Source organism: Narcine bancroftii, chromosome 12 (genome assembly GCF_036971445.1).
Source record: "Narcine bancroftii isolate sNarBan1 chromosome 12, sNarBan1.hap1, whole genome shotgun sequence".
NCBI lineage: Eukaryota > Metazoa > Chordata > Chondrichthyes > Torpediniformes > Narcinidae > Narcine > Narcine bancroftii.
In genome coordinates this window covers 31,278,751-31,537,081 of record NC_091480.1, presented here as the reverse complement: position 1 = coordinate 31,537,081, position 258,331 = coordinate 31,278,751, and the positions used below count along the sequence as shown (strand labels likewise).

Below are 258,331 nucleotides of genomic sequence, written 5' to 3'. Positions count from 1 at the left end.
CACTCCCTCTGAATGGCATCACTCCCTCTGAATGGCATCACTGAAAGGCATCACTTCCTCTGAAAGGCATCACTTCCTCTGAATGGCATCACTTCCTATGAATGGCATCACTCCCTCTGAATGGCATCACTTCCTCTGAATGGCATCACTCCCTCTGAATGGCATCACTTCCTCTGACTGGCATCACTCCCTCTGAATAGCATCACTCCCTCTGAATGGCATCACTTCCTCTGAATGGCATCACTTCCTCTGAATGGCATCACTCCCTCTGAATGGCATCACTCCCTCTGAATGGCATCACTTCCTCTGAAAGGCATCACTTCCTCTGAATGGCATCACTTCCTCTGAATGGCATCACTCCCTCTGAATGGCATCACTCCCTCTGAATGGCATCACTCCCTCTGAATGGCATCACTCCCTCTGAATGGCATCACTTCCTCTGAAAGGCATCACTTCCTCTGAATGGCATCACTCCCTCTGAATGGCATCACTCCCTCTGAATGGCATCACTTCCTCTGAAAGGCATCACTTCCTCTGAAAGGAATCACTTCCTCTGAATGGCATCACTCCCTCTGAATGGCATCACTTCCTCTGAATGGCATCACTCCCTCTGAATGGCATCACTCCCTCCGAATGGCATCACTCCCTCTGAATAGCATCACTCCCTCTGAATAGCATCACTTCCTCTGAATGGCATCACTCCCTCTGAATGGCATCACTCCCTCTGAATGGCATCACTCCCTTTGAATGGCATCACTTCCTCTGAAAGGCATCACTTCCTCTGAATGGCATCACTCCCTCTGAATGGCATCACTCCCTCTGAATGGCATCACTTCATCTGAATGGCATCACTTCCTCTGAATGGCATCACTTCCTCTGAATGGCATCACTTCCTCTGAATGGCATCACTCCCTCTGAATAGCATCACTCCCTCTGAATGGCATCACTCCCTCTGAATGGCATCACTCCCTCTGAATAGCATCACTTCCTCTGAATGGCATCACTTCCTCTGAATGGCATCACTCCCTCTGAATAGCATCACTTCCTCTGAAAGGCATCACTCCCTCTGAATGGCATCACTTCCTCTGAATGGCATCACTCCCTCTGAATGGCATCACTTCCTCTGAATGGCACCACTCCCTCTGAATAGCATCACTTCCTCTGAAAGGCATCACTCCCTTTGAATAGCATCACTCCCTCTGAATGGCATCACTCTGAATAGCATCACTTCCTCTGAATGGCATCACTTCCTCTGAAAGGCATCACTCCCTCTGAATAGCATCACTCCCTCTGAATAGCATCACTCCCTCTGAATAGCATCACTTCCTCTGAATGGCATCACTCCCTCTGAATAGCAAGGGGCAATAAGTTTTGTCTCTTGCTCAATTGTGCTGTCAGGCCCAAGGCACTTTGTTTCATTTGATTATTTGTGACCTTTTGGAAGGAAGACGTTTAAAGCTATGGATTCATTATGAATTGAATGTGATCAATGTGTCTGCGAGCAATATTACTAAACTTCCAGCTGCATGCTACGTAGCAATATTTCAACTTTTAACTCGAACACCAATGGTCTACATCAGACAAGGGAATAAAGAAGAGAATGAATGGTTACTGCTGTATTTTAACAGAAATGTCCTTCTATCCCGTTCCACTGCATTATCTTAGAATTAAAGAATAGAGTCATACAGCACAAAAAATGATTCTTCATCCTGTCGTGTCTGCTCCATTCATCATATACTAATCCTATTTACCTCACAGATCCATGGCCACGGTGTTTAGGTGCTTGTCTAGTAATTTCTGACTTGCAGTGAGAGCATCTTCCATCACCTCCTCTTCAGGGAGCACATTCCATACTTGAACAGCACATTCAATTTCATTCATTTAATTTAGACATACAGCATGGTAACAGGCCACTTCAGCCCTCGAGTCCGTGCCGCCCAATTTACACCCCAATTGCATGAAAATCTCCAGCAATCCCTTACAAATCTTCTATCTCTCATCTGAATCCTATGCCCTCTACCCTTTTTAAAAAAAATCAATGGTGGTGCTGCCGGTGACAGACCCTTGGAGAGTGGGGATCCACACGGGGTCCAACTGTCTAGGCCAAATGCCATTTACACCGTACAGGCTTTAAACAACCGGTTAAAGGAGCTGATGGTGTTTCATCTTAAAATCCTGCAACCTGGTGGTCTGGACCCAAGATGGTGATGCCTATATATGGCAGGGGCCACGAGGCGTTGCAGATTCCGGGGAAGCAGAGGACTGGCACAGAGCACAGAAAACAGGGAGACCATCCCCTCACTTGAGAAGGAGAAGAGGAGGAGACAACCCTTGGGACGGTGACCAGAGTGACAGACCAGTGAGGGGCTCTGAGGCTGAAGAACACAAAGGTGGCGGGCTGTTTGTAACTTGAGGCAAAGTCACACCAGGCTACAGGCTGCTCAAGACTGGCTGAAGAAGGACCAAGTATTGGACCTGGGACACGAGAGGATGCCAAGGGCGCTGGAGGCTTCCTGTTCATGTCAGAGGATTGTTTCTGTAGCTCAGTTCACTGATGGTTTGGACTAAAGTCTGTGTGGCTGCAGAGGCTATGGGAGTGCTGGAGACAAATCCGTTGACACTCAGTGACTCTTGTACTTTTCTTTCTCTGATAGTTAGGGGTGCTGGATAATTCCTGCCGATGGCAAATCTTTGTCTGCCTTATAGTAGACTAAAGGAAATTTCATGTATTATCACTTTATCTGTTTTATTACATGACAATAATATAATCTTGACTCTTTGACACTGCCACCAATGGATACTATTTACCCTATGTAATTCTCAACACTAGGTAAAACAAGCCTAGCCTATCCAGTGTCTCACCATAACCACAATACTCCAATCTAGGCACCACCCGAGTGAATCTCTGCACCCTCTTCAACTTGATGCAGACAGAGAGCAACTGAATCTTTTTTCCAGCCTTAGCCTGGAGTGTCTGTAGGTGTTCCTATCTTTAATTTGTTAGCAACTCTGAAATGCTCATTAAATGAAGTAAGAGCTCATGGTATTAGAGGAAGTGCCAAATCAAGTCCTTTATTGTCACTTGACTGTACAAGGACAACTTGACAAAACAGCATTCTCCGGCATTCTGTGAAAAACATACAGACACACAAGCAGGTGTGAACACACATACAGACTAATAATAGATATGCAGGACAAGTATTTTATCTATAGATAGATAGATAGAAAGATAGATAGATAGATAGATAGATATTGCTTTGTGCAAATGGGAGTTTCAGATGGTTACTGTGAGGAGTTCCTTTGGTTGTTCTGCATTCTCACTGCCCATGGGAAAAAGCTGTTCCTCACTCTGAAGGTGCTGGCTTTAATACTCCTGTATCTCTTCCCCAATGGGAGCAGCTGAAAGATGCTGCGTGCAGGGCGGAAGGGGTCCTTAATGATTCTGAGTGCCCACTTCAGACAATGATCCCGATAGCTCATGTTGATGGGGGAGAGGGTTACTCCAGTGATCCTTTCTGCCACTCTTCTGGTCCTGTGGATTGACCTCTGATCCATTTCTCTGCAGCAACTGTACCACACTGTGATGTAGTCAGCCAGGACACTCTTGATAGAACTCCTATTGAAAGGTCCTAACGGTAACCGGTAGCCTTGCCCGCTTAAGTCTTCTCAGAAAGTGCAGCCGCTGCTGCACCTTCCTGGCAAGTGAGGAGATGTTAAGTGTCCACAATAGGTCACTAGTTAAGTGAACTCCAAGGAACTTGGTGCTCTCCACTCTCCCTACTACAGAGTCGTTTATGTGTAGTGGAGGGTGGTTGTTCCTGGTCTTCCTGAAGTCCACGATCATCTCCTTCGTCTTTTCCACATTGAGATTCGGTTGTTACTCTTGCACCATTTCACAAGATTTTCCACCTCTTCTCTGTAGTGCAACATGTGTGTTGACATGAATGAACAAGTGTGTTGATAAGAATGGACAACTGGGTATCATATCAAAGATGATAACTTTTCTCAGCCTGTTACCAAATAGATTCCCAATGATCAGTTCTCGGCACTGATTTTCCTGCATGAAGATGTTGGAGGAGGGGTGAAGTATCCAAGTTTCCAGATGAATGAAAACAGTAGCAAGGTTGCAATGAGGATCTTTGGACTTGGCAACAAGGTGAATGGGCAATGACTTGGCAAATGGAATTCAAAGCAGGAAAATGTGAAGCTCTATTTCAGCCAGAGGAATGAAGAGCAGTCTGCATCTGGTGACCTGGTGATGGTCTGTCTTGTACCACTCTGGTTTCATTGTGCTGAAGACTTAGAAACCTCTCATTTCAAATATGCATTCCGCGGATGTCATCTTCACACCAAAGCTTGCATTTGGCACCAAACATGACCGGACGCAACCCATCCCTGTCCCTGTGCATCATAATTTGGTTTTCATAGAAGGAATGCCCATTTTGTCTCAATGAGAAAAATAAAGGCTTGTGAAATGTAAAATTCCCTGAAAAGTAATAGTTATTGAAATAATAACAGAAATGTGGAGCCACTCAGATGAAATGTTCCATCAAAGCTCCTTATAGAATTCTGCCAGATAAAAGCAGCTAAAAGCAGCTCAGCATTCAATGAAAATATAAAATCTACATTAAAAATAGATTCTTCTTTGGTCTTGAGTGTTGATCCAATCTCATCTCAAACACTTACAATTTTATGCTGAGCAAGTTAAGAATATTACAAACCAATATAAGACTTCAAAAATGCATGTTACACAGCACCACAAAGAAATAATTATTATGTGTTGTCTGATGGTTGGGTGCAGAATGACAGTCTGCAGAATACTTTTTCTCCCTCATTGAAATCTGTAACTAATGGTGTCACTACAAAGGAATGGATTCCTGGTGGGTAAAATAATAACTGAAACTGAGTATGTCATTGTGCAATTTTAATTAACATGTTAATTTGAATGCGTAGGCAGTGGGAAAAGCAAAACTGGGTCACAATTAGCTTATTCTGAGAAAACTCACTGATTTTGGTGGTTAATCTGGGCATGTGTGAGGTGTTTTACTTTGGTCAGATGGTAGGGTAATCAACACAGTTAATGGCAGGATTCTTAGAAGCACTGATGAACTGAGGATCCTGGGGGATTAAGTCCATAGCGCCTTGAAAATGGCCACACAAGTCGAGAGGGTTGTTATAAAAAGCCTTGCCACAATTGGATGGGCCATTGAGTACAAGAGGAAGGAAGTCATGTTGCAGCTATATAAAACTTAGGCTTCAGTTGGAGTACAGATGTCTCTCAACAATGGTTAAGTTACGGTGGTACAAAAGCATTCAGTAAAATCCATACTTCAAATTTCAAATTTTGATGACCCTGTCATTTTAGCATCCCCACCATCCAGCAATTAATTTTAGTTCAAACATTCATCAGGCCCAGCTGTGTACGGTGATGGTGAGTACCCGTACAGCGTAACACTTGTTAACAATTGACAACAGCGGCACCAAAACCAGGAACTATACAGTATTCTTTTCCGACTTATGATGGGTTTGTCAGGACGAAACCCCATCGTAAGTAGTGTGCAATTCTGATCGTGTTCCCACCCCCCCCCCCCCTCCCCATTACAGAAAGGTTTGGAAGGCTGAGGAATAGTTTAAAACCATTTTCCAAAGAAAAAATGGTTTAGCTGGATGTGCCTGGATTAGAAAGTTTGAGGGGAGGTTGACAGACTTTAGTTGATTTCTCTGCAGCATGAGAGGCACGAAAAGGGGAGATTGTCAGAATCTTGTTCCAAGGATCAAATTGTCAAATACTAGAGGATATCCACTTAGAGCGAGGGGGGTAAAGTTGAAAGAAGGTGTGCAGAGCAACGTTTTTCCTCAATGAAAAGTGTCTCGAGTCCACTGCAGGGGTAATGGTGGGAGCAGTATTTAAGAGGTACGTGAACATGCAAGGGACATGGATCACGTGCAAGCTGCAGAGATTTAGTTTAAATTGGCATCACGTTCAGCACATTGGGATGAAGGGACGTTCTTGTGCTTTGCTGATTTATGTTTTCTAAAACTCTGTGAACATTTAGTTTAATGATCATTTAAACCATGTAGTCACTTGAACATCCTTAACCTCTGCTCCTCTTTTCCTCTGTATCTCTTTGTCCAGGGTTGCCTTGACTAGAGCTTGCAAGAGTTTAGAAGTTCATGGCTTACAACTCCTCCTTGCAGCCTGGAGGTCAGAACAGTCTTGCATTATGACCTGTGGGTAGTGTGATCTGACACTAGCAGAATACCTAAGAAACTGCTATTTCTTAGCAGGGGCAGCACAGTTAGGGCAACACTAGCAACGGGGGTTCGAATCCTGCGCTCTCTGGAAGGTGTTCGTACATTCTCCCTGTGTCTGCGTGGGTTTCCTTCCTTCCTTCCACTGTTCAAAAAAAAAACATACCGGGAGTTGTAGGTCAATGGGCTATATTTGGATTCCATGGGCTCATGCGCCGAAAGGGACTGTTACCGTGCTGTGTGTTGATAAATTTACATTTAAACTAAGAGACTGGTGAAATCACCAGTCTATGTCCTTCACCAATGAGATATAAAGATTTTTAAAAATCAAAGGAGTTAAAGTGATGGAATGTGAAATATTCTGTGAAATCCTTCTCTAACTTTCTAGCAATGCTCCAATAAGCATTGTGGGGCATTTAATATGTTAAAGGTGTTACACAGTTTTGTTATTTTCCAATTCAGCCCATGAAAGAGAATTAGCCTTACCCGAATTTTAATGGGCAGTGACATGGAGAATATGGTGCCGCTGCTGTGGCTGTTCTATCCTTCAACTTGTTGCCTATTTTTCCATTCAGGTTAAGGACGGTGTGTTTATTATCATGGTTGTTCAAAGGCCAATGTTAAGACTCAGAGAAAGCCATCCATTTAGCTAACCTTATCATAAATCTTCAAGAAATCTTTTCATTTGCAACCTCATGTAACTCACAGGAGAACACATTTCCACAGTAATTGAAAATCTCTGGCTACTACTGTACATATTGTGTTACATAATAATTAGCTGACAGAAATAGACTTGTAGAAAATGCTATTTGTGGAAAAAATTGTACCCTGAATTAATTTCTTGAAGCTTTAATAGTCAAGGGTGGATAATCTGATGGGCTGTATTCATTTTTAGATAATTTAATTGTATCTGCTTCTCGTCTTATAAATTGCAATGGGTGGGATTTTAGTGCCTGTATTTTCTGGGATTAGTTGGAGGAATGGGTAGGTTCCAGAGAAAATGGTAGGGCTTCAGGAAGCTCGCTTCAATGTGTTGACTTCCACATTTTAAGGGTACCCGTATATATTTCCCTTGGGAGGGATAGGTTACCAATGATCATTTTGAATTACAAGGAAATTTCAACATTACTTTTGGTTTTATATTGTGTATGTACTTCCTGTACTTTCTAAAACCCTGGCCATGAGTACACCAAGGCAATCAATGAGATGCATCATCCTGGAAGTAACAGTATTAATAATTTGCTTTCTTGCGTGCCTGGGAGAGAATTTGTTTTTAACTTTTACACTGTACATTAGGATGCAAGGCCATCAAGCTGAAATATCAGTTGCTTCATTCTCCCCATGGATTGCCTGACCTGCTGAGGATTTCCAGCGTTATTTAATTCAATTGATGGACGAGTGTCGCTCATGCTGCTTGATGTCTGACCTCAGTTAATAGGATGCAGAATCTGCAATGGAGCCTGTGACCTGACAGAATCTGAACAGTGACTCCAGTAGAGCGGTTACCAATACTCAGAAGTTCAGCAGAGAGAGAGAAGGGGAGACCAGAGATTACAAAGCAGGAAACACCACTCACAAAAGAAGCTCCACTGTGGGACAAAAAGTAAAAACACAATGCTGGAGATACTCAGATGGTTAAATAGTGTACTTTATGGAGCAAAGATAAAGGTACATAACGCACATTTCCGGCTTGAGCTCTTCATCAAAGTATGAAAAAAACCATGCACGTCTACTAAGAGGCACACATTTTCCTTGATGTGGCTGAACACCATCTTGCTTTGCCTTCTACTTTATGATTTTTTGATCCATTGTATTAAGACTCAAGCCTGATATCAGGGCAAACCTCACCCCCACTTTCAGACAAATTGCCTGTTCCTTGATCCCGTAGTCACACAAAAAAGGGAACAGTAAAGTACAAAGGCCTCCACTTTGTCTCCACCGTGCATCTCTGGCATTTTCTCTTCAAACATCAGCAATCAGCATTTTCTTATCCATTGGATTCTCACAAGAACAGGCAACTCATTCTTAATTACCACACAGTTTATTTTAAAAAGCAAAACCATGTAGAAGAAAATGAATGAATGCAGCAAGGTAGCACGTAATTGTAGATCAACAACAAACAGATGTTTGTTTAGCCTCCAAGTGCTTGCAATTCTCACGCACGGACACAAAATTAATTTAACAGTCCGTTCACATTTGGAATACGTTATGAGCATTTTCAATGCTCAAGAATTTTTGAAAATTACTTTTACTACTTTTGCCTTGGCAGCGAGATTTTTTTTAAAAAAGGGATAAAATACAAATATTGGAATTCAGAAACACCAATATATAAATCCTATTGAGTGCTGTAGGTTTATACAAAATTAATTCAGGAGAACTCTCTATTAGGAGCTACATATCGAAGAAGTGGCGGTGAATGCAGCGTGTTCTTAAAAGTTATTAAAATCATAATATTTTTACTTATAAATACATGCACTCTAACATTTTACCAGCTTATCCATTCTTTGCAGCTACCAGGATAACATTATTTCATAGTAATTTTATAGTAACTGTGGTGACACAGTGGTTAGTGGATTGCTATTGCAGCACCAGAGACCCAAATCCGGAGTTGTGTGTTCTCCACGATTCTGCGTGGGATTCCTCCAGGTGCTCAAGTTTCCACCCACCCTTCAAAAGTGAATGGGGATTGTAGATTAAACTTGAATTGAGATATACACCAAATTAATCAGTTAAATTGATATCATACACAAATGAAGTAAATTCTTTAGCACAGCAAAGCCATCTTGCTTACTTAATATTGCTGGTATGCTTAATTAATTCTTGCTTAAGTTAAACATCTCTCATCATTCTGGAAAAGTAATACACTCCAATGCCATGGATGATGAAATGAAGACGAGGGCAATTACCTAGCATTCCATTGGCCTCTGAACAAACATTGTCATGAAAATAGATAATTTGCCAGCTGTTATAATTGGAAAGGAAAAGGAGCTTTATTTTCAGACGGTGCTGTAAATTTCATGTGAAGATTTCAATTTTCTGCTACCATAACTCTATCTGAGTGCAGGTAATGTTTATCCTCTATCAGCTGTCATTGAAAATAGCATTAAATCTATAAGACGCATCCAGTCCATCCAATGAGTTCTTGCACATTACGGTTGCTAAGGATTTATTGCATACCATTGGCTGGCTGTTGTTAGGCTGGGAGATTAATAGATGCAGGAAATATGGCTGACTACTGGCCACAAGCAAACTCACAAAATCACTCTGTCAATGGCTCTACTACATCATTAATAATCCCAGGCTGATTCACAACCATTTGTTAACTCTAAACTTCACCAAAAGCTCTAACATACATTGAAAATTGATAAATGAGTGTTTACCTTAAGGTAAATATATAAATGTTTTCATGGCTTCATTAATGATGTGGAACTTATCTTTCTCATTAACATCTTATGAGATTAAATGTTATGGTACAGAAAATAAAGAACCAAAACATGATAAATCATTAGAGCTGGTAGTTTTAACCACACATAAAGCAATGGTTTTTTTTCTGTCTCAATGCATATTCTCACTTATTTCACATCTAAACCAAATCACTCCAGAGGGGAAAGAGCAATTTGTTCCAATTTGAAATTAGAGATGAATCTCCATATTAAACCTAGCAATCTCATCACAAACAAATGCAAGTTTAAAAATACCTAGGAACAGACAACATTGCCATGTGCTTTTGGTTCTGACCTTGGTGTTACCAATAGCTTCTGGTTCCACAAACCTATCAGATATTTCCTTCTGCTTTTCGGTACTGACCCAATTTTAAATCCAATTTTCTGTCTCCTTTGCATCACATTTTTTTAAACTATCTTCCTTGATAAATTCTAAGTAGATTACATTAATTGCACTGTCCTTATCCACCATCAAAGTTACCTCCTCATATAATTCAATCAGGTTAGTCTCTTAACAATCTCTTAACAACTCCATTCTGAATGATGGCCTTTAGTTTAAGCATATCCTTTTTTTAAAATAGGTGCCAAAACCATGCATAGTACTGCAGGTGTGGCCTCACCAATACCTTAAACAATTTTAATACTTCTGTATTTTTAAACTCCCGCACCATTGTAATAAAGGCTCATTGCCGTTTGCCTTCCTAACTACATGCTGCATCTGCCTCCAAGATCTTTTAATTCATGTGTAAAATAACCTCTTGATCGTTCTGTACTCCACTCTTTCGCAATCACTTTCCATTCAGTTTTCCAAACACTCCCTAATTTTCATTATGGCTCTGAACTGAATCTTTGTTCAGCCTCTCATTCCCCAAGCAAGCTGGTTCAGCTTTCAAAATCTAATTCTGGTGTAGAAAATCCTGTATAAAATTGGATCTTCTCCAGTTGCAGCCTCCAGCTCTCCAAGTTGCCAAGATATCTCTATTTCTCCAACTAAGCGGGGTCAGGACTGGTCAGTACTTGGAGGGGAGACCACCTAGGAACACCAAGTGCTACAGGTTTCTGTGAGGGGCACTGGACAAAATGATGACTCTGTCTGCCTTACAGTAGACAAAAGTTAAAGCATTTCATGGACATTAGATTTTAAATGTAGTATTATGTGACAAAAATGGAACCTTTACCTTTTCTGTTTCTTTCCTTATTTTAATAATCCCACCACGTCTCCCAGTGCCTTCAACCCTGTAGTTACTCCATCTCCTTTCTCTTCTTGTTCGGTTGCATCCTTCATGACCAAGCTTTTGATTATTGCGTCTTCTTTCTTTGGTTTGGCTTCGCGGACGAAGATTTATGGAGGGGTATGTCCACGTCTGCTGCAGGCTCATTGGTGGCTGACAAGTCCGATGCGGGACAGGCAGGCACGGTTGCAGCGGTTGCAAGGGAAAATTGGTTGGTTGGGGTTGGGTGTTGGGTATTTCCTCCTTTGTCTTTTGTCAGTGAGGTGGGCTCTGCGGTCTTCTTCAAAGGAGGTTGCTGCCCGCCGAACTGTGAGGCACCAAGATGCACAGTTGGAGGCGATATCAGCCCACTGGCGGTGGTCAATGTGGCAGGCACCAAGAGATTTCTTTAGGCAGTCCTTGTACCTCTTCTTTGGTGCACCTCTGTCTCGGTGGCCAGTGGAGAGCTCACCATAGAACACGATCTTGCATCTATTACTTACTCGTACACTTAAAAGTTAGCTCTGTTTGACATTGTTCTAGAACAGTGCATTCTGATGCTTTCCTCATTGAAACAATAATGCCTAGAAAAGGGAGTTCACCCTCTTTTGATGCAGTAAGCATATGGCGTGTACAGTGCCTTCTTAAAAATTTCTGAGTAAATTGGCAATAGGGATCTCCAAGAAGGCTACAAAAAAAGCAATAAGGGGAGATGAAATATGAAGGTAAGCTAGCCAACCAACATAAAAGAGGGCACCAAAAGATTTTTCAGATATATAAAGAGTATAATAGAAGCAGGAATAGACATTGGATGCTGGAAAATGTAGCTGGAGAAATGGTAATAGGGAACTAAAATTGGAAGATTTTGCATCAGTCTTCACTAAAGAAGACACCAGCGATGCGGCAGAAATTTGAGTGTGCCAGGGCAGAAGTGAATGCTGTCGCTATTACTAAGAAGAAAGTGCTGGGAAGCTGAAGGGTGTGAAGGTGGATAAGTCTCCGGGACCAGACAGATTAAACCCCAAGGATCTGAAAGAGGTAGTTGAATAGATTATAAACACATTAGTCGTTGTCTTTCAGTAATCACTAGAGTCGAGAATGGTTCCAGAGGACTGGAAAAATCGCAAAAGGTCATTCCAGAAGAAGGGAGAGATGAACAAAACGGGAAATTATAGACTGGTTAGCCAAACTTCAGCAAGATTCTAGAGCCCATTATGAAGGACGAAGTTTTGGAGTACTTGAAAGTACAAGATAAAATAGGCACAAATCAGTACGGTTTCTTTCGGGAGATCTTGCCTAACAAATCTATTGGGGTTCTTTGTGGAAGTAATGAGCAGAACACACAAAGGAGAGTTAGCGGATGTTGTTTACTTGGATTTGCAGGCGGCCTTTGACAAGAAGTTCACATAAGGCTACTGAACAAGATAGGAGTCTGTGGTGTTAAGGGATGGAAGATTGGCTGTCTCTAGACTGTTGTCCTTCCCCACAGTGCCCTTGCGTTGACAGGACCAAGCCTCAGTGCATCCCTCAGGACAAACTCCTGCAGCCTGGAATGTGCCAATGAGCAGCACTCTTCATTGATATCTCAGCGTGCTAAAAGACCAACAAATTATGGGCTGACTAAAGCACGTCTTTCACCAAAATGATGTTTTTCCAGCAGCAATGGATGGCTCTCTCTATGTTCATCTGTGGGAACAGCCAGTAAATCAGAGAGTCCTCCGTCACCCTGCTGCAGAGAATGAACTGCGTCAAGGACCCCTGCATCTTTCTCCACACACTCATGGCAAATCCGCATTCTGGAAAGAGTTGGGCGAGTCTCCACTCCACTGCAGGAATCTCTGAGGTAACATGTTATCTTGTGAGCATGTGTTCTGGGTGATATTGTGCTCATACAGGAATGATGTGACTGGGAGGGTTCCTCTGACTGCCAGCCAGGCCAAGACCTGGTGCTTGTTCATGAGTCCTAGCGATGAGGCATTCCAGCAAATGATTTGGCCAGTCTGTTCTCAGAATCACTCCACAGTATCCTTCAAGTCCTTATCACTCAGGATGTTCTCTGCTGACCACTGCCTGATGGACTTGTGGTCAAAAGTGTTTGTCTGGAAAAACTTTTCCACCAATGTTAGGTGGTGTGGCAAAGTCCAGTTAATGAGGACATTACATGACAATGGGGCAAGGACCATCCTCAGCAACATCTAGGACAGGTAGAACTTCAGCACATAGTGGCACTTGGTGCCCTTGTACTTTGGTTCTACATTCAGCCTGATGCAGCCACAAATGAAGGTGGTCATCAGGATGAGAGTTACATTGGGTACACCCTTGCCCCGTGTGGTGACTTATACATGACAACCCTTCAGACCCTTCCTTTTTAAATTCCCATAGGAACCAGAAGACTCTCGGGTGATCGCCTAGGCAGAGGTGCAGGGGTTGGACCACACCTGTGTCACATACAGCAGCACTGAGAACACCTTGCATCTGATGGCCTGTTATTGAGAGGGAGCGATGCTCCCACAGACCCAGTATCTGGCAGACCTTTGCAATCCACTGCATCCAATTTTAGTTGCGTGTCACAAACCCCCCCCCCCCCCGCCCGCCCCCCAAACCAGACCTCCAGCACCTTCCAACAGTCAGATTTGACTGTGAAGGGGATAGCGGACTGGTCGGATCAGTTACCAAAGAGCATTGCCTCGATCTTCTTCCCCAACACCTGATTCCGACTCAAGCTGCTGCAGTTACATTCACTTGGGATAATTCCACTGTCTGCTATCTCCAACAATACACAACACTTTTATTGTCATTTCTTAGTCTATGTAATTTGCATTGAACTTTTAATCTATTGCAAGTTTTATTTAAACACAAATATTGCTCTGGCCTCCTACTGAGCTGTATGTCTAAATTTAATTTAAATATAAATTTGCATAAAAACCATAAAACTTGTCAATATTTTAAACACTTCATACAATAAGCTCCAGTTAGAATTGCATTTAAAATTTTACCATCTCCTGTCCTTCAACAATGAATTCTCATTCTGACTAAATTTGCAATTTTACATTTGACTGCATTCTGCTTATGGCCACAGTGGGAATCAATACCAACTGTTTATTTACCCATACCCTGGTTACAAGAGCTTCCTACCCTTGGTAATTATTCTCTTCTCTATCAGTCACTTAACATTAATGAACCATTAACAGCGAGCTGCCATTGAAAGGTTGTTTCTTGTTAACCGTTTACAAATCTGCAGCTTCTTTCAGTATTCACAATATCCAGTCAAATACCAAACATTAAACTAAACATGTTTGATACCTACTATGTTTGAGACCCACTTACCTTACTACTCTCGAGAGAAAAAAATTGATACTCTATGTGTCCCTGTGTTTGAACCAGGCTAACACAAGCCCAAGGTTAATGTTATCCTTCTTTGTAAAAAGGATAGAACTCAGTTCAGCTTTGGTCTCACGGAACAGGTTTTGCCCAAGGAATGGGATCCAGAGGATTCATGAGTCTAGAAAGTCAAAGCGTTGGAGCAATGATCCAACATCTAAAATCATATTGGAGAAGCTGCCCTTACTGGGACTCAAGACCCCTCCCTGCAAATGGACTCTGGACTTCCTAACAGAAAGACTACCATCTGTCCGGTTGGCATCAGAACATCGAGCACCGCTATGCTAAGCTCTGGCGCACTTCACGGGAACAACAACAGTGTCAGCGCTGGGGGGGAGAGGTGGCATTCGTGGGCATTGTCAGACCAGTTTGTGTCCCCTGAGTACGATAAGACTCCCCCCCCCCCCCCCCGCCTGCATCACTAGCATGCATCAAGCATCACTAGTGTCTAGCGTCACTAGCTGCTAGCGACGCCTGACACACGCTAGTGGTGCTAAAGACTGCCCACGTAATATAAGCAATGCATTCGTCTGCTACGTTAAAGGGATGGAGGAATTTCATATTCGGCAGATAGGCTCTATCACCAGCACCCACCCCCCTCTCCCAACACTGAGCAAGTTTTCGAGCATTAGACTTGCCCGAATGCACCCTGCTGACTCGTTCTGGCACTGACCCTAAACAATGATGAGTCACACCTCAGAGAAGACGTGGAAGATATCATGAAATGGTGTGCGAATAACAATCTGAGACATAGTGGAAAAGACGAAGGAGATGATTTGGACTTCAGAGGAGCAGGGTCAGCCACCCTCCAATGCACATCAATCGCTCTATAGTGGAGAGAGTAGAAAGCACAAAGTTCCTTGGAGTCCACTTAAAAAGTGATCTGTCCTGAACACAAAACATTTCCTCACTTCCCAGGAAAGCTCAACAGCAACTGCACTTTCTGAGAAGACTGAAGTTAGCAAGGCTACCGGCCACCATCCTGTCAACTTTCTATGGGAGCTCTGTCGAGAGCGTCCTGGCCAGTTGCTGCAGAGCAACAGATTGGAGATCGATCCACAGGACCATAAGAGCAGCAGAGAGGATCACTGGAGTCTCCCTCTCTCCCCCCCACCCCCCGCCAAATTGATGCAATTTGCAGGGATTGTTGCTTAAAGAGGGCTTTCAAATTCAGTGAGGACCCCTACCACCCTACCTCCAGCATCTTCCAGCTGCTCCCATCAGGAAAGTATCAGAGTCGGAAACACTAGGCTGCGAAACAGTTTACTCCCGCCGGCAGTGAAGACTGCTCCGCAACTGATGAACCTGCTCCTACAAACCTTGCGTGTCTCAACTATTGTTTAACAATACTATTTATTTAATTTAATATTTGCATATACATATGCATCATTTGTCTGTAAGTGTGTTAGGTTTGTATGTGCGTTTACAGTCATGATGATACATTTTATTGTCATTGGCTGGTAGATCAGCCAAATGAAACGCAATCAGCATTGACTGGGATTTAAAATACAGTTACATACATTACGATAAAAACATACAATTAAAACCACACTTTTCTAAAGTACAAGTGCACCACCACTCAGTGCCGTGAATTGGTATTTAATCTTGTCACGGCTTCAGAAAAAAAGCTCTTTTTAAGCCTAGTGGTGCGCTTGCGAAGGTTCCCAAGGGTAGGAGAGTGAAGAGTTCATGGCTAGAGTGTGTGGCAACTTTGATAATATTTCTCACCCTGCCCAAACGTCGTTCCCTATAGATGGATTCGATGGGAGGCAATTGCATTCCAACAATCCGTTGGGCACTTTTCTCTACCTGCCGGAGAGCCTTACGATCTTGTAGAGTGCAATTCCTGTACCGCACCAAAATACTGTATGTCAGCACGCTCTCGATTGTGCATCTGATGAAATCCAATGGTATTCTTGGGCAGAGGCAGATCTTCCTCATGCATCTCAAAAATTAAAGACGTCGTTGTGCCTTTTCGACCAAAATTCAAGGACCAAGGGAAATCAGTAGAGATATGGACCCTCAGGAATTTAAAGCTCTGTAAATGCTCCGCCACTACTCCATTGATGTAAATCGGGAGGTGAGTGTCTAAAATCCGTAATGATCTCCTTTCTCTTCTGGGTATTGAGTAACAGATTGTTCTTGACACACCACAAAGCTAGGTGCTGAACCTCTCCTCTATAGGCCATTTCATTCTCCCCTGTAATCAGGCCTACCACCGTGGTGTCATCTGTGAACTTAATAATTAAGTTTGCACTATATATAGGAATGCAGTGGGAGGTAAAGATGGAATACAAAAGAGGGCTCAGCACACAACCCTGGGGCATTCCGGGATTCAAGGTGAGACTAGAAGAAAATATATTGCCCAGCGTAACAGACATTATAGAAAGGATATAGATAAGGTGGAGAAGGTGCAGAGAAGATTTACAAGGATGTTGCCTGGCTTACAGCATCTGGATTACAGGGAGAGATTAAGGAGATTGGGACTTTATTTATTGGAACACAGACAGCTGAGAGGGGACTTGATAGAGGTATTTAAAATTATGTAAAGAATAGATAGACTAGACGTAAACAGACTCTTCCCCCTGAGGGCAAAGGAGGTTGGTACAAGAGGGCATGAGTTAAGGGTAAGGGGACAAAACCTTAGGAGAAATATTAGAGGATGGTTTTTTACTCAGTGAATGGTGGTAGAATGGAATGATCTTCCAGAGGAGATCATTGTGGCAGGGTCCCTTCTGTCATTTAAGAGAAGGTTGGATATGAACATGGAGGTGAGAGGGTTGGAGGATTATGGGCGGAGAGCGGGAGGGTTGAGCTAGTGGAGTTGTTCAAGTGAACCGGTGAGGATTTGAAGGGCCGGCATGGCCTGTTTCCATGCTGTAAACGGTTATATGGTTAAACTGAGGTACATTAGTAAGGAAATCCAACAGGAGGCGCCTGTTGTCATTGCACATCGAATCCATGCTGCTGAAGACCCAACTGCGCTGGGTGGGCACGTCTCCAAAATGGAGGACCATCGCCTTCCCAAGATCATGTTCTAAGGCGAGCTCTCCACTGGCCACCGAGACAGAGGTGCACCAAAGAAGAGGTACAAGGACTGCTTAAAGAAATCTCTTGGTGCCTGCTACATTGACCACCGCCAGTGGGCTGATCTCGCCTCCAACCGTGCATCTTGGCGCCTCACAGTTCGGCGGGCAGCAACCTCCTTTGAAGAAGACTGCAAAGCCCACTTCACTGACAAAAGACAAAGGAGGAAAAACCCAACACCCAACCCCAACCCACCAATTTTCCCTTGCAACCGCTGCAACCGTGCCTGCCTGTCCTGCATCGGACTTGTCAGTCACCAACGAGCCTGCAGCAGACATGGACATACCCCTCCATAAATCTTCGTCCGTGAAGCCAACCCAAAGAAGAAAAAAGAAAAAAGAAAGAGTAAGGAAATCCAGAATCCAATTACAAAGGGATGGGCTTACATCGTACAAATGAAGTTTGGTTATCAGATTTGATGGTACAACTGTATTGAAAGCTGAACTGTAATCGTTTAATAGCATTCTAGCATAAGAGTTAGATAAGTTAAAGTAAAGTGTAGCATTGTTGAAATGGCATCCTCTGTCGACCTGTTATACTGTTGTACTGAGGACCAGAGAACACTGTTTTGTCAGGTAAACCTGAACTTGAACTTTTTCCCCTCTGCCATCAGATTTCAGAATGGACAATGAACCTATGGAAAAGTCTTTCTCTTTTTTGCACAACTTTTTTAAAAATCATGTATTTACGTATTTGTAATTTTAGAATAATTTCTGACCTTGTTCCACACTAAACAACTGCCACAAAACAACAATTTCATGACAGAGGTTTGTGACAATAAACCTGATTCCAATTCTTATTCTGAAACTCTCCCACACAAGCTGAAGTGCTCTCCGAGTGGAATTCGTAACTGAAGGGGAAGTTGGGGATCAGACCTTATTTTGTGTGGCTCAAAATGGATGTTAAAAGACCCGTCCCTGTTGATGTACGCCAGACTGACAGAGAGTTGCCCATCTGTCATTTTGTACCAGTGCTTGCCTTTGGCCCCTCTGGACCCTAATATGACCTCAGATCCTCTCAGTGTTGGATTCACTTATATTTAAATCCATGCAATAAATTGTGCCTGGTGCACCAGGAAAACTAATTGAAGAGAGTCTGTTGATAAGTTTCTACTTTGCCTTTGTAGTCAATCAAATTCTTGTGATTTCCAGTCATATTTTAAGACTACTAGTATATTGTCTACAATGTTTTGGTCAGTCCAAGCATGTCTGGGCATGCAGTCAGTGCAGATGCTATGTTAATGTTGTCTTAGGCCTGGTCATGCTTAGTCAGAATAGATGCAGACAAACTATAAAAGCAGCTCACATATACAGATACTGTGCATTACATTGATAGTGATTGAACACATGTTGATGTACATGTTTTTAAGTATACCATTTTGAATACTGTTGTGGGTGGGGTGGGGGGAAATGACCTACCAGGGTCAAGCCATGGCCATCAGGTCTCTGGCATTGAGTCTGGACCTGTGGCTAAGAAGGGAAGAGAGGAGAAGAGGTGAGCTGTCGTGATAGGGGATTCCATAGTTGGGGGGACAGATAAGAGGCACTGCAGAAGAGATCAAGTATCTCGAATGGTCTCAGTGTCTGAGATATCTCAGAGTGAGTTCATGGCATTCTAAGGAGGGAAGGTGAGCAGCCAAATGTCATGGTCCATATAGCGACCAATGATGTGGGTAGGAAGGGTGAGGAGGTCCTGCAAGGAGAGCTCAGGGTTAGGTGTTAGGTTGAAGGACAGGACCTCAGGATTGCTACCCATGCCATGTGCTTGGGAAGGTAATTGGAAGATAATGCAGCTTAACACATGGCTAAGGACATGGTGCAGGAGGAGGGGTTGGGGTTTCTGGATCATTGGGCTCTCTTCCAGGGAAGATGGGACCTGTTCCGATGAGATGGTTTGCACCTGAACTGGAGTGGGGCTAATATCTTTGTGGGAAGGTTTGCTCGTGCTGTCTCAGGGGTTTAAACTAGATTTGCAGGGGGGTGGGAACCAGAGTGCCAGAGCAGATAGAGGAGTGGAGGAGGGAAAAGATTATGTCAAAATTTCATGCACCATTAGAAGTCAACAGGTTGTACATCGTGGAAATATTCTTTGGTGCCTCTATTTCAATGCAAGGATTATTGTAGGAAAGGCAGATAAGTTTAGAGCATGGGTTGGCACATGGGATGATGACATTGTGTCCATTAGTGAAACTTGGTTGCAGGAGAGGCAGGACTGACAGCTCAAGGTTGCTTTAGATGCGATAGAACGGGGTGGGGTGGGGTGTTGAAAGGGGGAGGAGTAGCATTGCTCATGAGGAAAAATATTACAGCTGTGTTCAGGAAGGACAGACTCATCCACTGAGGTGATATGGGTGCAGCTGAAGAACAGGAAAGATATGACCTCAGTCATGGGGAGGAGCAATTCTGTAGAGAGAATAGCAGACAGCTACAAGAAACCTAAGATTGTGATAGCAGGAGATTTTAACTTTCCACATATTGATTGGGGCTCCCAATCAATACCTGCTGCTCCACAATCTCTTTCCCCTTGCGTCAATACCTGCTGTCCCACAACCTCTCTCCCCTTGGTTCAATGCCTACTGTCCCACAATCTCTCTCCCCTTGGGTCAATACCTACTGCTCCACAATCTCACTCCACTTGGGGATGCCAATGCACAAGCTAGAAAAGACTATAGAGAGTTGTGAACTCAGCTAACACCATCACAGACATCAGTCTTCGCTCCATCAAGGACATCTACAAGTGGTGGTGTCTTAAGAATGCAGGATCTAACCTTAAGAGCCCTCAGCACCTAGACCATGTCCTCTTCTCACTGCTATCTCCAGGAAGGATCCTGAAGATTGTCGGACTCTGGCTTTACCTTACTCTTAATTTAATCTATGTGTAGTCTGAGTCCAGCGTGTTCTTTGAATGAAGTGATAGGAGAAGGTATTCGGTTCAACAATCAATTTATTACACAGCACAAGAATAAAACTTAACAGAGCTCTGGGTCACTCATTAGTTCATAGGTCACCTGCACAGTGAGCTACTCCCCAAGACTGACCCCTATTGTCCAGTTGGTTCAGTTTATATAGGTCAGCCTTATCATACAGAACAAAAGTTGGCTTCCTTTGCTAGATTTCATTATCATACAGAACAAAAGTTGTCTTCCTTTGCTAGATCTTTTTGCATAAGGGTTATCACAAGTCATCTCCTGTTTTGCAGATATCTGGGGTGTAGCACTCCCATCTTAATCCTCCAGGCCAGACTATCCCGTTGTGTTGATCAGAAATTAATTCATCCCCAGATATTTCTAATCACCATTCTGTTCTTGTCCGGCCAATTTCTGCTGTTCTCTTTAACACCTCCTCCTGCCTTAATCTTCCTCCTAGACTTGTTTTCCATTCCCTTTGTTTCTGACAGGCCATTCTTTGTTCTGATCTGGCCTGTGTCTCCTGTGCTACTCACCACCTCCTTTAGTTTGAGCATTCCTCCTAAATCGTTTTATGCATTTCCTCTCCCTGTATTTTGGAGAGACAATTTTGTTCAGCCAACTTTGCTCCATGCTGTGATTGTTACTTAATCACATTCCTTTTTCCCTGAACCATGCAGTAAATATACACTTATTAATTAATCATTTATTTCATACTGTTTTAACCCCTAGATTCCAACAAGATGAACATGCAATAGTACAAAAACAGCTTCTTCCCCTCTGCCATCAGATTTCTGAATGAACCCCGAACCTCAGACACGACCTCACTTTCTGTTCTTGTGCACTAATGTATTTATGTTTAAAAATGTAATTTATACCAATATTGGCAACTGTAATTCTGCCACAAAACAACGAATCTCGTGGATGTTCATGACAATAAATTTTGATTCTGATTCTTTAAGTGCTGGTGGTAAATACATTTAATTGCACGTGATACATTTCTGAAATTGGAATCAATGTGAATCTTAGTGATGGAAGCATAAATCAGTGCACACATTCACACCGTTGAACAGCACTCAATTTTTTCCCTGTTTTCCTATTGCTCTAACCACAGCACATTCATCCCAGCTCTTCTTCCCTTTAATTCTTACACTCCTCTTTTGCTTTCTTCTTACTGCTCAGTGTCATCCCTTCTCACTCTCCAGCCTCTTTCCCCTCCTCCACTACTCACTCTCTTCCCTTATTTTACCTTTGATTTCCTGTTGAGTTTCAGGATTTTTTTTGTGAATTTTTAAAAATAATTTAGACATACAGCACGGTTACAGGTTATTTCGCCCCATGAGTCCATGCTGCCCACTTTACACCGAATTAACCTTATACCTTTTGAACGGTGGGAATAAACCAGAAGCCCCAGGGAAAACTCATGCAGACATGGGAGAACGTGCAAGCTCCTTACAGACAGCACGGGATTTGAACTCAGGTTCCGATTGCTGGCGCTGTATAGGCATTACACTAACTCTACACCAACCTTGCTGTTATTCATATATTGTATAACCAGGATGATACAATTTTTTTTTTCTTTTACCATTCTAATGTGTAAATTATATAAAAACAGAAAATAAAGCTATTTGTATACAAATTTGAAATGAAAGTATTTCATAAGTCCAAATGCAAATCAATCTGGAAATTCATAAAGCTTACATTTCACAATGAATTTTCTTACATTTAAAAAAAAATCTTTCTGGCATTTAAATGGAAAAAAAACTAATTTGTAGGCATATTGAAAGCATTCAGTGGGTCATACATCAGTACATCAGTATTCATACTTTATAATATTCATGAGAACAGAAATAAACATCAGGCCAGGAAAGGTTAACAGTCCATTTGGCACATTCCTTCTGCAAACAAGATCCAATCTACCTGAATCAGTGGAGTGCATTATGTATGTGCACATATTGTGCTCTGAGTATCCAATTGGACAGTGCAGTATATGGTTTCCCGTAGCAATAATATTGATTGGAAACAATGAACTGCTGGAGGAACTCATGGGTAGCATCCATGGGTAGAAGTGATCAGTCAACGTTTTGGGCTGGGACCCTTTATCAAGGTATCTGCAGTCTCTGTGTTTCTATATGGATTGGAAAACTTAGTTCATAGTAGGGATGTGAAGACTTGGTTAAATGTTCTATCCTGAATATAAACCACTTAGTCTTTGGTTTAGAAATTAAATGAAGTTTTCCTATTTCATTCTTGAGTCAAATCCAAAGAGTTCACACTCTGAATGAACCTTCTTTGTGCTTATATTGCATGGTCATGATCTGGAAACTAAGATAGACAACAGACTCGCCAAGGCAAATAGCGCCTTTGGAAGACTACACAAAAGAGTCTGGAAAAACAACCAACTGAAAAACCTCACAAAGATAAGCGTATACAGAGCCGTTGTCATACCCACACTCCTGTTCGGCTCCGAATCATGGGTCCTCTACCGGCATCACCTACGGCTCCTAGAACGCTTCCACCAGCGTTGTCTCCGCTCCATCCTCAACATCCATTGGAGCACTTTCATCCCTAACGTCGAAGTCCTCGAGATGGCAGAGGTCGACAGCATCGAGTCCACGCTGCTGAAGATCCAGCTGCGCTGGGTGGGTCACGTCTCCAGATTGGAGGACCATCGCCTTCCCAAGATCGTGTTATATGGTGAGCTCTCCACTGGCCACCGTGACAGAGGTGCACCAAAGAAAAGGTACAAGGACTGCCTAAAGAAATCTCTTGGTGCCTGCCACATTGACCACCGCCAGTGGGCTGATATCGCCTCAAACCGTGCATCTTGGCGCCTCACAGTTTGGCGGGCAGCAACCTCCGTTGAAGAAGACTGCAGAGCCCACCTCACTGACAAAAGGCAAAGGAGGAAAAACCCAACACCCAACCCCAACCAACCAATTTTCCCCTGCAGCCGCTGCAACCGTGTCTGCCTGTCCTGCATCGGACTTGTCAGCCACAAACGAGCCTGCAGCTGACGTGGACTTTTACCCCCTCCATAAATCTTCGTCCGCGAAGCCAAGCCAAAGAAAAGAATAAGTCCTTCTATATAGGTGGACATATATTTCATGTCAGGAAACTTGAAACTTAAAGCTTAAAATTGCATTTTCTTTGTTATGATCCACAAGTTTTTTAAAATATTTGATTTTAAATGTAATTAGCATTTAAAGTTTAAAAAATAAATACATTGTATGCAGCTGCTGTTTTTCACTTTGGATCACTGTGTTGACCTTTGGAGGATAGCATGGCATTAACCCGCAGGAGGCCTGCACACCAGCTCTATTTAAGGGAAACAATATAGGCCCCCATTGTTCTAGTGATTCTCATTGATGTTCGTTCGAGCTCCGAACATTCTTTGCAGAGGTTCATCACTTTCAAATGTTAATTTTTCCTGTAGAAGATTAAATAAAACATAATAACAGAACAAATAATCACAGGAGTAGGTCATTCGAGCCCTCGAGCTGGCTCTGTGGTCCAATAAGATCATGACCGATTTGTTCTTTGACCTATAGCCTATTTTCCTGCCTGATTTCCCCTGAACCCAGGACTCTATTTCATTCAGCACCCACAGCTCTCTGGGGCAGAGGATTCCAAAGAACCACAGTCCCTTGAGAGGACAGTGCAATCTTCAGTATTGTAACACTTTCTTGACACTAAGTTTCTTAGTTAAGGAATCCACAACCAGGGAATACATCTTGTCAGCAGTCATCCTCTTCAATATCCAATCGCATCTTCCCATCATAAATCCTGTGCGACATCCATTCACATCTTCCCAGAATATATCCTGACAAAATATACATTCACAACTTTCCAGGATCCTTTCTCTCTAGAATCCATTTAGGATTTTATGTGTTTCAAAAGGTCGGCCAGGACTATCATAAAAGACACTGGCACAGCAGAAGAAACTGGAAGTAGATTGGAACATGGGGAACAGAACTGGAAGCCACATCCATGCAGATTACTCAAGGAAATGTAACCAACTTTGTCTTAACTCAAGAGCAGTGTCCAAGATTCTTTTACTCCAGCAAAGAGACTGCCTCTGACCTGTGTCATCTTTTTCATTTTCACCTCTAACCTCAAACCTGGGTGTTGATACACCAGTAGTTCTCAAACTTTTTCTTTCCACTCACCTACCATCTTAAATAATCCCTATGCCATAGGTGCTCTGTGATTAGTAAGGGATTGCTTAAGGTGGAAAGAAAAAGTTTGAAAATCACTGTTTTAATCGTACTTAATTGACTCGTTATGTGCACGGATTCATAACTCCAAAGGAAATGGGCCAATGACAATTTTTCTCAAGCAAAATATTTCAGTAACAATTGGGTGTAGAGCAGTGATTCTCAACCTTCCCTTCCTACTTACCTACCACCTTAAGCAATCCCTTACTAAGCACAGAGCACCAATGGCATAGGGATTACTTAAAGTGGTAGGTGAGTGGAAAGAAAAAGTTTGAAAACCACAGTGATACACAATCTTGCACCCAAAATCAATTCGCCCTTTAAGAGGCTGTGGTGCTAATACTGCATAATACTCAGCAGCAAGCACACTAACGAGATACCGAGGCAACAGGGTAAAGGTGTTTATGGCTGCATGGCTGCACACATGAATATTTGGGTTTCAACTTGGCACTAAGGTATAAGGCTTCAGTGACAATTTATCTCTTGGTTTGTATCTGCACAAAAAAACATTGCTGGAATTTGCGGTGACACGTGTTTATTTGTTTTCACTCTCAAGATTAACTTTTTACCGAGTGCAGATGGTAAAGTATGTGCTTATATTCAAACCAGTGTGAAGGTGGGTTTTATTACAACTCCTGTTATATTTTTCCACATTTAGATGGAACAGTTTTACACCAGCGCACGATTAAACAGGCTTTGTATCAATGCTAAGCTGCACTTGTCTTTAGCTATCTTGTACGGTGTATTACTTTGTGTTTTACACCAGCACGTTCTATAAACTCACACAATTTGGTTGACTGGGCTGACTGGGCAGACTTTGCTGAGGACACATTTCTCAAGGTCTGATCTAATTCAAAGACAAATGAAAGCCAGCCAGTATATTTATGATCCTGACAGGTGAAGCTCTCTACCGACGAATAAAACAAATGAATGATAGAAGATCAGGAGACTGCAAACGTAGGAATCTGGAACAAAACACAATTGGCCAGAGGAGCTAGTGGGTAGAAAAGAACTGTTGATGTTTCAGGCCAAAACCCTTCTTTAAGACTGAGTGCATAGAAAGGAGATAGCAAGTACACTGAGAACAGGGTGGGAGAAGTTGGACAGAGGCCAGTTGATCTCCCCTCTACACACCCTGTCCTCATTATACCAGCGACCTTATCTCCATCTCCCACCGACCCTGTCTCCTGTAAGAATGCCATCCCTTCCTCCTGGATTCTCTGCTTCTGCCACATCTGCTCTCAAAATGAGAACATACTTTCCAGGACCTCTGAAATGTCCTCCTTTATTAAGGAATTCAGCTTCAATGGAGCTAACTCTTGCATTTCCTCCATTTATCAGAGTTCTGCTCTCAACCCCCAACCCCCTCCACCACCCTTCAAACAGAACAGGGGTGAGGTTCCTTTTGTCCTCACCTTCCCCTCACCAGACGCCACATTCAGCACATCATCCTCCGTCATATCTGCCAGCCACAACTAGGCCCCTCCACCAACCACATCTACCACTCCCTCAACCTCTTTCTTCCTTTGCCAGGATCGCTTTCTCCATGACTCCCTTGTCTGCTGATCCTTCACTACCACCCCTCCCTGATCCCTGCCCCTGCCACCACAGGCTGTCAGCTCTTACATCTCCTCCCCCACTGCCTTCTAGGGAACTACCACCACAGGCTGTCAGCTCTTACATCTCCTCCCCCATTGCCTTCCAGGGAACTAAACAGCCCTTCCAGGTGAGGTAAAGATTTACATCCACCTCCTTTGAATTCATCTATTGCATTCAATGCTCTTGGTGTGGTCTCGTCTACATCTGTGGGACCAAATGCTGTCTTGGGGAGCATTTCTCAGAGCATCTGCTGTCCTGAGGTCCCATTTGCTGCTGTTTCAACTCTCCTTCCCCTTCTCATCGTCCATGGCTAGAGTAGCCACAAATTTATTGAATAGCGGAAAGGGCTCAATGGGCCTTTATGGCCTTCTCCTGCTTCTATTTCTTATGTTCTCACATGGACCTGTCCAACCTTGTGCTTCTCTACTGCCATAGTGAGGCCCACCGTAAAATGGAAGAACAACATTTCATCTTCTGCCTGGGTAGCCCATAATTTAGTGGCAAGAACTCTGTGTTTTCCAGTTCCAGTTAGTGAGTTCTCTCTCTTCTTCCAAGCTACTTACCTGTCTCCCTTCCCCATTTTTGTCCCTTGTTCCACTCAGATTTCAGACTTTAGATTTCAGATTTATTGTCAGAGTACATACATGACATCACATTCAACCCCAAGATATCTTTTTCCTGCGGGCGTGGCAGAATTACCATTAATTGATAATGCAAAAAATAAACTGTACACAGTATGATACATATAAACAAACAAAGAACTGTAAACAGACAACAAATGTAAACAAACTGACTGTGCAATACAGAGAGAACAAAAAGAAAATCAATAAAATGCACAAGTGTGAGTCCTTAAATGTGTCTCTATTGAGTTTGTTGTTGAGGAGTCTGATGGTCGAGGGGTAGCAGCTTTTCCTGAACCTGGTGGTGCGAGTCTTGTGGCACCGACACCTCTTTACCGATGGCAGCAGTGAGAACAGACCGTGTGCTGGGTGGTGTGGGTCTTTGATGATTGCTGCTGTTCTTCAATGGCAGCGTTCCCTGTAGATGTTCTCGATGGTGGGGAGAGTATTGACGTTATGTCCTGGGCTGTGCCAATCCCTTTTGGAAGGCTTTATACTCAGGGGTATTGGTGTTTCCATATCAGATCATGAAGCTGCCGGTCAGCACACATTCCACCACTCATCAGTAGAAATTTGCCAGGGTTACTGGCACTCTCTGTCTCTCCTTATCTCCTACCCTACCTCTTGAGACCTCATCTTCCTCAACTGCCTCCTTTAGATATACAGCAAAGCACCAGACCATTACAGCCCATAGGTCCATACTGCCCAATTTACACCCAATTAACCTACACCCCTGTACATGTCGAACGGTGGGAGAAAACCAGAGCCCCCAGAGAAAACCCACACAAACATGGGGAGAACATACAAATAGACAGCTTTGTTTCTCATACCTCTCTCTCTCTCCCTTTGTCTGGCATCTGTAAATCAATTGTCATCAAACTTCACCCTCCCCTAGTTCACCAATCCCTCACTGGCCCCATTCAGCCTCTCTCCCCCCGCCCCCTCCCCCCCCCCTCGTCTTCCATATACGACCAATCTTTCCTCTGATCTCTTCCACCAGCAGATTTTGGAGTATGTATAATAAAGGAATATAAGATCATAGGACATAGGAGAGGAATTAGGCCATTCAGCCTATCGAGTCTACCCCCCATTCCATCATGGCTGATTTACTATACTGTTCAACCTCATTCTCCTGAATTATTCCCATAACCTTCGATTCTCTTCCTGATCAAGAACGTATCCACCCCTCCCTTAAATATCACCAATGACTTGGCCTTCACAGCCATCCGTCACAATGAATTCCCCAAATTCACCACCCTTTGAGTAAAGAAATTCCTCCTCAGCTCTGTCCTAAAGGGACTTCTTTAGTATTCTGAGGTGGTGCCCTCTGTTCCTGGACTCCCCCACCATTGGAAACATCCTCTCCACATTCATTCTATCCAGGCCTTTCACTATTTGTCAACCAATTGCTTTGATCAATAGCAGAGTGTTTGATATTTTTAGCAGACCGGCAAATTGGGAGCAGAGTGGCACTGGCCTTGCATGCAGATGCCAGGCTTGTCAGTCTTCATGCACAGCCAATTTTATGGCAGGCCTGCCTCTGGGACCCTGTGAGCCCATATAATGTGGTTTGAATCATGCTCTGAAAACTGTTGCAGCAGTGAGAACAACCTTGTCTGTGAACCTTAAAGGCATGTTTAATGATCTTCAGGCTTACTTAAAAGTAAATGAATTCAGAACAGCAGGTGGCTGTAAATTGCTGCTTTACATGAAAAAATGTTTGGGCATCAGGAAGGGAGGAGTTAAAAAGGCAGACAGTGCTTCTCCTCGGGTGGCATGGGTAATTATCACAGGAAAGGGAATTGTATTGACGCAGGCAGACGAATGAGCCAGACAATCCCAGAGAAGTCCTCTTTGGAATACTGAGCGAGATGGTGAAGGAGACGTGTGTCTGGTAGTGTCATTCATAGATTGCTGCAGATGATCTGTTGGACTTGAGGCTTGGTGGGGGTGGAAAGCGAGGTGGAGAACCAGATGACTTGGGTGAAGGGGTGGGTGTAGAGTGCGGGAAACAAGAGTTCTGATGAAAGGTTATCAACCTTTTTCAATATTTTTATTAATTCCATTTAGCAAATGTTACATAGGAAAATAAACATTGAACAATAATCAAACGTATATAATATGAGTGACAGTTATGACAAAACCTACATTACATTTTTTAAAATTACATGCAAAATAAAAACGAAGAGACTTGATATTCCCTACTGGAGGAGCATGCTTTATTTAGCTGCTCCTGGCCAAGTTGGCTCCCACGTTCTACGGTTTAAACTACATTTTCCTGAACTTGGGGTTTTCTTTTCATTTTAATTCCTTTTCTCCTCCAATTTGTTTATGCCAGTTTTATTCAGACACCATGAGTTCTCGTGGTGCTAAAGCCGGGAGGAAAGAAGAGGAAGCTTCTATTTCTGAAAACTTTTCCACTCTGATGGAATATATATTAAGGACTTGAGCAAAGATGTCAAAGATTTTTTTTAAAAAAGATGCAAAATAAGTGAAAGCCTCTCTTAATCAAGTGGGTGGGAAGAAAGAATTATGAGGCCATCATAGAGGATCATGAGTACAAAATTAAGGACTTGGGGAAAGCTGCTAAAACCCACGATTCCCTTATGGACGATATGCAACGAAATTAACTTTGAGCTAAGGAAATCCAATGGTATGTTTCTGAAGAAATTCACAGATTTGGAAGCGAGGAATAGAAGGAATAATTTAAGAATTATTGGCTTAAAGGAGAGAGCCGAATCAAGCCAGCTTTCCCAATTCTTCGCCGATTTCTCCGTAAGGTTTTTAGGTCAGATGTGTTGCCAATCCTCCCTGAAGTTGACAGAGCACACTGTTCGTTTACTCCTAAACCTGATTTTAGTAGGAAACCTCGATCCGTCGTCCTCTGTTTACATCATATCCAGATGAAAAATTAGCTTTTACGAGATTCTCGTCGCAGAGGGACCCTAGAGTATTGTGATCAAACTGTTGGGATCATCGATGACTACCTGCCCGATGTTATAAAAGAGCAATCTACGCACAAAGATGGTATGTCCCAGCTTTATACCGCTGGCTTCAGATTGTTCCAGCTAAGCTGAGAATTACTCTTGTGCAGTGGTTCTTAACCTTTTTCTTTCCACTCACGTAATGGTATGTGAGTGGGAAGAGAAGGTCGACAATTACTGCTCTAGACCCAATTGTTACTGAAATATTTTGCTTGAGAAAAATTGTCATCGGCCCATTTCCTTTGGAGTTATGAAAACATGCACATAATGAGTCAATTAGGCACGATTAAAACAATGGTTTCAAACTTTTTCTTTCCACTCACGAATCACGTTAAGCATTCCCTGACTAACCACAGAGCACCGATGGCATTGGGAAAACTTAAAATGGATTGTGAGTGGAAAGAAAAAGGTTGAGAACCACTGCTCTAGCAGATAACAAGAAGAAATGGTTGAGCTCACCCAATGCTGGGATTCAATTTTTGAAAGATATCTCTTCAGCTCCTGGTGATCAGTAAAAGAGAGTTCTCTTTTTACTTGTTTTTTCCTGGTCTTTTTTGATGTGAATATTGAGATCTTTCTTACTGTTTTAAGATGCAGTGAGATGATGAAGCATTAAGGCCTTATAATATTTGTAAATGCTTTTTAATTAAATCATTGTCTCAAAATTTCTAATTTTGTTATAAAATCAGAAGGATTTTTCCCTTGACTTTACATTTCAAACTTTCTAATAGAGTTACCGAGCTGTGGGAATCTTAATCTTAAACTGTTTTTTTTTGTGTAATTAGACAAAATCATTTCACAGCTGTGAGGCTTTTTGTTATCTTTTAACCATAGTTCTGGGATATCTGCCAGCAGCAAGTTTTGGGGTATTGTCATTTCGACTGCCAGCTGCCGCCTTGAGCAGTCAGAATTCTCGGGGGGTGGGGGGGAAAGATTTTTTAGTATGGGGTCTTTTAAGAGGTTATGCTTTTTTTGTTACTGGACAACCCATTATTTTTAATAATTATGGGTTACTGATCTTTAATTTATTAGATGGCTACAGGTATTGAGGCTTTATCTTGGAATATTTTGGGGTTAAACCACACAATTAAACTCCACATGGTTTTTTCACATGTTCAAAAGTTTCACCCCGAGATTGTTTTTTTGGAAGAAACTCATCTTCATATAACCAATACCTCTCATTTTTTGAAATTTCATTCTGTATTCTTGGCCAAATCAAGGGGACTTTCAATTCTGATCAATCAATCAGTGCTGTTTATTAAGCATGAAGTTATTAATAACACTAATGACCCTTTTTAAAATCATGTACGGTAAACTTTATAACAAATCTTATATTGATGACCATCATTTTTTTGAAAAGCTTTTTTCTCTTCTACCAGACTTAAATGTGTATTCCTTAATAATAGCCGGTTATTTGAATTGTCGGCTGGACCCTGTCCTTGACAGTTCATCTTTTCAAATTGCTAACCTAAACAATTCTGCTGTACTCATAAATTCCTTTAAGTTACAATCTGGTGTTAGAGATGTATGGAGATTTCTCCATCCTACTGACAAGGAATTTTCCTTTTTCTCTAATGTTCACCATACCTATTCACGTATTGATTACTTTCTTAAAGACCAACAATTGATCTCTTCTGTTGATTCCTGTACTTACAAAACTATTGTAATTTCTGATCATGCTCCTGTGATCTTGTCTATTAATGTACCAGATTTTCCCAAATTAACCGAGCAGAGGCGATTTGACACTATTACCATCAGGCCCTGAGTTTTTGAAATTTATGAAAGATCAAATCGCTTTTTTTTTCAGTAAAAATTCTACTTGGAGGTATCTGGTTTAGTAGTTTGGAATGATTTTAAAGCCTTCATTAAAGGTCAAATAATTTATTTTATGGCCAACGTTAAAAAGAAAGCTAATTGTGAGAAAGATGATTTGGCTAATCAAATTAAGCGTATTGATCATCAATATGCCTTAATTCCAAAACCCGAGCTTTTTAAAAAGAGGGTCAAAATTAAAACTAAACATGACTTCCTTCTTACTTACCCTATACAGGCTCAACTCTTAAAAAAGTAAATGTAAATTCTTTGTACATAGGGATAAGGCAGGGAAACTATTAGCTAGCCAACTTAAAAGTTATACAGCTAAATGACTTATTAGAGAGATCCGTAAGTCTGACGGTAAAATTATAAATGATCATGCTGAAATAAACAAGACCTTTTCCCAGTTTTATTTTAGGATACACTTTTGATTTGGTTAATGACCAAACTTCTATGATGCAATTCTTGGATAGATTGATTATTCCCACTGTCTCTTCAGAGAACAAACAAAGGTGGAACAGCCTATCTTTTTAAGTGAGATTGCTGCAGATATTAACAATTTGAGGTCCAGCAAGGTTGCCAGGCCAGATGGCTTCCCTGTGGTGCTCTATAAAACATTTTTACCACCTATTGATATCTCAATTGGCTTTACTTTTATCTCAATCTTTAGCAAGTGGGAAGCTACAGAAATTTTTTATGAAACCACAATTTCTTTAATACTTAAAAAGAACAATGACCCATTTAACTTTTCCTCTTATAGACTAATTCCTCTTTTAAATGTGGACATTATGATATTATCTGAGATTTTAGCCACCATCCTATAAACTATTATACCTCTTATTATCTCTGGAGATCAAACCGGGTTCATTAAAGGTTGCCACTTTCAATTTAATCTTCACTGTTTGTTAGATATTCTCCACTCCCTTGCAGTTGCATTCTATTAATTTATTATTTCTTTGGATGCTGAGAAAGTATTCAATAGAGTGGAATGGGAATATCTATTTACTGTGTAAGGAAAATGTAATTTTGGTCCTCAATTTATCATTTGGATAAAACTGATATATTTATATCCTACAGCTTCATTTTTTACTAATTAAATTAAATCCAAAAACGAGACAAGGTTAAGCCCTTTGTTATTAAACCTGGCGTTAGAACCTTAGCCATGGCTTTTTGACAATTGGATGAAATTTCTGAATTACCAGAGCTGGAGATGTCCATAAAGTATCTCTTTATGCAGCTGACCTTTTGCTGCATGTATCAAATCCAGATCGATTGATTCCCTCTATTTTATCTCTTCTTCAGTAATTTGGTGAATTTTAAAGTTACAAGTTAAATTTACAGAAAAGTGAGATGTTTGTGCTAACTCTTCTAACTCTTTAGATTTCTCTGTTCCTTTTTTTATTACTTTCCAGAAGAAAATGAAAAAAAATCCATATAATCAAACCCCTCTCTCTAAGCAAGGTTTATATAAATATGAATCAAATATCAACTTTCAGAAACCAGAACACGCATCTCTGGAGCATCCAAACACTTTAAATCTTTAAATTGTCATAGTAATCCATGGACGGACCTCATACCTTATGAAAATTAAACTTTACATTTTTAATGTTATGTCTGATTTTTTTCTAAACTTAGGTCTAAGATGTGATACCATGTAACCATTGAATATGAGTGGGAAGTGTGTTGTGTGACAGTATATAGATATGTTTTGGGGAGATAAATTGTGGAAGGTTTGTTTATGTAGGTCACATACTAAAACTGATCTTATTTAAAATACTGGAGCTCTGCTAATGCTTGACATGTCGGCCCTACAGCCTTTGCAAAAGCTTTGGAGAGTGCCCAAGAGAGTTCACCAATTAATTGTTGTTGACAAAAAGGGAACAGATGAAATAACTTGTCAGAGCCGCATTCTTTCTGGAGTGGAACTTGCTGTTCTAAGAGGGTCATGTGATTTTGCAAGCAGAGAGAGTCAAACAGGCTTTCTCTCAGAGAGAGAGAGAGAGAGAGAGATACACACACACACACACACACACACACACACACACACACACACACACACACACAGATCAGTTCTACAATTTTACAGTCAGCAGCAGCAACTGGGACTGGAACAGGACAAGCTGGCAAGCTTCTGGAAAATGCCATTTGGAAGATGGGTTATGAGTGCTTAGTTCAGCCTGGTTCATGCAAGAGGAGAGGACTGGCTGTCTAATGTTTCACTTGAAATAAGAGAAACAAGAAGGAACTCTGTGGTGACCTGAAAGAAAGAGGTTATCATCTAGAGAACCCTGAGGGGGCTGGTTTCTTCGGCAAGACACTGAAGTGGCTGATTAAAAAGGAATAAGTTGTAGGTGTCAGCGTACAACAAATCTCTCTCTGAAAACCGACAAAAACCTTCCTGAGTGGTAGCCATTTACCTTTCAAGCACCAAAGCCTGGTGAACTTTATAAATGTTAAACTCTGTGCACAGTATAAGAATTGCCTGCAACCAGTGAGGAATGAGAAGTGATATTGGTCTGTGAACCAAAGAACATGTCTGAACTTACACACACATTACATACACGTGCCCTTAGAATTAGAAAGGGGTTAAGTTAGGTTAGTTAAGTTAAAGTGTAATTCTGTGTTCATGTTTAAAGATAATTAAAAGCAACTTTTGTTTAAGTAACCATTTGTCTTGGAGAATATCTATTGCTGCTGGGTTTTGGGGTCCTCTGGGCTTGTAACAGTTGTCTTTCCATTTCATCAAAATTGCCCATCTCGCTATCAAGGAGGTAAAAGCTAAACTTCGCTTTTGAGCTGAAGTCAATACTATGTCCTTTTCTTAAGAAAAAAACAAATAAAGTATTTGTTCAGTCCAAGCTCTCTGATTTTCTATGAATTCCTGAAACAAACATTCTTGATGTATTTTTTGATTGACAGATTTCACATAGAGGCTCAATATTAATTATTTATAACAATTTGATAGATTTAAGAATTGCCTCATTAGTTAAGAACAAGAATGTTTGGGAATTTGATTTGAAATGATCACTTTCAGATAAGGACTGGGACACAACTTTTAATTTGATTAATGAGTCCTCCTTCTGTGCACAGCATTGTTTGTTGCAATTCAAAGTGGTGCGCAGAGTGCGTATATCTAAAGTTAAATTGTCTTGATTTTATTCTGATATTGATCCATTATGTGATAAATGTAAAATCTTTGTGCTTTTACCCTAGGTGAGAAAACATTTGAAAAACATCTTTCCAACTGTATCAGTGATTTTTTAAGATCAAATTGGAACCTTGTCTGTTAATTTGCTTTATTTGGGTTTTCTCATGAAGTGGACATATCATGGACTTCAGCTCAAAGCCAAATTTTAGCTTTTTCCTCCTTGATAGCTAGATGGGCAATTTTCTCTGTTCTTTTTAAAATAGTTAATAATCAATTTAATTATCTGGGTATTACCATCACTAGGAAATTTAATAACCCATTTCAGGAATTTTTTTTTACCCTACTGAGTCATGTTAAGAAGTTATTGACTCAATGGTCCCTGCTTTCGATGCCCTTAATTGTATGTTTTACTATTATTAAGATGAATATCCTGCCAACATTTTTATACATTTTTCAAGCTGCACCAGTTTTTGTTCCTTTTTTTGATTTTTTTAAAAACTTTCTTATATCTTCCTTTATATGGAATAATGTCTTTAAAAAAATCTTCCTTCAAAATATTAAGGAAAATGGAGGCTTGGCATTACCTAATTTTAGATTTTACTACTGGGAAGCTAATATCAGATACGTTAATTTTTGGATTCAGATGAGGTTTCCTCAGGTGCTTCAGGATGAATTAATTTAGAAATTAAATTTGTTAAAAAGTTCTCCCTTATTTCAATTCTTGGAGCATCTTTAGCTTTCTCTGCTTCCAGATTATCAGATAATTTAATTGAGAATTTGGTTTCAATTTTTGAAACATTTTAGATTTTTATAGGTTATTCCTGTCTTAAGTAATTCTTTTTTTCTTCCCTCTGTTCAAGATACAGTGAAACACCGATTCAACGCGCAATCGGATATTACACGATCCGCTCCTGGATCTGGGGCTTGTGGCAGGCCAGTGAGTGGTAGAGTGCGGCGCTGTAGAACTCCAGCTGCCAGCTGCCCTGCAAATCAGCCGGAGACACGCACACCGGCAGCCGCTGGTCGAAGCAGAAAGCCAGGCTGCTCTGACTGCAGCAGCCAGTGTAGGCAGCAGTCACACCACAGCATGGCGGGTTGTTGTCCAGGTGTAGCACGGATAGGCTATGTACCAGTGGGAGTGCACTCTCTTCCAGCGTGACCAGCGCATGGCCAGCTCCTTCAGTTGTACAACTGCCAAAGGTTCTGCTCCTGCACAGGGAGCTGATGCCCAGGTAATGCATAGGAACATAGGAAGTAGGAACAGGAGTAGGCCAAAAATGGCCCATCGAGTCTGCTCCGCCATTCAATACGATCATGGCTGATCTAATTTATGACCTAACTCCACCTTCTCCCCCATATCCCCTAATTCCTCTATCATGTAAAAATTTATCTAACCGAATTTTAAATGTGTTTAATGAAGCAGCCTCAACCACTTCCCTGGTTAGAGAATTCCAGACATTCACTACTCTCTGGGAAAAACTATTTTTCCTCATCTCTGTCCTAAATCTACTCCCCCGAATCTTGAGACTGTGTCCTCTTGTTTTAGTTTCCCCGGTCAGCTCAAAAAACCTTCCTACATCTATCCTATCCATACCCTTCATAATCCTAATTCAGCTGGAGTGTGGCCAGGTTGAGCAGGTAGGACTAGGATTCAGTCAAAATGGAGGTGAGGCAGGTTGAAACACTACTGCTGATATTCTTACTGTATACGTGAATCCCGAATTTTGCATGATTCGACTTTTCGCACAATGCCATTTTATGGACCCAAATGATCACGTACCAGGGTTTGACTGTATTGGTTTTTATCAATAGTCTAACTATCCATTCTTTTTTATCGACCATAACCTTGCCTCTTTCGAATAACTATCCGTTAAATTTAATATACCCAGACATCATTTTTTTTGTTATTTACAAGTTAGGAATATTTTGAACACTGTAAGACTTCTTCAGGACTTGGATTTTAATATTATGGGGAAGATACATAGTTTTCAATCAGACCATAAATGGCTATTGTCTACCCTGTATGAACTATTTTTGCTATCTTGAGATAATTCCCTGGATGGAATTAAAGAAACTATGGGAACAAGATTAATAACAAATATTTTCTGAGACCACATGGGATTCTATTCTGAAATGTATTCATTCAATTGCAATTTAAGGTAGTATATCATGCCCACTATTCCAAAACCTGATCGGCTAAATTCTATCCTAACTTATGTAAAACTGAAGTTGGTTCATTGTCTTGGTTACATCCTTCTCTTCTCAATTATTGGGAGGGCATATTTCGTACATTATCTTTAGTTAATATTTACTTGGCCCATCTCCTTTTATTAACTTGATTGGAATATGTGGACCCAAGGATCCTTCACAATCCCACATAGTAGCTTTTGCTTCCCTGATTGCCAGAAGGGCCATACTAATGAAATGGAAAGATGCTGCCCCTCCCACTCACACTAAATGGCTGCCTGATGTGATGGCTTGTTTGGACTTAGAAAAAAAAATTAGATGTTTGACTAATGTTATTTCTTTATGGGGTTCTTTTCTTAATGATTACCCAAATTTGTAAGCTTAACTCATTTTTTTATTTTTGACTTCATTGTTCATTTTTCTTTTCATTATCAGACAGTGGTCCATGTATTTTGCCAACAGCCTCTGTAGGTAGGGGGTCAATTTTGCAGAAAGGTTATCAACCTGAAATTTTACCTCTGATTTTCTCTCTCTCTCCACTGATGCTGATTGACCGTGAGTATTTTTATTATTTTTTTAATTTTTGAGCATCTTCAACATTGCTCACAAAATGAGACCGTCAGTGCTGTGTACATGACTGACAACACACAGGCTTTGGCTTGGGGATGTGGAAAATTTTGTACCGTAGTGTGCCATTTAATAGCCATCTTCCCCAAGAGGACATCGTACAACTAGCTGTTCAGAATCAGAATCAGTATCAGAATTTATTGTCATGAACAAGTCATGAAATTTTGGTGTTTTGCAGCAACCTCATATAAGCCATCTTTCAACATTTCTATAAAAAAATTAAAATAACAGTGCACAAAAAGTAAAACAGCGTCTTTGATTCATTGATTATTCAAGAATCTGATGACAGTGGGATAGAAGCTGTCCTTGTGCTGCTGAGGGCTCGTCTTTAGGTTACTGTACCTTTATCCCAATGGTAGCAGAGTGAAAGAGCATGACTGGGTGGTGGGGGTCTTTGAGGATAGAGGCTGCTGTTTTCAGACAGCACCTCATGTGCATGTCCTCGATGGAGTGAGGTCTGGTTCCTGTGATGTCGCAGGCTGTGTTAACAACCCTCTGGAGTTTATTTTTGTCCTGAGAGTTGGTGCCTCCACACTAACCAGTGATGCAACCAGCCAGAATGCTCTTCACGGTACATCTGTAGAAGTTTACGAGAATCTTTTGTGACATACCGAATTTCCTCAGACATCTCACAAAGTAGAGCTGCTGGTGAGCCTTCTTTGTGAATGCATCAACATGGAAGCTGCAGGACAGATCCTCAAAGAAGTTGACACCAAAGAATTTGAAGTTCTTGAACCTCTACTCTACTGATCTCTTGGTGGGGGCTGGTTCATGCTCCCCTGACTTCCTCCAGAAGTCCACAATCATCTCCTTGGTATTGCTGACATTGAATGCAAGGCTGTTGTTACATCATCTATCTCCCTCCTAAACGCTTCTTCATTGCCGTTTCTGATTCTGCCGACAACTGTGGTGTCATCTGCAAACTTGTAGATAGCATTGGAATTGTTCCTGGTCACACAGTCATGGGTGGATTATGAGTAAAGCAATGGGTTAAGCACGCATCTTTGGGGTGTGCCTCTGTTGATAGTTAGTGAGGATCACATCATTAAATACCAGACTATAAATGACCCAAAGATTTTTGTCATTATTGACCAGGATTATACTCAACCAGACATAGAATTATTTTGTCTTAAAGACCACATTAAAGGCTGACTATTCTGTATCCCAGAATTTTCACATTAGAAATGTAAAGGTGTAACCACCTCTCTCTTAGTTGCATAGAGCAGCAATAACCCTTAAAAAAAATCACATTCACGTTTTCAACCCTAATCATTTTCTGTGCCCATTACCATCAGAGATGGTTCGAATTATCTACAAAATACAAGGGGATTGTTTACCAAGCAGTAGCACTTCCTCCTTCAAGAGGCTTCAGTAAGTGCTGGCTAGATTCAACTAATGTAACTACTCACTGTGGTGATACACCACTAGCCTATTGCAGGGGGTGACCTGTGTACCTGCAGGAACATCACCGGAGGACAGACCACACTGGCCGGCTGTCAATCAGCCAACCTGAATGAATCAAGCCCCACCTGGTCGGCTGCCAATCATCTGCTGGGATATAAGCCACATCCAGCCCCTCGAGGTCAGTCACATGGATTTGCAGCGAACTACAACAGAAGACTTTAAGTAGAATAAAGCCTGTTGTTCAGTCTTTCGAATCTTGTGTCTGCTTACTGTCACCACAGTGCATCACACTCACAAAGTAGGAAAATGAGTCGATGTTGACTCAACCCTAAACTTGTTGAGTCAAAATGCCCCAGGTTAAAATCCACTTGTGAGATTCCAGGCTTGATTCAACATTTCCCCCAGCGTTCCTGAACCCCGGTTCAATTATTTTCTATAATTTAGAAAGTATATCCCCAATCTTTATAAAGAAAAAAAAAACAAATAGCTACAAAAAAATCATTGCACAACACTAACAGCTGCATGAATCACACTGACACTTCCAATTTTGGTGTGAATCCATTGTCAGAGATTTGAATTTAGGTGCAACAAACTAAATACTATTAAAACTATTTTTTTATGTTTAACACTGTCACAAGAAAAATGCATTCTATTTTTCAATTTTATTGAACACTGTTTCAATTTCTGATATTGTTCTGCAACATAGCAAAAGAAATTGAAAGCACATTGATTTTTTTCACACATTTTTGTTTAGCATTGCTTACCTTGACATCTTCTAGAAATGTAATATTTTACAGTCACATTACCATTTCCTGAGTTTTCAGACGTAAGACTATCATAGCTTCCTAGCAACTTTCCATTGAGACATCTACAATATATTTTAGGCAGAGCGGATTTTAAAACTGAAGTTCATTTAACGAATCAATATATTAAGATGAAAATCTGTCCATCAATACCATTTGCTTAATTAAAAGTAAACACAAAAGTCTGCAGACACCGCGCCTGCCGACATTTTGTCATCCCTTGATGAAGGGCTCAAGCCCGAAACGTTGGTTATGTATCTTTATCTTTGCTGTTTAAAGTGCACTGGTTGACCGCTGAGTTTCTCCAACATTGTGTTTTTACCATTTGCTTAATTGTTTAGTTGATGGGTTTAGCAACAATTCATTCACTCATCCTTTAAAGACTATTACAATTAAAGATTTATCTCCCTAATCTAGGAAAACTGGAGAGATTTAATTGTGCAAACGTCATTCTATTCAGAAATTCTGCTGATCTATCTTTACTTTTCATAAGTCAGAAAGCTTTATTTAATTCATTATCAGAATATGGATGTTTCAGCAAATGTAGCAGCTATTGCCCTTCACAAAGTCAACTTTACAAAGTAGGGAATTCCGGGATAAGGGGAAAAGGCAGGTAGGTGGAGATGAGCCTATCATCAGATCAGCCATGATCTGATTGAATGCCAGAGCAGGCTTGATGGGCCGGATGGCCGACTCTTGCTTCTAATGCTCTTATGTTCCTTAGCTACTTTTAGAGAAGAAGCGGTAGAGTTAACGTAGCGGTTACAGCACCATCGATTAGGACCGGGGCTTGAATCCCACACTGTCTGTTAGGAGTTGGTACATTCTCCTCTTGTCCGTATGGACTTTTTTTCCCCAGGGCTCCAGTTTCCTCCCACTGTTTGTAGGTTACTTGGGTGGCACAGGCTCATGGTTAAAAGGGACTAAAGTGACAATGGACCATCATCTTGATAATTGTGTGATGAAAGTCACCCTCCAATGTTAGGGAGGGTTTCCTTGTCCTTGAGTCAGCAACGAGAGTGGAATATGATGCATGTCTTAGTCAAAATGGTGTATTACCTGGTGGAAAATTCAAAACCAGTGATGTTTCCATGACCTTACTCCCCTTCTAAATAGTGGGTGGATATCATGGGACTGTGATGAAAGGGAGTGGGTTTCTGTTGCAGAAGCTAAGATGAGTTTCCAAATTGTATCTGTTAGATGGTACACAGAGTGGCCACGTTGAGCCAATGCTTATTTTGGTCACTGATTTGCTGACTAAGCTGAATTCTTTCTCCACTGTTGTTGAGTTTCTTTGAGGTTCACTGCATGCATTTGACTTGATGAATTCGGAGTATTCAGCCCCATTCCTGACGAGCACCTGGTGCATAGGCGAAGCCTTTGGACCTCTTTAATAGTTATGGTTGGACTGAGGTTGAGCAGGGAGAGTTTTAGCTCTTTGGATATTAATAAGGGGGATTCATGTCAATGATATTGATGAACATCTACTGGAGCTGGTCAGTTCCTGGCTTTTGTAATTATTTATTGCACTTATCAGTCAAAATCTAGAGGTTGCCCAAGCCTTCTTGTTGTTTCTTCTGAGACAATGCCTCATGATTTGCATCCACCTCATATCCATGGGTTCTGAGATTGCTGTTGAGGTCAATATGGGACCTGCAGGCTCTTCCACATTTGGAAGATGGGCCACTTACGCATAACAGCACCTATTCTTGTTACTGTAATTCAACCCTGTCTTCCACATGGTTCCAACTCCTGTGTGTATATCACACAGGGTCTTAACTTCTGTAAACTCATCCATTATTGTATAATCATAATTATTCCCAAACCTATAGTCACTAGTCACCATCCATCCATCCAGTTGCCAACAAGTCCTCGCTGATCACCACTGACTTTCCAATCATGGTCAAAACCACTCCAAACTCTTCCTGACCACAATCCCTTACCCCAAGCACCCTCACCAAAATCCTTAACTCTTCCCATCACCCCTCATTCCTCCCCTATCTCTACCTCTCATCTCATCATCTCCACTCTCCCTGATGGTCTCCAATGCTCCCTGATCACCAATGCTCTGCCTGATTACCCATCCACCAAATTTCCCCCAATGCCAAGACCATTACTAACATTTACATCAACTGCTATTAACTATTTAAATTTAGTCATACAGCACAGTAACAGGTTCTTTCAGTACATGAGCCTGTGCCAGCCAATTACACCCAATTGACCTACAATTCCCAGTACGTTTTGAACAGTAGGAGGAAACCTGAGCACCCCGAGGTAACCCATGCAGATATGGGGAGAACGTAGAAACTCCTTACAGACAGCTGTGGATTCAATTCCCATTCGCTGGCTCTGTAACAGTGTTTCGCCAACCGCTACGCTAACTGTTTCCACCTTGAATATTACCATCGACGTGAGACCTGTGCCAGATATTGAACCTGAAATTCCTACGCTCACCTCACTAAATTGCGGTGATCTTAGAAGGTCAATCCCTCAGGTGAGCACATCACTGTGAATTCACAGGGTGTAGTCTCAAAAGACCTCAGCAGGTGCTAACTGATACTGAAAGGAATCTTGGCTATGTCCATTGAATATGAGACATTCGCTGTCTGGAACCATGCTGCCTGTCATTACACAGTTGGGGGAAGCGAATGCAGGTTGTGACCATACTCTAGAGCAGTGGTTCTCAACCATTTTTGCCCTAGGCCCCACTTTAATTTTTCAAAAAACTTATGTCCCACCATTAGCAGAAAAAAGTAGTATTTTCTAAAGAAGTTTTCATTAAACATCCACTGCAAGTGTATTTCAATCTAATTAAGGTTGGGAATAAATTGGAACACATATTCCATATTCAACTACTACTTCAATATGTCAACCATCTCAAACACACATTCAACAATTGTCGTCATTTCAGTGCCCCTGATGCTGGATGCAGATTTTTTTTGATTTGAGGAACAATTTTATTTAGTTTCAACCTTAAATCTCCACGTTTTGTAATTTCCAGTCAGTTTTTCATAGCTTGTAGCAAATCACTAACCGCACTGAAGCCACATTCTACTAAATAAGATGATGGGCAATGTATCAATAGTTCCCTTGCTAAAGTAGTCGAGCTTGGGTATTTCTTTTTTATCTTGTTAGAACAGAGTTTTCATGATTCATCATGTTGCAACTCAAATAACTCCTCTTGGCTTTGCACTGGAACTTCAGATAAGTCCACCAGCAATGGCTGAGTTAACCAAGAGGGAAAGTCCATTGCCTTTAAATCATAAAATCTATCACTGAAGTCAGTAACAATCATTTTCAAATGGTCAACAATTACATTTGTAGCAGCATTAGTTACCTCCATCAGCCAGCTCCCCACCATGACTATCAGCACCCCCACATCTCCATCGGGCACACAAAACTCAAAATGGTCAACCAGTTTACCTATCTCGGCTGTACCATTTCATCGGATGCAAGGATCGACAACGAGATAGACTACAGACTCGCCAAGGCAAATAGCGCCTTTGGAAGACTTCACAAAAGAGTTTGGAAAAACAACCAACTGAAAAACCTCACAAAGATTAGCATATACAGAGCCATTGTCATACCCACACTCCTGTTCGGCTCCGAATCATGGGTCCTCTACCGGCTCCTAGAACACTTCCACCAGCATTGTCTCCGCTCCATCCTCAACATTCATTGGAGCGACTTCATCTCCAACATTGAAGTACTCGAGATGGCAGAGGCTGACAGCATCGAATCCACGCTGCTGAAGATTCAACTGCGCTGGGTAGGTCATGTCTCCAGAATGGAGGACCATCGCCTTCCCAAGATCGTGTTATATGGCGAGCTCTTCACTGGCCACCGTGACAGAGGTGCACCAAAGAAGAGGTACAAGGACTGCCTAAAGAAATCTCTTGGTGCCTGCCACATTGACCACCGCCAGTGGGCTGATATCGCCTCAAACCGTGCATCTTGGCGCCTCACAGTTTGGCGGGCAGCAACCTCCTTTGAAGAAGACCGCAGAGCCCATCTCACTGACAAAAGACAAAGGAGGAAAACCCAACACCCAACCCCAACCAACCAATTTTCCCTTGCAACCGCTGCAACCGTGTCTGCCTGTCCCGCATCGGATTTGTCAGCCACAAACGAGCCTGCAGCTCATGTGGACATTACCCCTCCATAAATCTTCGTCCGCGAAGCCAAGCCAAAGAAGAAGAAAAGAGAAAGAAGAAAGTTACCTCACACTTAATCAACCAATAGAATTGACTGAAATTTCTTGCAGAAATATTCCTAGAAGTGTCATGAATCCAAATATCTTTGTTTTTGCATCAACAAGCATCATGCTTTCTACTTGGAGTTACTTGTTCAATATACTTAGTTTCTCAAAAATACCCATCAAGTAACTCACATAAATAAGCTTTGCCAGTTGTTAGCAAGAGCCTTATTTCTGGTTTGTCCTTCAAAAGCTCGCTGAGGAGATCCATAAACCTTCTGAAGCAGTTTCCCTTTGACAACCACCTTGCTTCAGTGTGAAGCACATATTCTATATTTTTATCGTCACAAAACTGCTTAAACAGACATTCACATTTGGCATTATCTTTGATGGCATTGATACACTTGATCACAGAATGCAGTATCTTGTGTAGAACAGGGAAAACTTTCTTGGCAACTAAGTTTTCACAATCCACAATCAACATGTTTGGACTTTCATTCTTCATTAATTTTAAATTTCCTGTTTTTTTTTAATCTATCACAGCAGGTGCATCATCTGCAGCACAAGATACAATGTTTCCTTTTGGTATTTCATTTTCATGCAAATAATTTTTGAGCTTGCTATAGATATCAACTCTAGTAATGGTGGTTTTGAATGATTCACAAAACAATATCTCTTCTTAAAACTCTTCCTGATCAATATATCTCATGTATACCAATAACTCACTGTCCCATACAGTCGATTTATCCAGTTGTATTGAGAACTTTCATGATTTCAACTTCTCAATAAGCTGAACATCTTGACCCATGTCATCTATTCTGTTGTAGAAAGTACTATTACTCAATGGCATTGGTCAAACATCTTCGTCATCCTTTTGCAGAACTGTTTTGAGAAACAATCATATGGTGGGTTTAATCGGTTCCTCCCCAGTCGTATCATCCTTCTCATATTTTCCTATCAGCAGAGAAATTTCATAGCCAGCTTCAAGGGTACGATTCAGGGCTATAGTTTGTGCAGCGAATAATGAAGTGATTGTTGATCTATTTTCAAACTTATCTTTCAGTATTTTAAAATATTCAAGTTTCGAAATGACATGGATAGGATGTTTTACCCTCAACACTGCCTTCTTTCATTGATTAATTTATCAAGGTCTGTTGGCATAATAGGTAAAAAGGTGCATGTTCATTATGTACAGCAGGAATAAACCCAAACTTCAAGAACTCTACTGAATATTGACGATCCTTTCTCTTGCTTAGTCTACTCATTTTGAATATAACAACAGTGTGAGCTCCCTGAAACAGATTAATACACCAGCATGAGCTCCCTGAAACAGATTAATCAATATTTTATTTTGTCTTAGAATTGAACAAAGGAAGAATATTGACCCTGAAAAAACTAGTGTGGTTTCTAAAACTTTTTCTCACTAAAATATACTTAAGCTCCACGCCCCACCAAAATATCCCCACGCCTCACCTTGAGAATCTATGCTCTAGAGGTCTTGATTGAAGAGCTGGTGCCTTGGAGACATTCTCTATGCCCAGGAGTGCAGTAAAGCCTCCAAATCTGTAACAAAACAGCAGGATGGAGAATGTAGCAAAGGAAGGGATCTCCAGGAATAAGGCCACAGATAATTCAGATACTATCTATTAGTTTGTGATTAGAGTCTGTCAACACAAGAAATTAAAGTTAATGGAACTGAATCTCAAAGGAAAAGTTTACATTTCTTTCCTATGACCATTTGGGGTTTGTTCTGGTGCCCCAGATTCCTCCTGATATGGTCCAAGACATATAGATTGGTAAGTTAATTAGTCACACTAAATTGTCCCTATTGTGGATAGCTGGTTGAATCTACAGGAAGTTGAATGGGAGTGTACAGAGAATAATATGGGATTAATGTCAGATTAGTGTAAATTAATGCTTTGTGACAGGCATGGATTCAATGAGCTGAAGAGTTTGTTTCCATGCAGAGTGACTTTACGATTCTACGAGGTGTTAACATCACTTCCCGCAGACTTGGTGGAACCTTTCATTGATTTCTGCCCCATTTCATATCTCCCCATTGTCTTGGGTGGCGACCCGTTTTTACCTACCAAGTTTTCCTTCAGAAGCCAAAGAAAAGGTCAGATTATAATTATTTACAGCAGGCCATTTTATCCTGGGCTTTATAAGCAATAGGAAGGTTTCAAATTTAGTGCAGAAAGCCTGAAGGCCCCACGCAAAGATTGAGCTACTAAGATATAGCACGATAATTGATGTTCCACTCAATCTTCTAGAGTATTTTCAGCCATTTATACTGAGGTTTCAGAGGCCTGGGAGTTCAAAATCAGGCAGATGAAATAGCATGGCCCTGACAAGTAAGTGAAAGGATTCTAATGTGCTCACTTATTATTCTGCAGGCAATATGCTAAATTTGAGTTGTTCACCTATTGTTATGGTCTCTGCATTGGATCAGATACTATTTATTGTCACAAAATAAAACAGAAATGCAATATGTAATGCATGCACCCAGAACTGTTGGTGCCCCACATTGGCTGATTACAACAGAAGGCTCAAAACCATTGTTAGCCTGCACTGTGTAAAGTCAGCTAGTAGATGTGAGGCCTGGCATATCCATAGAATATGGCAAATTCTTCATGCTAGTCCTTCTTCATACATTCCCTTCATCTTGCATCCTTTTCCAAAGTGCAAGCTGAGAACAGTGTGAAGGGGAGACAAGGCTTTTTCTTCTCTGCAACTACAAAGGTAATGGAGGAGAGATCAGGAGATCACAGTGATAAAGGTGATGACACTGGCTTCACACTTGTCTCTGATGTTCTCGGAATTAACACTGCACAGGAGTTGGTGAATGGGCAGGATCTGATTTGCACACTGTTGACCTGCTGTCGCACAGATCTAGAAAATCAGGTTCAATTCTAAACTTGGGTGCTGCCTAGATGGATTTTGTATGTTGTGGTGTTTATTTTTCAAAGCACCTGTTTGGCAGCTTTTATGCTTGTCCCTTCAAGAAGAACAGCTTAATGTGGGTTTCATACTCAGGCGACTTTATTTTTAAAGAGCTGCTTTAACAGACTACCACTGACAACCCTTCATATGTCACTTCCTGTTACTGACCAACCATACACACTGCATGCTGGGAAATGTAGTTCAACACAGACAACGCATCGCAACACTGCAGCAACAAAAGGAAATTTGGTGCATTGTACAATGAAAATTTCAATAAATTCATGATCCTTCTCCCTCTGACTGTGTATGTGTGCTTCTGCATATGTGAAGACCTACAATAAGTGTGCCTACCATAAAGTGTGCCTATGTGTATCTGCATGTGTGTGTGCATGAGCATGTGTAATGTGTGTGTGTGCTTGTGTGTATGCATTTATACGTGTTTGTGTGTGTCTGTCAGTGTCTATGTGCGTGCGTGTATGCATTTGCGTGTTAGATTGCCAACAGAGAAACCTTGTAGACATAATACACTTAATTAACGTTTGGGGGTGGATAGGCAGGTGATAGAGAAGGAAGATGCTCTGTATGAAGATGGAGAGGAGATGATAGAAAAAGAACATAACAGAGTTGTTTGTGATGATAGGGGCGAACAGAGATAAGTAGTGGGAAATCTCTGAAATGCATATACTTTAATGCTAGGAGCATATTAAGGAAGGTGGATGAACTGAGGGTGTGGATAGACACTTGGCAGTATGGCGTGGTAGCGATTAGTGAAACATGGTTGTATGAGGGACGCAATTATTCACTAAATATTCTTGGATTTCATTGCTTTAGGTGCGATTGAATTGGAGGGGCAAGAGGGGGTGGTGTAGCATTGCTTGTCAGGGAAGATGTAACAGCGGTGCTTAGGCAGGATAGATTAGAGGGAAAGGGGTAGTCACACATAAAGGAGTGTATTATAGACCACCTAATGGGGAGCGAGAACTAGAGGATCAAATTTATAGGAAGATAGCAAATATTTATAATAAGCCCAGGGTTGTGATAGTGGGAGACTGTAATTTTCTAAATATAGATTCTGTGAAAGGGCTGGGTGGATTGGAATTTGTAAAATGTGTGCAGGGTAGTTTTTTAGAGCAATTTGTAGAGGTACTAACTAGAGAAGGGAGAGTATTGGATCTACTGTTGGGGAATGAGCTAGGTCAGGTGATGGAAGTATGCATTGGGGACCACTTTGGATCCAGTGATCAGAGTGCCATTAGGTGCAATGTAATTATGGAAAAGGTTAGGTCAGGACCTAGGGTTAAGGTTTTCGAGTGGGGAAAAGCTAGATTTACGAGGAGTAGATTGGGACGATTTGTTTTATGGGAAGGATGTAGTAGAGAAATTGAGGTCTTTTAAAGGTGAGATCTTGAGGGTACAAAATCTTTATTTTCTTGTTAGATTGAAAGGCAGGGTCAAAAGTTTGAGAGAGATTTTCAAGCGATATTGGAAACTTGGTTCGAAAAAAGGAGATCTACAATAAATATAAGAAACAAGGAATAAAGGAGGTGCATGAAAAATACATTGAATGTAAAAAGAATCTTAAGAAAGAAATAAGGAAAGCTAAAAGGTGGCTTTAGCAAGTAGGGTGAAAATAAATTGAAAAGGTTTCTATAAATATGTTAATAGCAAAAGGAGAGTGAGGGATAAAATTGGTCCATTAGAGAATCAGAGCGGACAGCTGTGTGTGGAGCCAAATGAGATGGGGAGATTTTGAACAAGTTCTTTTCTTCGGTATTCACTAAGGAGAAGGATATTGAATTGTGCGGGGTAAAGGAAGCAAACAGGGTAATTATGAAAAATGTAGTGATTAAGAAAGAGGAAGTACCGGAGCATTTGAAGCATATAAAGGTGGATAAGTGTCCAGGTCCTGACAGGTGAGAGCAGCGGCTCTGACAGTGATTTTTCAAATGTCATTAGAGACGGGTATCGTGCCGGAGGGTTGGCGTGTTGGCGTGGTTCCTTTGTTTAAAAAGGGTTTGAGAAGCAGGCCTAGCAATTATAGGCCTGTAAATTTGACGTCTGTGATAGGAAAGTTAATGGAAAGCGTTCTGAGAGAAAATATATATAAGTATCTGGAGAGAGAGGGTCTGATCAGGAACACTCACACTGGTTTGTGCATGGAAGGTTATATTTGACCAATTTTTTGGAATATTTTGAAGAGGGGACTAGGAATGTTGATGAGGGGAAAGCAGTGGATGTTGTCTCTATGGACTTCAGTAAGGCCTTCGATAAGGTTCCGCATGGAAGGTTAGTTAGGAAGGTTTAAGTGCTAGGTATTAACTTTGAGATAGTCAAGTGGCTGGAAGGGAGATGCCAGAGAGTTCTAGCAGGTTGGAGGCCGGTAACAAGTGGTGTGTCTCAGGGATCTGTATTGGGTCCCTTGCTGTTTGTCATTTACATTAATGATTTGGATGGTGGGGTAGTAAATTGGATAAGTAAATATCTGAATGATACTAAAATAGGTGGAATTGTGGATAATGCAGAAGGTTTTCAAAGATAGCAAAAGGATTTGGACAGCTTAGAAGAGTGGGCTGAAAGATGGCAGATGGAGTTTAATGCTGAGAAGTGTAAAGTGCTTCATTTTGGTAAGAATAATCAAAACAGGACATACGTAGTAAATGGGAGGGCATTGAAAAATCCAGTGGAGCAGAATCATCTAGGAATAATAGTGGTGGTGAAGAAAGCTTTTATATGCTGGCCTTTATAAATCAAAGCATAGAATACAAAAGTTTGGAGGTGATATTGAGTCTGATCAAGGCATTGGTGAGGCCAAATTTGGAATATTGTGTGCAATTCTGGTCCCCAAATTATAGGAAGGATATCAACAAGGTAGAGAGAGTGCAGAGAAGATTTACTAAAATGTTACCTTTGTTTCAGAATCTAGATTACAAAGAAAGATTGAGCAGATTATGTGTTATTCCTTGGAGCATAGAAGGTTGAGAGGGGATTTGATAGAGGTATTTAAGATTATGAGAGGGATAGATAGAGTTGATGTGGATGAGCTTTTTCCCTTGAGAGTAGGAGAGATTGAAACAAGAAGTCATGAGTTAAGAGTTAAGGGGCAAAAGTTTAGAAGTAACTTGAGGGGGAACTTCTTCACTCAGAGAGTAGTGGCCGTATAGAATGAGCTTCCAGGAGAAGTAGTGGTGGCAGGGTACTTTTTGTCATTTAAAGAAAAATTGGATAGGTATATGGATGGGAGGGGAATGGAGGGTTATGGGCAGGTAGGTGACTAGAGGACTAGAAGGGCCGAGATGGCTTGTTTCCATGCTGTAATTGTTATATGGTTATATATGGTTACATCTAACTGTAAAAGGGGGGGAATTTTGTAAGTTCCGATTGTATGTACTGAAGAATTTGTGTGCTCCTGCGTTGCTTGGCCTGGACTTCCTGTTTCACCTTAAAAAGCTTGACCGTGGAGTACTCTAGCCCACTCCCTCCAATCGCAATGCAGACCGGAAGGTCCCAAAAGCCAAACTCCAGATGCAGTCTCCCCCCACCCCCCCCCCACTGTTTCCGAACCTGACTTCCGATTGCAAACCAATAGCCACAAAGAGCAGGCTATGAAGTGCGGGGGGATCAGCGGCTGCTCAAAGAAAATATAATTGAGCCCAGCAAGAGGCCATGGAGATCCCAGGTGGTAGTTGTGAAAGGGGAAGAAAAGTCCAAACTAGTAATTGACTATAGCCAAACAATTAATTGTTTCACACTCATAGACGCATACCCCCTCCTTCGAATTTCGGACATGGTAAACGAAATTGCGCAGTCCTGGGTCTGTTCAACTATCAACCTGAAAGCTGCATACCATCAGTTACCAATTGCCCCTACAGAGCATTTGAGGCAGACAGACGGCTCTATCAGTTCCGATGGGTCCTTTTTGGTATCACTAACGGGGTCACGGTCTTCCAGAGACTGATGAACAAAATGGTTGACGAGTACGGATTGAAGGCCACTTTCCCTTATCTCGACATCATCACCATTTGTGGACATTCTGGAAGACCATGACACCAACTTCTAGAGATTTCTCCTCACGGCCAAAGTCCTGAACCTCACGTACAACTCCAGTAAGTGTGTGTTCTGAACAAAACATCTTGGAATCCTGGGTTATGTGGTGGAGAAAAACGTCATTGGCCATGACCCTGATCGAACATGCCCTCTGTTAGACCTTCCGATCCTGAGGACCTTGAAAGCCTTAAGGAGGTGCCTGGGCTTCTTCTCCTACTACTCTCAGTGGGTCCCTCACTACATGGATAAGGTCCACCCCCTCTTAAAGTTCAACTCTTTCCCATTGTTGGCCAAAGCCCAGGAGGCTTTCGATTGCGTTTGAAGCTACATCCCAAAGGCCACCATGCATGTGGTGGACAAGAACACACTCTTCCAGGTGGAACGTGATGCCTCTGACATAGCTCTGGCTGCTACCCTTAACCAGACAGGGAGGCCGGTTGCCTTTCTCTCCTGCACCCTACAAGGTCACGAGCTTCAGAACCCATCTGTGGAGAAAGAGGTTCAAGCCATTGTAGAGGCCATCAGGCACTGAGGCATTTCTTGGCCAGCAGAAAATTTACACTGCTCACTGAACAGCATTAATATTTAATAATTCAAAAAGAGGCAAAATAAAGACTGAGAAGATCACTAGGTGGAGTATTGAACTCTTTACTTATAACTACAACATAGCATACAGGCCAGGAACTCTCAATAAACTGTGGCTCTGGACACACCCATTGATCAAGAGGGTGCACTTCCTGCATGCCAACCCAATGTATGCCTTCGTGGAATACCCCTGGCAGCAGAGAGGACACTGTCTCGATCAGAGACCTGGCACCTGCCGCAACTGAGGATCTGATGCCTCAAGTGTGCCAGGAACTACCGAGTACCCCACTCAGGATCCCGGAGGACACTGCTTGGGAAGTGGTCCAATTCACCTCACGAACTGAGCTGGAGCCCTCAAGACCCACTGACCCTGCACCTCAGGGGGTCCAGGAGGTTTGGGAAGCCCAAAGTCCTCCAGTACAGTGGCGCTCAACCAGAATTGCCAGACCCCCTGACAACTTGTAAATATTTGTTAAGTATTCATTTTTTTTAATGAATGGTCTCTGTTTTTCACCCACAGGCTCAATTCTGAAGGAAGGGGTGAATGCAGTGTGTTATTCTGATGGCCGGCTCCCCCCCCTGACTCCACCCTCACCTACCCCAATATAAACCCTGGTTTTCCTGCCTTACCTCAGATTCTCTGAGGACTATTGTGTCTGCCAAACATTGATTGTAAGCTATTAAAAGCGTGTTTTTTTATTCCTCACTTGTCTCTGAGTTCATTCAGTCATGATACACATACATGTCTGTATTTTGTGTGTGTGTCTGTGTCTGTGTATGTGCACATGCATACATGTATGCACTGTGTTTATTTGTCTATGTGTGAATGTGTATGCATATGCGTGTATACATGCACACTTGTATGTGTGCTCTGTGTGTGTGTAAATAGATACGTGTGTGGATGTGACTGTGTCTATGTCTATATGTGTATGCATGTGTATGTGTGTATGTATATATGTGCCTATCTGTATGTGTGTGTGTGTATATATGTGTGTATACATGAGTGTGTGTGTGTGTGTGCCTGTACGTGTGATGTGTGTCCATGTTTGTATGGGTTTTCTCTTTTTTACAAACTAGCTCCCACTGCTGATTAAAAAGAAGTTAATGCATCAACCACCCAATCTACCCCTATTGCCTGTGGAGCTCAAGTAGTCCCATCATGAACTTGGATATCAATGTTCAAAACAGCTTGTACTACATAGATGAAGTATGGGTTGCTTCAAAGGAATGTACGGGGCCCATACTGTCTTGTTTGGAAAAATAGCAGTGATTTTAATGAAAGGTGTAAAATTTTATGGGGCTTGTCAGGATAAGGTGGAAACAGATCTAATATTTCTCCTGTCCTGGTTGTTTGGGGAGTGTGTGGGGGGGGCGCGGGGGGTGGGGAGGGTTCACAATACAGGAAAAGGGTTGGTTATTCAGGACAGAGATTAGCAGTGATCTCTTCATTCTGGGTGTAGTGAATCTTTAGCATTCTTCATCCAAGAAGGGTCAATCACTGAAAATGTTAAAGACAAAAATTGATGGATTTCTTTAGGCAAGAGAGTACGAAAACAGGGGAGAGGTATAAGTGGAGCGACCATTGAAATTTATGAAGGTAAGGTGATGGATGTGAGGTATATAGATTTTAGTAAGGGATTTGGCAGTATTCTCCATGGTAGACTCATGCAGAAGGTCATAAGGCATGGGATCCATAGAACCTTAGCTGTGTGGATTCAGGATTGGATTGCCTGCAGGAAACAATGGGTAATGGTGTTGGATGTATTCTATCTGGAGACTAGTGACAAGTGGGATACCGCAGGGATCTGTTCTGGAATCCCTGCTCTCTGTAGTTTTTTATAAATGACCTGGACAAAGAAGTAGAGGGATGGGTCAGTAAGTTTGCAGATGACATAAGGTTGGAGGTGTTGTGGATGGTGTTGAAAGTTGTCATAGTTTACCATAGGATATAGACAGGATGCAGAGTTGGTCAAAAAAGTAGCTTATGGAGTTAACAATCCAGATAAGTGTGGTTATTCATTTTGGAAGGTGGAACTTGGTTAATGGCAGGATTCGTAACAGTGTGGAAGAATCAAAGGAGTTTGGGATCCAAATCCATAGATCTCTCAAGGTTACCATGCAGGTTGATAGGATAGTTAAAAAGTATTATGGCGTGCTGGCCTTCGTTAGTCGGGGGATTGAGTTTTAGAGTCATAAGGTAATGTTGAAGCTCTAAAAAATTCTGGTTAGACTCACTAGAATATTGTGTTCAGCTCTGGTCACCTCATTACAGGGAGGATGTGGAAGCTTTGGAGAGGCTGCAGAGGAGATTTACCAGAATGATGCCTGGATTGGAGAATATGTCTTATAAGGTAAGGTTAACAGAACCAGGGCTTTCCTCTTTGCAGCAAAGAAGGATGAGAAGTGACTTAATGGAGGTCTACATTATTATGAGAGGCATATATATAGGGTGGACAGCAAGCACCTTTTTTTCCCAGGGTGAGAGTAACACTCACCAGAAGACATCTGTACAAGGTGAGGGGAGACATCAAAGGTACGTTGCTAACACAGATAGCAGTGGGCACTTGGGGTGGTGGTGGAGGCTGGCACAATAGGGACTTCTAAAGGACTCTTACATAAATGCCAAAAAATGGCTTATGGGCATAAGGTAGGGAAAGTTAGTTTGTTCAGTAGCTTTCTATCAGTCAGCACAACATCGTGGGCCAAAGAGCCTGTACTGTGCTGTAATATTCTCTGTGAGACATTAAAGTCTGACGAGTGGTATTGAGATTAACTACCAGCCTTGATCGCTCTGAATGGAAGAGTAGTCCTGAAGGACCCTATTTTTTATGTTCTCATACAAGGCCATCATGTCATACTTTGAGCTCCAATGTGGTTGTACACTCTTGCAGTTTAAGTGCTCACTCAGCCTACGAAACACACCTCTGGCATGTTTTATCTCCTCGCTCACTCACACCCACATTCATGTGATGACGAATGTGACTCGTGCCACCATCTGCCACTCAGTCTGCCCCATGTAACCTATCCTAGGAAGCCAAAGCTTGTGGCCAGATTTTCCAGCCAAGATTGCCAACAAAATGCACTTTGTTGCAGTGGCTGGTTTTCCTTCCTGTTCAGGCCACTATGATCCCTTCTTCCATTACGGTGCTGGTGCCACTGAAGAAAGTGCTTTGTATAAACATGGCTTGGACCAGCATTTGGAGTGTTGTGGAGGACCATGCATGGAGAGCAGGATGCTGGGATTAGGTCTCCTTCGTCAGACACCTATGATTTGAGAATTCAAAGGGATTTGCCTGACTGTTGTCAATGCACCATGTTTAACAAGTTTGCTGAAGACAAGCATTATCTATGTTAGCTATTCCATCGGGGGACAGACCGCCACTCAATTTGGCAAGCTGCCTTATCTTACAGCAATTAAAAATTAGATCCAATATCCTCTCTGGCATTCTGCATAATTTTGAAATCTATTTGAATTGACAGTTTTGCATGAAGAAACTCCCAGATGTGTTGGTAACACACTCTGTCACTGTCTATGTGGACAAATGATTAACAAGTTCACCATAGCAACTTCGTCAATACTGCAAATCTTGCTACCAAAAGTTGTTCACTTGAAACCATGGATGAATTGAAATCAAACGCATTATATTTGTTTCCATTAAATCTATGTATTCTTACTCTCTGTTCTTTCCCCCACCTCCACTCTGCCGGGTCAGGACGAATCGTCAGCAAACACACAAAGCAAAACTCAACTCGAGGTATTGCTAAGGCAATCTCCATAATACCCGCTCTCAAGCCAATTTCATTCTGCTTCTGTCATATATAATTGCCAAGCTACTGCAAGCACTTAATCTCTACTGAAACATAAATCTATCATCTCATTTTGCAGTGAATTCTTTATTGACCAGGCCAACTGGCCTCCTATCTTCCAGTGCAACAAACATGACTTTTTTTTACATTCGTACTGCAGCTTCTCCCAATCATACATCACAGGCTTTCTTTTCTAACTATTCCCCAGTTACTTTTGACCGCAAATTCCTGGACTTTGGCTTCAAGTGCTGGCACTAATGTTGCATGATAAGGGACCACGTTAAACATACTGCAACCGAACCCCAAAAGCAATATAATAATGAGGTAAACGAGAAAATCTGCAGATGCTGCTGGACAAACTCAGCAGGTCCTGCAGCATCCATCAGGAAGGTGGAAAAAAAGGGAGTCGCCCAATTTTTTTTTAAAAATGATGTGATTAAATTAAAATGCTAATAAAATTCCACTGTCAAATCTCCCAGCACATTACAAACCTAAAATTAAAGCAAGCAAAGTTGTTCGTGCCTCACAGGTACACAAGACCAATAGAATTGTAAAGGTCGAACTATAACTGACAAATTGCTTGCATGCTTTAACAAAAGCCAAAGGTGTTGCACATGTTAATTTGAAGCAGGTGTTTGATGGAGTGTCACCATCGAGTTAAAGGCACTGTGGCAGCACGAATATGGGAGATGGAAAACAGTAAATAGCTTCTCCTCACACAGATGAAAAGTAGCAGTTGATGTGAGTAGGTAGGAACACAAAATTCTGTGGACACCGTGGTTGACGTAAAAACACACAATGCTGGAGAAATTCAAGGAGTAGAAGGGCTCTTTATAGAACTTAGGAAATAGAAGCAGGAATCAGTCATCTAGCCTATCGGGTAGGGTGATCATTCCAAAGGAGGAAATAGTTAATACTTCGGTAGTAACTACTAAATCAACACACATACACAGGGTTAGTCAACACAAGACTGTTAAAAGACAGCTTCTTTCACATCCCTCCCGTCCCAGGCTCCACCAGATGAGGTGGTAACATCACTATGTGTTTGCTGTCCATCTGCGGGGCTGGCAGGTTTAAAATGAACACGGTGGGGGACCCCGCACCCTCTAGAAGGAGGCACAGCAAACCAGCGTGCCGTTACTCGGCATGCAGCACCGCACGCGTGGGGTTAATTAACCAGGTGAGTACCTAGCACTCCGGCCTGTAGCTCTATGTGTTTCCTGAAGATCCGTACCGGCAACAGTTCGTGATGCTGCTATGTACGCCCGCTCAGCCCGCTACATGGCTGCTACATGTATAGTGTGTTTGCATTTTCTTTTAAACCATATTGCGAAAACAACAAATTCAAACACACTGTATGGTAATATATGGTAACCTATGACCATGTCCTTCTTTGGAATGGCCACCCTACCATTGGGCCTGCTCTGCTATTCTATAAAGTCATGAATCTGTGGACTCAGCACCACGACCTATCTCTTCTCCATAACCCTAAGCTCCCCTACATTTTTTTTTAAAACATCTATTTATCTGTGTCTTAACTACATTCAATGAGGTAGTCTCTATTGCTTCTTTGGGCAGAGAATTCAACAGGTACATTACTCTGTGGGAGAAGCAGTTCTTCATCTCTCTATTAAATCTAACCCAAATCTTGCAGCTATATCCCCTAGTTCTGGTCTCACCTTCCAGTGAAAGCAACTTTCCCTGTATCAATCTTACCTGTTCCTTTCATCATTTTATACACTTCTATAAGATTCCCCCTCATCCTTCTAAATTCCAACAAGTTTAGGGCCAGGCTCCTCAATCTCTGCTCATTAAATAATTCCATAATTTCCAAAATCAAATTGCTGAGCCTTCTCTGCACCACCACCAAACCTTTCTTGTAAGAAGACCACACTGCATGTAATGCTCCACATGCAGTTGGCAGCAGAACCTCCCTGCTCTTAAAAAAAAATCAAAAAATGTAAACTTGTGGTGTACATCATGCCTTGGTTGTGAGTTTGCATAGCATCGAAGACTCAAGTCGTCACAAGTTCTGTCTGGTGAGGGGGCAGTGTCCTCAGGAGATTCACAGCGTGGTGAAATTGACAGACATGCTGACGATGGAATTGAATTCTGAGGTTTGCGAAATTATGTTAAATAAGAACCAAAGAATTCTTATGGCAAGAAGGGCCATTTTAATGAGATGGAAAGATGCTGTCCCTCCCACTCATGGTTGTTCGATAGGATGGCATGTCTGACTTTGGAAAAAAAATAGATGTTTCACGACTGAAATGAATCTTAACTTTGTTTCTTTATGGGGTTCATTTCCTAATTACTTTCAAAATTTGTAAGATTAACTAGTTTCTGGTTTTTGATCCCAATGTTTATCTTCCTTTTTTTCTTATTATTAGATGAGGACTGTTTGTGTTAAGCCAGTAGCCTCTGAAGGGATGGGATTGATATTTACGCAATTAATATAGTGGTTTTTTAATTTTTTAAATGTAATATAGGTTTCAATACTATGCATATTGCTATATGATTATTAACACTTTATTTTATTGTCATGTACCTATGCAGCATTAATTTGATAAAGCCAATATAAATATTGAAAAAGAACCAAAGAGTGAAATAATTATAGGTAACATGGAAACAGAGGCTGAGGAAAGTTCATCTACCAACCTCCATCCTCATTACATTCTCTACAGAGAGATGTTTTGAAACCACCTGGTTTGGAAGCTGTACCACCTCGGACTGCAAGACCCTGCAGACGGTAGTGAAGTCAGTGGAAAAGATCACTGGGGGCTCTCTTCCTCTCATGAAGGACATCTACAACACTCGATGCAGGCGAAAGGCAATAAACATTGTGAAGGGCTCCATACACTCCTCTCGTAAATTTTTCTCCCTTCTGCCACCTGATAGGAGGTACCATAACACTCGAGCCCTTATGCCCAGATTGGGCAACAGTTTTTCTCCCCCAAGCCATCAGGCTCCTGAATTCTCAGAACATATGCGGAGGCTTTTACTGTATACGTCTTAATATTTTAATGTGTTCAACTTCTACTCTAACATATTTATGTAAATCTGCTCCGTGGTCCTGGAGAAATGCTATCTTTCCTGTGCAAGCACGGTATGAACGATAAATAAGTGACTTGACGAGTAAACTGGATTCCCCATACACATACAGAAGGTATCAGCACAGTTCAGAGAGCTGTTTAAAGAAAAAGGCATCTGGTACCTTTGGCTTTACAAGTCGGCAAGTGGAGTACGAGGAAATGAGAATTATTGTAAATCATTTTAAATCATGGATTAGAATTCAGTTTATTTTGTTAATTTCTGGGTATCATACTTAATAAAATTCTTCAGTACCATGGATAAGGTGTGGTGTAGACTTACTGGAATTGTGAGAAGGACGGAAAACTGCATTTGCCTGGAGATTATTCTCTTTGCAACAGAGGTTCCGTGGAGATTCAATAGAAATTCTCATAACGTTAAAGCTTTTGATTGAACACACAATGGAAAACTGCTTCCTCGGGCAGGAGGGATGGCACCGAAGGCACAGGTTTATAATTGAAAAGAATATTTTTTGTGCAGTGCGTGTGGTGAGCTTCATCTCAGAGTGCAATGAAAAACAGATGCAACAGGTTCTTTCACAGGCAAGGTGACTAATAGATGGATACAGATTTGCAGGACTTTAAAGAGAGAGGTAGGAGATGAGACTAGCTGGATTCTTCTTCTACAGAGCTGCTGCAGACTCAATGGACCAAATAGCCTCCTTCTGTTTTATAATGATTTTATGAATTAGTTTCCAAAGCTGCAGGGAAAGATCAGTGAGGTGCTGCATTTTTGGAAGGGCAAACCAAGGTATGACATACACAGTAAATGGTTGGACACTGAGGAGTGCAGAGGAGCAAAGGATTCTGGGAATACAGATACATTGTTCCCTGAAGGTGGCATTGCAAGTGGACAGGGTTGTAAAGAAAGCTTTTGGCATCTTAGCCTTTATAAGTCAAAGTATTGACTATAGGAGTTGGGATGTTATGTTGAAGTTGTTTAAGGCATTGTGCAGAGAAGAGTTACTAGGATGTTACTGGGTCTTCAGGGGTTGGATTACAGGGAAAGATTAAACAGGTTAGGATATTATTCCTTGGAATGAAGAAGAAGGATTACGAGAGGTATAGACAGGATGGGTGCAAGTAGACTTTTTCCACTTAGATTGGGGGAGATAAATATGAGAGGTTATAGTTTTAAGCTGAAAGGGGAAAGGTTTAGGGCGAACATTTATGGGAAAATCTTTCACTCAGATAGTGGTGGGAATGCAGAATGAGCTGCCATCTGATGTGGTGAATGTGGGCTCGATCTTGAGTTTTAAGAATAGATTGAATAGATACATGGATGGGAGAAGTCTGGAGAGTTATGGAATGAGAACAGGTCAATGGGACTAACGGAATGGTTGGCACAGACTTGAAGGATCAAATGGCCTGTTCTCTATGCTGCAGTGTTCTATGGGATTGATAGCTCTAATATAGAGCCAACCTAAGCACAGTGAGACAACTGGCCCAATCTATGCAATATTATGATGCTAAATAAAGAAAGTTGAACAGTGCAGCACAGAACAGACCCTTCATCCCATGAACTATGGTGGCCTGCATAAACCTACACCATGTCAATCAAACTTTTCCCCCTCACTGCCCAGAACCCTCTTTGCCTTGTGTCTTTTGAATGTCCCAATTGTACTAGCTTCTGCCATCACCCATGGTGGTGCATTTCACGGACCCACCACTCTGTGTGCATTTGTGTTGCCTACCCAAAATTTTTCTCCACTTACCTTAGACCTCTGGTATTGGCCGCTACCACCCTGAGAAGGTGCTGGCTGTCCACCCTATCTATGCACCTTATAAATTTTATACCAATACCACCAATAAGTTGCCTCTGTCACTCTAAAGAGAAAAGCCATAGGTCATAAGACATATTCTCCAGGCAAGGCAGTAAATTTCCTTTGCACTCTCACTAAAGATTTGACATGTGCCCTAAAATGAGGTGACCAGAACTGAATACTATACTCTAAGTGTGGTCTAATCAGTTTTATAGAGTCACAACATTACCTCTTGAACTCAATCCGCCAATTAATGAAGGCCACCATGACAACCTTCTACACTATATGTAACAGCTCCAAGGTTTGGGTCATCTGCAAACTTATTGACTCACCCCTCCACTTCTTCATCCAAGTCATTTATAAAAATCACAAAGAACAGGGGTCCCAAACAGATCCGTGTGAAACATCACCAGTCAGCGACCTCCAGTCAGAAAATATTCCATCTACTACCACCTCTGCCTTCTGTGGCCTGGCCAATCCTAAACCAACACAGTCAAGTTTCCATGGATCCTTATGTCTCATAATTTTCTAAATGAGCCTAAAATGGGGAATCTTGTCAAACACCTTACAATATACACCACCCACCTCCATTGTCCTGTCTTCATCAATTTGTTTGGTCACCCCACTCCATAAATTCAATCTGGCCATTAAGGCACAGCCTGCCCCTCATAAAGCCACAAAGCTGAGAGGTATAATGGATCTAGTATAAAGCAGGCACAGTATAACGTGAGGTGGACACACAGTGAACTCAGTGGCTAATTCACCATCATCTACCTGGAATAATGGCCATTTAATATCACCCCCTCCTCCCTACCAATTCCCCCGTTCCCGAATTAAAAGCCAATGCAGCCACAAATATTACCAGACGCTGATGGAAAGCTGCATGGCTCAGCTGCAGCCGAGCTTCCTGTCTCCAGGATTGGGGGAGTTGTTCCTCTTATGTTCGACTTTTCAATTATTGTTGAGAGCTGCTATGTTCCAAGGAAACCGAACAGAGGAGCAGCAGAAGGAGATAGTTTATCAGTTTGACTAAAATCATGAATCAAATGCAAAAACCGATTGAGCAAATGAAATTAAAGCAGTAGCAAACTATTGTACCTTGTTGACGCATTAACATCTCTAATTATAATGAAGATAAAATCATTTTCAAGGATGCCCTTAACAATGTAATCAACACATGAACTAAGAGAATAAAGAAGACTGGATGTTTATTTAGGATTGACGAGAAGTGATGCACATAGAATGCATGTGATTATGGATTAGGACATATATTGATATATTTGGTTGAAAATAAATAATATCACATTAGAATAATATATTACATAGCCTTATTAAAAATATAAAAATGTTATTGTAAGCATTCTATACATTGATGTATTGTTATATTACTTCCCATTCATCAAATCATTTTAAACATCAATACAGCTGATGTATGCTGACAAAAAGGAATTGTGCAGTCTAACCTTTATGCTTATTCGGTCTACACACAGGAGTTTACAGTAAACATATTGTGTCCCGGGCCACAGCATCAGACAGAGTTTAACACTGGTCCTCTCCCAGTATTTCTGGGATTTCACTCAAGTCCATCGATGTCTCTGGCATCCGTGATTTAGTTGTATTAGTGACAGGATCTGCAAAGACTTCCACTGAGCTGGAGATTGATTGAAGTGATCTTTCTCGGAAATAGTTGATGGCCTCATGATCAATGAACATCTGCTCTTCTCTAAGGCTTTGCTCATAGAGTTTGCGCTTGTGCCTGAACTCTATAACAGTTTTGGTGTAGGAGTTCAGCGTGGTGACAGAGGCTGCCATGCAGCAGGTAAAGGATCCCCATGCGAGACTGTGGAAAGGAGGAGGAAATGAAGCAAATATATTAGTTCTCGGTTCTTAAGCAAATCCTTGGCCTCGGAATTTTTTTCTGTGCACACCCCCACACCCTGATTTTGGTTCAAGGTGCCCTAGCCACATGACAGTATAAGCACAGGGGGAGTGTATTGTGTGATCGCTCAGTCCAACATGATATAATTATCCTTTTCCCCTTAAAGGCACTTGGACTATTGATGTGGACTTTAACAACAAGAAGGAGCATGCGTTAACAATAAAAGGGGGATTGACTTTCCCTGTAGGGTTTGAGTACAAGAGTAAGGTTTGAGCCTTGGTGAGATCAGAACTGGGAACTGGGTACAATTTGGTTTCCTTACCTAGTAAAGAACTTGTTATAGAGGGAGGGCAGCAAAATTGGTTTCAGGGATGGCAGAAATTGTCAAGTGAGTTGAGATTGCATAGGCAAGGCTTCTATTTTCTCGCGCTTTGAAAAATATGGAGTGATCTCATTGAAGCAGACAACATTTGTTGTGGGGGGGGGGGGTTCAACAAAATAGATCCATGGAGGATGGGCAATAGGCAGGTGTGACAAGTAACATTCGTGGACTTAAAGGTAGTAGGCAATGATCACCTCCATCAAGAGAGAATCTAACCACCACCTGTTGATATTCTACGGTACCACCTTTGTTAAGCCCTCCACCTACTGGGCTCACTGTTGACCAGAAACTCAACTAGATCAACCATATAAAACTGTGACAACATGAGCAGGTTGGAGTCAGGGTTCCCCACCACCAGTGACTCATTAAGTTCATAGCCATCCAACATTTATAGGGCACTGGTCAGAGGATGATGGAATACTCCCATTTGCCTGGATGAGTGTGGCTTCTGTGACATCCAAGGAGATGCAACTTTCTTGTTTAGTACTCCCATTAGCTCTCTACACATTTATTCCCTGCTGGGAGCCATCTACAAAAGGAATTGGAGATGACTGCCTCAGCTACTCTAACAACACCTCTCCAAATCTGCTACCTCTGCCACCAGGAAGAATAAGAGTAGCAGTTTTATGTCAATATCAGTACCATAGATCTCCCTACAATTCACACTCTTTCCTGACTTGAAAATATATGGCCGTTCTTTCATTATTGCTGGGTCTAAATCTTACAACAGCAGTATGGCAAAAGGACTGAAGTGGTTGTGAGCTCTGCTGTGCAAATAATTCTGACACAAAGTCCACACACTGTATAACAGGCTTTAATTTGCATAAATGTGCCAGGTCTCAGTACGCTCCTGGCTCCACATGTCTAACTGCTCCCAAAGGGCCGGCTCGAGTCTTTATACGGGCTGGTGATTGACAGCAGGCAGGAGGGCCCAGCCTCCCAGGTTGCCTACCTGCAGGTACAGTGGCTGCTCCCTGCAGTCGGCTGGCAGGGGTACAGCCAGGGTAGTGGTTGTATCTTGTATCACCACAGTGGTTCAATAAGACAGCTCATTGTTACTTACCCAAAGGGTGGGCAATAAATACTAGCCTTCCGAGTGATGTTCAAAGTCAAAACAAAAATATTTTTAAGATCTATCCTGACATTGAGGATTTCTGTGTTGACTCTGGGTGAAGTCATGTGCATCTGATTGGACAACCGTGCTTGTCGTGAGTTTATTGATGGAGAATTGGCATTGGCATTACTTTTTGAGCTTTATGGATCTATCAGAGAGAGGTGATTCATATCTCATCAGTCTGGGCTCATTACAAGCTCAGACAGTCTGGATGTGAAAGTAAGTCCTCAATCTGTGGTGTGAACCTCTTCCTATTTTCGTACATTTCAGAATGTAGCACAGTGCAGCACAGGAACAGGCAATTCAGCCCATCATGTACATGTCCACCATAATGTTTTTACTCAACATGCCAACTGATGAAAGCAAGTAAGTCATATGCTTTATGTACCACCACATTTACATTAGGGGCTATGAACTTTTACCCCAAGAACCCTGTGTACAACAATTTTACTAAAAATCCTGCCACTAACTGTATATTTTCCCTTTGCTTTGGACCTTCCAAAGGGAAACACCTCACATTTATCCTGATTAAACTCCATCTGCCATTTTTGCGCCCATATTACCGGCCACTCGATATCTTGTTGAATCTCACTATCCACACCTCAGTATTTGTATTCTGCAAACCTATTGATCAGCCAGATTACATTTTCATCTAAATCATATATAACATGGACAACAGAAATCCCTGCACTAATCCATGTGGAATACTGCTGGTTCGCAAACCCTCTGCAAAGCCAATTTGGAATTCCATCTACTAGGTCACTATGGATCCCAGATCTAATATCATCCCTTCCCTAATTGGTCTGTCTTTATGCTGCTTCAAGAAATCCTCCTTAATACAGTGAATAAATTCTGTCTAACACTGAGAAAATCTCATTCAATACTGGGGAAATTAAAGTCACTAGATAGTTAGATTTTTGGTATTTAAGGCTAATGGGGAACAAACAGGAAAGTGGAGGAGGCCAAGATCAGATCAACCATAATTAACTGAACGACAGAACAGGTTCAAGGGAACTTGTAGTCGCATCTCCACCCGCACCCCCCTCCCTTTCTCTTTTGCTCAGATGCCTGCCAACATTTTTCCATGCCTTGGTTCTGTATTTTTACCTTTGCTAAATAAAGGACAGTTTGACCTGCTGAGTTTCTCCAGCATTATATATTTTTATCTTGTAGCCTTAATTTGCTGTTCTGTTTATGACTTTATACATATAAAATGTGTGCTAGTGTTGGATGCGGAATTGCAATCTATTGCAGATTCACACAAATTTGTAGTGCAGGGGGGCTGCTAGTTGGCCCGTTATGTCTCTTCTGGGGTTTGAAGGAAGAGTTGTGATTCGCTTTACACCCCTGAGGTCAATTATTCACAACAGTTCTGATTATTAGCGCTAACTACAAGAAATAGTCATCTTAATCTTCATCGTGAGCTCCCCCAACCTTCAGCAGTGAATTCACAGCACAATCCACCGGAAAAATGGTATGAGCCATCAAAATGTGTGCAAAAGAGGACTGGGAGTAACATGGGGGAAATGGTTCATTAAGAATTCATTGTCAATTTATTTTATAAATTAAATCCTCAACTATAAAATGAAACAATACAAAAGTGAAATATAAATGATGATTAACCTACTTCGTACTTTATTGTTTATTTTCTAAATAGTTTGGGTGATAATTTTTAAATAAAAATTGCATGTAACCTCTGCTGACAATAAATGAGACCAAATTATTATCAAGGAATTACATTAGGTTGCTTCCTCTAGCCAAAAGTATTCAATTAATATAACTCAAAGTGATAGAGAAGTATAAATATCGGACAAATATTGCAGCAATGACAAACAATTCTTCTCTAACTTTCACAATTTACCTTGACGCTTTGCAAGGTGCTTTGGGATTTGAAGTGTACTTTGCCTGTCAATGACTTTCAGAAGAATCTTCAGAAGTTCTATAGAAAACAGTCCTCCCAAGGAAGCAAATTTAGCATTTTAAGGAATACCTTTACTACATTGCACCATTTTAGCATTAAATTTAAGATGAAGGAGGTTAGTTTCAAAGAGATTTATGGGGAATTGTTTTACAGAGAGTGGTGGGTTCCTGGAATGGTCTGTGAGAGGTAGTGGTGGAAGCAGATATGATAAAAAAAAGTTTAAGAGGTTTCTAGATGGACACATGAATAAAGGGATATGAACCAATGTACAAGCAGCAAATATTTTACCATGTATATGTGTGTAATAGTTGATACCATGTAAAAGTTGCCCCCCCCCCCCATTTTTGGCCCCCATGCCCACCCATCTAAGCACCCGATCCCTGACCGCAGACTCTCGCCTAGGCCCAGACCACTCGCTCATCCCAGTTCCTCAACCGTAGACTTTCACTGAGGGCACGGCCGCCCACGCATCTGAGCTCCCGACACCTCATATGTGGACTTAGCACCCGGTCCCAGCCGCAAGTCTGCCCATCTGAGCTCCCGAGGCTTCGAGCGACACAGGTGCTTACCACGGTCAAAAGTAGTATGCGTGTAATAGTCTACCCCCTAAAAATTGGTCCACAAAATTTGATTATTACACGCGCATATTTAGTAGTTCAATTTGCCATCATATTTGATACAGACTTGGTGAGCTAATGGACCTGCTCCTGTACTGTTCTATGTTCCAAGAATATAGGACATTAATATTTACATTTAAATTTAACATTTAAAATGTCTGTGCTAATTAATCAAGTACATTTCCAAGATTAACAGGAATACCTTTATGATATTCAAAAATGATCATGGATCTTTGAAAGGCATTGCTATTTTGATTCATGTACATTCACACATCAATATTTTCCTGGAACAGCCTGAGTTGGTTTATTTCAGCAATTGCTTAAGGATGGGATCGGATCATGAGTGTGCAAAAATCTTAGTGTGGTATAGGTAGTGGCTTACATTATAATCTTCCACAGATGGGAGAGGTGTTCAGTGAAGGACTATCACCACTTATGAAACAGCTTTCTAAATTCTGTATCATTAATTCTACTTATTAATCATGTCTTCGGCCAGTTTTACAACTTTGATCCAAATCTGCTTCCTTTGTTATATGTTTAATATGAGGTCTTAAATGCACAAAGGTAATCATTCAGAAAATGATCTATAAAATGAGGAAAAACAGTCTGTTGGAGGAAGGCAGTGAAGGGAAAAGAAATACGGACTTTCCAGGTTGGAATTTTCGCCAAGACTTACTCAGGCATCTGCAGTCTCTTCTGTATCTCCAATCTATAAAATAACCTTTCGTGAACAAACTGCACAGTAGTTGGTGGGGGTGGGGGGGGGGGGTGGTGGGAAGAGGGGATGATTGGCATTGGGGAGTACTGTGAAAATAATTAAAACTTGTGGGTCACCTGGTTCTTGTCATAGAGCCTACACTTTGAAATTGCCAGGCCAGAGAACATCTCAGGAGCCTCATTTACGTGGATGTCTAACTGTATATAATTTCAAGCGGAATTTAAATGAATGGGCAACCCACATGCCTGCTTCTTTGTAGACTGGAACATGACCCTTTTTGCTGGAAAGGATCAGCTGGAAAGGCAGAGCCCATAAAGTGCACACTTGCTCCATTTCCCCAAGCCAATCCTTGAAGCAATTACAGGAGGCAACTCACATAAAGGCAGAACAAATTTCTTCCATTCTTTTTGCTTTGGACCAGGATTACTCTTCCTCAACTTGCAACACATTTGAGAATCAACATCTAGATTGCACCACGCAATTAGTTCCCTTGTCTTTGTGATTTGAGTCTAGAGAGATTCACATTTTGAAAGCAGTGGTTTTGGATTGATGAAAGGTAGTAAATGGATGGCCTACCAGGGAATGTGCTGGGAGAATGAAGACTAAAGGCAATGAGCCCAAGCAAGGACAGGCGAGGAGATCAGTGGCATCACTAGAGTTGGTGTCCTAATGCGGTAACTGATGGTGTCATCCCCACCTCTACCCCCACCCCCCCCATGGACCGAGTGTACCAAGTGTAGGAGAAACAGCTGTGTGTTCCTTGTATATCCAGGGTGGCAGCGGTGGTGCTGAGTGCGGTGGGGTCAGGGTGGGGGGCTCTGACTGGAGCACATTAGAAGGTTCAAAAAGTAAATAAGCTTAGAGTTTTAGCCTTGAAGGTATATTGATACACATAAGCTGGGTTTACGAAAAATGTTTTTGTTGTTCTCTACAAGGATATTTTTATATAAAAAATACATTTCTGCTGAAACTGCAAAAATCTTTTATAGACAGTCATTTTGGTGTCACCCCCCCTCTAATGGAATCACCCGGTGTGGTTTGCACAACCTCTCCCCCCCCCCCCCCCACACCCCCACCAACCTGCACCCCACTAGTGACACCAGTGGGGAAGATGTGCTGGTGATTACATCTGACATCCGGCCTCAAAATCATTTCAAGGTCAGATAAACAAGATTTGATGAGCTACTTGGATGAGGCTTGGACAAGTTGCTAGGGAGAGAGGAATGGAGTTAAGGACAGAGGGGTGGGGGGGGGGGGGGGGGGGAAATCACTGCCTTCCCAGTTCTTGGAGGAAATTTCTTCTCATCTGGCCAAAGGATCATTCTTGCAGTTCTGGAAAGTATGGCGGGGAGAGGAGAATCCGATGTAGGATGACGCTGGGGGTCATTGATAAGCCTAAGGAAACTGATGCACTCTCCGTAAAACAGTACAGAGTATTGGAGAAACTCAGCAGGTCATTCAACAACTAAGGGTAATGAATGTTTCAGGCCTGAAACTTTGGTTATCCTTTGCTTTTTATAGATGCTGCGCGACCTGCTGAATTTCTCCAGCAGTTTTGCACTACAATCACAACGTTTACAGACTTTCCTGTTGAACCCCTTCCCGTAGAATCTACTTTTTCTCCGCAACCTGTTTATGCATATGCTCAGAGCCCAACATCTGCCTGACTCATTAATAAGGATAAATACAGATACACTGATGTATTTATGTCTCCAATATTTTCCCTCAGGGAGGTGGTGAGTGAGTGGCGTGTGAATATTACTTGAAAGAGGCACCGTGTAACCAATAAATCTGAAGCACAAAATACATTAAAATCAAAGCACGCAATCTATCATCCAATGGAGGCACATAAGATCCATTAAAATTCAAACACTGAAGGCTACAATTGACTTTGACATGTTCAAGGTTATGTATTGTAGATTTGGGGCTTGGTTAACTAAAACTTCTGATTTTTAGAGTAGGGTCAGAGTTTCCTTGTCAAACACCAACCCCATGTTCCCCAAACTCTTCCCTCCAAGGCTCACGGAGCATTTTGTCTCTGAGATCTATTTCACTTTCTTGTCGCGTGTTGTGCGAGCAAGCGCAGCGAAAGAACTGAGACAGCAGGCTGCGAGCTCATTTAGCACAATTGATTTACTTTGAAGTTCATGCTGCATCCTTTAAGGCCAATCCGAGCCCACCTCTTGTGTCCCGGGACTTAACGCTGACGTAAGTGCGTACACGCACTTCCAGACTGCACCGAAAGAGACGGACCCGTGACACCATCTTTGCCGTGACAAGCGGGGCCAGTTCGCTGCTGCAATTATGTTCACCACCACACTCTTTTACCTTTTCCTTCACCTTTGCACCACCCTAGACCAGAGACCCAGCCAAGAACTCATGGCTTCTTTGCATTCAACCCAACCCCATCAATTCTTTTCCCAATTCTAATTCTGCACCCTATCCCCACTGAATACAACCATTCAACTTCTTATCCTGAAGTCTTGTGTGTGATATTTCAACTGGTTTCCCCACTTCAAGTTAAGTCTCCCAATAATCACCTCCTTTGTCAAAAACTCATCTTAGATACATCTGTTCCCACTAATTCCTGCTCCTTCATCCCGCCTGGGATTTCATGATTGAACATCTCCGGAATGATCAGGAAGGCACGGTTAGGATGGTAGTTAATGCAACGCTGTTTCAGCACCAGTGACCGGGCCTCGGATCCGGCTCTGTCTGTAAGGAGTTTGTATGTTCTCCCATATTTATGTGAGTTTCTTCCAGGTGCTCCGGTTTCCTCCCACCCTTCAAAACGTATGGGGGTTGTAGGTCAATTGGGTGTAATCGAGTAGCACAGTCTTGTGGGTGAGAAGGTCCTGTTTCCATGCTGCATGTCCTAATTTAAACTGGGCTTTTGGCTTTGTCAGGTCACTGAGAAAACTTCAATCAAGTTCTTATTATGCAGCATTAACCTCCTCATCCATTTGACCTCTCTGAATCCATTCACACTGGTGATATTACCAATTTTGAATCCACTTTTCTTTATTGGCCATTGTGGGAAAGTGGTTTCACTTTTCCATCTCCAGTCTAAGCTTATGGGAATCCTGTGTCATTACCTCTGAAGTCCTCAAAGGGCCTTTGCTTGGGCCTCTTCATTATCTTAGTGGCATCTTGCTCAAGCAAATCCAACCTCCCCTCCTAGTCACACACCATCCTGACCTAGAAACACACTGCCTTCCTATCATCATGGTTGGGTTCATATCAAAACTCCCTCCCCAAGAGCACTTTGTGAGGGGGGGTACTTTCCCTAGATTTCAAGTAGCTGACTCACCACCACCAGCCCCAGAGCAACTGGGAATGGACAATGTACACTGGTCTTGTCAGTGATGGCTGATGAGTAATTATTTTTAAAATTAGGTTCTGACAACTGGCAGCTCTACCTCAACACAACATCTCTCTGCACTGTCCCTGCCCTGTCAGAAATTATGACCGGTGGCTGAAAATGATTGGTTTCTTTAGAAACCAGAGCTTCTGGCACCATATGTACGAAGCTGCATTACTAGTGCAGTGCAGTGAACATACGTTGGACATAGAGGCATATGTTTCTGAGAACTCTTTAGTCTGACTTTTGATGCATGGTCTAAGGTTTGAAACAGCATAGGATTCGAACCCTGGTCCTGATCTCTGGCATTGAAACTGTGTTGCGCTAACTGCTACACCAACCGTGTTACATCATGGGTTTAAAAGGAGGGTTCTCGAGAAAGGGTCCCAACCTGAAACAATGACCAACAATTTCTATTGTCACCTAACCCTCAATGTCCCTCTAGCTTCTCTTTGTTCACTCTTGTAGAATCAAACGGTCTCCATTGGCCAGAAAATCATGTGCTGGTCCCAATTCACCCATGACAGAATAACAGGAGACCCTAAAATGCCAGCTACGGGCTGCACCCCTACTTCAGGCAGTGTGATGGCTGGGATCATTTGGAATATGTGAGAGTGGGTGGTAGGTGAGGAGCAATCAGCCTGGGAGACAGCAAGTGGAAGTGCTGGTAGGTGCCCTCATTCTTGGATTAGCCAGAGAATGGAGGTGGGTGGGATAAGGGTGATGGAAGGGATGGGGTGGGGGAAATTGAGAGGGAAATGGAGGGAGAGGAGGTGAATTAAGGGGGAGAGCAGAGAGGGAAGCAAGATTAAGGAAGAGGAAAGGAAATTGAAGGATGGGTCCCAAAGGAGGAAGGTGGGGAGGGAGAGATGGGTTTAGGTTTGATAGTCAAGAGTGCTTGTGCGTGTATGTGTATGTGTGGGCAGGCGGGCGTGGTTGGTTGGGGGGGTGTGCATGGGTGTATGCTTGTACCCAGCTCACATGCATTAAACACCCCACATGAAGATAATTCACACACAGGTATCTTCTGCTCCTTAGAACAGGAGAGAAAGCATATCAATTTTAATCCAGTGGGAATGCTAAGTTCCATAAGTGTAGTACTATCAATTAGACCCAACAGACCAGAAGTTGAAGATAATGGGCTTTAATCACTATAAATAGTCAGAAAGGGCAGGTCATGTTTGACAAACCCTCTGGCGATCTTTGAGAAGATAATGGGTGTAGTAGATAGAGGGGAGCAGGTTGATGTTGTACATATGGAATTCCAAAAGGCATTTGATATGGTGCCGCACGAGATACTTATCGATAAGATATAGATAAATGGAGTCAGGGGAAGGCATGAATTGAGGATTAACTGCCAGAAGGCAGAGATGGGATAAATGGGTGTTTTTCTGATTGGCAGACAGTGGTAAGTGAGGTGCAACAAGGGTCAGTGCTGGGCCTGCAGCTGTTCACCATTTACACTGATGATCTGGAAGAGGGGACAGAGTGTCGTGGAGCCAAGTTTGTGGATGATACTAAATTGAGTGGAAAAGCAAATTGTACAGAGGATGCAGAAGGAGATAGTTAAGTTAGGTGAGTGGGCAAAGGTCTGGCAGATGGAGTACAACGTTAATAAATGCGAGGTCATCCATGTTGTCAGGAAAAATAGAAGATCAGATTATTATTTAAATGGTGAAAAACTGTAGCATACTGTCAAGCAGAAGAACCTGGGAGTGGGTTGCAGGTACAACAGGTTATTAAGAAAGCAAATGGAATGTTGGCCTTCATCACTCGAGGAATTGAATTCAAGAGTGGGGAAGTCATGCTGTAACTGTACAAGGTACTGGCCTGGAGCACTGTGTGCAGTTCTGGTCTCCCCTCTCAAGGAAGGATATACTGGCCTTGGAGGCAGTCCAAAGGAGGTTCACCAGGTTGATCCCAGAGATGAGGGGTTGACCTACGAGGAGAGACTAAATCATCTGGGATTATACTCACTCAAATTCAGAAGAATGAGAGAAGTTCTTATGGAAACATATAAAATTATAAATTATATAAGATAGAAGGCAGGAAAATTGTTTTCATTCGCAGGTGAGACCAGAACTAGGGGACACAGCCTCAGATCCAGGGGAGTAGATTTAAGATGAAGATGAGCAAAAACTGTTTTTCCCAGAGAGTAGTGAATCTGTGGAATTATCTACCCAGGGAAGTGGTTGAGGGTATTTCATTAAAAAAATGAATTAAAGGATATGGGAAAAAGGCAGGTAAGTGGAGATGAGTCAATAATCAGATCAGCCATGATCTTATTGAATGGCAGAGCAGTCTCGATGTGCCGGATGGCCGACTCCTGGTCCTATTTCTTATATTCTTATAGCTTACATGCTGTTGGCCCGATTCCAATGTAGTACTGAGGGAGAGGATTAGGCAACACCACCTTTATTAGGAGTCCTGGAGGGGGTGGAGTTACAGTATCGGGCCGGGCCAACCAGTACAATGTCTGCAATACAATGTTCCACCACAATAAAGACAAATCAAAATTAATAGTTCAATAGTTATGACACTGGTTCTCAGAACAGCAAGTGTCCAAATGGAAATTATTCAAGGTCATTTCCTTTGAAAGAGAATGTGAAGATTTCTCAAAGCAAACAATGGTTTGAACTTGATGGGGATTAGACCCGGATCTCAAACCTCAGAAATATTGTTCAAAATACCATATAGAAACTTCAGAAAATGCTGCAATGATCGACTAAATGGTTGAGGGGTCTCGCCATAACTGTCTCAGCAGGGGAAAAAGCCAATAAGCCCTTAGGTAAAAAGGTTTGAAAAATTCCCCTGAGAAAATCCTGGAACTAATAACTTAAATCCAAAAACTTTACAGAGATTGTGAAGTTATAAAGGGTTCCGGATTGGACCTGACCTTCATTTCTTCCTCCCCAGTCACTACGTTTCCCCAGTGGTTTTATCAGATAGACGTAGACTCATTCATTACTTATTTGTAGTGGAAATAGAGTTTTGAACAGTCCCAAGGCATGTTCATGCACAAATATAATTCATATATGCAAATATAATAGACTTTTGGAAATGGGTTCTGTTGTTAAAAATAGATATTCAATCACCAAATTTCAGTGGCATGTAAGAAGAATTTGATATGGTGATTTTTGATTCCAGAAACTTTGTATTTCAATTCATGGAATTCTGTGAGATATTCACTATCAAATCCATCTCTGTGATCATAGTTGACAGCTCCTGGCATACCATTTTAATATCTTGTAATGTGATACTTCAAAGGATTGCTGAATTAAATCAGTAAATGTGTTTTCCACACACACTCTCTCTGTCGAGGAAGCAGATAGCATAAAAACATGCTCAGGTTCCCTGCCCCGTCCTGCTAGAACATGCAGTCAAGGGACTTCACTCAAAGTTATGGAGGTGACAATAAAGGAAGAAAAATCTTTTTGTTTGAATATTTTATATTAAGAATTTTCAATCAACATGCAGTCAAAAGAAGAATAATCAAAAAGAAAAAGATCAATATCAATAATATTAACAAAATAATACAATTATCCATCCCCAGGTCGATATTAAAGAAAGTGAGAAAAATTAAGAGTCAACTTGTGATTCAATAATTCTAAAGAAAGAAAAATTAAAATGACACTATAAAAATACAAATTCAATGCCCATATTGAGCCAAAAGGAGAAAAAGATAATAGTGTTACGAAGCGTTCTATACTGAGCTACCGTAGACGTCAGTGTACACGTTGTGGAATCGCAGCGCATGTTGTCAAGTTGATGTATACACTTGGAAGCCGACGTACACGCTGTAGAGTCTAGTGCAAGACGGTCACCACCAGGCTTGCATTGCTTCCGTCGCATGGACAGGACGTGACATCATCGATGATGTCATCAGCCCAGATAAAAATCTGTGTTGGATGCGGGTCAATTTCCCACATTTTTCACAGCACGTCCACCATTTTGGGAGCCGGTTCGCTTGCTGGCAAGTTGGTCACCGCAATAGAAAGAATGGAGAGAAAGAAGAACAAAATAAGAAGAACCCTCCCACCCCCTAAGAAACAAGAAGAAAGAAGAAAAATAAGAAAAGAGAAAGAATCAGAAAAAGATTGGCTTCATCTTGGTTAAACCCCACTCCCATCAAGGGACAAATAACTTGACTTATCCAGAGACCTCAGTGCTGCTGTTTGGGGGGGGGGGGGGGGGGGGTGGTGGGTAGTGGAGAGAAGTGACAGGAAGAAAGATCTTGAGTTTATATAAAATCCTGCACAATCTCAGAACAGACTAAAGACCTCCATCAGCATTGGTGGTATCTATCCAGTGTCCTGAAATGCCTGCTGCAGGTAGTTGCAGAAGGGAACAGGCCTGTTCGGTAGATCATCTTCCAAAAGCCAGGCCTGAGGTCCTGAATTTTCAACACTTTCAGAATGTTGAAAATGTTGCCCTGTTTTGCAGCCAAAGTGGGCAATTTGTCACTTGTCCACATCACAATCCATACCCTAGACCATGGACAAAACCTCTCCATCTTCCCTGGAAGCATCTCTGCATCATCTTCATGGCCAGTTTAATATTATCAGCAAATGATCCCCTCATCCATGGATAAAGGCCACTGGATTTCCATCGCTGGTGTCTGCAGCGCCCAACTAATCACAGCTTCACATCTGAAAATTATTTGTTGATTCCAACTCTCTGTATTTTGTGTATTCACCATTCTTCATCCCAGGGTTTTGGTGGGACTACTCCTTTCTCTCTTCCGTCCCTGTCACTTTTCCATGCAACCGCAGGAGGTGCAACTTTTGCCCTGTCACCTCTTCCCTTTCCACCATCATGGGGCTTCAACAGTCTTTCCAAGTGAAGCAATGATTCATTTGCACTCTCCCAATCCAGTGCCCCACATCTAGGGCTCACAATGCAGGAGAAACTAAACACAGATGTGTGGTCATGTTGTGGAGTACCTGAGATCTGAAATCGGTGACACTGAGCGACATTGAACTTCTGGTTGCCTGCCACTTCTCCTACTCAAATGTGGGTGTGGGGGTGTGTGTGGGCGGGGTGGGGAGTGGACCCAGCACTGATCATCTGGAACACTAGTGGCCACAGACCTCCAGCCAGAGCAATACCTCTCGCACATGTTCCTCTTTCAAATATGGTTGGTCCATCATGAGCACTAAAGACAAGGCTGAAGTCTTCCCAACCAGAAATACTGAGAGAGACATCCATCTCAGCTCCCTCCTGAGATCCCTTCCATTACAGAAGGCTATTCAATTCACTCCATGTTATAACAAGAAATCCCTGAGAGCAGTGGAGAGGGCTGAGGCAGTGGGATCCTGGATGTAGTACTGAAGTTTGCTATGCGTCTCATGAATCTGTGCTCCAGAAGTACTCTTACCTTGAGCCAAGCTGTCCCCAGTATAATTACTACACTGACCACTACTTAGAAAATGGCCAGGTGTGTCTTGTTCACATGAAGAATAGAAATTCAGACCAGCTAATTACCACTCAAAGAGCCCACTCTCAATCACCAACAAAGTTATGAAAGGTGACATCGACAATGCTATCCAGTGGTGTTTGCTCACCTGTACATACTGAATTTTGGCAGCATCTTTTGGTTGCAGATTTCATCTCTCTATGGAGTAAACATGGGCCAAAGAGCTTAATACCGGACATAGGTGAAAGTAATTGCCCTTGACATCAAGGCAGTATTTGACCCAATGTAGTATCAAGGAGCTTTGATAAAACTGAAAAACATCAAGGGAAGACTATTCTATTAGTTGGAGTTCTTCTTTGCAGAGGAGAAGATGGATGTGGTTTTTGGGTGTCAATCATCCTTGTTCCTGGATATTACTTTATGGTTTGCTAGAGCATTGATCGAGGACCGATCAGCTCAAACTGCTTCATCAGTGACCTTCCTTTCATCATAATGTCAGATGACAGAATGTTCACTGATTACTGTATAATATCCATTTTCATTCACAAGAGGGTTACGAGATAGGAAGGGTTTCATTTTTTTTTGGTAGGAATATATAGGTCATCATAGCAACCAGGGCCGAAGAAACTGTGTTGTACTATAATCTTCTGTGTTGTTCTAACTTTGAACAAATGAAATACCTGCATATAACAGCACCTGGGCACAGCTAATAGGTGGTAAATAACAGTCATGTCACAAAAGTCCCTTGCAATGTCTTTTCACCACTATTAATACACTGGAGGTCTCTCTGAGCATAAACTCAGACAAATCCAATAGATGCCTTTTGTTTAAAAAAAGGTAAGATATTTAAATTTTAAATAGCAGTAAAATGAAAAGTAGTTTAACTCTACAACTGAGTCATATTATTCATGATTGCATTGTACTGGGAAATTAATTTCAACATTAATGGAACTGTGCTATTTGGTTCACATAAATTTCACAGAGAGTTCAACCTTTGTCATCTTTCTTACTTAAGACTCTACACATCAATGCTCAGCTCATCAGAAATGCAGCTTTATATGATATTCTTAATTACATTAGAATTATGAGCACTCCACCATCACAGCTAAGGTGTATTCATGCTGTGTGTGTCCTGCAGAACAAAATTATAAAGAATAAGTCACCATGGCAAAGCTGATTGCAAATCAAGACATACTGTGAAACTAAACAAATAGTGTATAAAAATAATCCAATAATGGTTCGAATAAATGTCCAGGATAGGACATTTTCTGTGGATATTTGCAAAGATGATATTTGGTGTACGGAAACTGGAATTGGTATGAAATAGGGAATTAAAACTTGGCAATATAATAAAACAGAGGAAATATGTATGTGCTGTAATTGAAAATTTTAAAAATGCAGATATTGAAAATCTCAAATATGAACAGAAAATGCTGGAATCACTCAGTGCGGGGCGGGGGGGGTGGGGGAAACGGAACAGTGATTGTAGTATAACAAGGAACTCAGCAGGTCTTGCAGCATCCAGAGAAAGTAAAGATATATAACCAACAGATTGGGAAGGAGCCCTTCCTTCAAAGTCCTCAGCAGGGCAGAGATCATCTGGAAAAAGACACACAAGATGAATGATCCAGGTTAAAGACCCTTTATTGAAACCCCTCACCTGTTCTAGTGAAGGGTCTTTGACCTGAAAGATAAACCATGTTTATCTCTCCATTGATGTTCCTTGACCTGTTGAGTGATTACCAACATTTTCTGTTTTGGATAGTGTGTCCTTTATCTAGTTTCATTAAATAATTGGGCAGCAGTGGGATCAAAAGATTAAAAACAGATGAAGGTCATAAAATTCTTAGACATTCCACCATCCAACTGAATCATGGACACCTATATTTTCACTTGGTTCTACAGCACTGAAAAGCCTTGCTGGAAAACAATGACTCAATCACAATTCTAAAAATGTCACTAATGTCTTGCACTATTTGCATCTTTGGCAAAAGAAAGTTCCAAATAGGCAGTGCCCTTTGTCTGTGGAAATACTGCCTCTCATTACCACGGAATTTGTGAATTCATTTCTCCACCCCCTCCTTTGTTCTCGAGTCATGTGCAAATGGAAATAGTTCATTTCTTAGCTTGGCCTTGCAGCTCCCCTCATACAACCTCAGTAGACCAATTTATAAAACTCTAAAGGAATGCAGACCTCAACCGTGAAAACTATCCTCCAATTAAACTCAACTTTCAGAGGAAATGGTCATTTCCTCTTCATTTTATCTCCAGCAACCTATTGGTGTTTTCAAGGGATTTGAGTGGCAGTTTAGAGTCACCAAGCGTCTGAGACAGTGCAACATAGTGACCTCTACAGGGGATATAGGAGCAGTGCAAACAGACAAACAAGCACTTCAGACCAATCTTTACTCTGGAAGAAACCTGAAAAGAGCATAAATAGTCAATTCAATGCAGAAAATTGTGGAGGAGCCAAATTAAAGAGGGCAATAGAAAGATGAGTGAGAGAAAGAGTCAGATGGAAATAAAAAAAAACACAGTTCTAAAACTCTTCAGATTGAAATCGGAGGAAATAAGCAGGTTTCTCTATAACGAAGGAGGAAGTTTCAGTCCATTGTGTTCATGTTGACTCACAGAGCAATCCTACTCCCCACTAAATCCCTCTAATTTATTCCCCCACATTCTAATCAGGTCCCCATAGATTGTATCACTGTGGTGAGTGAGGAAACAGGTTTGGTATGTCTCAAAGGCAAGGACTCTGAACATAGTTTTGATAGAGGGAAGGATTTAATTTACAGAAGGCAAATGTGGGAAAATGGCAACTGATGCAGAGCACACACACAATGGTACATACAATGATCAGGAAGAAATCACTATAATGCCCCACCACCCCTTGACTCAGTGCAGGCACGGCTCTATGCTACAAGGGACACTAATTACACGCTCCCAACCCTTTTAGCAGTGCACAACTTACCAACAGTTTCTCCAGCACCCTTCCACAGTTCTAGGCCTGGAGTGAAGTAAGGTGATCCCAAGCTGGCAAAGAGGGAGAACTAAAAGCATATAACTCCACATCATTTACTGAGGGCTAATAGCTCAGTGGCAGGAGGGTTAATCTAATTACAACAGCCAATAAGCCAAGACCAAGTTCAGGCAAGCTGGAGAGTGCAATCCAGGTCACTTACATGTGGCCAACAGCAAGGTGTGCACTAATGGGTGGGACGGAACCAAACCTTGATTGGCAACTGGTGTGTCCTCTGACTAGGTAGGGGGCAGTGCTGTCACGTGACAGTCACAACTCTTCCCAATACAATCAATCACCCACACACTACGGGGATTACAGGTAAAGATTCATACAGGATGGAACTGGCCCTTCAGCCTGATTCACTCATGCCGACAAGTCGGCATTCTGAGCTAGTCCTATACCTTCATTTGGAGCCTATGCTTCCTACCTATATAACTGTCCAAATGCCTGTCATCCACTACTCTGTGGCTTCCTCTGGCAGCTTGTTCCAGATGTGGACTATCTTCCAAGTTTAATAGTTTCCCCTCAGGTCCTTCATAAATCTTTCACCTCACCTTAAACCTATGTCCTCGATTTTTAGATTGTCTATCCCAGGTAAAAGACTATGAGCATTTACTTTAGCCATGCCCTCATTATTTTATTCACATCTATAATGTCACTCCTCACCTTCCTATACTCCTGGGAATATGATCACCCTATCCAACTCTCCTATAATTCAAGACCTCTAATCCAGGCAACAACCTGGTGAATTTCCTCTGAAACCCTTCGAGATCATTAATATCCTTCCTATATCTGGGTGACCAGAACTGCACCCAATATTCCAAGTGTGGTCTCAGCAATGTCTTGCACAGCTGAATCATGAGGTCCCAACTTGCCTACTGAATACCACATCCATTATGACAACCTTGCTAAATATCTTTTTCATCACCTGATTGATCTGAGTTGACACTTTCATGGAACAATGCAGCTGGAACCTGAGATCTCTCTGTTCCATAAGCGTCTCCATGGCCCTGAAATTTATGATACAAGTCCTGCCCAGGTTTAACTGCCATAAATGCATCATTTTACATTTGATTGAGTTAAATTCCATCCACTATACCTTGGTCCACTTTCCCAGTTGATCTAGATCCTGTTGTTAACTTACGGCACTTTCAGGTGGCCAATTGCCCTGCATGTAAAGCCACGTTTAGGCAATATGTGGCTCTTTTGAGGCCACCTGAATGTGCAGGAGGCACTCTTGAGGCGAGCTATGTAACCCTCCTCCAAGAGGGATAATCAGCTCAGCTCAGTGGCTTCCCCCAGCCACCTGAATGCAGCTGGCTGAAAGCGGATATTAAAGGGTCAGGCTGCTGATCACAGCTGTCACTGGGCAGGAGCCGGAGTGTGCTCCGAGCCACCTCTTGTGCAGCTGTGTCCTTCAGGCGGCCAGTGTTGCCCTTTAAACGCTGCCATCTGAACGGCAATTTAAAGGGCCGCTTCTGCTTCTTCAGGCGCATTCTTAGCATAGAATGCACCTGAAAAAGCCTTTAGATATCCTTTCTCATTGTTCACAACACCACCAATTTTGGAGTCATCTGCAAATTTACTAATCTTGTTAACTGCCATGCAAATGTCCTTTCTCAGGATGTTTGTTGATACCAATACTATCCACTCCCTGTATGTTACTTGGAAATGGGGTGCTCCTTACCAATCGCTTATCAACACCACTTCCTTTAGGTTGGCACAGTTGGTGTAGTCGTTAGTGCAACGCCTTAACAATGCTAGCAATCGGGAAGGGATTTGAATCCTGCTCTGTCAATATGTTCTCCACGTGTCTGCATGGGTTTTCCCTGGGAGCTCCGATTTCCTCCCGCCGTTCAAAAAGTACTGGGGGTGTAGGTTAATTGGGTATATGTTATTACCATGCTGTATATCTAAATTTTAACAAATCCTTCTTCCTGCTCAACCCCTATGTTCACCCCCTCTCGACTCTCTATCACCACCCATTCCTGGTCCAATCATGTTGAAACTACAACCAAGAAAGCACCCCGACAACTACTTTCTAAGAAGCCTAAGGAAATTCAGCATGTCATCGAGGTCTCTTATTAATCTTTACAGGTGTTGCACAGGAAGTGTCTTGTCTGAATGCATCACAGCTTGGTACTGGAATGGCTGTGTCCAAGAACACAAGCAAGTGCAGCGTGTAGGGAATGCATCTCACAAACCAACCTCCCCTCCATCAGCTCTCTCTCTATCTGCTCGCTGTCTTGGGAAAGGCGCCAACATATTAATAGATCCAACCAACCGCAACACACTCTCTTCTGTCCCTTTCAGATAAATGAGCTTGAAAAAATGAACCTGCAGATTCAAAGGCAGTTTCTTTTGGCTGTTACCAGGCTCTTAAATGTTCCCCTCACTGGTAAAAGATGAAGCTCTGTTGTGTTTTAACTGTTCTTTTCTCTATACCCTGCACTTTCTCTTTGTGACTCAATAGTCTGCACTCTTGAGTTACTGTAAAGCGACACCATGAACATCTGGTTTTTTTATTGCACCACCTGCTCTACTTAAGTCTGGGTTGACTTGCTTGAAAAGCATGCAAAATAAAGCTTTTCACTGCATATTTGTGGGAGTAACAATAAACAGAGGGCTCCAATCTACAAACTGGTAAGTAACTTTTTAAAAAATATATAAGTTTGGATCAATCATTCATTGGTGTATACCCTTTATGGACCATCTGACCATCCTTTGCAAAGTTCACCCAGCCTATATCCAGGCTACCTTTCATATTGAGGCTGACACATTTTATTTATAAATAAAGGATGGTAAATACATTCATACCAGACATCCCATTAATTAGAGACACAATAAGAAGAAATTATGATTAGTTCCACCAATTAAGCTGAAATAGGATACAATTACAGGAGGAATTTCACAAAATGTAGAAGTTCAAATAGATATATGATAAGGATTTTAAACGAATTACCATATTTACTGTATTGCAATTACCAAATGTTTGCCTTGAACAAGTTTCATCGACCTGGACTATATTTTGGGCAACACAGACTAACTGCTTCACAATGGGTTCGATTTTGGGCTCTGATACTTAATTGGTGGAGTTTGCACATTTCCTTCCCACATCCCAATGACTGCTTGGCTGCTGTAACTATGCCCCCCCCCCCCCCCAACCCCGTGCGGGTGGGTGACAGCAGAACTGGCCACCGCTTCCACTTTGTGAGAAAAAAAATAAGATGAATCACTGAAGGTTAACCAGAGTTCCCTGCAGCGTTGCTCATGCCAGTGACACAACATCATGTGGCGCAAATGATAAATTGTCCTAAAATTCTAGGTGAATGGGGTGCCCATGGAATCCCAAAGAACCACACCAGGACCTGTGCTCATTTTAATGATAGTTAGGTTTGTGAGTGAACAAGATAATCTTGGGTTTCAGGTTTAGAATGAGCAATTGTCAAGTTATTTTACCAGTGTGAAGCATGAAAGACTGCAAAGATGCTGGAGGAACTCAGCAGGTCTTGTAGAGTCTATTGACGGTAAAGATATTTCCCGATGTTTTGGGCCTGACCCTTTCTTCAAGGAATATGCAAAAAACAGAAAGGCATCAGCATAAAGACTGAAGACAAGGGAAGGAGTCTGGACCAACAAAAGGTATTAATTGGATATGGTAAGAGGAGGTGGGAATTGATTTTGGCTCTGTAAAGGAGACAGAAGAAAAAGGGGAGAGAGAGAGAGTGAGAGAGAGAGAGAGAGAAAGAGAGGGAGGGGGAGAGAGAGAGAGAGAGAGAGAGAGAGAGAGAGAGAGTGGGGGAGAGCTAGGGAAAAGATGATGGGGGAAGAAGGGGGGGGGGATTTAAACAGAGGGTGCCCAGATGGAAGATGAGATGTGGTTCCTCCAATTTTCAGGTGGTCTCAGTCTGGCAGTGCATGAGACCATGGACAAGGAATGGGACAGGGAATTGAAAAATGGGTGGCCACAGTGAGATCCACGCTATTGCGGGGGACAGAGCCAAAATGCTTAACAAAGTGATCTTCCAGTCTGCACTCAGTCTCTCCGATGCAGAATAAATCACAACGGGAGAACTGGATGAAGTAGATGACATCTGGTGATTCACAAGTGAAATGCTGCTTCACTTGAAAGGACTGTTTTGGGGCACTAAATGGTGGTGCAGGAGGAAGTGTGGGTGCAACTTATTTTACCATTACATTTTAAACTTTATATTCTTCAAACTTTATATATTTTTCTGAGCAGTATTGTGAGCAGTTTTAAGCCCTATATCTACAGAAGGATGTCAGGCTTTGGAGAAGGTCCACAGGACATTTATGGCAATGATCCTGGGGATGAGAGGGCTAACCTGCGAGAAGTGTTTGATGGCTCTGTGTCTGTATTTGCTTTAGAGGTATGGGGGGAGGGGGGGAGGTGGAATTGAAACAGACCAAATAGAGAAAGGAACTGACAGAGTGGACGTGAAGATGTTTCCAGTAGTGGGAAGGTCTAGGAACAGAGGGTACAGCCTCAGAATAAAAGGGCATCCAATTAGAACAGAGATGAGAAGTTTCTTCAGCCAGAGGGTTCTGAATCTATGGAATTCATTGACACAGATGGCTGTAGAGGCCAAGTCATTGAATATATTTAAAGCAGAAGTTGATAGGTTCTTGACGAGTGAGGGCATCAACGATTATAGGGGGAAGCAGGAATCGAGTTGAGAGGGAAAATGTATCAAGCCATGCTTTGAAGGGCAGAGCAGACTCAATGGGCCTAATGTCCCATTTCCTTTCCTACGTCTTATGGTCTTATTTTAATTTGGATGTAATGCACAATGATTCAATATTTGGCATGAATGATACGTAAATATGACAATGTTATTCGAAATTCACGCAACATGATTTCCAAATTATTCAAAAGGAATTAGGAATACTTTTTGCTCATGCTCCTACAGTCTTGGGTGTTCATCACCTGTTCTTCATCTGTTTTGATGAAGGATTTGATCTGATAGATTTAAAGTTCAGTTTAACAGTGATCTCCATTGCCAGAGGCTTCTGGGAGCTGGTTCCATTTCATTTGTGACCAATAACAAATATATTGCTCGACATGACACTTCCCCTCAGTTTGCAGCCTGCTAGGCTATCAAATGCTGCTGGATTTATAATGTTGTTGTAACTAATACAAATAGGAAACTCTTTATCCAAATTTACCAATGATATGCTCACCATAAAATCAAAGAAAAACCATGAGAGATTACATTCGATATTGGCACAATTAATAACTTTAATACTATGCTAAGTTGAGGAATTTGTATCACTATCTGGTATGGAGGTGCCAACGCTCAGGACAGGTAAGAACCTATGAGACTGGAGTGTATTACTGTAGCCCTCTAGGCACTTTCAGGTGGCCAAAATCCCCGATTGTAAAGCCACATATTATGCCAATATGCGGCCGTCGGGAGCCTAAAGATGACCATTCAATGGCATAAGGTCAGCCAATGCAGGCTATCAGCATGGGGGCACCCCTGCCCTGACGTACCATTCCAGGAGGCAGGGGCAGCTGGGAGGGGAGCTGTCAGGTGCTCGCCAGCTGACTGTCATCCCCTTAGCAGCTGCTTTCAGGTGACTGCATTCATGTGCAGGGGGGATCTTCAGTGCTCTGGAGATTAACCCTCCCGGAGGAGGATCACAAAGTTTGCCTCGCAGGCGCCTCCTGCACTTTCAAATGGCCTCCCGACGGCCGCATATTGGCATAATATGTGGCTTTACAATCGGGGATTTTGGCCACCTGAAAGTGCCTAGAGGGCTACAGTAATTCACTCCAGTCTCATAGGCTTCCTTTCCTGGAGAGTTGGTAAAATTATGTTAACACCATGCAAGATCAAGGAAGTATCTGACATGGCATTGGATCATACTTAATGCTGCTCCAGAGCTGCAGCATGGCAGCGCTGCCACTGGTGCAGCCTCGGGAGAGCAGGTGGTGAAGATGCAGCGCTGCTCTGCAGGGTCCTATCACCCGGTCCCAATGCTGACGGCTCCATACAGACTTTAAATGTCCTGTTAAAGGAGCCAATGGTAAAATCCTGCAACCACTGAAATTTGTGCCCAAGTTGTCAATGCCTGTGCTCGACAGCATAAGGGTTGAAGATTCGGGAGAGCAGCGGACCGGCGCAGGGCACAACGAATGGGAAGAACACTCCCGTGGAGAAGAAGAAGCAAAGGAAATGACCCTACAGGAAAGTGATCACAACAGCGGACCAGCGAGGGGCTTAGCGGCTGATGGACCCACACAGGCTGTGGGCGACTTATGGTTGGGGCACCCGCATGGACTGCAGGCAGCTGGAGCCAGGTATTGGAACCAGGATTCAAGAGGGTGCTGAGGACAAGAAGGGCTCTCAAAGAGGCTTGGGCACTGGAGGCTTCCTGATCATATCAGAGGTTTGGATTTGGAACTCGGGTTGCCAAAGAACCGAGCAGGAGTCTACGCAGTGTAGAGGCCGCGTGAGCACTGGAGGTGAATCGACAAACACAGTAACTCCGAAGGGGCTCTCTTTTGCTTTTCTTTCTCTTACTGTAAGGGGCACTGGGTGACACTAATGGCGACTGTCTGCCTTACGGCAGGCAGAAGAAAATTTTGGGTAATATTATGTTCTGAACTACTACATGATGATAAAGGCATCTTTCAATTTGAATGATACTGTGACAGAATATAGATATGTTTTTGGGAGATAAATTGGGGCAGGTTTGTTAGTGTAGGTCACATACAAACACTTTAAAACAGATCTTATTTAAAATACTGGAGCTCTGCTAATGCTAGACATATCGAGGCCCCAGAGCCTTTGTAAAAGGTTAGGAGAGTGCCCAGGATACTTCACTAATGGATTGTTGTTTACAAAAGGCAACAGATGAAAGATGTCATCGGAGCCTCAGATTCTCTGCAGTGGAACTTGCTGTTCTAAGAGGGTCATGCGGTTTTGCAAGCAGAGAGAGTCAAAGAGGCTTTCTCTCAGAGAGAGAGAGAGAGAGAGAGAGAGAGAGAGAGAGAGAGAGAGAGATCAGTTCTAAAGTTTTACAGTCAGCAGCAGCAACTGGGAATGGAACAGGACAGCTGGCAAGTTTGTGGAAAACCCCATTTGGAAGACAGGTTGTGAGTGCTTAGTTCAGCCTGGTCAAAGCCCTTGTGGTTCATGCAAGAGGAGAAGACTGGTTGCCTAATATTTCACTTAGAATACGAGAAACAAAAAAGCACTATGTGGTGACCTGAAAGAAAGAGGTTATCATCTGGAGAACCCTGAGGGGCCAAGTTTTGTCAGCAAGACACTGGAGTGGGTGATGGAAGTAAATCAGTTGTGGGTGTCCAGGAACAACAAATCTGTCTCTGAAAACCGACAAGAACCTTTCTGAGTGGTAACCATTTACCTTTCAAGCACCAAAGCCCGGTGAACTTTATAAATGTTAAATTCTGTGGACAGTATAAGAATTGCTTGCAACCAGTGAACTTGGAAGAATGAGAAGTGAGATTGGACTGTGAATCAAAGAACTTTTCTGAACTTACACACACATTACATACACATGCACTTAGAATTAGAAGGGGGCTATGTTAGGTTAGTTAAGTCAATAGTGATAAGTTAAAGTGTGATTCTGTTTTCATGTTTTAAGATAATTAAAAGTAACTTTTGTTTAAGTAACCATTTGTCTTGGTGAATATCTATTGATGCTGAGTTTTGGGGTCCTCTGGGCTCGTAACAATACAAAATGAGGTGGGATTGTGAATAGGGAGCAGATGCAAAGAGGTTTCTAGGGGAGAAGTACAAGCTGATTGAGAGTAAGAATATATTATGGGAACATGTGAAGCTAATAATTTTGGAGCACCAAAAAGTAAAGTCCTCTATTTTTAAATGGTGAGAGAATGTTGACGTTCAAAGAGAGCTGAGTGTCACTGTGCATACATTGTGCAAAAGATCATGTTGGTGTTGGCCTTAATTATGGAAGAATTTGAATACAGGTAGAATGGTATCGCACTGCAATTATCTGGGAGGAGTGAGTGGTTGGAGAGCACTTTAAAAGCGAGGCAGCTGGGAGTTGATTTGTGGGAGACAGTAATTAAGTTAATTGGTAGTTGGGCAATAAAAGGAGGGCAAGATAAATGAGTGGAAAAGAGAGGACTCTTGTAGTTGGGCAATAAAAGGAGGGCAAGATAAATGAGTGGAAAAGAGAGGACTCTTGTAGTTGGGGACTTCCTGGTTAGAGGAGCAGATAGGAGGTTTGCTGGATGAGATTGGGGCTCCTGGCTGGTATGTTGCCTCCCAGGTGCCAGGGTCAGGGATATGTCTGATTGAGTCCACAGCATTCTGAAGGGGGAAGGGAAGCAGCTGGAAGTTATTTGTCCCCAAATAGACCATGACATAGTTAGAAGTGGGAATGAGGTCCTGAAGGATTATCTAGAGTTAGGAAAGCAGGACCTCAAGGGTGGCATTCTTGGGATTTTTACCTGTGCCATGTGCTAGTGAGGGTAGAAATAGGAGGTTGTGGAGGGTGAATGTGTGGCTCAGAAGCTTGGGCAGGGGTTCAGATTTCTGGATCATTGGGATCTCTTCTGGGGAAAGTCTGACCTGTACAAAAGGGACAGGCTGCACTTGAACTGGAGGGGGAACCAATATCCTGGTGGGCAGGTTTGCTGGAGCTGTTGGGGAGGGTTTAAACTAGTTTGGCAGGGGGATGGGAATCAGAATCAGTGTGTGGAGATAAGTGAGGAAGAACACTTAGATTGGAAGGGAGGAAACAACAAACATTAAAGAAGGAAAAGAGCTGAAAGTAAAATATTTGTGGAGAACATTCTCTTGAGTGCATATATTTTAATTTGAGGAGCATTGTAAATAAGGAGGATGAGCTTAAGGCCTGGATAGACACATGGAAATATGATATTGTGGCTTTCAATGAAACTTGGTTGCAGGAAGGGCAATGTTTGGCAGTTAAATGTTCCAGAATTCTGTTGTTTTAGGCATGATAGAACAGGGGGGAATAAAGGGTGGAGGAATTCCATTGGTTATTAGAGAGAATATTACAGCAGAGCTGTGGCAGGGTGGATTGGAGGGATCATCCAGCGAGGCTATTTGGGTGGAATTGTGGAATGGCAGAGGCATGAAAACATTAAAACATGAAAGCATGGTCTATTATAGACCACCAAATGGGCTGAGGGAATTAGAGGTACAAATTTGTAAGGCAATTGTGCATATGTGTAATAAACACAAGGTGGTAGTTATGGGAGATTTCAACTTTCTGCACATTGACTGGAATGCCCATACATTAAGAGCTGGATGGGTTAGAGTTTAGGTGTGTTCCAGAAAGTTTTCTTAATCAGTATGTAGAAGAACTGACTTGAGGGGACAGTATTGGATCTCCTATTCAGGAACAAGATAGGTCAGGTGACAGGTTTGCGTTGGGGAACACGTTGGGTCTAGTGTTAGTGTTACTATTAGTGTTAGGCTAGTAATGGAAAGAATAGAGATGGGCCAAAGGTTGAGATTCTTGAATGAAAGAAAGCAAATCTCAAGGGGATGAAAAGATTTCAGGGTATGGATTGGGATAAGATATTTTCAGGGAAGGATGTAGCAGATAAATGGAGGATATTCAAAGGAGAAATTTTGAGAGCACATAGTCCCCGTAAGGATTAAAGGAAAGGCTAGAAACTATAGGGAGTCTTGGTTTTCAAGATTTTGGGAACTTGGTTCAGAGGAAGAGGATGTGTACAATAGGTATAAATAGTAGGGAATAGGTGAATTGCTTGAGGAATATAAGGAGTGTATATTCTTTTTAAAAATTAGAAAGGCTAAAAAGAGATATGGAGCTGCTTTGGTAGGCAAAGTAAAAATTAACCCAAAGTGTTTCTATAGGTACATTAAAAGTAAAAGAATAGTGAGAGATAAAATTGGGCCCCTTGAAGATCGGGGAATAGGTTCTGTGAGAAGTCAGAGAAGTTGGGAGAGATTTTAAATGATTTTATTTCTTCACTATTCACCAAGGAAAAGAACATTGACAGATGAAGTGAAGAAATATGGTAGAGAGGTCATGGATAATATAAGGATTAATGAGGAGGTAGTGTTGAATATATTAAAAAAGATCAAGGTGGATAAATCTCCAGGTCCTGACAAAATATTCTCTAGGACCCTGAGGGAGGTTAGTGAACAAATAGTGGGGGCATTGACAGAAATATTTAAAATGTCACTGGCCATGCAGGAAGTGGCAGAGGACTGGAGGGTGGCTCATGTTCTTCCACTATTCAAAAAAATATCCAAAAGTAAACTTGGTAATTATAGACCTGTAGGTCTGATGTCGGTGATGGGTAAATTAATGGAAAGTGTTCTTTGAGATGGTAAATACAACTATTTGGAAGGATGAGGATTGATTTGGAGTAGTCAGCATTGTTTTGTACAGGGCAGATCATGTTTAACAAATCATATAGAGTTTTTCGAGAAGGTTACTAAAATGGTTGATGAGGGGAAGGTGGTGCATGTTATCTATTTCGACTTTAGTAAGGCTTTTGACAAAGATCCCTATAAGAGATTAGTAAGAAAGGTGGGAGCATTAGATATTAATAAAGAAGTAGTGAAATGGATTCAACAATGGTTGGATGGGAGATGCCAGAGATTAGTGGTGGAAAATTGTTTGTCGAATTGAAAGCAGGTGACTAGTGGAGTGCCTCAGGAATCTATACTGGGTCCACTGCTGTTTGTCATAAATTAATGATTTAGATGATAGGGTGGCAAATTGTATCGTCTGCAAATTTAATAATCCAAAGGTTGGTGTTGTGGACAGTGAGGAAGATTATCAAAGCTTACAGGGTGATAAAGGACAGTTAGAAGAGTGGGCTAGAAGATGGCAGATGGAGTTTAATACTGAAAAATGTGAAGTGTTACATTTTGGTAGGACTAATCAAAACCGATCATACATATTAAATGGTAGACAATTGAGGAGTGCAGTGGAACAAAGGGATTGGGGAGTCATGGTACATAATTCCATGAAAGTTGTATCACATGTTGATAGGATGGTGAAGAAGGCATTTACTACGTTGGCTTTCATAAATCAGAATAGAACACAGAAGTTGGGATGTTATGTTGAAGTTGTACAAGGCATTGGTGAGGCCAAATTTGAATACTGTGTGCAGTTTTGGTTGCCGAATTACAGGAAGAATATAAACAGACTAGAGAGTGCAGAGGAGGTTTACAAGAATGTTGCTGGGGTTTCAAGGTTTGAGTTGCAGTGAAAGGTTGAGCAGGCTGGGACTTTATTCCCTAGATTGTAGACAATTGAGGGGTGATTTGATAGAGGAATTCAAAATTATGGGGGACAGATAGTCAATGTGGATAGGCTTTTTCCATTGAGAGTGGGGGAGATTCAAACAAGGGGCATGGATTGAGAGTAAAAGGCAGAAACATGAGGGGGAATTTCTTCATGCAGTGGGTGGTGGGGGTATGGAATGAACTTCTGGCAGAGGTGGTAGATGCAAGATCTATGTTAATATTTAAGGAAAAGTTGGATAGGTGTATGGAGGGTTATGGGCTGAATGTGGGACAGTGGGACTAGGTGGGAGAAATTGTTCAGCCTGGACTAGAAGGGCTGAACTGGCCTGTTTTGATGCTGCTTATGGTTATATGGGTCTTGATGAGATTCTGTCTCCCATAGTTTCAATATCCTATCTAAAATAAAATACACTTGACATGGAGGAAGTTTAGTGAAGGTTCAGCCAGACTGGTTCCAGGGATGGTGGGTCTGCTGTATGTGAAAAGATTGGATAGACTCAACATTACATTTAACAGAATGAGAGGAAATCTCTGAAACTTCCAACATTCTTACAGGACCCACTGGGAATTGGTGAAATATTTTCCATTTGTTGAGAAATTTTAAAAACGAGGGTCAATATCTGAGAATAAGGTGCCGGTCACTTAGACAAGGAGAGTTTTCTTGGTCATCGAGTTCATTCAAACCAGAGCTCATAGATATCTGCATATTAAGGTGATCAGGAAAATAGCATTAAATTGGAAGATCACATCTCAAGTTGATGAATGGTGTGGCAGATGTGAAGAGACAAATGGCTGATCTTTTTCCTATTACAAATGTTCTTACCTCAACTAAATATTACCTTAGCCCAGGAACATGTTTTGATTTCCAGCCTTTGATATGGTTTCAGGTCTTTCTATTCAAGGCAGAGGTCCAGTATCATCTACTCACTGACATAAATAAATTAATTCCTTCTGGATGAAGGTACATTTGCATGATTAATCTTGCTATTGTGTTGATGCCCTCTTTAAAAGACTTTGATACAAGATGGTTCCCTGCCTCTGTGGCTGTTATAATTACATAATTATCATGCTCTCTGGTATCCATGAAAAATGTATTCCGAGCCATACAACAACCGCACTTTAAGTCTGATCACCTGGCTGTATTTCTACTCCTGGTGTACAAGCAGAGATTGAAGACCATGGCACCAGTGGTGAAGATGGCAAAAAATTCATCCATAGGCTTGAATTAATATGCAACAGGTGGTCACTGACTTCATTAAGACCTGTGTGGATGAGTGTTTGCCCACTTAAAAATACCAGGTATTCCCAACCAGAAGCCCTGGATGAATCTGAATCTGCAACTTGGTGAGGGTGAAAACTAGGGCTTTTAAGGCCAGGGATCAAGATCTCTACAAAAAGACCAGGTATGACTTTGGAAGGTCATCTGAGCCAAAGTGGCAATTCAGGAGGAAGCTCGAGACAGACAGACATGCCAGCTATGGCAGGGAGTGCAGGCCATTACAGCCTACAAAGCAAGAGATAGAGATAGAGGGATGTGATGCTTAATTACACGATGCGCTGAACACCTTCTGTGCCTGCTTTGAGAAGAAAAAACAGTGTTACTAGAATCCCTGCAAAGGCTGAGGATCCTGTGATATCTGTCTCTGAGGGTGATATCAGAACCATTCAAGAGGGTGAACCTTCAGGCCCTGACAGGGTACTGAAAATCTGTGCCAATTAACTAGCTGGAGTGTTCATGGACATTTTCAACCTCTCATTGTGGGAGTCAAAGGTTCCTATCAGCTACAAAATCATCCCGGTACCCAAGAATATTGTGAGCTGCCTCAACAACTGCTGCCCAGTAGCTCTAACTTCTACTGTGATGAAATGCTTAGAGGCTGGTCAAGTCCAGAATTAGCTCATACCTAAGGAAAGATCTGGACCCACTATAATTTGCCTATTGTCACAGCAGATGCAATATTGCTTGCTCTCCTCTTGGTCCTGGATCACCTCAAACAGCAATTCAAACACCCAGCTGCTCTTCATAGACTATAGCTTGCCATTATTCTTTTAGTGCTGGTAAAGAAGCTACAAATTCTCAGCTTCTGTACCCCACTCTGCAACTGGATCCTTGACTTTCTCATCTGAAGACCACAGTCAGTACAAATTGGAAACAATGTCTCCTCCTCACTGATTATTAATACAGGTGCACCACAAGGATGCATGCTTAGCTCACTTCTCTACTCATTATATACCCATGACTGTGGCCAGGCATAATTCTAATGCCATCTGCAAATTTGCCAGATTTGGCAGATCACAAATGGCAATGAGGAAGCATAGAGGAGGGAGATGGATCAGCTCATTTAATGATGCAACAAAATCAACCTTTCACTTAATTCCAGCAAAACCAAGGAGATGATTGTGGACATCAGGATAAAGTTGGGAGAACACAACCCAGTCCTCAAAGGGCTCAGTAGTGGAGAGGGTCAAGACCTTCAAGAATTTGAAGGTCTTGACCCTCTCCAAGGATCTGTCTTGAGCCTCCATGTTGATGCAATCACAAAGAAGGCTCACCAGTGTTTATCTTTGAAGTGTCTGAGGAGATTTGGAAAGTCACCAAAGACTCTTGTAAACTTTTACCATGGAGAGCATTCTGGCTGGTTGCATCACTGCCTGGTATGGAGGTGCCAACTCTCAGGACAAGAATAAACTCCAAAGGGTTGTTAACTAGGCCTGCGACATCACAGGCACCAGACTTCATTCCATTGAGGACATCTACATGAGCTGGTGTCTTAAAAAAAGCAGCCTCTATCCTCAAGGACCCCCACCACCCAGGCCATGTTTCTTCACTCTACTACAGGTGGTGGGGGGGGGGGGGGAGAGAGAAGGTAGAGGAGCCAAAGACTAGCACTCAGCAGCACAAAAGCAGCTTCTTCCCCACTGCCATCAGATTCCTGAACACGATTAAAATACTGGAGCTCTGCTCAAGCCAGACAGGATGGCTCTGAATGCCTTTGCAAAAGCTTTGGGGAGTGCACGATTATTGTAAGATGGTTATAATATGAATGCTTGCACTTTACTGCCACAAAACACCAAATTTCATGACTTGTTCATGACAATAAATTTTGGTTACCTATTTTGTCTAAATGCATATTTCTCTTTTCAATTCTTTCAACCAATTTTCCTTACAAAATCAATCAGGTCATGTAATCAGCCACAATAAGGAGTAATCTTGCCCACACTCCATGTTGCAAAGCTCTCAGGATGTGCCTTTCACCCATGGAATGATAACCAAGTCAGGACAATCTATGGATATATCAATATTAATGTCCTTATTTATCCAAACTTTCAAAATTAAAATAATTGCTTTTATCATTTTTTGACAGCATGCACATTATCCAAAGAGCTCCTCCATTTCAATATTGGGCAAATTCTACTGCAATTGTTTCCTTTCATTAGGATCTTGATACACTACCACTATTCTGGTGTGCAATTTTTTTTTTCATTGGAAACAACATCAATCTGTCCTTGCTTGATGTGTAACCAAAGGGAGCTCACCAAGTGATCCTTCACCTTGTGTTAGGTTTTAAAACTTTAGACTAGCTGCTTGGTTAGAAGGATCCCATTAAACCAGAAAATCAGTAGATGCTGGGGTCAAGTACAATAAACAAATGTGCTGAGAAACTCAGCAGATTATCCATAGGATAACCAGTATTTTGGTCTGAGCCCTTCATCAGGACATGACCTGGAGAGTTTCTTCAGCACATACCATATGTAAAAGGATCCTTATCCCCTTTCATGAACTCAGGGAGTGAATATAAACAGGACAGGAATCTAATTTGTATATCACTTGAGTGCTAATTCAGTATATCAATAGTCTTGCCAAGAAACAACTGTTACCCAGTAACTACATGGAACATTTGGGAAAAGTCTGTTTTTAATCAAATATTTTCTTGATGTAAAGTATCATTGGCTAGACTAAGACAATGTAAAGTGGAGGATCAGAGCTGGCTTCACTAGTGATTGTCATCTAAGTTAAATTCGATCTGCCATTCCTTGGTCCACTTTCGTAGTCTATCTTGATCCTGCTGTAGCTTAGGAAAACATCAATTTGGTGTTGTACGCAAGCTTGCTGTCTCACAGTTCCAGTGACCTGGGTTTGATCCTGACCTCCGGTGTTGTCTATGTGGAGTTTGTGTGTTTTCTGTGTTACAAGCCCAGAGGACCCCAAAACCCAGCAGCAATGGATATTCACCAAGACAAATGGTTACTTAAACAGAAGTTACTTTTAATTATCTTTAGACATGAAAACAGGATCAAACTCTAACTTATTACTATTATCTTAATCTGACTTGACCCCCTTCTAATTCTAAGTGCACACGTGTGCAAGTTCAGAAAAGTTATTTGATTCAATCTCGCTTCTCATTCCTGCAAGTTCACTGGTTGCAGGCAATTCTTGTACTGTGCACAGAATTTAACATTTATGAAGTTCACCAAGCTGGTGCTTGAAAGGTAAATGGTTTCTGCTCAGGAAGGTCCTTGTCAGTTTTCAGAGAGAAAGAGATTTGTTGTTCACTGATCCCTTCTAATCAGCTATGTCAGTGTCTTGCTGAAGAAACTTGCCCCATCAGGGTTTTCCAGAAGATAGCCTCTTTCTTTCAGGTCATCACAGAGTTCCTTTGTGCTTCTCATTTCAAGTGAAACATTAGGCAGCCAGTCCTCTCCTCTTGTATGGACCACAAGGGCTTTGGCCAGACCTCTGTTTTTCAAAACATCAATCTCTATAGGCACTCCCCAAAGCTTTTGCAAAGGCATTCGGAGCCATCCTGTCTGGCTTGAGCAGAGCTCCAGTATTTTAAATGAGAACTGTTTTGAAGTGTTTGTATTTGACCTACACTTAAAATGTGGCAGGTCATCTTTTTTTTTTATCTCCTAAAAACATATCTATATACAATATAAAACACAACATATTCTGTCACACCTGGGTTTGTCTCACATTCTAAAGATGTGTAGGTTGGTCGACACTGTAAATTGCATTGTTGAATTTAGATGGAGTTGATGCGAATACAAAAAGAATGAAACAGGATTGGAGTAGGATTAGAGTAGGTGGGTGCTTGATTATGGTATGAACGCAGTGGATCAAAGGGTCCCTCTCCATCGATTCTGTGACTTTGAGGTGCATGTCCTTTTAGTTCAAGTGCCAGACATAGTCGCCCAGAGTCTGTAGCTGTGATAGAGGCCTGTGCAGATTCAGCCAAGTGTTGCAACTGTTCTTCCAGACAGGTTAACATGACATACACAGATGAAGATATTTGTACGATGCTCTGTGACATTTCAGCTTAAGCTGGACTTTTCCTTTAGAGTGTTGGCACTATATAAGTAAGATGCATCAAAGACATTCAGGTATTCCTCAATCATTAACACCAATGGGCTTTACTGTCTCTTCCGAGCAGAGCATGGAGAGGCCTGTGGCTCTGACATGCATTGTCCTCTGTTGGGTCTCCTGTCCACTATCTGCTCTTTCTCATCAAAAGAAAACTAAACCATACATCTGGAAGTGTTTGGGTTACTGCATGGTGTAAAAACATTCTGAGACAATAGATGTAACAAAGGAATAATCTCTGAGGATTGTTGTCCAGGACGATCGTAGCTCCTGGCTCAGAAAATACACAGATGATCTTGAGGTAAGAATGCTGAAATTTATCAACACGAGCAGGCATGTATTTTCGTTAGTGTGTTAGTGGGTTGGTAATAGTGAATTCTATCAGTAGTTTGCTGATCGGTTCAACTTCTGATGTTAAAGGACAATGAAATCTCTCTAATTTGCAGTCTGTTCCAGTCAACTACACAATCCATGGGAAAACCTCAGGGAAATAAAAGAAAGGGCAGAAAGACCAGTGGGAATACTCTGCTGGGACCTGAGATAATATTGACAGGCTAAATGACTCCTGAGTTGTACCAAGTAATGAAGACATTGCAGTAATTCATCATCATAAAATAGAGCAAAGACATTTTAAAGAATTAAAATCCTGGTCAAAATGTTGGAAACTGAGTTGACAAAACCGTTAAAATGATGAGCAAGAGACCTGATAGAGGGAAAGGATCCTTTTTAACCAGACTATAGAAGGCTGCTTCTGAACTGGGTGGGCTTATAAACAGATGAATCAAGGGTTAGCACAAATTAATCTCTCCAAATATTGTCAAATTGAATTAGCTTGCACTTATTTTAAGGGAGAATTCTGGAACCGGGAAATGCAAGCATCCTTTAACTATGTGCAGTCCAGGCCTGGACTTCTGATGCTGAGGAACAGTGTAAGGCGTGAAATCCAGAAGGAAAGTGGAGATCAAATTTTGCTTTTGTTACATTACCCATAGCGTAATTTTCAGTGAAACCTTTACTTGTAGTATTGTCAGGATAAATTTGAATCACACTGCATTACTTCAGATTCTCAGTGTAGAATTTTTAAATTTTCGACATACAGTATGGTAATAGACCCTTTCAGCACATGAGCCTATATGGCCCAGTTACACCCAATTGACCTATACCCAGGTACATTTTGAATGGTGGGAGAAAACTGGAACACCCAGAGGAAACCCATGCAGAGAGCCCTGGTCGCTGGGGCTGAAACAGCATTGCGCTAACCGCTACACTAACCATTCCACCCTAATCCTTCCCTCATTGCATGTTGAGTATACATGGGAACATGGTCTAAGGGCATTTTAAATTAACCAATTTGTTGTTTTTCACTATAAAGTCCAGAGTAATATTTCTCCTGAAAGTTGTTTGTTGAAGCTGAGAGATGCAGTTGAACTGCAGAAGCCATCACTAATTATAACCTACCCTTGTATCCAAATACATTGTATTGTGAAATACTTGCTAGAAACCCAATAGAAATATTAACTTGTTCGCTACCCAACCCACTGTTGTGATTAGCTTCTTTCTGCTTGCTTGAAATCAACCAAATCCATAGAAATCGGGATTGGTGCTGGATTCTCCCTCTCCCCAATGTATTGGTGATTTATCTTCTCCAGCAAAATGAAATGAAAGTTCTTGCCTGTTTCAATGTATGGATAACAACATGAGGCTTGCAGCTCATTTGATAGATAGGCATATATTATAACCCATGTAGCATTTTACGGCAGGGAAGGACAGGGGCCATCAGATTGCCATATTACTTGAGACTAAGCAACTATTGCTTGAAACATTTGCAAATGATTGAGGAAAACCTGAATTATGAACATGAAAATAATGCTGCAGAAAATACTATATTTGGAGCAGGACAAAATGATGAACAGCCACGCATATATAAAAGGGCTGAGTGGAGAAAAAGCAGAAGCTGTTTGGTGAAGAGAAACCTGAAGTTCAACTTTGCACAAAGAAAGATGATGTGCTTTGTGTATTATAGGAGATTATACTCAAAATGATTTAAGTGGAACCAATATCCTGAATTAGCTGACAATTGACCAAAATTATCAACCCCATAATCTCCAGGTAAACTAAACATTTAAACACATAGTAAGGAATAATAACAGAAATCCCAAGTTGTTGAAAATAGAATGTGCTGTAAAAATAGATTCCTTAACGGTTGTAGAAAGGAACTAGATCACTATTAAATGAAGATTTAGGATGATCAGAAAGGCACAATGTAACAAAATGAACTCGATGGAGCAGACATTCTTTGCCTGTAAATATTAAGAGCTCTGAATTGTTTTTAAACTCTCTCGACATTGAGAAAACTCTTGTGAGAATAGTTAAAATGAGGCTACTCTCTCTCTCTCTCTCTCTCTCTCTTTCTCTCTCTGTCACACAACCAAAAGCCCATTACTCCCATCATGGGCTGGTAGAGACCAAGTTCAGGTGAATTTACAATAATAATTGGAACTCCAGTCCAGCCACTAAGATGAGCCAATCTCTGGGCTCATGTCCCCTTTAAAATAAGGACCTTTCAGAGAAGTTGGCCCTAATTACAAATGTTTATTTTGCAAATCACAATAAATTTCCACTGTGGTCCTCTTCTTCAGAGAACCAATCAGCCTTTGTAGTCCTGCAATTAAATGACGAGAGGAAAGCATTTCTATTTTAGCAGTGAATATTATCATGTTTTTTCAGGCTCTTCAGATCCTTTAATCATTCAAAGGGAATTGCACATTTGGTATGACTAATGTGATAACTTTATAATGAAGAATATGCACGCACGGATCTCTTGTGTCTAAGAGATGGTGATAAGCAATAAATGTGCCATTAGGGGAAATAAGAATGATTGGATGAAGCCATCTGTAAATGCGAATGTGTAAATGAGTACTGCTATGCATTTGGCTTCAGAAGCAAACAGACGAAAGGCCCATTTTAAGTTATGTCCACTGAAACGTAAAATACTTTAAATTATATGTATGTACACAATTATGGAATAGGTTTATATATAAACGAGGCTGCCTTTGCAGCCTTTACATTATTAATCATGCCTGTATTGCATAACTAATTAGTAGTCAAGTTAGGGCCAGTTGGGCTTTTTTATTCCCCAGAGTTAACAATGAATTGAACCCCATTCAGCGGAATTATGAAAGTCAATTGCAATCATTAAATGGAATAGTTAAAACCCCTGTTATCCAGAATTCAAACAATCGGCAAACTCAAGCTACCAAAATAAATGGGTAAAAAATTTCTCTGTTCATGCAACAAAAAATTTTGCAGGTGCCGGATATGAGGGTTTTTTTTAATACTGTATTTAGATTTTGGATATGAGCATTTTGAGCTGTGTAAAATGATGTGAATCAAAAGAAGTTTCATACCAGAAAGACCAGCCATAGTCCCAGGAGTGTGGTCGCCATTCCTCTGGCCCAAGACTCACTGTTACCTGGAACACTTGTGTATACATCACGTGAGCCACCATTCCTAGAAGTCCTAAATAGAAAGAGGGAAAAAGTGCACTCTTAAAATCAACAAAAAGTACATTAAAAAAACTATTTGTAAAATAGGATGAAGGGTGATTGCACACATTTTGTTATTAAACTATTCAATGTCACCAAAACCAAGGAGCTGATTGTGAACTTTAGTTGGAGGCTCAGAGGTGGAGAGGGTACATCCTAGGATTCCTGGGAATCAATATCTCGGAGGACCTTTCCTGGACCCAGCACACAAATGTCATCATGAAGAAAGCATATCAGCGTCTCTAATTCCTCTGGAGTTTGCAGAGGTTTGATATGACGTCAAAAACTTGGCAAACCTCTAGAGGTGTGCTGACCAGCTGGTATAGAGGCATCAGTACCTCCGAGTGGAAACCCCTGCAAAATGTACATCACAGTCAAAATTCTCCCCACTATAGAGAAAATCTACATGGAGCGCTGATGTCATAGAGAAGAGGCCATTATCAAGGATAATGGTCTGTTTTCGTTGCTGCCATCAGGAGAGAGGTGTAAGATTTGTCCCACCAGGTTTGGGAACAGTTGTTACCCCTCCCCATCAGATTTCTAAACAACAAACTCAGAGACTCCTTTAAGGACCCTTACTTTGCACATTATTTATTACTGATTTTTTTTTTGTTTTGCACACAGTTTTCTTTCATTTCTCTCTTTTGTAGATTCATCCTTTCTTGAGTTCTTTTTTTTTGTACTACCAATAAGTAGAATTTCTGCTTGGCCTGCAGTATAAAGAATTTCAGGGTTGAATATGATGTCAAGTACTTACTCTGACAATAAATCTAAATTTTGAGCTTTGCGCCACCTTTGGAGGTGCTAAATGGTCAAAATCTGTTGAGTGACAATCTATTCAAAAAGCCTTTCAACCATGACCACAAAATGCTCAGATTGAAATATTTCAAGGGATGATTTGTTTTCAACAGGCAAACAAACACATAATTACACCAATCAAAATCCTACTGTGCCTGGAGGATTTGTGCAAAATGCTGTTTCTCTGATCACAATAGTGGGGCTTAACTCAGGTCATCACAAACCAATAAAGGCAGCAATTCACCAAGATGGACAAAATGTGGACAACGGAACTGTGCTATTTATATCTATATAGCCATATAACAATTACAGCCTAGAAAGAGGCCAACTTGGCCCTTCAAATCCATGCTGAACACTTTCCCTCGAAGGTAGAGATGAGCTTCCTTCTTGAAACTTATGCTGAAGGTATAAGTGCTGTCTGGTGGGAAGGAAGAGATCCAGGACTTAGACTTGACGGTGATGGAGAACAGTTACACATTTCCAATTCAGGATAATGCCCGATTTGGAGGAGAAACCGTGAGTGGAAGTGTTCACATGCACCCATTGCCTTTATCTTTGATAGTAGAGGTTGTGGGCTTGGGGTGAGCTGTTGAGTAGTCTCAGTGAGCATCTGCAGTGCGATTGTTAAATGGTACATATTGCCATCTCCGTGTGTCGGTGGTGGAGAAGGAAATGTAAAGGATCCTGCCATTAGCCGTGTAGTGAGTTGGACAGGTACTTTAATCAATATCTGGTAGGTGTTGTGGCCATCATGACAAGTTTCAAAATTCCAATTTATTTTTTTTTAATTTCACCACTGGGCTTTAAACCTGATTCCTTGGATTGTTCATCTATGTCTGCGTTCCTTTCTGGTAATTTAAACATTATGCCACATCATACCACAGCCAGGCCTGTGCTACATTATGTTGAAGCTTTCAACCACATTACAAGGGGCAGGGAACAACACTACCTGCTGGAATACCTCCAAGTTCAAACCATTGGAAAAACGTTGCACCATAGGGTTGAAATCCCAGAACTGACCACTCCACTCTATTGTGGAGTATCCTGCCAATAAGAACTGCAGTGGTTGAAAAGAAGTGGCAGACCATCACCTTCTCCGGGGCAATTATTAATAGGCAACAACCATGATCAGAGTGAAGAGCAGAACAGGTTTGAAGGGCCAAATGCCTGCATATGCTCTTGCTTCAATGCTTTGATTCGTCTACACATATGATATGGTCATATATGGCGATCAGAGTGCATGTGTAGCAATATTAATTAATGCTGAAAATCTACGGGACATCTGAGTTCAGTGAAAGGTACTGAGCAGCTATTTTCTGCTCGTGATCTGCCATTTGCTACTGGGGCTAACTCGACCTGACCATTCCAGGAACTCTGAGGCATCAATATTCTGTTTCTTCCCATCGTTGTTGCTCACCTCTATCTCCTACTCACTGCTGATGTCCTAAAGGATGATCAGATAGCCCACCAACCGTCTCATGATGCCCCGACCCTTTTATTGCAATTGACACTTGTCTGCTTACCTCTTCAGGCCCCCCAATTATCTCCAATTATTACCTACTTAGTCATCTACAGCCACCACTCTAGTCAAATTGTAGTTTCTGCCCACATCCCACCAGTCATCACCCTGGGCTTTTCTAAGCTCTCTCAGTGAACTTCACTTTGACCTTCGCTCTTTACCTCTCCTTGCCTCATCTCTTTATAACAATAGTTCCTGGCCATTGGGCCCCTCTAATATTCACCCAGGATTCTATTTTTCCCAGTTTCTTTGGCCCTAATAAAGAGGAGCACAGTTCCAATGTGCTTCACCTGGAAATTGGTTAGCGCAATGCTATGCTCTTTATAGCACCAGTGGCTCCGGTTCGAATCAGGCGTTGCCTGTAGAGAGTTTGTACGCTCTCCCCGTGTCTGCATGCATTTCCTCCCACTGTTCAAAAATATATGGGGTCATAGGCAAGAAGGGCCTGTTACCTGGCTGCATGTCTACATTGAATTAAATAAATGAAATCCTGATGCTTGCAGGGAAATAACATGATGAAAGTCCTGGTGGTCAGGCCGCCAGCCGATTTTGAATGAAAAGCAAAAAACTGAAGATGCTGGAAACCTGAAATGCAAACTGGAAATGTTGGGGATATTCACAGGTTCTGGAAGCACCAGTGTGCATTAACTTCCACTGACCCCTTAAGTTTACCTGGACAGTTTCTGCCACCTCCCTTTACTTGACCTTGTTGTCTCCATCTAGGCAACAAACTATCCACGGACATCTATTACAAACCCACTAATTCTCACAGCTACTACATGCTTCTTTCAATCCTGTGCCTAGCAAGGGCACCATTGTTTTCTCACAATTCTCGTGCCTCCACGCATTGGTTCCCAGGATGAGGTCATCTGAAATGCCTTCTCTCTTTAATAAACATGGATTCCCCTTCACTGTCATTGATAAACCCTGTATCCATATCTCCTCTATTTCTCATACTACTGCCCTTGCCCTACTTCCCTCCTTGGTCTTCACTCTCCATTCCTCAGCCTCTGCCTTTAACACTTCCGCCCACTTCCAGACACACCTTCCTGTTTCCACCCATTTCTGCTTTACCCAGGGATAATTCTCTCCAAGACTCCATTGTCTGCTCTCACATACCCCACCCCACCCCCACCACCACCCTTCTGCCTCCTTATGAATTTCCTGCTGTAACCACAGACAGTGCAAAACCTGACCCCACATCTCCCCTGTCGCCTTCACCCAGAGCCAAATGTAGACCTTCCAGGTGATGCAAAGATTTACCTGGACATTGTCCAACCTAATCTACTGCATAGGATGCACCAGGTGTGAACTCCTCTGCCTCGGTAAGGCCAAACCCACAATGGGTGACCGCTTCACTGAACATATATGGTCTGTTTGTGGTTCTGAACATTACCTTCTTGGAGCCAACCATTTTATTTCCCCCAATCATTCCTACAGAAACATCATCAATTGTTAGGTTGAGGCCAGACATAAAATTGGGGAAGAACATGCATTCCACCTGGACAAAAGATGATCATTGATTTTTCTAGTTTTAGGTTACCCCCATCCACATTTAATTTAACTGTTCCCATCACTTCTTTACCTACTCCTGAAAAATAAATCTCCCCTGACTTATCTTCCCCATCCCCCTTGAGTTCTCCCTCTCCCTGTCGTCCCCCATACCTTCTGTCTTAACCCTCTGAGCCTTGCCTCCAGCTTCCTTCCACCCTCATCTATTTGATCACCCTCTTGTTTTGATTAAGTCGCCTGACGATCACTGCTGTCCAGCAATTTTCCATTGCCTAAAGTTCCTCCACCTGCAGCTTTTGTGTTGCTCCATTCTACATTAAATTTGTTTCTCTTCCCATAGAGGCTGCCTGGCCAATTGAATATCCCACAGTTACTTTTATTTTCTTTGCAAGCGTTTTATCTGGTAGTAATTCCCAATAATTAATTCCAGTCGACAGTCCCGGTTAAGAATAATGAACAATAACAATGCATAACATTTTCAAAATACACATTGAATATTTACTGGACCCAGAAAAATAATTATTGTTTGATATGTCCCAGTATGATTTAGAAACCAATGTAAAAAAAAATACTAAATGAAGCTTTGTCAATGAATGAAACTTTTGAGTAACTATTAATTCACAATCTGATCAATTCACTGTTGTACTCTTTTAAAGAGATTTTTTAGTGGAATCTTTGCACAGTAGATATTGGACCCAGGTTTTATCAATTTAACTGGTATTCATTTAAAATCAACCAATTCTCCCCATTCCTCACCATCCCTGTTTATCGCTCCTGGTTCTGACCTTCCCTATCATTCTCTACTCCTGCCCTTGAAATCCTTTGTGCCTTATGGCATTTCTGTCCTTCCTATTCCTGATTTGAATTACTCGACCTTTGATGCACCAACTCTCTGCCACAGGACCTGGGCTCAGGGCCACATGTGGTTTCATTACCCTCCAGTTGAGCACTGTGGAAGGTTTCATTACCCTCCAGTTGAGCACTGTGGAAGGTTTCATTACCCTCCAGTTGAGCACTGTGGAAGGTTTCATTACCCTCCAGTTGAGCACTGTGGAAGGTTTCATTACCCTCCAGTTGAGCACTGTGGAAGGTTTCATTACTCTCCAGTTGAGCACTGTGGAAGGTTTCATTACCCTCCAGTTGAGCACTGTGGAAGATTTCATTACTCTCCAGTTGAGCACTGTGGAAGGTTTCATTACTCTCCAGTTGAGCACTGTGGAAGGTTTCATTACCCTCCAGTTGAGCACTGTGGAAGGTTTCATTACTCTCCAGTTGAGCACTGTGGAAGGTTTCATTACCCTCCAGTTGAGCACTGTGGAAGGTTTCATTACTCTCCAGTTGAGCACTGTGGAAGGTTTCATTACCCTCCAGTTGAGCACTGTGGAAGGTTTCATTACTCTCCAGTTGAGCACTGTGGAAGTTTGAGCACTGTGGAAGGTTTCATTACCCTCCAGTTGAGCACTGTGGAAGGTTTCATTACCCTCCAGTTGAGCACTGTGGAAGGTTTCATTACTCTCCAGTTGAGCACTGTGGAAGGTTTCATTACCCTCCAGTTGAGCACTGTGGAAGGTTTCATTACCCTCCAGTTGAGCACTGTGGAAGGTTTCATTACCCTCCAGTTGAGCACTGTGGAAGGTTTCATTACCCTCCAGTTGAGCACTGTGGAAGGTTTCATTACCCTCCAGTTGAGCACTGTGGAAGGTTTCATTACCCTCCAGTTGAGCACTGTGGAAGGTTTCATTACCCTCCAGTTGAGCACTGTGGAAGGTTTCATTACTCTCCAGTTGAGCACTGTGGAAGGTTTCATTACCCTCCAGTTGAGCACTGTGGAAGGTTTCATTTCCCTCCAGTTGAGCACTGTGGAAGGTTTCATTACCCTCCAGTTGAGCACTGTGGAAGGTTTCATTACCCTCCAGTTGAGCACTGTGGAAGGTTTCATTACCCTCCAGTTGAGCACTGTGGAAGGTTTCATACACGACAAAAGCAGGAAGTATGCAGCAAGACCAGCAGCATTGGTTAGGAAGTTTCTTTTCTAATTTTTCCAGCTCTGATCAAGGTCCTTGATCTGACTGTCAACTCTTCCCCCACTTTTTTTAAACTTTATTTATACGTTCAAAAAACTAATAATATATGACATATACAGCAATTAAACATGAACAGTTTTTTATATGTATAGAAAAAAAATAACCCCCCCCCCCCTTCAGCCAACTCTCCTAAGGAGAGCCATAACAAAAGAAAAAAGAAAGGATAAAAAAAGTTAAATATACATATTAAAATCTAATCAAAATAAATTTTATGATGTTGCCAGAACTGCCTCAAACAATTCCTGCTTCTTCAAATTTCTATGGCTTTTTTTCCTTTAATCTCTATAAATGAAAGTTATTCCACATTCCTTCTATCTCACTTAGAAGCCCCTGTGGGCGCTCTTTTGCAATTAACCATAGGCTGAAAGATCATGGTGATATTAGATGTCAAACATTTTTTCTGTTTTAATGGAATGCGGATAAGGGCCAGGAATTAAAATACCTCGACTGTGTCTTTTGCAGAAGATGCTCACTTTTCCCCATCTGTCAAAACCCCACTGGAGTTAAAACCAAGCTCATGGTGTATCAGTTTTATGTAAATCCAACCATTAGAATATGAGTGAAACAAGAAAGTTTCCAGACGCTGTGATTGTAGTTAATACACAAAATTGCTGGAGAAATTCAGCAGGTCCCCCAGCATCCACAGGAGGCAAAGATGTATCACCAATGTTTTGGGCCTGAGTCCTTTGTCAAGGTATGAGTAAAAAGCAGACAGGTGCCTGAATAAATAGGGGGAGAGGAGGGAGGAAGGGGCAGGGGGAGGAGTACAGGCCAACAGCCAAAAGCCATTGGTGGATGTGGATATGAGGGTAAGTGAGGAAAACTGAGAATTGATCAGGGAAGAGGGTGGCTCTGTGAATGCAGAGCTGGGTTAGGGACAGAGATGAGTGAGGGGAGGGGTGGGGTGGGGACAAGGAAACCAGTTGATGTTAATGCCAGGACTGAAAATGAGGTGGTGCCTCATGCACCCACTTTGCTGTAAACTTCCACCCCAACCTCAAATTCACTTGCTCTCTCTCTCTCTCTCTCTCAAACTTTCTGTAAACCCATGAACTTCCACAGCAACCTCGACTATATCGCTTCACACCCTGTCCCCTGAAAGGATTCTATTCATTATTCGCAATAACTCCTTCTCTGCTCCCAGGACAATGTCTTCCAGCTGTGATCATCCAAGATTTCCTTCTTCAAAACATATGCCTTCCCATCTACTGCCATCAGACCCACCCTCACCTGCACATATCCTCCACTTCCTGCACATCTGCTCTCAGATACAAGGACAGGATTTCCCTTCAACTCCCAGCAGCCTCCACATCTATAATTTCAACCACCAATGTGATCCCACCACCAAATAAATCTTCCCCTCTCATTCCTTCTACATCTTCTGCAGGGATCACTCCGTCCATGACTCCCTCATCCCTTCCCATTAAACACCCCCTCAGTACCTACTCCTGTGACCACAGGAAATTGCTGCCCTTGCACCCACATCTCCTCCTTCACCAGCTTTCTGGGCCCCAAATAACCCTTCCAAGTGAAGCAACACCAGGGCTAATCTGCTGCATCCAGTGCTCCCATTGTGGTCTCCTCTGCATGAGAGAGTTTGGATGCAGACTGAGAGATTGCTTCGTTGAGCACCTCAGTTCTGTCTGCTGCAATAGCAGGGATCGCCCCGTGGCAACCCATTTAGATTCATCGTCCTGTTTCCCTGCCGAAGTGTCTGTCCATGATCGCAGGCACTGCCAAACTGAGACCATTTGCAAATTGGAGGAACGACACCTCCTATTCCGTCCAGGAACCCTCCAACCAGATGGCAGTAACATCAACTTCTACAATTAAGTGTTTTCCCCCTCCCTCGTCAGCCCTTGCCCACTATCTCTCTCATTCTCTCTCTGTCTCCTTTCCTCCAGCTCTGAATTCACAGAGCTACCCCCCTCCCTGATCAATTCTCAGCTTTTCTTTCCTGCCCTCCTATCTAAGTCCACCTATGGCCTTTTAGCTGTTAGCCTGTGCTCCTCCCCCTGCCCCTTCATCCTTCCACCCCCACCTTTTTATTCAAATACCTGCTTGGTTTTTGCTTATACCTTGACAAAGGGCTTAGGCCTAAAATGTTGGTTATAAATCTTTGCCTTCTATGGACACTGTGGGACTTGCTGCCTTTCTCCAGCACTTTTATGTTTTAACCATTAGAACATCAAGCTAATTCAAATCCTGGAGCAAAAAATAAACATTCTGCTTTTATTTAACCGGCCTAGCAACTGTTCTGATTAAAGGTCATCAAGTTGAAACACTAAACCTGCATTTCTCTCCAGAGACTTACTGAATACATTTTAGTTCCAAATGTTTTGGGTAGGCCTTTAGGCTACCGGTTGGTGATGGAACGTGTATGAACTTGTCAAGAGTTAATCAGGAAAGTTTGCAGACACGGTGATTACACAAATGTGCTGGGGAAATTCAGCAAGTCACGCAGTGTCCCGTGGAAGCAAAGGGACAATAACCAATGTGTCAGGCTGGAGCCTTTGACAAATTACTCAGGCCTGACATATTGGTTATATCGGTTTGCTTCCCACAGACCCTGCGTGACCTTCGGAGTTTCTCCAGCTCTTTATTACGTGACCTTGTCCAGAAACTGGACCCTACCACTTCAATGTTTTATACAATTCTTGGACCAATTTTCCTTCATAAATTCTTTTATCATTTCTCGTGGTTCACCTTGGGATTCAATGTGCTGCTTTTTCCATGTTCTCAGCAATGCTTTTTATCATTTTGAGGAGGATTAACAGAAATGCTGAATAAAAGAATATGTATCAACGGAAAGTTAACGTTTAGTATTCTCTGCGTTTTTAAAACAGAAATTCTATTTACCTGAAAGAACAGTGAAGACAGCAGCAAATGCATTTAATTTGAGGCCATCTATCATGTTGCTTGAATGGAAGAGTTCCAGGCACATCAGGCTGAAACCAACAACTAAGAGCACGATATATAAAACTTCCGAGATGAGCGCCAACCAGAGAACACCTGAAACACAGGAGAGATGGACTGAGAAACCAGGCTAGAAGGTATATGTTGGTTGCAAGTACAAACAGTTGTTGTCTGAGCATGACGTGAAATGAACTTTCTTAGAAAAATCATTATTTACTTTGCAAGATTAATTTAGTTTTATGTCTATTGCCGTGCGCACTGAGACGCAGTGAAAAGCTAAGCTTTGTGTGCTATCCAGGCAGCTTGCAAAAAGTTGCCACAGTCTGGACTTAAAAATGAGCAGAAGACCAAATAGTTAAAAGCAAAGTAACAAGGTCGATTATGAAAATGATCAAACAGGGTGCCCCGCAATTCATATAGCAGGCAAATCAGATTCATTCACAACATGCAGAAGTGGATTAAGTTGTTGCCACACTATGAACTGAAAAGGTGAAATAAAGATAATTCTGGAAAAAGGATATTATCACAAATATAATACATAAGAACCTTTTTTAAAAATATATTGTGAATTCAAAAATTCATATCATTCTAATAAATTCCAAAGAATTGATTTTCTTTCCTGAGTGGGGTAACAATGTAATATTTTTAACAAAAATTAATGTTTAAAATGAAAGAAGCATTGACTGTATTTGTAAAGTCCGATTCTGATTTTCAGCCAAACAGCTCTCTCACTCTTTCATTGCCCACTGATTACTTGGCTTGCGTTTCTCTTTTCAGGATAAAAATTCACTGACAGTGACCACATCAGGAATCCTGAGGTCCATTGGTTTGCATCTCGCTGAAATACCAGCCAAATTCGAGCACTCGGGGTGGGGGGAGTGCAAATGCAACTTTGCCATTTAAAAGGGCAGCAGGAACAGACTCTTTTCAGTAAGAGGACAAAGCTGAACAGCTGATTTTTGAGCGAGAGTAGTTGAGATGCCAACATTGTGCTGAAGAGAAGGACGTGGATGATGGTGAGATTAGGAGATATGTTGATATTCCAGGGCATGTCGATATTAAAGAGAAGGTGTTGGGTATCTTGAAAGACATTAAGGTAGTTAAGTGTTCAGACAATGATGGGATTTATTCCATGATACTGTGGAATGCAAAGAAGGTTGCTAGGATCTGAACAGATATCTTGGTATCCTCTTGGGTGATATGCCAGAAGGTCAAAGAATAACCAATGTTATTCCTTTTTATCATAAACATTATCTCATCTTTTCAGTGTGAACTTAACTTGACCATAGGGACAAACCACAAAATTATAGGTAAGCTTTAGATTAGTGGTTGGAAAATTAATAGAGATGATTCCCAGGGATAGGATTACTTGGATTTGGAAAAGCCTGGTCATGAGGGATATTTAACATATCTTTGTATGGGACAGGTCCCGTACAATTTGATTGAATTTGTGTGGGAGATAATAAGGCAACGGAGGTTGTCTTCATTGATTTTGATGAAACCTTTGACAAGGTTCCTCATTGTAGGCTTGCCCATAAGATTCACATGGGATCCAAAATTGTCTTAGCCATTGAAGAGAAAGTAATGGAAGATGGGCATTTTTCTGATGAGAGATCTCTAACTAGGAGTGCTCCACAAGGATTAAATGCCAGAATGTCTGTTGTTTGCAATATCCAGCATATAAATGATTTGGATGGAAATATAGGTATTATGATTAGTAAGTTTGCAGATAATACAAAAATTGGTGGACAAGAAAGGTGTAGACAATTAGAAATTAGTGGCGAAACAGCAAATGGAGTTTAAGGTGCTGCATTTTGAGAGTGACAGAGTTAATGGCAGGACTCAGGAGTATTGGTGTAGAGAGGATTGTGGGGTGCAAGTCCTTAATTCTCTGAAAGTGGCAGGACAAGTGGAGAGGGTTATAAAGAAAGCATATGGATCAAATTCTTGCCTTTACTGGTTGGGCCATTGAGTGTAAAAATTGTGAAATCATGTTGCAGCTGTATACAACTATGGTTAGACTATATTTGGTTGCTACACTATTGAATGGATGTGATGGTTTAGGAGAGAGTTTCATTAAAGTTGTTACCTAGATTGGGCAATATTCGCTATCTGCAGAGCTCGGACCAACTTGTTTTCTCTGGAGCACTGGAGGCTGAGGCTAATCTGATAGAGATATGTAAAATTATGAAAGGCATAGAAAGTGTAGATAGTTTTTTTTCCCCAGGGTGGAATGTGGGTTTAAGATGAGAAGCGTAAAGTAATGGACGGCACGGTTGGCATAGCGATTAGCGCAACTTCTTTACAGCGCCAATGATCAGGACTGGAGTTTGAATCCTGCGCTGTCTGTAAGGAGTTTGTACGTTCTCCCCGTGTCTGTGAGGGTTTTCTCTAGGAGCTCTGGTTTCCTCCCACTCTCCAAAAACAAACTGGGGTGGAGGTTAATGGGGTGTAAATTGGGCAGCTCAGACTCATAGAGCCGAACTGGCCTGTTACAGTGCTGTGCTGTATATCTAAATTTAACATTATAATTTAATTTTAAAAAATTAATTTAAATTTTAAAAAAATGATATGCAAGACAAGATTTTACACAGATTAGGAGGTGCCTGCAATTTGTTGCCATGGGATGTGGTAGAAGTTGACAGCAGTGTTTGAGGCATTTGGAAAGACACAAGGCCATTTCAGATCGGGCCTCCACCTCGAGACCGGCTACGAGACGGATCCAAAATCTTGAACTTACCATTTCAGACTGCAGCCCAAATAGAGGAATGCAAACCATGGGCAGGCAGGTGAGGTGAGTTTATATTGGCATCATGGTCCATGAAAACACGTGAGTGGAAGAGCCTGTTCCTGAGCCTGTACCATTCCATCTTCTGTGCTCAAGTAATATATGGATGGGAGCCTATAATACAGCAGGAAGCTATGTGGAACAATGTGGCTTCTCAGTAAGATTGGAGACACGTTTATAAACTCAGCAAACATACCTGAATTGTCAGCTGACAAACAGGAAAGCTCGCTGTAGCAGAGGAGAATGTCCCCTACCCCAGTATTTCACCAGTGGTCTTTTAGCTTTCCATGTTATGATATTCTGGAGCATTCAGGTCAATAACACGTTATACAACGCATATTATTATCTTAATGCTTTGTGCCAGAGGTCTACAGTTTCTTTCACTCAGTTTTGCTATCATTCACCCATGACTGATTCAACTGCAGCACATGGAGAGTGGTGCAAACTATTAATACAACATATTCATCCAAAAAGAAATGTTGGCATAACATTTCAGAGAAGGGCAATCCACTGGGGGATTATGTACAAAATTCCATCTAGCAAGCCATAACAAAGGGACACAAACATTGGATCCAAGGGCTACTGGCCTCAGGGGATGAAGCTGTGAAACATGATACACCTTCCCGATTGTTATCCATCCCATCCAGATCTTCCAGTTTTATAACAGGAGACTAATTTGGCTTATTGTGTTTGCAAGCACCCAATCTAATAGTAGTTTATTTTCCAAATATAGACCTTGTTCACACTAAATTATTTAAATAAAGGAAACCCGTTCAAAGTCTCTTCACACCCTTAGTGCCATGCCCATACATTCCCAGCATTGTACATTATTACATAAGCTCTCTATGTACACCAGTTACTACCCTTCTGTTGTTTGAGGGACTTCACATTTGGTCTCGGCCCCTCAATACCTGGTAATGGGTGGACTCTAGTCCATGGTGCATTCCCTCAACTGGCATCTCCGTGTGCTGAAAGATCAACAGGTTTCAGGCAGACCAAAGAGCATCTTTCACCAGCTATCCAGCAGTTCTGGATATCTAGCTCTGTGTGCGTCCTTGGGAACAGCCTGTAAATTGGAGTCCTCTGTCACGCTGTTGCTGGAGATGAACTATGACAAGCATCCTTGCAGGGACAGCAACTGGTTGGGAGAGTTTTGGTCTCCACTACTTTGCATGAGTCCACATCATTGCAGGAAACCCTGGAGAAAATGACTGTTCTAAGAACATATTTTGCACACTGTCTTGCTTTAGTTCATGTCTTCGTACAAGGGCCGCTACAGTAAAATGTTTTAAGGTTTAAATATTCGTGCAAGTGAAGTTTGTTCGGTGTAAGTATAGCATAGCATTTTTGTCTTTTGTCTTTTAAACTATTTATGCTTAATGCAGTTGGGCATTTTAAGAATGGGTCTCAAGCAACCGGAAAATACTCTTACCCGGCATCTACCAATCCACACAGTTGCCGGATAATGGGTTTTACTGTATTCCCATAAGTGCAGCTTTATCATTCGATCTAACTTCCAACCTGTCAGAATTTGTGCTGTCATGGTTCAGCATCAATAGATTGAAAAGTTTAATTTCAAGCCAAATTCATGGGTCTGGAAAGCTGAGTGCTCTCCCTCAGCCCAGGAGGTTGGATTTCAAGACACTGCAGAATGGCTATCTTCAGTTTATATTTTTTTTTTAAAAATGCCTGGAAATAAATACCAGCTGCTGGAGAACCTCAATGGGAGAAAAATAATGGTTGACGTTTTGGGCCAGAATCTTTCATTAATTTTCTGTGCATTTTAAAAATGTCTGTTTTATTTTCTTCAGTATTCTAGGTAAGAAAATGACAAATCATATCGATGTTCACGTGGTTGATATACAAGTTCATAGCAACTATTTTCCAGGATTCCCCTAAACAGCATTTCCCCATCTTGTGTTTTTCACTATCAGTTAGGGCCAGGGCTCCTTGGACGTGGGAACATCGCATCCTTTGTCGAGGATATGGCATGATATTTCCATCAAATAATATCGAGGGATCTCTTTTATTTAATGGCTGCCATTGTTCAAGACAAAGTCACACCATCACCTTTCCATGGCAACAAAGACACAATTATAGATGAGCAAGTCAACACAGAAAACCATCTTGAATACAACAATAACAGCAAGGCTGAAGAAAGAGAAATTTTTTAATAAAATTGTATTTTTGGGTATTGGGTGAAAAGTTACTGAAATTTGTGTCACATCCAATCAGCAAAACGTGACACATAAATATTATGCACATGTCATGTTTTGCTAATGGATGTGACACAAATTTCAGTAATTTTTAATGCAATACCCTAAGCTATGGTAGAATCTCAGCAGATCATACAGAAGCAATAGGAAGTATGACTGCTGAGTTTCTTCAGCACTTTTATGCATTGCACTGCAATCGCAGCGTCTGCAGACTTTCCTGTTGAACTCGATAACTTTAGAACTTCCCGAGGAGTCAGGGGTCAGCAGAAATGTTAACATGCCCCAGTGGGAATTGATATTTGGAGAATGGCCCGGAGAATAAATAAAACATTTGATTTTACAACAGCAATGATTAATTTTGTCATAGTCCTTGATCATTCTGTTAGAAATGTAGCAGGAGATTGATTGGGTCTTTTCAAATCATCAATGAAGTTCTGAGATGTTGTTCTGCATGTTGTGTACAAGATTGCAGATAGTTTCAAGTTGACAAACGTTCTGCTTTGATTGCACTGTAATCTGTTTGGACAGTGCTTTAAAGATACTTTGCTTAAATCTAGAAATTATTAGATGATGATTCCCAGCACAAAATACCGATATCACCATTAGGCGCAATCCTGTACTCAAGGCCACAGACTCAAGCACAACAGGTGTTGGCAACAACAGTTGAAAAACAATGTGGTGAAGCTACAGGTTTTTGGCTTCAGCCATCTTCAAGCTGGATGACAGGATAAAGGATTTGTCACCATTTGCATGAACAAAATGCCTCATCCTTGTTCCATCTCTGGTCCTCAAGGTTCTTCTTAACAGAGGGGCAAAAGCAAAAACAGATACTACTCAAAATTCTCACTTTGGGATATTATGGATGTGATTAGAGTGGAAGTAGAATGACAATCCTGCACTGTTATCTAATGCTCCTGGATGCCAATGACCAAACTGTTACCGCAGGTATTGGGGGCATTATGCTCTTGGAAGAATCCATGAGGAAGAGTATCATTACCCTTATCTTCAAAATGAAGAGCGAGAAGGAGGATGATACCAGGAATTGGAGAGCGATATCATTATTAAACGTTGACTGCAAAATCGTGTCCTCAGTGATACCACCTTAAAAAAAGTAGCCTCTGTCCTCAAAGACCCCCCACCTTCCAGGCCATGCCCTCTTCACTCTGCTACCATCGGGAAGGAGCCTAAAAGTGAACACTCAACCGCACAAGGACGGCTTCTTCCCCGCTGCCATCAGATTCCTGAATCATCAATGAACCAAAGACACTGCCTTTCGTGCACTAGTATTTTTTTATATTATTGTTGTACAATGGTTCATAATATGAATGTTTGCCCTGTGATCCTGCCGCAAAACACCGAATTTCGGGACTTGTTCATGACAATAGATTCTGATTCTGATACATGCCTCCGTTTTGGTGCATATGTAAATTACAATAAGCTCATTATCATTATCCTTTTGAGTACCAGAACCCAAAGTACATATCAGTATAAGAGTACCTCTATTGGGTAGCAACAACAAAAGAACATTTCTATTTATTTACACACATGGGATATGAGACTGCCACTGTCACCATTTATTGTTCACAAACTGAGGAGACAGTTAGGTAAACCACTCAGGTGGGTCTGCATTCAGACATAGGCCAGTCTGGGTTAGGATGGCAGATTTCCCTCCCAAATGTCATTAATGAACCAAATTTTGTTTTTTCAAAATCCAGAAGTTTCACGATTACTATTTTTAAGGTATTATTTTTCTTTTAATTTCATATTTATTTAATTACTTGAATTTGTTCCACAGCTGCTTCAGGGAGATCTACATTTGTGACTCCAGAAGTCTGGCCGCTAGTCTAGAAACATACCCACTGGGCCCCCACATATTAAGTGTAAACTAATATGTATAAACATATAATATGTATAAACATAACACTAAGTATAAACTGCGGGCCTCATTTAGAGGAGATAGACATCAGTTGTCGGACTCCCCCCGGCAGCCTGCAGAATTCAAAAAAGGGGCCCCGGCCAAAACACCAGCTTCACCAACAAAGGAGAGTGAGCGAGCAAGCAATTCTGCTGCCGCCTCATCTTGTCTGCATGAAATAAGCCTCTGATATTACAAAACCCTGAAATTTTGACATTAATTTATCAGTAATCTTCCAAGGCAGCCACTTGGGATTGAGAATTAATTGTTTCCATTCCAGTTTTATGGCCAACGTGTCAACAGCAAACTCTTTCACGGAGGTGTCTGATGCGGGTAGTTTGTGAGGTGGTGAACTCTTCCAGCACTTATCAGAGCCCTATGTCACCCTACTACACATACTGGAGGTTTTTAATACTCTGTTGAATAATCATTCTCTACGTTGAGTGATTCTGGGTCAGGGGTTCCCAGGAGTAAGTGAGAAGATCGCAGTTATTTCAAGGAGGCTTTGTGTACATTCTTTAATCTTTTTCTCTCTCAACTCAGTAATCTTTTCCAATGTTGGACACTGGAATGGCGCGTCTGCTTTGAGAGGTTGTTGTTGAAACTTTGCAGACACAATATTGGTGGTATCTCTCCTGTGTCTTGAGGAGAGTGCTAAAGGTAATCCTGAGCTCAGAAGTACAGGGAACAACAAAGTAATGCCATGCACCCCAACATGCAATGCCAACACTTGAAATTGTAGTTTGGGATTGCTGAGGATAAGACTTTGTTCATGGTGATCTACATTCCTGAACAAAAAAAACCACACACAATGGTGGAGAAGGTCAGCAGGTTAAACAGTGTCCTTTATGTAACAAAGTTAAAGATACAAAACCGATGTTTCGGGCTCGAGTCCTAACCCAAAACGGTTATATATCTTTACCTTTGCTTCACAAAGGACATTAATTGACCTCCTGAGCTTCTCCAGCAGTTTGCTTTTTTTAAACTTCAACCACAGTGCCTCCAGAATTTTGTGATTTACTTTTTTTTAAGACACTCCTGAACAGAGAGCTAACCACATATCCATTCTAATCTCTGCAACATTCGGTTTATTGATGATTAGCATGTTTGAAGAAAAATTGTAGCTATTGATGAAATTCAACTCTACATTGCAAAGGGCAATGAAGAGATTGCACAGACACACCTCAAGGATGGGTGCTTAGCTCCGTGTTCTACTCTCTCGACAGCAGTAGTTCTCAACCTTTTTCTTTCCACTCACATACCACTTTAAGTAATCCTTATACCACAAGTGCTCTGTGATTAGTCAGGGATTGATTAAGGTGGTATGTAAGTATAATATAGTCAGGATAATGTGAACTATTTTGTAACCGCGTAAGAATACACCCTTCTCACTGTAGTGACTGTAGTGCACCACTGTGGGGCGTATGTGTGAGTGTGTGAAGTTTCCTGAGATGGTTGAAGACACCAGTAAGTAAAATCTCTCTGTTATTTGAAATTTGCATCTCTAAGTTATTTAAGAAGCCTCCCAAGTTAGACAGAGGTGGCAGCGGTCTAAGAGAACAGGAATAAAGCCATACAAATTATTGTAAATCACTGAAATATGAAGGGGAAGAAGAGAAAAAACATAACTGAAAAAAAAATGGCTGGAGCAACAGCAGTTCACCCAGTGATGGATGAGAGGCTAAAGACATTGTTGAATAATTTAAAAAAGTTTCAGTAGAAGTGTAATTTAGCATTCAAAAGCTATTTTAAAAATGGAGAAGGTCAGTTATATACTTCTCTGGACAGGGGAGCGAGGCCTTGACTTATTTAATAGCTGGGAGTTGACAGAGGTGGAGAAAAAATGATCCAGAGCAGATATTTGCAAAGTTTGTTTCTCACCCTGAACCCAGGTCTAATCATAGAATTAAACACTATGAATTTCAAGGCTCAATGCAAGACACTGATGAGACTGTTGATAACTTCCTCACTCGACTAAAAATTGTTGCTGCAAAATGCAGATTTAAGGATATAGAGGAAAGATTAGTTGATCGACTAATATGGGGGAGAACCCATCCCGAAGTGCAAAAGTCTAGGGAAGGATAGCTTGAAGCTGGCCAAAGCTATAGACACGGCCAGAGCCTTTGAAGCCACAAGGACACAAATGAAATCCCTATCTATGCAGACCCACTCACAGCAAAGAGAAGGAAGGGATGTTTCTATAAAGAACACAATCAGAAAAGTGCAAACCCACAAGACCTGCAGGAAGTGCGGCAGACAATGCCCGTTCAATGACCGAAACAAAAGCCCTGCATACGGTTCTGAATGTAGAGCCTGCGGAAAAGCAAACCACTGGGCAAAGATGAGCAAGTCTGGTCTGAAGAAAACACTAAAACTAGTGAAGAAGATCCACCACATAAAAGGAAACAACAATGAGGACTCTGACACTCAGATACTGGACATGGGATTGGGTGTGATGAAAGAAGGAAGCGAGTTGCACACAAGGATCCAAATACAGAGGACAATCCAGAACAAGCCTATGATATCTAACCTAAAGGTGAATCCAGATACTGGATCACAAAGCAACGTCCTTCCACTAAGATTCTACTGCCAGATGTTCCCAGAGAACATAATAAAAGGGTGCACTGGAAACAGCAAATGTCACATTAGCATCCTATGGTGGACCCATGATCAAGCAGCTAGGGAGAGCTAAGATCAATGGCTGCCATAAGGGAAAGAACATCCTTTGTACATTCTACATGGTAGATGCAGACGGACCAGCAATTCTAGGTCTGGATAGCTGCCAGGAGTTGCAGTTGATCTCTGTCAATTATGAGATCCAGATGAAGAAGCATCAACAGAAACACACAACAAAAAGAGGAAATGATTTCCACAGAAGTACCTGTCAGACCATGGCACACAGTGGGAGTGGACTTGTTCACTGAGAATCAAGAGTGGTATTTAATAGTAGCCTGTTACTAATAGTAGCCTAAGATTCCATTCATCAAAAGGGTGAAAGACCTGAGAGCGTCAACTATCAACTCAGAAATGAAAGCGCTCCTTGCTGAACAAGGAATACCCGAGCAAGTAATATGTGACAATGGAACACAGTTCACATCACAAGAATTCAGAGAGCTGGCTGCAGTGTATGGGTTTGTTATCACTACATCATCCCCATTCTACCCCAAAGGTCATGGGTTCATTAAAAGACAAGTGCAAACTTTGAAACGCACACTAGTTAAATGTCACGAAACAAAAGAAGGCCCAGACCTAGCTCTTCTACCATTACGAGCAACACCTTTAAGGGCTGACGTGAAGTCCCTGGCAGAACTTCTAAATGAGAGGAGATATAAAAGAACTCTGCCGAGCAAAATACACCCTCCAGAAGACAAGGAGGAAACCAGAAGACTGGCTGATACACAAGAAGAATACCAGCATTCAAACATAGCCAGAACCCTACAGAGGGCAGCATGTGCATATTCAAGAGCCGATGTTGAATACATGGACCCCAGCGAAGGTCATCAGAGAACCTGAGACACCAAGATCATACATTGTCGAGACACACTCTGGAAATCAGATGAGGAGGAACAGAATTCACATCCAGCCGACACAAGATGTGATGAAGCAGAAAGGTTTAATACCAGCAAAGCCTGCAGCACCAACAGCAAGTGAAGAGACCACAACCACTAATACCAAAATATCAACACAGCAGTTGTCAGGTGAAGCACAACAAGCTACATCACCTCCACGTGGACCAGCAACACAGGGCCCAACGGTCGCAGCCAAATCCACAAGATGGTGAAGCAACATACTGCCGCCAGTGCGATATAGATAAGAAGTATTTAAAAATAGTCGTGTAAATAAACTAGTGTACAAATTCAGTTACTTAAGTTGCACTGGAAAGAAAGTGATAAAGAACAGTAAATGTTTCTTTATCTTGAGAAAGAGGGATGTTATACAGTCAGGATAATGTGAACTATTTTGTAACCACATAAGAATACACCTCACTGTAGTAACTGTAGTGCACCACTGTGGGGCGTATGTATATGTAAATGAGTGTGTGTGTGAACAGTTTCCTGAGATGGTGAAAGATATTAGTAAGTAAAATCTCTCTGTTATTTGAATCTGGCATCTGTAAGTTATTTATGAAGCCTCCCAAGTAACACAGAGACATAACAGTGAGTGGGAAGTGAAGGCTGAGAATCATTGCTCTAGACCCAATTGATACTGAAATATTTTGCCTGAGAAAAATTGTCATTGGCCCATTTTCTTTGGAGTTATGAAACTGCACATAACAAGTCAATGAGGTATGATTAAACAATGGTTTTCAAACTTCTTCTTTCCACCTACATACCACCTTACGCAATCCCTTACTAATCACAGAGCATCTATGGCAAAGGGAATACTTAAGGTGGTATGTGGATGGAAAGAAAAAGGTTGAGAAAGATTGCTCTACAGCATGGCTGTGTGGCATGGCACAATTCAAATGCCATCTATACATTTTCCGCTGACACCACGTTTGTTGGTATATTCACAGGTGGTAATCAGCAAGTGTTCAGGAGTGAGATAGATCAACTAGTTGAGTGGTGTCACAACAACAACCTTGCACTCAACGTTAGTACAACTAAGAAACTAATTATGGACTTTAGGAAGGGGAAATCAAGAGAACACAAACTTCATTGGGTCAGCAGTGGAGAGAGTTAAAAACTTCATAGAACATTACAGCATGGTACAGGCCCTTCAGCCCTTGATGTTATGCCAACCAATATACTCCGACCACATTAAAAAACACTGAACCCTTCCTACCTCGTAACCTTTCATTTTTCTTTCATCCATGTCCCTAGGAGTCTCTTAAATGACCCTAATATTTCAGGTTTCACCACCATCCCTGGCGAGGCATTCCAGGCCCCCACAACTCGTTGTGCAAAAAAAAAACATACCCCTGATGTCTCCCCTCAACTTCTCTCCTTTCACTTTGCACATACGTCCTTTGGTGTTTACTATTCCAATCCTGGGGAAAAGATGCTGGCTGTCCACCCTATCTATCCCTCTCAGAATCTGGTAGACCTCTATTAAATCTCTCTTATCCCTCTATGCTCCAAAGAGGTAAGTCCAGCCATCTTGCCTCACAAGACTTATTTTCCAATCTAGGCAACATCCTTGTAAATCTCTTCTGCACACTCTCCATAGCTTCCACGTCCTTTCAATAATGAGGTGACCAGAAATGAACACAATATTCTAAGTGTGGTCTCACCAGAGTTTGTAGAGTTCCAAATACCTGGATATCAACATCTCTGAAGATCTATTCTGGGGCCTCTACATCTACGCAATCATGAAGAAGGACAGCAGCTATATTTCATTAGGTGTTTGAGGAGATTTACTCTAGTGTGCCACCAAAGACACTTGCAAACTTCTACAGGTGAACCATGGAGAGCATCCTGACTGGTTGAATCACTGTCTAGTATGGAGCTGCCAATGTATAGGACAGAAAAGGCTACAGAGGGTTGTAATCTCGGCCATCACTATCATGGGCATTAGTCTTCACTCCATTAAGGACATCTTTAAGAGGTGGTGTCTCAAGAAAGCAGCCTCTATCATCAAGGACCCTCACCATGCCCTTTCTCGCTGCTCCATCAGGAAGGAGGTACAAGAGCCAGAAGGAGCACGCCCCTCTGCCATCAGATTTCTGAATGGACAATGAACCACAGACATTACTTCACTTGTTTCTCTTTTTTTGCACTTATTTTTTATTTTAAATATTGTATTTACTGAACTATAATTTATAGCAATTTTGCATGGGTAATCCACAGGACTGCTGCCACAAAACAACAAATTTTGTTACACATGTTCACGACAATAAACCTGATTCTGATTCTAGATCTAAATCATAAATGACAGAAGTTATGCTTAGGACTGGTCTGCTTTATAACTTCTGAGGAACTGAAAAGCACATTTCTTCAAAGCCACACACAATACCTTTCACCTTGCACTATCGTGAAGGAGGTACAGGAGTACCAAGCTCAGGTCTGCCAAGCCTGACCAAATGAAACTGAGTAAATTATTCTGAAATATTTATGCATATGCATTTTTGTGATGCGCTGCTGCAGCAGGAAGCAGACACAAAACTCAAGAAAGACTGTACAACAGGCTTTATTCAGTTAAAAGTCTCTGCTACAGTGGTAGCTGTACTGGTGACTCCTGAGTGACTGCCCCGGGAGGGGCCGGCTCAGGATTATATCCCAGGTGGTTGATTGACAGCCGGCGGGGTGGAGTTAGGTCATCAAATCGGTTGATTGACAGCCAGCCAGGTGTGGTCTGTCCTCCAGTGATCTTCCTGCAGGTACAGAGATCGCCCCCTGCAGTAGGCTAGTGGTGTATCACCACAATTTCATATTTTTATCTCCATGTGCTGTGCGAGAAATGTATTATGTGTGTATGTGTGTGCATTGTAGTGAGAGAAATGTTGTTTCAACTGGTTGTATATGTACAGTCAGATGATGATAAACTTGAACTAGAACATAGATGGTAAATCATTCTCACTGTGGCAAAGAGATCGAACAAACATAATTAGTGGGTTTGAGGAAATGTAATCTAGAGCAAATTTTAATTAAATTATTTTTTTTTAAACAGGCCCATGAGCCCGTTCTGCCCAATTACATTCAAATGACCTACGACCCCCATACATTTTGAACAGTGGGAGGAAACAGGAAACCCACAAAGACAAAGGGAGAACGCACAAGCTCCTTAAAGACAGCGAGGGATTCGAACCCCAATCCCGATTGCTGTCACTGTAACAGCATTGTGCAAACTGCTACACTAACCATGCTCCCTATCTACATGTGTTTTTCATTTTGTCAGAAGTTTTAAGGCATGCCAGTCCTAAGCATAACGTCCATCGTCCGTCGTTCAGATCTAGAATCAAAATCAGATTTATTGTCATGAACATGTATCAGAAAACTTGGTGTTTTGCAACATATATCAATAAACCTACAAGGCTAAAACTCTTTGCTGATTTACTTTTTGAACCTTCTAATGTGCTCGAATCAGAGTTGTCATTATTACCCAATTACAATGATGCTTTGAATCACGTGGTTTCGTCTGCACGTGCTACAAGCAAGCGCTGTTGTTTTTGTTGCTGCTGGTGTTTTTACAGTCGCTGCTTTTTTTGGTATTTTAGCCACAATATTGTGGTAATTAGTATTTGTGAACCTATATCAATAACTTTTTATATATGGAATTTACGATTTACATCAGTACAAAAAACTTTAAGGAATGTCTAAGGCCTGGTAGGGAGAAGATCCATGGTTGGGGGCGGGGGTGGGGGAGATGGTGACACTATGAGTGACTGCACTAGGTGACACCAACTCTAGCGACATCATGGCATTAACTGTCCATTTCTATCTGTAGAGATGACTTGATGAGCCCCTCTAGCTTCTCATTGCGTACAACAGAATTAACGTGACCTTTCGGTCTTTCTGATGTAGTGTCTTTGTCCTGAAACATTGACTCTGTTTCCCTCCACGCAAACGCTGCCTGGCCTGCTGAGTGTCACATTTTCTGCTGAAATATCAGCTTTCCAGTGCCCTTGCTACCCGTACCGAGCTTTGAAAAGGGGCTACCGGCAGTACTTAAAGGAACATTGCCACTTGAAGAGAAGAACGCAAATAGAGCCAAAAAATGATTTCAGCCTTTCCTGACACTGTACGGTGAAGAAGATGATTGCAAAAATAAGACAGGAGGCCAATTAAATAGGCAGGCAATGAATGTGATGAGAAGCACCATCTCTTGACGTGCCCTTGCCTATTGACTGATATTGATTGTGCATGAGAAGACTCAGACAGGTGGAGATGGATAGGAGCAATGCTGTGTGCACAACCAGAGGTGTGGGTACCAGTGTTAAAAACACAAAATGCTGGAGAAACTCAGCAGGTCAAGCAGTGTCTTTTATTTTCTTTTTTTCTTTGGCTTGGCTTCGCGGACGAAGATTTATGGAGGGGGTAAAAGTCCACGTCAGCTGCAGGCTCGTTTGTGGCTGACAAGTCCGATGCAGGACAGGCAGACACGGTTGCAGCGGTTGCAGGGGAAAATTGGTGGGTTGGGGTTGGGTGTTGGGTTTTTCCTCCTTTGCCTTTTGTCAGTGAGGTGGGCTCTGCGGTCTTCTTCAAAGGAGGTTGCTGCCCGCCGAACTGTGAGGCGCCAAGATGCACGGTTTGAGGCGTTATCAGCCCACTGGCGGTGGCCAATGTGGCAGGCACCAAGAGATTTCTTTAGGCAGTCCTTGTACCTTTTCTTTGGTGCACCTCTGTCACGGTGGCCAGTGGAGAGCTCGCCATATAACACGATCTTGGGAAGGCGATGGTCCTCCATTCTGGAGACGTGACCCATATAGCAAAGGTAAAAATACATAACCAACTTTTCGGGCTTGAGCCCTCCTTCCTATGATAATGACACCTCCTTCCTGATGGAGCAGCGAGAAAGGGTATGGTGAGGGTCCTTTTCAAGGTATGAGAGAGCTCAAATTTGAAACATTAATTATACATCTTTACTTATGCCACATAAAAGATATTGATTGACCTGCTGAACTTCTCCAGTATTTTGCGTTTTTATTTCAACCACGATGTCTAGAGATTTTCGTGATTTACTTCTGAGTACCGGTGTTGATGGATATGTTACTCCTGAAGAAAGCTGTCAGCCTACGATACTGAATGATTTCCTCCCCGTTCAAGCCTGAAAATCTGGTAAGTTTGCACCTGTAATCCTATCTCGCTACTGTTTGTCATCTATATTAATCATTTGGATGACAATGTAGTTAACTTGATTGTTAACTTTGCAGATGATGGCAAAATTAGTGGTGTGGACAGTGAGGAATAATTTTTAAGATCAAAATAGAACCATGCCCTTTAATTGTCTTGTTTGGTTTTTCTGCAACCCAGGAGACCATTTTAGCTTTTATCATGTTGATAGCTAGAGAGCAATTTTAATGAAATGGAAAGATGACTCTTCACCTACTCATGCCCAGTGGTTACATGATGTAATGTCCTTTTTAAGCTTGGAGAAAATTAGATTCAACATAAAGACAGAAAGTTTCAATTTGTAAAGATGAGGGGCCCATTCATAGAATACTATCATTATTGGAAGATTTAAAGAGTTTGGATGCTCCAGAGATTCCCTGTCTAGAGTCTGAAGGTCACATTTGATCCATATCTTTACATTCTTTTCTACAAGGTAACCTTGATTAGAGGGAGGGGATAGATTAGATTTAGTTTTAGGTTTTTTTTCTTTTTATTACTTGTTAAATATGGGTTTAAATATGATTGTGATAGATTATTTAAATAAATTAGGCAGAACTTACCCTTTGTTTAGTTCAAGGGATAGTCTAATGTAGTTTTACTTATTTTCCATCCATATGTATATGATATGACCTGTTATTTTGTTTTATTAATGACTATGTATGTATGATTTACATGTTATAGTCAATAAAAATTATTTGAAAAAGAAAAGAACTATATCTAAGTTTACAACAAAATCATTTGGGTGTGTGGACCAAGGAGTGACAAATGGAATTTAACTCTGACACATGTCTGGCTCTCAACCTTCCCTTCCCATGACATACCACTTTAAGCAATCCCTTAATAATCTGCCTGTCCCGCATCGGTCTTGTCAGCCACAAACGAGCCTGCAGCTGACGTGGACTTTTTACCCCCTCCATAAATCTTCGTCCGCGAAGCCAAGCCAAAGAAGAAGAATAATCACAGGGCACTTCAGGCATAGGGAATTACTTAAGGTGGAATATGAGTTTAAAAAAAGGTTGCTCACTCCTGTTAAAGAGGTTTACAAAGTTATGAGGAGTATGGATAAAGTGAATGCTCAGTCTTTTTTCAGATTTTAGAACTAGGGAGTATTGTTTAAGATGAGAGGGGGAAGATTTAAAAGGGGCCTGAGAGAATTTTTTTTCACACAAGGGATTTGAATGAGCTGCCATAGGAACTAGGCGTAATAACAGCTTTCAAAAGACATTTGGACAGATTTATGGATGAGGGGCTTGGAGGGAAAGGAACAAAGTGCAAGCAAATGGTATTATTCCATTATACCTTATGGATTAGCATGGACTAGTTGGGCCAAAGGGACTATCCTAGACTGTATGACTCTAGGAAGCCCTGAACAACACATTACATCAACTTTTTGTGAACTTTGCTACCTTCCAGTCAGGTAGAGATAACGTCATCGTCGTGGCTGTCCCTCGAGGTCAAGGATGATGGTCTTTGTTCCTATGAGCTCTCAAGTGGCTCATGAGTCCAATCTTGGAAAGTGACCCACCGAACGAAGACGCCTGTGCATGTATTTGTTTAACGTGTACTTAATGTCGCCCTCCAAGAAGCACAAGATGCTTCACAGATCAGCTGACTAGTTCCAATGGCTTGGAAACCGCGACAACTGGAGCAGATGGATTTTTTGCAGCCTTCGTCCGCCCTCACAGCCATAGAGTTCGAAGTAACTTCGTCCGCCTGTTCCCCTGTTGAGATCTGGGTTAACTAACCAGCACAATTTACGAGCTTGGGAGTCAGGCAGACCAATTGGTGGCTGCGATTAATTACTCCTCTACTTTTAGGCAGATGGCAAAACTATTTTGTGGAAAAAGAGACAAAGGTACTGCTGTCACAAGTAACCTACTTGATGCATGCATCAGGAGCACTTGGCTGCTACTATAGCGAGTCATCATGCAGATTGCAACCAGACGAAAAAACTAGGTTCCAGTACAAAAGCAGTCTGTTTGATTAATTGTACTTAACCTACTACCTATTATTTGATTTTCTAAAGCGAGAGTCAGCTTTGAATGGACAGCTCAAATGCTTTGCTAATATAATCTTTTAGCATAAATCAAAAAGAAAAAAAAAATACATCAAGAAAGGAACATGGTGTAAAACCATGAACTCAGATGCTGAAACAAATAACTCCAGTCTCTCATGAAAGATTTATCCATATATGATTGTCAAAGGTATTGTCATGAAACAAATTACTTTAACAATCAACATGGTTGCTTTTACAAGTGATCCGAACTAAATAACATTCATAGATCATGTTTTAAGCTTTGAATATTAATGGAGTCATGTACGTCGATGTGCCTATTTGGTCCCATTTGGCTGTGTTTGTCCCTCTAAACCCTTAATCCATGTTAGTTTCCATCCAATTGTTAGTTTTTCTTCCTCTACAGCTTCCTCTGGCAGCTCATTCCATAAATGCACCACATTGTGTGAAAAAAGATGCCCCTCAGGTCCCCATTAAACCTTTCTCCTCTCAGCTTAAATCTATGCCCTCTTGTTTTAAATGCCCCCACCCTTTATAAATCTCCATCATCCTTTGCCTCCCACCCCCAGGGATAAAAGTCCTAGTCTAGTAATTGAAGCTCTCAAATCACAGTGACATCCCCACCAATCTTCTCTACAACCTTTGCAGCTTTAATGGACTCCTTCCTATTGTAGGGCAACCAGAACTTTACACAATTATCCAAGTCTTCTGCCAATATTTTGTCCAGTTGTAACAGGATATCCCAACTCTTGTACTTGACAATCGGTACAGGTTGCGGAAGCCAGTGGAGAAGGAATTGTGTCTGACGTCAGGCGCCTGCCCAGTGGTTCTGGTAGCTTTGCCTTGCCCGATGGTCTCACCTGGGATCAGTGGTGCTGCCGGGATTGGAATGAGGCCTTGCAGAGAGTTAGCCAGTCTTCTGAGCAGTAAGGTGGTGAGTGGTAGACCTGGCCAGTGCAGAGAGGGGTGTGAAATAAAGGCCTCTCAAGCTCCCAGTTTATGTCTTTATAAAGCTTTCATAATGTCAGAATCAGAATTTGATGTCATGAACAAGTCACAAAATTAGTTTTGCGGCAGTGTCACAGTGCAAACATTCATATAAACCACCTTACAAAAATAAATTAAAATGGAAAAGTCAAAGTATGACAGTGTCTTTGGTTCATTGATCATTCAGGAATCTGATGGCAGCGGGGAAGAACCTGACCTTGTGTCGCTGAGTGCTCATCTTTAGGCTCCTGTACCTTTTTTTCCCCGATGGTAGCAGAGTGAAAATGACATGGCCTGGGAGGTGGGGGTCCTTGAGGATAGAGACTGCTTTCTTAAGACACCGCCTCTTGTAGATTTCCTCAATGCAGTGAAGACTGGTGCCCGTGATGTTTGGAGCCTGTAACGTTTCAACAAAAATCATCTTTATGCAGTGGCTTTTTTCAGGATCTGGCCACCACTGGACAGAAAAGCAGTTCTTGCCCCAAAGTGACTGGTTCACCAGAAAACTTCAGATCCACCACACTCCTTCACAGGTAGCTTGACCCCACCACAACCACCCCCCTACCCACCCACCCATTGAAAACTGCATCCACACAAAATTGCTTCCAGAATTAGGCCATAACAATTTATTTTTAAAACAATTTTGCTACCTAGCTATAACAGAAAGGACTGTAGAAGGGCAGTCTTTTCAGAATTTCAAAAGTTTAACACGATGGCCAATTGTCGTGGAACCATAAAGTTAGGCTCAGACCCAACGTAGAAACAAGCATTAAGCCCCCCAAGGGTGTGCCCACCATCGGACACCAAGATTTTCTCAATCCCATTTTTGCTTTTCCTATATTCCCATCGACTTCCCCAGATTCCATTATTTACCCACGTACCAGGAGAATTTTAATCTAATTTAGACTTATAGCATTTCGCCTCATAAGTACATGCCTCCCTATTTACACCTAATTAATCTACACCCACGGCACATTTTGAAGAGTGGATGAAACCAGAGATCCCGGGGGAAACCCACGCAAACACGGGGAGAGGGGAGAACATGCAAGCTCCTTACAGACAGCATGGATTTGAACCCCAGTCCCGATCACTGCTATACCGACTGTGCTGCCCCAGTGACTAATTCACCTACCAACCTGCATGTTTTTGGAATGGGGGAGAGGAGGAAGCCCGCGCAAGTCACAGGGTCGAAGTGCAAACTCCACAAGGACAGGATCCAAGGCAAAGGTCAAGCCCAGATAGTGAGGGTTGTGGGGAAGCAGCACTCTTCACTCCTCCACTGTTGCCCAATTGATTTCTGTTGATCTTCTAGTTTACCAAAGAACCTTTCCTGAATAATCCTGGAGGTCACGATCCATGCGACTATATATTGCGACTGGTAGGTTTGAACTGTAAGGAGAAGCTGGGTAGGCTGCGAAATCACTCCCTGGAATAGGAAGTTGAAAGAGGACTTTACAGAGATTATAAAATCATGAGGGGTCATAGATAAGGTAAATAGTCGGGGTCTTTTTCTAAGGCCAGAAAAATCTAAAACCAGACACAGATGAAAGGTGGGGGGTAAGATTTAAAAGGGACCTAACGGGCACCTTTTTAAACACAAAGCATGGTGGGTATATCCAGCACAAGCTGCCTGAGGAAGTGGGAGAGCTAGATACAATTGTAGGCATTTAGACAGGTATACAGGCAAGGAAAGAATACAGGCCGAACACAGGAAAATCAGAATCAGAATCAAAATTTATTGACATGAGTATGTCATTAAATTCAGTGTTTTGCAGCATCATGGTGCAAACATTCACATTATAACCATCTTACAACATTATGATAAATAAAAAAATAAGGCAGTGTCTTTGGTTCGTTGATTATTCAGGAATCTCGTGGCAGCGGGGAAGTATGGGAGGTCTTTGGTTTATTGATCATTCAGGAATCTGATGGCAGCGGGGAAGAAGCTGTCTCTGTGCTGCTGAGTGCTCGTCTTTAGGCTCCTGTACCTCCTTCCCGATGGCAGCAGAGTGAAGAGGGCATGGGCTGGGCAGAGGGGGGTCTTTGAGGATAGAGGCTGCTTTTCTAAGATGCCGCCTCATGTAGATGTCCTCGATGGGGTGAAGTCTGGTGCCTGTGATATCGCATGCTGAGTTAACAACCCTCTGGAGTTTATTCTTGACCTGAGAGTTGGCATCTCCATACCAGGCAGTGATACAACCAGCCAGAATGCACCTGTAGAAGTTTTCAAGCATTTTCAGTGACATACAGAATCTCCTCAGACAACTTGCAAAATATAGCCACTGGCAAGCCTTCTTTGTGATTGCATCAACATGGAGGCTCCAGGGCAGATCCTCAGAGATGTTGACACCCAGGAATTTGAAGTTCTTGACCCTCTCCGTTACTGAGCCCTCGATGAGGATTGGGTCATGTTCCCCTAACTTTCTTCTGAAGTCCACCATCATACTCTTGATTTTGCTAACGTTGAGCACAAGGTTGTTGCTGTTACGCCATTCAACAAGCTGATCTATCTCCATCCTGGGAGTACCTCAGGTAGGAACACTGGTCAACATGGTTGAGGAGGGTTAAAGGCCATCTTTATAGCAGTCATCTCTGATTTCCCCTTTCTATGCTGTTTCCAATGTGCACAATTCTGCCGTGACAACCTTCAGTCTCTCTTCTCACACAGTGGCTCCACAGTATTGGGTAAATATCAGAAGTCCATGCCTGCAGTGAGATCTCTCACAGGATCTCAAGCTCTTAAAGTATATCCACATTGTATGGCATACAAGTCGATACTGATTCACTCTATTCACCAAAACTGTGTTTTAAAAAAAGCCTATGGACATGGAGTTCTCCCCAGAATTTCATAGGACTGCACCAGAATCAAATGAATTTCCTTTCAGAATGGAACATTATCCATTGCCCTGAAACTCCCGTGAAATGGCTCCATCAATCTTCCCACACAGTAAGTGAAGTTTTCCTCTGAGCTGCTTGCCATCAGGTTTTGGAGTATTGCTTTGGAAGTAGTTCATCACTGCCCAAATGACACAGCACCCTCGGACTGCTCATCGTGCCTGTTCTTAATGCAATCAGAATACTGTTCAGACTCCTTCTTCAACCACATGTCGGCAAATTCCATAGTCAACACCTCTTACTGCAGTGTCATAATGCAATACTTGCTTCCTTGGTGACCTCCAGCCTTATTTCAGACACCCATAGTCAGTATGATAAATCCATGATTTTGTTCCTTTCACAAAAACTCCCTTTCTTCAACACTTTGTTTCACCGCAGCCCTTGGCTCGATATCCCTGTGTCTTTTCTCAGTCTGTTTAGCGTGAGTGTTTTGCTTGCATTGACCTCTTCCTCATGAGATTTCTTGCTCTAAACCAGCCTTCACACTCCTCTTCAGATGATGACATCAAACTCCATCTGCAATGGTGCGTTGGTCCATTGCTGCCCTCGGCCACTCACACTTGATCTTGCAGAAAGTGTTCCCTATGTTCTTCTGCACTCTTATCTAACATTGTACGTTATTTCACCATCCAAGGTTACCACATCATTAAAGTTTTACATAATTTTTCTGTTGGAGCCGCATGTGGTGACCCCAGTCTGGAAGGGTTTGTGAGATAGAGACTTCTTGCAACAACTCAAGCCCATCCAGACTGCTCTTTCTCTTTTAAATATCTTTATTAGTTTAACATATAAACTTCCATATAAAATTTTAAGGAAAACACATATCAAGTCATCTTGTATAGATACAAGTACAAAATGGATGGAACTACATCAGAGAGTTCCTTAATCCATGAGAAACAAGTTATTGAATTAATCTATGATAACCATGTTGAAGCCCATATTTGCCAAATTAATCCAAATAAAAGTTGATAAAAAGAAAAAACAAACAAAAAAATCCCTAAAAACTAAATCTAATTGACCTCTAATCAAGGTAACCTTTGTAAAATAAAATGGAAATTGTGGATCTATGGTGACCTCCAGACATCGGATAGAGAATCTCCGGAACATTCAAAATTCTCCCCACCCCAACTGATCTACTGGGATCATTGTCTGAAGAGGGCGTGCAAAATCATTGAGGATCCCTTCCACCCCGCGCACAACATCTTTCAGCTGCTCCCATCGGCGAAGCAATACAGGAGTTAACACCACCAGGCTGAGGAACAGCTTCTTATCTCGGGAGGTGAGAATTCAGAACAACCAAAGGAATTGCTCACACTAAACCATCCAGGACACTCATATTCCTGAAACAATATTTATTTATATAGGTGAATAGATGTCCTGCAAATGTATTACTTCTCTGTACGCGTGTTATGTCTGGCTGCATTTCTGTGTGCCTTGCACTGAGAATCGGAGAACGCCGTTTCATTGGGCTGTACTTGTGTTTATTGTCCGATGACAATAAACTTGACTGTCAAATACACAGCCCTCATCTAAATGGCTCAGTTTGATACGTGCAGATACAGTTTGATGCGTGTGGATAGAGTTTGATACGGTTCTCACTGTTCAAAGCTATGAACCTGTCAAACACACAATCCTCATCTGAGTGGCTCAGTTTTGTGCCTTTACAAAAGGCTCAGGCCCGAAACATTGATTATGTATCTTTACTTACTATGGATGCCAATGGGGCCCACTGAGTTTCTCCAGCAATTTTTAGTATTTACTATGATCAGAGTATCTGTAGACTTGCTTGTTTCACTTTATTAAAATTGAAATTTCACATCCAAAAATACAGAGTACATACGGATATACAGTGAAACCTCATTAGCATGCGGTAGTTGGGGTCCAAGATTTCATACTGCGTTACAGCCGAGTCGCGGAACAGATCCATGAATGTCATGATTCAGGAAGCAGGAAAACAGAATACTGTGAATCAAACCCAATAATAAGACCTTTAAACTCCACGTATTAAAAGACACATCTTGTAAATGAGTCATGAGAGTCAATTTTTGAGTTCAGCCTGGCATCCCAAAATCAACATTTGGGGTCGACACCTGTGCTATAAGTGATTCTGCAGATTAACGAATCGCGTTCTAATGAGGTTTCACTGTATGTTAAAGTTCAAGAAGATACATTACACTTATATGCTATCATTTCATTCAAGGTACTCACATTTTCATCAAACAGATTATACTGTATTAATATATTATTTTATTATTAAAATAAAGGAAAATCTAAACTCACTACCAAGAAAGAAGCCAAAAAAAAGAAAGACAGAATTCTCATCAGAGTGATAAATTACCTCAAAATTCCTACCTTCATAACAAATCAAAGATTATAAAAGTAATTCAGAAAGGTCCCCCACAGTGTTGGAAAATTTAAATTTGAATCGGAAAACTGAGCATCTAATTGTCTCTAAGTTTGAACATGACATGATGTCATGTAGCCAATGAGCATGATGGGGTGGGGTAGCTTCTGACCATCTGAGCAACAACACCTGCCTAGCCATAAGAGAAATAAAAGCTAATACATGTAGCTCAGATGTCATTAACGATATGTTACTCCCTCCAATAATACCAAATAAAGCAGTTGAAGAATATGGTTTAAAATCAACTTTAAAAAGTGTAGAGAAAGTTTGAAATATTTTGATCCAATATTTTTCAAGAACATATGAATAAATGAAGCATCTCTATTGTTGCATTTATCACAACAAGGAGATACATCCACATAAAGTTTGATTTTGGACATGTGAGCCCTATGCACTACATTAAATTGTAGGAGAGAGTGACAAGCACATAACAAAGAGGTATTAACCAATTTGAAAATTACATTCCAAGTTTCTTCTGGAATTAAAAGTTGTAGGTTCTGTTTCCAGGCATTTTAAAATTTTGCTTTCTTATTCCCAACAACATATCATAAATGTTAGATATTAAACTCTATTAAAAATTACATCAATTAAATTCTTATCAGTCTTCTTCGGAAATGTATGTAATTGAGATCATAAAAAATCTCTAATATGTAGATAACAAAAAAATGATTATTTAGTAGACCATATTTAACTGAAAGTTGTTCAAAGGAAGCGGAATTCTCCTTGACAAATAAATCTTTAAAACATTTAATGCTCAATCTATACCATTCTTTAAAAGTTACATCAATCATAGAAGGTTTAAAGAAATAATTAGAAACAATAGGATAAGGGAGAGAAAATCTCATTATAACAAAATGTTTTCTAAATTGTATCCAGATCCTCAAAGTATGTTTAACCACCAGATTATTAGTTAATTTATTTAGAGAAGATAGGAAGTGAGGATCTAGGAAGTGAAATGAGAGAAAAATTTGTAACAGAATTCAATTCTAGAGAAATCCACACTAGACACTTTTCATGGTTATTATTATATAACCAAAATGTTAAGTTTCGTATATTGACTGCCCAATAATAAAACCTTATGTTTAGTAAAGCTAAACCTCCAATCATATTAAGTTTTTGTAAATGGACTTTATTAAGGCGAGAATGTTTATTCTTCCATATATAAGAAAAGATCGAGTCAAGTGAATCAAATAACAGGCAAAGCCTGAAAAAGGTATAAAGATTTCAGCCATATGTTCAATGTAATAGAATTGATTCGACCAACCAATGATAAAGAAAGGGGCAATCAATTTGATAGCACACCTTTCACGTGTTTGATTAAGGTGAGAAATTTTTCTCTGAATAAGTTTTTATGGTTTTTAGTAATTGTTACACCTAAATAGGCAAATTGATTTCTTATCATTTTAAATGGAAGGTTAGTATTTATTGGTGCCAAATTATCCAAAGGAAAAAAGTTCACTATTCTGAAGATTTAACTTATAACCTGAAAATTGACTGAAATGAGAAATTAAAGAAAGCATAGAAGGCAATGAAATCTGAAGAGTAGAAATATAAACCAACAAGCCCACTGTCTGTCCAACTGTTCAATAAATTGGAGTGTCACCCAACCCCATCTTTAATGGAAAGTGCCTCAACAAATGAAGGCCAGTATCCCATATGACTTCTTAACTATCTACCTCTCTTTCGGAGTCTCTTTATTTGGGCACTGCATCGTTTTGCATTGTCTGGACACCTTCTCCGTCTCAGCTGGGAGACGGGAATATGTTACATCATGCTGACAGTCTTTAACTCAGAATGTTTGGCATCCCTTGTACCCTAAAATATGCTCAGTTAAGCATATGAGTTTGCCCAGTCAGCACTGAATGTTTATGTCGTATGTCTGCATCCTCACCAACAATCTCCACAACCTCTGGTAAAATAGCTTTGATCTCAAATGGCTTATGATCACTGTGCACATGTATGAGTGTTTCCGATGTGTTACTGGTGAAACTTCCCCAGTCGGAGAAGCCCTTTCACAATTTATATACAACACGTCACCACATCTGCAATCCATCACCTGATAATTTTGCAAGCCCATTGCCCCAAGTCGCTTTTCTGAGGCAAATCTACCTGTCGTATCGCTCTTTCTTATCATTTTGACTCTTTGCTCATGAGCATCGACCAGCAGCTTTTGCATCTGTCTGAGTCCTCGCGTGTCTCACGGAGATGGGTCAGGAACTTCCTCAGATAACTGACAGGCTCCAGGGGCATTGTACTTCTGCAATAACGCTAGAACAATTCCTCCGGATCCTTTGTGCTGCAATTAACATCTTCACTTGTATTTATCCCTCCCAGTGAAAATACGTGGGATGGTTCATGAATTGTATAGATCTGCACACAAACAATATCTTAAATGAATGATAGTATGGACTTAGCAACACATATTTAAAGTGATTTAAAGGAGCATTAATAACCAACTGCTATTTGATTGTGATGGATAGGACAGGGCTGTCAATGCCAGGGCACATTTACATATAACCAAATTCCTTTTCGGCAAAAGTCCCACACCTTACAAACTCTCTGCTATTGACAACCTTGTGCTTTGTGTGGCCACAATGTCAACTCCAAACACATAGTCCAAACAGAATTGATGTGTGCTTCTTGACACAGAAATGACCACATACCACATGACTGCATTTCCATGGCAATTGCATTCAATGCGACTCCACCTGTACTACAGTTAACCCAGCTGATGCACAATGGCTCATCAAACGTCATTGACCTTCAGGGAAAGAGATTAGGTGGCAAGAGTACACAATCTTAAGAGGATCCTCTCTAGCTCCCAGATCTCTGGTCATGGAACCCCTGCCATTCCTCTACAGTAAGGATTCAGTAACTCAGTCTTCTGCTGGAAGCTCAAATGTTGGATCTTTATGACAATCTGTAAACTCTAATGACATCAAGATCAATGATGAGAGGAGAAAGAGCTTGTGTGATAGAAGAGCACGCTGCTATCTCAGCTACTAGGCAGGCATGGATTATACTGGTGTTGTACTGAACACTGAGAAGCCACCCTTTTTTTTCTTTCAGCTCAGGCTTGCTGCAGTGCTCTGTGAAAGTGTGGTGGTGGACTTCCTAACGTTGAACAGGCCCTCTGCAAGACTAATGATGTACCCAGCAATTCACTAAGGAGATCCACAAGACCATAAGACATAGGAGAAGAATTAGGATATTTAGCCAATTAAGTCTGCTCTGTCATTCAAATCGTGTCTAATGTATTGTTCTTTACAACATTCGTGTCTTCTCCTCATAACCTTTGACAAATTACTAATTAAGAACCCAGCAACCTCCGCTTCAAATATCCCCAATGACTTAGCATCTGCAGACATCTGCGGCCACAAGTTACACAGATTCACCTCCCATCTCCCCATCTCTGTTCTAAAGGGACATCCTTTTATTCAAAGGCTATGCCCTCTAGTCCTTGACCCTCTCACCACTAGAAACATCTTCTCCACATCCAATCTATCCAACCCTTTCGATATTCGATGTGTTTCAATGAGTACCCACCTTGTCTTTCTAAACTCCACCAAGTCTAGGCCCAGAGCCAGCAAACATTTCTCATGTGTTAACCCTGTTATCCCTGGAATCATTGTCGTAAACTTCCTCTGGTCCCTCTCCAATGCCAGCAGATTCTTCCTTAGATAAAGGGCCCAAAACTGCTCACAATATCCCAAACGTGACCAATGTCCTATAAAGCCTCAGTATCACATCTTTCCTTTTCTATTCTACTCCTCTGGAAATAAATGCTATCACTGCATTTTCCTTCTTTCCTGCTGACTCAAACCTGTTTGGAATCCTGCATGAAGGAATTCCTGTCCCTTTTTTTGTAGTCTACCCAGTCTGCTCCTGCAGGACATTTGTGTTGGCCTGACTCGGTGGAGCTGGCACCTGCCCCCTGGCCCAAATCTTCACACCTTCTCTGGTGCTCTGGGGAGAGACTTAATAACAATCTCAAGTGCTTTCTCATCTCTGTGTACATCTACAGTCCTTCTGCAACTTGCACTAGTGAAACCTCTCCAGCTCTCAGTTTGTGCGTCACCTCCAGGCCTTTCTAGTTGCCTGCTGGTCCTCCTGTAAGACCGTTGTCCCGAGGCCCTGCTGAGGTGTGTCCCATCTCCCACCTTGCGCAGATTCTGCCACTCAGCTGATTTCTATATAACAGGCAGTGCCAGGGCCCCAGCTAATGGCTGCGAAAGTTAAACCAAGTGACAGTCTGCCTTTAATTTGACTGTATTACTCAACCAGGCTGCTGTTAGTGGCCCTCTGAAAGAAGAAATGCATGGAGGTAGGGGTGCCTGGAAGGAGGGGATGAAAGCAGGAGGTACAGATTCACTCCACCAGCAGGCAATCAGAAGAGATTGTGTAATGAATAAGAAGTGGGAAGGAGGATTCTTCATTTCTTTTGCTCTATTTTGCCAGAATTGTCATATCGATGGGAGAAAGAGAATATTGATGCCGGGTTGTTTTTCTGATTGGAAGCCTTTAACCAATAGGACACCAAGGGTATTGGTGCTGGGACCAAAGTAGCATGTATTATATATAAATGACTTGGTTCATAATGTCTGTCATCTGATAAGCAAATTTGGTGATGATATGAAGATTGGTGGAGGTGGAAGTAGCAAGTATGGTTCCCCAAGGTTGGAGAGGGATATAAATCAGCTGGAAAGTCAAATGGAGTGGTGACAGATGAAACTTAATTCTGGCAAGTGTGATCTACTTCCTCAGGAGTTTGCGGAGGAGCTAGTGGAGTTGTTCAAGTGAACCGGTACGGACTTGAAGGGCCGACATGGCCTGTTTCCGTGCTGTAAACGGTTATATGGTTATGGTTATAATACATTTTGGGTTGTCTCATACCAGGCAGACACCTACAGTAAATAAAGAAACTTTAAAAATGTTGCTGCACAGAGCGACCTTGGGGTGCAAGTTCACAGTTAACTGAAAACAGTGACACAGGTGGATAGAGTAGTGAAGATAGCATTTAGATTGCTAACCTTCACAAGAAGGGGCACTGAGTGTGAGAATTGGAACATCGTGCTAATCTGAACGAGACACTGGTTAAGCCTCATTTGAAATACTGTTTGAAGTTCTGGTCACCACACCATAGAAAGGATGTGGTAGAGTCAGAAAGGATTCAGAAGACCTTCACCAGGAAGTACTCTGGAACAGAGCGTTTAGTTACACGGATACTGGGATTGACTGGGATTGTTCTCACTGGAGTGCAGGAACAGCAGAGGGGGGATGACCAGAAAGAGATTTATAAAATTATGAGGTCCATAGACGTGACAGGTCATCATGGTCTTTTGCTAAGGGTAAGGGATCTAAAATTCAGAAAACATAAATGAGAGTAAAATTATCTAAAGACCATCTGAAGATCATCTGAAGATCATCTGAAGATCATCTGAAGATCATCTGAAGATCAAGTTTCTCCAAAAAGTAGGTGATGGACATACGAAATAAGTTCCCAGAGGAAGTGGTCGAGGCAGTTACAATCATAGCATTTAAAATCATTTGGATAAACAGATAAGAAGAATGTGGACCAAATGCAGGAAAATGGGATTGGTGTAGAATAGGCATCTTGATTATCATGGAAGACCTGAAGGGCCTATTTCCATGCCGTACAAATCTGTCACTCAAGACATTTATGTCAAACATTGTCTCCTTCATGCAGGCAAGTTCACAGACAGACCTGTCCACCATTCTCTTCCAGTTATGTATCACCTTCTCCTGCAAGAAAGAAATAACTGTGTCAATGATCATCCGTCACGTGGAAGAGATGTCAGTGTCTGTAAAAGCTCAAAGCTGGAGAAACTTAGCAGGTCAAGCATTGTCCTTTATATAGCAAAGGTAAAAATATATATATATAACCGACTTTTCAGGCTTGAGCCTTTCGTCAAGGTATGGAAAAATGTCAGCAGGCATCCGAACAAAAGAGTAGGTGGCGGAGGGGCTTTGTGTTTTTACCATGGTGTCTACAGATTTTCAAGTTTTCCAAATGTCAGTGTCTGCTGGCTCTGTGAAGAAGGTATAAAAGCTGAAGATATGATAATAGGTATTGGACCTGATTTTTAGAGCAGTGATGGTGTATGTGACAGTGACTTAAGTTCATCTTCTAGTTGCATTCACTAACCATAATCTTGCATGTGATGTCGATGAGCTTCCTGTGGCAATGCTTGAGGTTGGACTCCTGGCATTGTTCATCGTGCTTTCCATGCACCCTGAACAGCTTGACTGGAGTGACTCCTTATCCCTGGTGAATGATCACAAACCTGCACTTTTCCATTAAGTCTGTCAATACTTTCAATACAGCCACAAAGTCTTGGACCTCATTCCCTTCTTCTAAACCCAGTCAGACTACTTCAGATAGTTAATTTGTTAGTCTTTATTGTCTCTTTAGCACCAAGTGCCACAGAATTAAAACAATGCGGCATTTCCGAGACCACAGTGATTTTACAAAAGCTGCTTTAACAAAAACAGCACTACATACAATTAATTACTCCAAGGTCCAGCAATGGCACAAGTAAAGACTGATTGCAAACTAAATGTTAAAAGAGTCTGCCAGTTCAAGTGGAGAAGAATGGTCCCCAATCCTGAGGGGCCGCTGCGATGAGGCTCAGGGCAATGCATCTCTAGACCTCTGAGCCTGGCACGGCTCCACAGCTCCAGTCACAATGGGATGCCACCTCCAACTCTGCCGCTCCATCCTCTTCTCTCAATTTCTGGCAGCGGGCACCCCCGACGTTGACCCGAAGAGCCTGAAAAGCCCTATCAGCACGAAGCGGCTCAATATCCTCCTCAAGGCCACGCATGAAGCTTCGTTCTTCAGCAGACGGGTTCTCTGCAACTTCTCAACATTGGCTCGGAATGCCTCCTGTTCAGTGCTTCCCACTTGCAATGCAAGACGCACTGTGATACAAAGTCCAATTTCATCAATAAACGAAAGTTCTGGAAAATTCAGCTGGTCACGCTACATCTATAGAAAGTAAAGGGTAACCAACGTCTTGGGCCTGACCACTTCTGTGTATTGCACTATAATCCCAATGTCTGCAGACTTTCCTGTTTAACTCCAGTCAGACTTCCTGTCATTTTTATGTATTTTATCTTCAATAACATGGTTGGCATAACAGTTAGTGCAATGCCAGTGATTGAGTCAAGACCTGGGTTCAAATCCTGCACTGTCTGTAAGGAGTTCGTACATTCTCCCCATTATCTCTAGGGGCTCTTCTTTCCTCCCACCATACAAAACATACTGGTGGTGAAGGTTAATGGGCTGTAAATTGGGGTCACGGACTCGTAGGCCTGTTACTGTGCTGTATGTTTAAATTTTAAAATTTAAATAAATTTAAAGAGGAGCAGACAAGGTTTAAGTAGTAGACATTAGCTTTAGCTGGTTCTAAGTGGTTGCTGTCCTGTCTGTTTTAAAAGCAGTAGCTGCAGGTTAATATGGTTTAATCACCTGCACACATTTTCTGGGATATATTTTTTTTAGATCTTCCCATTCCTTGCTGGTGTACAGATTTGAATAGGGCACATCTGGACTAACCACACTTAAAGACACTGCGTTTAAAACACCTGAACACCTGAACTGGGTTCTGATGCAGGTTACTGCACTTCAGGGGAAGTAATTCTTCAGATTTCAGATTTATTGTCAAAGTACATACATGACATCACATGCAACCCCGAGATTCCTTTTTCCTGCAGGAGCAGCAGAATTGCCACTAATTGGTAGTACAAAAATAAACTGTACACAGCGTAAAACATGTAAACAAAGAACTGTAAACAGATAATGAATGTAAACAGACTGGATGTGCAATACAGAGAGAACAAAAAGAAAATCAATAAAGTGCACAAGTAAGAGTCCTTAAATGAGACCCTGATTGAGTTTATCATTAAGGAGTCTGATGGTGGAGGGGGAGCAGTTGTTCCTGAACCTGGTGGTGCGAGTCTTGTGGCACCGATCCCACTTTCCTGATGGCAGCAGAAAGAATGGAGCATATACTGGATGATATGGGTCTTTGATGATTGTTGATGCCCTCTGACGGCAGTGTTTCCTGTAGATGCAGTCAATAGTGGGGAAGGTTTTGCCTGTAATGTCCTGGGCTTTGTCCACTACCTTTTGCAGGGCTTTACGCTCAGGGGCGTTGGTGTTCCCATACCAGATTGTGCTGTAGCCGGTCAGCACACTTTCCACCACACAACTGTAGAAATTTTCCAGTGTTGTCATGCCAAACCTCCACAAACTCCCAAGGAAATAGAGGCTCAGGATACCATTGGTGTGTTGGGTCCAGGAAAGATCCTACGAGATAGTGACTCCTCAGAACCTAAATTTGCTCACCCTCCCCAACTCTGCTCCCCCAATGATCACTAGATTGTATACCTTTGATTTTTCCTTCCTGAAGTCAACAATCAGCTCCTGAGTTTTGGTGACATTGAGTGTGAGGTTGTTGCTGGTGCACCATTCAGCCAAGCTTTCAATCTCCATCCTATATGCTGACTTATCCCCTTCCTTTATGTAACTCAATGTACCATGGGGATATCGGCAAATTTGTAGATAGTGTTATTGTCATACTGAGCCACACAGTCATAGGTGTAAAGCGAGTAGAGCAGGGAGCTAAGAATACAGCCTTGTGGTGCTCCGGTACTGATGGAGATTGTTGCGAAGTTCTTACCAATCTTCCCTGATTGTGGTCTGGAGGTGAGGAAATCCATGATCCAATTTCACAGTGGGCTGTTAACTCCCAGGTCTTGGAGTTTGATGATCAGTTTTGAGGGGATGATGGTCTTAAATGCCAAACTATAGTCAATAAAGACCATCCTGATGAATTCATTTTTTTCTGTCCAGGTGTTCCAGGGCTTTGTGTCGAGCCAGTGAGATATTATCCGCTGTAGACCTGTTGCTACAATAGGTGAACTGGAATAAATCCATGTCACCGCTCAGATAGGAGCTGATATGCTTCAACACCAGCCTTTCAAAACACTTCATCACTGTTGATATAAGTGTTACTGATCAATAGTTGTTAAGGCAGGTTACTACACTCTTCTTGGTTGATGCCTGTTTGAAATAGATACCACACCCTGCTGGAGTGAGACACTGAAGATATGAGTGAATATCTTGGTAAGTTGATCACCACAGGTACTCCATCCAGGTCAGATGCTTTCTTCGGATTCTCTCCTGAAGGAAGCACACACAACATCCTCAAATACGGACAGGGTGGGATCATCAGGAGATATGGGGGTCCAGAGGGGTGGTTCTTTACTGTTACTGTCATCAAATAGGGCATAGAAGGTATTAAGTTCCTCTGGGAGAGAAGCTTCACCATCAGCTACTTCATCGAATTCTTATCCAATTAAATGGAAATAGTGGACAGTTTCAGCGAAGAAAAGATGAAATCCAACGCTGATTTTGGTGGAATACCTCTAGTCACAACTTATCATTGCCTGCAACCGGTCGCTCAATAAATTTCCAAAGCAAGCTGCAAACTTGCTGCAATTCTCACCTTTTCTTCTTTTGCTATCCAATGGACCAACTATTCTCAACAGGGGCCATACGGCTCCCTTATTGGGGCCACAGAATATTTAAGTAGAAGCCTTGTTTTCTTTTCACCTCGTGTAACATAATTTTAAAAAATGTTTATTAGGTAGTCGGTAGGAGAGAAATATGGGAAGGAAGCAAAAAACCTGACTGCTTCACGGGGAAGGGGGCCCATAAACTTTGAGCAGAGTCCTGGGGGGGGGGGGGGGGGGGGGAAGAGAAATAGACCAACCTGACAGACCTCTCCAAAATCAGAACATCAAGGTATCGGCAGAGCCAACACACTTCTGTAAAATCAATATAATGTGCAATTTGAGCATCAATAAACTTTTCTACTTAAAGTCCTGACATCTCTTAAGCATGTTAGCTACACACAATGCAGCATTTCCATTTGCAAAACTTAATTCCATTTCAGCTTGCATCTTTCCTTGTTACCTCATATTGCAAGAGGGAATTTCAATTCATCAGGCAGTAACTCACTTCAAGAGAAGGCAAACTTGGAGACAGTTCCCAGTGTAATCACGTTAAAACAGGACTTGCTTCACCACAGAAGAAATAAATCGAAATATCTTCGACTATTTTGTCTTTTACACTGTGATATATAATACCGAATCCTCTATGATAAAGGGCTTGGCTAAAATCTAGTACAATTTCCATTTATTTATTTTATGTGGTACTGAAGGTCTTGGAAATGTAAATGAAAATGCTACATTGCGAGAAGCCAATTACACTTACAGGGCACGTACTAGTAGATAGGGATCAGATGTTTTAAGGGCTTGAAATAGCTCCTCTTCAAAGATGCAGCCTGGCAAAATTAGCCAGTATCATTTGCTTAAAATTCCACATTTCTAAGACCAATAGTATTATCGTGTTATGTATTATATAATTCCCATCCTCTGAGAGATTGAAGTTCAAATAAAGCCTTTGTGATATTTAACTGCAGATTCACTTCTATGGGCTTTCTATCAAGCCTTTGGAAAGCTAATGCTGAATTTCTTTCAGGGACATGAAAATTGTACGAGAAATCCCCACCATTCTTCCAATCCCTCTGATAGTGGTCATTTTTTGTTACTGCCTGTTAGCCAATTTAGCTGCTCCTGTGTTACGCCAGATTCATCCTCATTCTGGTAAATTTAGACAAAAACATCTTTGAAGACTGACTAATTGATATTTGGTCTAAATAAAATCACATTTGGGAAGCTTTTATTTAACCCCCAAGTTTTTGCCATATAACACTCTTGACCACATCAAAGCCGATTTCCCTGATAGATTGAAGATTGTACGTGTCACAGTGTCGCCTCTCAGAGAGCGGCTGCCTTACTGTTCAATACTGATCTCTGCCGCCATCTATGTGGAATTCCCATCTTCTCTCCGTGACTTCTTCTCTCCAGTGCTCCATTTTCATTCCAAAACCCAACTTGCTGGGTTCTAGGTTTTTAGCCAATTAATCCAGAAGAGTTGAGAAGGTGGGGAGAATAAAGCAAGATTAGTTGAAGGGTGTAATTGGCAGACTTGGAGCTTGAAGGCCTTTTTGAATCCAAGACCATTTTCTACAACATTCATGGTATTCTATCCATGGTAGCTCTCAACAATATAGTCTTTTTCAACCGCCCCCCCCCCCCCCATTCCCCTGTAATCCTTCAGTTTACATGCCCACCCACTCCTCTGTTGCCACTTAAACTAAGGCTAATCACATTCCCAATATACCTCAGGATATGGGAGGAAACCACAGGACCTGGGCAAACTCACACAGTCACAGGGAGAACAATGCAAACTCCACAAAGATGGCAGCTGATATCAGAATTGAACTTGAGTCACTGGAGCTATGGAACAGCAGCACTAACTGCTGTCTTTGTGCAGATTTTGATGAATAAAATACTCAATCCACAGGTGGCTCTTGCACACTTCAATGTAGTATTTTGGATCTTTGTACAAATAAAAAGCACAATCATCCAAACTCCGTCTCCAGTCAAAATACTAAAAAAAAGGTAGAAAGAACAATTTCATCATATGTTGCATTTTTAATATGATAATACAACAAAGTATTTTAAATGATTGGTACTAAATCATCATCATGGGTTGGCTTGGTGAATGACGATTTAGGAAGGGGGCTGTCCACGCCTGCTGCAGGCTCGCTGGGAGCTGACGAGGCCAATGCGGGACGGACGTGCCCGGCCGCAGCGGCTGCGAGGGAAATTCTGTTCTGGGTTTGGTGCTGCTGCGTTACGATTCTTCCCCCATCTCCTTTTGTCCTCGAGGCCAGCCCTGCGCTCCTCCTCGAAAGAGGGGACGCTCAAGTGAATGATGTGTCACCAGGACACACGATGGGAGACTAGAGCAGACCACTGGCGATGGTCAATGTGACCATCAAGGGATTTCTTCAGAGAGTCCTTGTACCTCTTTTTCAGAGCCCCTCTGTCACGGTGGCCAGTGGAGAGTTGGCCGTACAGCACAGGTGATGATCCTCCATCCTAGAGATGTGCCCTGCCCAGCTACTAAATACTTATCACTGATATTTCAATGTCCATTATGTACTCCACAAGTTCCATATTGTCAGCAGTGATGTTCAAAGGCAGTGGTGAATAAATATTTTTGAAATATTTAAAAATCTCCTCTTAATTTTCAACATCAATTAAAAGATTAAGAAACATTATAGTATTCACAGGTCCCTTAAGTTACTCACTTCTCTCTGATGCAGGAGCAAGGTCAATAAAATTCCGGCACTTCTCACCTAAAATAAAAGCAAAGCTAGAATTATTTCATTTCCTCTGACTTCAATAAGTTCTGAAACATTGTCTCCTAGCACCTTGACATCTAAAGTAGAAGATATTTGATTTTTCTCTTGAGAACGCTCACATTTCGGAAAAGATAACAGCAGAAGGAATGCATAAAAAGTGATCACATTGATAAGAAGGCAATTTATTCAACCATTCGTCATCAGTACTCATCGGGATGCAGGCAAATAGTTCTGAAGGCAGAAGCAAAAGACTTTTCCGACGTTTTAGATCGTTATGTTTAACCCTGGGGTTTCAGGAATATCCTCAGAAAAACAGAACCTGAATGTACGTCTATCTCTGCTAATTAACCCCATATTGTTGCCTCATTTTACAGTCTCAAGTTGCTCCTTGAAAGAACATGGAACCTACTGTATTGCAAAAGGGGGCGCCAAATCCAACTTGACCAGCGGTACAAGGAAGGCATGTTAGTTCCCATCTTTATGCTTCTTTGTCACTAGCTGAGACTGGGGGGCCAGAAGATACAATTGTCAGCCTGCGAGGAACTTCTGTTCCTCCGTATTTTGCTACCATGGATCTGCCGGTGGTAGAAAATGGCTTTGAGCTTCATTTCCACACCATCTGAGCCTGCCAGGTGAATACAGGGTTGTTATGTTGGTTTTTCCAATCTCTTGGGGAAAGGGATGCCAGGAGATCAGTACAACCTAGGAGCGCCACACCCAGAAAGCTCAACCAGTGGTGGCGAATCATGTCTCCCTCTCTCAGTGTTATGATTCCATAAACAAGTTGACTGTTGACATCTCCAAAATCTAGCGGCCAAGAGAAACAGGCAGCATATTGATAGATGGACGGGTATTTAATGAATATGGGTAATAATTGTCTAAACTAGTGGAGAGGGCCACAAACCTTCTTGGTGTCCATGACTTGGAGGAACAGCAAGGACAATAATGCATTATATTTGTTAAAAAAAAGCAAAACTGCACCCTTCCTAACCTCAATACATTAGGATGAAATTCCTGCAGATCTGTATTCCTTTTACCTGGTTTCAAATGTTTTATTCTGTTTCTTTGGAAGCAGAAGAGGAAAGCTTATCCAAATGATCCAGTGGAAAGCATATTCCCATTTTGCAACCCCTGTGTCTTGCTTGTGGGGATGCCACACCTACAACTTTTAACTGACAACAGCTCAGCGGCAATCATCGAGGATCCACTCCACCCAGCACACCCTCTACTCTCGCTGCTGCCATCAGGAAAGAGCTACAGGTGCCACAAGACTCGCACCACCAGGTTCAGGAACAGCTGCTACCCCTCCACCATCAGACTCCTCAAATGACAAACTCAACCCAGGGACTCATTTAAGGACTCGTACTTTTGCACTTTATTAATCTTTTTCATCCCTGTATTTGTTTATGTGTACAGTGCCTGTCCCGCATCGGACTGGTCAGCCACAAACGAGCCTGCAGCTGACGTGGACTTTTTACCCCCTCCATAAATCTTCGTCCGCGAAGCCAAGCCAAAGACATTGTGCGCAGTTTTTTTTTGCACTGCCAATAAGTGGCAATTCTTCCTCGCCCACAGGAAAAAGAATCTCAGGGTTCTAAGTATATACTCTGACAACAAATCTGAAATCTGAATCTGAACTCTCAGTTTCTACAATCTGAGTGGAATTATCTTTTCTTTTGCAGATAACACTGACCTCATCATGGTCAGGTACAAGTACTGTACTTCCTGAGAAGTCCACCTGCATTACAAATGCAAACTCAATCTCCAGCTTCCTATGGTTGTATCAAGGAAGAGACTGATAGAAGCTTTTTCATTTCCATTCGCATCTTTGGCTGCCTAAACTGGTGAAATGTTGGCCAAAATAAATACTAATTTTGATCGCTCTCTTAGGTGCAAAATCAAGGCTTTAAATCTCCAACATTTTTGGAGATTGATGGCTTGGATGGACATATGTCTGACAAAGAGTGTCCTATCAGATATAACCTGTAGGTTGATAAAAATGACTGAGTTCATCTTCAGATCCCCATACCCCTAATGCCTCCTTATCTCTGAGAGATCCTGAGAGGTATCTCCCATGCAGTGGTGGGCTCCAGAGCCTGACATTTGAATGATGAGGACCACAGCCCTTTCCACATCCAAAAGGCCTCATTAAAGGAAAATAAAAATCCTACTTTCCAACTTCTCCATCTGAGGAGCTGGCTTCACAGGAGCCAACATCTGACTCCAGGACTTTCCTTGCTACAGGGCACAGATCTGGAAGAAAGGACGGCAAGGAGATGTGCACTGGCATGGGCCAGCGGTTCCCTGTGGAGTTACTGTGCATCAGGATGATCTGGACCAGGTACCCCTGTCTGGCATGAAGTGTGTGTGGGTAACAACACCCAAGATTTGTCGAGACAAGAAGAGGGAAAATGGGAAGACATGCTTTAGAATAGCAAAGTTTAGAAGTAACAAGAGCACAGATAAGGGATTCCCCGATAGATTGGCTGTGACAGTGCAGAGTCAGTAAGGCAAGAGATGAAAAGTTGTGGGTCAGATATCAAGATCCAAAACCCTGTTCAGTTTCAGTAAATCTCCACAGAGAGGGATTTGTTTCAGACACACAGCACAGTAACAAAACCTTCCAGCCCACTAGCCCGTGCTACCCAAATACACCCAATTAACCTTCAACCCCTGTATGGTTTTAGAGGGTGGGAGTGTGGTGAATGTCTGCCAAGCTGCCTGTCTCCCCTCTGGCGAGCCTTGCTGGACTAACATTGGCTGTGCATAATCTCTACTGTTAAGGACACTCCCCTTGGGTATAACTGTATATGCACCTATTGTCTTTCATTATTGTACCGTGAGTTTCTGCTAATAAAAGCCATGATTATTGTTCGACCACATCGTCTTTGTCTACTTCATCAACTGGCACTTCAATTTTATTAGCAGAAATGGATGCAGCCCTCAGGACAGAGTGGCTGATAATTGACCAGTCTGCCCCGAGGGCCAGAGAAATTTTCAACCACTGGATTGCTTGTTTCGAATACTACATGGCTCGAAACAAGGTGGTCGATGAGGCGATACAGTGGGGCCACATGAACTCTCTGCTGGGTGAGGTCCCTTTCGCCGTAATGCAAGGAGCTACCACTCTAGCTATAGCCCGGGAACGTCTGACTGCTTACTATGTAGCACCACGGAATGTGGTGCTTGCTCGACACCAGTTGCTGACTAGACGCCAGAAACCCGGGGAAAGTGATGTTGCCTATGCACTGGCTCTCGACTCACTGGGAAATGAATGTGATGTCAGGGCAGTCAATATGCAACAACACCACAATGCCTTGAAGCTGGATGCTTTAGTCAACGGGATTGACTCCAGTTATATCCGACAGAGGCTACTGGAGATGGAGCCCTTAACCTAAGACCGGGCAGTCACTCTAGCCAAAACACTGAGAAGTGCCATGTGTTCCACTGAAATGCTAGAAACCAAAAAGAAAACATCCAGGAGTGTTGGAACCCCTAAGGAAAGAAAAAGGCGAATTCCTGAAAAATGCTACTTCTTTGATAATGGCTGGCACCCCAGACAGAAGTGCCTGGCTCAATTTTCTACCTGTAGCTATTGTGGGAACTCAGCCACTTTGCTAAAGCGTGTAAGGTGAAAAGTACTCCCACTGATAAGAAGAAGAGAAGCACCAAGAAAATGCGTCCTGCAGGAATGGAAGAAGTCAGGAAACTGACTAAAAGCTGTCCTGTTTGCGCAGAATGCAAACCGCAATACTTCAAAGCTCCAGAGGCCACTCTCATCAAGGCCACCCGACCTTTTGAGAGGATTAGCTTAGATTTTAAAGGGCCGTTACCTTCCAACAACAAAAATGTATATTTCCTTCAGTAAGGAAACATCTGATCTTTGTCCAATATTCCAGATAGGGAAACGTACCCCGTAACTCATACGTCCTAACAATTCATAAACAACCTGATAGGCTGACATATTCATAAAACATCTCATTATATTTCAATTGCTTGCTAGATACTGGCGTATTTTGGCTGTTAGAGTATCTCAAGGCCAAACATGGTATCCATGTATCACTTGCTTCAGTCTTTCCTAGCAGCTGTCCTTTTGATTTTAACCCTTCTTCTGCCGGGTGGAAGACTGTGGTGAATGTCTGCCAAGCTGCCTGTCTCCCCTCTGGCGAGCCTTGCTGTACTAACATTGGCTGTGCATAATCTCTACTGTTAAGGACACTCCCCTTGGGTATAACTGTATATGCACCTATTGTCTTTCATTATTGTACCGTGAGTTTCTGCTAATAAAAGCCATGATTATTGTTTGACCACATCGTCTTTGTCTACTTCATCAACTAGCACTTCAGGGAGAAAACCAGAGCACCCGGACAAAACCTGAACAGACATGGGGAGAATGTACAAACTCCTTACAGACAGAGCCGGATTCGAACCAGGCTCACTGGCAAACCGTAACTCTAACCATATTGCCCTGGGGAAAGTGCTGAAAGAAAGAATTCATGTCCATTACTGAAGGTAAAAACTTTGATCTTCTCAGAGCTTATTTTTTTTAGACATACCCCATGGTAACACGCCCCTTCAGCCCATGAGCCCGTGACCCCTCTCAAATACACCAATTAACCTACAATCCCTGTACATTTTTGAAGGGTGAAAGGAAACTGGAGCACCTGGAGGAAATCCAAGCAGACACAAAGAGAACATATAAACTCCTTATGACAGTGCCAGATTCGAAATAGCAATGTACTCATCGCTACGCTAATTGTTGGTGGAAATCTAATTAATCCAGTGTTGAATGATCTGTAATTTTAACATTGTGGAAGGGTCAAGGGAAGTGCTGGTCAGAGCTAGGTACACTCAGAGTTCTCTTGGAAACTGACACATTGGCAAGAGGGGAAAGAGTGGAGGGGCCAAGATGGATCTATTGGGGATGGCAGAGGTAACAGTGGAGCACAATAGAGGAAGGCATTGCTAGTGACTTCCTGAATACAAAGAGAAGATCAGAAGGAGCCAACTGCATTTCCTTCCATCTGGATGATTGTGGTCGGCAATGGAAGAAGATGTTGTCACTAAGTTAAAGGGTGCAGAGAAGCGGAGAAAGACAGATCACTGTTACCTCATCGCGTTAGTAATCCCTACCACTGCTGCTTCTATACACTAAGAAGGGTGCAAACTGATTGGAGGATTGTTACTGCGTGAAGGATTTTAAAAAAATTTAGACATACAACATTGGCCTTATGAGCCTGTGCCGCCCAATTTACACCCCATTAGTCTACACCCCAGTAGGGTGGGAGGAAATCGGAGGCCCCAAAGAAAACCCATGCAGACACGGGGAGAACATACATACTCCTTACAGACAGCGTGGGATTCGAACACAAGTCAGGTCCTGATCACTGGCACTATAAAGGCATTGCACTAACCATTATGCTACTCATGCCTTAACCCTGAATGGTAAAGATCTGAATAGACTGTAAAAATTTTGGGGTGCCTTTGCAGGGAGGTGATGTAAATAGAGAGCGGCAAGTATCTAACCAACAAGGACAAACTGGGATCCGAAAGGGTTGATGGGGTAGAAAATAGAGGTAGAAAATAAGACGACTCTCACAGGGAGCATGATGGACAGACAGAACAGAACAGGGAGAATTATTACCACAGGTATGTAGGTTGCCAGAGCTCGATATCAACAAATTGGCTGGAATATCATCCGCAGCGCATCAAATATCCTTCAAAGACTGCAAATAACTTTGGAAGACATTGAATGGTATTATGAAAGACAGCATGGAAATGCAAATTTTCTTTTTAACCCTGCAGTTCACATTTGATCACTAATTAGGGAAACTATGACACAAAAATAGCTTGAAATATTGACCAGATAATTTAAGAATCTGAGGTAAGTATTATAGCAGGTAAAATTCTGAAGAAGTTGAAAGGAAAATGCTTCAATGAAATGAACTAACACCTATTGAGCTGTTTTATCAAAGCTATCATTTATATCAATGGTTACATGGTGACATTTATTCTATCTCACAGATAGCATTAATTCCACACAGAGTTTTTACCAAATATTTCTGAGTGATATGTTGCTTTAAAGCCAGATGGAAGCTTCGATCATGATAACAAAGCCATACCATTACAAACACTTCAAAAGGATCAGAATTATAAATCTACTTGATGGAGCGCACAAGAGAGATTAAAAAAAAGCAGCAGAGAATCAGATTATTGGAGGTAAAAAGAAAAATGTGAATACAAGAGTGGCATGGGTTAAGCCTATCTTTCTCAGCTCCTTCACCCATATGAAATCATAGCCTGCCTGTTTGGTTATGAGCACACAGAGACATTAGGAGCTGGACAAGGTCACTCTATCCCTCAAGCCTCATCCACCAGTTGATAAGATCATGGCTGGTCTGATTGCAACCTCAAATTCGCATTGCTGCCCGTCCTTGTTGACCTTTCACTCTGTTGTCTATCAAGGATCCACCTTCCTCTGCTTTTGTGGAAGAGAAATTTGGAGTAAAATATGTGTATTAATGGGTGAACTTTATATGACCTTGGTTCTAAATTCTCCCACAAGAGGGATCATCCTATCCACATCTGTCAAAATCCTTCAACCTTTTCCATTCAAGTCCCCCTCCCAAACTCCAACAGATGTAAGCCTACTCTATTCAACCATTTTTCACAAGCCTTTCAGAATATTAAACATGCCCTGAACTGTTTTCAACATCCTTCCATATACAGTATGTGGACACCATACTGTATATAGTATTCCAGTTTCACCAGTGTCCTATATGCCATCTCAGCAATCAATCCCGTTCTGTTATCTTTCTAGTTACCACTACCTGTATTGAGTTGTGCACTGGGGCATCTTAATCCCAAATTCATGGCACTTCTTGACCATGTGACAGGCAAGGTTAAAGAGGAAACCTTACATAGAACAGTGAAGGTTAAAGGTGGAGCGAAAGCAAAAGACACCACTGAAATAGCAGGAGTGGCAGCATCCATGGAGAGAGAAACCGTTCATATATTAGAAGTTAGAAATCGTTCAAATTTATTATCATCTGATTGTACAAGTACAACCCAATGGAACAGCATTCTTTGGTCCTCAGTGCAAAAACATGCAGACATACAACCAGATATAACACACATATAGACAAATGATACATATGCAGTATTATATACATATATAAAAATAAATAAATATTGTTAAATAAATGGTAGAGCATCAGAAGGTGTATATGAGCAGTTCATCAGTCATTCATCAGTCAACACTGCAGTCCCACTGCCCGTGGGAAGAACCTATTTCTCAGCCTGTTGCCTCTGGCTCTAATCCTCCACTGACAAGAGTAGCTGGAAGCTGATGTGTCTGAGGTGATAGGGATTGACAATGAACTTTCAAGCCCTCTTCCCTGTAAATCGCATCACTGGAGGGGAGAGAGACCCCAGTGATCCTCTCTGCCGCTCTTATGGTCCTGTGGATTGGCCTCCGATCCACTTCTCCAAAGCAACAGTGCAGTGCAGTCGGTCAGGATGCTCTCGATATAGCTCCTGCAGCATGCTGACAGGATAGTGGCCAGCAGCTATGCCTGCCTCAGTCTTCTCAGGTTGTGCACTGGTTGTTGCACCTTCCTGCGTGTCCAGGATAGGTCATATCTTCAGTGAACTCCAGTGCTCTCTACTCTCTCCACCACTGAGCTATTAATAATGTGTAGTGGAGACTGGTCATCCCTGGTCCTCTTGAAGTCCACAATCATCTCCTTTGCCTTGTCCACATTAAAACTCAAGTTGTTATTCATGCATCATTTCAAGAGATTTTCCACCTCTTGTCTGTAGTGCGACTCATCGTTGTTGCTGATGAGGCTCAACTACTGTTGTGTCATTTACAAACAATGATTCTGTTGGAGATAGATCTAGCGCTCCAGTCGTGGGATCAGTAGCATGAACAGGAGAGGGCTGAGCATACAGCCCTGAGGTGTTCCAGTGTTCAGCCTGACGTTCTGCTACCAACCCAGACAGACTGTGCTCTTTCCATTAGAAATTCCAGAATCCAGTTACTGAGAGGGGCGTTGAGTCCCAGTGAGGCCAGCTTCTCCACCAGCCTCTAGGGAATGATTATATTAAACGCCAAGCTGAAGTTGATGACAGCTTCATAGCTGTTCTCCATGTGAGTCAGAACGGAGTGGAGGGACAAGGCTAAAGCTTTGTCAGTGGAACAGTTTCATCTGTATGTGAATTGAAATGTCTCTGGGGCGTGCACTTTGATGCGTTCCATGACCAGATGCTCAAAGCATTTTATAATGTGCCATGGGGCAGTAGTCATTGACGCCTGTTACGGTTGCCTTTTTGGCTCTGGGATGATGACGGCTATCTTGAAACCCACAGGGATGATGGACTGCTGCAGTGACGTGTTGAAGATGTCCATAAGGACCTCCGACAACTGGTCTGTCTAGTACTTCAGTAGCCAATTAGGCATATTGTCTTGTCCCTCACCTTAGCCACTACTATTCATCCGGGGAACATGAGGCTTTCTTCAGCATCAGCCTGTTCTTTTCATTGAACTGTGCATAGAAAATGTTCAGTCTGTTCGGAAGGAAGGTATCATTGTCTTTGACTCACAAGGTTGTCTTGTGGTCTGTTATAGTTTTGATCCATTGCCATTTGCGCCTTGAGACGCCGGTGTCGCACAGCTATTGATTGGATCTTCTATGCATACCCCCGTTTTTCCTTCTGGATGGCAGGGGAGATTTCAGCCCTGTAGCATTTTGTCTCCTGACCTGAAGGCATCATGACAAGCTCTAAGAAGTGTGCAATCCTCTGCATCCAACCGTGGTTTCTGGTTTGCTCTGAAGCATTTGACAAGCTGACATCCTCAATGCACTTTTTGATGTAGCCAGTCACTGAGCTTGTGTACTCCTTGATGTTAACATGACCATTGTAGGTGGCTGCCTCCCTGAAACTGTTCCATTGACAAAGCTTTAGTCTTGTCCCTCCACTCTGTCCTGTAGTGCTGCCATGCCCTACCCCATACCCTCCACAACTCACCCCCCCACCACCACCACCTACCTCATCCTGATCTCCCTACAAACTGGGTCTTTATACTGGGGTTAGCAGGACTGATATATGATCTGAGTATCTAAGGTGGGGTTGAGGGGCAGCCTTGTACACATCAGGGACTTTAGTATACCCAAATCCAGGGTGTTATCTCCCCTGTTGGCAAAGTTGACATGCTGTTGAAACTGTGATAGAACAATTTTCAGGTTAGTGTGGTCAGAGTCGCCAGCTAATACAACCATGGCACTGTCACACTGGGCTTTGCAGATGGCTCCGTCAAGCTCTTTGATTGCTTTACCCTCATTTACTGAAGGCAGAATGTAAACTGCAGTAATCAGCATGGCCGTGGATTCCCTGGACAGGCAAAAGAGTCTGCCTCTCCCTATCAGGTACTCTTATCTTTACCACAGGGACACGTGCACCAATTCTCAATGATGTAAATCACAGACCCCTTCCTCGAGTCTTGCCAGAAGCAACAGTATCTCTGTCTGCCCTGAGGGAAATAAGGTCATCTAGCTGGATCGCTGAGTCTGGGTGGTGTCCTGCAGCCAAATTTCTGTAATCACCAGAGCACAGCAGTCTTGCAGACTTTTCTGGTTTGAAAAGATTTTTTCACTTCCAGAGAAAGGGGATAAGCAGAAAGAATAACAGTGATGGCTGTGACAGGGTGAAGATCAAGTAAAAGTGAATGACACAAACAGTGCCAGATGAGAAAAGGTGGTGAAAATTGCAACCGATCTGCTTATGGTATATAAATAGATGGTGATGAATGAGTCTTGTTGCTTTTTCATCCTGTGTCCCGTCTCTTCCTACCTACATCCTCGTAATTTCTCTTGGCACTTTGACTGTTTCAGGTTTCTTGTTCCTAATCATCTTTTTCTACCATGGAGATCCAGTTCATTGGTAGTTCCAATCAGACTAGCCTCAGCCTCTCTGCTTCTTCCATATATGGATGCCAAGCCAGTTCCCTTCTATGTCCCATTGTCCTCCACTTTTCTGAAGTTGTTCCATTGACCAACCTTTCCTTTGACTCCTCGCATTTCCTCCAAGTAAAATCTGTTGCTACTCAAACCTCGTCGGGAAATGGGAAAATACATACTGTATATGCCCTGTTCAGGTTTTGGGGACATTGGTTATTCAACGTCTTCCAGTTACCCACAGCTATTTTCATATCACGTTTCTACCCAGTTATCAGTTGGGATTCTGTTCTATGCTCCATGATTCCCTCATCTCTGTTGGACGAGTTCCAATGATTCCACATTGGCATCTCTTTTGCTTTCTAATGTCATCATTTGAAGGCTACCTTTTAATGCAGGTCCTTGATCATGTGCATCTCATTTCCCTCACTTCCATTCCTGGCCTTTCCTTTTTCTGCCAGAAAAATGGAAGATACCTCTTCTGCACAAGTGACAGATCTGCCATCAAAGGTGAGATGCCATCCTGGGCTTCTCCAAACCTTCCAGCATTCCAAATGTGTTGTTCTCTGCATCACTATGTTCACACCTCCATCACCCCTGGATCTTCCAGTGCAAGTATCGGGAATCTAACACCTGCCTTTCCACCATCTCAAGCCTCAAATATCATTTCAGAGATCACTTCGGTGCATTTGGATTTTCCAAAGATGTTCCACAAGGAGCTACGAAGGGAGTTGTATATTTTGGATTGAGTATTGTTTCACAAGCAAAAATCAAGAATAGATTGCTGAAGTAAATGAGTAAATATGGCAAATGGAATATTTCTTGAAATATAGGCCATTTCTCCCATCAAGTCTATGCTGGTTCCTAGAGCATTCCTATCAGTTCAAGATATTTCCCTGTAACCTGGCCTCTCACACATACCCATCAACTCCCCCTAATTCTCCTGCCAATTACCCTCATAATTTAATGCAACCAATTAACCTACCACCACATCATTGGGGTGTGAGAAGAAACGGGATTGCCCAGGGGAAGCTCATGCTGCCATGGGGAGAAAGTGCAAAGTCCACACAGATGGTACCTGGTGTCAGAATTGGACCTGGATCACTGGAGCCATGAGCCAGCAGCTCCACTAGCTGCATTCCAGTGTAGCCCGGCTATAATGAAGAAAAATGCAAGGTCATCCATTTGGAAGGAGTATATTAAAATTGTGAGAGATTATTGGGTGTCCTTGTACATGAATCACTGTTGTACACAAGGATGACAAATAACTAGGAAGGCAGACAACGCAGGCTTTTATTACAAGAGGATTTGAGTATGAGAATAGGGATATCTTATTGCAATTACACAGGTCCTGCTGAGATTGTATCTGGAATATTCTGTGGAGGTCTGGTCTCCTTACATAATAATAAAGGGAATGCAATAAAGATTTATCAAATTCATTGCTTGGATAGAGGTTTTGTCCTTTGAAAAACAATAATGCAGATGGGAACCGTGCTTTCTCGAGTTTAAAAGGAGAAGCTTTTTTTTAAAAAAACCGGTTTGGACAGAGTTAGAAGGAGAATTGAGACAGGGGAATCTTGAAGGATAGTTCATAATAAGAGGACTAATTTTTTTTTATTAAGGACTGTGGAGAAATTTCTTCATCCAGAGGGCAAATCTAACAAATGCTCTCACTAAGAAGCTATGGAGGTTCAGTTGTTCGATGTATGACAGATTTTTAGACATGAAGATATCGGGTTAGTGCAGGCAAGTGATGTGAGGTGAAAGGTCATCCAGGATCTTACAGGATGAGAGAGAAAGGAGTAATGCCTTTAGTTATTTCAATTGCTTCTAGTTAAGTTCTTGTATATTTATATTTTGAACACATTGGATTTGAAGCTGAATTCTAATAGCTTGGAAAGCGTAAAGTCAAGCCTTGATGGAACCACATAGGTAGTCCACAATGTTTTGGGAACTGGAAGTTAAAGGTCACACTTGAGGACAGAGGATGGGTGTAATGTGGATAAGAGCAAGTTGAGCTGAAGGACTTGTTTCTGTGCTGTACAACGCTACAACTCTCTGGGCTCTTGGTCACTGTCAACCACTTCATGCTGCTCTCCTTTGAAGGTTATTTCATTTGGAACCAAACAACTCCTCAGCAGATTGACTTCAGGAGAACACCACAAAGCCAAACTCTGGGTGGGTGAAGCAAGAAAGTCTGCAGACATTGCGATTGTAGGAAATACACAAAAAAATAATGCTGGAGGGACTCAGCAGATTACGTAGTATCCATATGAGGTAAAGATAGACAGATCAATGATACAGGTCAGTGCGAGTACACCCATAATACTGAGACAGATCATTCTGGATCTGGGTCACATCCCAGGACTCATTCACGCGCAGCCCCTTGGACTTTTCCTGGAGTGCAGTAGGTGGGACATGCCACCATTTACCTGCACCCAACACGGTTCCAGCAAGGAGGACAGGCCTCCGGGCAGTGAATCAGCTTCAGGTGATGCTCTTGGATCCTCTGTCACTATTACATCCTGACAGGGTCTCACAGGCATCCAACTGTTGAAGGCTTTTGAACTGTTTTACCCATTGTAAAAAGGCATTTTAAAGTTATTCTATGAGACTGAAATGGGGTCTCTGTCAGTAAATTTTTGCAACGAATCACTGGAGTGATTTTTCCATTATTATTGTTAGGAAATTTTGAAACTGTTACTCCTAAATTATTGTGGTCAGATTCTCAATTAAAATTTGTTGTTAGGTTTAGTAAAAGCAAGGAAATATATCGCTGTCACATGGAAATCCGATGTTTCATTAGATCGATGGCATGGTGAGATTCAAAGTTGTATTCCTTTAGAAAAAATTAGTTACAATTTGAGGGATAAATATTCTTTATTCCTGCAAATTTGGAGCCCGTAGGCTAGAATTATGCAGTTAATTTTTTAAAATTCTCCTGTCCAGTGAAGTTTTCCCTGAATGAATAACAATTTTATGCTAGTTGGATTCCTTGAGTGTCAACTGATGCAATCGGAATTAATTATTATGCAGTTATGACACCATGTATTTTAGTTATGGGATTAGATTAGGTTTGTGTGGGTGGGAGGGTCTGGAAGGATTTTTTAGTTTTTAGTTTTTTAAAAATATTTTCAGCTTATATTTGTTAACTTATGGTTACTTATCATGGTTTAGTTATTCTGATCTTATATATGTTGATTAAAATATTCACTAAAATAGACTGAAACGATCAATAAAATAGTTTTTAAAATACAAAAATATATTTAATTGAAAAGCATTAAACTGTTAATGAATATTTGAGAACATTAAAGAACTACAAATAAAATAAAGCATGCTATTGCCTTTTCTTGCTGGGTTAATCACCCCCTTAAAATGAATGCAGAGACTGATAGATTTCTGGATATGAAAGGAATCAAAAGATGCAATGTGCAGGAAAATGGAACTAAAATTAAAACAATATCAGCCATGACTTTATCAAATGGTGCAGCAGTGTTAAGGGTCTGAATGGCATATTCCTGCTTCTATGTCTTCTGGTCTAATGACTCAATACAGTCCCTCGCTAGTGTCATGCCGAAAACCGGGGACAAAGTTCATCCTCGTGCCTTTTTGCACTGCTATTGGACTCGAGAGCAAATCAGGTGATGGAGCAAACAGTGACCTTAAAGTGATGAATTAAACCTCAAGACAGTGAACTCACACATTGTCTGCACAGGTGTGGGAGTACAAAGCACCTCAGGTGAGAATGGCCGCCAGCCAGCAGCTCCGGTTAAAACCTGCCAGTCATTTGTCAATGTGCTCCAGCCCTGTTTTAGAGAAGAAATTGAAGCGTAACAATACGCTCTTCAAAGAAAGGCATTTTAGGGTCTGAGTAAAGCTTCAAACGTATTATCCACTGGGAGTAAATAAAGCAATAAAAAGGGACCAGTAGAAATTTGAGGTTAATAACAAATGATTAAGAGGTCAATAATAATATAAAAATAGCTAATGATGAAACACTGGTTAGGTCGCAGTCAGAGTACTTTCTGCAGTCACTATATCCCACTGTGGAATAGAATTCAGCTATAAAAACTTATTATGATGATGTCAGGATCTATTAAAACATTGGGGCTATTTTCAACTAAAGCACAATGTAGTAAAAATATTTACTGGTCAGTCTTTAAAGCTCAAATTCAAATGATTATTTCTTCTCATCGAGGAAAAAATTTGATCTATTAAATGTTCAAACTAATGGAGTACAGAGAGATAGTAAAGGAATCCGAATTGAATTCAATTCAGTTGTTTATTGTTAAATGTACAAAAATACAGAGCTTTGTGGGCTATCCAGGCACATCAACCTCTCCTTCAATACCACAGATAGAATCTTTTGGCCCATGGAGAATGTAGATTGGTTGTCTGAGCAAGTGGTAGAGACAGATGACCTTCTGAAGCAGAGGACGATGCAAGTTTTTGAGAACAAAACCGCAAGAGTACTTCTCAATAGCAATGGTAAATGGACAAATGGCTTCCTTCTCTGGAACCACTGGGTTGGTCTTTCGGTTAGCACAAATAGAACAAAAAGAAATGGGACCTGATTTCACCGCATTACTGATTCATGTCCAGCACCAAGCGAGGAATGGACAGCAACTCCATTCTACCTTCTCTAAGAAATCACAAGCTGGGCAGCCAATAGGTAGAGATCTTTAGTTACATTTCACTGTGCCAGTAATCCCCCTTTATTTGTGCCACTAATGTATATGGATGCCTGCAGAAAGACCTGAACTTGTGCTGGATTTTCTTGGGCGGAAGCCAGCCAGGATAAAGTTCTGTGCTCAATTGAAGTTCAAGATTTCCGCTGAGCAAGATTAGAACTTAATTAAAGCATTGGGAAACAAAATAAATTGCAAAGCTCAAGTGATTTAAGATTATTTCACCATGAAATTATCCACTCAAGAGAATCAAGTCCCCAAAGAAGGCTGGAATGTATTATGCACACTCGTCAATCAATGTATTATGTTAGCATGAGGATCTCTCTAAGCCCATGAGTTTATTGACATCAAAATATATGACAAGGCAGTGATCATTGTATTGGATATCAAAGACTCAGTCTAATGAATGCCGAGATCATATTGAGAAATGTGTTTGATAGACACATTTACCAGGGCAAGTAAAAAGTTGCAGAAGGAAACAAAAACAGAAAGATCTGAGATAGGCAGAATCTTTGAAGAGTAAAAATGAGGGTGACATTTCAAGTTAATGACTTCGACTGAACAGTTTGGACGGAAAACAGGTCATTGATTTAAAAGGTTGACTTTGTTTTTCTCTCCACACCTGCTGTCTGGCCTGTTGAATATTTCCAGCATTTTTGTTTTGTTTTGTATCAGATGGAAACAGTTATTTAGCCAAATAGAATGAACAGTCATTTCCCGATTCCTTTGTCAGATAATTAGCACTTGTGCCTAAAGCTGTATTCATCTTGTAAAATCGTGCATATATATCTGTTCAAACATATAACCATATACAGCACAGAACAGGCCAGTTTGGTCCTACTAGTCCATGCCGGAACAAATCCCCACCCTCCTAGTACCACTGACCAGCACCTGGTCCATACCCCTCCAATCTTCTCCCCTCCATGTAATTATCCAGTCTTTCCTTAAATGTAAATAATGTCCTTGCTTCAACCACCTCTGCCGGAAGCTTATTCCACATCCCAACCACCCTTTGCGTGAAGAAATTTCCCCTCATGTTCCCCTTATAATTTTCCCCTTGCAATCTAAAACCATGGCCTCTGGTTTGAATATCCCCCACTCTTAATTGAAAAAGCCTATCCACGTTGACTCTCTCTGTCCCTTTTAAAATCTTGAACACCTCCATCAAATCCCCCCTCAATCTTCTATGCTCCAGAGAAAAAAGCCCCAGGCTGCTCATATCCCAAAAATGGAAAGCATGAAGAATGAGGACCATTTGGAATTTGCCAATAGGGTTTCAAATTATGTGTGTTTGTCGGGAGGTTCGACAATTATGGGTAAGCAGTATTGTTTCTAGAAAATTTGAACCCTCACTCTTATTCTGAGTTATCTTTTCTGGTGCATCTTGAGATAGGGCTGCCTGGAGGACATTCTTCTCCTCAAACCTAACATATTAATGTCATTGTGAAGTAGGCATGCCAGTGCCTCTATTCCTTCAAGAGTTTGATGAGGATCTCTATGACTTCGAAAACCTTGGCAAACTTCTGCAGAAATGTGTGCTGGTCAGATGCATCATGGCCTAGTATGGGGACACTAATACCTCTGAGGGGAAAGCCCTGCAAAAGCCAGTGGATCCAGCCCAGTACACCATCAAGAACATCTACATGGAACGCTGTCATCAGAGAGCAGCAGAAATCATCAAGGTTCCACACCACCCAGAACACCCTCTGTTCTCACTGCTGCCATCAACAAAGAGGTCTAGGTGCCACAAGACTCACACTACCAGGTTCAGAAACAGTCGCTACCCCTCCACCAACAGACTCCAAAGCAACAGACATTATTTATTATGGAATATTTATTTTTCCTGCATTGCACAGACACTTTGTTTTGTTACATCACAGACTAGCAACAATAGAAATTCACAAAGACGGTGTTATTTTTAAAATGGTATATTTATAAATAATATTATCACTTAAATAAAACCCAACAATGCGGGAATGTGAGTGCATGTGCGTGTGTAAAATTCCCAAGCCATTACAGTTTAGGCACAATTCTGGAAAGTCATTCCCAACATTCAGTCTTAGAAATCTTGTGTTGAAACTCAGACTTTTAAACTGATGCTCAGAAGTAATTAAGAAGGAGCTGAGACACTGAGTGTTCAGACTGCCGCAAACTCATGAATCCTTGTTGAGTTACTTTCAGTGCGGGGACTGCTTCTGTGCGTCCAGGTTCCAAGAGAGTTAGGATTGTTGATACTGAGTCAATCGTGAACTTTAGTTCTGAGATCTTTATCTTGAAATACGCGTCTCCTTGATCAATCAAAGGCTGTGCAGGTACATTGAAATTGATGGCAAATTTAACCATTGTTTTCTCCCACTGCTCATAGGTAGCTCCCAAGATAGGTGAATGGGTGTGGCTGTGCACATCCTCATGGTGAACCGGCGCCACTTGTATCACCATGTGGTGGGGCAGCCATGGGGAAACGGATGGCATCGTCAGAGGTTTCTCTCTGGCTCCAGCATCCCTTCCACCGCGCACCCTGGGCAGAAATTATGATGTCACAATTCAGCAGGTGACTGAGCTCAGGCTGCCCTTAAAGGAGTGTGCTGAATTTCAATAAAAACAGTCGTTAACGACCCTCAACATGGGGGCTGTGTTTCTTCCACTGCTCACACCGCCACAGAGGTTTACTTTTCCAGAGGTTGATGGTGAAACTTTCTTGTTAGAGTGGTGAATCAGGGGTGGTCTGGTAGATGATGTTGGTCTTCCAGATCTTATGTACAAGGTATCACTTTTGCTTTGGTGACGAGGTGAACGATGTCTCGGAGCTCAGCAACTGACCACGCACAAATGCAAGAGTCGTCTGGCATTGATGGATTAATCATAGTGCTGGATGTTCCAATTTTCTGGATGAGAGTTAATCCATTGATGAAGTTTGACAAAAGCTTGGAAGGGAAACAGCATGTACAAGGGAACCAATTTGCTGCAAGTATTTCCCACCACCACAGTTCCTAGAAACAATCCTTCCCCTGCAAATCATTTCAGAATATCCATAAAAGACTGAAAAGTGCCAAATAAAAGGAGGTCATAAATTAGATTTGTTTTCGTGCATTTTTAAAAATGTAAATTAATAATATCCAAGATAGCCTGTGTTAGTGGTCACGTCCAGAAGAAGTGATATACGTTGGAAAACCATCTTCCATAGTTCACCTGCGCCTAGCTGAGGGGTTCCTGACATCATTCATCCACAAAATAATGTCACAGGTCATGTAAAAATGGTCTTTTCTTGGACATTCAACCTCCATTGTTCTCTCAATTAGCCAGTCAGCATCGGACAGCAATGTTTTGGCCACTGTATTAGTCAGCTCATTCTTCTTTGCTCAGTAATGTGGAAAATCATTCACTGCAGCTCCCTCTTCTGTGAGCTGATCGCAGCCTCCTTAATTGGATCAGTTTGGAACAGCACAATCTGATCACTCATCCTGCTCACTGTGATGTCTCTCAACGCAGGAGTGGAGATAATCAAGCTAGACCATTGCACAGGGAGGAGAATGTGCCCCAACATGGTGGAAATCTTCCCTCACTTCCACGACAGCCTTTTTTGATGCATCTACCATGGAACGTCTTCTGTGCTCTCCGACTCTCGTCCCAGTGGGTAATGACACAGCAGCTGGGAGCTCTGACAGAAACCCTCCCCAGCCCCCTTCTCAAAAAATTCCAAATACACTGCTTTTCCTAGATTTTTTTATCCAATTTCATGGACCTTGGGGGGATAGCTCGTGAACAGCAAACCAAAAGATGACAAAACCCAACCTCTGAGAAAGATCCTTTCATTTTTATGTCCTCCTCTAGAGCTTAGTGTAGACTTAATACAAGATGCAGAGGATTTTCTCTGTTGCAATCAGACCAATTAAATAAAACTGTACCTCACAGATTAAAGTTGAGGTCTGAATACCGCATTTGGTGTCTGTGCAACGCCGGTTGCAAATTAAACGGCTTATTAAAAAGAGCTTGATATTAATTATCATTCAATTTTGTCTATCATTAACACATTAATCAAAGTGTTCCTTTTTCTGGCTTTCATAATTCATATAAAAAGACACAAGGATAGCAATAGTAAAACCCAAAATAGATATTTAACAAGACTATATCATGTTCATTGCTGATCGTCGAAGTTGCACTCTACTTTAATGATGAGAGCACACATCATTTACAATCCCTGTAAAAATGGACCAGCTAACTCAAGGTCATTTGTTGACTTTCACTCCTGAAGTTTCTTAGCGAATATAAAATTTTCAAAGCGCGAATCAAGTTTTGCATAAGGACAATAGTTGTGATTAATATTGTCTTAAACGCATTTTGTGACAGTAAACAAAAAAAATTTGAAGCATTTTCGCCCCAAATCATGGTTAAGAATTTACAATGTCAAGCATTCGGCGACAAACATCTGGAAATTTGAAGGGATTGCTCATGACTTTGAAGGATTGAAGTATAGAAAGGAGGTGTTTTCTTTCCTAACAAGATTTAATGTTGATTTATTTAGAAGATTGCTTTTAAAATTAAGAAGCATGCAAACGGGGCACCAAAATCAATGTTATTTATTACCGATCCCATGAGTACAACAATTTGCAGAGTAAACAAAAGTGGCTAATAGTCCCCTGATATATCTTTAGAGTAGGCCATTTATCCTAATTTTTCTTCTTGGCATCACTATTAATGGTTATTATCCCTGAATCATTGTGTTTAGTTAATAATTGTTCTGAGAATAAAGGGCCAATTGAGAAAACCTGAAACATGCCAACCATTTGTACAAGGAACATTGCAAGCAGTAACTCCCATACTGCTGGGAGTCCAGAAACAACCCATTCAATCGCACTCTGTTTGCCATCACTGAACATCAAAATTTTCGAAACTAATGACTGTTTGAATGGGAGTAAATCAAAATTATGGCTGCCTGCTTTCAGCCCTCAATTGCATGTGAATTTTGATAAGTCTGAGTATCATGTTGTAAACTTGCCCTTATCCATTATCATTTTTGATTCTCCTGTACAGGCCCTCAAACTGACCCCAATATAGGCCCTTCCTGATTCGTATATCTCGGGGTGAGATAAGATTGAGTTTCCACCTCTCATTTAAGAGTAAATCTGGTGCCCAGATAAATAAAGAACATAGGCAAGGTTAAAGGACACCTGCAAGCTATTTTCCTGACTGGGTTTCTGTTTAGTCCACAGGTAGGACATTCCCGTTAATGACACAAATAACTTTGGACCACATAGCCTTTTAATGACAGCTTGGTTGTTTACTGTATTTTACCTTGTTCAGTTGTAATTGGACAGGTCTCCATTTGGTTAAGTTTGTCTGAACAAAGAGATGAAGATTGGTCCAAATAAATGCCTTAGGAGCCTTGACAATGTCGGCCATGACCTGAGATCTGCTCTGATATTCCAGAAGCATCGCACGCAAGGAAGAATTTCCTTGAGAATCCGCCCTTGTCGTCATCCCAATGTCTATGTGAAAGACATGAAGAAAATACACAGATCAACTTCTGAACTGTTTATGTTGTTCCCCAGGACTCCAGGCAATTCATTTCCATTTCTGGAGAAATCAGATTATTTCCAGTCAAAGGAGTGGTGGCATGAGCGGCCACACTGCCCTTGCAGGTGGAATTGCATTCCTAGAAAGCAGTCCGCATTGTGAAGCGTTGCTGCCTGCACGTGCCGCAAGAAAGGCGAATTGAAAAATATAAGTAAATTATGGGCACGTAAGAAAAGAGTGCACCGGAGGTTAGAGAGCTCCTGAGGAAAGAGAAGCAATAGTTATTCTTTCATCAGAACTGCAAAAGTGGGAAAACGAGCACGTGTAAGTTCCGGAGACGAGAGAGGAACGAACACATCCTGTGGCAGGGTGGGAGCCAACATTATCCAGGCAATACAAATGCTTTGGTGTCATTGAAGAGATGGCTTTAAATGCTTTCTGATCACAACTGATCTGTCTGGAGAAGGGGTGATGGAGGACGGTACAAAAACGAAAGCGACACGCTGGAAACGCAAGGCTCAGAACTTGGCAGTTGCTGGGAACCTGAAATGAAAAGAAGCTGCTGGAAGTATTCAGTGAAGAGACAGAAATTGACTTAATATTCCATCTGGATGAGCTACCGTCAGAGTTGGCTATTTCTGATGTAAACATGAGCGGATGGTAACTGGGAATTGCTGACTTCTAGATTTGCTTTGCTTTTAAATTATTAGCAAATATACTTCAGCTTCCCAAGATGGCACCTCTCTCATCAGGTGCCCAGTGCACCAAGAGGGGAAAGAGGTTACAAATGCGAGAAGGGTCATCACCCTTCATTTTTCCCACTGGGAAGAAAATGATGAGCAGGGAGGTTATGCTACAACTGTACAAGGTACTGGCGAGGCCACATCTGGAGTATTGTGTGCAGTTCTGGTCTCCTTACTTGAGGAGGGATGTACTGGCCTTGGAGGCACTGCAGAGGAGGTTCACCAGGTTGATTCCAGAGATGAGGGGGTTAGCCTATGAGGAGAGATTGAGTCTTCTGGGGCTGTACTCACTGGAATTTAGAAGAATGAGAGGGGATCTTATAGAAAATTACAAAAAGCATACATGAGACAGAGGTAAGGAAGTTATTCCCATTGGTGGGGGAGACTAGGCCTGGGGGACATAGCCTTAAGATCCAGGGGAGTAGATTTAGGATGGAGATGAGGGGAGAACTGCTTTTCCCAGAGCGTGGTGAATCGTGGAATTCACTGCCCATTGGAACAGTGGAGGCTGCCTCAGTAAATATATTTAAGACAAGGTTGGATAGATGATTACAAAGTAGGGGAATATGGGGAAAAGGCAGATAGGTGGAGATGGGCCGATCATCGGATTAGCCACAATCTCATTGAATACTGGGACAGACAGGCCGGATGGCCGACTCTTGCCCTTATTTCCTTATGTTCTTATGAAGTGATTTTTTTTTCCACCATAAGTTTCCCTCTTCAAGCAATTTGCGATCTTCGAAGAATTGTTGCCTTTGCATTTCCGGCCAAGTGCGCAACAGGCTCAACAACCCAGAAATATACCCCTGTCTGTCCACCTCAAGCAAAGTGGGCCCAGGTTTTTACAAAGACTGGAGCAGCCTATTCACCAGTGGTGAACAGCCCATTTGATCAGAGCACAAAGCATATTCCCACTTTACTTATCAGCTGGGTCTATTGACTAAATAGGACAACATGATGTTAGAGTTCCTGCCTTCCCTAATGATTAGTTATTCTAATTCCATTCTGGTTAGTAAACCCGTTTGTCTCGTGATTAGTAACCTGAGTTTCTTCAAAGAGAATAACCTGTAATTTAATCAGGATTTTATTTCCTCCAAGCCCAGCATTTGGAGAAAAATAAAGATCTTAACGTCGTCGAGCTCCCGACACATCATTAATTTCTTTCATGTTAGATGCAAAAATAAACCTGAAAGCACAAAGTCACAGAGGACTAAGGTAGATAATGCTTGAACATCATGATATGCAATTAATCTGCGTGGATCTGACCCAGCTCTCGTCACTCTCTTTATTACCTTGGCATATTACCATGCAGCTCAATTTCATGAGTGGCTAACACCTGTTCAAACTTGCAAGTAATTAAAGCCATTTTAGACCTCCCAAATATGGGGCAGCAGTAACCTGGTAAGTGAAACTCTTGGTGAAAATGGCTGCAGATGGGCCTATGGGGTGAGCAGTCAGAGGAAGCTGTAGAGGCGAATACAATTACGATGCTTCAATGACATGCTTGGGCAGAAAAGGTTTGGAGGGATAGGAGTCTAATGCAGCTAGCTTGGATGGACAACCTAGTTGATATGGACGAGCTGGGCCTGAAGGCCCTGTTTCTATGACAATGATAAGTTCTGTTTCTTCGAATTGAAATGACAAATTTGGTGGAGCAGTCCTGTGGAAGGCAGCAGGCAGGCAAACACAGCAAGTTAACTGTTGCACAAGCAACCTGAAATAAGGCATTCTGCAACATCAATGAGTATGTGAGGCCCAACTCAACCTTGCTCCTGGTTTCTCCAGCTCTTGGCGCCCATTCTCCTCACTACGGGAGGGATTCAATACTTGTGGTCATGCAGTCTGTATTGGATAGCCCCTGATGCTGATGCTGCCAGGTATAAAACAGGAGCAGGCCACTCAGCCCATCAAACCTACCCTCTCATTCAATATGATCATACCTGATCCACACCAGGCCTTCTCTTCTGTGCCAATACCCCATAACGCTCAATTCACTGATCATTCAGTAATTATAAAATTTCAAATTAGTGCATGAATGAAGAAAGCATAAGATAAATGGGACCATCTCAGAAGGGCAACTTTATTGGCAAGTTCATGTTGGGTGAAAGTGCCTGTTTCCATGCTGTGTTACTTTAATCTGTCAGCATGGTTAGAGTAGCGGTTAGTGCACTGTAAGAGCGCCAGTGACCCAGATTTGAATCCGCTGCTGTTTGTAAGGAGTTTGTATGCTCTCCTTATGTTTCCTCAGGTGCTCCGATTTCCTCTCACCCTCTCCCCCCAAATGTATGGTCAATTGGTGTAATTGGGGAGCACAAGCTCGTGAGACAGAAGGATCTGTTACCTTGCTATATGCATATCTGCTTTCTCTATACCCCTTCCAACCTCCACAACTCTCTGACATAGAAAATTCCAGAGAAGGCCCTTAGTGAGAAGATTCCTAAGCACTTCAGTTTTAATTGAAACCTCCTAATCTTTAACGATGTCCCCTAATTTGAGATGCTGCCACTTGTGGAAGTATTTCAACAGAGCTCTTGTCCTTCCACCTGAAGATTTCCCCCCATTCTTCTCAACTCCAGAGTGCAGAGATCTGATTTATTTACGCCATTCATCTCAGGAATCAGACTAGGTCATCTCCTTTGGACTGCATCCAATTCCAGTGCAGGGTTCCCAGGTTATACAAGACCTAACTTGTGGAAATTAGACTTCCACCCTCACCTTCCCCCAGCTCTGTCACACACTCATGACTCCTTTCACTCAGTCATAATAAATTCTCACCTCCCCCTTCTCATAACCAGTTTTTATTGATTTGGATTCCTCCCCCAGCCGGCATTCTCTGAATTCTGAGATTTCCTGCTCTTGGCTCATTCTGCTTCTTCCTTGAAGAAGGGCTCAGGCCCAGAACATCAGCAATATATCTTTGCCTCCTATGGATGCTGAAAGACCGGCTGAGTTCCCCCAGCATTTCGGTGTGTTTCTACTAAAATCACAGCCCCTGCAGACTTTTGTGCTTCACGAAATTAGATTTGACACAATTTGCCAATTAATTTTTAAAGAACCTTTCAAGATAGAAGGGTTTTGTTTTAGAAGTGCAAACATCTTCAGGAGCAATGGAATAGGGGTAGCAAAGAGTTCATTCAAAAGACAACCCATCTTGAACAAAATGTTTACATTTAACCTCTGCACAATAACAAATAGACACATGCCACTGTCTTTAAGAATGGAAGCTGCCTATTCACTGCCAGTGGCCACATCAGAGATTTGCTTTGGAAACTGATATGGCAATCGCTTCTGTAAATACTTTATCAAACATTGCAACATGCATTGATACTTTAAGACCATAAAACCAGCCACTGGATGAAACATTTTATCCTGTACCATTGAAAAGCACAGGGGAAGTCCGTGAATAAATATTTGCATTAATCGTTGCTCATTAATGGACGGTTCTGAGGAACAAAGGCCTTACCTAATTCGGAAGTAACTGTATATACTTTCTTTAGAAAAAGGACCATAATTGTGCCCAGAAGTTCAGGTGTGGCCTTATCCTATTTTGAAATGGTACTCCCTTGCAGCTACAGCTAATATGCCACTTTCCTTTCCAGTACTTGCTCTCCCTGCTTGCAGTATGCGATTTGCACACAACGCACCTAGATTCCTCTGAACCCTGCACATCAGCAATCTTTATAGTTTTAGATTCCTTTACATTCCTTGTACTGAAATGCATAACCTCACTCTTGGCCACATTAAATCCCAGCTCCCAAGTTTTTGCCATTCGCTCAACTATCTACAGTATAGCCCCTCAGATCCAGCACCTACAGGGATTAGTAGATGCTGGATAAGTGAGTTTTCAAGTTGCTTGAGACTATGGATTGCGTGAATGGAGAACTAACAGGGAGGCAAGGCGATTTTTAACTTCCATTTTTTTAAAAACTCGTTATTTTCCGTGATTTTCTTTTGTTGGTTACTTGATATTTCCGGTTGCTTGAATTCTGGATAACAGGTATTTTACTGATTATTCATTTGCAGAATCCTGCAGCATGCCCTCCAGCTATTTTCATGGCATTGAACTCTGCCCCCTCCTGCCAGCCATAAATTATTGAAGGACAAGAACTGATCCTTAGGCCTGTCCCCATTACATCTATTCAACCACCAAAGGGCTAACTCATTCCAACTCTCTTCTGTGCAATAACCAACCTTCAATGCATGCCAACATACTTTCCCTAATATTGTGAGCTTTTGATTTGTACACCAACCTTTCACATGGCATTTTGTTAAATCTCTTCTGAAAATCCAAATATTCTACATGTTCAGGATGTCAATTCTGCTTGTTACAACCTCAAAGAACTCTAACAAATTTGTCAAACATGATTTGCAGTTCATAAAACCATGATGACTTGGTTCAATTACATTAAGCTTCTCTAAATGACTGGTTATTCCTTTCATGGTTGTAATTGTTGCCGCTGTTTGCAGTTTTTTTGTTCTTCAAACAAGAGGCATAATTCTCCAGATAAATAAGGCTGAAAATCACTACTGGTGAAGTCTCCAGGAGGAATTTTAACCAATCAAAAAGCTGCTAAATGGTTAGTGACATCAACTAGAATTGGTGCCGCCCAGTGCAGTAACTCATGGTGTTACCCCACCCCGTCACCAAAATTAGCAATATTTGGGGAAAAAAATATAGCTGTAAAAATATAGAATAATATGTGCTAAATATAGTTGTAAATATAGTTCTAAATTGCTTAAATGTAATATTTAGATTACATGAATACTGACAACAAAATTGTTTTGTAAAATCTTTCTACAATGAATTATTATTACTTACAACATTATTAGTAACTGGGCAGATTTTGATTTTTCTCCTTCTTTTCCTTTAATTACTACTTCATTCTTAAAAAGATTATTGATATAGGTTCACAGATACTAATTACCACAATATTGTAGCTGGTACACCAGAAAATTTGACAAAACCGGAGAGTGTAAAAACACCAGCAGCAACAAAAACAACAGCGCTTGCTGACGGCGCGCGCAGACGAAACCACGTGATTCAAAGCATCATTGTAATTGGGTAATAATGACAGCTCTGACTGGAGTGCATTAGAAGGTTCAAAAAAGTAAATTAACAGAGTTTTAGCCTTGTAGATATATACATATATGTAAAAACATTTTTGTTGTTATAACTAACTACAGGGATATTTTTATAAAAAGTAATAAATTTCTGCTGAAACTCTGCACAATTTTTTTTTTAAGACAGTCATTTTGGTGTCACCCCCTTTGATGGTGTCACCCGGAGTGGTCCGCACACCCACCCCCCCCTCCGCCCCGTAGTGACGGCAGTGCAAATGGTATAAAAAATTAAAGCAGTGAAATTCCTCTGGTGTTCACACCAGATCAAGCCAAATGCTGCTCTGTTAAAATTTAAACAGAAATGCACATTTTTTGGAAAAGAGTTATTGCAGAGGAATTTGTGAGCCTTGGTCTATGACAATTGTCTCATTCAAAGGATGGCAGTTCGAACAACACCACACTCCCTTCGGACTGTACGGAATTGTTGGTCTTGGTGTTTTTTTTTTTGGAGCGTAGGAGGGCCAGAGTTTTCTGACTAAAAGGCCAATTCATGACCAAAGCTGATACTCAACAACCAACAAAACATTTGGCAGTGTGGTTTCATTTCCTATTATAAGAATGCCATTTTGTTTTTATATTTATTCTGTTATTAGAGACAAAATTGTAACATGGAAAATGCTTATTTAAGTTATGTTCCCAAAGGCCTCCATAAATATTGCTAATGAGAAAAGCTTTTGAAATGTACTAAGGGATTTTATTGTATCATGAGTGCTAAGTATATTCACCAGCGGATTCTTCACGTCCAAGGATGGTTTAGTGGGGTGCAATAAATAAGTGTTGAGGTGTCATGTGATTACCAAGGGGGTCTTTCATCTCTGTTTAACTATTTGAACAATTGCCTCATTGTTGTAACAGCTAGAAAAGAACTTTGCAGAAACATAAAAAGAGGAATATACCATTTGTTTCAAGAAAGGTAACCTTGGAAGCTTAAAGAAGTCATTTTCACATTTCCTCATCTCTGAGTATTCCCACACTAACAAATCACAAAATACCCAATCAACCAAAAAAAAAAGGCTGGAATCTGAAATGAAACAAAAAATTCTGGAGAGGGAGCTGTGAAAGGGAAAGTAAATTAAAATATCACTTATTTCCCATGTGTTTTCTCCTCCCCTTTGCTCTTCTGGGCCCCATTGAAATTTCTTTACATCTCCACTACTTCCACCTGCTGAAAGCAGAATTATTTTTCTCTCTTCAGGTGCTGCTTGATCTGTTGAGATTCCCAGCATTTTATGTTTATATTTGAGATTAGTATATCACCATCACAGTTCATTGTGACTGCATTGAGTACCATCGACACCCCACAGAACCCGGCAAGCGCATTGCCTCCGGTTCTGAAAAGACGAGAGCAATAGGTACACGGGAAACAAATCACATCCAAATTGCCTATATCCTCTTAGCTTGGAAATAGATCTCTTTTCTTTCAATAACATCTGGTTCGAATACTGGAACAGCACCGTGGGGATTTCTCTTGCATCTGGACTTCAACGGTTCATGAAGATTGCTAACCCACATCTGCCCAAAGGTTAGTAAATCCTGGCCTTCCCAACAACTGAGGGTAAAAATATTAAAAACATGGTCGTTAAATATTGTAACTGGTCATGTCTGTCAGAACAGACGCATTCATGTTTAAAAGGTTTGCCAGCTGTGTCAGTGATCGAGGATTTGTATTCACACCAGAGGGATAGATGATACATTCCCAAGGGTGGTGTGCATCTGCCACAGTCATGCAAGGATGCTGAGCAAGTGTTGCACCTCCCAATCTCAATAAATTGTTACTAAAAATTACTTATCACAGCATTTATACATTTTGACTGGAAGCCAAAATACAGCATTTAAATTGGTCTTTAGCCAAATAAAGCCCATTAAGTTTGGTTGAATGTTTCTTGGTTTTCTGGGATAAATTTCCTTTCTGGGAACATGCAAATGCACACACTATTTTACCCTAATTATGATGGCAACTGCTGTCATAAACAGCTCCTACAATGACTAAAAAGTAAAAGCAATTAGTGGAGGAACTCAGCAGGCCAACCAGGGCACTTTATATAGCAAAGGTAAAGATACATAACCAATGGTGTTGGCTTGAACCCCTTCATCAAAGTACGAGCAAAATGTCGGCAGGCCCCTGTAGAAAATGATGGGGGTGGACCACAGACCCACAGGCAGGAGGTAATATCTGGATAAGAGAGGGAGGGCCCACCAGCAAACAAGGAAAGGGAGGAAAGTTCTATGAATGAAGACAGAAGAGGGGGGGGGGGGAGGGAGATCACATGATGCTGTAGAGAACGTAGCACACCCTTACGACTCCCGGGGATTTTAATTTAAAAAGGAACAATGAAATAAAGTTTATGTTATTAATTTTAAACTCCTTCTAAAGTGCTGTCGATTTTTAAAAAAAATGTCACCAAGAAAAGAGAAAGGAAAATGCGAACCGAGGAAAGAAAAAGCACCTGGGCCTACCTCTTCAATGAAGCTGTCCATTGGAGGACCCGCTGGGGACAGCCCTGGAGAGGGTCCATCTCACTGAGCCATCCCTGCGGCCCTCTGCAAAGATGGCGCCATCACAGAAGCTATTTCCGCACCACACCGTGGACCAGAAAAAAATTGAAGACTGAAGAGGGTCCCTTATCCACTTATTACCTCCCGCCAGTAGGATTGTGCTCCTCCCCCACCCCTCCCCTCTCACCATTTTATTTAGGCGCCTGTCTACATTTTGCTCATACCTTGATGAAGGGATCAAGCCCAAAACATTGGCTATCTACCTTTATCTTTGCTACATAAAGTACACTATTTGACCTGGTGAGTTTCTCCAGCATTATACCGGCATCACCTACGGCTCCTAGAACGCTTCCACCAGCGTTGTCTCCGCTCCATCCTCAACATCCATTGGAGCGCTTTCATCCCTAACGTCGAAGTACTCGAGATGGCAGAGGTCGACAGCATCGAGTCCACGCTGCTGAAGATCCAGCTGCGCTGGGTGGGTCACGTCTCCAGAATGGAGGACCATCGCCTTCCCAAGATCGTGTTATATGGCGAGCTCTCCACTGGCCACCGTGACAGAGGTGCACCAAAGAAAAGGTACAAGGACTGCCTAAAGAAATCTCTTGGTGCCTGCCACATTGACCACCGCCAGTGGGGTGATATCGCCTCAAACCGTGCATCTTGGCGCCTCACAGTTTGGCGGGCAGCAACCTCCTTTGAAGAAGACAGCAGAGCCCACCTCACTGACAAAAGGCAAAGGAGGAAAAACCCAACACCCAACCCCAACCAACCAATTTTCCCCTGCAACCGCTGCAACCGTGTCTGCCTGTCCCGCATCGGACTTGTCAGCCACAAACGAGCCTGCAGCTGACGTGGACTTTTACCCCCTCCATAAATCTTCGTCCGCGAAGCCAAACCAAAGAAGAAACTTCAATCATGGTGTCTGCCGCCTTTCATGTTTTACTCCTACATTGACCAAACAATTTATAACTGAACTGGTTTTCCTACTACACATCTTCCTTTGTTTTGCATTCTATGCCTTAGTCATAGTCACAACAGCAAGAACCCTTCAGCTCACCAAGTTCACATCAGCCATCTGTATACTAATCTCTGCACATTTCCACTAACCACGAGGGGTCATCTACATTGTTTAATTTGGGATGTGCCATGAAAATGGAGCATTGTGAGGAACAGGGGAACTGGATAAACCCCACATAGACTGCATGGCAGGTTATTGGAGCTCTAATAGCTGAGCCTCTCTGCCACCTTGTGTCACATAATAATGCTGCCATTTTTAATTGTCATTCCAAGCTATTGTCATAGTTTCAACAGAGAGGTGGGTTGGAACAATTAAGCTACCAAAATGTGCTCAAAATGGTTGGCTTACTCTTTTTGCCATGAAACAGGTGACTGGCTACAGAAGTCAACCTCATATCATTGAGTGGGTCCAGAACAGGATTAGCACGCATTCTAAACTGGGAAGAGGGAAGCCAGGAAAAGGAGGATTACTGACAGTATTGTAGTACAATCATCTAAAACATCGTAGAAATAGCCCCAAAGTCGTGGAGTGATTAAAATGCATCTCCCTGCCTCAGGTGGCTAGTCCATTCTCCGAAATGAATCAAGTTGTAGTTTTTGATCAATTTCATATCTCTGATCTTTAACCCTTTCTTAATCCCATCCATTAGCAAAAGCAAGTTCCTTCTCATTAGTTGTTCCAGAGAAATTCATTACTAACCAATTAATTAATGCACCGTTCCATGTTGTTAAATTGGTGTCTTCTTTTTATCCCTTATTTTACATCAGTGTAATTAGTGAAATGAATCTTAATTGTCCTTCTTTCTCTTTGATCAGTATTTGCCAATATCTGCTTTTGCAATAAACCAACAATATCCTTACATATTCCAATGGTTACACTGTCAATATGAAAATAAAATCAACTATCACCCTAATTAACAATGTGTTGCTACATTCTCACAGTGAAAAACATCTCATTGATTGATCAGCATGAGGGTGTCATGAATCACTACACTAATGTGGAAATAGTTCCAATTCCAATCTTTCAGTTAAGTCAACAAACAACAACAAAAAAAAATCACACCCTGAGAATTCAGTAAATTAATATGTGAGAATAGGAGTATCTACACATTCAGAGGGTTGTGTGCCTTTTGAATTCTTGACACAGAGGGTTGTAGGGAAGAGACCTTAGCTGTACTTAAACCTAGGATAGATAGATGTACACTCATCTATTAATAGGTGAATCAAGGATTATGGAGAAAGGGCAGAAGAAGTAGCTGGAGGAATATTACATCTACTGTTATCTTACTGAATACAGAGCAGGATAAAAGGGTTGACATTCCATTTTGAATGTATCTAATGAACTGGTTTCCATGTTTCTCTGGTAGGGAGTTCCACTTGCCACTCCTTTTCATGCTTCTGAAGGCATTAATATCATCCAGATGAAGAATCTCACCTGGTCCCTTAACACCAGCTCACTTAACAGCCAAGAAAGCCCAGCAGTGCCTCTACTTCCTACAAAGGCTGAGAAATGTTTATCTCCCACCCTCCATCCTCACTACGTTCTGCAGAAGATGTATTGACAGCATCCTGTGCAACTGGATTCTCCACCTGGTTTGGAAGCTGTACCACAGAGCTCAAGACCCTGCAGAGGATAGTGGAAAAGATAATTAGGGGCTCTCTTCCTACCACGAAGGGCATTTACAACACTTGATGCTGGCGAAAGGCAAGAAACATTGTGAAGGACTCCACATCCCCCTCATGTAAACTGTTCTCCCTTTTGTCATCTGGTAGGATGTACCGTAGCACTCAGATCCTTGTGTCCAGATTGGGCAACAGTTTGATCCCCCAGGCCATCAAGCTCCTGAATTCCCAGAACATATGTGGATAGTGTACCATGGACTTTTACTATACAAGTCTTAATATTTTAATATTTCAATGTGTTTAACTTCTATTCTGTGGTCCTGGAGAAATGCTATATTTTCTTTACCATGCAAACATGGTATGAATAATAAATAAAGGTGACTTGACTTGCATTATGCTTTCTGACCTAACCTAGTACTCATGTGAATGTGGCAATGGAAGATTCAGGGTGAGGTAAAGTAGACCAATAAATCTAAGAGCACAAGTTGGTTGAATTCAGCATCCCTGAGAACCCTAATGATCTCACTAAATGCAGCTGTAGAATTTGACTCTTCAAACATGTGGATCCACAGAGCAGTGTGTGCAGAAGTTTCATTTTAAATTGGATGTTGTCATAATTATACGTCATCCGCTGTGGCATCACTAACAGCATGAGTCCCAGACACAATCACCCTTCATTGACCCTCCAGAGGTGACTGTCACCTTTTCGTGCTATTGGGTTTATCTCTAGAAAGAGTGGACTGTCAGCTGAGCACTGATGCATGAGAAGATTTATTGTGTACCCCTGACCAGGGCCAAGGACTACCAGTCTGTGGCTCTAGAGGAGAGAGACACCAAATGGTAGACTTCTCCTAGGAATAGCACAGAAGTATCTGCAAACAAACAAACAGTCTTCTATATGCCAACAGAGACCCAAGGACGTGATACAAGGAAGAACAATTTTCATTTGCAGAGCATACAGATGCTGAGAATCTGTAAATTGCTCGCTGTGTGCTTGTGCCAGATCCTCTGACGATGCAATCATCTTGCACATCAGCTGCATTCCTTTTCACCAAGACTCACATGTCAGTATCATGCTCTGCAGGAAAAGGATATTGCAGATCACATGGTTTAATGCAGGGCAAGGGTGGGTGGGGGGGGGGGCGTGGCAAGATGGTGTAGAAGAAAGACGTGAGTTCAACCTTTCCCCAGCTGGATTATTAAATACCTGATTTTAAAAAGTATAAAAGTGTTTAAAAATAATATTTACAGTTTTTTTTAAACACTTTTATACCAATGTGAAGAAATTTAAAACTCAACTTCAGAAGAAATTGCCATATAAAAGTATTATCAATCTGAGGCCTACCTGCACATCTGAATCCATGGAGTCGTTGTTGGGAGTCTCCAAACCTCAGAGGACCCTGCCCATTCAAGCATAACATCGGCACCGATCCTGCAGTCACAAGATGGCGCTGGCACTTCGCTGAGTTCGGTCATAGCCGACCAATGAAGGGGCCCGACTGACAAAGGGGCCCGTGAGCCCGTGACATTGCTGGGTGGCCCGGGGACGTGTGGGAGGATGCCCCTGTGCGTCCAGCGGTTCTGCCGGGCATGCGCGGAGCATCCCAGGTCTGGGACCTTTTGGAGAAAGTGTGGGCTGTGGGGGAGCCTGAGCGCCGGTGCCACGACGAGGCTGGGGTGCCGGCGTCGGGTGTCCAAACCCGCAGCCGCACAGTGACTGAAGGTGAAGAGGAACTTATCTTATTGGAATTTCCCCAGGAGGAGGAGCCTGCAGTTAAAGAAGGTAGACCTCAAAAAGTTGCTATGGAATCTGGATTAGCCTCAGTGTTCACTGTTTTGGAACGGATTGGTTTCCAAATGGATAATATGTCAAAACAAATGTCAACTCAAATCTTTCTTTGGCTTGGCTTCGCGGACGAAGATTTATGGAGGGGTAAATGTCCACGTCAGCTGCAGGCTCGTTTGTGGCTGACAAGTCCGATGCGGGACAGGCAGACACGGTTGCAGCGGTTGCAAGGAAAAATTGGTTGGTTGGAGTTGGGTGTTGGGTTTTTCCTCCTTTGTCTTTTGTCAGTGAGGTGGGCTCTGCGGTCTTCTTCAAAGGAGGTTGCTGCCCGCCGAACTGTGAGGCGCCAAGATGCACGGTTTGAGGCGATATCAGCCCACTGGCGGTGGTCAATGTGGCAGGGACCAAGAGATTTCTTTAGGCAGTCCTTGTACCTCTTCTTTGGTGCACCTCTGTCATGGTGGCCAGTGGAGAGCTCGCCATATAACACGATCTTTGGAAGGCGATGGTCCTCCATTCTGGAGACATGACCTACCCAGCGCAGTTTGATCTTCAGCAGCGTGGATTCGATGCTGTCGGCCTCTGCCATCTCGAGTACTGCGATGTTGGAGATGAAGTCGCTCCAATGAATGTTGAGGATGGAGCATAGACAACGCTGATGGAAGCGTTCTAGGAGCCGTAGGTGATGCCGGTAGAGGACCCATGATTTGGAGTCGAACAGGAGTGTGGGTATGACAACGGCTCTGTATACGCTAATCTTTGTGAGGTTTTTCAGTTGGTTGTTTTTCCAGACTCTTTTGTGTAGTCTTCCAAAGACACTATTTGCCTTGGCGAGTCTGTTATCTATCTCGTTGTCGATCCTTGCATCCGATGAAATGGTGCAGCGAGATAGGTAAACTGGTTGACCGTTTTGAGTTTTGTGCACCTGATGGAGATGTGGGGGGGCTGGTAGTCATGGTGGGGAGTTGGCTGATGGAGGACGTCAGTTTTCTTCAGGCTGACTTCCAGGCCAAACATTTTGGCAGTTTCTGCAAAACAGGATGTCAAGCGCTGAAGAGCTGGCTCTGAATGGGCAACTAAAGCGGCATCGTCTGCAAAGAGTAGTTCACGGACAAGTTGCTCTTGTGTCTTGGTGTGAGCTTGCAGGCGCCTCAGATTGAAGAGACTGCCATCCGTGCAGTACCAGATGTAAACAGCGTCTTCATTGTTGAGGTCTTTCATGGCTTGTTTCAGCATCATGCTGAAGATTGAAAAGAGGGTTGGTGCGAGAACGCAGCCTTGCTTCACGCCATTGTTAATGGAGAAGGGTTCAGAGAGCTCATTGTTGTATCTGACCCGACCTTGTTGGTTTTCGTGCTTAACTTGGCTTTGTGTGTGAGATAGCTCAGGTCTAACCAATCGAATAGTTTATCTAGAAGATTATCAGGAAAGGGTGTGGATTTATCTACATAGATTTTAGTCATGCCTTTGACATAGTCCCACAGGGGAGGTTGATCAAGAATTTTCAGTTGCTCAGTATTCAGGATGAGGAAGTAGATTAATCCTTGGCTTTTCAAGAAAAGCCAATGTTTGTCTTTCTCACTGGAGTCCTGTGACTAGTGGTGTGCCTCAGGGATCCATTCGGGGACCATTGTTGTTCATTATCGACATCAACAATCTGGATGACACTAAGATTGAAGGCGTTGTGGGCAGTGAGGAAGGCTTTCAAAGATTTACAGCAGGATCTGGACCAGCTGCAAAAATTTTGTGGGGGGGGGGGCAAAATGGCAAATGGAATTTAATGTGGACAAGTGTGAGGTGTTGTACTTTAGGAGGACAAACTAAGGTTTGACTTACACAGTAAATGACAGGGCACTATGGAGTGCGATAAAACGTAGATACAAAATTCTTTTAAAGTGGTGTCACAGGGAGATAATGGTGGAAAACAGAGCTTTTGGAAAATTGGCCTTCATAAATTGAAGAATTGAGTACAGGAGTTGGGATGTCATGTTGAAGTTAAATGAGACGTTGGTGAGGCCAAATTTGGAGTTTTGTGCAGTTTTGGTCATCTACCCAGAGGAAAAATATCAATAAGATTGAAAGAGTGCAGAAAAGAAATATACAACGACAATGCCAGGATTTGAAGAACTGAGAAAGGTTGAATAGGTTGGGACTTTATTCCCTGGGGCATCAGGGACTGAGGATATTTGATAAAGGTATAGAAAATTATGTGGGGAGCAGATAGAGTAAATGCAAACAGACTTTTGTCCACTGAAGTTAGGTGAGACAAGAACTAGAGGGGATGGGTCATAGGTTAAAGGTGAAATGTTTAAGTGGAACATTAAGGGGAACCATGCAGAGAGTCAAGAGAGTGTGGAATGTACTGCCAGTGGAAGTGGTGGATACGGGTTCAACAAAATTTAGGAGAAAATTGGATAGGAACATGGATGGGAGGGATATGGCGGGGTGGGTACAGGTTGATGAGACAAGGCAGAATAATAGATTGACACAGACTAGATGGCCCAAAGGATCTGTTCACTTACTGTGGTGTTCTTGGTTTTATGATGCCAAGTACTTCCAAATATACATAATAGTTACAAAGGGAGCAACCTTAAGATTAGTGCTAGGCCTTCTAATGAGGTAGAAGTTTTCAGGCAACATTTTGAATCAATCACAACCTCCCTTGCCAAAGTTATAAAACATTGCACCCAACTTTGTCAACTTCCATTACCCAAATTCTAACATGACAAGATCAAATATCAAGACTCTTATCGTAACACCACTGGACAGATTATTGGATTTCTTCTTCCCTTGGTTCCAAGTCTGTGGTATTAGACATCTATTATTTCTAAGTCTAACCAATTGGGTTGTACACAGAGGGTACTGCATGTGCTTGAAAGAAAAATCACTCTTTTCTTCCATTAAGCAAGTCCATCAACAATCCACCACACTTTCTGACCAAGAGGGGTTGCTCTTGCAAAAGATATTTTGAAATGCCAGGCTGTAAATATAGTACATTTCCAATTATCCGAAAGCCACTCAATTGAAATTCTCAGTTATCCGAAATTTTGAAAGTTGAAAAGAATGATCTTTTCTTAAATTTATGCATTTATCTTATTTTGTAATTCTTTTTGGTAAGAATTAAACATTATTTCATGCTTGAAAAATCTTCTTGTTTTTTTTTCTTGTTGTTTAACCACTGATACAAGTATTCTGTTGATGCGACTGGGCTGCTTAAAGCAATTTCTCAGTTATCCGGAAAAATCCAGTTAACTGAAAAATGTCCAGTCCCAAGGTTTTCAGATAATCGGAAGCACACTTTAGAATCTTAGCAGATCTGAAGGCTTCTTAAAGTGTCCACAATTTAGGCCTCTATTTCAAAACTAACCACAACATTTAAGCTATTTACATTCTTCGACTGTGAATTTTACAACTTTTTAATAGTTTGACTTTGACTTTAATTTTTACTCTTGCATTGGATAGATTTTGTGGTGATACACCACTGGCCTACTGCAAGGGGCAACCTCTGTACCTGTAGAAGAGCACGGGGACAAGACAACACCTGGCCAGCTGTCAATCAGCCGACCTGAATAGACCAAGCCCCACCCGGTCGGGTCTCAATCACCCTCCAGAATATAAGCCTGAGCCAGCCCTTCAAAGACACTCTCAGAGCTTACAGTAGCTCTCCTCACAGCTGGCTCTGTGGAAGTTTACGTCGAATAAAGCCTCTTGTACAGTCTTTTGGATTTGTGTGTGTGCTTTCGACAGACACCGCACCACAGATTTTGCAACTTTATTAATTTTCTCACATATCTATTGTCCCCCTGCCTTTTTACATACTTAGATTTAGATTTTCAACTGAGCAGATTAGAGAAACTGCTGGAGAATTTTCTAATCCAAAAATGGTCGCTGTTGTTGAATCACTTCAACTTATACACTGTAAATAACTTAATAATTCAAGATTATTAAAAACTATTTGTGTTTGCAATTGCTCTGCTACTGGAAATGCATGATTTTGAAAGCAAATTTACAAATTCTAAATAAGTAGCCATAAAACCATTACCCCTGCTCCTCAACTCCTTCTGATTGCAACTAGAAGGGAGAAAATAGGAAACTGCAGGTCAGTTAACCTGTCATCAGTCATCAGGAAATCCATTGCAAATAGCGGCAACTGGGCACTTAGAAAATTATTCTAGACTGGGGAGGTTTAATAAGCAATTTTTAGGGCAAAGTTGTCCCTTGGCAAATCTAACAAGGTGTTCTTACCAGAGAAACTAGCAGCTCAGATAAAAAGGAAATCAATGTGTGAGATGAGAATCGATGGTTTCAAGAAGGTTCACACAAATGTTATTTTAAATACCTCACAGCACAGTAACAGGCCCTTTCGGCCCACAAGTCTGTGCTGCTCAATTACGGCCAATTGACCTACAACCACCCCACCCCAGAACATTTATGAAGAGTGGGAAGGAACCAGAGATGCAGGAATAATGTACAAACTCTTTAGAGACAGATTCGAATGCCAGTCCAAGCCGCTGGCACTGTTACAGTGCCAACCACACAAACCGTGCCACCCTTGTTATTAAATAAAATGAGGGGCGCAAAGGGTCAAGGCTAAAATATGTGTAGAAACAAAGTAATGGTAACAGGGCAGAAATTATTGTTAAAAGGGTACTACAATATCAGTATAGGGAAAGATTGGAATTCACCAAGTGTAATGTTTCTGGGTGAGCTGATCAGTTACTCTCTATACTGGTCCTGCCTGATCTGGTCAGCATTTTTACATTAAAAAATTTATCTCAATACAGGAATCCAGTCAAACTTTACGTGATGGCTGCAGTAAAGGTCAGTGCCATCTCCCTTAACTTCACTGATCATCCCCTCATCCCAAAGCACATTATAGGCCCAAGCACGTTATCATTCACACTCTCCCCCTGCAGCAAAAAAGCTATACCAATCACCTTACGAAGATGCCTGTCTACGTGAACCTGCTCACACACTCAGCACCCATATTGCACATCTACTTTCCAAGTGGTAATTCCCAACCGATTCTGGCCAGCTAGTTCATACCAAACAAGACACTCCACTTCTCTCCCCAACACTAAATCCAGACTGTGCACAGCACTTCATGCCTCTGCCTCACTTGTCTAATAGGTTTCCTCCTCTAACCTACTCAACACATCCCTTTCTTGCTGAATAGCAAACCTGTCTGCTGCTTTTTCCGAAGACCAGCCTCTGGAAGAAGCTGCCGGAGGAAGGTACAATTACAATGTTCAACATACACTTTGACAGAGGTATGGATGGGAAGGGCTAAGGAGGATATGGAACAACTGCAGTCAAATGGGACTGATTTGGAATGTTAATTTGGTTAGCATAGATGAGTTGGGATGAAGTATGCACTAAAGTGGCGTGTTAAGGCTTGAGAGGCATTGATAAGATCTTGATTGACTAAATGGATTTCCTCAGTCCCTTCATGACATCCAAGTTAAAGGACAGCAGTTTATAATGTGGCTTCTTATAATGTGGGTTTCCTTCAATAAATAAACACACTGTGCATGTCAGGTATCGATGCGACTCAGCAGCCCGCAGCAGGTGGAAATCTGCGAGCACAATGTGGAAACGTTATCATTTCTTTTGTCCCTCCCTGACACTGCAGACCAGATGTTCTACCATCGGTTCACAGCCTTCAACCTGCTTGACAAAAATGGAGTGCAAGTACATTTAAATGTGGAAGGTGGATGAAGATGTTTCTGTCCAAGGTGGCCCTCCTCCTCCAAAATCTGTCCAATGATAGCAGCTCACTGAGAGGCTCTCACTTATGCTACATTGAGCAAATACATCATAGATACAAATTAAACTTGCCAGAGCCTTTAATCCAATGATAGGTCTTGATTCTTGCCAAGGAATGAAAATGAGGTTTTATAGCTTCCAACATTCCTCGTTGTTAATGATGGATCGCTGTCCAAAGATTGACCATGTAAGACTGCGATAAGCCATTTTTTTTCCCCAGTGGTGAGTCCTTGCAATTCTGCTTTCAACACCCTGAGAGGTGGAGATAGATAGATTCTTGGTAAGCAAGAGGATGAAAGATTGCCATGGGAATGCAGAGTGGAGATTCTAATCACACCAGCCATGCTCTTACTGGATGGCAGAGCAGGCTTGAGGAGCAGATTGGCCATCACTTGTTCCTGATTACAACGTTAAATAACCTTTTCTGCCTCTCATAACTCTCTTAATTAAACCTTGCTTTCCACCTCACTTCTGTACTAATCCCCCACTCCATATGTTTGATGGATGGGATGCGCTTTCCAAATTGTTGGCAATTGGTGCTTCCAGTCCAAAATTACTAAAAACAGGTGTGTGTGGGGGTGGGGTGGGGAATGGAGTGGGGTCGTGTGTCTAGTACCTACTAAACAGCAGATCCATTTGTTTCTGCAGAATCCTTCCCATAACCATTACTACATCTTAGTCCAATCCACACAAACAAAGACTTGATGCATCAAGTACAGCCTTGCACATTACCTTATTAACTTGTGTCAAGGAGTGAGTGGTCCTGCATTTACCACATGAACTAATCGGTCTCTCCAAAGATACTCTGCTTATAATTTCATTCAATATTTTACATAACTAAATCATTAATAATTAATGGTCTCCATTTTATTCCCAGCCCTGATTACTTGCTTGAATAATTCAATCATCGTGCCTTTCTTTTTCCTTGCGCCTTTATAATATTATTATTTTCTTCACGGGGTCAAAGGTAATAACAACAACTGAGAACAATTCAATTGTGAACATGAAGGGTTTCTGCTAGGCAATCATATTAATGTTTATGGAATTACGCTGGATAGATAAATCTGATATGATTTAATTTGATGTCAGATCAATCTCAAAGATCTAAACAGCCTCCTTATCAGCTTCAAAGATCACCAAATAAAGTTATAGGGTGCAGGGTAGAATCTGTTGAAAAGCACACAGGAATAGCCATGCATATTTGAAGAGTTTATGTGCCTTTAATAAATGCAGAACCCTCTGTTTTTAACCCATTGACAATGATTAAGGTGTCTTAATTCATATTCATAAGGTTCCTAGACACTGGCTCTGTGACAAATCATTTCCTTTGTGCTAAACTACTATCTATCAATGTCATTGTCTAATTATGGTCTTCAATAAACGGAGCTATTGCAGTCATTTAATTTAATAATAAACCAATCCTTTACTCAGAGTAACAGAAAACATATTTGTTATTAGCAAAAATGCTGGAGAAACTCAGCAGGTCACATCGCATCCATAGGAAAATTGTTTTGGGCCTGTGCACCCAGTTCCTTGTTAAACTGTTAGTAAACTCGGTAGGTCCTTATTGTCACAATACATTTCATTGCCTGCAGAAATTGGCAAGAGATGTTAAATTCCATTCTGGTGCGGAGAAATACTAATACAAATGTTCTAGTTCTGTAACAATTACGTGCAATATTTTCCTTTCATAATATGCCGGGAAAGTCACTGCAACTTTGGCTATAGAAGCAAAATGGTTTTGTACAGAAAGTCCCCGACTTACGATGGGCTTCAGTCCCGGCACTCCCATCGTAAGTTGAATAAAGCATAATTTGAAAAAAGGCCGTGGCATCGGGAGTTTGGAGGCTTGGGCTGCGAGAGAGTATGCTGTATGGTACTCTTGCACGATACTGCCATTGCACGAGAGAAGCGTACCATACATCGCAAGTGCAGGACACATCGGAACTCGAAAGTATGGATTCTGACCATTGTAACTTTGAAAAATCGTACGTCAGACCATCGTAACTAGGGGATTATCTGTAACTGCTTGCAAGTCACCCAAATACAATGAAGAAAAGAAGAAGCTGGAAAATTTGTGCTGGCGCAATGGCGACCGTGGCTAAGGCTGACTGGTTGCTGCTCACACTTGCAAATGATGCAGGTGAATTGACCAAAGGGTTTTGACCAGTGGTTTTCAATTTTTTTCTTTCCATTCACATACCACTTTAAGCAATCCCTATGCTATAAGTGCTCTGTGATTAGTAAGGGATTATTTAAAGTGGTAAGTGAGTGGAAAGAAAGTTTGAAAACCACTGCTTTAATCGTACCTAATTGATTCATTATGTGCATGGTTTCATATCTCCAAAGGAAATGGGCCATGACAATTTTTCTCAAGCAAAATATCTCAGTAACAATTGAGTCTAGACCCATTGTTCTCAACCTTCCCTTCCCACTCACATACCACCTTAAGGAATTCCTTACTAATCACAGAGCACCAATGGCATTAGGGATTCCTTAAGGTGGTATGTGAGTGGGAAGAAAAAGTTTGAAAACCACTGGTAGTCAGCGCCAGCCGCACTGCTTTCCAGATTTCAGAGCAATCTCCAGGCATGGCTTCAGGAGCCCTGAACATTATGAAAACTGGTCTGCTCAACACCGCAAGGAAGAGAGGGTAGTTATGAGCGTAGCTCCGGTCATCATGCAAACCAAGCTCCCTTCTATCGACTGCCTATACTTCCCTCTGTCTCACGAAGGTCCAATCCCACCTCAGTCATATTTTCCCCTCCCCTCTCTGTCAGGCAGAGATATTCAAGCTTGAAACACAATCCTTTAGATTCAAGAATAATTTCTTTCTTGTTGTTATCAGACTCTTAAAAGCATCTCTCGCTGGCAAAAGTTGATCTGCCCTGTTTGTAACTGTACTTTATCAAGACCCTGCATTATTTGACTTTTTGTAACTCTACTCCCTACACTATTGTTTATATGTTATTATTCTCTGCCTCCTCTTCTGTACGAGTTGACTTGCCTGGATAGGGCACAAAACAAAGCTTTCTACTGTATCTCAGTACATGTGACAATAAACAATTTACTTCAAGTCACACATGCACCCCCTGAGATGGAAGAACCTCCTGATCACAACCATCAATCCAAACATTTGTCAAGCAAAGGCCAATCGAAAATGGGCTCCTCACTTCCTGATAGGGTTAGATGCTGATGTTTCTTCTAGTTAGGGTGACTACAACAAATGTCCTGGTCTCAACCATGCTCAGCTGATCCCATTCAGTGCTAAGATGAGAAGAGATTTCTTGACCCGAAGTGAGAGTGAATCTTTGAAGCTTTTTTTCCCCCAAGAGTTGTTGAGAAAATTCAAGACAAAAGTTGGTAGATTTTAGATATTAAGGTGTTCAGTGGAAATGTGATTTGTCCTGGATTTATATGGAGGTAAAAGACCTGCCCTAATCTCTCTGAATAACAGAGTCGACACAAAGGATTGAATGGCTAGCTCTGACTTGACTCTGTTGCAGCTGGTTGGGGAGATTTAGAGATGGGGAAGTTGAGATTCAGCAGTATTTTCATGACAGAATCGTGTAACCACAGAGTGCAGCCAAAGATCTTCCATTGGAAAGCCACGTATCCCAGCAGTCACAACCTTGGAGAGCCAAGCTCTATTAATAGATTGTTTATCAGAGTGGTCTCAGCAGGATCTTTGTTTATCCCCTTCCCCAAATCATTGCCCTCCAGTAGCAGAAGTGTCACCACTGTGACATCCACTGAATAAAAAAAGACTCATCCTGCCCTGACCACACTTTCCTCACCCTCCTCCCCTTGGGAAGAAGATTCAGGGGCTTTGTTATAGCCGCACTTCCCGTCAAGGCACAAAATGTACAGCAGAACCACAAAGTACAGAACACACCAGTGGGAATGAGCAATATTAGCTCTGGGTAGACAATGTCACCTTTAGCTAATAGAGCTGCCGCTCATTCAAAGAACCCATTCGAGGGGTACGATATTTAAGAACAATTCTTGAATGCAAATTTGAGATGTATTTCTTTGAAGGTATTGTTACAAGTTAAGGTGTTACAGTTGGTATTTGTACATTTCCAAAGACAGGGAAATGGTTGAAGTCAATTGGCTTTTTACATGTACATGTTATAATTAAAAGCATATAAAATTAGAAGCAGTCTGGAAAGCTGCCCCCAATATACAAGTAGTGGAATCGGTCAGCAAGGCATTTAGGTCTTTATGTTAAAGACATTAAATAAGACATTATGGATTCTACAGCCTGGGTGGGAAGGGGGGGGGGGGTGGGGTGGGGTACTGTGATTACTTTGGGCAGAAGAGATATTCGATTCTAAGTTCCTGTCTGGAATGTTCCTTGGCTCAAAACTTGCCTCTCCCTCTCAGCCTGTTCTCTGAAAGCCTACGACCTTACTTCTGCTATAGAGGAAAATCTGTGCTCATAATTGATATTTCTATATTGACTATAAATACAAACTTCTATAGTGTGAGATCATGAACCAGCAGATTAAAGTACAGTTCCTTTCTTACTTTTATCAACCCTGAATGGTCCTCAAACTATTAAAATGATATGGCTTTTGGGTGACTGTAATGCAGTGATTTTCAAACTTTTTATTTCCACTCACATACCACCTTAAGTAATCCCTATGCCATAGGTGCTCTTTGTAAGGTAGGATGGCCAGATGTCTGGTTTTAGACGGGACAGTCTGGCTTTTCAGCCCACTGTCTTATGTCCGGCGCCACCTCAAGCCGGACGTTAATTTGTCCTCCATTTGGGGGGGTAGGCCCTACCCCCCCAAATGGAAGACAAGGAGGGAGGGCACTTACCTATGCAGCATCCTGGGATCCATAGGCCATGTTTTTTCTCAAGTTGTCACTGTTTCCCCTAATGGGTGGGCTCATGGTTGCAGGTCTGCCGTGCCTTGAGATGCAGCAGAAAAGGTGCACAAGCCTGCCACGTGATGTACCTTCATCTGGCCAGGCCAATGGGGAGGTGGCAATAGCAGGGAGAGATTGCGACCGCTCATGAGGGCAGAGGGGAAGTTCTGAGCGGCAGCGGCGTGCGGGTAAAGGAGATACCATGTCCTACATCCAGCACCCGGTGTGCACCCAGAGCTGAACCCGCAACCCAACCTGTGTGCCAGAGGTGGGTACCCGCTGCTGCCAATGGGTACTCGAGGTTGGTGTCCACTGTTGTCAATGGGTGCCCTTGATGGGTACCTGCTGCTATTGTTGCCCAGTGGGTGCCCACTGCTGCTGATGTGCCTGAGGAGGGTTCCCTTTGGTCCCTGTGCCTTCCCAGAGTGGGCTCCTGATAGTCCCTGTGCCATCCACCCCCCGCCCACCCCACCACCCTCCCCCCCCCCTCACTGAGAGAGTTTCTGCCACTGACCCTGCACGTCCTCCGGTTTAGAAAGTTGGAAATGGCCACCCTAGTGTAAGGGATTGTTAGGTGGGATGTGAGTGGGAAGGGAAGGTTGAGAACCACTGCTCTAGACCCAATTGTTACTGAAATATTTTGCTCTAGGAAAATGGTCATTGGACCATTTCCTTTGGAGTTCTGAAACCGTGCACATAACAAGTCAATAAGGTATGATTAAAACCGTAGTTTTCAAATCTTTTTATTTCCACCCACATACCACTTGAAGTGTTCCCTGACTAATCACAGAGCACTTATGACATAGGGATTATTTAAGGTGGAATGTGAGTGGAAAGAAAAAGGTTGAGAACCACTGCTGAAATGGCTGGCATAAAGTTAAGGAGCTGATTGCATCCTGTTCCTCGCCACATGACGAGCGCAGTCTACAGGTGGACGGTGGTATATCCAGTGACACAGAGGTCAGGGCATTGGCAGCTGCTCTCTAGCTGACCACTCTTGCCCCCACTGCAACACGAGGGGGCTAAGTGGAAAAGTAAGTGCACTTCTGGCCTCTACGTGCTACCAAGTGAAATAACCTTACAATTTTAACCCGAACTATATTTGGATAACTTACTGGGATCTCGGTTTCATTAAATATTTAGAATTATCTCATTGTTAAGACTGTCGGGTGTCAGCCTTTTGTGATCCTGAATTGATTATCACCGCAGGATCAATGCTGAGATGAACAAAAAACTCCCTTCCAAACACTGTCATTAATCATTTGTTATCTGGCATGGCATCCACTGGTTCCTTTCTTTGTTGCCATTTTCATAATAAATTCCTAATCACACAGCTGATGGTTTGAATAAATGAGGAAACCCTGCTAATGAAGAGTAATAAGTGTCCGATGTTCTCCAAATTGAAGAATTAATAATTTGGAAGATTACAGCAAAGTCAAGAAGAATTTTTTTTTTTACTTGAATTGTAGAAAGGTTTAGGATGTACTACTGGACAATACAACCAGAAACCCTGGATATGCCATAAACTGCAAGACTATGGGCCAATGCACTTGATTGGCTTGTATGTCTTCTTTCTTTGGCTTGGCTTCGCGGACGAAGATTTATGGAGGGGGTAAAAAGTCCACGTCAGCTGCAGGCTCGTTTGTGGCTGACCAGTCCGATGCGGGACAGGCAGACACGATTGCAGCGGTTGCAAGGGAAAATTGGTTGGTTGGGGTTGGGTGTTGGGTTTTTCCTCCTTTGCCTTTTGTCAGTGAGGTGGGCTCTGCGGTCTTCTTCAAAGGAGGCTGCTGCCCGCCAAACTGTGAGGCGCCAAGATGCACGGTTTGAGGCGTTATCAGCCCACTGGCGGTGGTCAATGTGGCAGGCACCAAGAGATTTCTTTAGGCAGTCCTTGTACCTTTTCTTTGGTGCACCTCTGTCACGGTGGCCAGTGGAGAGCTCGCCATATAATACGATCTTGGGAAGGCGATGGTCCTCCATTCTGGAGACGTGACCCATCCAGCGCAGCTGGATCTTCAGCAGCGTGGACTCGATGCCGTCGACCTCTGCCATCTCGAGTACCTCGACGTTAGGGGTGTGAGCGCTCCAATGGATGTTGAGGATGGAGCGGAGTATGTACACACAGAAGGAATGGCCCAGTTCTACGCTGCTAAATTTCTATGCTCTTGATTTTTTATTCACCTCTTCTCTTGGCCAGCCTCCTTGTATATACTTTAAGGTCCACTAACTTGCTGCCTCTGTACCAATCCACACCAGGGTAAGTGCATAGTTGATTGAGCTTGCCAACTGATATTGACTCCCAGGAAGACAAAACCTCAAGTTTAATGTTGACTCATCACACACAAAATCTTTGCTTTCCTGCACTCCATTGCCTTCAAGGTGTCTTGAGTCTACACTCTGGAATTCTCTCTCTAAATGTTTTTTTTTTCCTTTCTCTTTCTCTTTTTAAAAGCTACATGAAACTTGTCCTCTTCGTTACCTCCCCTTTCTTTTAAAAGGATCAAAATTGCACCCTGTGGAGTGCATTGGAACATGTTACTATGTTAAAAAATTGCTAGTTAGTCCCTGTACATTGGTTTCGTTTTGGAGAACCAAACGAAAACAGTTTCATATTGCAAAGCTCAATTATTTTGAGGGTCTTAGGCCAAATTAAATATATTGAGCACCTTTCATGCTTGCCGGAGGCTAATATTATTTGTTGATTTTCATTTTCCTGCTTGTCCCATATCACAATGTCCATCAAGAATGTGGACAAACTGCTGTATGGTTATTTTTAGTGGCATATTTTGTTGTAGTGGCTGTAGCCAAATAGTGTGCAAATTATGTTTCAAATCTTCACTGACAAAAGAGTACTTCACCATTGCTGGAAGAATATGTTCGTGACAAAATAAAAAGGTTTATCTCAGAAAACCCAGTGTGTGCATGTGTTCAAACATGTATATGGCAATTTTAAACACCAACAATATTTGAGGAGGCTGTTAATAACGTTTGGTAATTTCAATTTTACTGAACTCCACAACTAATACAAGTTACCCACTAATCTATAATTGAAAAGACAAAAGTTTGGGAGCACTGAGCGACTCGGGTAGTATCTGTGGAGAGAGAAACAGAGTTAATATTTCAGCTTGAAGACCCTTCATTAGAAATAGCTAAACATCATATGGATGCAAAATAGAAAGTTTTAGGTTGATAAACTCATCAGTTTGAAAAGGTGGGAAAGAACAAAAGGAAAAGCTTGTGAAATATGTAGGTAGGAGGGGTAAATAACGCAAGGAATGTAATCCAAGGAAGAGAAGATGGTAATGTGCAATCAAAACAGAACACATCCTTTGAAACAGAACAGAGCTGGTGATTCAGGTCATGGTTAAGAAGAAATAACTGCAGGAGGCATGGGAAGAGCAAAATTATGCCGAAATTCATTGTACAATTGAAATTGTGACAGAATATTTGGGAATGTTTTTGGGAAATAAATTGAAAAAAGTAGAGAAGGTTACATAAATGCACATACCGTGAAACAGATACTATTTGAAATACTGAAGAATTTATATTCAGCGTCTTTACAGAAACTATGGAGAATGCTATGGAGATTTCGCAAGTGGCTGTTAATCGACTTGTGAATGAATGAATGGACTATTGTCTTTAAAGCCACAACAAGAGACAAGCTGTCTCCTAATACCTCTTCACAGAAAGGTCATTGAGAGATTATTGTTTACCTAAAACAACAGATTGACCAAAAGACAGACTCCTATTGTTTGCTGGAGAAGGTCAGGGGTTTTGCAAGAGAGAGAGAGAAGGACATGCTGCCTGACAGTTGGAGTCTCAGAAAGAGAGAAGGACAGAAAGGAGTCTTTGACTGTGTGTGATACAGAAAGCTGTAACAAGACAGGAGAAGCTTATTGGAACTGAAATAGAAGCTCCAGAGTGTGGATGGCTGGAAGTGCTATCTGTCCAATGTTTCTCTTGGAATAAGTGGAACAGAAAGGAACTCTGTAGTAGCCTGAAAGAAAGAGGTTATCATCTGAGACCCCTGATGGGGCAAGTTTCATCAGTAAGATATTGGTGGTACCTCAGTTGTGGAAATCTTGGAACCACACATCTCTCCTCTCTGCAAACCTACAAGAGCCTTCCTGAGTGGTAGCCATTTACCTTTCAAGCACCAAAGCATGGTGAACTTTATACATGTTAAATTCTGTGCACAGTATAAGAAATGCTTGCAACCAGTAAACTTGGAAGAATAAGAAGTGAGATTGGACTGTGAACCAAAAAACTTTCTTAAATTCACACACACATTATATACACGTGCACTTAGAATTAGAAGGGGGTTAAGTTAGGTTAGTTAAATAAATAGAGACAAGTTAAAGTTTGATTCTGTTTTCATGTTTAAAGTTAATTAAAAACAACTTTTGTTTAAGTAACCATTTGTCGTGGTGAATATCTATTGCTGCTGGGTTTTGGGGTCCTTTGGGTTTGTAACAAAATAATGTGCTCTGTTGAAAGATGAGGTTGAATTGAACTGACAGCACAGAATAGAGTCCACACAGGAAGTGTGAATGGGGAAAGTATAGCAAAACAGCCACACGAGTCCACGCTCTAACCGTGTGCATTGGTTGTGAGCCTAAGCCTGAGATACAGAAAATGGAATGGAAGGAAGGGCAATTGCTGAAGTTGGTTGAGGCGAGCGAAGGGTGGACATTGGCAGCAAAGTCAAAACCTTAGGTTCAGGTGAATGTAGGAAATAAAAAGTCATAAAAGTGGTGAGAGAGGAAATGGTAAAAATATTCCACAAACCCAACGAGGAGGTAGTCTTAGCGCTGAGCCATAGGACAAATCTTTAAAATGAGGCCAAAAGGGAATTGTTCAATATGGCCAAGTACGGGCAAGGGGAGGAAAGTAGTACTCAAGGAAGAAGCAGACCATCGTCGTGGGGACAGAGGGTGTAGGGATTGGACATTCAGAATGAAAGTGGCAGAAGAGACTGAACAGAGGGTACAAAGGAAGGAGATTCAAGGTAAATTCTGTGGAGGAAGAACAGACCGTCTGTCAGAAAGGATAGGAAGTGAAATTTACTTTGAAAATGAAAAAGTTGAAAGCCCTGGAAGGAAAGTCTTTGATGGAGGCCACATCATTGGGGATCGACTGCTTATTGCCTGCTGGTGGTTACAGGGGGAAGGAAGGGATGATATGGGGGAAGCATATTGAAAACAGCTTCCCAAACAAAAGATAGCTTCCCAAACAATGTAGTTCAGTCCAGAAGTCCAGCGAATGCAATGCTGCATTGTCAGAGGAAACAAGTTAATGTGAATGAGTGGAGTTGGAAAATTTGTAACTTATTTTTTTAAGAAACTCACAGCTGTGCTTTTTCCACTGGTCATTTTGTGACCGAACATGACATGTTTAATGAACCAGTTGAATCATAAAATACTTTTTGTATTCACCTTTGCTGCTTCAAAACAGTATTAGCACATCAGCTTACTTGTCCAAAGGACATCTCACAGTGGAGATTTTCCTCCATGCCAGAGTGATTTTTAAACATAATTTTCATGGGAATAACAGAATCATAAACCAAAACTGCTTTATGGAATCTATAGTTTATGAATCATTACATTGCATTTTAAAAACACAAGATAATCCACTGTGCTAAATTAAACTTGATGTTTTCCAACAATGAGACGTGGAACTTTTGTATTCCACGGATGATGTACATTCGCAAATTTAAACTAGGTCTGATCATAACAATTAAATAAATCTTTTGTAGAGTGTGAATGATTTATATGGCTTTCAAATCCAACTGTTGAAGTAATGGAGCTCCATTTTAAATAGTTGAATAAGAATTGTCTCATACACAGTTAAATAATTTGAAATAAAAATAGATAAATAGTTCCTGAAATCGGTTTCATTCAGTTTTGGCTGGTGACTTGGTAGATTAATCTCTGAGACTACTACGATTTCTGTCTGCACCAAGTTAGTCTAACCTAGTTTAGAGAATTTGAAGGATACAATTATTTTAAAAGCCCCACATTGTGAGGAGAGTAATGGGACCAGAATTTCCTCTCTTCCTTGCAAACCAGCGTCTACTTCAAGAAAGTGAGTGTGAAGCTGTCAAGCAAAGACCTCAAGATGTTATTCTACAGTAGTTCTTCCCCAGTTCTAATAAACATCAAATCTGATATAAATAATCGTCAACTGGAGGAACTCAATGGTTCAGGCAGCATCATGGGTAGAAATGGTCAGTCAACATTTTGGGTTGGCAACCTTTATCGAAATTAAAGTAGAAAGGGGTGATATCAAGGGGAAAAGAGAAAGGAGGGGAAAAAAGCTGGAGAAGATGACAAGGTATTTGACAGAGGGTGGGTGATGTGGAGGGATAGGTAGAGGGAGAAATCACTGGGGAGTTAGAGAGAAAAGTAAAAACAGGGGAAGGTAAAGAATAGATGTAAACAGTGGTAGCAGATAGAGGGATGGGGTTACTCCAGATAGTTCTGCTTGTACCATCTGGAGTAATGCTGAATGGAATCTCTCTCCCTGCTCCCCACTCCCTCACTAACTCATAGTAACAACTAAAGGGACATATTAAGTAAGGGCAAACTTTATCATGTTACAACAGAGCTCTTGGTGTGGCTTTCTCTATTTGGCCTTTTTGTCCCACATGTACTTAAATGATGATGGCAACTCAATATTCCAAGTTTGGATATTTCTGCAGTTCTGTGTGTCCGAGTTTCATTGATTTTCTGGAGAAAACTCCAGCTCTGCTAGTAGCTGAACCGTTAGGCTGGATGTGTGCATTCTGCGAGGAATGCAAGCTCTGAAGCTATCTCCATTAGTCATGAAACTGCAAATTATCTGCCAACAATTCCATGACCATCACAAAAGAATCAAAAAATTGTCTCTGCTCCTTAATAGTCAATTGTTTCATTCTGGGTGTGTTGCAATGTGCTTGTAATGCATCTAAAACATTATTATAGCATCTCAGTTGAGGATTTTATGGTATCACTCTCTCTCTCTCTCTCTCTTTATAACCAATAAGATACAATATATTTGATTTAGTTTATCTGCATAACCAGCTTGATACATGATGAGATGAGCCTCCGCTCTTTAAACAGTTTCAGACCTGGAAGTCCAAAGGCTTTGGTACTTTTATTTGCACTACTGTTTACCCTCACAAGTGAACCCCAGGGTTTGCCTTGGGGTCCCTGCTGCCTCAGGGTGCCCATCCATTTGGGAGTTGTCATTCTCCTAACTTCAATATTCCAATTTGGCAATCCACAGATTGTCCAGCAGCATTTCTGGCATGACTCCAAGGTATTAGAAACTAGTAGATTATTCAAACTAACAAAGGAACATTTTATTAAAAACAAAAGCTTGCAGGGTCAAGAATAGCCTTATTGCAGGGTTCGCCACAATTTTCAACAAGAAGCATAATTGCAACAGCAGAGCAAAACTGGTCTGAAAGTGGTACAGCCATGGATTTCCCATCAAGTGACACTCACAACACTTGCATTGCACTGATATACCAACACCAAACTAATGTGGTGGTCCTCCACCTGACCCCATATTTCCCTCCTGCCTCTCTATCTTTGTCTGGCACCTGCCAATCAAATGCCTCTGTCTCCCAATCCTCCCCATCTGTCTGACATCCTTCACTCCTCCCTGGTTCACCAATCTCTTAGTGGCCACTCTCCAAGTCCTCTCACCCTGTCCTCATAGCACTGGCTATTTCCCCTCTAACCTCAATCGTGATGAAGGGTTCAGGCACAGAAGGTTGACCATTCTTCCTCCCACTGATACTGCTCGACTCATTAGAATCCTACTGCAGATTTTTTTTAATGGTCCAGATTCCAGCATCTGTGGCCTCTTGTGTCTCCTGTCCCAAGTTGCAGTGAGATAGTTAAATTCTGATGACCCCAAGGGTTATTCAACCACCGGCGAGGTAGATGATAAAATTGAAAAAGATTTCACATTTGCATCCAAATAACACTGGACAACAATTTCTTTTCAATAGATTTGCTTTCTGAAAAAAAATAAAATTGGGATTATGATAGACAACTTCAAGTTGAACACAAAGATAATTTCAGATTTGCTGTATCATGTAGGAAGGTGGAGAAACATTCAATTAACTTTTATTGAATTTAGCATGTTTAATTATATAATGATGTTGATACATTGCATTGGTTCAACTGACCTAAAAATGTTTTGCTGCTCTTTTTTCATTTGTACTCAGCATCTGATGCCTCTCGTGTCAGTTTCCAACAATAGTTGGCCAGCATTGATGGATTCTAGTTGCCCTGATACCACTTTTCCATGGTGGCAATGTCCCTGTGAAACCTTCCACCATGTTCAGCACTGACTGCACCAAGATCAGCAGGGAAGATATCCAAGTGTGAAAGCAGAAAATGAATTTTCAATGATGAGAAGCACTTCATGGTTTTTTTTTAAATGCTTGAAGTAAACTTAAAATATGACAGGAAATCACAAAAATAGATTATATTAAAAAAAATGGTGTGTGATGGGAAAATTTTTAAGGTGATTTTTGTGATGAGCAACCCAAAATCCATAAACTAAACCCAAAAGTGTTCAGGAAACAAAATCTTTGGTATTTTAGTAATAATTTAAGTTCCATACAGAAACTCTGCAATCTATCAGCCAAGCATTGTTTGGAGCATAGATCGAATGATCAGGATGTCACATCAGCATAAAGAACATAAAAATCAGGATTCATATTTAAAATCTCTGCAAGAACTAAAAAATACTCCAATTCTTTAGGAGGCCTTGAAGAAAGAAATTGACCAGATTTAAAAAAAAAAAAATTATTTGAAGCCTGCTTCACATTATACCAGGAAGAGAATGGCATGTGAAGAGCAGAGCAAAATGTCTTGGAATGATCAGTCAAGTGTGGACAGTTCATTAGGATCAATAAAAATGTTGGTGTGCCAACAAGGTAAATCAAATAGTTTAAAACCAGCTTTCAAAGAGTGAAGAATTATTGAGGGCAGAACAACAAAATATTTAAAGTGTTCTGGTACCACCGGGAAAAGGGCTACAGCTAAACAATTAATATAATTGTTTTAATGTTTGTGATTAAACGCTTGCTGGAAGCAGTACACAGTGCTCTCTCTTTAAATGTTCGATGAATTTGTCAGGAAGTTAGCCCTGAAAGCTCAATTTTAACTTAAAAATCTAAATAACTTTTTATATGACTATTCAGAAAACTCATTTCAAATAGGCCAATTTAAGATGTACCAATAAAGAAAAAATGATGTAATTACTAGAAAATAAACCCAAAAGAACCTTGTGTATCCTTCAAAAATGCAGAGACAACATGTGCTGAACGGCTTAGAATAAATTTGGAAAACTACTCAAAAAGACAAGTTGTTATCTTTTCAATGTTTTTCCCCCATGCCCCCCCCTCCTCCAAGTCTTTACTCAAGATGATGGCAATTTCAGCTGTCAGTCTGTCTTAAGTTTAATTCAGCTCATTAGTCTGACAGCTCCTGTCAATACATTGCTTTAATTTCAGTCAGAAAAATTATTGCTTATTCACTCATTGTCCAACTAAGATGTCTGAGTTGTACAGCAGACAAAAATGGAACACAAATTATTTGGGCAAAACAATACTTTGCTAAAAGTCCGGCTATATTTGTTGCACACCCAGAATTTCAATGAGGCATCTATATGCCAAAGATGACAATGTTCACCAGCTTTAAAATACTGAGAAATAGGTCTTCACAACAATACTGCTTTTGCAAGGATAAATTATGGAAAACATATTAGCTGAGGCCTGGTTAAAAAAAAAGTTCTTTGGAGATGAACAGTTTTTGATTTTCCAACTGCTGAGTGGCCTTTTCACCTCTTATTGAACTGGAGTGGCGAACGGGATTGGATAGCTTGTTGAGGGATGGAGTCAAAGACACTCACATCAGGGACAAACTCATGGTGAGATTGGAGCCGATGACATGTTGTGAGAGGAAGTCAGACACCCACATCAAACACATGGATGAGGAGTTCTTTGAAAGGCTCCTTCCAAAGAATACTGACTGTCGCTTGGTCCATGATTAGCTCTCCATCTTCCTTGCCTCTCAGGAGCAATACACAGGACTATGTGGTGAGTTTTAACACCAAATCAGTTGGACCTGACAGATGGTGCCTGAGATATGAAAAGTAGAGTCATAGAGGCATGTAGCATGGAAACAGGCCCTTCGACCCAACTTGTCCCACCCACACTTACCCCAGCTGCTTGCATTTGGTCCATATTCCTCAAAACGCATCCAATCCATGTATCTGTCCAATATTCTTTTATAAATTGTATTAGTACCTGCTTCATCCATCTCCTCCTGCAGCCCAATCCATAAACCCACCACCCCCTGTATAAAAATATACCCCTCAGATTCCTGTGAAATCGCTCCCGCCTCACCTTAAACTCATGTCCTCTTCCCCTACTCTGACCAAAAAACTCTGTGTCCACTTCATCTGTTCCTCCCATGATTTTGTGTACCTTTACGAGATCCCGCTCATCCTCCTGTGCTCCAATAAATAATACCCTAGCCTGCTCAACCTCACCCTACAGCTCAGGCCACCAAGTCCTGGTAACTTCCTTATAAATCTTCCCTGCACCCTTTGTAGCTTGACCACATAAATCAGCCACAGTCTCCAGATCTCCTTGCAATGTACAATGTTGTTTGAAACTGCGATCACAAACTTACACAACGCAAGTGTGATAACTCAAACATATTTCTGAACCAAAATTTTCAGATTCAATATATTTTTATTGTCTTGTAATAAAACATGTAATATTACACAAAATTGCATTTAGGCTGCTGTTAGGCAGACAAATATTTGCTATCAGCAGAAATTGCCCAGTGCCCTTTACAGTCAGAGAAAGCGAAGCAAAAGAGAGTCCCTTCAGAGTCACTGAGTCACAGAAATGTTCAATTACTGCAGTTACACACAGATTTACTGCCGTGCAGTCCATAGACCCCTCAGTTCAAAATCATTCAGAGCCAAATGTTGCAGAAGCTTGAAATCTGTAAAACGAGCAGAAGATGTTGGAATGGAAATACTCGGCACGTCCGACAGTACCAACAGAGAGAGAGGATCAGAGTTGATGTTTCAAGCTGATTTCCTTTCATTCCTTCCTTCTATACAAGTTTACTTCACAGCATTTCATGATGTTAAAAAAATGTCATCTTTACCAATCCGAAATTGGATCAGCTTCTCGATAAATCATTAATATTATTATTTTACATTTTAACCCCCCCATTAATAATATTGCATACTTCCAAAATACCTCACATCTTTTCAAAAACTGTTCATTTGCTTTCTTTTTCCTCTTCCCTTTCCAAAGGCATAAAAATGTATTCCTAGTTGTGTGTACTAAAGATGTAGTAGAGTCATGGGTGCAAACTGAACTGCCTGCATTTTGGCTCCGTTATTAACAAAGCAAACACTATACTGTGTTTGCAGCACATATGGCAGAGAATGAACTACTATCCTTCGTTCTCCAAGAATAGACAAAGCTTTTGTGCTTTATTCCAATGGTCATTTTATATACATCAAAACAGTGAATGTTTGCAAGTGCTTTGGAGGCATCAGAGTTTAACCTTATATTTACATAATCTGTACAAACAAAAATACAGAGCCTGTGCATTAGTAATACCCTGTTTGTTCTCAATAATGCTTTTAGATAGTTACCCACAAAGTTGTTAAGAGTGTGGGCTGATAAAAAAATAATGAATGCTTTGCCAGAGCTACTGCAATGCCAGCCAGGGAGAATGGGGAGCAGTGATGCAGTGCTCCTCTGAACAGTCCTACTGCACCGTCCTACTGCCGATGGCACTATACAAGCTTTAAGTGGCCTGTTAAAGGAGCCGACGGTGTTTTATTTTAAAATCCTGTGACCCCCAAGGCATGGGCCAAATTTGATGGCACCTGTGCTGGCAGTGGACTCGAGGGTTTGCAGATTCTGGGGAAGCAGAGGACTGGTGCAGGGCACCAGTAAATGGAGAGGATCCCCCCCCCCCCACCCCGGTTTGAGAAGGAGAAGCAGAGGAGATGACCCTACAGGACAGTGGCAACAGACCAATGAGGGGTTCTGAGGCTGAGGAATACACAGGTGGCAAACTGTTAGTGACTCGAGGCTAAGAACCCACGCAGGCTGTGGGCTGATGGTGACCTGCAGTCAAAGGGCTCACTCCAGGCTGCAGAAAGACTGGCTTGAGAATCGCTGAAGGGGTATCAGAAATGGAATGTAAGAGGGTGCTGAAGACTTCCTGATCATGATGGAGATTTGGATTTGGGTTGCCAATGGTTTGGACTGAAGTCTGTGTGGCTGCAGGGGCGCTGGAGGGGAATCCACAGCCACTCAGTGACTCTGAATGGGGTCTCTTTTGCTTCTCTTTTTCTGACTAAGGGGCACAGAGCATTTTCTACTGATGGGAAACTTACTGCAGACTTAATGCAATTTTGTGTTTTATGGAGAGAGAGAAATTACATATCATTGTTGTTCAAAGACCTCTCACCAGAACTTGGAAAGTCAAGCCCAGATTTCCACTGTACTTTCTGCAAGACAAGTTCTTCCTGATTTTACTCCCAGTTTTTCACCTTCCCAATGAATCGCTGTTTCTGGCATTTCCCATTTTTGCTGAAGGTGAATTCAGTATCAAATCAGGTACAGGAAGAAAGCAGAAAGAAAGATTGCTTTAATATATAAAGGAAGACAATGAGGAATAAAGCCAGAAAACAATCAATATTTTAATATCTGAGAAGGAAAAAAATCCCATACTCATAGAAAGGGATTGGGCTGGCAATCATTAACAATTATCACACTGTAATCAGGATTTATGCTGTTAATTACTAATACTAACTTTCAGTCACAAGTTTGTTGTGCAATTAATGTGCGAATGCAGCAACTTTGTGAAATGCTGGGGGGGTGGGGGGGGCCGCAGTGAAACACTGGGTGGCACGGTTGGCAGAGCACTTTTCCAGCACCCGCCGTGAGGTCTGGACAGGGGTTCAAATCTTGCACTGTCTGTGAGGAATTTGCACATTCTTCCTGTGTTGCCGTGGGTTTTCTCCAGGGCTGCTGGCCTCCTCCACCATTCAAAATGTGTAGGTTAATGGGGTGTAATTGGGGAGCAAGGACTCATGGGCCGAAATAGCCTGTTACCATGTTGCATGTCCAAATTTTTTTTTTTTTTAAATAGAATAAATTAAACCAATTTTGCAAATCAAAAAATGGGAAACAGTCAGACTGGCAACTTGTGCTGATTCACTGGCTTGCCATCAGTTGCACATGAAGAATAACCAAAATCTTTCATATGCATTTGCATTTTCAACAAACATTTAGCTGAGATAATTTCCAGCAGAGGTCACCAGGAATTAAACAGAAGGTTGGAATCTCCCCTTCCTCCTGAGGCTAACAGTAACATTAAAAAAAAGTCTCTTTTCCTCTGCTTTCTTATCCTGGTATTAAATTTAGTTCTAAATGGCATCTGAAGCACATTGTAAAAATTTATGGCAAATAACATTTTTGTTTCTTGTTTAATTGACCACCCCTAAATGTTAGTGAAGCATTACAAAGTACTGCATCTTGAGTTGACATCATATTTTGTTTGTAATTTGTGGGTCCACAGCTCTTTCTTTAGATGATATTCCTGGATACCTTGATCAAATTAACTGGAGGGGAATTAGTTAGATTTTTAAAAAAGCATCTTGATCGCAGCCTGAGGAAAACAAGACCAATGGAAATCAAAATACTCTGATTCACAAAGTTGGTCAAGGGGCAAATAATGGAGCCTTTTTCATCGACAGCATTACCGCCACAAGTTCCAACTTTTGGGCGATAGCCACCAACTCATTCCTTGTCACTCTCTGCAGACCGACAGAAGATGGCGATTCCAAAAACTCATCAAAATCTATTGCTGCTGTTTTTCCACACACACAAGCCTTTTAATTGGCTTTCAAAAAGGAATGTAACCAATTAAATCAAAAATCAATTGATCACTTAGCTCCAAATTTTGGTCATATCAGAGACAAGCAATAATAGAAATTCACCAAGAAATTGTTATTCTCTTTATTTTAAAAAATATATTTATTAATATTTACACATAATAACACCTTAAGAGTGTGTGTGAGTGTGTGTGAGTGTGTGTGAGTGTGTGTGAGTGTGTGTGAGTGTGTGTGAGTGTGTGTGAGTGTGTGTGAGTGTGTGTGAGTGTGTGTGAGTGTGTGTGAGTGTGTGTGAGTGTGTGTGAGTGTGTGTGAGTGTGTGTGAGTGTGTGTGAGTGTGTGTGAGTGTGTGTGAGTGTGTTACCCACACCATTACACCTTAGGCACAATTCTGGAAAGTCAGTCCAAAGTACAGTCTTAAAAATCCTAATGCACAGAAGTAATCACGGAGGTGCGAGAGACTGAGTGACCAGAGTACTAAAAATTCACAATTTCTTCTCCAGTTGTTTGCTGAGAAATATCCTTTTGGACAAACTGTTGTCACAATTCTCCTTTTCCTTGTGTATGGGAAATGAAACGCGACTTCCACTATGCTTCCAAAAACCCTGGCACACATCAGTCAAAGTGACATTTCTTTTCGTCATGGTGAGGGTTCAATCATTCCCCTGTCCATTTCACACAGACCCACTCCACACAACATTCATGAGATGGCTGCCGATTACCAAGTGAGATGTTCCTTTAAATGTTTCTCTCTCTCTCTCTCCCCCCAAGTCTCTCTCTCTCCCCCCCCCAAGTCTCTCTCTCTCCCCCCCCCAAGTCTCTCTCTCTCCCCCCCCCAAGTCTCTCTCTCTCCCCCCCCCAAGTCTCTCTCTCTCCCCCCCCAAGTCTCTCTCTCTCCCCCCCCAAGTCTCTCTCTCTCCCCCCCCAAGTCTCTCTCTCTCCCCCCCCCAAGTCTCTCTCTCCCCCCCCCCCAAGTCTCTCTCTCTCCCCCCCCCAAGTCTCTCTCTCTCCCCCCCCAAGTCTCTCTCTCTCCCCCCCCCAAGTCTCTCTCTCCCCCCCCCAAGTCTCTCTCTCTCCCCCCAAGTCTCTCTCCCTCCCCCCAAGTCTCTCTCCCTCCCCCCAAGTCTCTCTCCCTCCCCCCAAGTCTCTCTCTCTCCCTCCCCCCAAGTCTCTCTCTCTCCCTCCCCCCAAGTCTCTCTCTCTCCCTCCCCCCAAGTCTCTCTCTCTCCCTCCCCCCAAGTCTCTCTCTCTCCCTCCCCCCAAGTCTCTCTCTCTCCCTCCCCCCAAGTCTCTCTCTCTCCCTCCCCCCAAGTCTCTCTCTCTCCCTCCCCCCAAGTCTCTCTCTCTCCCTCCCCCCAAGTCTCTCTCTCTCCCCCCAAGTCTCTCTCTCCCCCCAAGTCTCTCTCTCTCCCCCCAAGTCTCTCTCTCTCCCCCCAAGTCTCTCTCTCTCCCCCCAAGTCTCTCTCTCTCTGCCCCCAAGTCTCTCTCTCTCCCCCCAAGTCTCTCTCTCTCCCTCCCCCCAAGTCTCTCTCTCTCCCTCCCCCCAAGTCTCTCTCTCTCCCTCCCCCCAAGTCTCTCTCTCTCCCTCCCCCCAAGTCTCTCTCTCTCCCTCCCCCCAAGTCTCTCTCTCTCCCTCCCCCCGTCTCTCTCTCTCTCCCTCCCCCCAAGTCTCACTCTCTCTCCCTCCCCCCAAGTCTCTCTCACTCTCCCTCCCCCCAAGTCTCTCTCTCTCCCTCCCCCCAAGTCTCTCTCTCTCCCTCCCCCCAAGTCTCTCTCTCTCCCTCCCCCCAAGTCTCTCTCTCTCCCTCCCCCCAAGTCTCTCTCTCTCCCTCCCCCCAAGTCTCTCTCTCTCCCTCCCCCCAAGTCTCTCTCTCTCCCTCCCCCCAAGTCTCTCTCTCTCCCTCCCCCCAAGTCTCTCTCTCTCCCTCCCCCCAAGTCTCTCTCTCTCTCCCTCCCTCCCCCCAAGTCTCTCTCTCTCCCTCCCCCCAAGTCTCTCTCTCTCCCTCCCCCAAGTCTCTCTCTCTCCCTCCCCCCAAGTCTCTCTCTCTCCCTCCCCCCAAGTCTCTCTCTCTCCCTCCCCCCAAGTCTCTCTCTCTCCCTCCCCCCAAGTCTCTCTCTCTCCCTCCCCCCAAGTCTCTCTCTCTCCCTCCCCCCAAGTCTCTCTCTCTCCCTCCCCCCAAGTCTCTCTCTCTCCCTCCCCCCAAGTCTCTCTCTCTCCCTCCCCCCAAGTCTCTCTCTCTCCCTCCCCCCAAGTCTCTCTCTCTCCCTCCCCCCAAGTCTCTCTCTCTCCCTCCCCCCAAGTCTCTCTCTCTCCCTCCCCCCAAGTCTCTCTCTCTCCCTCCCCCCAAGTCTCTCTCTCTCCCTCCCCCCAAGTCTCTCTCTCTCCCTCCCCCCAAGTCTCTCTCTCTCCCTCCCCCCAAGTCTCTCTCTCTCCCTCCCCCCAAGTCTCTCTCTCTCCCTCCCCCCAAGTCTCTCTCTCTCCCTCCCCCCAAGTCTCTCTCTCTCCCTCCCCCCAAGTCTCTCTCTCTCCCTCCCCCCAAGTCTCTCTCTCTCCCTCCCCCCAAGTCTCTCTCTCTCCCTCCCCCCAAGTCTCTCTCTCTCCCTCCCCCCAAGTCTCTCTCTCTCCCTCCCCCCAAGTCTCTCTCTCTCTCCCTCCCCCCAAGTCTCTCTCTCTCCCTCCCCAAGTCCCTCTCTCCCCAAGTCCCTCTCTCCCCAAGTCCCTCTCTCCCCAAGTCCCTCTCTCCCCAAGTCCCTCTCTCCCCAAGTCCCTCTCTCCCCAAGTCTCTCTCTCCCCAAATCTCTCTCCCTGGATAAAGCAATAAATATTTTCTCTCTCTATTCCTCCTGAAGATCAAATTTGGCCACAGTCAGTACCTAATTGTTGCCACTCAGTTCTCTCTGAATGGTTACCCCTTCGAGATGCATGGAGTTTTAACTGTTTACATTTAGAAATACAGCATAGCAACAGTCCCTTCCGACCCATGCTGCCAAAATACCCCAATTTTACTCCAACACCTTGTGCATTTTTAAGGGTGGAAGGGAACCAGAGCAACCTGAGAAACTCACATAGACACCATAGACACAGGGAGAATATACTAATTGCTTACAGACCGCACCAGATTCGAACCCGGTTCCCTGGCAATTTAATAGTGTTGCGCTAACCATTATACTAACCATGCTGTAGTATCTATTTTCTAAGTATACTCTCAGTGAAATGAGGAATGGATTCCTAGGATTAAATGGTCACCTTTTGTACCTATGTACCAGTACCATCTCTCCAGCCAACCGAAATCATAATCATTGAGAGACGTTCAGCAGCCAATGCCATATTGCAATGTGGTTTCAGGAGATGGCCATTCAGTCCCTCAAACTTGTTATACTATTAGGTTAGTACGTGTATATCCACCTTTTGCTAGATCTCTTTCGAAGTCCTAATTAAATTGAATCAACATTGATTTTTTTTTTTAAAAACAGGGCAGGATCTAGCTTTTCACTGCACTGTGAAAACATGCTCCTCGATTGTCCTCCTGGTTCTAATGTTATGAACTTGTTCAAAACATTATCTTTTCTTTCAGCCTCCTACTTCTGAAATCGTTGCTCAGACGTGCAACAGGTTTTCCATCAATTTTGAGCAATTATTTTTACAAATCCTCTTTCATATAGAACCTCATCAAACAATGCGAAACTGCATGAAAACCATCAAACGCCAATAACATCTTCAAACAATTCATCGAGATCGCACAACCCTCCCTTTGATCAACCCCAAGCTATCCAAGCTCTCAGTTATTCTGTCTCTGATCATAGATTTCGGTAGCTTGTCCACAAAGAATGCTAAACCACTCTGCTTTATAGTGTCCAAGAAATACAGGGCAAAATAAAAGGTTATTTTCCCATCTCTCTCTCTTAGAAATAGTCATTTTTCTCAGTCATTTTCACCCAGTATTTGAATGGAACTCTTTCAAATCATTGCATTTTTCAAATTACTTCTAAAATTATCTCTCAAATCAATCTCTACTTCCTTCTTAGTTAGTTTAATTGGTCTCATTGATCATCTAGGAGGAAAATATTGCTTTTGATATTTTGCCAATATTTTAAGGAATCAAAAGCAGTTGGTCACTGTCCTCTTTAAGAGAGGGAATGTTTTAACCCCCCTCAGAACTTCTCCGGATCCTCAACCAATTTACTACATATCGGAGATGTGTATATTATTTCAAATTTTAGTTTTATTTGTCTTTAGTATTATTTGCTTGCCATAGTTGATAACTGGTACAACTGGAAATATTACTTTTTCCAAAGTATTAGGCTTTATTTGAATAATCTTCGTTATCTGACTACATTAACATTTCCGTATCCAGCCCATTACTTCCCAGATTGTTTTCATTAATTTGGAACTTGTTCTTCTGCACTTATATTAATTATTTTAATCTAGTTCTTTAAAACACTTCCCCGTATTTCTGAGTGGTTTGTTACTGGTATCATAGCTAAATTTGGTCATTTTCTAGTAACATCTCCTAGTTCCAGTTTCTCATTTCTCTCTGCTTTCGGCCTTTTCCAACTTCTGAAATAAAGCACAATGGGCAATTGAGGTACAGCATCTCATCTCCTGACTCGATGCTTAACTAGTCTGTTCTGATGCCAGATCGTCAACCTGTCAAGTTAATTCTGTTATTCTCCCTCCACAAATAGTCTGAGCTATTAGGAATTTCCAGCATTCCCTTTCATTGCAGATTCACAGCCATCACCGTATCATGTATTTCACAGAAGTCAGATATTTTTCTCTCCTCCTCCAGACAAATCAGCTCTGATTAACAAGTTTAAACCCCCTCTCTCAATCAGCACCAACACCATCTGTGTCATTCAGTATCTTTTGGTCTTCATTCTAAGACAAACATTACCTTTGTTATTCCTCCCACTCATCACACCCTTAACATCCCCTCTACAATTTAAAACATCCTTGCTTCCAAACTTTTCCTAGTACTGATGAGAGTTCCTTGATCAGAAACATTAGCTTTGTTTCTCTCTCCACAGATGCTACAGACCTGGGGAGTATCACCATCATTTTCAGTTTTCTCAGCTGATTATGAAACCTTCAGAAATAGATTCTATAAATACAATATTTTTACAGTTGAGATTTTCTGCTATTCCTGGGCAATAGAAAAAAGTAAAATCTCCTATTGTAACCATATTCTATTTGTAACACATTTTCCAGATCACTGAATGCACAGGATACCACTCACATTAGAGCATGTGTAGACCATCGCTGAACAGAGCAACAAAGAGCCACTGATCCAGCCATCCGGACCTCTGGTACTGTCCGTGTGAGCTTGCATGTCACTACATGGCTTTCCCCTGGATGCTCTGGTTCCCTCCCAAATGCCAAGGTTATACAGGTTGTTTAGCTACTTGGTCACTGCAATTTGCCCTATTGAGTAAGTGGTAGGATCTCAGGGCAATCAGTGGGAATGTGAGCAGAGCGAACTGTGATTAGTGCAGGGCTGGTGTAAATTCAGTGATAGTGACTCACCTGTGTCTGTGCTGTGTAATGGTGCAAATGCTAACCTGTGCTATTTATCCTACTCCTACGCTACTGCTTGTAACAAGGTCACAAAAAATAAAGGAACAGAAGTAGGCCATTCTGCCCATCAAATTTTCTCCTTCCCCTTCCTTTGCAGCAAATGCATCTTTTATCGGAATTATATTCCTCTTACTTTCCTTAATTTCAATGGCCTTTCCAGCAATCCACGGCTAAGATGCATTTAACTCTCAATCACGTCACTCAGAGTGAAAAAAAAAAAAATCAACATCCTCATGGCCTTTGAGCAGAATTTCAACTCATAAGAAAACACGATTTGTAGACAATTTTAAAAAATCATGATCTTGCCCATGCACTGCCAACCATCCTGGTAGCCACACAAAACAATGGAGTTGTAACTAATTACAGCAATCACTCTCCACCAATGTGTTCCCAATAGGCCCAAACCTGCCAATATAACGAGAGAGATGAAACTTTAGGTAGTAAAAGGTCATTGACCAGAAACTTGCGTTCTGTTTCCCACCCACGTACACTCCCTGACCTGAACAATTTCTTATTTTGATTTTAAATATCCACTTTTCCTATTCTATATTTAGCGCATAATACCACAAATAATTCATATGCCTTTGAATAGATCAAGCTTGTTTCACAGTCATTCGCACAATGACCATCACTGATTAAATATTGACTTCTGCAAACTAATGCTGATTGCACTACTTTTCTTGTTTCTGATTTTGCTTTTGACCAAGACAGAATAGCTTACAATTCTTCAGTCTTTCTAGAATACAGAAAACATTAGACACCACACTATTCTTCAATCATTGCACTTTCTGTTTATATTTCAGGGCTTTTAAAAAAAAAACAGACACACACAGCACATTTATCAAACTTTTGTCTTGAAATAGCGATTATGGTTTTCCTATTTAATCATCAAGGAAAATCCTCATTGCCATATTATCGAGATCACTTTTAGAGCAGACCCAAGTCTCACTGACCAGTGTGCATCAAATGGCAGGGGCAGTCCTGTTTGTCACACCTGGCCCCCCCTGAAACACTGCCCACCTATCGGACTCAGATATCAAATACACATATGGACACTGTGCACTTAGCTTAAATCTCACATAAAACAGGGGTTATCAACTCGAATCTCCAAAAAATATTCTAATTGCCAGACCACAGTTAAGACTACGGACATGCAGATTGGAGCTATTCCAAGGATACATACATGAAACTCCAATCAAATAAGTTAGGCAACCACCCACCCACCCCCCCCCCCCCAAAAAAATGATTTGCTGTCTGGAAAACAGACGCAAAGAAGGGGCATTAGACAAAGGCACCACCATTTAGGAGCTGGAAGTTTCCATGACAAGGTACATCTCTCCTTGCAAACAAGGCTGAAAATGTCAAAAGCTAAACAATTTTCACAAATCTTTGTGGCTTTTTATGCATTAATATGACTGAGAATAATAACACAAATCATTTGAGAAGTACATAAAATTATCATATTTGTAAATTCCTTTTGAAAATATAATGCAAAGGGTCAAGGTGAAACTATTGCTCCTTGTTCCAGGGATTAAATATATGAATTGAAGCAACCTTTTAAACTGAACTAGAGTGAGATGCAAGGTATGCATTTTGTGACACCTATACATTTAGGATTCTTAACAGTGTGGAAGAACAGTGGGACCATGGGTCTCTCAAGGTTGCTACACAGGTTGACAGGGTAATTAAAAAAACCTAATGATATGCTGGCCATTAGTTGGGAGGAGGAGAGGGGGTTGCTGCAGCTCTGTAAAACTCTGGTTGGATCTCACTTGGGAATATTGTGTTCAGTTCTGGACACCTCATTATGGAAGGATATGCAAGCAGAGGACACCCATCAGGATGTTGAGTGGATTGGAGAGCGTGTCTTATGAGACAAGGTTAACAGAGCTAGGGGTTTTTTCTTTAGAGCAAAGGAGGATGGGAGGTGACTTAATGGAGGTCTACAAGATTATAAGAGGCATAGATGGGATGTTCAGTCAGCACCTTTTATCCCAGGATGACAGCAGCAAATATCAGAGGTCATCTGAATAAGGCAACGTCAGGGGTACTTTTTTTTAATATATATAAATATATATATATTTATACACAGAAAGTAATGGATACCAGGAATAAATGCCAGGGGTGTTGGTGGAACTGGTACATATGGACATTTAAAAGACTATTAGACAGGCACATGGAAACAAGTTAAAAAAAAAAGAGGGATTATGAATAGGGAAGGTTTAGTTTGTTGAATAGGTTTTTATATGTCAGCATAACATCATGGGCCGAAGGGCCTGTACTGTGCTGTAATTTTCTATGTGTCATCTATTTGCAAATACTTGCAAGGGTGACAAGTCTTACAGTTTATTTAATCACTAAAGAACAACACTGTACAACGCTGTTCCTTCCCAATGATGTTCAAAAGCTGCACTCATTTTGTACGCAAGTCAGTGAATAGCTGAAGAGAAAGGTAGGGATTTCTGGTGCCATCGTTCATCATAGCTGCACTAACCCTCATTCATGTTGAGCACAATGAATTGATCAATCTTTTCTCTTCTGAATGCAGATCAATGTGCTGTGATCTTATGTTTCTCTTTTGCATTTCCAGCATAATTAGCACTTTTTCTTATCCAAAAGCTTTCTGATTAGATCATTTTCAGTTATAAGCATCTCAAAAGTTTAAGTTAAAAATCTACACAGAACAAAGTGAGCAGAAATAGGGCTCCCAAAACTTAGAACAATTTTTTTCAAAATGCAAAAAGACATGAAATAAACCACAAGGGATCTTTGAATGTTTCTGTTGTGCCTTCAGAGTTTGAGATATTTTCAACATTTACAGCCACCTTCTTTTCATTCCAGTGAACAGTTAGACAATAAAATCAGGATTTTGATAAACATAAGTGGGGACTTCTATTAGAAGACCCATTTGATAAAATGACTTGGGTCTGTGTTGAGCAAGAATGGAATGAAGTCAGTAGAAGCATATTCACCCAAGGTTCAAAGTACAAGTCAATTTTATTTAACAGAGGTTGGTGGGTGCAACTGCCATGGAAGGTTGTGGAAACAGATAGGACAGCAATATTTAAGAGATATTTGGACAGACACATGAACAGGCAAGGAAAAGAGGAACAGGGAAGGAATTCAGACCACTTACAAGTAGATGGGACTGATTAGATTAGCATATGGTCAGTACAGTCTTGGTGGGCCAAAGGGCCTCTTCATGTGCTGTACTTTTCCAGATTTCAGATTTGTCAGAGTACATACATCACATAGAAACCTGAGATTCCTTTTTCCTGCAGATGTGGCAGAATTACCACTAATTGGTAGTGCAAAAAGTAAACTGTAAATAGCATAAACATGTGAACAAAGAACTGTAAACAAAAAACAAATGTAAACAAACTGACTGTGCAGTACAGAGAGAACAAAAAGAAAATCAATAAAGTGCACAAGTAAGAGTCCTTAAATGAATCACTGAATGAGTTTGCCATTGAGGAGTCTGACAGTGGATGGGTAGCAGCTGTTCCTGAACCTGGTGGTGCGAGTTTTGTGGCCTCTTTACCGATGGCAACAGCGAGTATTGGATGGTGTGGGTCTTTGATGATCACTGCTGCTCTCCGATGGCAGCGTTCTCTGTAGATGTGCTCAATAGTGGGGAGGGTTTTGCTCATGATGTTTTGGGCTGTGTCCACTACCTTTTGTAGGGCTTTAGAGTCAGGGGTATTAGTGTTTCCAATACCAGACTGTGATGCAGCTGGTCAGCACACTTTTCACCACACCTCTGTAGAAATTTGCCAGGGTTTCTGATGTTGTAACAAACCTCCACAAACTCCATATTCCTACATTTCAATAACTTTTAGCAAGATATTACAGGCAGGCTGAAGTCAATTCAATTCAATTAATTCACTCCTTGCTCAACACAAACATAACTGTAAGGTTGATTATGCATTGAAACAAGTATACAACAAAAGAAAAGTCATTTTTACTGACTCATGAAATTAGAATCAATTCCAGAGTTGCAGTTATTTATGTTCAGTCAAAAAGAAACAAAATAACAGAAATTTCTGTCAATATTTATTTATCAAAGAAATATGTCATACACACACCAAAAAATGGTAAGCTCATGAATCTGTTCCAAATCCAGTATCATGTTAGGAGAATTATCTTCCATTTGCGTAATTACCTGTTCAGTGACAGAAACTTCCTAAAAACATTATCAAAGTGCAACACAGTAACACAGCTGGTAGAGCGGCTACCTCGCCACACCAGAAACTTGGGTGCATTCCTGATCCCAAGTCACATTGGCAAGGGTCTGCGCATCCTCCCTGCCAACATGTGGGTTTCCTCCCACATCCCCCAAAATGTGCAAAGCTGCTAGGTTAATATGCCACTGTAAATTTCCCCTAGCGTTTAAATGAGTAGTAGAAATGGGGAGAGCAGGGTGGGGGGGGGGGGGGGGGGGGTGGTGGGAGAAGAGTTAATGAGAAGGCTGGAAGAATAAAAAAGTTGGACTCATGTAGATCAATGGTTTCCCAACTTTTTCTTTCCACTCACATACCACCCATGTAATCCCTGACTAATCACAGAGCACCTATGGGATAGGGATTACTTTGTCAAGGTGGCATGTGAGTGGGAAGAAAAAGTTTAAGAACCACTGAAGTGGATGGATGATCGGCGTGGACTCCAAGGACTAGCTGGCCTTTCTTTCTCTCTGCTCTCTCTCTCTATGACCTTGTACTGCAGGACTTTTTTTTAAAGTTGGAGCTCCAATGAAAACCTTCACTTTAAACATAAATCAGATGTACTTTATTCAACAAAAATGTTAAGGAAGCCAAAAATATTAATTGAATGAATCAATTAGAAGGAAATAGTGAAACAGCATTTAACAATTACAATAGAAATCATCGGTTTCAAGTGAAAAAATTAAAGGCTAGGGTTTTTTTTAAATCACCCAGGGTTCCAAATTCTCCACGACTTGGCGCAGTTTGGGCGTCGGGAGGGGACTTGATTAAGGTGCTCCCTTGTCACCCTCTTCCTTCGTGATTTACTGGCACCAGAGATGGAACACCAGCTCCCCTCTAGTTTCAGCAAACGTCCAAGACAAATAGTGCCCTGAACCAAAGCAGAGGAGATAAACAATGAATGGACCTGGCTTTGGTGGGGGGTGAGGGGTGGGGAGTAGGGGGGTGGGGAGTGGGGAGTGGGGAGTGGGGAGTGGGGGGTGAGGGGTGGGGGTGGGGGGGGTGAGGGGTGGGGGTGGGGGGGGTGAGGGGTGAGGGGTGGGGGGTGAGGGGTGGGGGGTGAGGGGTGGGGGGTGAGGGGTGGGGGGTGAGGGGTGGGGGGTGAGGGGTGGGGGGTGGGGGGTGAGGGGTGGGGGGTGAGGGGTGGGGGGTGAGGGGTGGGGGGTGAGGGGTGGGGGGTGAGGGGTGGGGGGTGAGGGGTGGGGGGTGAGGGGTGGGGGGTGAGGGGTGGGGGGTGAGGGGTGGGGGGTGAGGGGTGGGGGGTGAGGGGTGGGGGGTGAGGGGTGGGGGGTGAGGGGTGGGGGGTGAGGGGTGGGGGGTGGGGGGTGAGGGGTGGGGGGTGAGGGGTGGGGGGTGAGGGGTGGGGGGTGAGGGGTGGGGGGTGAGGGGTGGGGGGTGAGGGGTGGGGGGTGAGGGGTGGGGGGTGAGGGGTGGGGGGTGAGGGGTGGGGGGTGAGGGGTGGGGGGTGAGGGGTGGGGGGTGAGGGGTGGGGGGTGAGGGGTGGGGGGTGAGGGGTGGGGGGTGAGGGGTGGGGGGGTGAGGGGTGGGGGGTGAGGGGTGGGTGGTGAGGGGTGGGTGGTGAGGGGTGGGTGGTGAGGGGTGGGTGGTGAGGGGTGGGTGGTGAGGGGTGGGTGGTGAGGGGTGGGTGGTGAGGGGTGGGTGGTGAGTGATGAGGGGTGGGTGGTGAGGGGTGGGTGATGAGGGGTGAGGGGTGGGTGATGAGGGGTGAGGGGTGGGTGATGAGGGGTGAGGGGTGGGTGATGAGGGGTGAGGGGTGGGTGATGAGGGGTGAGGGGTGGGTGATGAGGGGTGAGGGGTGGGTGATGAGGGGTGAGGGGTGGGTGATGAGGGGTGAGGGGTGGGTGATGAGGGGTGAGGGGTGGGTGATGAGGGGTGAGGGGTGGGTGATGAGGGGTGAGGGGTGGGTGATGAGGGGTGAGGGGTGGGTGATGAGGGGTGAGGGGTGGGTGATGAGGGGTGAGGGGTGGGTGATGAGGGGTGAGGGGTGGGTGATGAGGGGTGAGGGGTGGGTGATGAGGGGTGAGGGGTGGGTGATGAGGGGTGAGGGGTGGGTGATGAGGGGTGAGGGGTGGGTGATGAGGGGTGAGGGGTGGGTGATGAGGGGTGAGGGGTGGGTGATGAGGGGTGAGGGGTGGGTGATGAGGGGTGAGGGGTGGGTGATGAGGGGGTGAGGGGTGGGTGATGAGGGGTGAGGGGTGGGTGATGAGGGGTGAGGGGTGGGTGATGAGGGGTGAGGGGTGGGTGATGAGGGGTGAGGGGTGGGTGATGAGGGGTGAGGGGTGGGTGATGAGGGGTGAGGGGTGGGTGATGAGGGGGTGAGGGGTGGGTGATGAGGGGTGAGGGGTGGGTGATGAGGGGTGAGGGGTGGGTGATGAGGGGTGAGGGGTGGGTGATGAGGGGTGAGGGGTGGGTGATGAGGGGTGAGGGGTGGGTGATGAGGGGGTGAGGGGTGGGTGATGAGGGGTGAGGGGTGGGTGATGAGGGGTGAGGGGTGGGTGATGAGGGGTGAGGGGTGGGTGATGAGGGGGTGGGGGTGGGTGGTGAGGGGTGAGGGGTGGGTGATGAGGGGTGAGGGGTGGGTGATGAGGGGTGAGGGGTGGGTGATGAGGGGTGAGGGGTGGGTGATGTGGGGTGAGGGGTGGGTGATGAGGGGTGAGGGGTGGGTGATGAGGGGTGAGGGGTGGGTGATGAGGGGTGAGGGGTGGGTGATGAGGGGTGAGGGGTGGGTGATGAGGGGTGAGGGGTGGGTGGTGAGGGGTGGGTGGTGAGGGAAGAACAACCTTATTTCTGGCCGGAACGACCACCGTGAGCTGGTTCAGGAGGCGACCGTCGCTCGCTCAGCAGAGACACGATGAAAAGGCACTCACCGACACCGTTAATGTTCTCTTCGCAGGAATACCAAATTCCCGTGTGGAAATAGCGAAAGAAAAACCTGTCGTCCCCCGTATCCCAGCTGTAATGGACCAGGTTGGAACGGGAGCTGTTGGCCGTGCCGTTGCTGTTAAAGTTGATACAGTTGAATTTGGTGGCTTTGCTGCAGTTTGGTTTGGGCACTTTCTGCGTCCCCTCGCACCAGTAGGTGGTAATGAAAGCAGTTGTTGAGAAGAAGAGAGCCACCAAGTTTAAGCCCACCGCCAACAAAGCTCGACATTTCCTGGTGGTTTTCATGGCGCCCCCGAACCCGTCTGTGACCCCGTCAGGCGTCGAGGGCGAGTCTTCACTGGCAACGCTCTGCGCGGCAACCGGGTGAGCAATTCAAGCCGGCGCCGTGCCTCAGGGCTGAGCCCTCGCCTCCACGCTGCCCATGGTGAAGCCGAGTCACGGGCAGGTGTGAGGTGTCCGCCCCGTCCCCCGCTCGACTGGAGGGAGCAAGCGGGGAAGGGCTGCGCGCTCGCCAGCCTGGAGCCACAGCATCATCTTCGGCGGACCACATGGTGCTGGTGTTACCTCCCTTTGACAGACACCTGGTGTCTCACCGTCACTCTCCGAATTTCGCCACGCCGTTCATTAGGATGCGGCACATGACTCCCCGCCCTCCTGTATTTCATTCTCCAGCCGCCCAAATGAACGGGGCTTGAAAGTTCACGGTGGCGCTGGGCAGGTTAGACATGACACCGCCGGCCAGCTAATTTGACCTAGGGTTTTCTTTTTAATGACATGGGGGAGGCAATTAAACTGTTAAGAATTAACACAGAAGCAATCCTCTGCCATCCTGAATGCAAATCCATGAAAAAAATACCGAGCAAATGCCATTGGGAGCAAACCGATGAGGAGCAGTTTTCAAGAGTTCCGACCCCGCGATGATTTGTTTTTTAGGTGTTTCTCTCCTTTACCGGCCACATCATGGACACCTCGAGGGCGGCTGCTGTGAGCACAAAGTCAATTCGAGGTGAAATATTAAATCTTCCTTCCACTACCATTAAACAGGGGAGCCCTGATACTTATTGTCCAGGACGCCCACAGCCTCTCGACCTCCCTGCGGCGCTCAGTCATTACAGATTAAGCACTCGGAAAGAAGTGGACATCTCGACGTGTCTGTTGCCTCGTCGGGTCCGTGAATTTTAACCTGTTGGATTCCATGGTGGTGGGGGAGGGGGTGGAAGGGGTTAAAACTTGGGCGGGGGGTGGCATCGTTCGGGACGCTGGTCCCAGCCAACTGCGGTTAAGTCCGGCCGCACGCGTCCCGCTCCAACCAACGCCGGGTGGAGTGAAGGAAGAGAGTAACGATCCACGGGCCTGGCGCACCCCGGAGTGCCAGCAAAGTCCAGGACCACGGCTGCTTTCTGACCCGTCACGATCATCAAGCCGGTCGGTTACTCTCTGTACTTTGGTGCCCTGGGGAGTGCAAAGGTACAAGCCGACACAGGTCCGGCGCTAGCATTAGGCCAACTCGGCAGCCGCCTAGGGTGGGCGCTGTTGAAGAGAGCAAAGGGTGCCCCCCGGTCCACGGAGGGTTCGGACGTCGGGAGCTCCGGTTACCGGGGCTCACACCCGACTCTGAACGCTCCCCTCGGCCTAATCTGGAGCTCCCAAGTCCCGACCCCGATCCCACCCCAGCTGTCCCCTCGTCCTACCGCACATCGGACCCTGGTGGTGGGGGGGGGGCGGGTACAAAGCCGAGAGGAGGGTTCGGAGTCGGAGCTTCGTTGTGCGTCTGCAGGTTGACTGCCAAGTAGAGGGTTTGGAATTGGGCATCGGGAGCTCCCGACTCCAAACCCTTCCCTGACCCCTCGTCCTAGTATCACAACACCAGCGTCCAGTGTGTGTGTGCAGTAGGCTGAAGGGAGGGTTCGGAGCCGGTGTCGGGAGCTCCATTGAGGGCCTGTAGGCCGACTCCGGCCATCGAGCTTCAGCCCTGAACTCTGGCCCTGTCTGTGGACAGTTTGCACATTTCCCCTGGGATCATGTGAGCGTCATCTGGATGCTTCAATGTTCTCTCGAATCTCAAAGATGTGGGCAGGTAGATTATTAGCTATGGCTGTAGTGTCTAAGCGAGTTGTAGAATCTGAGGGGAAATGATAGAAATGTGGGAAAATAAAAAAAGGGAATAGCATGGATTTGTAAAAATAGTTACGGAAAGTCAGAGCAAACTTGATGAGCCAAAGGGGCATTTTCATATTGCATCATTCTTGTGGTAAAAATGGACACTGGAAGGTATATAGACTTAAAGGTGTGTGAAGTACATGGCTGCACCATGGAGGGGCATTCATGGGCATGGCACCTCCTTACGAGGAGCTGTGCCCACATACACTCGCGCGGCATGCCCCCCACCTCGTGAGGTACTGTGCCCCCATAGACCTGCGGCCATCACTCACCGTCAGACCTACGCCCGCTGATGTCACTAACGTGCGTCAAGCCTGACGCACACTAGTGACTCTCGACACAATAAAAGCAGTGCTTTCAGCTGCTATGTCAGAGGGACGGAAGAGGTTTACATCTGCTCAGCAGGTGTGCTACCATTGGCACCCCCCTCTCCCCACGCCCCCCTGGTGAGCGAGTTTACGGTTGTCAGACTGTGCCCCACTTGGAAAGGTGGTCCGCTACCAGTACCTACCCCTACCCCACTGATCAAGTTTATGACTACCAGACTGTGCCCCACCCGGGCAGGTGGGCCGCCACCAGCACCCACCCCCACCCTCCTGCTGAGCCAGTTTACAGTTGTTGGACTGTGCCCGACCCGGTTACCCATCTGCCCTCCTCTACTGCTCTAACATTCATCCTGGCACTGACCCCGGTGAAGTAGAGGGTTTTAATGTTGTGCTGCCCTTGGTGGAGGTATGTATTCTACTGAGTGCCCTTTAGTTCAAAATGATTTATGTGCCAAAATATATTCTTTTGTATTTGAGAAAGATAATCAAAGATTGATGTATTAGTTAGTTTTGCAATTTAAAACAAATTTAGCAATTTCAAGTTTTGTGCTTTTCATTTTTTCTGTAATATATCTGCTTTTAAAAATTAAACTTTTTTGGTGTGGGTGCAAGTAGTTGGCCTTTTTGGGGAGCACAAAATAGTCTGCTACCGGCCCTGGCCTGAACTCTTCCTCCCTTACATCCACGTCTACTTGGTGCTGCCCTCGTGCTCCCATGATGAGCTCCTTGAATTTGTTGCCAAATTCCACACTGACCTCAAATTCACGGTCCATCTATAGCAACACTCACCCTTTCCTCAATCACATCAACCTTGTCACCAGTGATGCCCAGACAGGACAAGATTTTGCTTTACTGGTTGACTTTCTGCAGCAAATGAAGTAGTATCAGCCCTCACACACTGCAAACCAGCAGCTCATATCAACCAGGAATACCTGGCAGCCCTCACACACTGCAAACCAGCAGCTCATATCAACCAGGAATACCTGGCAGCCCTCACACACTGCAAACCAGCAGCTCATATCAACCAGGAATACCTGGCAGCTGCAAGCAAACTCACTCATGACGTGTGGCTGGCCTACAACTGTGGCAAACACATCATCAGACAGCCCGTCAGCCTGCTGGAGGTGTGCCCCAGGGACCTGGCCCCTTCAATGAACGTCAGCTCCAGTCTCCAAAATAATCTTCACTTGTGTGCTCTACCCAGCACAAGAATAGGTCTTGGGCCTGGAGTTCTGATCATGTTTAGATGATTCTCTGGGGAAGGGAGGAAAACAGGAAGTTGAGGAGGAGTTGAGGGTTGAATAGGCCAATGCTCACCTAGTATTTGCATCAATGCCTATGGTGCCTGGAATGGATTTGTTAATTCAAGATTAATTGCAGATCAGATCAGGCAGCATATCTGCAAAGAGAACCAGTAAAAACACAATGCTGGAGAAAATCAGCAGATCAAACAATGTACTTTATATCGCAAGATAAAGACACATAACCAATATTTTGGGCTTGAGCCCTTCATCAAGGGATGAGCAAGGTTCAGGCTCAAGTGCAAAATATTGGTTATGTGTCTTTATCTTTGCTGATAAGTTTCTCTAGTATGTTGTGTTTTTACTTCAACCACGGTGTCTGCAGACTTTCGTGTTTTACTCAAAGGGAAACAGTTATAATTTCATGTCAAAGGCCTTTCATTAGATCCCTCCCAACCTTCTCAGCAACTTACAGTTTTAAAAATGTCAACTTAATATCTAGTTGTTTATTTTTTTTCTTTCCCAATTCTGATGAAGAGTCTTCAACCTGAAACATTAACTTTGTTTCTCTCTCCACAGATACTGCCTGAACTGCTCAATGCATCCAATATTTTGTTTTTAATTCCTGTTAAATTATGGCTCAGCAGTGCACAAGAAAGTGTACAGTTCAGAATCAGTGCATAGTCTAGATCAGTGGTTTTCAAATGTTTTTCTTTCCATTCACATACCACCTCAAGTAATCCCTATACCATAGGTGCTCTGTGATTAGTAAGGGATTGCTTAAGGTGGTATGTGGGTGGAAAGAAAAAAGTTTGAAAACCACTGTTTTAATTGTACTTCATTGACTTGTTATGTGCACGGTTTCATAACTCCAAAGGAAATGGGTCAATGACAATTTTTCTTGAGCAAAATATTTCAGTAGCAATTGAATCAAGAGCAGTGGTTATCAACCTTTCCTTCCCACTCACATGCCACCTTAAGTAATCCCTTACTAATCATTGAGCACCTATGGAATAGGGATTACTTAAGGTGGTATGTGAGTAGAAGGCAAAACTTCAAGAACCACTGGTCTAGATGTATCTGGAGATAATGCGCCCTCAATGAGGCCTTGCTCCTCTGTGAGGACATCATTTGCCCCCTTCCAGCAGCTGAAGCCTCCACTGGAGACTTTATTTACTCTGAAAGCTTCTCAATATGACTGAGTACTGTTGGTGTCCAGGTAGATGAGAGCTCCTCCTCTTCATGCACATGCCATCAAGCTTCAACATCTCCTCCTCCTCTGCATTCTTCATTGAAATGCTTGGAGGATCTGCACTTCCAGCTTTTCCACTTCTCTTGGATGCCCTCTCCACGAGTGCACGTACATCCTGCTTTTAATTGCAATAGATTCTTGTAACATCATGACCAAGCAATCTGCAGAGGGTGTCCACGTATCAGCATCAGGAGCAATGATAGCGTGCAAGGAATTCTCTATTCCTATTATCCTCTCTGGATCTCTACAGTCAATGATGGCAACAGTTTTAGGCCTGTAAAATGTTCTTTACATGATAATATATTCAGCCAGGATGTTTTAGGAATGTAAAGTGGATTTCGAAATGATCCAACAGTGGCAAAGATATGAATTCTGTAATTGATAAAATATAAATTTCTCTGCAAGCTCTATCAAAATATTTCTTATTCATTGTGATGAACTAAATATTAAAAATGACAGAAGAGATATTGATGATGATCTTTGTGCCTTACTGTTGAACTTCATCTCTGGTAATATTGATTAGACAATCAATTTTGTAAACAGACAAATAGGGGAAATTATAACATTTTTTGATTGCTGGACTTTCAGCATTTTGCTCTTCCTGAAGAGCCCAAAGGTTGCCTGGTTGAATTACTAAGGGAATTGACATCAAATGGAGCCTCTCTGAACTGGGTGCTGACAAGGTTCAGCAATGATATTGGATGAGCAATCCTGGAAGGTGGAAGAATTAATAAGAAGAGCACGAGTTCACTTTCCGTTTGAGAATTTGAAATCAGTTCCAATCAAAATAGATCGGGAACTCAAAGATCTGCATCAATGAATGCAAACCATAATTAGTTCCCAATTTTCCTCTAGGGAAGTGAAGTTACTGCCTTTAACTGATCTGAACTACATGAGCAACTCGTGATTGTCCTCAGAAGTGGCCTAGAATGGAACTGTTATATCAGACTGCTAAATATAACAAGAATAAGATCAGGCGGATGTCTTGGATGCTATTCAGACCTTGATTCAGGATATAAAAACAGCAAATGCTAGAAGAACTCAGCAGGTCAGGCAACATTTTGTCATTTTTAATTTAAATTTTAAAATTCGGAGATATAGTACTGTAAGAGGCCTTTCTGGCCCACAAGCCAAATACATCATGTAGCCTATGAACTACATACTTCTTTGGAATGTGGAAGGAAGGTGAACCATCCGGAGGAAACCCATGCGGGCACGGGGAGAACGGACAAAATCCTTTCGACAGACAGCAGATTTGAACCTGAGTCGCCGGCTCTGTACTATTCACTAAGCTAACCTTGCCAAAAGTGAAAATAAATGGTTGTATTAGGTTTGGGATCCTTTGTCAGAACTGGGGGTGGGTGGGGGGGGAAAACAAATGAACTTTTGAGAGTCAAAATCGAATTTGCTTTCTCTCTCTTTACTAATGCTGATGAAGAATCCTGATTCTGAAACTTTAAGAGTGTCTCCTTCCACAGGCAATGCCTGAACAGCTGATTATTTCGGGTTTTAATTTCAGATTTCCAACATCTGCAGTTTTGTTTTTTTTAGTTTGATTCAGGGCAGCCTGTCAATGCACCCGGGCAAGCAGACTCATGAACCTCTTGAGACATGTTCCAAAACTGGCTCACAGAGAGAAGATATCCAGAAGCCAATATCACACATTTATTTTCCAGCTCCATCTTGGAGAATGCATTAGCTCGATGGACCAAAACGAAGATAGAGGTGGAAGGAGCAGAATGGCTTGGAAAATTGGTATTGTCTCTGAATTCCAGGAAAGCTTATAGTTCCAAAGATAGTACATGAATGTTTGAAGGATGGTTTTCAGGGACTTCCTCCATTGATCTGAACTCATGAATACAAACCTATTCCTGGCAGCTGAAGAATTTAAATGAATGTAGAATTAACCATTAATTAATGGTCAAGTTGACCATTAATTTCTGGATGGCAATAAAAAAATCAAAATCCATCAGGGTTTAAATATATCTACTTTCCTTACCCAGTCTAGTCTAAAGGCGAGTCCACTGCTAATAATCCAGGGACTATTAATTCTCCTGTGACCAAGCCACCTTGTTCAGGAGGGAATTAAGAATGACCAATAAATGTTGTGCCAGAAAAAGACAAATCACAGGTCAGGATCAAATATGAAGCAAAGTTACCCAAGAAAAGAAATAAAGAATCGCACCACTCGAACAGTGAACTCAGGTTTGGAACAAGTGTACACTTCAGGTCCTCACCGAAGGCAGCACTAAACAGGTCTGCTGTCCTCCAAGTTGGATTTGTGATTGATGGTGAGAAAGCTATCACCGGGTAGTAAATGACTTGACCTTCTCCTCATGTATGAAATGTTAGGTAGTCTTGTAGAGGCCAAGCCCTGATTTCATATTAACAACTACCAACTTATAGCATCACTATGCCTTGCTAAATGTTAGACACTAGGAAATGACGATGCAGCTCGAATCTGGGCAACCAGGAGGCACTGTGGGCCTTTTGAAGCAATGGAACTGCATGTCACACAATGTGCAACTTTAACTGCTCGCATAAAATCCACCCCTCTATTATCTTCATGTCAGGCGACCAAATCATATTCAAAGAGAGGATTGATCTGAAGATCCTGCCACATGCATCAACAAGAGCTCCTGAGCCACAGATATGGTCAGATTGAAAAACAGGATGGCATAAACGCTAAGTGATAAAAAAGGCGTGCAAAGCTATGAGTTCTCACAACCAACAAATCAGGTCAATGTTCCCATTCCCATAGTCAGGAACTTCACTGGGCAAAAGGAGCAAGTTCCATGGAGATCCCTATCCTTAATGACCTCACCACCCATCACATAAGAATGTGAAAGGAATGCATTAGTGACTGCCTTCATTCATAAATGCTCAAGGATGATATTGGTCTCCAGCATTGATGTTTATCTTCCTCCAATTGGATTCTCTCCACATGACATCCAAGGCAGCTGAGTTTATGCTGGCTGGCAAAGCCTGGCTGATGGTTTAGACAGCATTGGCCATGTCATGGTCAAAACTTCTTATGAACACCCATCTTCATCAAACAGAAAGTTACACAAATAGGCACTCTCCCCAAAGGCAGGAAAAATTCAACATGGCCAACTTGTACAGCACTGGGTTATTCTGAATAACCATCAAGGTTATGGACTGACGGTTAGTAAGTTTATCAAGTGATCGTTATTGGCCTCTGATATATTCTTTGGTGCTCATTTTACATTCTGTCAGGACATTATGGCTGAGACTGCCCCATGGACTTGGTTACAGGTTGAATTCAAGGGGTGAGGTAATAAATATGGGGAATGGCATATTGGCAAGAGGACTGTGAGTGATTTTAAAAGTAGAAAATCAAACTAAAACACTAGATAATGAGATGTCAGGTGAAAGTTAATGGCTGGAAATATAACTGAGGAAAGTAAGGAGAAAACTGTAGACTAAATGGAAAATCTTTAATGTAAGTAGAAGTAGAGAAAAACTTTGGTCTTCATAAAACAAAATTTGAAAAAGATTTCATAAATCTGTCAAGAGTGGATATGGGCTGCTGGATTTCCAATGCAGCAATGTGGAATAAAAAGCAATGGATTATTGCCAAACTCAGACTGTTATTTGAAATATTGGGTCAGAAATTCATTCATGTTCTAAATTGAGTGCACAGCCAAATAGAGCATTTATTTAGGAGGGAATAATGTGCAGTTCCTGGAATCCATTTATTCTAATAAGTCAAGCATGTGGTCAGTGCTAACAGACCTGTCAACTTGCTCACACCTCTCATTTAATTTTAAATTTAGCATGGTAACAGGCCCTTTCAGCCCATGAGCCTGTGTTGCCCAATTACACTCATTTAACCTAAATTTTTAAAGAGTGGGAGGAAATGCATGCAGACACGGGGAGAACATACAAACTACTTTCAGACAGTGATGGATTTGAACCAGGTCACTGGCGCTGCAATGGCGTTGCAAACTGCTATGCCTACCACGGTGCATGTCGTCCACTTTCCTTCCTTGACTGGCACTTCCTCAAAATAGCTCTCAAAGCTGTCCCTAAAACATCTCCCCTGGGCAAAATGTAAAGGCAGGCACCAGAGGAAGCAGTCTATCTGTCCACAGATCCTGTTCTGGCAGAGGATAACAAGCAGAGAGTAAGATGTGACCAAAATATCGGGCTGCTCTGGAGCACCATTCCTTAATGTATATCCTCCTTTCCCCTTTTCCACTTTCTACACGCAACACATTGGTAGTTTCTCCAACAACTTGCCACCTCCAAACCCCCTCAGAATAAAGGTTATTCCTCAGGACCCTCACTGACTTCAGATGCTGGACGTACGGAGCTGCTTCCGTTAACGAAGGAGCTCTTGCTCGGTTAATGGCTCACAGAGCCTGTCAAGGTCTGAAAATGTGAGGTGTGGGCAAGTAGGCAGGCCTGTTAGAAGCCAGGCCGGAGAATGCTATTCAGGTGATGAATGAGTGGTCGAGTATATAGGAACTGGAGCAGGGGATTGCAAAGCCCCTAGAATACCAGCATGAAAGAGCTGCTGCAACAGTTGTAGCTGGTTTACTTAACCCTCTGATGACATTGCACATGTCCAACTCATCAAACACACAGATTATGCCTTTATTACACCACAGGCATTAGCTGCAGCGAGAGTGCCAGCCAATCACAAAATTGGACTCTGGAGGAGCACTAATGTAATAAACAATGTGATTAGCTCTTCCACCACAGTTATGAATAACGAGTTGGGAACACAAATTTTACTCCATACTGGGTTAATCACACATCATACATTTTCTGTGCCCTGTCCAATTTCTCCCCTTGAGACTTTAATGTGCCTCAGAGGAACAGTCGTGATCTTAATTTAAATTCAGTCCAGAATATCAACAATTCAGATGCAAGAAAAAAAAATTAAAATTACATCCAAAGCAAGATTCAGTGTCTGCTGGATGATGCAGAAAATGATAAGGGTTGTTAACAAATAAAATTCAAGATCTCCATGACCTTAACTTGCTGTTGATTAATTCTGTTGCATATTTTACACCATTAACTTAATAAGTTAATTATAATGCTCAAATTGCAAAGTGGAAAGAATTGTCTTTGATTTGTTACCAAGGAACCCTGCAGCACAGAGAGGAATAAGTGTATTAATGTGAGGCTGAGGCGCTTCAGGACCTGTTGTGTGGAAGATATTGTGACATAAAAGGGAAAGCGAGCTGGTAGTTGCCTGAGGAGCACATGTAACAATATAATTGTAAGATATTCTCATGCATCAGCGAGGCTAAAATTACTGCACTCTTTATAAACACAAATCAATGCATAGGCGTTGAGGAAAATGAACTTGACTTTCACTTGGTAATGTAAGAAAGGTGGAAGGGATTGTTAGGAAATTAGAACATTATAATCCTGTTAGACTTACCAGTAGTTAAAACAGTGCTTAGCTTCCTTGAAGCAAAGAGTTTCGTACTGAACATGCATAGAAGATCCGATCAGTTGGGCAGAAATGGAAAGTGAAATTTCATCCACAGAAGTGTGAAGTACTGCATTGGGAGGTGTAACAAGGCAAAGGAATGGTCAATTCATGCAAGACTACTTGGATGGTCCTTGGAATGTATGTCCACAAATCCTTAAAGATGAGACGAGTCAAAGGGTTTTTTTTTAATTTAACTGGCATGGAATATGAGGAGGAGGAGGCTTAGGCTAGAATTGTGTACAACATTTGGTATCCCCGGCTTCACTGTGAATCTGGTCACTACATAACAGGAAAGATGTGAGAGGCAGGGACTTACTGAAACGTTCCCAAGGTTGGAATATTATAGCTATGGGAAACACACACAGGAGAACGCTGCAATCTGGAGCAACAAACAATCTGCTGGAGGAACTCAGTGGGTTGATTAGCATCAGTGCGAGAAAAAGGATTGTCAAGATTTTGGGCCAGGATTCTTTATCAAGAAAGAGAGTGCAGAGGGGAAATTACCAGTATAAGATGGCCAGGGTGGGAAAGATAGGACAGGGGCCAGTGGGGGATTGGTGAACCAGAGAGAAAGAGGGAGGCAAGGTTAAAAAAAAAGGGTCCAGTGGAAGATGAGTTATACAGGGCGGAACAGGTAAAAATCTACATATACTGTGATTGTGATAAGAGCACAAAAATGCTGGACTCAGCAGGTCTCACAGCATCGATAAAAGGTAAAGATATAGAACAGTGCTTTTCAACCTTTTTCTTTCCACTCACATACCACTTTAAGTACTCCCTACGCCATAGGTGCTCTGTGATTAGTAAGGGATTGTGTAAGGTGGAATATGGATGGAAAGAAAAAGGTTGAAATTCACTGTTTTAATCATACCTCATTGACTCGCTATGTGTATGATTTCATGACTCCAAAGGAAATGGGCCAATGACAATTTTTCTCAAGCAAAATATTTCAATAATAATTAGCTCTAGAGCAGTGGTTCTTAATCCTTTTTATTCCCCACACAGACCACCTTAAGTAATCCTCACTAATCACAGAGCCTCGATGGCATCGGGATTACTTAAAGTGGGATGTGAGTGGAAAGTAAAAGGTTGAAAACCACTGATCTAGAAAGATGGTTTCAGGTCTGAGCCAGGTGTGAGCAAAAAGCAAGCAGGCACATGAATAAAAAGGCTGAGGGAGGAGGGGCAAGAGGGTGAGGGGAGGAGCACAGTCCAACCGGCAAAGACCAGAATTGGACATGGATGGGAGAGGAAAGGTGAGAATTGATCGGGGAGAGGGAGGAGGGGGTTGGCTCTATGAACACAGAGCTGGAGGAAAGGAGACAGAGGGGAAAAAAGAGACAGAGCTGCAGAAAAAGAGAGAGGTGTAGGGGTAGGGGAGAGATGGAGTAGGGAGGAGGGATGGGGCTAACGGAAACTGTAAAAGTTGATGTTAATCCCCTCCAGTCGGAGGGTGCTCAGAAAGAGTACGAGGTGCTGTTCCTCCAATTTGTGGGTGATCTCAATCTGGCAGTGCATGAGACCATGAGCAGACATGGCAGCATGGAGTGGGGCAGGGCATTGAAAATGGGTAGCCACTGGGAGATCCTGGCTATTGCAGTGGCCAAAGCCAAAGTGCTAGAACGAAGCGATCTCCCAGTCTGCGTGCAGTCTCTCTGATGTAGCAGAGGCCACAGAGGGAGCACCAGATGCAGTAGGTGACCCTCACAGATTCACAAGTGAAATATTGCTTCGCTTAGCAGGACTGTTTGGGTCCCCCAAATGGTGATGAAGTAGGAGATGTGAGTGGAATTGCAGCATTTCATGCAGTCACAGGGGTAGGTACCAAGGGAGGAGTGGACGAGGGAGTCATGGAGGAAGCAGTCCCTGCAGAAGGTGGAGATGGAAGGAGAGGGGAAGATATGTCTGGTGGTGGGATCACATAGTAGGTAATGGAAATGGCAAAGGATGAGATGTTGGATGTGGAGGATAGTGGGGTGGTTGGTGAGGTCAAGAGGAATCCTGTTCCTTGTGCATGGGGGTGGAGGGGGCCAGGGCAGATGTGGAAGTAGCAGAGCATTTGCAGATGAGGACCGAGTTGAGAGTAGTAGAGGAAAAGCCACTTTTCTTTTGAAGGTTGACATCTTGGATGGAAGAGATCTCCTTCTGGGAGCAGATGTGATGCAGACAGAGGAGTTGAGTGAAAGGAATGGAATACTTAGAGGGGACAGGGGGTGAAAAGGTGTAGTTGAGGTAGCTGTGGGAGTTGGTGGGTTTGTAGAAGATGTCCATTGAGGATTTACCTCCTGAGATGGAGACAGAGAGATTGAGAAAGGGGAGTGTGTTGCTAGAGATGCACTGAGTGAATTTGCGAGCAAGGTGGAAGTTGGCAACAAACTTGTCTGAGAAGAGGAGACAAAGGTTGTCAGTGCTGAAATCTGTTTAGATGATTATAGTAGTATAACAAGAACAACGAGGAAGAGCTGTAAGCAAGGACAGATGGAATGGGATGGACCCAAAGAAGGGAACGAGCAGGGGGAATAATCCAGTGGAAATGGAGGTGGATAGGGATGAAATTAGAGAGGGAGGGCGAAGAGAATGGGTGGGGGTGGGTGGGGAAAGGGACCAAAATGGTGGAATGGAAGTAGCTTGGAAGAAGAGTAAAGAAAGTAATTACCTGAAATTGGAACATTCAATGTTCATACCATTGTGCTATAGGCTTCTGAGACAGAATTATGAGGTGTTGTTCCTCAAGTTTATGGTGGACCTCACTCTGGCAGAGGAGAAAACCCAAGCTGGAAGATCAGTGTGGGAATGGGAAGGGAATTTGAAATGTGAGGATAGACCATTGCTGAGAGAGCACAGAGGCTCTGCATAACAGTTTAGTCTCACTGATGTGAATGGGGCAACTCTGAGAGCACCAAATTCAGTAGCTGAGGTTAAAGGAGGTGCTAGCACAGTTTTGCCTCACTTGGAAGGGTTCTTTAAGTCCCCAGAAAGTGGTGAGGGAAGAACATGCTCAATTGATTTTCCTCACCCACTATTGCTGTTGAGTTCCTCCAGCAGATCGGGGAAAGATTGGAGAAGTTGAGCCGCTTTGTTTGAAACAAAAGCCCTTTCAATTGGCCCAACCCACCACCCCCCCACCCCATGTAAAGCCGCAGATTATCCCCCCACCCCCAACACGGCTAAGTACCTACTTACCTGAATGCTCCCAGAGCACCTCCGATGTGCCGATGTCAACCCTCCTCAGGGAGGGATAATCGGCAGAGCGCTTGGCTCCTGAATGTGCAGCCATTTACAACGGCTGCTTATGGGTGGGCTGATGACATTGCAGTGACGTCGTCAGCCGAGACAAGATATGCTGGGACCTCAACTCAGTTAACATCTTGGGATACCTGTGGTCACATAAATGCAGATATGTAGTTAGTTCACAAGTCTGGGTACCCACTAGTCTCCATGCTGCATACCTGTGCATCGTGGGACCTTCAAGTGTTATTTCACACTGCTGTCAGCAACCGTGGTGCGCTTCAATGATGTCACATCGGTGGGTGGAGCTACGGCTCCATGGGCTCTGGAGGATGCCACGCGGTACCTTCTGCCCTTTCAGGTAGCCCACGTAAGCTGGAGCAGCCTTTTAGAGCTGTCACCTGAGAGGTGAGTGTGTACTTTTCAATCCATTATTGTCGCCGGCCTCAAGGTGGAGGGTTCACCTGAAAGGGCCTAAGGAAGACTGAGAGGAAACAGCTGACTTGTCTGAAAGATAACAAGAGCCCTAAACAGAGATTGTAGGAAGCCCCTAATTCCCTGAACTTAGGGGCCAGAAACCAGCAAAAAGAGATTTAAAGTAATTGCCAGATGAAATAAGGGGAAGTAAGGAGAATATATTTTCACTAGCGGATGAAAAGAGACTGGGAGCTCACTGCCTGAAAGGATAATTGAGGGAATCTATTTTAAACAGTACTTCAAATTCTAGATGAACCACACCATGCAGGGCTATTGGCCAAGCCCATTGGAAGATGGGAATAGGTTGGATTGTACTTTTTCAACTAGCGCATGTGTCCAGTCACCTCCTTGTATGTTTTGCATCTTTTTTTATATTTTTTATTTTTCACACTATGAACCATACTGACCAAAATACACACAAAAACATTTCCCTCTTGAATATACACAGTGTCATTTTCTCCCCTTTTCCCCCCTCCCTTCCCTCCCTCCTTCACCCCCCTTCCCACCCACTCAACGTTATACATATGATACATTGAACCCATTAAACAATGTCATCACACAATGAAAATAAACAAGAAATTTGTGTCATCTACTTTTACATACTGGGTCAGTTCATTTCGTCTTCTTCTCCTTCTGTCATTTTAGGGGGTGGAGGTCGGCGGTAGGACTTCTCTGTTGTGTTCCATGTACGGTTCCCAAATTTGTTCGAATACTGTGATGTTATTTCTTAAATTATATGTTATTTTTTTCCAATGGAATACATTTATTCATTTCTATGTACCATTGCTGTATTCTCAGGCTATCTTCTAATTTCCAGGTTGACATAATACATTTTTTTGCTACAGCTAAGGCTATCATAATAAATCTTTTTTGTGCTCCATCCAAATATGTGATTACAGACACAATGATAATTAAAAGATTTATAACAAACATGTACATCAAACTACAAGAGAAAGGGAACAAGGAAACAAGCTGTAAACCCAAACAAAAATGGGAACAAGATCTAAACATAAAGATAAAGAATGAAACATGGGAAAAGTTATGCTCCGGAACTATGAGAAATACAATAAACACGAGGTTACGCTTGATACAATATAGCTGGATACACAGGCTATACACCAAAAGTTAAATAAATGCGACCCAACAGTATCAGAAAGATGTTTTCGCTGTAAGAAGAAAACGGGAACAACAGTACATGCAATTTGGGCATGTGAGAAAGTGGGAAAGTTTTGGGAAGATCTAAATCAGGTATTAAATAAAATCACAAAAAGCAACATACCAAAAAACCCAGAGATCTTTCTTCTAAGTAACATATGTTTTGCACCTTTGATTATTCTATAAGTTCTATGAAATTCCTGTGCTTGAACATTTGGACCAATGAGCTAAAGGAAGTGAACAGATGAGATGGCCAAGGAATCAGATTCTGTTTATTGTCGAGGTACCAATACTTTTTAACTACTCTCAATTATTTTTTTTTTAATTGAGAGTAGTTAAAAAGTATTGGTACCTCGACAATAAACAGAATATATTGTATTTAGTATACAGTATTGTATTTAGTATATTTTTACTGTATTAAAAAAATAGGAATATTACAGTACATTTACTTCAGCCCCCACTCTCTGTGCTGACCATGATGCCAATTTAAACTGCTTGCCTTCCAGCAAATGATCCCTGTCCCTCCATCTGCTGCCTGTTCACATGTGTAAGTGCCACCTCAACATTGCCATTGTGTCTGTTTCTCATGTAATACCTCACACACTTCCTCAGGCTCCAGTCATAACTTCCTCCTTTGTCCTCACATGGTCTCACCCTCTCCCTACTTACTTGCTTGTTTTTAAATGTACAAATAATGCCTTTGGATTCTCTATAATCCTACTCACCAAGGACATCTACGCCTCCTGATTCTCTGTTTAAGGCCTTTCCTGCTTACTTCGTATACCTCAAATATTCTAGCCAACTTCTGCTCCGTAAACCTTGGGCATGTTTCCTTTCTCTTTTTGAAGCAGTTGTCTGTATGTTAATGACAACAAATCAGGCAGCAAGTAAATTGAATGAATGGCATTGGAAAGTTGCAGAGGGACATTGACAGCTTGCAAATGGTCAAAGCTTTATAAGATGATTATAATTGTGTGATTACTGGCACAAAATCTGGGTCAAACTTTTAAAAAGTCATAAGAGAGTGGTGGGAAACAATAATCTGTGGAAGAAAGTTGAGGTCCAAATAAGAATAATCTGTGGAAGAAAGTTGAGGTCCAAATTTATAAACAGTTGTGACAAGTACAAAATGAATATATTAATGAGGATATTGTAAAGTTTACTTTTTATCTTCAATGGTCTGGAATACTTGGAGGTAGAAGTAACCTTTCATTTTTTTTTAAACTTTATTTATGTCGTTCAAAAAACAATTAGTACATAACATATACAACAATTAACCCTAGAAATAGAGAAAAAAAAGAAAAGAACCCCCCTCCCTTCAGCCAACTCTCCTAAGGAGATCCATAAAGAAAGAAAAAAACGAAAAAAATATTTAAAAAAATTAAGCATACATATTAAGATCTAATCAATTTAAATTGAAATGTAAATATTCTGAATATAACAACCACATTAATATAAAAACTATGATTATCACGCAAAACATATGCAATTTTTCCATTATTAAACAATATTTCATCTCATTATGCCATCTATTAATATCAATCATATTTGTATCTTTCCACATACTAGCAATACATTTTTTCGCTAGATAAAGCTAAATATACAAAAGCAAGTTGAAACTTATCTAATCCCAAATTTTTCAAAGGTTGCAAACTACCCAATAAAAACACTGTCGGATCTAAAAGTATTTTAATCTTATGCAGGTATTCTAAAAACAATTGAATTTTCTTCCAAAAAGATTGTATATGTATACATGACCAAACAGCATGAAAAAAGGTTCCAACAAAATTGCCACATCTAAAACACAAATCTGATTCATGAAAAACATACTTTTTTAATTTTTCAGGTGTTAAGTATAATTGATGTAAAAAATTATAGTTAATCATTGCATAATGTGCATTTATCAATCTAGTTACACTATCGTAACAGATATCTAACCAATCATCCTCGGAAAAAATAAAACCAATGTCCGCTTCCCATTTACGTTTAGACCTATCCCAACCCTTTTTATCCATACCATCCTGTAATATTTGATACATAGATGAAATATAACCCTTCTCTGGTACCTTCATAAGAAAAATCTCAAATTTAGTCATTTCAGGTAAAATCATATCTCTACCAAACGTATGTTTTACCAAAGATCGCATTTGATAATAGAGAAACAAAGAATTCTTATCAACACCAAAACTGTCCCTCATCTGATTAAAAGATAAAAATTTACCCTCTTTAAAACAATCTCCCAAATTCTTCACACCTTTAAATCTCCAATGCAATAAACTTCGATTATGTATTGAAAAAGAAATAAGTTGATTATTATACAACGGAGTCAAAGCCAATAATTCAGCCCTAGAGCCTATCATTTTATTTTTCTTAATCCATAGCTTCATTAAATGTTTTAGTATAGGCAGATTATATTGCTGTAACAAATTTATATTCCATCTAAACAAAAATTGATGTATTTCAAATTCAGAAATATTTGCCATCTCAATTTTGGCCGAACTAGGAGGTCATTCCAAATCCATCAAGGAACTAATAAATTTAAGTTGGGCTGCTTCATAACAATTTTGAAAATGTGGTAAACGTAATCCCCCTAACTCATATTTCCAAGTTAATTTATTCAAAGCTACTCTTGAAAATTTACCTCTCCATAAAAATTCCCTAACCATTTTATTCAAATCTCGAAAAAAAATTATCAAGTAAATTATCAAGTAAATTCTTATAAACTGAATAATCTCCTTCACTTACCGGTAATATTTCACTTTTTTCCCAGTTAACTTTATATCCAGAAAGACATTCATATTGTATTAAACATTCCTTCAAGTGCAAAAGTGACTGAGCTGGATTTGTTGAATACACCAATACGTCATCAGCAAATAAATTAATTTTATACTCCTCGTCTAAAACTTTCATACCTTGTATCTGTGTATTTTGTCTTATCAGCCCTGCTAATTTTTCTGAAAGAAAATTTTAATTCTGTTCAAAGTAAGTTTGTAGTATGGGATGCTATGAAAGCTTATTTGAGAGGACAAATAATTAGTTATACTTCTAAAATGAAAAAGAATCGATTAAATCAGGAGTCTTGACTTAGAAAAACAGATTGCTGAGTTAGAAAAGGAATTTCAGAAAGATGCTACTGAAGATCAGAAAATAGAATTATCTACGTTGAAATTGGACTATAATACTTCGCAATCTTATCAATTTGAATGTGTGATTAATAGGACTAAACAACGGTATTATGAATGGGGAGAGAAAGCACATAAGGTATTGGCATGGCAAATATAGAAAGAACAGGTTTCGAGGACTATTAATGCTGTTAGACGGAATTCTCTTATTACTTATAAACCTCTTGAGATTAATGATGAATTTTGTTCATTTAATAAAAAGTTATATACATCTGAAGAAAAACAAGAAATTGGATCGATTGATTTTTTTTTAATCACAGCTGAATTTACTGATATTAGAGGATGCAGATGTACAGGAGTTAGAGGAACCATTTACTGATTCAGAAATTAAAATGGCTATGATGGAAATGCCGAACGGTAAATCGCCTGGTGATGATGGATTTTCAGTTGAATTTTATAAAATCTTTTATGATGATTTCTCTACAATGTTTGGAGATGTATTACATCAAGTTGGAGAACATTATGAATTACCTGAGTCTTGTTCTAGTGCTTTAATTACAGTAATTCCAAAGAAAGATAGAGATCCTTTGAAAGTATCTTCATATAGACCAATTTCGTTGTTAAATGTAGATTATAAAATAATAGCTAAAATATTAGCGATTCATATGGATCAAACAGATTTTATAAAGAATAGATATGCTTCAGATAATGTTCTGCGCATGATTAGTTTGATTAATTAGATTTTGACAATCTTCAGACCACCTGATGGTGATATCTTTAAATGCAGAAAAAGCATTCAATAGAGTTGAGTGGAATTTTTTGTTTAAAGTTCTGGAGAAATTTAAGTTTGGTCCTTTTTTTATTGGTTGGATTAAGGTTTTATATAGTAAACTGGTAGCTAGAGTATTGACGAATGGCTTGATTTCGGAACCTTTTAAATGAACTCGATCAACTCGTCAAGGTTGTCCTTTATCACCAACTTTGTTTGCATTAGTGATTGAACCTTTTGCACAGAAGTTACCTTTCAGTCGCACGCAGCTGCAGTCGGGCTTAAAAGTCTTGATCTGAACAGAAATATCAACCAATCTTCTGCCTCCACAGATCTTCTGGACTTGCTGAGTTCCTCCTGCAATCAGCTGTTTTCTCCAGCTTCCAGCCTCCTGCATCTTTATGGACTTGCCTCCACAGATCTTCTGGACTTACTGAGTTCCTCCTGCAATCAGCTGTTTGCTCCAGCTTCCAGCCTCCTGCATCTTTATGGACTTGCCTCCACAGATCTTCTGGACTTGCTGAGTTCCTCCTGCAATCAGCTGTTTGCTCCAGCTTCCAGCCTCCTGCATCTTTATGATTAAAGATTATCGGGAGTACTTAGGATCCTTAAACTATGAATTCCCCTCTTGGGCCCTCCACCTCAGAAAGGGGATTCATGCAGATGATGAATGGTGTTGATTAAGTCAAGACAGTAGTCCTTTTTCTCTTTCTCTGATGGGAAATTCCAGAAATTGGGTATAATTTTAAAATCAAGGGAATTTCTCTGCCCTTCAAGAAAATCATCTCAACATTCTTCTTCACCCTAAATATTGTGCTCACTCAGGGAGTGACCAAGGAGCTGATTGTAGACTTCAGAAAAGGAAAACCAGAGGTGTATGATCCAGTGATCAGAGGTAGAGAGGGTGAGCAAATTTTAATTTTTTTGGAGTTGGAAGAACTTTTCATACTAATGGCATCATGAAGAAAACACATCAGTTCCTCTACTTCTTCAGGAGTTTGCAGAGGTTTGGGGTGACATCTAAACCTTGGCAAATTTCTGTGGATGTGTAGTGGAAAGTGTGCTGACCAGCTGCATCACCCCCTGATTATGGGAGCACCAATATCTCAGCTGAAAGCTCTGCTAAAGGGTAGTGGACACAGCCCAGCACATCACAGGCAAAACTCTTCCCACCATTGAGAAAATCCGAATCTTGGTTTCTCCTTTACATCAATGCTGAATGCAAGAATGTTCACAAAGATTTGCCTCCTCTTCTAATTATTCGTCAACAAGCCATTGCTAGGTATTTGCAGCCAGAATTCACCTACATCTTAAATAGATTTGTCTCCCTTTAAATGGTGCCTTGAACGACTTTTCAGTGCAGTGCCAAGTTAGTAAACTTTGCGCCACCTTCAGCAAATCACCCATGCAGGTGAACAGAAAAGGCTCCATGCCATTAGTGAACACAATGTTCTCCAGTGTGTGGATTTATATTAACAACAACCCAGCAGTTGATTTATCCCAACTGGTGTTTGGGCCACCTGTAAGCACCTATTTGTTGCCATGTTTGCCTGCAAAAGCACATCATTAGCTGTGAAATTTTACTTGGTTATTTTACATCTCTACGAGCTGCAGAAAGCCAAAAGTTTCAGTTCATCTGGCAATAAAGTCTCATGTCATCTCAAGGCACTTTGTGAAGTCCTTACATTTTAAAATATGCTGTACAAATGAAAGATCCTTTTTTTTGTCAAAGGCAGCCATGATAATTGAAGGCTGGGCGTGTATTTTCTTGAGTTTAGAAGAATGAGAAGTGATCTCATAGAACATTCTTACAAGGCTTAACAGTGTAGATTTTGCTGGCTGGGTCATGGACTTGGAATTAGGGGATGGCCATTCAGGAACAAGAAGACATTTTGCCATTCAATTTTGTGCCCCATTCCCACACTGACGTGTCTGTCCATAGTCTCATGTACTGGCAAACCAAGATTACCTGTAAATTGGAGGAACAACACCTAATTTTCCCTCTGGACACTCTCCAACCAGATGGCATTAATATTAACCTCCAGCTTCTGCTGGTCTACTCCTCATTCTCCATCTTTTCCGATTCCCTCTGTCTTCCTTCCTCCAGCTCTCGCCCCTTCCTTCTTCAGTCACAGAGCCATCCCCACTCCCCCTGTTTGCTGGTGTGTGTGCCCTCCCTTCCTTATCCACCTATTACCTCCTGCCTATGGGACTGTGCTCCTCTTGTCCCTCCCCATCCCACCATTTTGTTCAGGCACCTGCCTACATTTTGTTCATACCTTGATGAAGGGCTTAAGCCCAAAATATTGGTTATGCATCTTTATCTTTGCTCTATAAAGTGCATGGTTTGACCTGCTGGGCTTCTCCAGCATCGTGTTTTTAACTTCAATCACAATGTCTGCGGACTTTTGTGTTTTACATCTCAGACGAAGAAATTCCTTCATTCAAAGGGTAGTGAATCTTTGGATTCTCTGCACATGAGAGCCATGGAGGATAAGTAGCTCAGTATATTCAGGAAACTAGTTATCAGGTAAAATATATTAGTCCTTTTTGAAGGATGGAGCATAATCAATGGTCTCTTCTCATTTCATCTTTACATGTTCATAGGCATTTTTAAAAATTAGAGCTTCAAATAAATATCTACTCTAGAATGAAGAAATTTAAGGGGAAATTTTGGTCAAAAATGTAAACAGAAAATAGGCTTTCAATGAATTGGCCGAACATTTAACAAGAATCCTAATTTATTTTCAAGTCACTTGCAAAGGAATATCATTATGCACAGTGTAAAACAGACTGTCAATTTGTTGTGAATCAGTCTCATGCTCTGCCGTAAACTGATTTCATTCCCTCAGATTTTTACTAATTGAGAATCATATTCCCCTGCCTCAAACATTTTGGATATGTTTTTTTTTTATACAGAGTCTTATAATTGTTTTAAGGAACATAAAGCAAAATCAAATTAAGATTTCTCAAGTTAGTTGGACTGTAGCAGTTCAAGAAGATTGCTCACCACCACATCTTCAATGGCAATTAGGGATGGGCAATAAATGCTGGCCCTGCCAGTTCACCATCCTCCCATCAGTCAATTTATAAAAAGCCAATGCAGTAATGCCTCCTCACAAATTCTGTAAATCTAGAGTTGATGACAATAAATGACTGCATGTGATACTATTACTGTATATTGTCTAATGAAGATTTAATACATCATTAGTTTCATTAAAAAACATTTGCATCTGTTCTCAGTTTCTATATTTCAATTAATTGTGGACCTGCATAAAACATTGAGCCCTCCGTGTCTTTTTTGTTAACTGATTGGTCAGTTCCTATTTTTCACATTAGCATTCATCATTAAACAGATCCATCAATGTACAGCAATTCTACAAAATGCTTCGAGCATGAAGAAATGAAGTGAGACCCTTCATCCATAGATCACCCTTTTTAGTTATTACCATAGAACCAAGTTCAAAAGGCAGGCCATAAAAGTTAACAGCAATTCATGCCCAAGATTATAATTATTTAAAGAGCAGAAACCACAAAATTTAAAAATAACATTTAATTATATATTTTGTGCAATATAAATATTCAAAGTAGACCAGCATATTGGTAGAAACAATGTGACGTTTCTTTCTAGATATATTTATTAGAATAACATATAATGTTAAATATTGGTTTTGAAAAATGTGACTTTCTCAATCTAGAAACGTCACAGGGGATTGCGGAATTATATAAATAACCATGCAAAAGAAATTAAATGGTTCTGTGTGACACAGAAACACCACCTACATCACCATTGAGTTAAAAAAAAGCCCCAAAAATGCTGCCAAAGATGCCAAAATGGGTATCTTGTGTTTCAAATAAAATCTGCAGAATTAATATTCTTCAAATATTTAGTGTTGTACCTAATAAATTACAAGGTAATATTCACAGCAAGCAAGGGAAATAGTTCTACCCAAATGCAGAAATACCACCTTAGTGCCTCAAAGGCTTTGATTGCTAAATAATGCAAATCACATACTCATTATCGTTTTTCCTAAAGATGTGAATTTGAAAAAAAAAAGTGTCTATGTAATGTACACTTGAAATTCTGTAACAGGATTATAATGAGCAAATCACACTCTGCTGTTAACTTGGTGCAGGGAACACACAACATGCATGGTCATTTGCCACAGGATCAGTGACATGTCAGCATCAAGCGCCTTACCATGCCACCACTACTAATGTTATTTAAAGGGGCCACAAGTTAGTTGCTGGATTAAAACAAAAAAAAACAGGAAACTATTTTAGATTTAGAATTCAACATGTGCAGTACAGTAAAGCCCCTGGTATCTGGCACCTATTGGGGGATTGGTAGATGCCAGATAAGTGTATTTTCTGGTTGCTTGAGTCTAACTAACACACCTTCACTTGCATGAATATATAAGCCTTAAAACATTTTACTTTATTTTCAGACACATTCTTTGAAAACATTTAAAGGTCTCTGAATCTAGAAGTTCGTCCCCCTCCACGGAGCTGGCCAAAAGATGAACAGTAACATAATAGATAATTAAGAATCAGAATTTATTGTTATGAAATTTGATGTTTTGTGGCAGTATCACAGTGAAAACATTTATATAAATCACCTTACAAAATAAATGTTAAAAAACTCTGCAAGAAAAAGTTAAAGTGAGCCAGTGTGTGGGTTCATTGTTCATTCAGGAATGTTTTCTTTTTAAAATATTTTTATTGAGTTTAACGTATAGGCATGAATACAGAATTGACAATTACATAATAATTCATTTGTATACAAGTAAGTCAACGAGAAAAGATTAGATAAAACTACATCAATGATTTCTTATAATATATCAAAAACATTTAATTGAAATAATCTATGCGACCATATTAAACCCGTTTATTGAAATAGCGAATAAAATAAAGTAAAAAAAGAAAAAGAAAAAAAACCTAAAAACTAAAACTAATCTACCCCCTCCCTCTATTCAAGGTTACCTTATAAATTAATTTTAAAAATTAATATGAAATCCCCAGAGAACAGGCAATGAACCAGCAGAACATACAATAATTGTTCATTCTTCCAATTATTAAAAAGAATTCTAAGAATGGGCCCCACAATTTCATGAATTGAAACTTTCTATCTTTATTATATCTAATTTTCTCTAAACTTAAATAGGACATAACATCATGTAACCACTGTGTATGAGTAGGGGATGAATCATCTTTCCATTTCAATAAAATTGCTCGTCTGGCTATCAACGTAGTAAAAGCTCAAACATTTTCTTGAGATGCTGATATAAGTTTATCTGAATCACAAGAAAAACCAAACAATGCAATTAACGGGCAAGGTTCCAAATTGTGAGAAACAGAAGGACCTTCACAGAATTTGCTCGAGACAAAAATTGAGAACAAAGAACATTTATTATACAACAATGCAAAGTTGGGTGCTTTCCCCTTACCCTGGGAATACACACATACACTGGGGCTCACCCAACTTTTATACAGTTGATTTTAGTATAGAATTACCCTCCCCCTTACATTCTTCTGCCTCCTGGATGAGTTTGGCATTAGGCAATCCTGTCTGCCTACGTGCTGTTTCTGTGAACTTGGAGGACCAGGGGGTATCCTGTCGGTGTCCCATCATGTCATTGTCCTTATTCACACCTTCCCGACTCTCAGGGCTTACTAATGTATGCAGAACTTGCTAATTCTGTCTAAGGCTAGAAGACCCTTATCTTATTCAAACTAACTTTACTTCCTACATTCTATTATCTATCCTTATCCTATTCATACTGGCTTTATTCATTACACATATATCCATACTAGTTTTCTTCATCTTTCATATTTTCATATTAGTTTTACTCATCTCTCACACAAATTAATCTTAAAAATCATTGATAATGTTTAGAAAATGTCTTTCCAGAATCTCTCTAAATTTGGGCACTCCCAAAACATATGGATCAGCGGTCATAATCATTCGCGGTGAGCTCCATTGCCCATCTTTGAATTCTTGCCGCCACTAGTACAGGAACGCTTTCCTTGGGGCCTAAGATCAAGCTCAGTGGTTTATTGTCCATCACTAAAGTGAACTTCCTATCATATAGCTATTGGTGAAATCGCTTGAGACCAAAGATTATGGCCAATCCTTCCTTCTCCAGTTCTGCATAGTTTCGCTCACAGGCCATCAAAGAATGGAAAGCAAATGCAGTGTTGTGACTTGTAAACTAACAGGTGAAGCACCAGCACCAATGGTAACTTCCTGGTTTGGGTCGTAATGTATGAGAACATTGTCCCTTGAGGTAAGTCGTTTTTCAAGCGATCGAAAACTTTGTCAGTTTTTGCATTCCAACACTATTTCTGGTCTTTTTTTTTAAAGCAATTGGTTGAGTGGGTTGCACAGCATTGACATGTTGGGGATGTGATTTTGATCATGGTTAACCGAACCGAAGAACGATTGTAACTCAGCTTGATTCAATGGGCCGGATGCATTGTGGACAGCTTCGGTGCCAGCCGTATCCATCCTAACTCCTTCATGATCAATTGTAAATCCCAAATACGTTACTGAGGGTTCCATAAATACACACTTGTCTTGATGCAGTTGGACTTTAGTCCGTTCCAACCTGGCTAGAACCTTTTCCAGGTTTGTTAGATGCTCTGCGTCATCACGACCCATTATGATGATGTCATCTTGGTAACATTCAATATTCAGTCCTTGCAATAGTTTGTCCATAGCTTGAACTATTGCTGGAGCTAATGATAACCCATTTGGTGTCCTGGTGTAAGTGAACAACCCCAGGTGAATATCGATAGCAACATATTTCCTCGAATCTGGATCCATTTCGATTTGTTGATATGCTTGTGATAAGTCCATTTTGTGAACTACTTTCCACCATTCGAAGCTCAAAATAATTCCTCCTTCTCGGTATTGGATGTCCAGGGACTTGCAGAGCTTGGTTAATTGTGACTTTATGGTCACCACAAATTCAAATTTCACCATTGGATTTTCTGAGCGGCACAATAGGAGCTGCCCTGAAGTTTTTCGATTACTCCTTCATTTTCGAATCTATTGAGCTCATTCTCAATTCCTTTTTTTTTTTATAAATCACAAAAGGTATTGTCCTTGGCTTAAAGAACTTAGGTTTAGATTCTGGTTCCAATTGCAATTTTACCTGAACTCCCTGAATTTTTTCCAGGTCCTTCTCAAACACTCTCTGATACTTCTGAAGCTCCTGCTCCAGCTTTGCTTTCTTTTTTCCCACGGTTTGTTCATTCTTCACCACATCCATTTCCTTCCATCCAGTTGGATGTGCGACAGCCAATCACTTCCAAACAAGCAAGGCAGGACCTTTTGTGTCTACTAGGTCAAGGGGTCATCCTTTCTTTGTCTGTCCCTCGTGCTCGATGTCTACTTTACATTTCCCTAGCCCTTTGACTTTCTCTCCGGTAACCATCTTTTACACTATGTCTGACCATTTTATTTCAAGTTTGGGCAGTAGTTTGTCTTTGAGATCTTTTGACATTAATGACATAGCTACCCCTGCATCAAGTTGTATCTGGACAGGTTCATTGTTAACTTTAATGCGAACAAGAATTTCTGAACTGCAATTAACGTATGTTACTGCCAATGCCCCGTTTCCCTTGGAGTTGCTGTGGTCCTCTGGCTCACTGCTGGAACTTTCATCCTTTCCCATGAAGTTTTTCACTTTGGAAGATAGTTTTATATATTTCGCTTTCAGGTTTTCTTCCCCTGTTGACCCTCTTTATCTCTATTTTCATTCTGTCTTGGACATTTTGACTTGATGTGTCCTTCCTTGTCACATAAATAACACTTAGCCCTTTTGTGATAGCAGTTATTCCTCCCACAGTGGAAGCACTCTTGTCAGTCCATTTTCTTCACCACGTGCTCCCCCTGCATAATATCAATGTTATGATCGGCCATTTTGAAACTCGATATTAACTCATAGGCGGACTTAACGTCCAATTATTTTCCACTCAACAGTCATCGTTGGGCACGGCAGTCAGCCAAACCAATGACCTCATCCAACCGATTTCCAAAATTACCTGACTCCGACAACTTAATGCAATTCGGCAAAATATTGGCTCACTGTTTCGCCTGCCTTTTGCTTTCTGGTATAGAATTTGTATCTTTCCGCCATCACTACTGGTTTTGGGGACAGATCTCTCCAACCAGGTCACATAGGTCTTTATAAGACTTGGTATTTGTTTTGCAGATGCCAATAATCTTGATCAGACCATAGGTTCTGCTCCCAACCTCACTTAAAAACAGCACCTGTTTTTTTTTATTGCAGGTTTCAGTATCACTAATATCATGGGCAATGCAGTACCTAGCGAACCTATCCACATAATCAGACCTGTTGTATAATTATATGGATAGGTTCACTAGGTACTGCATTGTACAGACCCCTGTCAGATCACTCGTCTGAGTGCTGCTGGTACCATGTAACCCAGTATGACCTGTCACATGGTCAGATGGTCGGCGACTAAACTGGCTTGCCTGGCGAGGAGGGTGCCGTGAAGCATGGAAAGGGCATCCCTTGCATCGAAGCTTGGCCTGGCCATTCACTGCAACTGAACTTCCTCCATCCGTCTTGGACCTCACCATGCCACTGGATCCAGGAGGGGATGTCGAGAGGGAGCAACCCCTAAATCCATTCACGTACATGCTGTTCCTTTCTGAGGAGTGGGGTATCCTCATATCAAACCCTATAAACTGACTGAAAGGAACCATCATCATCCTATGGAGTGGATAGTGAGATGAAGAAGAGGCCAGTCTTATGCTTCTCTATATTCCCCAAGGCTTCCTTCTGTCATTTTAACTACTGATTATTCAGTAACAAAATAAATCCAGAATGCCAGTGCTTTGATTCTCACTTTTTTGTCATCTTCCTTTGAGTTTCTCCTGCTGCCGAGCACATGCTTTTGTCTCGCTGCAGCTCAACGTCATTCCCATCATTGTTCTTTTTACACCAAACTTTCACCTTCGACGTCCTTTTTACCCAAAGTCCCATGGATCCCATCATTCGGAGTGTGGATTTAAAAAAAAATCCTTGTCACCACTTTGAAAATAAACTCACTCGAGAGAAGATGTAAGCATCATGCTTACATGCCGGGATGGCGCCAAACTGAACATCCCCATACAACGTAACTCCGTGTACGTGATGTCATGTGCGTGTTCCCATCATGTCTTAGAGCTTTCAATTGCACAAAGAAAACTGCATCATGTGTCACCTCAACTCTGGCCTGTTCTAAGGGAGTTCTACAATACTACACTGAGTAGATTTTAAGTTTTAGGCAGTACTCCTGGTCAATTTGTAGAAACCTGGCTTGCCACAGCCTAGCTGGTGAGAGGAAGCTGAAGAGATGAAATCTGTAAGTGGAGGAAGAACATTTCAATTAATCTTCTTGTGGAAGAGAGCTGCATTTCTTCAAAGTTCAGATTTATTGTCAGAGTACATCACGTACAACACTGAGATTCTTTTTCCTGCAGGCCAGGCAGAATTTCTACTCATCAGTAGTGCAAAAGACTACTCAAGAAAAGAGAGGAAATATAAACAAAGAAAGAAATGTAAACAAACTGACTGTGATATACAAAAGAGAAAAAAAAGTGATAAATAATGTGCAAAGTGCGAGTCCTTAAGTGAATCTCTGATTGAGTTTGTTGTTGAGGAGTCTGATGGTGGAGGGGGAGCAGGTGTTCCTGAACCTGGTGGTGCGAGTCTTGTGACACCTAGACCTCTTTTCTGATGAAAGCATTGAGAACAGAGCATGTCCTGGATGGTGGCTTCCATTGACATTGTGATTTCCCCAGAAGTTCACAGCAGTATCTTGGAGGAACAATAATAAAGGCAGTACTTCTCTAATCATTACTTCCACTTGTGGCATTAATCTGCACCACTATTTTGTTACTTATGGTCTGACACAATCAAATAAAATGTTAAATGATAGGATGGCATGGTTAGTGGAACACTGTTACAGCACCAGTGATCAGGATTCGAATCCCGCACTGTCTGTCAAGAGTTTGTACAGTTGCCCCATGTTTTCATGGGTTTCCACCCACCAATCAAAACATTCCAGGGTTTGTAGGTCAATTGAGTGTAAATGAGCAGCACGGGCTTGTGGGCTAAAATGGCCTGTTGCTATGCTGTATGTTTAAATTTTAATCATATGACTTCATAATAGGCCCTAATTCCTTAGGATCTTAATCCAATGCCGTGATGCATTGAGAATGTTGGACTCTGGTGTGAAAAGTGCCCTAGGAAATTATGAATGCTCGAAGGCAACTTCCTGAGACTTTCACATCGTTTCCATCAGCCTTGCCAAAATGGTAATATTGTTTTTGTATCACCTCGAACAAAATCAATAGTGATCACAAATTGTCTGCAAGAACACAACTTTACTTGATTAAAGAATTGCATTGTTTTGCTACCATCTTTCCTTAATTCTGCCATGATTGCCCACTCCCAACAGAAATGTCCCACCTCTGCTTGTCCCATCTGTGATGTTTCTTTCATTGTAATAAAGAAACTTGGGTTCTTTTAAAACAACTATACTCACTAAAGACCATGTGGAAGCATCCATCTTGAATCCAACCGAGCTGTCACCAACTAGTCTCCAACTTTTCGTGGTCAAGAGGATTACTAGCACCCTATCATTACACCACCTGCATACATTTGGCCCATATCCCTCTAAACCTATCCTAACTTGAGCCCGTTCAAACATTTCTTAAACATTGAAATAGTAGTTAGAATTTTGGTAAGTGCAATTTTGAACTGAATGCTACATCATTATTGCCTCAGATGCTTTCCCATTATAATGATAAATGGAAATTACTTTCTGAACTTGCCAGAACTTAAGTGGATTAACTATACAAAATGGTCTGAATTAAATTAAAATTATAGTTCTTTGGTATAATAGAGGCAAATAAAAATAAATTCATAACAGAACATTTTACTGTTAATCTCTTCACAATTGTTAATAAATTATAAATTTGCCCTATGGACCCATCACTCATTTTACTTTGAGTTATACAGGTGTTAATGAACATATTTACTCTTTTTAGTTACAGCAAGAAATAATAAACATGAATTAGAATTGTCACCATCTAGTTGTTACTGACATCCAATAATGTTAATTAATTCTTGGTGGCTTTAACAATTTGTATTTTTGATTGCAATGCCACAAAATGGAAACAGACTGCAGTTAGGGAATATGTAATAGCTGCTATAATTTTCGTAAACTTGAATTTGATAGAGAAAAGATCTTGAATGAAATAATTAGACAGCTGCAGTCAAATCTCTTTATGCCAATACAGTTCCAGTTAGATATGCATGTGTGTTCTAATTAAGTTCATTACCCATTTGATATAGTGCATTAAAGGACGTCATAACCATCAAGTATAAAGCATTTACTGCCATTAGTTGGACAATAAAAATCTTTGTTTTTTCAGAGTTAAAGACTTTCCTGATTCTATGCAGTTGGACTCGATTACTTTCTGCATCTTTCCAAATACCTGACAACATGTTTGTGAGCTGAGCACTTGCCTGAATCAGGTTCAAGAAGAAATCCACCAAAGTATTTTTTCTTCTTCCCACCTGAGTTATAAGAGTATAGTCTCTTTATGGTAGATGCAACTTCATCAATTGTAGAAGTTGACCGTTTTTCTAATTACTGGTACGTCTTGTAGGATGAACACATTTTTAGAAAAGATCTCATAAATGCAGCTGTAAAGAAAACAAAAGAGATGATTATTGACTTCAGGGGGGCCCTGTGGGGGACCACGCTCCACTAAACACAGATGGCTCCACCCATGAGGTTGTCAAGAGTATCAAGCTCCCCGGAGTGGACTTGGCGGAGATTCTCACCTGGTCCAGCCCAGCAGTGCCTATACTTCTTACTAAGGCTTAGGGAAGTTCGTCTCCCACCCATCCACCCACCCCCCCCCCCCCCACCACCATCCTCACTACATTCTAGAGAGGATGTATTGAGAGCATCTTGTGCAATTGCATCACCACCTGGTTTGGTAGCTGTACCTCCTCAGACTGTAAGACACTGCAGATGATAATGAAGTCAGTGGAAAAGATCACTGGGGGTTCTCTTCCTACCAAGAAGGATGTCTACAACATTCGATGCGGACGAAAGGCAATTAACATTGTGAAGGACTCCACACACCCCTCAAGTAAACTGTTCACCCTTCTGCCATCTGGTAGGAGGTACTGCAGCACTTGTCCAGATTGGTCAACAATTTTTTCCCCAAGCCATCAGGCTCCTGAATTCCCAGAACATATATGGATGGAATTTTACTGTATACATTTTAATGAGTTTAACTTCTATTCTAACATATTTATGTAAATCTGCTCCATAGACCTGGAGAAACGCGAGCATGGTATGAACGATAAATAAAGATGATGATTTTTTAACTTCACTTGTTAGTTGCTTTTTCCCAGATAAGAACATCGGGGATCCTAATAGAAAGTACAACTAGGCATTGGCTTTGAAAACCGGAACATATCCAGATAATGATAATAATATTGAATATTCCTCTGTAACAAACTAACATATTTTGTTATGAACTAACAAAGGAATAGCAATGACAAATTCACCAGACAATGAACAGTTCAAAATAATATTTTTATTAAACTATTAATAACACAACAGTTCTTACTTATCACTAAACCTAACTAACTTAATTCCCACTATGTGCAAATGTAGATATGTGTGTGTCAAAATCCAAACCATTACAGTTTGAGCTTAACTAAAAAAAATCAATTTTAAACTTCAGCAGCAAATATCTTGTGTTGCTTGAAGATTTTTAATTTGCAGTTCAAAAGTAATTCAGAAACACTTTTAAACCTTATGTCCACAGATCTCTTTAAATTCACGTCTTTTGATGTCTCAGAGTGTTTCCACAAGTTTCCCTCTATCTTGTTAGGGTTACAGAACTGTGATCTTCATGAGGATTTCTTTCTTAATCAAGAGCAAAGTGGTCTTACTTACTTTAAAGTCACTTATTTTGAGTATCTCCTTTGATAAGGATTATACATACAGAACGGCATTTCTCTCTCTCTCCAGAAACTACTATTTTACCCCTGTGTATTTCACAGGACGGTCAATTTCTTCAGTCTGATTTTTAAAATGTCTCACTCTACCTTCAGATATTTGTTTCTCTGAAATCATGCGGCATAACATAACTGCTGTTTCAGTTTCATTTCTCTAAAACACAAATCACGGTAGATGGCCTTTTGCCTTCCTTTAAATTATCAGTTCAAATCCATAAACACACCTGACCTCTGTGGTGTGCTGAGGTAACTGCAAGCAAGTACAAAACTCAAAAGACTAAACAGGTAAAAGACTGAACACCAGTTCATGCTTCGGTGGCTCCTGTGACTGGCTCAGGAGGGGTCCAGCTGATTGACAGCTGGCCAGGTGGAGTCAGCCCTTAGGTGGTCTTCCTGCAGGTATAGAGGTCACCCCCTGCAGTAGGCTGGTGATTGTATCACCTCAACCTCATTCCTGTCCAAGAGGTTTAAGTGGTAATGACTTTGTAAAGTCTGAGCACAATTCACTCAAAATTAACCAGCTGCCAGCAGAACGATGTGTACACATACATTGTCCTGGAATCAATTAAGACCCACCTGACTTCCATTATGATCTGGTTCTTCCAGTCTCAGTGACTCCGAAATGTACTCTCTCTCTGAGTGCAATGTTATGTGACCTCTGTGTGACCCTGTCCACCATAACTAACTTTACAATGATGTGTGTGAGTGAGTGAGAGAGAGAGAGAAATATATTTTAACATTAAACTAAAGATTAACAAATCCATTGCACCACCTTGAAGATCTAGCGATTTTGATTAATTATCAAAAAGAGAAAAAAAACTAAATGTTAAGTATCACACTAAAAGATGGGTGGTTTGGGTTGTAAAGGCTATGCAAATACAATCTTCAGGGCTGTAGTTTGAATAGAAAATCAGTTATGTGAGTTATGGATCAAAACATGCTTACTTATAATCAATGATGATGGTGTGCTTCATAGTGTGCTATTGGATACATACATTATTCTTCACGGATAATTTTCTGCTGATTGAAAGAATAGGTTTATTCCATGGGTATTTGCCATGTTACCTGTTCCATCAGCCCAAGCACTATGAATTGTGGGGCCATGGCATGTGGAAAGTCCTGTATCTATCTTGCATTGCTTGGAGGCAGAAGGGTCTGGAAAGATTTCCCTCTCCACCAAAATAAATGGGATCCACAGCAGTCAATCTTCTCCTGCCTCCATCCTACTGAATATGATCAACAAATAATCCACAAACAACCCCCTCTTCCCAAGCCTGTTAATCTTTCCATTCACTTCCTGATCATTCTAATCTCAGATTGGTCTTTCCAGTCACCTCTTAACCTTCCAATCTCTCATCCCCTCCATGCAGTACGTCTATTCTCCCTCTGTCGTTTCCGAACATAGACTCCACGTTTTCCAATCCCTCGTGCCTCCAATATTCCCCCAAACTCCAGTGTTTCCAAACTCTCTTTCCCTCCTTTCTGCTCCCAGCTAAGGATTGGTGTCAACAGCTCCTGTATCTGTCCTGGGAGTAGCAGCTGGAAAATGAGAGCAATGCTTTTTTTTCCTCATTTCCTGCTGTTAAGTTTGGCATACAGCATCTTGAACGCAACTTGTCCTTCAGTGTTCAAGTGCAAATCAAAGTACACAAGCCCAAACCATCTGTCTGACCCATCTGTAAACACCCACATTTTAGTACTAGTGCAGAGTATTTTGTTTGATTTTACGATGTTCAGGTATGAATATTAGATCCATACCAACCTATATATGCTGAAATGAACAGGCATCGAGCTTCGATGATCACGAGAAGGGTATATTTTGCAACTACTCCTTTCCATCTAATTTTCTTGTCTTTCATCATCAGTCTTCTAAAAGGCACCGAAAATACTGGAAGGGACACGAGTTTGGAATTTACTACTTGAACATGATGATCAATATAATTACCTAGATAAGCTAAAGTCCTACTGCAATGAGGAGTTCCCTCAAATTTTTGGTGATGTGCCTTGGTACCTGTTGAGAAAAAGGATCATATAAGGGAATAAAGGGAAGAAATTTGATGGTTAATGTAAGAGGTTTCTTATTTTCCTCTCAATGTCTAGCAGTTGTATTTTGTAATACAAAAACACATTGTGAACTTTAATTATGTTGGATGTGTTACAAGTCCAGAGGACCCCAAAACCCAGCAGCAATAGATATTCAGCAAGGCCAATGGTTACTTAAACAAAAGTTGCTTTTAATTATCTTTAATCATGAAAAACAGAATCACACTTTAACTTATCGCTATTGACTTAACTAATCTAACTTAACCCCCTTCTAATTCTAAGCGCACATTTATGTAATGTGTGTGTGTAAGTTCAGAGAAGTTATTTGATTCACAGTCCAATCTCACTCCGCTTTCCTCCAAGTTCACTGGTTGTAGGCAATTCTTATACTGTGCACAGAATTTAACATTTATAAAGTTCATCAGGTTTTGGTGCTTGAAAGGTAAATGGTTACCACTCAGGAAGATTCTTGTCAGTTTTCAGAGAGAGATTTGTTGTACAATGGACACCCAGCCACTTTAGTGTCTTGCCAAAGAAACTTGCCCCCTCAGTGTTCTCCAGATGATGACCTCTTTCTTTCAGGTGCCCACAGAGTTCCTTTTTGTTCCTCGTATTCCAAGTGAAACATTAGACAGCCAGTCTCCTCTTGCATGAACCACAAGGGCTTTGACCAAGCTGAACTAAGCACTCACAAGCCATCTTTCAAATGGGTTTTCCACAAGCTTGCCAACTTGTCCTGTTCCAGTCCCAGCTGCTGTTGCTGACTGTAACACTGTAGAAGTGATCTTGATCTCCCTCTCTCTCTCAGAGAGAAAGTCTGTTTGACTCTCTCTGCTTGCAAAACCACATGACCCTCTTAGAACATCAAGTTCCCCTCCAGAAAGAATGCAGCTCCTACAAGCTCTTTCATCTGTTGCCTTTTTGTAAACAATAATCCTTTACTGAAGTCTCTAGGGCACCCTCCAATGCTTTTGCAAAGGCTCTGAGGCCCCGACATGTCTAGCATTAGCAGAGCTCCAGTATTTTAAATATGATCTGTTTTAAAGTGTTTTTATGTGACCTACACTAACAAACCCTGCCCCAATTTATCTCCCAAAAACATATCTATATACTTTGCCACAGATGCATTGGAGATACCTTGATCCATCTAGCTTATGGCTCATAACAAATGCTGTTACTATTGCACAAATTTTAAAGCATTCTCAGGAAATGGCAAGCTCATGATTAAGCACAAAAATTAGGAAGTTGTTTTTGGAGATCACCTACCCACAACTGGCTTCCTGAAAACAGCATTGCTCCCTCTCTCTGACTCACCGTTCACACAGTCTGAACAAATCAATTTCATGAACATGTATTCTGGAAAGTAACAAGTCTTTCTACATAAAATTAGAGCTTGTTCATTGGTGCTGAATTATCCTTAATTATCCTTAATTAATTACAATTACCAACCTCTCTGGTGCTGACAATAAACTATTATCAAGCATTGAGTCACATTCTTTCAACGATTAATTGTTGCGGCAAATGTTTTCCTTTTTTTTCTCTTAATCCACTCTTTCTGTTCCTCTCTTTGAGCCTGTTTTAATGCTGAAATAGTGACTGGAAATTACCCTCCTACTTACAGTCTGCACAGTTAAAGGCCTTCAATCTGATTGACTAAAGGAATACAGATGTTTGCCCTCTTCGCGGAGGTCCCATGTCATTTCCATCCCGTACTTCTGGCAGAAAATCTCCAGCAAGGAGCAAGTCTACTGAACTGCAGATTCACTTCACTTGCCGGCAGCAGCAAATGTTAATTTAATTAAAATTTGATGGAAATATATTTTCATTATTCATTGGGACATCCCAAAATGCTTAATTTGAAATTAATTAATGTTGAAATGTAGTCATTGTTTCAATATAGCAAACATGACAGGCAATTTATATGTTGCAAGGTGCTGTAAGAAGCAGGGAAACAAATTTTGTGTGAGGAATAACTGTGGATCAGGATGGCAGTAAACATTTCCTGGTTTCTCTTCCAATAACATTGTGAGATTTACAAAGTGATAGATGGAATCTCCATTTAATACCTCATTTGAAAGACAACGTCATCGTTATCTTAGTGGTTAGCGTAACGCTGTTTCATTGCCAGCGATTGGGAGTGGGGTTCAGATCCCGTGCCGTCTGTAAGGACTTGATAGGTTCTCCCCGTGTCTCTATGGGTTTTTCCCGGATGCTCTGGTTTCCTCCCACTGTTCAAAACCATCCCAAAGTCAATTGGGTATAATTGGGTGGGACGGGCACGTGGGTCAAAATGGCCTGTGACCATGCTGCCAGCTCATACAAACAATACAGTGGTTTCCCCACAATATCTAAATTTAAAAATTATTTAAAAATGTTAAATTTAAAATGTAAGTAAAGTCTGCAGTGGTGTGGCCTACTCTTTGGCTTGGCTTCGCGGACGAAGATTTATGGAGGGGGTAAAAAAGACCACGTCAGCTGCAGGCTCGTTTGTGGCTGACAAGTCCGATGCGGGACAGGCAGACGCGGTTGCAAGGGAAAATTGGTGGGTTGGGGTTGGGTGTTGGGTTTTTCCTCCTTTGTCTTTTGTCAGTGAGGTGGGCTTCTTCAAAGGAGGTTGCTGCCCGCCGAACTGTGAGGCGCCAAGATGCACGGTTTGAGGCGTTATCAGCCCACTGGCGGTGGTCAATGTGGCAGGCACCAAGAGATTTCTTTAGGCAGTCCTTGTACCTTTTCTTTGGTGCACCTCTGTCACGGTGGCCAGTGGAGAGCTCGCCATATAACACGATCTTGGGAAGGCGATGGTCCTCCATTCTGGAGACATGACCCATCCAGCGCAGCTGGATCTTCAGCAGCGTGGACTCGATGCTGCCTACTACCACTAACTTATATGGTCACTTTTAAGCCTAATTTATGTGATCCATCAAGGTTATGGGTTACGGCAGACCTTGCAACTTGTGCACAAAATTTAAAGCGTGCTCAGGTGAGGGCAAGCTCGTGATTAATGTGCCCGTTCTTCCTATGACAGGATAGGTCTCTCTCCAGGTGCTTCAGTTTCTTCCCACATCCCAAAGATGTATAGATTCATTGATCTATTCAGCACATCATGTACCTTTCGGATGATCTCATCCCTGCCAATGAGGTTGCCCATCATCGGCAGGGTTAAGTCCCATTTGCCTTAACTTGACCCAGATCCTTCTAATCCTTTCCTATCCATGTGCTTCTCCAAATGTCTTTCAGATGTTATAATCCAACATCTTCCTCTGACAGCTCATTCCACACACCCTGCATCCTCCACGTGCCTCTCAGATCCCGTTAAATTGTTCCTCCCTCCTGTTAAACCAACGCCCTCTAGTTTCCAGCCCGGAAAAAAAGTCCACGACATCTTCGTGAATCCTTTTTGGTAACTTCTCCATCCTTCCCCATTGCGAGGTGACCAAAACTGTCCTCACAATTCCAACTGCGGCCTTAACATTGTCTCGTGCAGCTGTAGCGTGGTGTCCCAAAACCTCTACTCAATGCCCTGACCTATGAAGGCAACCATGCCAAATACCTTCTACAGCCCCCTATCATTGCTTTCAAGGACATGCGCTTCAAAGTCTTAATTAAAAACAAAAATGTAATATTACACAAAATTGCCTTTAGTCTGTCATAAAGCAGGAAAAGATTCACCATTAGCATTGCCTGGCACCCCATGCAATCAGAGAAAATGAAGCAAAAGAGAGTCCCCTCAGAGCCACTGAGTGTCAGTTGATTCACCTCCACCGCTTCCACAGCCACTGCAGCTGCAGGAGGTTCTAATTCAGTTCAAACCATAGGCATCCAAGCTCAGATCCAAACCTCTGACATGATGAGGAAGCTTTCAGCACCCTTCTTGCCCTTAGCACCCTCTCAAATCCTTGTTCTGATACCTGCTTCTCATGAGCCAGTCTCCAGTAGCCCACAGCCTTCCATCTCAAGTCTCCAGCAGCCCGTGGCCTGTGTTGGTTCCTCACTCACGTTGCCAACAGCTTGCCATCTGTGCATGTCCTTCAGCTGCAGGGTCTCTCGTTTGTCTCCTCTGCTTCTCCTTCTCAATGACCAGGGGTGGTGGAGTGTTCTCCCCGATACTAGTGCCCTGAGCTAATCTTCTCCTCACCCGGAGTCTGCAACTCCTCATGACCATATACAGGTGCCACCATCATGAACCCAGACCCTGCAGTCGCAGGATTTGGAGAAGAAACACCATCAGCTCTTTTAAAGGGCCATTTAAAGCCTGTACAGAGCTGTTGGCAGTTAGACTGAGTGGTTTGACCTTTCGGGGGGAGTGCTGTGCCTCTGCTCCCCACACTAGTGACAGTGTCACCATTACAGTGCTGTCATAAAGTGCTGCTATTTTCCTGAATAAAGAGGAAGTTATTCTAAATCTTGGAGAATCATGTCCACTTGGGAGTCATCCAAGAAGGTGCGCAAGAGGTTTATTAGAATTCTACTAAGGATGAAGATCTTCAGCCATATGGGGAGATTAGCTTGTTCTCCTTTCTATAAATGTTAAGGGAACATTTGTTAGAAGGGTTGAAAATCATGAATGGTTTAGTTGAAGCGAATGTTTCCCCGACAGTAGCGTCACAAAACGTAGGACCCAGATTATCAGAGGTTGCTGAAGGGATGCAGAGGCATGACAAAGAATTATGGAGCGCGTTGTTGCTTTCTGGAACATTTAACCTAAGGTGTCAGTGAAAACAGATTCGATTGCTGCCTTATGGGAGAGAATTTGGTATACAAGAGTAAAAATGTGTGCTCGGGTGTGGGACTAATTGAACGCCTTTTCCAACACGATAGGCCAAATTATCTGATTCGGTCCAGAATTATATGAAGATGTAAAGAAATCTATATTCCACAAGATGCATGCATTTTACAGTCAATCAGGGCTGTGTAAAGAGAACTGAATAGGCACGAGGAAAAAAAAACTGTGGAAAAGAACAGGGAAATGGATATTTCTACAAGAAACCAGGAAAAGACTTAATGGGCCAAATGGCCTTCTTCGCCATAACAATACCATGATAATTAGAATTGTGCTTGTTACCTGGGCTTTTGCAATTGAACATTTTGACATTAATTCTTAAGGAGGCATGTTAACGACCTGTAATATTGATTTTAGTAGGAATGAGGTAAGACAAAGTAATGTTTAGTGGATATGAGTGCTGATTCATGCAATATAATAATTAAAGCATTAATTTATAAAAACACTGAATCATAACCCTGACATACAAGCCTTTATTAAAGAAGATTGAATATATGCTCTGCAATTTAAAAGATTTGGCTATGAGAAGAATCATAATTAACTCAAAAATGTAAAAATTCAATGTATACAAAATTTCAAAATTGCTATTGTAACTAGAACTTATTTTTGGCATATTCATTTTAATATAAAAATAGTTATTTTCACGGCTTGTTTACAATTTCTCCAGAGAGAGCATTAACACAACAAGCAGCAAGCTGCGAAAATAATTCTTAGATTTCTCTGTTGTTCTAAAATAATGGAGCCATGAGTATTATTTTTTACCATGCTTATTAGCAATAAAATTGTATATTAAACGTGTATTATTTCCATATAAAGTACTTTTGTTCTTGAAGCTTAATTCTGCACCCACAGTTATTTATTTTTAACTACTTCAAGGCAATTTCTAGTTGCTCACTTTGGACACATTTTAATGTAAGCATTTCAGTTTTAATAGCTCTATCCTGCATTTTCATATTCTGCTTAAAAATAAGAGGCAAGTTGTTTAAAGCAGGGATGATTGCAACTTTTACTTTTGGAGAGCGGTCAGTCTCTGGAATTCTTTTCCAACACATTATCCGCTGGAAGTTCTGGCATTTACTACAGGATCTGCAGGAGGTTCCCCACTTGCGCCCACACCTCCTCCCTCACCACTGTCTGTGACCCAAAACATGCCTTTCACATGAAGCAACGCTTCACTTGTGTATCCACAGGACTTACTTACTGCATCTGGTGCTCCCTTTGTGGCATTCTCTACATCGGAGAGATCGGACGCAGATTGGGAGATCGCTTCGCTGAGCACCTCCTCTCCGTCCGCAACAACATCGATCTCCCAGTAGCCAACCATTTCAATTCTGAGTCACACTACCAGACTCATATGCCTTATGTACTATCCCACCCAGACTACCTGAAGATTGGAGGAAAAACACCTTATTTTCTGTCTGGGCACCCTCCAGCCAGATGGCATTAACATTGATTTTCTGCTTTCTATTAAACCTGCTTGCTCTTTCTTTCCTCTTTCCTGTCTTTCCAGTTGTCCCCTCCCTTCCCCCTTACCCACCCTGCCATCCCTCCTCCCCCTCATTGCTTCTGTCCCCTCCCTCCTTTCTCCATCTATTATCTGCCTTTGCCATCCCACCACCCCCCCCCCCATCCCACTCCTTTCCCCCTACTGTTTTGTTTGGATACCTGCCAGTATTTTCTGAGCCCCTGATGAAGGGCTTAGACCCGAAACATCAGTCATGTTTTGTTACGAGTCCAGAGGACCCCAAAACCCAGCAGCAATAGAAATTCACCGAGACAAATGGTTACTTAAAAAGTTACTTTTAATTTTCTTTAAACATAAAAACAGGATCAAACTTTAACTTATTACTATTTAACTTAACCCCCTTCTAATTCTAAGCACACGTGTATGTAATGTGTATATGTTCAGGCAAGTTCTTTGATTCACAGTCCAATCTCACTTCTCACACCTCCAAGTATCAGGCAATTCTTATACTATGCACAGAATTTAACATTTATGAATCTTCACCAGGCTCTGGTGCTTAAAGATAAATAGTTACCACTCAGGGAGGTTTTCATTGGTTTCAGGGAGAGATTTGTTGTTCATTGGACACACACAAACTGATTTCCTCTGATCAGCCACTTCAGTATCTTGCCAAAGAAACTTGCCCCATCATGGGTTTTCCAAATGATGACCTCTTCTTCCAGGTCACCACAGAGTTCCTCTTGTTTCCCTTATTCCAGGAGAAACATTCTTGCCAGTCATTTCCTCTTCTAAGGACTACAAGGGTTTTTCAACAGGCTGAACTCAGAACTCACAACCCGTCTTTAAAATGGGGTTTTCAACAAGCCTGCCAGCTTGCCATGTTGCAGCCTCCAAAAGCTACTGCAGAACTGTAAAACTGACCTTTCTCTCTCTCTATCTCTGTTTGCGAAAGCACATGACCCCTCTTAGAACAGCAAACTGCAACCAGACAGATTGCTGGCACTGGAATCAGTTTGAGCCTGGATATCTGTTGCTTTACTCGGCAATATCAGTCCAATTAACACTTACTTGTGAAGTCTCCATAGGCATTCTTCAAAGCTTCTGTAAAGTCACTGTGGACATGAAATCTCTACTTATGCATAGCTCTTACATTTTAATTGAGATGTCTTTTGTGAAGTGTTACTCTGTTTGTGAAGTGACCTAACCACTAAACCCCCCACAATCTATCTCTTTTAATATACCCCATAACAGTATCTTTACCTTTGCTACATAAAGGACACTGCTTGACCTGCTAAGCTTCTCCAGTATCTTGTGTTTTTACTGGTTTTAATTATTTTCTCCTAAAGGGGTAAAACCAGAGAGGAGTTTAACGGGAAAGTCTACAGATGCTGTGATTGTAAGGTAATATCAAAAGTGCTGGAGAAACTCAGCAACTGTAGATAGTAAAGAGTAACCAATATTTCGGGCATGAGATTTTGGATATTTTTAAGGCAGGGTCAGAGGGTTCTTAAAACGAAGCTGAATGGTTATTAGAGGTAAAGAGAAATGCAACATTGAAGGTCCCATCACACTAGCTGCGACCTGATTTAAAATTTGAGGGGGTTAAATGGCCCTCCTCCTAATTTGTATAACTTTATTCATATGCAAATTAAGATAGTAGCAAGCCTAACAAAGGCAGATGAATTAAGATTGCTACTGCTGACTAGAGAGAGAATAAGCCTTTTCATAGTCGACCTCCACATGGAGATGGCTAAAACCTGAATGAAAAGATATTTCTTACCTTTTCATGCAGGCCCAGAAAAGCTTGCTCCGATGTCCCCTTTCAGCCTGGAGATGGCTGGGGTGTTCAGGAGGTGTGGCTACTGGTGCCATGACACCATACATGTGCGTTGAGCAGTGGCTGACTTCATTACCCATAATCCCCCACACAACTGTCAACCAATGGTTCCAGCTGCGTGGGGGGATTATGGGTAACGAAGTTGGCCATTAGTCGGCAAAGTGTCAAACGGTCTCGAAATGCCAAGGTTGTTCAACATGCAAGATGTGTCGGCACCAGCAACGGGAAATTTAAACTTTCATGTGTGTTTGCTCATTGAAGCAGCTCCGGGGTCTGGACTGGGTCTGGCTACCAGTGTTTGGCTGGGGGGGGGGGGGTTGGGGGGGAGCATGTGCTGAGCAGTGGCAGTGAGGAGGGCTGAAAGGGGCAGGGGGTTTTGAGCAGTTGGGGAAGTGCTGAGTGGTTTGGAGGGGGGGTGCTGAGTGGGACACCATTACCCCTGGGCCGCCTGCGCCCAGCAGCAGTTAGGTGGTGGCTCCAAGATCGCAAGCTGATGATGTAATCAGCCCACCCCTTTAGAGACACTCCAAATGGTTAATACCTGCCTTTACACTCACTCTTTTCTCCACCATGGAATGGCCTAGAGAGAGAGAGAGAGAGAGGAGAAACAGAGTACTTAAAACCTGAAGAATTAATATATTTCCAGAACAATTTAGCAGGACTGCAGACTCAATATAGAAATAAACTATAGTTTAAATACAGCCACTTTTGAGTTCAGAGAGCTTGATTGGCATGGAAAATTAAAATATGCTTATGTTATTCAGTCATAACCCAAACATTCTCGGGTGGGTTTAAACTCAATTCACAATTACAGCAACATAATGAAAGTGTGAGAACTGGAGGGGGGGCGGGGGTAGGGGATGTGACTGTTTTGATGCAGCTATTCAGAGAACAGCACAATTCATCCAGCAAATTGTAGTTATTCACAATTTATGAGGCATCTTTTTTTCCTCACTGTAAGATCCTGAATGATTTGCAGCTTAATAGCACTGAGCACCATGAAACCCATTATTATCCGGTCAGAAAATCTGGACCATTGTATCTGATGTTAATTCAAAATGGCATAATGTATGCGATATCACACTGGCTCCAGCAGACCTTCATGTATCCTGTTCACGTGTTAGCACCTGGCAGGAGGGCTTTCTTTCCCTTTTATTCCTGAAACTGTTGCTTTTCATTGCCACAATAAGGTCAATTGGTTATGGTAGCTACAAAAGGCTGTATTACAGCCAAAGAATGAATTCACTTTTACATTTCTGCCTCTTGGATTATCACTGAGAAAAAAAAGTTGTCTGATGAAGGTCCCTTCACCTGCATCTCATCATTCCTGTTTTTCTGCAGATACTGCCTTAACTGTTTCCAATATTTTCTATTTTTCCATCCGTTTTCCCATGACACATTGAGATGTTTAAATTGTGGAAATGACAAGTAAATATATAATTGTGCACCTCCTCTGGTCACTGACTTTGCTCTAATTCACCCTTACATTCTCTTCATTTTTCGATCTCCTCCGTTCAGGGTGTGGACACCTGACAGCAGAGTTGCACGACCGATATAGCCTCTCCTCATAATTCCAGTGCCCCAGGTTCAATCCTGACCTCTCGCGTCTGTGTGGAGTTTCGTCATCGGCATGTCTATCCCTCGTAGTCAAGGATCATGGCCTTTGTTTCGTTGATCCACAGAGCGAAGACGCCCGTGCGTCTATTTGTTTAACGCGTACTTGATGTTGCCACTCCTAGAAACACGTGATAGTTCACAAATCAACCGACTAATTCCAATGGCATGGAAACCACGACAATTGGAGCTGATGGATTTGTTGCAGCCTTCGTCCACCTTCACAGCCATCGAGTTCAGCGTAACTT

At 42.0% G+C, this 258,331-nt stretch overlaps 1 protein-coding gene across 1 annotated transcript; it reads right to left on the bottom strand.

Moving 5' to 3' along the window:
* Positions 1 to 61,593: 61,593 nt before the first annotated feature.
* Positions 61,594 to 214,585, bottom strand: gsg1l (gsg1-like). The gene is made up of 5 exons (XM_069906746.1): positions 214,065 to 214,585; positions 143,793 to 143,840; positions 107,495 to 107,647; positions 98,585 to 98,696; positions 61,594 to 61,949 (listed from the first exon to the last, which is right to left on the bottom strand). Exons 1-5 carry the CDS (start codon positions 214,363 to 214,365, stop codon positions 61,649 to 61,651), a joined length of 915 nt encoding a protein of 304 aa, XP_069762847.1. The 5' UTR covers positions 214,366 to 214,585; the 3' UTR covers positions 61,594 to 61,648.
* Between the last annotated feature and the right edge of the window lie 43,746 nt (positions 214,586 to 258,331).

Bases quoted from the DNA above. Each gene is read 5' to 3' on its own strand.
- gsg1l (XM_069906746.1), bottom strand. From the start codon at position 214,365: ATGAAAACCACCAGGAAATGTCGAGCTTTGTTGGCGGTGGGCTTAAAC. The intron at 107,648-143,792 runs GTGAGTAACTTA...CCTGTGTTTCAG, and splicing joins TGCTCCTGCATCAGAGAGAA to GTGTTCTCTGGTTGGCGCTC. The intron at 98,697-107,494 runs GTAAATAGAATT...CTTTCTATTTAG, and splicing joins TGTCTTCACTGTTCTTTCAG to GACTTCTAGGAATGGTGGCT.